This window comes from Crinia signifera, chromosome 3, assembly GCF_055691185.1.
Source record: "Crinia signifera chromosome 3, ASM5569118v1, whole genome shotgun sequence".
In the NCBI taxonomy this organism is placed as follows: Eukaryota; Metazoa; Chordata; class Amphibia; order Anura; family Myobatrachidae; genus Crinia; species Crinia signifera.
The window spans coordinates 291,001,115-291,289,472 of NC_139219.1; the positions used below are offsets into that span (position 1 = coordinate 291,001,115).

Here is a 288,358-nt window from a genome sequence, read left to right on the forward strand (position 1 = left end):
GTGGCGAGCGCAGAGAGCCCAGCGAGGGGACACGTATTACTTTACATGTATTCCGCGTCCCTTCACGGGGCTCGCTGCACTTCGGGCTCAGTGTCTCGCTACACTATCTGAAATCAACTCCACGCCGACGTGGATAGTGGGGGTATGAAAAGGTCGGACGACACGTACCGCCGCCCCTCGCGGGCTCGCTGCGCTTGCCATGCTTCGGGTTGGCGTTGATAATGGGGGTGGCGTGGGGGTGCTTTTAACATTGTAAGCACCCATTACGGTGCTTATACAATTAATAATCTTATAGGGGGCACATTTAACATTGAAAACACCCATTAGGGTGCTTATACAATTTTAAATCGTATACCATTGTATATGCCATACAATGGCATACAATGCGATGGTATACGATTTAAAATTGTATAACATCGGCTGCCATCTCGTAACATCGCATCGCATCACATACCATCGTATGGCTTATGGTATGTGATGCAATGGGCGCCGTGCTAGGAAACAAGTACCAAATTGTTCGAATTGACCATTGATCCAGCATCTGAATGACAACAGAAATGGTAAATGCAGACCAAGAAGCTAATAGTTACAGTAGGTTTTGCATCCCCACGCATGGTACCAGGGGTATTCGGTGAACAGGGAAGGGGGTGGGGGCAGATGTTTGGCCGAATGGCGTTTCAGGGCGTGCTAAGTAGCGAATGACTGCTGCTTAGCGAGGCTTGCTGAATCAGGCCGTATTTCTGTTCTCAGACTTCATTCATTTGGTTTCAGGGTGGTTGTATTCTACATCCATTTAAATCATTATCTTTTGGCTGAAAATATTGAATCTTTCAATTTGCTATAATTACAGAAACAGGGAAATGTTTCCTGTAGGTGAAACACTAGTGGGCACTTTGGAAGTGGGAAGTGAAAGGGCTACTAAGGCTGGGTACACACTGTACAATGGTGGTCACGTCATCATACTGGATGTTCTACCCATCCAATGAGGCAATGCCATTTATGATGCAGTATGGTTAAAAGAAGTATGTAGAGATATATATTGTGTCACCACACAAAGGCCCTCATTCAGGTTCATGCGCTCGCATGCACATTCGCAAGCACTCTTACGGAAAAAACCACACGCACGCATCGGGCGAAGGCACGCCTACAGTGCTTGCGAAATCATTCGCACGCAACCATACTAAGAAGGGGGGTGGTCTATCATTGCGCGTACGTGTAACTGGTCGCACGCACCCACACATTTGCGCACGCACACTCACCTCAAGCTGCTAATGAACATGCTCTACTCCCCAAATGTTAGCAAACCAAATACTAGTATGCACATGTGTTGTGTTGTAAAGGAAGTATCTGATATCTATGTTGCATGTGAGGTGACACATGTCGACTAATGTTGACAGGGGCAACATGCTAAATATAGCAGAGTAGAAATGACAATAGTGGTGGTATGTTACATAAGGCAAATTTATAAGGGTGGGATTTGTTTGGTTTTAGCGCATTGGTTTGGTCAAAATAACTTTAGCAACAGAAGAAGTTTGTATCTGCTAACACTTGATTGCTGGTGGTATGCAATCAGAAGTTGTGCTGAGGTAATTGTCTCATGAAATCAACCATGTATTGGTGTCAATAGTGTGCAGGTGCCATTGATTTACCCATTGATTTAGCCATTTTGTGCGTGTGTTTGCTCCGTACGAATGAGCACATTACAAGGAGCAAGGTGTGCGAAACTAAAAACCTGCTTTGAGCTGGTGAAAAGTTTTGCGTTGGAGGGGAACAATCCCTCTTGCACTCATGCGAAAGCACTCCCACCACTCATAGTGAACGCCCATGTGTACGCCCATGTGTATGCCCACTTTTGCTCATTATAATGGTCGCGCCCATGCTAACGCCCACTGCACGCCTACTACCGATGCACTCGTTCGCACTGAGAAATCTCCGCGAAAGTTTGCTTGCGAGTATTTTTTAATTACATTGCACATGCGCAGTGCGCTAGCTGCACATGCGCAATGGGGGTAGCAGGGTGAAACGTGCAAATTCGCATGCGTACGCGCCAATGTGAATAAGGGCCAAAGGACCATGTAGTGTTTGCAAAGATGTGATATAATGTTTCAGTTAAGGCCCCCATACACTAAGGCGAATCACATGCAATTCTCTTTTCAGGCAAATGTGGCGATCAATCGCATGAAAAGCGTCTAAATTGCATGTGATTTACAGCAGGTCCGATGTGATGTGCTGCCCAACACACTGAAGCCTGCAAGTAGCACCGGTTGCAGAAGCAAGCTCGTTGATTGCTTCTAAACCAAGGCAGGCTTGGCTGGGATTGCATGCAATATACTGCATGCAAAAGGACAGCATGCGATACATCACATGGGATCCTGCTGCCCGAGAAAGTCCCAGGCAGCTTAAGGGGGATCTTGGGCGACTTCTCCGAGGGAAGAAGTCACATTAGTGCAAGGCTGGCCAAACTGATCCTCGAGATCTACCAATGGTCCACGTTTTCCTAATCACCAAGCTGGTGCACAGCCGTAGTCATTACTAACTGTTGCATTTCCCAGTACACGTAGCTGGTGCACTGCTGCAGTCATTACTAACTGTCACATTTCCCAGTACACCTAGCTGGTGCACAGCTGCAGTCACTACTAACTCACATTTCCCAATACACCTAGCTGGTGCACAGCTGCAGTCATTACTAACTGTCACATTTCCCAGTACACCTAGCTGGTGCACAGCTGCAGTCACTACTAACTCACATTTCCCAATACACCTAGCTGGTGCACAAGAGCAGTCATTACTAACTGTCACATTTCCCAGTACACCTAGCTGGTGCACAGCTGCAGTCATTACTAACTGTCACATTTCCCATTACACTTAGCTAGTGCACAGCTGTAGTCATTACTAACTGTCACATTTCCCAGTAAATCTAGCTGGTGCACAGCTGTCATCATTACTAACTGTCACATTTCCCAGTACACCTAGCTGGTGCACAGCTGTAGTCATTACCAACTGTCACATTTTCAAACATGTGCTGCATTCATTCCTACTATAGATCCACAGGTTGCCCAAGATATATGAACTGTTGGTAGATCTTGAGGACAGGTTTGGCCACCCCCGGTTCTAGTGTTGGCCCAGCTTAAGTCTAGAACACAAATTGATCTAAGTAACATTAAAGATCCCTTACCATGGAGAAAGCAAGTGTTTGACATTGCATGAGTCTCCATATTGTTGCATGCTGGTATTCTGTGATCAGACATTTTAGAAACTGGAAGAGACCCTGCACTCTGGGATTAATGAGAGGAAGTCATGAGGACACATTTAGCAGATTAATGGCATATTACGTTACCCCGAAATGTTATTTGTTGAGAGCCTGCTGGCATTTATCTGCTGCCTATGTGCTGAACTAGTGCCGTTATAAACAACATTCAGGCTCCGGCACATAAGTTGATCACAAGTACGCCGGTAAATCTTCTCTTGCACAGAGGGCATGTGGATAACCCTGTGCAAACCCTCATCTCAGTATCCTCACTTAAATAAAAGATACAGTAGATGTTTTGATGTTTTTCATATCAATGGTCGGCTGTATCAATGTTCATATTATATTTCCTTAGGTTCTGTTATGCCAGATACAGGTCACCGAAAGATGAAATGAATATTATGTTAATTCTACTGTAACCAGGGAAACCATTTTGTGGTAAATTTACTAAGATGGGAGGTGTTTTGAAGGAGGCATGTTGCTCATAGCAACCAATCAGATTCTACCAATCAGATTCTACTTCTAGCACTTTCTAGAAGATAATAGATAGAATCTGATTGGTTGCCCATAGCAACATCCCATCTTTAATAGAACCATCTTAGTAAATTTACCCCTAAAGGTTTAGATACTGTTGAAAGAAGCCAACCTGAAAGAATGGAGGGTTTTCTGGTTTCTTCGCAACCACAATACGTTCGTAGCGCAACCAATGGTCGGGCTGTGCGCATGCGCTCGGTGCTTGCACCCACTGCGAATAGTGGGATCAGGGCGTGGGGCAGCACCATTACCATATGGGAACGCCCAGCGTTTCACGGGCGTTCCCTTGAGAACAATGGGCACTCTCATGGTAATGAGGCCATGACGTGGATGGAGGGATGGGCAGCTGACATCCAGCTGCCTGCCCATTTCCTTCCGAGGGTGCATGCATATGTGCACATTCGCCAACCATCAAATGATGTGGGTGTTCCCCTTCCCCCGCATCATGCAAATGGATGTTAGTGTTAAACATTAATTTGCAGCCTGTGCGTGAGAACACACTGTGCGGGGGGGGGGGGTAGATCCTACCGGCTGACATAGTGCCCCGCACGGATTCGGTATGGAATCCCAGCGGTCAAAATTCCGACCGACAAAATCCCGACAAGCTACGCTCGGACACCCACGGAGGGAGAAAGTGTTGGGATTTCGGCGGTCAGGATTCTGGCGTTGGGATTTTGACCGCTGGGATTCCGACCGCCAGTAAATTCACCACATCCCCTCGCACACCTTGCACCCATTCTAGCCAGTGCATGTTCAGATGATGCTCATAGTCCTGCAGGAACACCCATAAATACAGATAAGGAGGGGAATCTTCTGTACCTGCTTTTGCTGATGACTTTTCAGAAAACTGGTGCATGTGCTGCCAATGTGCCGTGCTCTGCATAGGCAGACATCTTTATGTACAATTTTTATACTAATTTCTGCACACTTTATGAACAAATTCTGCCTCAGCCCCTGAGTGGCCCCGTATTATTCACACCCAAATCCCTTCCCCCTTATATAACTACAGCAAATATTTAGCAAAACCATTGTGTATAACTTCTCGTGCTTTTTTTACTACCGTTTACATTGAGTACCTTTAGCTTAATGTGGTTTTATTGTCTCTGACTTGGAACAGCAGCAAGTGAATACAGTCTGGCGGTCTGTCGGAACTGTAAAGTATGTTCCTTAGTTAGTCATTGGTCACAATGCATGAACTGGCAATTCACTTTAAATATTTTCAGCACATAAATAAATGAACCCGCCTTTATTGTGTTGTATTGTTCTGTTGGTTTATTAACATTCAAAAAGAAAGATATATATATACATATTTACAATATATAGAGATATTTATATAAAAAAATCGCACATGGGTACAATGTTGTGTTTTTGTACAAGTTGTTGTATAGGACCAGGTGAACATTTGGGTTCTCTACACACGATGCCATCCGTTCCTCTAGCAGTATAATAAGCTTGGCACAGAACCAGAGGCGCCACTTGCCGGAGGAAAGACTGCAACCCGCATTACACATTTCCATTACGCTCGTCTCCTTCACAGTCAAAAGGGGGCAAAAAAACATTTATTTATGGCACACAAAATGAAAACAGCATTGTGCGCACACCCAGCAAAGGAGCGTTGTGCCACAATGTGTTTGCTTTACGTTCCACAGCAAATCTATGTACAAATAGACCTATCTTTTCATGAACAGGGTGGAGTCACAAACACAATGGCATTGCAGCTGGGGCACAGAATATGCACATACACCCAGAAATCATTGTCATGAAAAATAATAAAAGTCACTTCGCTGCAATGATAAAGTGGAAACATTTCCACGGCACGGGGGCAGCCTCTGTAGATGGGCGGAAATAAATGATGAATTCCGCATCTGTGCGAGTGGGTATAAAATTGAACCACTTGTAAGCATTGATCCTCAGACAATGAAGTAAGGAGCAACAATATCCTTGAGCTTGATAACCAGAACCCTGCAGAAATGCATTAAATAGGAGACCCTACCATCACGTGTACTGCGCTTCCCTTTATTGAAAGACACGACTATCAAAGCAGTACAAATGCTACATGGATTTTATTGAGTTTCGTGACAATGCAGTGTGACAGAGCGCTCGTGTGATGTCTATAGACTGCAGATACACAATGGTGATCTACGCATTGTTTACTCGGACATACGCAGAGTTAGGATGCATTCTAAAGCATTTCAGAAGAGGAGGTTAAATTGTTTGCTACAGATGACAATATCCCGTGGGTGGCATGTTCATGGTTATAAGGTGAGAAGTGAACTGCATGTAGAAAAGACATATCCCCCTATCAGATATGCAATCGCTCAAGGTTCCCCTCCAGAGTTGTGACCGGCTCTCTTTTGTATGACAATGTGGGAAGGCAAAGACCTTACCCACTGCTCAGTTTAATAGCACGTTCCATAAAGTGGCATTATGATGTCACTTGATGCCACAGTCTTTTACACAGACACGTTCCACTATGTTTTTTGTTTTTTATCAACAATCGTTTGGTTGCCATTGTGTAATGTTGCTTGGAGTGTTCAGATTTTATTTCTCCATCCGCTTATCCAAAGGCACCGTAGTTGGCAATCTGGCAATCCCTTTATACACTTTGGGAAGAGAGTAACGGGTCCCAGCAGTACTTGTGTTATTGAAAGGTCACCTGGGAAATCGCGACTCGGATTATACTGCTTCTGGTAGTGCACAGCACATCCCCTGCAGAGTATCAAGGACATGGTGAACGCCAGGGTGATATTAGATTTGTACATGTGTCCCTAGAGCCTGGAGGTTTTGTATGCTGGACAGGATCTTTTTGTGGTGGCCGGCTAACGTGATGCCAATTTTGCAGAGTTCACTGAAAGAATAAGGGATAAGACATTTTACTAATAACAACTGAAAGGCTCACATTTTATTTACATCTTTATCAGTGGCGGCTCTTATCGTTTTGGAGGAGGGGGCTGCTGCATGGCGCCCCCCCCCCCTCTGCTGCCGCTGCCACCGTCGCATTGCCTGCCAGCTGCGCTCCCCGTCGCCGGTCCCCTGCATGGGGCCAGCACATGTGCAGTAACTTCATACATACTGAGCATGTGCTGGCCCAAGCCTCCATTTGCTGCCTTTGCAGCAGCCCCTGGAGGCTTAATCAGGTTCCCGGGTCCAGCACATATGCAGTATGATCTGCGGTACTTCGCATGTACAGAATCCGTTTTGGGGGCTGACACACATTTGCGCACAGAGAGGCATCCCGGAGGGAACACCTCCCAATGGGACTGCCTTGAGTGGCTGGCAGGTCGGACTTCCAATAGGAAGTCACTGCCAGTCACAGTGTAGCCATTGTAGTCTCACAGACTGCGGGGGAGATTCTGTAAAGCAGAAATGCGGTAAAAAACCCGTTTTCGGGGTTTTTACCGCATTTCTATATGCTATATGCCCCCTCCGCAGTGCCAGTTCTGCGGAGGGAATCGCCAGCAAAAGCTGGCGATTCCCTGCAGAAGCCTATGGGCTTCTTACCGCAGCGCTGTTTGAGGGATCCATCACGGATCCCTCCCAGCGTGCCCTGCGGCCGGCACCGGGGTCTGCGCATGCGCAGATGGACTCCCAGGTCACAGACCCGGAAGTCCAGTGCCGACACCACATCGCAAGGGACAGCTCTTATCGCAAGAGCTGTCCCTTGCGTTAATAATGGCATATGTTACAGCATATGCCGTTATTAATAATGCGGTAGCCGGCGATAATGGGCGAGGATGTTACAACATCCCGCCCTGCATCTGCCTTCACTTTAGGCAGAGACAGTGGCGTATTTTATCTGGGGGTGTTGCAGTCCTGCAGCCTATAGGTAAAAACCGCCACTGATCTTTATGTCTTATGTGCAGAACAAGGCATCTTGGAAGGTCAGCCATCGGCACCATGAAGTGAGGTTCTGGACAGAAATAACTACAACTATGAGAAAAATTTCACATTGTACCAGAAGGGAGTAACCACGTGAGATCACTAGCTCCCATTCACTATTACAGGACTTTCTTCGGGCTGCTCCAACCCTATGGAATGTCCTTACACGCACAATAAGACTCTCCGCTAGCCTCCAAACTTTGAAGCATTCCCTGAAAACTCACCTCTTTAGGCAAGCCTATCATATTTAAGTACCATGCGCATAACCCTCTGAGGCACTTATGTATTATATAGCTTCCCTTCTGGACCTACAAGCTATGCTATTACTGATGCCTGTCCTTGTGTTTCCCTCCTATGTCCCTATAGATTGTAAGCTTGCAGCAGGGCCCTCTTACTTCCAAGTCTGTCCGTTGTTACCCAGTTTGTTTTATCACTGTCTACAATTGTAAAGCGCAAAGGAATCTGCTGCGCTATGTAAGAAACTGTAAATAAATAAATAAATAATAAATATTAATTTCCTACCTGTTGGTTAGATACAACACTGAGTCTAAGGTGACGTATCCTGCCATTGTGAAGTGTTCCAAGTATTGGCTCATCTTAATTGCCTCTAGCCACTCTTCCACGCTAGTCACTGTAAATGCCTCCTGTGTACTTGGGTCTTGCCTGTGAAGAAACAGAGAGACATTGTACAATCAGCTGCTTCGCTTTTTAAAAAATGTTCTAAAGAACTACACACCATTCAGGCATCCAGGAGCCAGTGAGATACATGGCATACTCTATGACAACTGAAGATGGCACTGTGTTCTGCCCACAAAATGGCTGCCCCAAAACCTATCTCTGTTTTACATTAGCCCATCTTCCTTGGTTACATGATAGTTAAATCTAAATAAATGTGAGGTCTCCCTCCTCGTGTGTTTTACTCTTAATGACTGAAGCAACAGTATACAATCGATCTTGGGTGACACTTTCAGAATGAGGGACATCTTGCCTGCTTTTTTTGAATAAAGTACACAATATTTTAGATGGACCAATTGCTAATGATTGTATTTCCTTAAACACCAAACATTTCTTCTACCATTTTCTCCAGAAAAATTACAGCAGTATAAGGAATACATATTGGTCGATTACCTCAAACAAATTGAATGACTAAATATTTCACCGAATCATCTTCAGATGTGCCCTCATGCACCTAGCCTCAATGTGCCGGGCACCAGTGGTGTAACTTTTTTATTTTGTGTCTCTTTTTGATCAACCGTGTGTCTTAGTCCCAATTGGATGCCACAAAACCATTTCATGAGACTGTGCTGATTTATTTTTTATGTGGCACTAGTATATCTGTTGCGATGGAGTCTGATTCTTCTGTATACAAAGCACAATGGACCTTGTTATGAAAAACGCTGTGGATGCAGTATTGCAGCAATTCATAAACAGACTCAGTCGCACACAGATATACAAGTGTCATGTATCAAATCAGTGCAGTCTTGTGAAACAGACTTGTTGCATCGCATTGCACTTGACTTTTGAGACTTACAATTCAGCACAAAAGATGCAAAAATGACTCTTGGAGCAAGCCAAGGTGCAGCAGGCCTGGAGTGCCAAGAAGGGATGTTTGGGGAGGACTGCGGCAAAAGTGTATGAGGAGACACCTGTACATGCAGGACATGACCTAGAAATGTTTGGGGTCGGTTTTATCCGGATCTACTCGGATCTCAATACAGGATCTTATTGGCTATCCAAAACATTTGACAGCCGATAGCCAATCGGAAAACTAATTTGGGGATAAGAACATAGTAAATCAGAACCTGCACATCTCTAATAAGATGCTGTCATATTGACGTCCTTCTCTCAGTCTTACCACGTAGAACTATTGGCGAGTTCATTCAGGCAGCTCGGGGTGCGTATGAACTTATCCAGGATGTTGACAATTTGACCGAACTTCGGCCGGTCGCTTCTACACTTCTGCCAGCAATCCAACATCAGCTGATGTAACACTACAGGGCAATCCATCGGAGGGGGCAGGCGGTACCCTTCGTCTATTGCTTTAATTACCTAGGAAGACATATTTAAAGGCTTTACCATTATGCCAGGCCCATTCATTACATTTCTCTTGATCTTCACATGTCGACCAATTCAATAGACATCATTACACTCTTTCATTTTCCTGAGAAGATGTAAAACCTTTGATGTGATTAATACTTGTGCTAATGAGTATTTGCCCTTCTGTCCCTGATAAAAGACATTTGTATGATTTATGGTCTGAATGGAAAATCACTTACAATATAAACTAGAACATCCAACGTATTCCCGTTTTTATGGTAAAACAAATGTTTAGAAAGAATGGTCTGGAAATCTATAATCCCGTAAAGATAATTAAAATGCAGATATGGAGCGTATCCCTCCCACAGCAATCTGCTGAGATTGCTGCCTTTGCTGCCTTCAGATGTTAGTTTCTTATTAGGAATGGATGTATAACCCGTACATTGCTATTATATCAGTGGTCAGTCCTGTCCTGGATCTGTGTTAGGATTTATTTGGCAGAAACCTGAGTCTGGAGACAGATTACATTTTCCAATATTTTCCTAAAGTAAAACAGGAAATAAATATTGGTATAATATTTATTTGTTATTAATGTTAAATTACCATAGGTGTTGAGCACCACCTGCACAATATCATTTACTTTAAGTGTAACAATCCTCTTAGGAGAAAGCAAACACGCTGTTTGCCTTTTTCTAAGACAATCATGCTAGGGGCTGAAACATGGCAAGTACTAGGACCCAGTGAGATTCGTGAGATACATTGTGATCTCATACACGGTCGGTCTACCCACCGCTACAGGCCCAGCTCACACAATGCTGCCCCCACTGTGTGTAGCGACTTTAACAGATTACTATGGGGCATTTTTATAAAAGTAATTCTGCAGGAAATACTAGGAAAACGGTTGGTCTCAGGAATACACTGTAAAATGTAACATGCTTGCTGACTTTTTGGCTGCACCATGCGGGAGGGTGCAGACAGGTCGGAGTAACAGAGTATGTGGCTGCAACGTAGGTGTGTGGTGTGGGGGTGTGAGTACCAGCACGGAATAGTGGGGAGAGGCGCTATGTTGATGCTTAACATTAATATAGTGCCTGTGGGGAGGTCTGGGGGTAATGCTTTGAGGTCGGGGGTGTCTGTCTCTGTCTGCAGCATTGTATTACAGATGCAGAGGCCACATCAGGGTTGCCTACCCTCCCGGGGTGGCAGAGAGGCCATCCCCCGGAAAGGTGGGCAACCCTCCCGGATACCAATAGAACCCCACAAATCTTCCTGGTCGCAGCAGTAAATTACAGTGATGCGCGGCCCCCCGAAGTGCTGCTGACAGTCTCTTCTCCGGGCTTCTCCCAGAGAGGAGAATTTAAAAGTAGGCAACCCAGGGACACATCTGAATAGATTTATTCGTGTGTGGGCACTATTGTCTCTTCTATTGTGGTTAGGACACATGGTTACATTATTATATTTTGTACTAATAAGGAAATGTGACTTTAGAGTTCACTACTAATCCACATCTCTCTATTATCATGTATTACCTTTGTGCATACTTATTACACACTTGCACACCTGAAGTACATTTGGCACAAATGATACTAATACAAAGCTATTTGCATCTTAAGATGAATCCTAGTGAACATATGTATGGAAATACACTTTTTTGTGTGCATCTAAATATGTTCATAGCACAACAGTGAGACATTGAGTGAGATGCAGCAACATTTAAAATGCGGCCAAACTTTTTAAAAATGAAGTTTTTTGGAAGTATGACCATGGTCCGCATATTCACCAAGCCCAGAACACCATACATTCTAGGGCTAGAATGCGGTGGGCAAGGCCATCTCCAGATTATTGTTGCCCTATAGAAGACTATGGGCTTCTATTACAGCTCCTTGCTCTGAGGGATCCAATTAGATTCATCCCAGCATCTCCAGCAGCATTGACCTCCAAAATGAGGACTCCTGCTCAGTGACAGGAGACTGGTGCTGCACTGCGACATTACATGCAGCACCTGACTCTTGTCACTGTGTAGGAACCAGCACTTTAGCCACCATAGTCACTGGGGGCAGCCCGTAACTTCCTCGGAAGATTACGATGGCTTGGGCTTGAAACCCTACAGACACATTAGGTAAAGGGATAATACGGAAAGTGGTCTTTACTTTTATGTGAAATTACCATGCCCCATTAATCTTAAACTCCCATAATATTTGCAGGCCCTGAACATCCTGCAACAATGTAAGAGACTGCTCACATAACTCACATCTTGGTTAGACATTTCCCAGTAAGGCCTCTCTCCATACGAGATCACTTCCCACATCACGATACCATAACTCCACACGTCACTTGCTGATGTAAACTTGCGGTAGGCTATGGCCTCTGGTGCTGTCCACCGGATTGGAATTTTTCCTCCCTTATACAACATAAAAATACAAAACAATGAGACAGGTGGAAGTAAATCCAGACATACGAGTGAGAACAAAGTATGACATACTGTATCGAGTATATTATATACAGGAGGACAGTGAGGACAATATAGAAAATAGAACAAAAAACGACATTTTCAGGTACAGATCTGATAGACAGTGTTCATATATAACATTAATATTACTGCAAGGATCACCCTCACTGGTGTGATGTTAATGTTTTCTTAAACGTACCCTTGTGGTATAAGCTGCTTCAGGATCATCCTCAAGAACCCGAGATAGTCCAAAGTCTGAGACCTTACAAACCAAGTTGCTGTTGACCAAGATATTTCTGGCAGCCAGATCTCGGTGGACGTAGTTCATGTCTGATAAGTATTTCATCCCAGATGCTATCCCTCTCAGCATCCCCACTAACTGTATCACAGTGAACTGTCCATCGTGCTTCTGCAAGATGAGAAAGAATATCCTTATCAATATCGGCAGTTGCACAGGTAACATTTATAGTAGACTACAAAGGGCTTCCAATAATCATATCTCTGAGTTACAGTACGGAGAACATGATTATTTTCCTCCCTTCCCCAAACACTATGTACAGTACAAAGAAACATAGAATGTCACGGAACATAAGAACCAACTGGCCCACCTATCCTGCCTATGTACACGCACAGACTTACACAACAGGGTTACATATTTTAAAGGGAGCCAATTAACTAGTATATTTTTGGACAGTTGAAGAAAAGCAGAGTACACGGAATCACTAGCTCCCATTCACTATTACAGGACTTTCATCGGGCTGCTCCCATCCTATGGAATGCCCTTCCACACACAATAAGACTCTCTCCTAGCCTCCAAACTTTCAAGCGTTCCCTGAAAACTCACCTCTTCAGGCAAGCCTATCATATTTAAGTTCTACACGCATAACCCTCTGAGGCATTTATGTATTATATAGCTTCCCTTCTGGACTTGCAACTTGGGGGGACTGCTATGCTATTACTGGTGCCTTTCCTTGCGTTTCACTCCTATGTCCCTATAGAATGTAAGCTTGCAGCAAAGTTGGTACTCAAAGGGTTAAACAATTGGATGCTGATTTGAAAAAACCACAAACATGAATGACTGTCGTTGCCAAATGCTTGTCTTATTTTTAATTCCCTGTTGGTTTCCATGGAAGTATAATCTCTCCTATTCATTTACTTTGCTACAAACTCAGAAAGGCTGTAGGTCGGGTGACCCTGCTTCTTTTTATTCTCAGGGGGAATTGTGCTATCAGGACTGGGGCCGGAGACAACCTAATTCTATGCTGCATACGGTAAACATTTACCAAGTTCTCTGTTTCCTTCTTTCCTCTCGCACAGGGAAAAACGGACTTGCAGAAAGGATTGTGGTAAAAAGAAATATGCACGAGAGATATCGGTCGCACTGTATTCATTTGATTATCCAATTAGGGAGAAGCCAGTCACCTAACACTAAGCACAACATAAACAAACAGATGGTCTTCCCTACTGCATCGTTATAAGTGGAATTAAATCCAAAGAAAAGGTCAAGTCTATTTAATAAGTTTAAGGGGATATAACATGTGTACGTGTTGTTAGCTGCTAAAACAAACAAGTTACAGTCATTTTAGGCGATGGGAATGATTAACAGATAACCCTTAAATTCTGTGGCAAATAAGACTTATTTTTCTGACATTGGGGGACTCAAGATCTGAAGCCATAACAATACCAGTTCAATACATAACAATTTCATATTAACCCCTTCAGTGGCAATCCCGAGAATTTTTCGAGCTGTGCCTCAGTGTCCAGTCTGGCAAGCCCGTAAAATTCTCGGGATTGCCACTGTTTAGAGCAGGTCCCCTCTGCGGCGCCTCCTCCTCCCTCCTCCCCTCCGGGTTTTGTATTGAATTCCCCGGCGCCGGGGCACAGGTCCGGGCAGCCGCTGATTGACAGTGCAGCGGCACTGCTCGGATCCAGGAAGGGAGTGGTGTTTTTTTTTTTTTCAGGGAGCGCACCCCATAAAAAACTCGCACAGTGGGAAGCGCTCCCCCCCAAAAAAAAGACCACAGAGGGGGTTAAAGTTACATATTTAACTTAAGGCCTGATTCAGACCTGTTTGCTATACTGCATGTAACTGCAGCCTTGCGAACAGGTAAACGCCGCCCGGCCGAATGCTGCCCCCACACCATTTAAATCTCCTTGCTAGCATGCAGGTGGATGTATATGCAAAAACATTCCCTCACCCATACAACACTGGGCCTTTTCCTGCTGCAGCCTCCTGCCTGCCCCTCCTGGAGCGAATGGCCCGGCGAGTATGAAACTTGCAGAAGCTGTACGCTCCGGGGGTCTGCGAATGTGTATATTCGCCTTGCGCAAACCATGAATATCGGGCACGGTCCGAATTTGTCCTGTTACGATCGGGTTTGAATGGACCACTTCATTATCACACACAAGAATTACTGTTTTATCATATTCCTCTATTGGGCAAATGACATCCAGAATATTATTGTAGATGTATACTGTATGGGGTTGTGGACGTTGCATCATTGCCATCCATTTGTTCTATAGGAAGAGTTTGTTATAGAAGAAGTGCCTCTGCAGCCATCGTCCAGCATGACTGCAGCTAGTAAAGACATACTTAAGCAGCGCTCCAGAATCTTGAGGTAATTTTCATGCAGAAAACTTTACAGTTATTCCTAAGGGTTTTCTAATAACACTCTCACAATACAATCGCCTAAATGTGCGGATTAACATGGAGGAATGTTATATGCGAGTAGGCAAACTGAAAAAAGAACCGATCCCCGGGCAATTAGAAACTGCTCCCCCCCCCCCCCCCATAACACACACACCAGTGGCGTAACCATAAATTTTGCTCCCCCCTGCCAAAAAGTGTGTGACACCACACCCTCCAGGCTCCTCTCCAGCATGTTTCCCCAGCGTGTGACGTGACGATGTCACACGCATAACGGAGGCCAGCAGACACTGCTGCTTCCCTTGGCTCCGACACATCCCAGGCCACCCTAGCATATCCATCCGCCTGCCCATCCTGTACACAGTAGCCAATAGCCGGCTCTGTGTACAGTCAATTGATTCAGTGGGGGAATTTGTCATCTCCGCCATGGGCGCGCGCGCGCTGCGGATGACTCGCGTCCAGTGCTCAGTCAGTGGGCAGTGGCAAGCAGCAGCATGTCAGTGCGTCGAGCGGGTGCCAGCGCCCACACAGACCCAGCTGCTGCTTGCTCCCCCAAGCGGCTGCTGGGGCTGCCTTACAGTAGTTACGCCACTGACAGACACATTCACCTCCTCTGTATATATATATCACAATAGCGCTTTTCATTTTAGTAATAGTGAAAATCTACTGAAAGTACTATGCACATGCGCTACTAAAAAAGATTAATGTACAGTAAGCTTCAGCTGTTCATTGATCTGATTGTCAGCCAATCAGAAAACAAATGCAAGCAATGAGTTTCCTTTAAATAAAACTACCTTATACTGCAGTGTGGAAATGCTGGCAGACGTTGGGCACTGTAAATCCAGTAGAAACTGTACAAATACAGACTTGACAAATGATTCACCTGTCAGGCCACTGATATACGGCGAGTGATAATCTACTATGACCCAGTCTTCAGTAAGAAAGACAAATGATGATGGGAGGGCTGTGGTCAGCATGGCACCATTTATTTACACATTCTGTTACCATCGGCTAATTGTGAAGACTCATGGAAAAAAAGCTTTACTGTGGACTGAACTCAGCTATAACATGTTCATTGATATATGGGCCTGTGCCTCATTCAGGATGTTACCCAGAATTGGTATGGCTGTCCCAGCTCTACTGGTATAACACAGCCAATATAAACTAGATCAGTGTTTCTCAATCTCGGCCCTCATGTAACCCTAACATTCCGTGTTTTCAATGTATCCTCAGGAATATTAATAGCAGTTGTTGATCTTGTGTGTACTAGAGTCAGTTAACACACCTGTGCTACAGCTGGATGATCTGATAAACATGCACTGTGCGGGTTCCATGGGAACTGCATACCTCCCAACATGACCCAGGAGGGACACAATGCTCTGTTTCTGGACAGCAAAGTAGGGAAGTATGCCTCAAGGGAAAGTATGGAGGTGAGGTCTTAGAAGTTACACATCCACCACTTACATTAAGTACAACAAGGATTCTCATGGACATCCTTGATTTTTTGGCAGACTTGGTGTCCCCCCACATCCCAGTGCCCTAGGCAGCGGCCTAAAGCTGCTAATGGCAGAGCCGGCCCTGCCCATAGTTCAGCTGATTTCTATATTACGGTATATAGCTTACAAGCCCTAGATTGACACTGAGGTGAGTATCAACAAGATAATGTTTCAATTTTATTACTACCGGGTTCTGTTCACTAAAATATGGAAGAACCTTACATTTGCTTATTTGGCGGCGCTTCTCAGGATATACTGACTTCTGGGCAATGCTTTTTAATGCAATTTTAAAAACTGGAAATGTGGATTGGCCCACAGCTATGATGGGATGAGAGTCCTGAAATGGTTACACGCTGAAATAAATACACTCCTAGCCACTTATGTGATCTAGATCCCCTCTATCAATCTAGACCAGTGGTTCCCAAACATGGTCCTAAAGGTCACCCAGTAGGATCACTGTGTATCACTAACTGTTACATTTTCAAAATCCACAGGTGACCAGGAAAACGTGAACTCTGTGGAGTTCCGAGGAACGAGTTTGAGGACCTGTGGTGTAGTGCATTAACAATGTCCCTTCCAAATTACTGTAGCCATTGCCTCCTCTAGCATCCATAATAACTATTTCCTATGAGGTGGCGGCCATTTTGGGAGGGACATTTTCATTGCTGGCAAGAGCGACGGGACTACAGACATTATCTTGTCTGTGGCCCAGGCAGTGTTAGCAAAAGCCATCTTCCGAGAGCCGCACGGAGCCCAGCGGTAACCCCTACAAGCGCCAGTGACAGGGACTTTAATAACAGCTGACCAGAGTGGGAAAAAAGTTTCAGACACACCGGACAGCCCTCCCGCACGCCGCATATAGGAGCTAAGTATACCGGCTACCTCCGGGTTAATTACTGCACATATTGAATGTCACAGCATATAAGTCTGACTTGGTTGAACATTCGCTATGCTTTCCCTCATATAGAGTTAGAGGCAGACAGGCATTGCCCTGAAAACTATATTGTGTCATGCATACCTAATTGAATGGTGTGTATCTGCATAGGGATACCTAGCAAACGTAAAATCTGTCATTAGAGAAGCAGCTGTGTACTTTCAAATACTTGCCTTTTTTCTGCATAAAAACTACGGTTTTGGGGAGTAAACTTTTTCCTCATAAAGAACTCATACAGTATGACAATTATATATTCATTTAGTGTGATTAGTGCACCAAGGTACTGTGCCCATAATATATTGCTATACTTTGTAATTATGTGCGTGTAAATTACTCTTACTTTTTATTTCAACTTTTAGTGAGGCCAATCATAGTGTCGCATTTTCAGGTTCTCCCTCCCTTGCCAGGGACCCATCATTTTCCCACCAACAACCGGCAAGTGGGTAAAAAGCAGCATCCAGGGCTAGGAAGAGGGATTGCCCCTTATAATTTGCACTGTAATCTTTTCTGGGCTCTCTCATTGGAACCTATGTGTGGGTTCCAATGAGAGAGCAATGACCCAGTGACTCCGCACACTGAGTACTAACTGCGTTCTAGCAGAAGCCCTCTGACTCCTTCAGTAGGCGAAACAAATCTACATGCACTCGCACACTTGCTACATTGGTACAGGTGCATTTCCCTGCAAGCAGCAGCAGTAGCAGCAGATTTAAAGGAGATTCTTCTGTCTCCCCTTTCTATTTTTCTCCTACATATGCAACCTTTGTGTCTATGAATCATCTATTACAATTGATTAAATCCTAATAATTTACTTAATAGCAATATAAGGCATCTTATTAGAAATTAATGTCGAAAGGAGCTTTGTCATCATGTCCTGAATAAGAGAAATGTTTCTTTGCACTGATGCTTATTATACCTTCAATTTGGTACTTGTGTATTATCACGATTTCCATCGCAGGGCATTGTACAATGAAAAATCGTGTTGCATCGATATGATCGCATGCGATGCGACGCAATTTCACCTGATTTGTAATTGTACAGGCACCCAGATGCCTTATTACCATGTTAAATGGCCACCCAGACCCAATATTTAATTGTATACCCACCCTCATGGGTCATGAGTATGTGAAATGCCCCCCCATTGTTAACACCACACCACTATGAACGCCAACCCGAAGCGTGGCGAGAGCTGTGAGCCCACGAGGGGCGGCGGTACGCGTCCTCCGACCTTTTCATACCCCCACTATCCACGTCGGCGTGGAGTTGACTTTATAAAGTGTGGCGAGCGCAGCGAGCCACTGAGCCCGAAGCGTGGCGAGCCCTGCGAGGGGACGTGTAGACCTGTGAAGTAATGCACGTCCCCTCACGGGGCTCACTGTGCTCGCCACACTTTATAAAATCAACTCCACGCCGACGTGGATAGTGGGGGGTATGAAAATGTCGGAGGACGCGTACCGCCGCCCCTCGCGGGCTCGCTGCGCTCGCCATGCTTCGGGTTGGCGTTGATAGTAGGGGGCCATTAACAATGTGGGGGTATTTAACATATTTATTACCCATCAGGGTGGGTATACAATTAAAAATCGGGTCTGGGGGTGCCATTTAACATGGGACTCAATGGGAAATTGCGTCGCATCGCATGCCATTGTAATGGCATGCGATGTGACGCGATTTTAAAATTGTATACTCAGCCCGGGAAAAGGCTGAAATCGGGTCCATCGCGGTATGCGATGCGATGGGCGCCGTGATAATAAGAAAACAGCAAGAAACTACACTGGCAACTACATTGCAACATAATTACAAATAATTGACCTAATTGTTGCTAGTTACAATATCTCCTTGTATTCCAAATGTTACATTATAAGTGAGGTAACATCATACTAGAAGGACAATAAACATCTTTTTAAAGATGATATTCTCGCTAGTTCACTACCACAAGAATTAAGCTCATCTGCCCTTAACTATACAAGAACAGGGGCATTTTTTATTCATAAATATTTTTTCTTTGTCCTGTCCAGGAGACACTTTCTCTAACAGGTATTGCATGTTTTATGTTATGTATGTAAAAATGTCTTTGTCCTGATAACTGGCTCCTATATAGTTTAAATCGCAATTTAAATAAAAGTTATTTTTTATTAAAACACTACACAATCAACAAGTTGTGCCCGTAAAAAAGAGAGAGTTATTTTCTGTTTCCCCTGCTTGTAAAATAATAGACAGCTAAAAATAGACATTTGGAGAAGTTTAGAAGAAACTAGTTTCTGGCAACAAAATAAAACACATCAATAATTACTACAAACCAAATATTGTATTTTTCCTTCCCTACACTCTTTGAGCTTAGTCCATTGAAAGACCAGAATTACCAGAGCAACAGGTTCTCACCTCAGCGCTCCCCAAAGTTTTACAGCTAAGAGATTTTATTCATCCTCATTAGAGAGCATTGGAACAGTCGGAGGCCTATTATTGTACAGCAGCTTCTATTCCATTCTGTTTTCAGCGCGCTGAGTGAACATTAGCACAGTTATTTCTGTTTTATAAAGCGCTTTTGCTGCAGGTTTCATGGACTTTTGTTGAATAAAACATGGCTGTTACTTTTGTTATACTATATACAGTAGCTATTAGGAGTACACACACCCTTGTGCATCAAACCGGATGTACTGGAAAACTGTTACCTGCCGTGATTAACAAAAATACTATTTCAAGACCAAAATAACTAAAGATTTTTCTCAATTCAAATAATAATAATAATAAAAAAAATTACATAAGTATTTATTTGTCATATACAGATGGAGCGAGGGCCATCTTTGCAGGGGATGGCGGAAGATTCTCCAGCCACCATCCCCCACCATGAGATGCACACGTGTCCCTTTACAACGGGGCTCCCCCGGGTCCCCGCCGCCTCGCCGATGGTCGCCCTGGGTCCCCACCGCCTTGCCGCCCCCCCCCCCCCTTCCTAACCCTGTTCGTCTCCCTGAAGTGGAGACGGACCGGGTTCCCACCACCCTGCCGATGGGAAACTGGGAAGCACGTGCATGTGAGACGCACGCGCGTCCCAGTCTCTATCACCGGCGCTCGTCAGTGCAAGGGATCTGGCGAGCGCCGGCCAAAGATGGGACACACTCCATCTGTACCCGTAGCCATTCAAGCATGCTCTTGTATCACCTATTCTTACAAAAATCAACAACCCTGACCCTTCCTTACCCTATGAACACGCGAGAGCGTGTGAGACAGTAGCGCGTCCACATGTGCTAGCTTGCCCTCCGCCTGCAGCCACCAGATACTAATATCTGGCGCGCTGGATGCAACAGGGAGAGTGGCTACATCTGTATGTCTCACCACATATCTCTTTGACAACTTCATCCCTGAAGTTGTCTGGCTTTTGCCCACTCCACTTAAAGTCACCAATGACCTGCTTTCAGCCAAATCCAGGGTTACTTCAGTTCTCTGCTCAATTTCTTGGACCACTCTGCTGCCTTCAACACTGCAGATAATACTCAACACCCTGCACACAATTGGCCTCTCTAGCACTGTCCTTGCCTGATTCACCTTTTACCATACTAACCGTTTCTTCTTGGGGTCTGACCTCATTTCCTTCCATCTTTCTATTCTCCCTGTACACCTCTTCCCTGGGTGCACTCATAAGTTCCTTTGGCCTTTAATACCACCTATTTGCAGATGATATGCTACTATACCTCTCCTCTGTAGACCTCTCCCCCTCTCGGGTATCTAGCTGCCTCTCTGCCATCTCCTCCTGGATGTAAGAGCACTCTCTGAAGCACAATATGGACAAAATCGAATTCATCATCTTTCCCCCATCCAGAGCAACCGTCTGTGGAGCATTATAAATGAAATGTAATAATAATAATAATATATATATATATATATATATATATATATATATATATATATATATATATATATATATATATATATAGTAGACAAATGACCCGGCACTGTGCAAGTTGAGGGATACTTGATCCGGTGCCCCCACTTCCAAACAAGGATAGATAGAAGACAGCAGTTGCGTGGCACTCTGGATACTTTCTTTCATAAATAAACAGCAGACACTGTAGTCACTGTAACTACAGTGTCTGCTGTTTATTTATAAAAGAAAGTATCCAGAGTGCCACGTAACTGCTGTCATATATATATATATATATATATATATATATATATATATATATATATATATATATATATATATACATATACAGTCTTACCCGGCACAGCCTCCTGTATTGCTGACCTTGGTAAGAGGTCATATAAGGTGCAGTGTGGGGTGCGGCACTCCAAAAATACAAGGTTCAGTCAGGTATTTGCATTTAATAGCAGTCAGCAACGTTTCAACGCCCCAACGGCGTTGTCATCAGGCTATATACGTGTATATAGCCTGATGACAATGCCGTTGGGGCGTTGAAACGTTGCTGACTGCTATTAAATGCAGATACCTGACAACCTTGTATTTTTGGAGTGCCCCACCCCACACTGCACCATATATATATATATATATATATATATATATATATAGATAGATAGATAGATAGATAGATAGATATATAGAGAGAGAGAGACTTGGGGAAGGGCGGTACTCACTTGTTTGAAAATAAAAAGTCAGCAGACCAGGGTTTTCCCAACGTTTCAAACCTCCGTGGGTTTTTTATCAAGGTGCATTGAACAGTTCAATGCACCTTGATAAAAAACCCACGGAGGTTTGAAACGTTGATGTTACCTGGGTGAAGTATGTTACCTGGGTGAAGTATGTACTGTATGTACCCTACATGCTTGTGTGGGTTTCCTTTCACAATATAAAAATATACCGACAACATACAATCCAAAAACATAGAAAAATATACCCTACTACGTACATGTGGCAGGACAGGTAATAAAGCTTGCAAGCTTCACTGGGCAGAGACAGGCGTGAATGACTAAATATTCTACATAACAAGTGGGATGTGTACACTCAGTGGCTTAAGTTCGTCCCACTTGCTCGTAGGCAGGATAAATATTCGTGCCCCCTCCACCCACAACACCTTATATAAATACATGTATGCATATGTATGTATGTATGTATGTATGTATGTATGTATACATGTTATGTATATTACATCTCTGGTCCTGCTGGGAGGGGGAGTCAGCCACATAAGTGATATAGACATCTTTTTATGAACTTATTCAAATTTGCAGGGGACCAGAGGTGCCCCCTTGGGAGTGGCAGATGACTCCATTGCCTCCAAGAGTTACACCTCTGTGTACACTACATAAATGACTGTAAATAAATAACTATTACAGGTACAAACATTAGCAATGATGGAAATTACAGTGGTGAGCACCTGTTCCTTTTTCTTTCTCATTGGGAAGTTCATTTCTGGCATTTATTATGAACTGCAGACGTTCAAATGCAACCGTCTAATGCAGCTGATGAAACTGAATTAGTTTCCATAGAAACAGAGATGCTTAAGTGTCACCGGTCCAAGACATGAGCCCAAACTTTAAAGAAAGATCTAAGAAAGATGGGTAAAATAAAAGTCTAACATGTGGGGGGAGATTCTCTAAGCTAAAAATGCGGTAAAAACCCCGTTATCGGGTTTTTACCGCATTTTGGGATGCTGTAAGCATCCCCCGCCGGGTTACCGCGGCGGGGGGCATCGCCAGAAAAATCTGGCGATGCCCCATAGAAGCCAATGGGCTTCTATCGCAACCCTCCGCCCCCCGCGCCGACCCCCAGCCGCCCCACATCGCCCCCTCACCTGTGTCCGGGCAGCACAGCGCAGTGCTGCCCGGACCTGTGACCTCCTCCCTGCACTGATCCTCTTCCGGGTGCAGGGAGGAGGAGAGCCCGGCGCAGCAGCAGCGCCGGGTGTGGGAGGTAGGGGAGAGCCACCGGGACCTGCTGGGACCTGGCGACTCTCACCGCAAAGGACAGCTCTTAACGCAAGAGCTGTCCTTTGCCTTAATTATCGCATATGTTACAGCATATGCGATAATTAAATATGCGATGGGCGGCGAAGGGGGGTGGAGATTCTTAGAGAATCTCCCCCATCGTCTCTTTAGCAGTCACCGATAATTCTCTGAGACATCTTTTGGGAACAGATAAGGGACTCCAGAAAATGGTAATTCGTTTTTGGATCTAGTTCCTCATTAACATTCTTTTTATATTAAAAACTAAAGATGAATTGATCTGTGACCATCTTGGAGACAGCACATTTACACATGTCATATGAAGATGAGTCCAATGGAAATAGATTTAATATCACTGTGTCTGCAGATAAACAGGTATCAGATGGGTCTTCATATACCAAGGTACAAAAGCTATATGGTATGAGTGAGCCGCGCTAAGCTGTATAGCATAGCCACATTTTCTGCATCTTATTCCCATTGCATACGCAGAAAAATATTACTCAATTTGTACTAGTTCTAATTATAGCACAACAGAACCTGGCTTGAGAGAAAGCCAAGTATGCTGCATCGTATACAAACTACTCCTCACACAGTACAAATGTCGCACATCAAACAGTGCAGTTGAGCGGAGGCTGGAGATTTCCTGATTAGTCACCATGCTGCCCGAGAGGGGGGGGGGGGGGGGGGAGTGGTGCCGTACAGCCTCCCCGAGGGCCTGGGGTCCTCCCCTCCTCCTTGAAACTTGGGGCCCTCCCCCAACGGCTCCATTTGATTGTTGCTTGCAGCAGTGCAGAGATGAGTGGTAAGTGTAACATGGGCAAGCGGGGGGAATTTGCTGGCAGGAGGGGGAGGGTCCACCTGTCTTGGGTGTCCTAACCCCCCCCCCCACACACACACACACATACACATACATACACACACACATAGTGTTCCCGCTAGGCTGTTTTAGCGGGGCGCTGCACAATGCCCGATTTTTGAAGGGCAGAATGCGCCCTGCCCCTCTAGCAGCGCCCCGCAAAAACAGCCTGCTGCCTGTCCCGCTGGAGTGCACCGGTGAAGCCCAGCGCTGCCGTAGATTGCGGTGCACAGCGCTTTCCCGGCAGCTCGGGGACGTAGTCACGGCCGGGCACGCCCCCTTCAGTGACGCGGCGGCCCAGGCACGCCCCCTTCAGTGACGCGGCGGCCCCATTTGTGACGTGCTGGCCCAGGCACGCTCCCATTTGTTACACAGCAGCCCGGGCACGCCCCCATATGTGATGCAGCGGCCCAGGCACGCCCCCTTTAGTGACGTCGGCGTGCAAGGTCCGCTTCTCCAGCGCCCTGCCCGTTTGGTTCCTAGAAGGAACACTAACACACCCCACCCCCGAGGGCTTAATTTGGCCCTGGACGAGAAGAGCTGTTTGCCGTAACTGTGGCCATAGTGTATGGGGACATATCCGTAAATAAGGCTACAGCAACTTTTATTATTTATTTATTTTTGTGTGCAATGGTAATGTATACGGAGAACATTAAATGATAATCATTCAGCGATTTCCTGCATCTACCGGATATGAGCGATTGTCATTCAGTTAATGGCAGGGACGTGCAGTCAGGGTAGGCAGGGGAGGCAGTGCTTCCCCTGTCAATTTGTTTTAAAATAATACAAAGAATATACCTATGACACATATTCTGTGTCATAAGTATTTTCTTTATATTATTTTACTAGTTTGAATTATTTGACCTAGTTTGGGAGGCACGATAAGCGTGCCTCCCAAACAGAACTGCAAGGGGATGAAGCGGGGGGCGGGGCTTGGGGCAGGGCTAAGCTTTGGTCTAAAAAACCATTAAAAATAACACTAAAAGCGGCACTTCTAGAAGTGCCTAATTGACAGGGGCTGCTGTGATTGGACAGCAGATCCAGCTGCTGTCCAATCACAGCAGCCCCTGTCATGTAAGCCGAAAGTGCTGCGTTTGCTCCCTGCTGTGACCCATGCCACTGCCTGCTCCCGAGTCCCTGTGTGGCTGCTGCTCCCCTCTCCCCTGCCCCCTACCCAGTGAGTATCATTTTTTTTCGGGGGGGGGGGTACAGCGGGCGGGGACGGAGGTTTGCGGCAGGGGACGGGTGCTGGCTGCTGCTGGAGGAGGGGGGCAGCGGGTGTCGACGTCAGTCAGGAGGGGGGGGTGCGGTGCGGTGGTGGCTGTGACAGTGCCTCTCCGTTCACAGCCACCACCGCACGTCACTGGTTAATGGGCAGCTTTATTCCGCGTAAAACCACGCAACCCAAACCAGGATCAATGCGAAGGTCTTAATGTGACATTGTTATTTGTTCCACCTTATGATTGTCACAATTTTGGTTGACTCGCGTATAAGTCCCATAATGTGTTTTGGTTTTTGTCAATGACAAGTTGATGAGGTTCCCGTCTCATAATTCCTGCTTTCATTTCTGTTTGATTAACCACCTGTAGCAAACACTTCTATTATTTCACTATCTCTAAATCTTCAACCGCCTGAAGTAACAAAGGGGATTTGACAAACCCTGTGTCTCTCTTCTGCGGGAAATATAAGAGGAGGACATGAGCGGATAGTGAGCTAATTACTAGGGATTGATTTTAGCATTAAGCCTGATTTCAGTCCTCGCTAGAGGATGATAAGGGAAAAAAAAAAGAAATCAAATGTTATTAAAGACACACAATTAAAAGCAGAACAAGATGAAACACATCTTGGGGCTTCTGAGATCACCAAACCTGACAATGTAAACAAGCGGGAAGTGAGTGATATGGTGGCATGGAACTTCTGAGATCCTATTATGACATAGGGGGGTTATTCAGACCTGATCACACGTCTGCAAATTCGCGGCGTGAGCTGTTATCTGTAGACTGTGTATGCGCGAGGCCGTCCTGCAATAAAATGATGCTACTTTTTTTTTATCACTGGCTGAACGTAGGTTGATTGACAGGAAGCTGGCGTTTGTGGGTGGTGACCGGCCGTATTCTGGGAGTGTCAGGAAATACCCAGGCGTTTGAGGGGAAGTCGTGTGAGGACGGACATGATCTGACTGATTCTATTGCAGGGCAGTATGTGCTGAGCTACGCACAAACTGCACAAACTGCACCAACTGCACGCACTGGGAAAATCATTTGATGGGAGCTGTTTGCGAATGGATAATAGGATTGCCCAATGGGTCCAAGCTCTGCAAAATACATCACGCTGGAGCTTCGTACATATGGAAAATGCGGCCAAATTCCTAAAATGAAGTTTTCGGAACTTTGGAGGTAATTCATTACCGCTTGCTAAGCAGCTTAAACCCTCAGTAACATGCGAGAGGATGTGTACGAGAACACATCCCCCCGCCGACCAGCGAATGATTTCTCCTGCCGTCACAAATAAAAGTCAGTTTCAACTGACTTTTATTTATGAGCGCTATGACGAAAACCGGGATGGGGTGGCTGATGTTCTGCAATGTCAGCCCCCGGGAGGCATCAGGGAATGCCCAGCATTGTTATGGGGACACCCATAAAACCATGGGTGTTCCTCTGGTCCAGCCCTGTGTCCACCCCCGGCCTTGCCTCCCCGCAGCGTGCGAGTGAGCGAGCGAGCGAGGGAGTGTGTAACTGGACAATGTGCAGAAATTGGAGCTGGGGACGAATTCAGATCACTACAAAGGATCCTGAATCGATCCTCGGACCGCATTTTCTGTGCAATCATGGTTAGCATTACTATCTCACAGCACTGAAGTTATGATTACCACAACGGCTCTATATGTGGGGAGTTTTTATGTTCTCCCAGTGCTCATGGGTTTCATATGGGTACTCCGGTTTCCTCCTACAATTCAAAAATATACTGGTAGGTTAATTGGCTACTGACAAAAATTAGCCCTACTGTGTATACTGTGCACAGGCACATTAGATAGTCCAAATGGCTCTTATCTGCTGGCAAATCCTATGTGCCTATGTTGCTTCCCATTCAGCCCCCCCCCCATCATAAGGGGATTGAAATCTGCAGCACGACCATCTCGATGGGCAAAGCCAACCACTATGAAGGCCATGCTCAGAAGTGCACAAATCGCTATTTTGCGATCTATGCATTTCTGCACATGCGCGCACACAAGGCGATCACAGTTTCAGAGTCGTGGGGCGATACTTTCTGGGGGGGGGGCACCTGCTTGACGTCACATGCGGCTGCTGTGACCCGAAACATGGCCGGCCTGCGCCTGGCTTTGGAGCTAGACTGTTCTACCAACGGTGTGCGAGTGATTTACTGTGGAGTGAAGCACTTGCACTTTTGCGTGACGGGGCTTGACATGCGGGGCCGCCTTGTCCTGTGTTTTGGGCGGTCCCCCACATTCTGCTATCACAAGTTGTAGTTTTGGGAGAATTTGTAAAACTACTGTCAACTCTGAATCAGGCCCTATGTGCGCTGCTAGAACGCGTTCTCTTTTTTCTTGTAAGTGACCACTTTTGTTTGCAGAGATGATTAATTATGAGTGTTCCGAACGCACGTATTTATAGTAAATGTATTTAGAAACTGAAGGAGCTGAATATTTTGCATAAGTAATGCAAATATCACGCAGTTGTGTTCAGTGATCCATGAGGGACACATCTTAAAATGGAAAGGGGTCACACGTCTTTTACAATGCAGACGATGTTGCAGGATTTTAACATAAAGTACATCTAAAATAGACCTAAGTGGGTAATTAAACACTCATTATAGGCATACCTTACCTCTATAATAACATTAGCGAAACCTTGTCGCTATATGCTGAGGCAGCAGCTACGGAAGAGTTTTCTGTGTCCTTCAGACATTTCATTGTCCCTGATTTAAGCTTAGACCTGCTTATGGATTGCATGATTACTAATGGAGTTCTCTTTTAAGTGGATGTATAATGTCTCAGTTCTAAACGTTACAAGTAAAGTTTATCCAAACTTCTTTCATGTGTGTGTGTGCGTGCGGGGATGGGGGGGGATTAGGGTTGGGAATCCCCACCACCGGTCATGCCATCTTGATCATCAGCTGTCCATTCAAGTTGGCATGAGGCATCATTGCATAAAGGAACGCCCCCTCAGTGAGGCAGATCTGATAGCTCCTCCCCTTGTGATATGTTCTGCATGATTATTGGCCACAGCCCCTTCCACAGCTCCATAGGGGAGGTAGAGATCAGAGATTACCTCACCACTACTTTCTTCCAGCCGAGTGCTGCAAATTTGGCTAGTTTTGAAAAATGATTAAATAATACAAAAACTATATTTATAAGTTATGTAATATTCTAATCGTTTTTATAGTCAAAACTCTATAGTACAGTATGACAGGTGAGGCACTGCCTTCTCTGCTGTGGACCAAATTAATACACTTGGAGAATCATATGTATTGCAGTACACCTTAGGAAAAGACTGTTATCTGAGGTTTTACCAGATTTCTTAGCTTGATTTACCATGACCTGAGTGAGGAGACCGGAACACACGGAGGAAACTTACACAAGCTCATCAAAGACAGAAGCACATCTTAACCTGTGCAAATTATATGTAACTCCTTGACTTTCATTGCAAAAGACAAAATGGAAAGGAAAGAGGATGAGGTAGCTATGGTGAGGTGAAAAATGGTAAATGAGCACAGTGGGAAGGGGGTGACAATCTGCAGAAATCACTCTCCTGGTCTGTGCTATGTGAGGAAACTGGTCACTGGTGGAAAGTGCAGGAACTAGTGCACTGGAACCAGTCGCAATGAAATGGTACAAGGACACATGAGGAGACTGAGACTGATATATCAAATAGAAAATGCAATAAAAACCCAGTTTTCATGGTCTTTTTCTGCATTTTGTAATCGCCGATCGCTGCATTTTCACCACGGAGGAAAACACCGGAATTTTCTGGTGTTGCCCTATAGAAGCTTATGGGCTCCTTTTCACAATTATCATGGATCTTGTCTGTCACTGCCTGTTTCGCCCGTGCCCAGACCCAGTGACCACCTCGTCCCTAGCAACAGTGAATTCCCCTTCCGAGTGTAGGGAGAAGGCAGAGCCGGGGAGTCCATGCAGCCATCTGAAGGAGGAGGCTCCCGGGCACAGGAGAAGAGAGGGACCCGCGGAGACCCTCTCACTCGACGCTGGCTCCTTCACAAAGGGCAGCTCTTTTTGTTTGTTTTATTACTACATGCGATTAGTGTTATTGCAATATAATTGCGATGAAATTTCGCAATGATCATACATCCCCGCCTGAGTACTTTGATATACGGTTCTTGATATATCTGTGTGCGACTCAGTCTCCAAATCTGTATATAAAAGCTCCATATACAAACGCCGAGCCCCATCCAGACTGGTTCGATGGGCTGCGAATTTTCGGAGTGTCTCCCCACCCCTGTGTTCAACTGCTCACCTTAGAATGGAGTCTAGACTTACCATGCACGGCGATGGCTGTGGGAAGATCCGGGCCGCCGATGATGTCAGCGTCCCTCTGTTCCAACTGCCGGGCCCACCCGCGTTTTTTGGCGGTACTCCCAGAAAACGCCGGGGGGCAGCCTACAAAAACAGCCGGCGGCTGTCAATCATCTTGTGAACAGCCAGTGACGGTTAGCTATCGCTGGGACCTTCCGCACCCACACAGCGTACTGTGCACATGCGTCGTCATTTAATAATAGGCAGAACTGCGAATAGGTCTGAATCAGGACCACAGTCACACACAATATACAGGTTGGTAGCTGTAAGTTAATTTGCAAGTATTGTTTAACCTACCGTGAATGATTATAAAATGCAAGATTAAAACACGGTCATAACATGAATAATAAACGGTATGAATGCTACACCCAAATAATATGCCCAATACACAGATAATCAAATGTCTTCTTACCTTTAAAAAGGAATCCAAGGACCCATTCTCCATATACTCTGTGATTATCATGACAGGCTTGCCTGGGAAGTAAGGAAACATTTGTACAGGTTACATAACGCCTGCTGGCAGCCAAGGACTGTGTCTGACACAACAGACGCTGACACACAGGATCCATGATGTATGAAAGGGTTTATTTACTAAGATGGGAGTTCTGTTGAAGATGGGATGTTGCTATGGACAACCATTCAGATTCTATCATTTATTTTCTAGAAAGTGCTAAATAAATAAGTAGATTCTGATTGGTTGCCATGGGAAACATCCCATCTTCAATATAACTCCCATCTTTGTAAATTAACCCCATAGTGTACCTTTTGATAATACTAACACATAATTAATCCTGTTTCTTAATATTTTACGCACTTTTGCAGCATCCATCTCTAATTAATTTCTATGCATCAAACCTAACATACATTTGTATATCATTTTAATGAATAAAGCCCAATTATACTATGGCATCATTGGCGGATCCAGGGGAGGGGCTGCAGCACAGTTACATTTTCAAATAGGGGACAGACACCCACTGCCATTCCAAACTGTCTCACTGGCAGTTGGTGCGGCTTCCTTATTTGAACATTGAACTGTGCTGCAGCGCCCTCTCTGGAGCCTCCAATGTATAGCATTGTAGGGTTGTCTGAGTAGATGCTGCACACAGACTAATTCCTTGCTTACCGAACAATGGACAATAACTTCTACAAGTCCAACATGCAACAAGGCAATTGCTATATTTATATAATATGTTCAGTATATCACAGTAAGAATTATCATGTAATTATGTTTAATTGCTTCATTTGGTCCTTTTCACTGGCAGATTCATTTACATGGACAAAAGAGCACCATTTACTAGCTAATAGCCAATCCAATACTGCTCATCCAACGATTTGTCTGAAAGTAGTGATACCTGTTAATTGATCACCCACTCTTCCCAGCAGTGCCTCGGACAGACGGACAGACAGCTAATGGTTATGTGCTAATTGATCAGCCTCTCTTCCCAGCAGTGCTTCGGACAGACGGACAGACAGCTAATGGTTATGTGTTTTTGCAGAATAAAGCTGGGTACACATATGTACAATCGTCGGGCCGTTCTTCCGATCTGCGGACGAACGGCCGTTCGATTGTATATATGTGTACGCTGTCCCGATCCCTTCGTTGCGATCGATAAACGGCCAAAAACGCTCTTGGCCGTCCACGGTCGGTCGGTCGCAGGTTCTTTGCTGCTTAATATTCTTCCGACAGGACGGCTCCATATCGAAAGAAAAGTGACATGTGTACGCACGTTCGATCGATATGCAGCCCGTTCCTGCGATCATTCCTCCCAAAAGCAGCACGCCCATGTGGGTGTTGACTAGCTGCGTCATCCCTCCATCAGCGCAGCATGTAAACAACAGGAAGTCTTCTCCCCCGTACTTTCCGCGCCATGCTGTTAAAGAATATTCGTTGTGTGTGCATTCCTTTTGAAATAAATAATCGTTGTGTGTGCATTCCTGACAGATATAGTTATAGAAGATAGATAGATAGATAGATAGATAGATAGATAGATAGATAGATAGATAGATAGATATGTGATGTTCATTGTTCTGCATAAACACTTAACATTTATTAAGAAATACTGACAAAAAATACTGTGAACACTTTGTTTATTTGGGTGGTCGGACCTGAACAGAGTATATCACATACAGGTGCTTGCATTAAGGTGTAGCAGGAACGCCCACCCACCCAAAAAACATAAAAACACATTTGAACATGGTGGTGTATGTAGTGGAAAGCGGTCCCACGGCAGCAACGCATCACATGGGAACATCCCGGCCTGCTCACATGTGATGCGTTGCTGCCGTGGGACTGCTTGCCATGACATAAGTGCCACGTGTGAAGGTTTAGCAGGAAAGCCCACCCATCCAAAAAACATGCAGTATATCAGCTGTGGTACCTGCCAAAATCTAAATGTACAAATGGACATATTTTCTCTATACAGGTGCTTGCGTTAAGGTGTAGCAGGAACGCCCACCCACCCAAAAAACATAAAAACACATTTGAACATGGTGGTGTATGTAGTGGAAAGCGGTCCCACGGCAGCAACGCATCACATGGGAACATCCCGGCCTGCTCACATGTGATGCGTTGCTGCCGTGGGACTGCTTGCCATGACATAAGTGCCACGTGTGAAGGTTTAGCAGGAAAGCCCACCCATCCAAAAAACATGCAGTATATCAGCTGTGGTACCTGCCAAAATCTAAATGTACAAATGGACATATTTTCTCTATACAGGTGCTTGCGTTAAGGTGTAGCAGGAACGCCCACCCACCCAAAAAACATAAAAACACATTTGAACATGGTGGTGTATGTAGTGGAAAGCGGTCCCACGGCAGCAACGCATCACATGGGAACATCCCGGCCTGCTCACATGTGATGCGTTGCTGCCGTGGGACTGCTTGCCATGACATAAGTGCCACGTGTGAAGGTTTAGCAGGAAAGCCCACCCATCCAAAAAACATAAAAACACATTTGAACATGGTGGTGTATGTAGTGGAAAGCGGTCCCACGGCAGCAACGCATCACATGGGAACATCCCGGCCTGCTCACATGTGATGCGTTGCTGCCGTGGGACTGCTTGCCATGACATAAGTGCCACGTGTGAAGGTTTAGCAGGAAAGCCCACCCATCCAAAAAACATAAAAACACATTTGAACATGGTGGTGTATGTAGTGGAAAGCGGTCCCACGGCAGCAACGCATCACATGGGAACATCCCGGCCTGCTCACATGGGATGCGTTGCTGCCGTGAGACTGCTTGCCACGACATGCACCATGCTTCTGGCCTCCAAATAAACAAGAAGGAGAAAAAAAGTTAAATAAAGTACACAAACTATTTTTTGACTTTACAATGCAAACCGTTATAAATTTTTTCGTATAAAGAGTGTACTACTGCTACGCCTTTTTGGATTTTTGAAATTTTTTGGGCTACGGTATGGACTTTCCCGCTAAGTTCTTGTAGACATTTATGGACTTGTGTCATGTTTTCTTGCATTGTGCTTTCGTCGCTGGACGTGTCAGGTGATGGTGTGTTCTTCTCCCCCTCTGCACTGACATCTGAAATCTCGATGATATCTATAATAAGTACAGATAAAGAAAGGTTTACCTTTCCACAAATGATACGTCACTATCCCATAAAGATGATTTGCAGTATACACTCACCATCTACACTGCTGGTGATCGCAATCACTTGGTGGCCCTCTGCGGTCCCTTCCATCGGCTGCGCAGCCTGGATATCATCTATAGTGACAAGGTAAAGTGACATATTACTACCCCTTGTTGTGTGTATAAAACATGTGTTCTGTTGGTGTGCTGGTACAAAACCTTACCTGTTGTACTCTCCTTCTTTATTTTTAGGTTGGAGGCCCTGTCTCTGCCTTCCTCATGTCTTCTCCTGGGATGGATTTCCTCTGAGTAAAAACAAGCAACATGTCAGCAAAACACACAAAATGTAATGGATCATGACAGTATATTAATAAAGCTACCTAGGGCATTGGACTCACTTCTTTTAATAATTCCACGAATTTTCTTGAGCTTGGCCTGCTCCTTGTGCTTCAGGTCCGACCACCGTTTTTGGAGCTGGTATTTGGACCTTCTTTTCCCAAACTTCTCCTTTATCTCCTTGCATACACGCTGCATAATAATTTCTTTTCTATAATTTGTCTTGGGGTATGTTTTTCTCGAACAATCGTAGTCCCTTCTATCCAGCATTTTGACCATCAGTTCCACCTCTGCAGATGACATGGCGGATGCGCGCGTCACTTTTTTCTCCTTGTTGTCAGCGATTTCTTTATCTGTTGTTATCAGTGCAGAATTGGAAAACAAAGGTTCTGTAGGTTCTGTACTGGCCTCCCCCATATGCGGTGGCGCCAGACCCTCCGACATGGCTCCTCGATGTCCCGTGTCTGTGTGACGCGAAGCACGTGCGTGGGGCGGAGATTCGTGTGCTCATCCAATCACTGTGTTTCAAGCCACGTTCAGCACGAAAGAATATTCCGTCGTTGCTGTTGGATTGATCGGAGCAGCGCAGCGAATTTTCCGGACTGTATCGACAATTATTTCGGTGAGTATTAACACAAAATGTGTAGTTTTCTATGACAGGGACTTCAATCTGTGGGCCATGGGTATGCTGGGGCTTGTAGTGACCGTGTATCCTATGTCCCACAGAGTTTCAACTCCTGTACTATAGCTACAGTATATCTAGTGTCCCACAGACTGAACACCTGTACATTAAATGGTTTATGGTGTAATAATATGCCTTTTTATTTTATTTTTTGGAACAGAAATTCAACCATGGCAGAAAAAAATGTCGAATTTATGAAGGACTTCATTGAGGCCTACAGGGATCAGAATTGTCTCTGGAATACCAAATCCAAAGACCATTCGAATCGGCAGAAGAGGCTATCTGCTCTGGAGGAGCTGGTGAGGGTGAGCCAGACCTACTACCCCACAGCAAATGTAGAGTGGGTCCGGACTCGGATCGCTAATATGAGGACCGTATTTAAAAAGGAACTAAATAAGGTGGAGTCCTCAAAGCGGTCTGGGGCAGGGGCAGACCAAGTCTATGTGCCCAGGCTGTGGTACTACGACCTGCTGGCCTTCACGGTGGACCAGGAGCTGCCCAGGGATTCGGTCAGCAACACTACAAGGAACCAGCCTGCCCCCTCCACCTCCGCGTGCAACCAAGAGCTTTCTGATGACACCATTTGCGGCACAGTAAGTAGACGTATTTTATTTTAAAAAATTTTTTTTAAACCAGATAAATATAACAGCAAGTACAGTATAAAAATTGTGAACATGTAAAATGAAAAGGGGGGGTATCGCCCCCTGCAACTGACCTCTCTGTTGGGCACAACAGAGAGGTCAGTTGCAGGGGGCGATACCCCCCCTTTTGGTTATACATCGTCAATTTGACCTTCTCTGTGGCCCTAATTCTGGTTCTTCTCAGTGGTGGAGGTATACTGTTATCCGCCTGAGAACACAGTGATCAATATTCAGACATCGCAAGTGCATTTACCACATTTTTTGTATTTGGAACTTTTGGTTGTCATTGGTAATCCCTGGTATCTACACTGTTGTAGTCTTTCTGGCGCGGATTATTGTAATATTTTTTGTTGTCTAAAATTAACGGAATAATATCATTCTGCCAATCCACAGCGCCAACACCAATAAAATACTGCATGTATTCATCCCTGTTAATTTAGCACGCATAGATGCATTTCTGGTGTTTAAATTAGTATTTGGTATGTCTGGTATCTAAATAATTAGTTTCCAGAGATGCCAGTCATAACGCCTCTTCAACTAGCTCACTTTCATCCATGGCAGCAACATGGTGGTGTATGGGCTGCGTTCTTCTGCGTAGATATAAAAATATATGGAAGTCTTAAAAATCGATAGTGATACATCATTGTCATCTTGTTTTGTTACAGCCATCGCTATTTGCCGAGGATGAATCTTCGGCATCGCTGGAGGTGGCATCACAGCTGCCTTCACCGGCCCTCTGCTCCACCCCCACACCAACCGCCACGACCAGCGCTGAACCGCAAACAAGCGCTCAACCTCCAGCAGAAGCGCCATCAAGAAGAGGGCGCAAAAGGCCGAGGCAGACTCCAGATGCTGCGGACGTGGCAACCACCAAGATCCTGGAGTCTGCCAACAGATTGATGACCATGGATGAGGATGATGCGGACCGGGTGGGGAGTGTATTAGCTGACAATTTGCGAAAGTTGGACCCGGCTACAAGGGTGGAGGTAGAGCGCATATTTTATGAGACGCTGTACCGGGCCCGTGTGGGGACTCTGTCCCGGCACACACGTCTCACCGATGAGACCCCTCTGCCTAGGGTTGAATTTCAACCCATCAGCCCAGCTCCTATACCCCAACAAGCGGTATTTCACCCGGTGCAATATCCGCAGTATCAACATTTACAGCCACCAACTGGGCAAAGGCAGCACCAACCGGCAACGTTGGCTAATACGCTCCCACCAGGTCCACCTGGTGGCCCCTTCCAGAGTTTATTGGAAAGTCCATCTCCCTCCCAACCACCGATGGATACAGGGGATTATGGGGTGGGACAAGTTTACCACCATATGTAAATATTTTATATAGTTTATTTAAGTGCATTATTGTTTTAAATATTTTTATGTTTAAGTATTTCTTTATTATTTATTTACTTGTTATTTATGTTATATTTTTTATAAGTTTATAAGTTAATAATTTATATAAAAATAAAAAATTCTGTAATCTAGTTGGTGTCCGTGTGAAAATATCATTTACCATGCAGGGTGACTATAGGGCACAGATATACATACGTACAAAGTACCAGGAGAAATTGGCATAGAAATAGGTGTGGTGGAGCAACTACTTGCTAGTACATAAACACCAGTACTGGGTACAGTCTGCACTCCAGGTGCCGTGGCATTGTGCCCTCCAGGAATGCCTGGCACCTGAGTACTACCACTCACTTGCCGTGATTCGGCCTCCACCTCCCCCTCCTTGCTGCAAGAAGACGCAGAGGACAACTTGTGCGGAACTGTGAGTATACAAATTTTATTGGCAAAATATGGATTATTACACACCAAAAAACAATATATTTACAATGACAAAAAGGTACATTTTTAAGCAATCATGTCATTCTGCCACTCCACAGCCCCAACACCATTGAAATAATTCAAGTACTCGTCTCTTGACAACTTTGCTTGCGTTGATGCATTTCTGGTGTTTAAATTAGTTGCCAAAGCTGTCAGACCAATAGGCTCGTCAACAACTTGGCTCTCATCCACTGTAGCCCCCAGTTGTTGTGTGTGCACCGCTTTTCTGCGCAGGTAGTTGTGCAGCACACAACAGGCCAGCACCACTTTGTCAATCTTATCTAGGCGCAGATTGATGGGACTGTGAAAAATTCTGAATTTATTACTCAGAATCCCAAACGCATTTTCAACCACTCGCCTGGCACGTGACAGGCGATAGTTAAAAATGCGTCGTTCCCTGTTCAGCGCCCTTTGTGGGTAGGGTTTAAGGACATTAGGGTGCAATGCAAAGGCCTCATCCGCCACAAAAACAAAGTTCAAACCGTGCTCATTTTCAGTCCGCTCTGGCAGATTCAGTTCATTTTTTTTCAGTTGGTCGTGGAAAAAGGTATTCTCCAGGGCTCCTCCATCTGAAACTCTACCATTTTTCCCAATGTCCACAAATACAAACTCGTATCGGGCATTAGCGATGGCCATTAGAACAATGCTGAAGAACCCCTTATAATTATAATAAAAAGATCCACTCTTTGCAGGGGGCATGATCCTGACGTGTTTGCCATCGATAGCTCCACCACAATTAGGGAAATTCCATAGATCACGGAAATCACGTGCAATATTTTGCCACTCCTCCTTGGTCGATGGAAACTGCAATATAAAAGTATATGCGTATTAATAATCTGTTTGGTTGATTTTAGACCCATCAGCCCTCCCCCATTGCAGCCTCAAAGCTATTACCCGCCTTATCAAAAAGACCCCCCACCCACTGGTGTAAAAGATTAAATCAACAGGCATTGTAAAGATATACATGTAGGGTACAGGTATGTGCACAGCTATACATATGGGGGACATGTATGTAATTTCCATATTTACCTTCATGTATTTGTCCTGAAGAACTTGGACGATGGCATCACAGGTGTCTGGTATTATCAACCCCAGCGCTTGAGATGAGATTGCGGTGGTGAATCTCAGGTCGGCAAGGGTCCTGCCTGTTGCCAGGTAACGCAGCGTTGCCACCAGTCTCTGCTCTGCAGAAATGGGCCTCCTGAAATAGGTGTCCTCTCTCTCTATTAAAGGGGTAACCAGTGTCAGCAGCTCCATAAAGGTAGCGTCATCCATACGGAGATAATTCCTGAAATCATCAGGATTGTTCTCCCGTATCTCCTTTAGCAATGGCATGTGGGAGAAGGTGTCTCTCCTCAGAAGCCAGTCTCTGGTCCAGCAGCTCCGATTCTTGGTCCTTTTTCTTTTTTTAATAGCCCGCAATCTAATGGCCATAGCAGCCAAAATGCACGCACGAGCCTTCCTTCTCCTCAAGCTCATGATTAAAAAGGCCCAAATGCACCGATAGACGAACGAACGTACGTATATCCAGTACAGCTAGCAATGATCTGAATAGTCACGGCTCTATTCACTGTACTACACGAACGATTCTTTGTTCCGTGATCACGCCTCGTTTTGGTATGCTCTTTTAATCCAGCCCATTATGATAATGTTGTGTACATTTTTATCGTGTGAATAGCCAGAACGGGAGAGTGTGTACGGTGGTACAATCTTTTTCTTGCGATTGTTTGGACGGGAGTACATCGGACGTCGCAAGTACAATTGTACATATGTGTACGCGCAGATCGGTCGTATGTTTCGGACGGCCGAACGTGTATTCGGTCGATCGAACGGTCGCAAGAAAAATTAAATTGTACATATGTGTACCCAGCTTAACACTTAAGATTTTATGTAGAACATCAGCCCCACGGTAAAATGCTCCTTTTAATGATTCCCATCAAGCTGAAAGCCTAATTACTGACATTAAGATAAGACAATCACTGAGTATAGATTCCCCCCACTAATTGTAAAACAGATAGTGAGATAGACATCCTCATTAGCCTGTGCAATCACTGTGCATGATATCAGGTTCATTTACATATCCAATTAACTAACCCTTCATCAAACTGTTAAAAAGTGTTCAGGAAATTAGTGTACTTTAACTTGAACAATATATGTGTATTAGTTTATCCACGTCAATTGGTTTACAAAGTTATAAAGTCATTTATAGATTTTTTTTACTATAAATACAGAACTGTAGAAGTGCGCTAACTCCAATACTGAGATTTCAGATTTGTCCAGGGTTTCAGAAAGTTTTAATACAATTTTAGGAACCTAAGTTCTGTGCAGGGTCAGTGTAATAAGGGGACGAATTCTGCATTCCAGCTATGGGGAACCTGGGTTTCAAAATACCGACTCCAGCGTTCCACCAGGAGACGGTGCTGGAATCCCGGCTTGTATACTGAGGCAGGTTAGGTAAGGACAAGGTACTAGGAGGAGAGGGAGCGGGACTTGATGTTAGGATACTGGGAGATAGAAGGCTAGAGTTAGGTTGTGGGGAGGGAGGGTTAGGTTTAGGTGGCAGGGAATGGGGGTTAGGCACTAGTGGGAATGGCTAGGGTCATGCTTCGGGGGGAGGGTTAGGGTTACAGGAACTGTACTTCCTCCTAGGCTGCAGTCTGATGGACATACTGGTGCAGGAAAGGGATGGCAAAAGCCAGCTTTTCAGAAAACGGGTGTGTCTGCCCCATGTTCTGGGAGCATGCCTAGGCCAGTGATCGCCTCCCCTGACACATCTTCACTGGCCCTGCTGCGTGAAAACCCTGCACATCCAGAATTACCTGAGGGTTACTCAGATGACCAATGTTCATGCAGATAGTCCAAGTTTACACTGCACCCTGGAACCGAGTTATTGTATACTGAACACAGGTCTGGCCTGTACGTCATTCACAGACTCTCCCTTGAGGTAAACCTCTGCATACACAGCTAATCAGAAGCTTCTAAGCATACCCCGGATCGGATAACCAGGGTTGAGCTGTTTACACTGCACCGTTACCCAGGTAACTACCATGGTCGAATTCCCAGTCACTCGATCAGGGTTATTTTCAAGGACCCTTTTACACCAAGCTGTGACCTTGGTAGACCTGGCAATAACCAATGTTATTGGGGCATCTCTATGTGAATAATACCACTTTTACACCAACTAAGCCGGGTCGCACCTGGGATTTTGGAATCAGCTAAAAACCCTGTGCGACCCAGCTTGCAACCCTTTTAGGCCTGCTTCCAACCTGGCATAATGCCAGAAATGGGTCCTGGGCTGGCGCTGGGAGATAAGAGCATCTCCCAGTGCTGGCTTTTCCATTGCAGTGAATGGGTCCCATGTCACATCGACCAGGGATACCCGTTTACACTGCACAGCGATCCGGGTTGAAATCATGTTCAACCCCGAGCGATTCCTGGGTTGATTACCCGGGTCTCACGACCCAAGTCAGACATTTTACACAACTAATTCCCGGGACTGAAAAAAGGCCATGGGATTAGCATCCCTAAAGAGGATATTCAGCCGTCTGTAATGGATTGGGTAGGCTATCAGGGCTAGTGTCACCACTAGGCAGCTCTAGGCATTTGCCTAGGGTGCCGGCCACTGGAGGGTGGCAGTTTGCAGCAGGTCCCCCCCGGATGGAGGTGAGTGGCACCGGCCACAACTCCCCCCTTCTAAAGCGATTAGGCGGCCGCCGCTGCATCACCCGACCCCCCGTGGAATGACGCTTCAACCGGGACACTTAGCGGCACCGACGGCCGCATCACCCCCGAACCCCCTGTCAAACCACCCCCTCCCCCCGGCTGCCGCCTCAATTACCGGCACCCGAACCCATGGCCCCCCGGCACTGGAGGCTATACGTAACATGGTGCAGTGGAATATCTGAGCAATGTATACGACAGCCATAGTTTTAATATATTTAAGTTCATTGAAGTTTGGTGTACTCTATTATGGTACAAAAGTCAGCCCCTGTGAGGGACAGTGTTGGAGATCTACAGCTGGAAACAATGTTTTACTAGGGTTTCCTCCAACATGATGTCTTTGTTAATGAGCTGATGGGAAATAATGGTGTAAAGGACAGATACAGTACTGTGATTTCTAACTAATATGTGGGTCTTATTTTAATGCTGCTACAGTACTGTATGTATCAGTTTAGATTATGAATACATCAGTTTGAGTGGAGCCTACAGTATGAGGTGAACCACTGCCCTCCCCACACAGGTTAGGACAATGGCAGGAGGCCCCTGAAATGGCACACTAGAGCAGAGGTTCCCATACGTGGTCCTCAAGACACCCTAACAGTACAGGTATTAAGTATATCCATGCTTGGCCACAGGTGACTTAATTAGTTCCTCAGTCAGTTTGATTAACCCCTTGAGTGGTATGCCAAGAAATGTTCCGAGCTCAGCTGCGGGCATACCACAAATATGAAATATGTGCGCGCCAGTGGCGTCCAGGTGTGCACCACTGGAGCATCACCTCTAGAGCCCTCCCTCCCCAATCACCCACCCAACCCTCCATCACCTGTGCTCCGGCGATCACATGCCAGAGCTCTTCTAACACCGCTTCCCCCGCCGCTTCCGCCTGCCGCCATACTTTTAGTAGCAGTGAGGTCGGCGGCAGGCTCGGGGATGTTCGGGGCGGCTCGGGGGGACTCGGGAGTGCTTAGGCACCCGAGTCCTCCCAAGCCTGCCACGACCATCCCCCAGCCTGCTGCCGACATCACTGCTCAATGTGACAGAGGCAGCGGGGACACTAGCGGCAGCAGGGAAGCTCTGGCATACTAACGCCGGAGCAGAGGTGAGGGAGGGGGGGCTTCCCACTTCCCACTATGGTTGGTTTTTCTGGGGCAGGACAAACCTGCCTTGGTATGGGTTAAATCATCTGTGCTGTGCCATGGGTAGACCTAAAACATGGACCATTGGGGTGCCTTAAGAAACGCATTGGGGTACCTCTAGACCAGGCATGTCCAATCTATGGCCCTCCAGCTGTTGTGAAACTACAAGTCCCATCATGCCTTGGCACAGTTTTGCTATTAGGAAATGCTAAAACTATTGCAAGGCATAAAGCACAACGGAATATGCTGCATTATATAAGAAACTGTAAATAATAATAAGGCATGCTGGGATGTGTAGTTTCACAACAGCTGGAGGGCCACACTTTGGCAATGCCTGCTCTAGACTAAGCAATATCTTAAATAAAAATGGCACACATGTATTGTTAATACCAAAGCAGCTACACCAGGGATGTCAAACTCACAGGCCAACAGCTGTTGTGGAACTACACATCCCAACATGCCCGGCCACAGTTTTTATATAATGGATTGCTAAAACTGTGGCAGGGCTTGCTGGGATGTGTTGTTCTATAAAAGCTGGAGCAACATGAGTTTGACACCACTGATCTACACAGTATAGATCACATCTGATCCCACATTTAGGGCACATATTTTTTTCTCATTTCTCTTAAGGTGCATACACGCTGTACAATTTTTTTGACCAATTTCATTCATTTCGGCCATTCTGAACGAAACTGATCAAAAAATCTTTCAGTGCGTTTGCGATGAACGACGAATGATGATGCGCATACCCGCCAGTTGTTCATCAAGGTTGTTCGTCAACTGTGCATGCAGCTCAATTTAGAAATCTTTCAAAAAGATCCTATAAACTGTATCTAGATGTTTCGTCTGTCGTGAACGTCTTTCGTCCAGGACACTGGGTTCAGGGGAAAAGTCTTTCAACGAAATTGGTCAAAAAAATTGTACAGTGTGTATGCACCTTTAGAATTCCGACCTGATTGCTCCCAGTGCCATTCATTTATAGCATATTCTGTAAAATGCGAATACACATAGATATATTTTTCTTTAGTACAGTACAGTGGGCCTAACTCAGTCCCGATCGCTGGGCTGTGAATACACAGCCTGAGCGATTACCAAACTACTGCGCATGCACGAAAACTCCCCGTGAACAGCCAGTGTCATCTTTTTGAGGCAGTCCTATGGCAGTCCTGTGCCGGCGGAGCTTCAGCCCACTTTGTACAATGATATTATTATATTACTCCCACATTGAGAAACCTGCTGCTGACTGTATATACGGGTCTGTGTAGTACACAAGCCAATGCTAGGAAGTCTATGGCTGAGAGGCGTCAGCCCAGGCTGTGAATCTGTCATCGTTGGGATTTTCACTCGCCCAAAATCTCACAGAGAGCAATGGACCTGCCAGATCACATGACCCTGATAACTGAAGTGAACACCCACCAAAAATGCTCAGGGAATGCGATGGCCATCACATTTAGCAGAGCATGCAAAGAGCTGGACGATTGACACCAGGTCTAATGCGCACCAGGTAGATGGCATTCCAAATAATAGCATTGTACAGAGTAAAATATCTCTCAACATTCTACCTTTTATAGGTACACAGCTCTGCGCTCCTCTATCTCTGTCTCCATTACGGAGTGAAAGGCGGCAGGTGTGTGCAGGATAGGCTTTTACCAGAGTTCCATTTATAATGTCAGATGCGTCTGAGACTTACATGCCCAGATAAAGAGCTGTCAGACATGATAAATGACTCTTTTCCCTGAACACGACATTGGCTATTGCACTGGTGCGTGCAACTGGGGGTTCAGGAACCATCCAGTAAAGCTAGCACAGCAGCTCACTATATTACCATTATTACTTTGTTTTTAAAAACTGTTTTTCTTATGGCTTTTATACATAAATAGCCCTTAAATGGCCTTTATTGTGTATTGTTATTTTATACATAAATGCATTTATACATAATTAGCCGGACATAGGACCTTAATCTGGTCCTACCCACCCCGCCACCCCCACTTGGCGAGTTCTCCGTATGGCAGCGATTGGATGTTTTGCATAAACATCCATTTGCACCCTTGGGTGTGGGGGCCAATGATTTGGAAGGAGCACTCTCTGGTGTCTTGGCTTTGCATGCTCCCTGTACGGTAACAGGGTGGGCAGCTGACTTCCGGTGATGTCAGATGCCCGCCCCCGGGAGCCGCGTCACTGCCTTATCTCCATGGGAACGCCCAGTGTTTTAATGCGAACACCATGTTGCCACTGTCCCACGCCCCCCGCCTGCACCGGTAGGTGCGAATGGGATGGCTAACTAGCAGTTTGCCGTGCCTGCTCGCACCCAGTGTGTGCGCAGAAACGCATACCTCCCAACATTTGTCGACGGCGACTCGGGACGCATCTCCTGCGCGCCGGAAATTTCAGGGGGGGTGTGGCCTAATTTAGGGGGCGTGGCCTATACTCGCGGCTCCCCCGCGAGGCCACGCCCCCATTTTGCCGCTATGGGGGCATGACCCAGAGGCTCTGTGAGCCTCTAGCCATGCCCCCAGCCCCCTGGATGCGGGAATAGACGCTGTGCGCATGCGCACAGCGTTTATTCCCCGCTGCTTAGCAGCCGACAGGGGGGACTCCCAACAGCCCCCCCTCACCGCGGGACACTGCCGACCGCGGGAGGGACAGTGGGACAGGCCCTGATAATCGGGACTGTCCCGCTGAAATCGGGACTGTTGGGAGGTATGGAAACGCACATGCGCACACATACGCTCAGAACAAAAACATCGTTCCCCATAACAACGCGCGGGAGCGAGGCACCCAAAATAAGGCCCATTATGTATTTGAACATAGGGAGCCTGGAACCAAACAGAGGCCATTTAAAACATGGCAGAAGTGCAGCCAGTGGCATCAGCATTTCAAGGCAGCAAGTCTAAAGCTGGGTACACATATGTACAATTTCATTTTTTTTGCGACCGTTTGATCGACCGAATACACGTTCGGCCGTCCAAAACATACGACCGATCTGCGCGTACACATATGTACAATTTTACTTGCGACGTCCGATGTACTCCCGTCCAAACAATCGCAAGAAAAAGATTGTACCACCGTACACACTCTCCCGATCTGGCTATTCGCACGATAAAAATGAACACAACATTATCATAATGGGCTAGATTAAAAGAGCATACCAAAACGAGGCGTGATCACAGAACAAAGAATCGTTATTGTTAAAGTTATCGTTAGAACAAACGAATATTCTTTAACAGCATGGCGTGGAAAGTAGGGGGGAGAAGACTTCCTGTTGTTTACATGCTGCGCTGATGGAGGGATGACGCAGCTAGTCAACACCCACATGGGCGTGCTGCTTTTGGGAGGAATGATCGCAGGAACGGGCTGCATATCGATCGAACGTGCGTACACATGTCACTTTTCTTTCGATATGGAGCCGTCCTGTCGGAAGAATATTAAGCAGCAAAGAACCTGCGACCGACCGACCGTGGACGGCCAAGCGCGTTTTTGGCCGTTTATCGATCGCAACGAAGGGATCGGGACTGCGTACACATATATACAATCGAACGGCCGTTCGTCCGCAGAACGGAAGAACGGCCCGACGATTGTACATATGTGTACCCAGCTTAAGGCAAATAGCTGAGGACTTGCAATTAGCAATTATCTAAATAACCAAATTATCCATATCTGTAAGACGTACAGCTATCCCATAAGTAGTAGAACACCTGTTACCAAGCTTTCAGCTTGGACCCACTAACGTCTTACTCACTCCCTCAGTGCTCATAACCCAGCATTGTATAAAGTATATCAGCTTTCTTATACAGTGTATGGCACTGAACATGTTAACCAGAAGACTGTTTTGAACTGAAAGATCTGAGCCATTCCATCTATATTAATAAAGCAGAAATGATTACTGAATATTTAGCTGTGGTCCCCATCTGGTGATTGTTTCCCGTAATTTTATGTCTCTACTTAAAAGGAAACTAAAGATTTTTTCACATCATTCCCTGTCCTCACCTTACAGAATGGAGATTGAGATTGTTCTATTAACCCCCCACTGGTCTTTATGCTGCCCTATATATATATATTACTTGGCACAGAACTCGGTTTTATTAATAACCATATACGGCAATGAGATACACCGCTACACAGGAAAGACTGGGATATATCTCTTTTGTTGGGTGACACCTCTATGGAGTAAATTTACTAAAACTTCTAAAAATTAGAAGAGGTGAAGTTATCCATAGCATCCAATCAGATTCTGTCTTTCATTTTCTAGGAGGCAACAGAGAAATGACAGAAATATTATGATTGGTTTCCATGGGCAACATAGTGGGGCCTATACACGGGACGAGTTGAGCAATCTAGTATCGCTCAGTACGGTTCGCTCAGCACACAGCACTCTACCAGCAATGTCTGCTGAGTAATCTGTTATGCCCGTGTTCTCTGGGGAGAGAACACTGGCAATGGCTTGAAACAGCTAGTCTGGCAATAGCGGCGTGCGGGACTGCATCGCTGGCGCCATACACACGGAGCAATCTGTGCTTCATTTCTAAGCAATCTAGTCAGATCTCTATTTTCATATTTAGAAGCATTAGTAAATGTACCCCTACTAGTAAACATACATAGAGCACATTCAGTATTAGTAAAAAAAGAAAGGAGTGGAGCGCTATATAATGATGTTGAAAATATTAAAAAAGAAAATTAATGGTAGGTCAGTAGGGTATAACAATTCATATACATTTATTAATTGGTTAAAATAGTAGACACTGGTATGTCTCAATAGGATATCAATATGAATAAAATAATATAATAAAAAACAGCAATTGAACTAAAATCAGGATTATTGGAAAGAGCAAAAGATAAATGCGTTCTCCCACTTGCCGATTAGATTGTGATAGTCAATTCTCCTTATGCTGGATTAGAGATGAGGGTGTCCATAAACCATGCTGGGATCATCTTGATTATAGTACAGATGTTTCTGTCTTGGTGGACGTGACAGGTGTACCAATGTGAAACTGTATCCCGAGGAGTATGCTGGTGGTGGTATCCCAATTTCTCATCCAGAAGTTGTATCGGAGTCCGAGTAGGTGGCAAAATATTGGTGGGAGTGTCCCGCACTTTTGCTCCAAGTCCAAATAAATATAGCAGGTGTCCTGACGCGTTTCGTCACCCAAAACTGGTGACTTTATCAAGTCACCAGTTTTGGGTGACGAAACGCGTCAGGACACCTGCTATATTTATTTGGACTTGGAGCAAAAGTGCGGGACACTCCCACCAATATTTTGCCACCTACTCGGACTCCGATACAACTTCTGGATGAGAAATTGGGATACCACCACCAGCATACTCCTCGGGATACAGTTTCACATTGGTACACCTGTCACGTCCACCAAGACAGAAACATCTGTACTATAATCAAGATGATCCCAGCATGGTTTATGGACACCCTCATCTCTAATCCAGCATAAGGAGAATTGACTATCACAATCTAATCGGCAAGTGGGAGAACGCATTTATCTTTTGCTCTTTCCAATAATCCTGATTTTAGTTCAATTGCTGTTTTTTATTATATTATTTTATTCATATTGATATCCTATTGAGACATACCAGTGTCTACTATTTTAACCAATTAATAAATGTATATGAATTGTTATACCCTACTGACCTACCATTAATTTTCTTTTTTAATATTTTCAACATCATTATATAGCGCTCCACTCCTTTCTTTTTATATTTACCTATTCTTTCAAGGAATTGACCTTCCTTGGTGTGAGCTGCTTTGTCCGCACACACCTCACTCCTGTCGCCCATTTTTTACCTTAACGGTAAAATAACCCACCTTCCCTGACATTCAGTATTAGGTGTGATTTTACTCAAACAGCATTTATTAAATGTATAATTATAAAACCTTATTATGCTCCAAATATGGTTTGCACGTTAGAAAATTATAATTTGAAAAATGAAGATTTGCAGAAATGTACCAATGTGACACAAACACACAGGGACAGGTGCTGCGGAAGGATCCGGTTCTAGTGATGTGCAAGAACAAATGACCCCTTTCCCAAGAGTTTCTACATTGGACCCTCCTACTTACTTCCTGGGATCATTAATATTTGTGGGTGTGTCTGATTTCTGGGGATAGCCCACAATTATTATTTGATAGATAGGCTCCTCCCAGGGCATCTTAAGAGAGGAGGAGGCCCTTGGACAGCCTAGTATTAGAACATAGGGTAAATGTATATAGCAGTGATAAGAGTGGAGAAGTGAGCCATTGGAGAAGTTGCCCATAGCAACCAATCCGCATTGAAATAACATTTATAATTTGCATACTATAAAATGATACAAACAGCTGATCAGTTGCCATGGGCAACATCTCCACTGGCTCACTACTCCAGTCTTATCACTGCTTCATACATATACACCATTGACCCCTATATAAAAAGATAAGGTGAAACAGTGAGTAGCTAATATTTTAGTATTACATATGATCATACTGTACAGGGAGTTTAGAAATAAAAAACAGACCAATGGATAATTTTTTGGTACAAAGTTTCGTAAACTTTTGTGGCAGAATGAGGTATATTGTATCACAACTGTCACAAGTTACTATGATACGGTATAAAAGTTTGCACAATTGTATGCATTTTACACTTTTTGAGCTGGGATAGTCATACTGCTGTGTAATGCAGTTAGGGCAGAGGTGGGATTCAGCCGGTTCTCACCGGTTCTGCAGAACCTATACCTAATATATGATTGGGTCTGCAGAACCATTTGCTAAGGAGCGCCGCGGACGCTCACAAGGTACTTTAAGCAGCTGTGACAGCCGGGTAGAGAGCTGCGTGCTGCCCCGCTGTATATACAAAGCAGGTCTGCAGCTATTTTGAATGCTACTGCTGGACTGCAAGCTAATAGAAGCTCACGGTCCGGCAGCCAATAGAGCGGCAGTGGTGGCTCCTTATTGGCTGCTGGGCCGCGAGCTCCTATTGGCTTGCGGTCCAGTGGGAGAATTCAAAATAACCGCGGACCTGCATTCAGTATACAGCTGGGCAGCACGCATCTCTCTGCCTGGCTGTCACAGCTGCTTACAGTACCTTGTGAGCATCAGCGGCAGTAAGATGCGGCAGCATTTCACTCCCCCTTGACAATGAGCAATTTACTCCCCCTTGACAACCAGCATGTATTCCCCCTTGGCAACAAGCATGACGCCCCCTTGGCATCCAGCATGAAGCCCCTGGCATCGAGCAAAACCCCTCTAGCAATGAGCATGTAGGTAAGTGGCACTTATGTTTCAAATATGTAATGGGCATCATGGTGTGCGGCATAATGTGTAACTGGCATCACGGTGTGTAGCACAATGTGTAATGGGCATCACGGTGTGTGGCCCTATGGGTAATTGGCATTACGGCATGCGGCTTTATGTGCAATGGGCATTAGGACATAGAACCTGTTGTTTATTTATTTGAATCCCACCACTGAGTTGAGGGTTAGACTGGGAATACCCAAATTCACAGGAAAATGTGCAGAAGTGTCTGGCCCCAATGCAGAATACTGTATAATGGAAATATTTCTCAGATAAACTCTGAAAATTCAGCTTGTCTCTGTTCTGGGGATATCACTTTAAAACAGAGTCTACATAAATGAGCTCTTTCAGCAGCCAAGAATTATGCTTTGAACTGTCATACAAGTACATCTTCTCCAAGGGGGCCACACTTCATCTTGCTGTCTGTTCTTCACTGGGGCGAACAGTTAATCCTGTGCACTTTTTTGTTTCTTTATTTCAGTCGGTGACCCTAGTGTCAATTGAATATTGATTTTGCAGTACGCTTTTTAAGTACCTGGCACCGGGCCATGGTGGTGGGGTACTGTAGGTGTGAGGTGCATGTATGCTCAGTGCTGTAAATCCATGTAATTGGTTGACAAAGCACCTCAACTATAACTGGTATGATCAGAGAATGTGGATATTAATCAAACCATAGCTGTCTTCTTTCACAGAGCGCTGCATACTCACACAGCCTGTTACAGCCCAGTTACTTCCCTTCGGTGGCGAGTGGAGAATGAGGAGCAGATTTATTAAGCCTGGTGATAAAGTAGAGAATGATAATGCACCAATCAGTCAGCTCCTAAATATAAAGTTACAGGCTGGGTTTGAAATTGACAGTAAGGACAGTTAGGAGCTGATTGTCTGCTGCGTTATCACCTTCTACTTTATCACTTCTCCAGGCTTAACAAATCTGCCACTGAATTGTGTATGACATACTGTACATAGGCCTGCACTTGTGTGTGCTTGATCCTGATACGTGTGCAATGCTAGGAGACATGCGTGATGACGATACGCCCTACAAATGGGCACACCCATCACTAGGACAGCAAAACTATGCTGGCTACAAGAAGAAAAAGCTCCACCCCCTTTATTGCTAGATGCCCCCATCATTAGATCATCATCATTGTCAAGCGGTATCATAGAGGCACTTGGTGTAGGAGCAGAGGTTTCTTCATTATGGGAGCCCTGGAACACTCACAGTTACTTAGTGACTTTTTAATACAGTCGGCAATATTTGATATTTATGTTCTGCCCTTTAACATACCGTAGAATGAGGAGTAAAGGAGAACTTACATTTGGTGACCACTCCCTCCAGTCGTATGATATTGGGATGGTCAAACTGCCCCATTATACTGGCTTCTCCTAGGAAGTCTCTCCTCTGCTTCTCAGCATACCCAACTTTGAGACTCTTGATAGCCACACAAATCTCCCTCTTGCTGGGAAGCTTCAGGCGTCCACTGCACACCTCACCAAACTCCCCTGTTGGGGAAAGGGACATGACATTACCAATCAGCACTTAGACGGCCCACTCACTAGAAGACAAACACTTGAATCACACAGCGGTCTTATGGGCACACATCCTTGACCTTTGAGGCACAAACAGAATGCCGGCAACATTGTGGTTACATGAAGCTCGTACTCTGAATACTAATCTGCAGAAATGCTCTATCCATCTAGGGTGCAGAATTTTGTACGCCAGAGTACACGGCATTTATAAGGGCAAGTTTCTGGCTTTTAGCTTTCCTGTGTAGAATTTAAAAACGGAATCATTAAAATGTTATTAAGGAGCTTTTAGTATCAAAGTCACGGAGTTGGGACTTGTTCTTTTCCCACTTCAATGAGAAGAAACATCTCTGCAGTGAATGGGTAATGGACGGAGCAGCAGTAATCAAGTCCATATTCTCTACAAAGGTACTTAAGCCCCTTCAATGGGAAGAAGAAACTAATGTGATTGGGGATGTTGCTGATCAAAAGCCCACTCTAAGGAGTGATGATTCGGAGGAGAAAGCTTCTGAATAGGAGGATCTATAATGGGAAAGGGGGGATTGAAGATCAAAAACTCTGAATGTCACAATACTAAGCCCGGAATTGAAGGAAGGATGGATAAATAAGATAGAGTGATAGGATAAACAGGAGATAGATGGATATAGCTAAGAAGAGAGATAGGTAGACAGACAAATGGACAAACAAACAGCCAGGCCGATAGATAGATAGATAGATAGATAGATAGATAGATAGATAGATAGATAGATAGATAGATAGAGATGTGCAGACTCTGATTTACTCTGATTTCAAAGCAGAATCTTATTAGCTATCAACTGTCAACAACGGTCATGTGATTTGGGATAGCCAATAAGATCCTGCTTTGAAATCAGAGTAAATCAGAACCTGCACATCTCTAACTGCAGTGCAGCGGTTATTTTCCATCCTTAGCAAGGTTCTTAATTTACTTTTTTTCTAAAATATCATACTAAAGGGGATATATTTAATGCAGGTTCACAACTGTCGGGCTGGCCCGACAGCCGTGACCCGATCCCATTCTCAGCCGGCTCGCTACTGATTTGGCAGACAGAATTCAATGTCCCACCTGTCGAGTGCTGAGGAAGGGGGCGTGGCTGCGAGAAGCAGCCGGAAATTGTCGAGCTGCGGCCGGGAACTTGACAATTCCTGCCCCTACTCAGCAGAACGTGCTCGACTGCTTGTGAAGTCGGGCACATTCTGCCGAAATCCCTGTTCAATACTGTCGGGCAAGACCGCCATGATTAGGCCCCGAAACTATTTCCACCATCGGGAATAGCGGCGGGAGATTGAATATTCCCCTAAGTACCAAAACGACATTGTATGGGCACTTTGGCCAGCCTACCAAAGACACACAGGGGTTTATTTACTAAGATGTGAGTTCTATTGAAGATGGGATGTTGCTAAGGGCAACCAATCAGATTGTATCATCTTCTTAAAGGTGCTAAATAAATTGGTTGCTATGCGTAACATCCCATCTTCAATAGAACGCCCATTTAAGTAAATAAACCCTACAGAGACAGACCAACAGATTGAGATATTGACAAACTGAAATAGACTATTGATTCTAATCTATTGATTGATAAAGACAGATAGTACCAATGAAAGCTATGATTAGATAGACAGACAGGCAGTGGTGATATCTGTTATTTAAATTCATGCAGAAACTTTTCTGTTCTCTCTGAGTACAAGTGAAGAACCGCGGCATATATATTGTCAATATCACACAGTGGCATAGCGGTGGGGGATTGCAATGGCGGCACTTCTCTTACCTGCCCCTATCACCCTCTCTATGTGGATGTTGGAGACATCAATCTCTTTGGCAAAGTCCCGTACAGCCTGGTTGGGATCCTCGTATGTGTGCGGGTGGATATAGGTTCTACTCCCCGGCAGCTTCACTAGCAACACAAAAACATACAGGTTAAAGGAAACATATCACCACTTTTCCCCTGGTACAGATGGCAGAGCACCAGGGCATAGCTTACATGCACACAAATCCCTTTATTATAATCACACATTGCCTTGGTTAGTCATTCTTACTGGATCAGTGATCATGAAACGCGTTATCATTTGTCATTCTGGCAGAATGCGCTTTACGTGGCATTTAAGTCAGTATCTTTTTATGCATATAACATACAAAGGAAAAAACAACAGTACAAAATGCTGATCCGGACATCAAATTAACATGATTTTCTGTATAGTCAATAAACAGGACAATAACCTACAAGCATATTATTTCCCTATTATATACATAACAACCCTTTAAACACTGTATCCTTTTTTAATATACAAAGAGTCAATACACATCATTTTATTACAATCTGTGTTGGAGTTTATTATTATTATTATTATTATTATTATAAAAATTATTTCAGATTAGGAACAAGTTATAGCGGGGTAATGTTTGTGGATGGGGGTCCACGCATGGGTTAGTATAGAAATATAACGAGGAACAATACACCACAGAAGACATTTTCGAGGTGCCTTAGTCCGGATTACATCGCCCTCAGCCTGAAATCTCAGACAGCTGGAGCATAACGCAGCATCCCTGCTCTCCTCAAGTGTCAGCGACAACTCTCTTTTATCCACACAGGGTGTTAATGCAAGCAATCCAATTACTTATGTGACAAAGGTGCGTCACTCTCTCAGTTCCCTCTTCAGTGTGAACCCTGGTCTTATCTAATCGTATCCAAGAGCTTCAGTCTCCGTGAGGGACAGCAAGAACAAAGTTGGCTCATTTTCGCCTCCAAATGTTTTCATGTGTGGGAAGTGTGTATATCAGACATCATGAAACAAACAGCAGCTCTTTGAGGCCAAAACCCATTCAGCCCCCATGACTTCTAACATACAGCACACACCACGGATCTAGAAATGGTGCTTGAAATGTTTTATCTGCCCCAAGCAATTTAAAAAAAAAAAAAAAAAGAAATTCATGGTTCAGTCTCCTCTATAAAAGGAAAAAGAGCAGACGATGCCTGCGCTTGTATTAACAGGAAAAACTATATAAAAAGGGACAAGATTTCATTTTCCTCTGACCTCTACTGGGAGTTTATAAACAGCTGTTCGGTGTCTGGCAAACGTATGAGAAAAAAATAGGAAAAATCACATTGAAAGTAGAATTGTTAACATTTTTTTGGGTCAAGCAACTGTTGAAAAATATAATTCATAATGTTATTGGAATGGAAAGATCAAGGATGACTTCACAAGAGACAAAAATGACAGAGACGATAAACAATGTATTAAATATATAAATATATAGTCATAAGTGAACAACAATGTATTCATTTTATTTTGTGATCTCTACCTATTTCCAAGGATTGCGCAATATATTTATGCAAAAGTGTAACTTACTGTGTGATTATTATCTATGTACTGTGTGTATATTATATATACACACTCCTATAATTCCTATAGGGATTCATTGCTCTTCTCCATTACCATACCTCTCAATCTTAGCTTGCAGTCAGCATTGACAAATTTTGGCAAATGGCAAGGTATGGACTGTGGTCTACTTCCCAGGGGGTCATGATCCCATTTTCGCCACTGTGGGTGCATTCCCTGCACTCTGGGAGCTGCTGATGTGCCTCCCTGTCCCTCTCTCCCAGTGAATAGATGCTCGGACTCATATTAAGTCCCCTATAGAGAAGCATGTATGCACTGGGGTTACAGATGTACACTGTGATGCAACAACTGTACGTCTATCTACTGCTCCTGGTTACAGCCAAATGCTACAGACAACAGGGGTTATTCTGGTTAGTTTGCAAAAGCAAACTCCTTCTCTAATGGACAAAACCATGTGCACTGCAGGTGGGGCAGATCTAACGTGTGCAGAGAGAGTAAAGGTGCCCATACACTAGTAAGATTTATCTTCCGATCTGGCTGGTTGGAACAAAAACATGGTTATGGATGAGTGACAGTTTTTCAGTTTTCCAGCATTTCCAAGCAAGTGGTCAACTGTCATTTGCTCTCTCTCATCCATAACCATGTTTTTGTTCCAACCAGCCAGATCTGAAGATAAATCTGCGTGTGTATGGCCACCTTTAGATTTGGGTGAGGTGTGTTCAAACTGAAATCAAAATTGCAGTGTCAAAATAAATCAGCCAATATTTACTCTGCACAGAAAGAAAATAACTCACCCACATGTAACTCTCTATGAATATATTATAAATACATATACAGTAAATGTACATGAACACATTAGAGATAAAACAGAAGAACAGTTACCGTAGGTACTGGAACTGTGAAGCTACAGTAGAAATAAAATGGAGGGCTTGACATTGCCACAATATATTGTTGTTATTATTATACCATATGGGGCTCTTCTGACACTTGCAGTGCCTTCTTGCAGAGCATCCTGTGTGCTCCTGGCTTGTCCTGTCACTACCGGATCAACATGACAAAACATTTTCATACATAACAAGCCCTTATTATGGATTCTGCGGAAGGTAACACTCATACTCCCACTTTTAGAGTTCTCTATTCCTAATGGATATTACTTTGTTCTATACTGCTTCCATCCCTCTTATGCCTTCCCCGGTCCAACACAAAGCAACACTCTCTTCAGCATTACTCTGTGAGAACTTCAGGAGCCTGTAATGGAGATCTTATTGGACTATATTTTTTTGTATTATTTGCTATCCATTTAGGTAATGGGTTGGGGAAAGGTTTCTCTGAGTCGAATGCAGGTGAAGACAAGGACAGATATGTCACAATGACATATTCACCAACTAGCCACTTTAGTGCCAATGTATATGGGGGCTCACAGGCTTCACCATCTCCCTCTTCTGACCTGGTCCCTATAACATGTGCTTGTCACTGCAGCCAGCGAGTAGTTTTTATTGTTATTATTCAACAATGTGTCCGGCTGAGCATTCGTTAAAAAATGAAAATAAACGATTAGTTGTTGCAAAAATAAGCACCAAAAGCTTTAAAATAACATACCTCCATATAACACATAGCACCCCTGTTCCCATTATGTCACCCAATGCCCATGTTTCCATTATCTCACCCAATGCCCATGTTCCCATTATCTCACCCAGTGCCCATGTTCGCTTTATGCCACAAAGGGCCCCTGTTCACAATATGCCAGCCAGTGCCCTTGTTCTCATTATACCACAAAATGTTTCAAGGGTGGATTTAGTGGTCAGTTCATCCCTAGCCACACCAGTATTTTATGTTTAATTACATATAAATATTTACTAATTAGGACAAGTGCCATCCCCCAACAAGTGGCACCGTAGACACGTGACTAGTGGCAAATTCACCACTAAGTGCCCATGTTCTCTTTATGCCACAGAGTATCCTTCCTCCCATTATGCCAAGCTCTGATTATGCCACACAATGGCCCTGTTCCCTTTTTTGGTACATAGTGACCCTGTTCCCTTTATGTCACACAGTGCCCCCTATCCCATTATACCACGCAGAGCCCCTGTTCCCATTATGCCACGCAGAGCCCCTGTTCCCATTATGCCACACACTGCCCCTGTCACCATAAAACTCGAGTGCACAGTACTAGTAGGACTTGCTCTAGCAGCACTCACTGATACCCCTTTCAGACCCTGGGATATTGCACGTGCATGCGCATAATCCTGGGACTAGCGTATGTCTGATTGGCTCTACCCGGGATTTTAGTTGACTAAAATCCCAGGTCCTGCGCACCTGCAATGGACCCGGGATTTCTAAAAACCTGGGATTGAACCTGGTTTAAAATCCCAGGTAGTATGTCTGAAAGGGGTATAAATAACACCATACACCAGTAGAAAACAAGAACAGATACTCAATACTTTCAATACTAGATAACAGGAAGCTAACTTGTGTTTGTGACAGCGTATCAGGACAAAGCTCTCCAGGAAAGAACGTGCTGTGCTATAAGCAACATATACATATAGCGATGTGAAACCAATTGATTGTCAAAGGATCTGTGCTGAAACCTAGCTAGATGCATTTTATCTTACCCTTTTCATGAACCTTTTAGCTGCGAGCCATCCTGTACTAGTATGGGAAGTGTAAGGGAAAGGGGGGGGGGGGGGTATCGTGCATGTGAGTGGTGATAGGTTATATATGAGGTTAGCAGGTGACAGCACAGCAAGATAGGAGAAGAAAAATAGATCCCACAGGGCGGTCCATTATCTCCCAACAAGACAAAGAACAAATCTTGCACACAATCTATGTGAAATATCATATTGCAAGAAGAAACTACAGCACTCCTGGCTCTTTGACCTTGTAGTTTAATGTCATTCAACAATTACTGTACAACATCAGGGAGATACAATTGATACAGCAAGGTTTTGTATCCAAATGACTGTAGTATGGATAAGAACTGTTTTTTTTTTCTACAACAAGCAATGTTTTAATTGCACATATATAATCATAACAAAGTACAATGTACAGAAATATACATTCATGTTCCCTGCATCCAGGTATTCTATATAAATACACTTCTCGTTAACCCACAGAAACAAATGATCAATGTATGTACAAATCCATAATAATGGTCACAGTTAGCCATGTGTGGTATTCAATTGTAGATACAAAACATATACAGAAAAATATATACAAAGCAAAGTAGACTGGAAGACTTTGCATAGGCTGGTGATACACGTTAGTTAAATGTAAAAACAAAACACATGGTCATACAACAGGGTTATGTAAACTAGAATACAGTATCTACAACTTAAGATATCGATTAGAAAAGTACAAGATATTATACACAGTTTGTTGAACTTTTTATTTTTTTTCTAACGTCTACGGCGCCAACTGTATACTTTTCGGATTCTCTACTTCCTACAGCTCACATGTAAAACTGTCAACACTGAGACACATAGTATAAAGTCCAAAACATGAAAGGCTTTGAGCTAATGTGTCATGGAACCTAAAACACTGTCCCAACGTTACATCTCTACGGCACAATAGAGAGCACTGGCCAAGAGTCCTTACAGGTCTTTGTAGTCAGAGAACCTCCACCCAGAGGGCAGAGTATATCTACAGTGACCAAGTGGATTCAGTGAACACCCAAACCTTACCTCTTCCATGCTGGAAGTGCATCTTGTCTTCATCCGGGTCTTGTTTTGCTTTGATATAACCACAGTGTCTGCAAAAAAAACCACAACAATACTGTTATTTGCTTGTTTTTTACTTTGGTAAAGTTAGATTGTTATTGGATCTAAATATGACCAAAAGTTAAAATGGATGTTGTACACCTTCACATATTTTATTAACTTGTGAATACCCTCTTGTAATTTTAACGTTTCTGCTTTGAATTTCCTTCTTAGCATTTCAACAATGTGTTTGAATAACTAGCACATATTCCAAAGTTGTTGTTTTTTTTCCCCGAATACCGTTGTATCCAGTGCTATTTTTCAGCAGGAACTAGCATGAACTCAGTTCCTGAACTTCTTATTAAGGGGGTATTCAATCGTTGCAAGATTTCCACCTTTCCATCCGTTTTTAGGGCAAATTAGTTTTGTACTAATGAATGTCTGTGTCGATTTTTTGCCTGTGTGAAAAGTCGGCGGTAACCACGTGGATTGGTTAATTTTATAGAGTCAGTTTTTGGTCAGTTTTTGCATGCAGCATCTCAAACCCCCTCCTCCCCCCCCCCACTTACCCTTAGGACCAAAACTAGGCAAGAATAATAAACTTACTTTTCTCTCAGACCACTTTATATGAATAGTCATCAAAAATAGGAATCTCTTTCACTATGATGGCCATTTTAAAACATACCTCCTCCATACCAGAAGGCAGATTAAGCCATGAAGGGCCCACAGGCCAAGAGTATGGGGTGTGGCCACTCCCCAAATGGGGTGTGGTCAGCCACCACAGAGGAACTCGACCAATTATTTTTATTATTGGTACTTGTTTAGTTTCACGGTGGCAGCGTCTCAGTCGCAGCAGTGTCTGTGTCCCCTTGTGGGGCTCGCTGCGCTCGCCCACGCTGCGCTCGCCACGCTATCTAAAATCAAATCCATGCCAATGTGGATAGTGGGGGTATGAACTATTCACGTTGTCATGGACTTTATTTTAGAAAGTTTGCCGAGCGCCGAACCCGGAAGTAGCGGGCGGCCATGCTGCCGCAGTGACACTAAACAAGTACCTTATTATTATAGTTTTATTTATAAGGCGCCACAAGTGTTTCGCAGCACCGTACAAAGGAACAGTACAGGGAGACAAAACAGTATTACATTGAATAAATTACAAAAATAGAGTACAGGTGAAGAGCGCCACAGTTCAATACACATTACAGCTTAAATATAAGTAGTGAGGACTCAATCAACGTACTGATGGAGATGAGTATGCGGACAAAGATGATCACTGAGGATGGGAGAGCTGTGCGTGAAATGTGAAGAGAAGAGGGTTTTGGCAACAGGAGGGAAGAGGGCCCTGCTCTGAGGAGCTTACAATCTAGTAGTACAGAGTACATGCAAAGTATCAAACAGGGCCCATGGAAAGGAGGGGACAGGGGTATGTCAGTCCGATGTTTAATTGTCAGCAGGGATAATTTTGGTTAATTTTCAAAAAAACAAACCACACACCCAATTTTATCAATGATCCTGCTCCACCAAGACAATGGCCACTAGAGGAGGGGATGGGGCCCACCTGGGATTTTCCCTGTACACCTAACTGCATTAATCTGCATTCTATATATTAAACCTGAGTAATACTCCCCATACTTTAAAAATATAAATATAAGAAAACCCATACTAGACTTCTAAGCCATGTATAAGAACATACAGCTGCTTCTGAACATTCAAGGAACCATTAGGTGACTTCTAATACAGTTACTGTATCTGTCACAGGCAGGGTTCACTAACCCCACGGCAAAAGCTTCGAAAGCTAGTGTCTGCTACTTTCTTTGTTTGTGCATGTGATAAAAAGATGTATTTTCACTCCCTGCCAGCAGATGGCAGTGTTTCGGAGACTCGAGGACACTAGACATATATATAGATGATGGTTGTAGGGTGGGTGGTCACCACCACACATCCCGCGCCCATAATTATACTTACCTTCCCAGAGTCGGGCATTGGCTGGTGCTTCAAAACAGTAGATATCGCTGGTTTAATTTGGGAATGTGCAACAGAATCTTCCATGAGAGACCTGCGCCAGATTCTACTGTGCTGTCAGAGAGGATGAGGCCCACATAGAGCCTGCACAAAGGCCCTCTCCCCTCACTATAACCCTGATATACATACTGTATGTTATGCATCTGAGTCTCGGGAACAGTGTTCCCATCATTCTGATGCTACTGACTCCCAGATTGTGAGGTTTATCTCCTTCCCAGCAGTGTATAAATATAAATACATTAACGTTCCAGAATAATGAGTCACCCTTTATTATGGCTTAATACTCTAGGTCTGGATTTTAGTAAGAACCAGCAATAACACATTAATGGGTAATGTATTTCCAAACCTCATTGTCTCCCAGTAGCTCCATAAAAACCAAGTATAGTGTTAAAACACAAAGTGACTTTAAAGCACACAGACTGTGTTCTAATAGCCGGGCCTCCTGAAAGTGTGTCCTTACTGTCCCCAGATACCACTAACCGCTGTGACATACGCAATAATACATGGCCTACAATTTTACACCACGAGATCGGATTACTTCTAAATGGATGTTCCATAGCTGATAAGGTGAATGCAATAAAATAGAGACCTATTTCCCCCTGGGAATAGTGTTAACATGCTGGATTTACACAGCGGTAAATCTTTGTAATGCCCCTCTGTGTGTTATGCTAATAGCTGCAGAATTCTGCTGCTGCGGCACGATGCTGTGGTTAATTGTTCCTGAAATATACACCTCCTCACAGCGCCGTATTATGCGCCCTATTTGTGGGGGATGCTGCTGACCACGGTCCTGAATAATTCATTCTACACCGATATCACCGGTCCACTGACAGATTTGAACGTCACCAATTTGGAAACGTGTGAATCTCTTATTGATCTTCTATACATTTTTCCACTGTAACTGTATATATATCGTCAGGGGTACGGCAATATCATTTACTCCTTTCATAAATCCACAGGCTCTCAGCGTCATTCTATTTATTTACACCTCACAGTATATTCCAACATCTGTCTTTGAGCCATTATATCACAACACCACTAAGTGTGCACATTTCTATTGCTCCCTAAGCAGTGGCCCATCTGCATGAGACCCGGCAATCAGCGTTCGCTTACGCCTTGAAACACAAAATGAGAATGTTCCAACGAGATTAAATATGTCGTAAAAGGAAATGAACTTGAAACGATTTGTGTGTATGAATTTTATTTAATACAGAGGGGATACATATGGATGACTGGCGATGGGGATCCCGGCGGTCAGATTACCAACGCCAGTATCCCGATGGAAGGAATCAGGCAAGTATACTTACATTCCCCCTGCCCCCCCTAACCATAACTCTCCCTCACCACAGCCTATCACTAACCAACCCCCCGTAGCTTAACCCTAGATCCCCTAGTGCAGGGCTGGGCAATTGCGGCCCTCCAGAGGTTGATGAACTACACATCCCAGGATGCTTTGCATTAGTTTTGCTATGTGGCCATGCTGAAACTGATGCAAGGCATGCTGGTATGTGTAGTTTATCAACATCTGGAGGGCCACAATTGCCCAGCCCTGCCCTAGTGCCTAAACCTAACCCCCCTCCCCCCTCAGCCTAACGCTACCACTGCCCACATACTTACATTCAGCATCCCAGAATTCAGGATTCCGACGCCGGTATCCTCAGCAATGTCAGCATTCTGGCTCCAGTCTCCAGCAGTAGTTGGGATACCGCTGTCAGTATATGGCTGCTGGCATACAGAGGTGTGTTTGACACCACTGTCCTGTCACCATTCCTCCCGCATACAGCTCCATCCTCACTAGCACATCACTTATTTCTAGAGGCCTCACCCGTGTGCCACCCTTCCAAGGGGTGATACCAAAATGTTGACTCCTTCACAGTGTCAGGAGCTGTAGTGTGACATTATCCTGCAGCATTTGTCTCCTGTCACTGAGAAGGAGCTGGCAGTGCTGGAAGAGTCTCTGGGGGCAGCTTGCACAGCCCAGGATTGAGGGAATCGGGGGCTTCCCACACAGCCACACACCAACACCAACGGGGGCCTGAAAGGCCACACCTCTAATGAGAATCCACACACCCGTTTCAAATGCATGCCCCTAACTCTGTGGCTTCCTGATGACTTCACTGGTGGCATTAAGGAGGCATTTTAGCTCCACCAAATGTGTCTCCAATAATCACAAAGGTCACATAGTGATATAAACACTTGTTAGTACAGGTTGAGTATCCCGTATCCAAAATGCTCGGGACCAGGAGAATTTTGGATAACGGATTATTCCGTATTTCGGAATATTTTAATATTTCAATGATGTATTTTGAAGTATCTTGCATTTATGCTGTATAAACACATAATATACACACAAATATATTTTATTACCACATAAAATACACACAAACATATTTTATTTGTTCAAAAAACAAGGTTTCAAAACGTGAAACAAAATGTGTGTACTATCTCAGCACTGAATTTGAATGCCAAGCAATCATTGTCTTGCACATATATAGTGCCAGTTACATATCATGTCCCCAGTGATGCTGTTACATATGTCCCCAGTGAGTTTTTAGCAAAAAAAAAAATTTTTTTCACTTTCTGGAATGTCCGTATTTCGGAATAATTCGGATAACGGATATTCGGATACGGGATACTCGACCTGTATATGGGAATAGCCAAATGTTTACTCTGCTATGCGTAAAAAATCCTAAATTATATTATAACGCAGTAATAGCTGATCCTTTTAACAAGGTACTAAAACAGCCGTCCATCCAGCGCATCTTGGATCTGATGTACAGTCATTGTGAGTGTGAACATGATTGGTAATGGTTGTAGGATTATACAGTGACCCCGTTGCGTTGGACAGCAAATCCTGACTATTCATGTTTCCAAATACACCAGAGAAATTGCATTTAACTGGAACTCTTGGTTTCTTTTATATTATTAAGGGTGGTAACTGGATTAAAAATCCAGAGACAAAGTCATGTGCTCTGCAGCTTAACTGCTCATAAAATATGTACAGTAAGGGAGCAAAACACAGCGGAACACGTCTTTTCCTAGACAGACTGTAAAATCCTTTTTAAAAACATTCATATATAATTCAAACTATATTACATTTGCAATTTTTATTTGCCTACAGCATAGTCGTTTCCTCCATTCTATATGATTCTAAAAGGGACAAATGACTAAGGCACCTTCTAGGCCTTATCAAATCAGGACTTATGGACGCACTAAAGGAATACCCAGACATGCAGCCAAGGAAGATAGATAGGGGGTCTCCTAAAACATGAAAAATAAGCCATAAATAGATAAATAGTCGCACTGTATTCCTGCAATGCGTTTCACGGTGCCTGGCCATCTCATCAGGCAGTGGGAAGGGAGTGGTACAGAACACTTGTGTGGGATGCCTGATTTTAGAACGGTGAAGGTCACTTATGCAACAAGCAGGAGTGCAATGTATTCTGGTGCATGCATGCCTCCCAACTGTCCAGTTTTCTGCAGGAACGTCCCAGTTTTCAGGGACGTTCCCTCATCCCTCCCAGGGCACGCACTGACCTGCGGGGGGGGGGGGGGGGGCAGTTTCTTTTCAAGTAATATCAGCCTCATTAATATATCTGTATTATATACAAGGGGGAGGGGATACCATGACAGCCTTTACTGTGTCACTATTATGTTTTACAAATGGTTTTATTACATAATGTAATAAAAACTTTTTAAAACAAAAAGTTACACGTCATTTACAATGGTGAATGGGCTCAAAGAGACAGATTTTCAAATAAAGTTAATCTGGTAAGTGTGGAAAGTTTCCCATTGAAATGAAAGACAGAGGCCTGCTTAGTCCAACTACAAGTGTACAAGTCAAGTCAAAGTTCTTTGGGCATCTGGTACATAGGAAACTCCCCACTTTATCCGGGTTCATCATCAAAATAACAGTACAGGTTGAGAATCCCTTATCCAATATGCTCGGGACCAGAAGAATTTTGGATAACGGATTATTTCGTATTTTGAAATATTTTTATTTTTGAATGAGGTATCTTGATTCTATCGCCAGCCCCCACTAGCGGCCGGCTCTCACCAGGGGCCCCTCGCCACCCCGCTGTCCCCCCTATTCCTGCCCGTCTCCCTGAAGTGGAGACGGGCAGGGACCCGCAGCGGCGCCGTCCTGAAACTGGGACACGCGTGCGTGTGAGATGCACGCGTGTCCCAGTCAGATGGAGATGCCTCTGCACCAGCTGAGACATGCTGGTGATCCCCGGCCAAGGATCAGAGGCGCTCCATCTGTATATACACATCAAACACATGAAATACACACAAACATATTTTATTTGTGTATGAATCAAGATTTCAAAACATGAAAGTTGGTGTCCTATCTCAGGCACTGAACTTGAATGCCAAGCAACTATTGTCAAGCAAATATTTAGTGCCAGTTACTGTACATATCAAGTCCCCAGTAGTGCCAGTTACAGATGTCCCAGAAAAAAAAGGGCATTCTGGAAACTATGGCTAATGGATATTTTGGATAAGGGATATTTGGATAAGGGATACTCAAGCTGTATTAACAAGGCACCAAGCTCGCACTCGGCAGGAACACATTTTGAGTCTGCCATGGGAAATGGAAAATGTTGGATCCTTGGAGATGTTCTTGGGCCATCTTGGCCCACAAGCACATGCTACCTCGTAAAAACAGGAGCATCAGCACAAACATCTGTATAATATTAGAATTGATAACATGCTAGATATTGTTACCCAGTTATCAGTGATCCATGGTTCATTTTTATACCTTTTGATAATAATAATAATAATAATAATAATAATAATAATAATAATAATAATAAAAAACTCCACAGGAGATCTGAACCATGGTGCTCTGCAAGCAACCTCAGGTCTCCACATCCCGCAGGGGCTATTGTGGGTCTCAGTGCTCACAATCTATTCTCATCTGGCCATCTCTGCGGAAAACAGGAAGCGGATAATTGCAATCACACATGGGCACCTCCCTGCTGCTTCACCTTGTAGAAACCATCTGCAATTCTCCAGTACAGACAAAGGAGACTTAATATAAGAGCAAGGAAGGAGGGAGGAGATGTCCTGTGGAGAACTGTGAAAGTAATGGGCATCTTGTAATACAGTATTGTTTAAAGGTTCTGCCACCCAGACAGTCATCTTGTGATGCTCCGCCACTTTTATGTATTCTAACATTATCTGAAAAAAATGTTCATGATCAATAAATATGAAAAGGGTGAAAATTTGTAATATATTTTTTTTTTTTTTGCATTTCTACCATATTAAATTAACCACTTGCCTGGATGCCAGGCTCTACCTGAAATGGTCACATCTGAAGCTGCGTACACACCTGGCCCGACAAGTCGGCCAATCCACCTGATGCATCTTGGCTGATGTCACAACTAGGCTGACTTTTAAACCCCCCACCCTCTCGCCTGCCACCCACCATCATTGCTGTTTCAAACTGAGCCATAATAAATTGCTTATCCACTATTAACCTCTACCCCTTTACAGTGACTTTAGTTGTATTGCTGTTTTATAGTTTTCCTATGTACGGTAGTTATGTATGTATGTATGGTAATGTTGTCACTATAATGATCAGGTCATGTGCTTACTTGCAATGGGGAAAGGAATCAGCAGCAGAAAGAAGTAATAATGCCACTGTATCGGTCATTTGTAAGACCTCACCTGGAGTACTGTGGTCAGTTCTGGAGGCCATATCTCCAGAAGGATACAAATACATTAGAGACTGTACAAAGAAGGGCAACTAAAATGGTGCATGGCCTACATCACAAGACGTACCAGGAAAGACTAAAAAACCTCAATACGTATAGTTTGGAGCAGAGAAGGGAAAGGGGGGACATGATAGAAACTTTCAAATATACTGTACCAGGGGGTTTTACAGTAGTGCTGCAGGGAAATATTCTTCAAAGGAAGAGAAGTATTAGAACAGCAGGACATGCACTGAAAATGGAGAGAGACGGGTTCAGGGAAAATTTAAGGAAAAAGACCTAACAGAAAGGGTAGTGGACAAGTGGAACAGGCTCCTGTTAGAGGTGGTAGATGATAAGACAATAGTCATTTGAACATGATTGGGATAGGCATATGTGCAGTATATCCTTACTAAGGTTAAAAATGGGTTGAAATTATATCTAAAGGATACAAAAGGGGCAGACTAGTTGGGCCAAGTGGTTCTTATCTGCCGTCAAATTCTATGTTGCTATGTAAATAGTGTCTGAAGATGGTATAGAGCAGACATAGGCAATCCCTGGCTATGATTATGAATGGTCAAATCTGTATTTCAGTAACAGCCACAGATCGCATAATGCCAAGATGATCAATTCCGGTAAGTGCCGTGTTCTCAAGAACTTCATTATTTCATATAGATGAATTATCTCTATACAAGCATCTGACTTCCCTCAGTTCCCTAGTCACAGGCGTGTAATGGGGGGTGGCCGTACAATGACTTACTCTTGCTATAGAGCCTGAGGCTCATTACAAAGGGGCCGATTCAGTTCCGTTCATTACGGGCCAAATTCATCACCGGGAACGAATGGCTTTGGCGAGTTTCACACTAACTAAGCCATTCGCTCCGGGAAGAGAGAGTTGGGGTGGGTTGCAGCGGAACGCCCATCTTTCCATAGAAACGGTGGGTGCGCCCATGAAAACGCTGGGCGTACCCCTGCAAACGCAGTCTGGTGGATGCCTGCTTGGGGCGGGCCGATAACATCACATAATTTCAGCACCAGTCTTGACAGACTTATTAGCTAACAGAGTGACCATCGAATGATTTATCTTCTGTTTGGCCGCATGCTAGCAAGGGGACTCTGGGGGGCGGAGGGCAGGCGCTTGGCAAGGCGGCGGTCGGAGTTTACCTGTTTGCAAAGCTGTAAGTTTACGCAGCTCAGCAAACAGATCCGAATCATGCCCTAATATTGTTATTGCTGTCTAGTATTAGAAATAGTCCGTTTTACTGCAGCTCTCAGTCTCTCACATGGGGCAGATGTATTAAGCCTTGGAGAAGGGATAAACTGGAGATAAAGTGGATAGAGATAATGCACCAGCCAATCAATTCCCAAATGTCATATTTCAAACACAGCTGATTGGCTGGTGCATTATCTCCTTCTACTTAATCTTCATTTTATCTCCAATTTGGCCCTTATTCTGGTTCACTCTTAGAGGCAAATTCCTTCTCAAATGGACTAAACCATATGCACTGCAGGTGGGGCAGATGTAACATGTGCAGAGAGAATTCAATTTGGGTCAGTTATTTTGTTTATGTGCAGGGTATATACAGACTGCTTTATTTTTACACTGCAATATAGATCTCACTTTGAAGTAAAACCCCACCCAAATCTAACTCTCTCTGCACATGTTACATCTGCCTAACCTGCAGTGCAATGGTTTGGTCCATTTGAGAAGGAATTTTCCTTTGCAAGTGAACCAGAATAATGGCCATTATCTCTTCTCCAGGCTTAATACATCTGCCCCATTGTATTTTTCTATAATAACTTCAGTTACAGATGCAAATATCCCTTTGTCTGCATTCACCACACAGTATACAAATGCCTCTATAAGTTCTGCTACAATTATAGCTTTACCGCGCACCATGGATTCAAAGTGCTAAGCCATTGGGGAGATACTATACTAGCGGCAGAGATTGTGCTCGGTGTGTGTGCGATGCCAGATTTTGCATGCACATCATCATATCTGCACGTTAGAGTGTGACAGCAGTCACAGCAGGACAGCGCAGGAGTGTTAATCAGTTTTCACCACCCATTAATGATACTCTGCTCCATTGAGAGAATGGTTTTCTGTTTCTCACTTCTTCTGTAGGACAGATCCTCGTAAAATCAGACCCCTCATTATTTAATTTTGGTACTCTTTACCTAGAACGGCGCCCACGATTGAAATCGCGGGCATCGCGGGTAAAATCGCGGTAATCGCAGGCATCGCGGGTAAATCGCGGGTACATCAAAATCGGGTACCCGCGATTACCGCGATTTTCCCATAGAGAACAATGTTAAAAAGCCTGATTGACCGCGATTTTAGCGTTAAATGCCTCAATGCCCGCGATTTTCCCATAGGAATCAATGTTAAATGGGCTACAGAGCCCAAATAGCCCCAATTAACCCTTAAATGTCCCCCCAAATTTTTAACGCCACCCCACGATCAACGCCAACCCGAAGCGTGGCGAGCGCAGCGAGCCCGCGAGGGGCGGCGGTACGCGTCCTACGACCTTTTCATGCCCTACTATCCACGTCGGCGTGGAGTTGAGAATAGAATAGTGTGGCGAGCGCAGCGAGCCACCGAGCCCGAAGCGTGGCGAGCGCAGCGAGCCCCGCGAGGGGACGCGGATACCTTCACAGTTATACGCGTCCCCTCGCGGGCTTCACAGGTGTCCGCGTGGCCACGGACACCTGTGAAGCCCGCGAGGGGACGCGCTTACCTGTGAAGGTATCCGCGTCCCCTCGCGGGGCTCGCTGCGCTCGCCACGCTTCGGGCTCGGTGGCTCGCTGCGCTCGCCACACTATTCTATTCTCACACCACGCCGACGTGGATAGTAGGGCATGAAAAGGTCGGAGGACGCGTACCGCCGCCCCTCGCGGGCTCGCTGCGCTCGCCACGCTTCGGGTTGGCGTTGATCGTGGGGTGGCGTTAAAAATTTGGGGGGACATTTAAGGGTTAATGGGCTCTGTAGCCCATTTAACATTGATTCCTATGGCCAAATCGGGTGGATTGAGGTATTTAACACTAAAATCGGGTCCATCGCGGCTTTTAACATTGCTTCCTATGGGAAATCGGGAGCATCGCGTCGCGGGCATCGCGGGTACGTTTATGGCCGGCCGCGACGCGACCGACGCGATTTTTCAGGTTTAACATGGTTTTCAATGGGAAAATCGCGGGCATCGCGTCGGTCGCGTCGCGGGCAGGCATAAATGTACCCGCGATGCCCGCGACGGGCGCCGTTCTAGGTAAAGAGTACCTTAATTTTTAACAGGAATTTATATAGCACACACATATTCCGTGGCATTGTACAGAGAATATTTGAATATTCGCATCAGTGGAGCTTACAATCTAATATCTCTACCACATGGCACACAGACATTCCACGGTTAATTTTTGTTAGGAGCCAATTAATCTACCCAGAAAATTTTAAAAGGGCCCCCCACCACAGGAGGAGAGGGTGACAGGTGTGTGTGTGTGTGTGTGTGGGGGGGGGGGGGGGGGGAGATAGAGAGAGATTATATGTAAGTGGCCGAGGTGTAAAGGGGAGGTTGTAGCAGAATAGAGGGAGAAAAAGAGGAGAGACATGGTGGGGAGGGAGTAAATGAGAGGAGGTGGAGAGAGACAGACAGACAGACAGACAGAGAAAGAGACATACAGAGAGAGAGATACAGAGAGAGAGAGACATACAGAGAGAAAGAGAGAGACAGGCAGAGAGAAACAGAGAGAAAGAGAGAGACAGAGAGAGAGACAGAGAAAGAGACATACAGAGAGAGACATACAGAGAGAGAGACAGACAGAGAGAGAGAGAGATACAGAGAGAGAGAGAGACACACACACACACACAGAGAGAGAGACATACAGAGAGAGAAAGAGAGAGAGACAGACAGAGAGAGACAGACATACAGAGAGAGACATACAGACAGAGAGAGACATACAGACAGACAGAGAGAGACAGACATACAGAGAGAGACATACAGACAGAGAGAGAGAGAGAGCAGGGAAGAAAATGAGTAGGGGGCACCTGCATCGCTTTTTTTTTCTCCTATTCACATCCTCTCCCCTCCGACCCACAGTTAACCCTGCATACCTCCCAACTTCTGATGAAATGAAATAGGGACACTTGAGCGTCCGAAAAGGGGGCGGGTCGTATGCAAGTGAGGGTGCGGCTTATGCTAATTAGCCGCAACCTCATTTTCATACGAGAATAGACGCTGTGCGCATGCACACAGCGCCTATTCTATTAGATTGGGGGGTCTCCCAACTGCCACCCCCCGCAGCGGGACAATGCCTGCCGCGGGTGGGACAGCGGGACAGGACCCGAAAATCGGGACTGTCCCGCTGTAATCGTGACAGTTGGGAGGTATGACCCTGTCCCCCCCCTTACCAGTATAATTCATGCTGTCAGTGCTTACTTTTTTGCCATTAAGGGGTGACATCATGCACTGCGCCAAAGGGCGTCTAGCTCTACCCATTTAGTGACACTCAGCGGTGTGTTCGGCAATGGCAGGTGAAAACTATAGCATATCTCTCAACTTTTGTTTGTTCGAAACTGCAACCTGCCGTGTCGAAGGTTTGTGGCTCCACCCCAAGAAGGGTGGAGCTACAAACCAGGTGGGAGTGGCTTTGGGGAGAGGGCATGGACTATCACGGCGACCCCTGTTTCAATGATTCCTAGCATCTGGGCAGCCCCCGGGTCCCTGCCGGCGTACCACCATTGGCAAGGCAGGATCGGGTTGACTCGCAAGGTTGCGAATTCGCATCCGAGTGAATCAACCAAAATAATCCCCAAGAGCCTTATACGGCATCATTAAAAAATTAGTAGAGACATCCATATTGCGGTTTGGGCCAATCCTCATAGCACTGCAGCGTATTGATTCACCCAAAGCCAACGAGGCGTACTGTAATGCTCTGTTTCCTAGCGCATCGATTGGCTGAGGCTCTACATTCTACCAGATAACTACCAGATTCCAGGCATGAACACCTTATTACTATTAGTTTCCGTTGTTATCTCATTCGTCACTACATTGGTTAGGAATGTGTGCTCAGTTGTATTGGAAAGACCAGTTGTGTTAAGTTTATCCTAGTGGCAGATGCTCTTGTTAACGATGTGAAGAATTAGGCTAGAATCTGAATATGGCCGACAGTATCCGGTAGACCAGGGCTGGGCAATTGCGGCCCTCCAGATGTTGAGGAACTACACATCCCAGCATGCCTTGCATCAGTTTCACCATGCCACATAGCAAAACTAATGCAAAGCATCCTGGGATGTGTAGTTCCTCAACATCTGGAGGGCCGCAATTGCCCAGCCCTGCGGTAGACAGATCCACAATGTCTAGGTGGGCAGTCACCAGGTCAACCACTAATGGTCAACACCCAAGAATGGTCGACAAACAGTAGGTCAACACGAGCAAAGGGTTGACATGAACATGGGCGACACAGGAAAAGGTCAACGCAAGTTTTTTCATGATTTCTTTTGCCCGACTTGCTCTTACTTCATGAACCAAGTGGAAAGAGAGTTAGATGCTAATAGTGTGCTGAGCAAGGGGACGCGGTACAACACGGTGTCAACCTTATCCTATGTAGACCATGTCCATGTTGACCTTTTGCTTGTGTCGACTTGTCAATGTCGATCTATTGTATGTCTACCATTCTTAGGTGTCGACCTAATCTCTGTCAATCATTAGTGGTTGACCTAGTAACTGTCGGCCTAGACACTGTAGACCATACTGTATATACCACAACCTTGCGGACACCCTTCAGCATGGGATCTGGTCCTACATTGGGGCCGACACTCCTGCCTCCTCCTCCTGCATGCTCATCCATGAAAACTCTTCTAATGCCGCTTTCACACCAAGCCCAGAAACCGGGCTATTGCCAAGGCAAGCCAGCGCAACCCGGGGTATGGATCGGTACGAAAAGGTCGATGACCAGGGTTAATCCCAAGGCCATCTTCAGTCGGCTGCCGTGTATAAATCTGCTGATTGGCTAGATCAAAATCGCTTGCCGATGGAGTCTTCTCCTCCCAGCATCCTTTGTGTTAGCTGTGATGACCGATGTGCGGTCCCATGCGCATCAGAGTCGGAGGGCGGACCTGCCTGTACGTTCGACCTCTGATTTGGACCTCCTCCCGGTGGTGGGGAACGGGGTCGCATACGATACGTCACATGCCGAATGCCATACACTGCTGCGGTCTCAGCAGTGTATGGCCACCATACTGTATCTGTCATTTTTCAAACACAGCCTGTAATATGGCAGGTAGGAGCTGATTGACTGCTACTTTATCTCTCTCTACTGTATTACTCTGAGAATCTGAACATCCTGGATCTTTTGATAAATTGCTGTATTGTTACAATCATGTTTGATACAGTTTGCAAGTGCTCTGTACATACAGTATATAAAATGATAGCTTGTAATGCTCTCCAATATGTAGGGATGTAATTACAGAATAAAGTATAGAACCCACAATGTAATGTCCATGCTAAACAATACAGTAATATATGAAATGGAGAGGGAGCATTACCCTACTCAGGTTCCATACTGTGATACCCCTTGTCTATGATAAATGTACAGTAGCACATGACAATGTCACCGAGTCCTGATCATAGACACAGACATACCTAATGCGCCACACAGGTTAATAAAGGACAACTGAGAAGTTAGCTGTAAATAACACAATTAGTAAAGGGCACAGAGGTCATGTGCGTGGTTGTGATGATTAAAATGTTGCTTCAAAGAGCTGCAGCCTTCACTTTAGAATATTCCAATTATTAATATTAACTTCTAAAATGTTTGATTGTATGAGACAAAAGTAACATCAGGGCTGGCGTTCTCTGAGGGATCATGTGTGTGGGTGGTACAGTCACTGGTGGCCTGGGGGTGGCACACTCGCTTGCTGCAGGGTGCCAGGGAGGAGAGCATCTAGTATTCAACCATAATCAGCCCACCTATCCAATCACAACATGCACAATGCCCCAGTCCAACAGCTGCCGCATTTGAGTGCCAGGTTATGTGCTATCGATAACAAATTTGGTACATTGGCAAAAATATATTGGTAACACAAGATGGCAAAATGCCAATGATAAAATGAAGGGAATTTATTGAAAAATGGGTACTTGTTTCCTAGCACGACGCCACCGATTTTCATTGTATCCATCGGGTCGGAAAAATCTCGTTGATCGCATCGCATGCCAACCAAATCGCATGCAATGCGATCGACGCGATCGACCCGATTTTTACATTGGAATCAATGTAAAATGCTCCCTGAGACCAGATTTGACATTGATTTTAATGCAAAATGCACCCCATTTTAATAGAAACCCCCCTGATGTTTCAAATGCCCCCCCATTGTTAACGCCACCCCGCTATTGACGCCAACCCGAAGCGTGGCGCGCGCAGCGCGCCCGCGAGGGGCGGCAGTACGCGTCCTCCGACCTTTTCATACCCCTACTATCCACGTCGGCGTGGAGTTGAGAATAGAAAGTGTGGCGAGCGCAGCGAGCCACTGAGCCCAAAGCGTGGCGAGCGCAGAGAGCCCCGCGAGGGGACACGTATACCTTCACGGGTATACGCGTCCCCTCGCGGCCTTCACAGGTATCCGCGTCCCCTCGCGGCCTTCACAGGTATCAGCGTCCCCTCGCGGGGCTCGCCACGCTTCGGGCTTTCTATTCTCAACTCCACGCCGACGTGGATAGTAGGGGTATGAAAAGGTCAGAGGACGCGTACCGCTGCGCTCGCCACGCTTCGGGTTGGCGTCAATACCGGGGTGGCGTTAAAATTGGGGGGGGGGGGGGCATTAAGCATACTTTTTAAACATATTCAATGTGAAATGGGCCATATTGGCCCATTTCACATTGTCAGCTATGTAAAATCGGGTTGATCGCATTGATCGCATCGCGGGACATTATAATGGGCCGCGACTGACGCGATCAACCCGATTTTCACTTTAAAAATAATTTAACATTGTTCCCTATGGGAAAATCTTGTTGATCGCTTCGGGGCCGCGATGGACGCGATCAACACGATTTTCACTTTTACCGGCAATTAAGCTTCTAAGTGCCAGAAATTCGGGTCCATCGCGTCCATCGCATACCTTAAGTACCTTAACTTAAGGCATGCGATCAACCCCCACGGGCGCCGTGCTAGGAAACAAGTACCGATAAATGTTCTAGATGCAAAAGTCTAAATATGTTTTGTTTAAGCCATATCATGATTAACAAATACTATGACTTGCCTTTGACAGCGCACATCACTGATAAGGAAATGAGTTTTTGGCAGGTGTGGTATGAGCCGTCGACATGGGGAATTCCGATGATCATTAGACCGACATCGGAATCCCGACAACTGCTGGGACTCCGACAGGGGGGTGAGCGCTACAGAGCCCCAAGCTCCCGTGAGGAAGAACAGCCCCTATAAGTCGGGATCCAGACTGTCGGTCTTCTAACAGTCCGGGTTCGAATGTCGGATTACTGACCGTTAGAATCCCATCCGGCACCCGTCTATGGCACATGTACCAATTGCCAAGTCAGGCAGCAGACAGCCCTAGCTACGATGATACGATTGAGAAGCTATGCCCTCACCCTACAGTCCACGGAGGTAATTCAATTGTCTTTCCCCACAACTGCCATCAGATGGCGTCCAACGGAGCATTTCAATTGTTGCTCTGTTCGGGCACAAACACAAAAAAGTTAACTGTCTGGGATACAAACAGCACGTTTCATGCCATGCTCATTCGTTTAGATGGATTTAGCCATTTTATGTGGCTAATCCTGTGTTGCTTGGTAGCGACGTGTATGACAAAACATAAAAAATTTGAATATTACCCAGCAATCTCCCCTCACCTCAGATGTGAGATTAGGAATGAGTATACAATTCAATTGTTTCCACGAGTTTGAATTGTTTGAGCTTCAAGAACTACAACATCGAGCTGGGGAAATTGGGAAAGTAGGAAACAGTAACTGGTGGCTCTCCTAGGACAGAAGGCAAAGGTATATATCCTTTATGGCATAAACTCAGACGTCACTGATTACTTTAGGAGGGGTTTTGTATTGCTGTTATGTAACATCATCATGGCTGTTCCAACAATCACATGGCTACGTCTCCTATTTATTAGTATTTGACACAATTGGTTGATAATAGTCGACTTTTAGGTCGATAATGTTAATAAGCTCTATACCCCAATTACCAACCCTATCTATATAACCAATTACTTTATAATGATCTGCTGTTTAACCCAGCATCATTGATCATCTCAGGCACAATAACCCGCAATCTTGATGATGCAACAACAAGAGTTCATGTGCTCCCAGTGCTCATCTTAATGACCTATCCTTGAATGGAGCACAATAGCTTTATAAGCGGCAGTATAGACATTTTCCCTGCGACCCGAGTCCTTGCAAGAAAGTGACAATCCATATCACTAGCGCTGAACTTGCAGTAAAGTCATGGAAGGGAAATAGACAAAAGATCTTCCTGAACGAAGAAGCAATTATTACATTGCACACGTTAATCAATAACGCAATTAGCAAAAACAAATAAATGCAGCAAGGTTACCTTGACTTAGTGCCGGAGACAGAATCAAAGAGTATTCATATTATAGAGAAGCCATATGGAAAACACAGATAGGTCTTTAAGTGTACCTGCCACCTAAACACAATGCACACAGGGTCTGATTCAGCAAGGCCCGCTAAGCAGCGGTCATTAGCTGCACACAAGCCCATAAACGCTGCTGCCCACCCGAATGACCCCCCCCTCCACCCGCACTGCAAATCCCCTTGGTGTACCGAGGGGATTTGACGGTGCGGGTGGGGGGGTCATTCGGAGCATATTAATTCACAAGGCGGATTTCACTCTAGCAGGGCACCGACTACTTGATCGCTGGATGCTCCTAATTCAGGTCTTTTCACGACTGAATTACCCCCATTGACTCCCCATGCGAGACTCCATCCAAGTAAATAAACTCCTAATGTTTCTAAAAGTCAAAGTACAATACAACACAAGGTTACAGAAAACTCTGTTTGCTAGCTTTGATCAGTGTCGCTCACAATTTATATAAATTCAAATAAAAAATTATTTAAAAAAAGATACATTTCCTATACAAGGTAAACATTACAGGTCTTTATGATGAATAAAAAAGGTTTGCTTGGCAATTTTCACACCTATTTTGACAAATTCACTTGGCACTCACAGGGTTAAGGAAGAGATCACACAAACCAAGGAATTCAATAAGAAGAGATTTACCTTCCGCTGACAAAGAAGCAGGTCACCAGGAAAATTAGCAGGATGATCCCTCCAGCCACAGAGATAGCCAAAATAGTAATTTGGTTGGGATCGGTGATGGCAATCATATCTAAAAGACAGAACCACAATCGACCAATCAATATGAAGTATTTATGGCTAAAGGACTTCTATAGATGAAGAAGTAGACAGACGGCTTTCAGTAACAATACGTGTTTTGTTTAAGGTTTTAGAAATGATAAATGACTTTCATTGGATACAGACAAAACAGACCAATAGCGTCATTATGACTCACAAGTAATCTCGTTTGTATTGTTCTGTATAACAGAAAATAACGGATTGCACTATTTGTACCCAACAGACCCCAAAGGGACCAGCTGAACTTTTGAACTTTTGTTGAGATATTATACATCGGTCTGACAAAGATGCAACCAGCTTAATGCTGCGAGACCACGCATACTTACTATCGGGATACCGGCTATCGAGATTCCAGCTTCGGCATAGTAATTCATGTCAGAATTCCGGCACCAGTCAACCGGTGGCAATCAGGATGCTGGCACCGGGATTCCAACAACCGTCATCCCGACTGCCGGGATTTTAACTGCATCTCTTCCTGCAGCCTGGAGAATTAAGGAACCACCTCCTGTGCTAAGTAACCTTTAATTACCCGTAGGGCGGTATTCAATTGTTTTTCCCCAGCATTTCCGCTCGCTAACCCCAGGGGCAGTGAGCTGAAATGTGCCTAAACCGGACGATAATGAGCACAATATGTGCAAAAAATAATAGATCAATTGAATATCGCCCCACGATCTCCTGTCACTTTAGAAGGGAGATTGAGCACAATATAACAATTGAATCATGTCGACCTAATCCATATCGAACTAATGACCCTGTCTTCCTAACCCATGTCGACCTTCCTGCATGTCAACCTTCAGTCATGTCGACCTTCATGCATGTCGACCGAGTGGTGTTGACCTAATGCTTGTTGACCTAGTTGCTGTCTGACCAATGATCCATACCCGATGGTGCAAACTTTGAGTGTGGCCTCTAGGATACAGAACGTGATACATCTCTTCCTCCCTCACCTTGTGCTTACAGTGATGTATATTTAGCAATAGTCTAGAATGAGATCTTCAAATTAAGGACATATTTTATTAATTTGCCAGAGGCGGTGAGCTGTGCAGCTTCATGATCGCTATTCAAGATGGAGGAAAAGGTTTGAAGAACTATGAGAGATGTGCGGATTATGCTCAGCTTGTCCTTGATGAAGAGTGTGAAGGATGACAGTTCTGGTTAATGTCTTGTCTAACCTGCTGTTTTATTAGTACACTACTTCACAGTTAATGGTCTATGCAGGCAGCGAGCAGTAGGAGAACGGAGAGCTGGCACTCCAAGAACCACTTAGTTGAAAAAGTTAAACTGTATGTTATTTACATCTTTAAAGTCAAATGAGCTTGATAGCCGTTTAAGGGATTGAATACTATAAAATGATAGGTAGAGGCTGATTGGTCGCCATGGGCAACTTCTCCACTGATCCGCTTTCCTGCTGTTCTTTACTGCTTTATACAGCAACCCCCAGAGTAGTAATAACATTTGTTTCCAGTAAGCAAAATGCTACATTATTTTTTGTAGGTAGAAAACCAAGCAGTAGATCTTCAACGTGGAGCTGTGACCGGGTGGCCCACATAACACCAGTCAGCATTGATTTGCCATACGAATGCACAGGGCATAACTAGACATTTTGAGGGCCCCTGCCAAAAAAGTCCCCTCCCCCCCAATATTTTTATCCACATGCTCATTGCTAGGGGCTATTTGCTTGTTACCAGGGGTTTCTACTTATTGCCAGGGGTTTCATGTTGACTGGCGTGCCAGCATTCCCAGAAACCTGGTACTTCCCTGTAATGCTATATACACTGTGACACCTTGACAAACACTAGAGATTCAGTTGGACCTTTAGCATCCGTCTCCTCCTAGAAGGCCTCCATTTTTGGAGGGACATTGTCAGCAGATTCCATGCACATGAAATTTGCATAAAACAGGCACCAGCACCCGCAAGCCACCACTTGGCCTGCAGAGGCTATTTTTACGCCACTGCTTATGCACTATGGAACAGGGGTAAAAATGAAATTCCTGGGGGTAATGGACGGGCATCCATATAAATCTATATAGTATTTATACTTAGTAATTTTACCCCTTAGTTTCATGCTGTTCAGTAGACACCTCCCCATGCAGTAATTAGGCATCACTACTTATATGTCATGGTTGTGTACTTTCAAAGTCTCCTCTACGGGAGAAGCCCGGAGAGCAGACTGTCAGCAGCACTTCGGGGGTGGGGCCTGATGTAGACATCATCAAGCCCCACCCCCAGTGCTGCAAATCCCCTGATTTGCAGGTCCTCGGGGAGGGGGCAGGGCTAAAATGACATTATTTACATATTTAGCCCGCCCTCCCCTACGAAAAGCCGCAAATCCTGGTAATTTCATGCTGCGGTCAGGGAGGTGTGGGGGGTCCTGCTAAATCCGGGAGGGTTGTCCTCCTTTCCAGGGTGCCGTTCTACAGTATGTCAAATACAAACTGTTTCCAGTCAACTGTTGCTCCAGTCTTTATATGATTTTAAATTTAGACTTATATGGCCAACATACTGTAATACCCTCAGATGTTCTCTTATCTAAATCAGAGCTTCACAGGGATATACTGTATTTCAGGCATACAAAAGGTCAGGCAATCGACAATGTAATACAGAAGTTTGTATAGGGAGTGACTGATCTGTATGTTCAGACAGTGAGAAAACACGAGGACGTGTGACAGAAGATCCTGCCAGACACAAAGGTGTCTTTAGTGTGTGTTGGACAGTAAGAGACGCACAGGGGTTTTAGGACAAATGTGACTGAGGGCTGCATAAGCCCAAGGTCATGTAAGAGCCCTAGCTTAGGTTCACAGAAAGGTCAGGGTAAGAAAAAACTTGCTGTGTTGTTTTCTCTGCCTGGTAACACCTGGTGAGCAGGCTGGGAGCCTATCAGAGGGTTAAGGGGAGTAGCCAGAGATAGGGTATATAGGGTCAGGGATCATGTGACCTCTTCCTTCTGGATCTTACCTCCTCAAAGTGCTGGTGCTCCTGCGCAGACCTGGTAAGTGCCCCTTTTTTTGCCTTTTTCTTGCTTTCTTGAGGTAAATTATTATGCCACGTCCTAGACGTTCAGCCCCTCCTCCCCGCCGCCTTGTGGACGCGGCCCGGCCGTTATCTGCGGCGGGGTACCGTCGTCCCAGGGTTAGGGTGGTGAGGGGTCAGGGAGGGGAGGCATCTGGGGTGCCCCCTCCCGTTGGTCCGGTGTCGGGGGTCCCCTCGGCGGGCGGGTCTTTGCTGTTACCTCCGGTGTGCGTGCCCAGCGCAGCACCGGAGGATGCTCAGGCCGCGGCTTCCATGAGCGCGCGGCCTGAGGCGGCGGGCGGTGTCGATGGGGCCTCTCCGGGGGGTCCCATCGCGGCGGGGGAGCCCCTACGGAGTTCCCCTGTATCTGAGGCGGCGGGCGTTAGGCCCGTTGATGTGGCGCTGTCGCCGGGGATGAGCGGTGTCTCCCCGGCGAGAAGCGGTGTCACCACGGCGGCGCGGGTCTCGGCGCCAGCAAGCGCTAGGCCCGATGATGTCACGGGTGCGCCGGGCGCGCCGGACGATGGGATAGTGGGGCGGGGGTGACGCTGCAGGCCGCGGCTCCGGGGGGAGCGCGCCCTGGCAGCGGGGATGTCACAAATGCTTTTCCCCGTGCGGGGATGAGGCAGGTTGAGTCGGACCCAGGTGGAGCTCTGCAGGGGGCAGTTCTGGGCCCGGCTCTGGAGGCAGGAGGGCGGACGCATAGCGTCCCTGGCACCCCCTGCTCTCCAGGTATAGGCTGGTCCGTGCAGGGATCAGGAGCGATGCCAGTGGGAGCTGCAGTGTCGGCTCCTGCTGGCATTGAGATCCCTGGGGACAGATGGCAGGATCCTGCATTGGGCCTTAGCAGGCCGCAACCAGGGGTAAACGTTATGCCGGTGCATGGTCAGGGGGGGTACATGGGGGGTAGTGGAATGGGGGTAGGGGCAAATGTGGGGTGGGGTGTCAGTGTCTTCCCAGGGTCCTCTCCTGCAGGCTCCACAGGTTTGAGCCAAATGGTTGTATTCCCGAAGCACCCTGGCCACAGCAGTGCATTTGAAGGGTGCTGGTACGGGGGCCTACCCCTCGACATCCTGGGGGGGAGGGGGGACGTCCACTCCCTCTTGGCAGGGGGCACAATCATTTGCCCTGTCCCAGAGTTCCCCGGTGCCAGGTTTCCCGGGGCAGTGGCCCGCCATGGGTGGTCCTTACTTCCAGTCACCATCAAGTGGGGGTTTCAGCACTTGGCCGCAAGGAGCGCCGTGGAGGCAGCAGGCGTTCCCCAACGTTTACCATGGGTACGCCGCGGGCGTGCCCACCAACCAGCCCCTTCTATGGGCCACGCGGGGGCTCAGGCTCCACCCCCTTTCAGTCCTGGAGGGTATGGGTGGGAGCACGGTTGGGGTCAAGCTGTTCCATGGCAGCTTCACAGGGGTTGAGGTGTATCATTGCCTTCTTCGGGGGGTAGTGGCCACGGGTCTCAGGTGGCTTTTGGCCACTTGGGGGGTCCTCCTTTGCCAAGGGGCCCTCCTCCTAGTGCTACTGTATCGCACCCTCCGCCCCCGGTGTCGGGCTCGGCATCGGGCACGGGGGGAAGGGGTGGTGTGTTGTCTTCTCCCCCCCCCCCCCGTTGTTTCTTCACAGGCTAACAGTTCTCAGGCGGTTCCAGTGGTTTCAAGGAGAAGAAGTCGGGAGGTTCGAGAGGAGGCGAGGTCGGCAGCAGGGACGGAGGCAGCTGGTTCCGGGTTGGCCGTTGCGGCCGACGAAGCTCCGGGGACTTCTGGGACTGGTGAGTGTCAAGTTGTTAACTCATCTTGCGGGTCTACCGACAGCGATACCAGCAGGGTGGGGTCGGATTCCCCATGCCGGCCGCGCAAGTTGGCTAAGCTTATTGCGCGGCATGTGGCAAAGGCAACAAACAAAGATAAGGCTGCAGTTGTAGCTCCTCCTCCTGAGCCCCCTTTGTTTACTGAGATGGTGCACTGCGCAAACACAGCGGTGACTAGGGGCCTCAGGAAGAGGATGAGAGAGAAAATCAAGAAAGGTAAATATGTTGACATGTTCACCCTCACGGAGGACATGATATAGGCGTTTGAGAAAGCGAAGAAAGCTGATGGGATTGGGGAAAATGCTTTTAGGAATTTCCATCAGTGGTTAAGAGGGTTTTTGGTTTTTGCTGCCTGTTATGCGGAAACCCGGCCTACGGAGTATCCTAATGTCGTGAAATACTTGTTCATGGTACATGAAATGTACCTTAAGACTAAGGGGTATTCTTGGAGGGAATACGATGAGAAATTTCGTAGGAAGCAGGATGGGAATAGCATTTTGCCCATGGGTTTCAAAGATGTAGAGGTGTGGTTGGAGGTTACACAGCAGACCAAACCCCCGGGGAGGGCTCTGTGAAAAAGTCTGCGGGTACCCCTTCTCAAGTTCCCCAGGTCGCCGGTAGGGGTAAATGTTTTGCCTTTAATGACGGGAAATGTAATAGGGGGGCAGGCTGTCATTTTCGCCACTCCTGCAGGGTGTGCAGGGCCGGACACGCGGCAAAGGATTGCACCGCGGCTCCTTCTGGAAAGCCAGGTGATTCAGGCGAGGGTAGCGGAAGTCACAAATAAGGCGTATTCGCCGATTGTGGTCGCGGAGCTTGCTGGCTGGCTCAAAAATTACCCAGAAGTTTCAGCTGCTCGTTTTTTATATGAGGGTTTTAGGGATGGGTTTCGGTTGCCCATTGACGGGTCTGTTCAGGTGGTGGCTTCAAGGAACTTGAAGTCTGCTAGGGAGTTCTCACACATTGTGCGTCAGAAGGTTGAGGCAGAGGTTAGGCTGGGGCGTATGTGCGGCCCTTATCGGGATCCCCCCATTCAGAGATTGTGTATTTCTCCGGTGGGGATAGTGCCCAAGAGCACCCCCGGTAAGTTTAGATTAATACAGCACCTCTCTCACCCACATGGGAGCTCGGTTAATGATGCCATTCCTGAGGAGCTGTGCAGGGTGAGGTACCAGTTGTTTGAGGAGGCTCTTGTTTTAGTCCGGGGTTTCGGGTTTAGAGCGTTAATGGCTAAGGTTGATATTGAGTCGGCCTTCGGGTTGCTTCCGGTCCACCCAGATTCCCTGCGGTTTCTGGGGTTTAAATTAGAAGGGGAATTTTTTGTGGATAGGTGCTTACCAATGGGTTGTTCGGTCTCCTGTGCTTATTTTGAGAAATTTAGTTCCTTTTTGCACTGGAGTATTCAGAAGGCCTCGGGGCACCATGGTATTGCGCACTATCTGGATGATTTCCTATTTGTAGGCCCAGAGGGTAGCCAGGTTTGCAAGCATTTGCTGGAGGTCACCGGGCATGTTTTTGGGACCTTGGGAGTTCCCATTGCGGGGGATAAAACGGAGGGTCCCACTCACTGTCTTTCTTACCTAGGGATAGAAATCGACACGGAGGCGGGGTGCTGCCGGTTACCAGCCAGCAAAGTACATAAGTGGTTAGGTCTTATTGAAGATTGTTTGGCCAAGAGGAAGGTGCGATTGAAGCAGGTCCAGTCGTTACTGGGGTGTTTTAATTTTGCGTGTAGAGTCATCCCTATGGGGCGGGTATTTTCCAGGAAGTTGGAACGTTCCACAGCTGGGGTGGTCAGACAGCATCATTCGGTTTACCTATCAAGGGAGATCAGGGAGGACTTGAAAGTTTGGTCGTCATTTCTGGTATCATTTAACAGGGTGGTGTTGTGGCCGGCTCCCCCTTGTTACAATAGTGCTTTGCAGCTTTTCACGGATGCTTCAGGAAGTCTGGGTAATGGGTCTTTCTTTGGATTAGAGTGGTGTGCGTGCCCTTGGCCGGATTCATGGGTTCGCAGGGGCTTCACCAAAAGTTTGTTGTTGTTGGAGTTATTTCCGATTGTGGTGGCCTTGGAGCTGTGGGCCAGCGAGTTGGCAGATAAGCAGGTTGTTTTTCGGTGTGACAACATGGGCGTGGTCCACGCCTTTAACAACCAAAGGACTTCTTGCCCCAGGACTTTGCGGCTACTGAGGCATTTGGTTTTGCAATGTTTGCGTTTTAATGTTACCTTCTCGGCCTGCCATGTTCCTGGTGTTGACAATAGCATTGCGGATGCTCTATCACGTTTTCAGTGGGATAGGTTTAGAGAATTAGTACCAGGAGCTTCGGATGTAGGTTTACCCTGCCCACCTTATATCTGGCAGATCATCGAGAGGGTATAGTTGGATTGGCCAGGAACGCCCTGGCACCCTCTACGTTGAAGGCTTATGATGCAGCCTGGAGAGATTGGCAGCCCTTTCTGTGTAGGTATGGTCGGGAAGGTGAGTCAGTGGAAGATAGGCTGTGGGTTTTTGTTTGGGAGCATTATAAAGCAGGTAGGGCTAAATGAGCCATGTCCGCAGCCCTTGCGGGCATTGCTTTTCATTCCCGGATGCGGGGGCAGGTGGATCCTACTCATTCATTTGTTTTGTCTAAGGCAATGAAGGGTTGGGCCAAGGCTAGCTTGGCGGGCAAGGATTCACGGCGTCCAATTGACCTGGCCTTGTTGAAGGATTTGGTGAGGGTTCTGGAACAAGTCGGGCAGTCCGAATTTAAAATTTTGCTGTTCCGTACTGCTTTTGTCTTAGCAATTTTTGGGGCCTTCAGGGTTAGCGAGTTAGTTGCAAAGAACAAGGTGGATAGTGATTCAGGGCTTCTCTTTAGTAACGTACAAGTACGGGGGGAAAGCTTGGTTTGCAAAATTGCTAGGTCTAAAACCGACCAGTTGGGGAAGGGGCGTTGGGTTACTCTGCAGGCCCAGGCGGACAAGGCCATTTGCCCGGTTGGTTTAGCGCAGGCATATTTAGGTATTCGCCCTGTTGGCATTGGGGGGCAGTTGTTGTTGCATGCTGACATGAGTGCCTTGTCTAAGTTTCAGTTTGCAGCTGTCTTAAAGCAGTGTTTGAGTGCGCTGGGGCTGAAGCCCCAAGAGTATGGGACCCATTCCTTTCGGATTGGGGCGGCTACACAGGCAGCGGCAGCTGGGTCGTCCCCTGGGGCGATCCAGGCGCTGGGTCGGTGGAAGTCGGATGCGTACAAGGCGTATGTTAGATTAGATAAGTTATAGTCGCGCCTGTTGCGCCAACCCTAAACCGAAGTTTACTCTCGGTTTTCGAACGACAGCGTTCGGGAATCGAGGGTGTGAAGGTTGCTTTTACTTTTTCCTCCGAGGGGGCCTTAATTCAATTGGCTATACAAGGTCCACGGGAGGTTTTTTAAGTTTTCTCCTTCACATGGGTTGCACGTAAGTGTGAAGTTTTCGTTGTGTTTTTGAAACAATTCTGACTTTCAGGAATTTTTCTTTTTTCAGTTTCAATGGAATCTTCGGGACAAATATGTCTGATTCCTTTATTTACTGGGCAGGGAGGCACCCTATGGGGAGGAGGTCACATGATTACTTAGGCAACAGGACAGTGAGATGGATAGGGGTAAGAGGCATGAGATGGGGGGAGTTCCTACAGGAGCTCTTTCGGCATGAGAGGAATTGGGGGCGGCCTCAGTGGTTGGTCATCCACCTGGGTGGAAATGATCTGGGGAGAGTCAAGGGCATTGACTTGATTCTGAGTATTAAGTCTGATCTGGTAGCGGTGAGAGCACACTGGCCTGAAGTTAGGATAGTGTGGTCGGAGATCATTCCTCGCAATCGAGAAGGCACGGAAGAAAGTGAACTCGGCCGTGGGGGTGTTTGTGAGAGCCCTGGGAGGGTTAGTGGCAAAGCATCCGATGCTGGTGCTGGACAGTGTTCGGTATTACAGAGAGGATGGGGTGTATCTTTCCCCTGCGGGAAACTGCATTTTCTTAGAGGACATTTATCGTCTGTGGGCTTTAATAGTTTCTTGTTTTTTTCCTGGTTGATTTCTACTTTGGGGATGGCGGCTGCGGTTATGCTAACCTTGTTGTGGCGGGAAGTCGCTACCAGCCAGCGGTCAAAAAGGGCATAAGCGCTCATCGTGGGGCACCACCCTTTTCGTAGGACGGCGGGTGGTCCTTTCCATGCGGTTGGACAGGGGGCGTTCCTCTGCGGGACGGCCCACTTCGGCTCAGCCAGGTTAGGGGGTGGTGAGACCTTCACATGCAGGTTGTGCCATTAGGAGGCGGTGGTGAACCCCTCCTAGAGTTATGGTTTACGGTTATCAAGTTGACTGGGCTGGTGTTTTGGTAGCGACTTATTTTTTGCCATCCTCCAATCTTTAGTTTAATAAGTTAGGGAATTTCACATCCAAATTATTCCAAATTTAAATTCAATTAGCTAGCTTAACAAGGTCTTTCGATAAATAATCATCTTGACCTTTTTAAACGTATTTCAGTGGTCCGTGTGGTTATTTCGAGTCTGTGTGAGTTATTTGGTGTCGTCTCAATTATTTCTAGTTAAAGGTTTTTATTAGATGTTAAAGGTAAAGGTATTAAGTTATGGGCTACTTAATGTGACTGAGGGCTGCATAAGCCCAAGGTCATGTAAGAGCCCTAGCTTAGGTTCACAGAAAGGTCAGGGTAAGAAAAAACTTGCTGTGTTGTTTTCTCTGCCTGGTAACACCTGGTGAGCAGGCTGGTAGCCTATCAGAGGGTTAAGGGGAGTAGCCAGAGATAGGGTATATAGGGTCAGGGATCATGTGACCTCTTCCTTCTGGATCTTACCTCCTCAAAGCCCTCCCGCCCACCCTGTATTTGGTCACGGAGGGGATGGTGTTATCCTTTGAGTGACTTGGCGGTTTTGAGTTTTTGGTTTTAAATTTTTGTTTTGTGGCTTTCCAGCCAGAATGGCGGGAAGTCGCTACCAGCCAGCGGTCAAAAAGGGCATAAGCGGTCATCGTGGGGCACCACCCTTTTCGTAGGACGGCGGGTGGTCCTTTCCATGCGGTTGGACAGGGGGCGTTCCCCTGCGGGACCGCCCACTTCGGCTCAGCCAGGTTAGGGGGTGGTGAGACCTTCACGATGCAGGTTGTGCCATTAGGAGGCGGTGGTGAACCCCTCCTAGAGTTATGGTTTACGGTTATCAAGTTGACTGGGCTGGTGTTTTGGTAGCGACTTATTTTTTGCCATCCTTCAATCTTTAGTTTAATAAGTTAGGGACTTTCACATCCAAATTATTCCAAATTTAAATTCAATTAGCTAGCTTAACAAGGTCTTTCAATAAATAATCATCTTGACCTTTTTAAACGTATTTCAGTGGTCCGTGTGGTTATTTCGAGTCTGTGTGAGTTATTTGGTGTCATCTCAATTATTTCTAGTGAAAGGTTTTTATTAGATGTTAAAGGTAAAGGTATTAAGTTATGGGCTACTTATGAGGATACAGTGATGCATGCAGTGAGAATAGTGATGAATATAGGAATGTGTTAGATATTGACGGCATACTGTACTTCAAGGCGCTACTAGACAAAGATATTAGACATTAAAGGCTATTTGGAGCTGGCTGCATTTGTAGACAATGGTATGGGTAACTGACAGGGCATACGTTTGCTAAAGCTTCTAAAAATTAAAAATGGGCATGTTGTCAATAACAACCAATCATTCAGAAAATGGGAGACACAATTTGCTATGGAAAACATTTCCACTTTTCTCTTTTAGAAGCTTTAGTATATTTACCAGGTAGTGTTAAAGAAATAACTGCAGAGGTTGTGATAGTTACTACCAAACACTTTTAGTACAGGGCTTTATTCCACCAAGGTACTGGTGAAACATACTGATACTGTATACAGCACTTCTCACTGTCTCATCGTAGTGAATAAGAGATTATCCATGATCTTTAAATCGGGACCTGCCACACGAATGGACAGTCTCCAAATAGCGGGGCTGTCCTGCTGTAATTGGGACAGTTGGGTGGTAGTATCTATGGGCCCTGGGTGCAGAAACTCCTTCTGGGACTTCCTTTCCTCCAGCTCTTACACACTGCATCTTCCAAAGCTGGAGTGTGAGTTCTGCTCCTTCCAGCAAACATACAGTATATTGTATATCTGGTCACTGTCACATACACACTGGTGTCACAGTCTCGGCAATACCGGTAATGTCCAATGCATACAAGTGTCTGTAATAGGCTTTAAACTAATGTAAATCAAGTGATTACTATACCATGGCATTGTCCTGTAGTGTGTGCTATGCTAATTACTTGTAAAGGTCCAAACACACTGAGCTTTTTTCACCCGTTTTAGCAATTTGCGCAGGGGGGTGGATGAGTTTCCATAGCAGGATTCTATGGAAAGCCGTCCACCCCGTCGCTCATCTGCTGGTAATACCAGCCAGCGGGCCGGAGGGCACATCAGCGCTCATTGCTCATCACTGCCCCGTAAACACTGGGTGGCTTTCATGCTGAAAACACCTCAAACGAGTAAACTGAGTCGCCCAGTGTGTGTGATCCTTAAGTTTATATCTTTGGTTGAGTAATTCCTATAACAAACCAATAACTTCATTTCAATCTCAAGACTCTTTTGCCTGTCCAACTACCTCACATGGAAATGTATCATCCAATAAAAAAGTGTTCTCAGGCATTCTCTGAACTGGTATTATGCAGTATCTCTTCCACTTCCAAAGAACTACTTACAAACTATCATTATCGCAAACACTGAAATATGTTCTCAAGGTGCGCACACAAGATACGATAATTGTTAGCAATGTGTATGACAATATCATTCTAGTGTGTACACTCTATATCGTTAACAATGGGCTGTATTGTTAATGACACCAACCCCCCCTCCCTGTAGCATGCAGACAAATTTTGACCATGTCATCAATGGTTGCATGTTCTGAGGGGCTGGGTGATGTCACTGAACAGTGATGTCACTGGGTGATGCCGACAATGGGAAGGTGAACAGTAAAAAAAAGTTTGACACAAGTCTTCAAGTTTTTTGTTCTGAATGTCAACACAGTTGGAATGGACACCATCAAAGTGCACTCGGCACACTATTTTATTCTCCCACCACGCTGTAGTGGATGGTAGGGCATGAAAAACTGCCTGTTGGCACATGTCGGCTCAAAAGAAAAGCACTACAAAGTTAGACATCTCGAGAATATGTCACCAATTCTCTCATTCACCTTCACAATAACACATATATGCTGTCACTTTGCCAAGTCTTGTATTATTCCCTTTATAATGAAGGCCTTGGGCTCAATTACAATGTCAGCCTAGGGAACGTTCCTCTGTTTTGCAGATTTACCTTCTGTGCTGGTCTCTAGCTCAATCTCACCACCGTAAATTCCTTGCCCGCCCACGGTGTGAGCTCGTACTTGGAAAACATAGGTGGTTCCAGGTTTAAGACCGTCCACAGTCATGAAGGTAGATTTCGTCTTCAATATTGTGTAGTTTTGATCCTTTTGATTCTGATTGAAAAAAAAAAAAACAGCAAAAGAAATAATGTAATTTAGATTAGTGACAGAAATGAGGAATGAGAACCGAAAATAATTTTCCCTTTTATTTTACTAAGCAAACTAGAAATTAAAAGTGAGGAGAAAAGTCGCCCATACACCTGAAAGACAATGCACCCATTCATACAATCTCAAGGGATTGTATGATGGATTGTAATCCAGATTGTGTGCCGAATCGCGCAATGCCGCCCCGGAGAGTTGGAGGATTGGTCCTTTGATCTGATGTGATGCATGTCAGATCAGTTGGGATTGGGAGCAGATTGTTTTGATCATAGTAGACCAGCACCCTATTTAAATGAAGCTTCAATCATACAATCATGCAGCAGATGGATTGTATGATGGATTGTATGACAGACTGTAAATACATTGAGTGTCCAATAACCGCCAAGGACTGCTGGGGAGTTCAAGTGAAAGTTGGACACAATCATGAGCAAGTTTTTCTGATGTATGGCCACCTAAGACTGCATTGTTTACATTTGGAAAACAAGTGTGTAATTAACTATACCTCACAACTGTCCCGACTTTTGGGGGGGGGACTTTCCCGCTGTCCCAATCATGGGCAGCAGTTTCTTTCAGCGGTGGTGCAGGGCAGTTGGGAGTTCCCCTGCCACTCGCTGCTCTGCTTAGACAACTGAGCACCCACCCCTCCCCTGTTTGCCTAAAAGTATTGAATGAGACCACAGCTCAAACTGGTCTAAAGGCCCACATACAGTATACTAGTCAGACTTGCCCCAAATCTGAAATAGTAAGTTATTACATACAGAGTAAAGGTATGCAGGTATGCTTGTAGCACTGACCTTTTCATAGTAAATGACTTCATATTCCACCACTACATCATTAGTCTTTTCTGGTCCTTGAAAAGCCAACGTGACGCTGTCTTTGCTCTTTCGTTCTTTCAGAATTACATTTACTGGGAAGAGTTTTCAGAAAATTAGTCTTGGTGCAAACTAGAAATATTTATAACATTTTCCATTTTATCTTTTTGTTATAAATATACTTATATATTGTTCTCTATAACAATGCAACACACACACACACAAGAGGACATGGTTCTGGAACCAGGGATAGAGATACAGAGACATGTTATAAATGGGCACTGAACACACACAAAATGTTACTGAACAAATATGTTAGAGGAAGTAATAAATGGTGTGCTGTGGGGAAATACATGTACAGAGACTAAGTGATGATAAATTTGTCACTAGTATTGCACAATGAATACAGCTATGCAATCAGTTCTGTGTATTACACAGCGGAATGCCACCACGTGTTTGGACAATATCTTTATATTGAAACAAAACCTTTACAGTATTGCAAGTATTACCTACTTTCTGGCTGCCCTTTCCGGGAGAGGGCAGCCAGCTCAGGGGGGGCGGGGCTGTGGGGAGTGAAAAGGGTTGGGACAGTCACACAGGTGGCTACTTGTTTGTGGGCATTGTCAGAGCGGTCATGTCATATTAGCCACGCCCACCGCCATGCAATGCCATTTTAAAGGCATTGCATGGCGGTGGGCGGGGCTAAAACGGTGCGATTCCCGCTTTGCGGGAGGGTTGCCCTTCTTTTTGGGGGGCCGGGAGGGGGACCCTGCAGTATTGTTGCAATTTACACAAAGAGCCTTTGTATAAACTAATACCTGTACACAGGTGGCAGCAATGCGCTTATGTAATATATAAAAGAAGCAATATCCATAAAAGACTTTCCTCCAAGATTATACGCAGCTTAGCAATCATGTCTGAATTGGGCCCTAAATTCTGTGTCTACTTGGCATAATATATCTTTGCCAATATTGTATTCTATTCCCATAAAATAGAGGCCGCGAGAGGGGGGGGAGAGGGGTTTGGTATAAAGTTCCCAGATCCGGTTTGTCAGGGAGCCACACCCCCTTTAGCGGCCATACCGACTGACACTTAGCCACACCCCTTGCAGCCCTGCCAATAGGACACTAGTTTTACATACTGTCATTAGTATATACCATACATGGTAATGCATGTGTGCTTGCAAAGACAGATGATAAAGGCGCCACCATTTAAATGTTATTCCTCCTTCCTTCCCTTTCCCTTCTGGAGCCACCAATCCATCGGTCTGCCGAAAATACTGAATAAGAGGGAATTATGGGACAGTGCCTCTGCAACATGCTCACTCATTCCTTAAGAGGGAATGCATGCACGATGGGCCTAATGCAGTGTATCTCTGCATACAATACCCACCACTGTATATATGTCTGGTAACTCTGTCCCTGCTGCAAATGTAAGGTCCACATTGATATGGGGCTAACTACTGTCACAAGCGGCCCTCATAAAAATGACCCTTGTGTACCTGAATCCCAGCATATACAGATGGCAACAAGACACAGTGGTTCCCCTAAGTGGGGGTATTAATAAGTTATAGAGGACACAATTTAATTTATTAGTTTATATGAAAGAGAGTTACTTCATCAATATTTGAGCATATGTATCTATTAATAATAACATGAAGGTATAGGAGGAGAGTGATACAATAGGAATAATGGTCTGAAAAAAACCATTACATTTAGTGACTTCAGATTTATAAGGCCCTCAATCCATGATCTGGCCGAGTATTTCCAGCATTACAGCTGGGATTAAGCCACTATCATGAATTCACCCGACAGACCTCAAGCCAACATACTGTATGGTCAATGGTGCAGTCAACAAGGGTCTAACATGTGCGGAGATCAGTTCCAACCCTTTCATCAATACCAGCTACTGCTTAGAATGGTTGCACATCCTAGAGATCAATTCATAAATGGAATTTGTATTCAATGCAGCCATCCCAATTATGGAGTGAGGCTTGCTTGCAGTCTGACAAACTAAACTGCCACCTGCTCCACATTTATTTTGTTGACCAGTATACTCATTACTATCCAAAGCCCTTCCTAATGGTTAGCATAAGCAGAATCTTTCTGGTAAATAGAATACAAAGCAGGTTTGAGAGGCTACATTGTAAGCGCTACCATATAAAGTGGACGTTCAGTGTGGTAGATGCAGTAGCATGTAAATCACACTTCCAAATTGGTGTCTAGATCAGTATGAAGCAGACATCAAGTCTGGTTGCAGTATATAGATCAGGTGTTTTAGCTATTATGTATAGTCACCTGAAGCAATGTGACTAGTGCTCAAGGCAGACGTTCAATCTGGTGTCTATTGTACAAGGCTGACCGCCAATCTGTTGATTAGTGTACACGGCTGATCCCCAATCTAATGGCTAGTGTACAAGGCTAACCTACAATCTGTTGATTAATGTACAAGGCTGACCTCCAATCTGATGGCTACTCTACAAGGCTGACCTTCAATCTGATGGCTACTGTACAAGGCTGACCTCCTATCTGATGACTAGTGTACAAGCTCTGACCTCCAATCTGATGGCTAGTGTAGAAGGCTGACCTCCAATCTGATGACTAGTGTACAAGCACTGACCTCCAATCTGATGGCTAGTGTACAAGGCTGACCTCCAATCTGATGACTAGTGTAGAAGGCTGACCTCCAATCTGATGGCTAGTGTACAAGGCTGACCTCCAATCTGGTGGCTAGTGTACAAGGCTGACCTCCAATCTGCTGACTAGTGCACAAGGCTGACCTCCAATCTGATGGCTACTGTACAAGGCTGGCCTCCAATCTGATGGCTAGTGTAGAAGGCTGACCTCCAACCTGCTGGCTAGTGTACAAGGCTGACCTCCAATCTGGTGGCTAGTGTACAAAGCTGACCTACAATCTGTTGACTAGTGTACAAGGCTGACCTCCAATCTGCTGACTAATGTGCAAGGCTGACCTACAATCTGCGGACTAGTGTACAAGGCTGATTCCCAATCTGGTGGCTAGTGTACAAGGCTGACCTCCAATCTGCTGACTAGTGTACAAGGCTGACCTCCAATCTTTTGGCTAGTGTACAAGGCTGACCTCTAATCTGTTTGCTAGTGTACAAGGCTGACCTCCAATCTGGTGGCTAGTGTACAAGGCTGACCTCCAATCTTTTGGCTAGTGTACAAGGCTGACCTCTAATCTGTTTGCTAGTGTATAATGCAGACCTCCAAACTGGTGGCTAGTTTACAATACAGGCCACCAATCTGGGGGCTAGTACTAAGAGGAGAATTGAAGCGGGAATAAGAGTAGGCCCATAGCCACACTCTTCTACTTGTCAATTATAATGTGGTAGAAGGTAACAAGAGAGGGCCAGCCACCTTCTATCATTTAGAACCCGCGTCCTATACACAGGTCAATCAATGATGGCGCTGGTTACTGTAATGACATCACAACAGTATGTGACACTACATATAAGTAGTGTTATTTTTTTTATCATGTAGTGCAGTATATCTATTAACCATTGCAATTTAAGTTTTTCTCAAGAAAATAGCAACCACTGTGCCATCCTATATCATAGCTTCTAATGAAACCTACGCATAAGGGTTTGATGTTGAACAAGTCTGGATAGAACCATAATAGAAACACAGCCTCAGAGTGTGTAGCGTGAATGAAAGAGTTCTCACCTACTTGACTTGTAGTAATATTGACAGAAATAAATTGCTTGGGGCCAGAGCTTTGCCCAGACACACCGTTCAGAGCCTCAATGTCAAACGTGTATTTGGTGTAAGGAAGCAGATCCGTGACGAGCACACGAGTGTGGGACAAACCAAACTGACGAGGAATATAATGGATCCCACTTCCACACGGGCTGCATTTCTGCCCTTCCATGAGGCACCTTCGGCAGTGAATGTTATACGTGACGTCCGTTCGATCTCCCGAGTCCAGAGGAGGGCTCCACTCCATTATGACTGACGTCTCATTGACGGTGGGAATTGCATTATAGGGAGCAGATGGAGGACCTTAAAAAAAAAAAACACAGAAAAAGGAGAGAAATAAAGGGGGTGGCGACATTTAATGAGTAACAGCAAATCAAGGGGAAGCACACCTGTCCAAGGCCTCATCACTGCAGATAACCTTTTATAGACAGGCACTATTTATCATAATAGGGCTTTTAAAGGAACACTATTAATTATCTCCTGATAGAAACACAGATTTTATGACAGCAACTGCTGGGAAGCTCAACCTCCGTCCCATTCATCTCAGGATTCTGAGCATCTCCTGCAATTCATCTTCCTGTCACAAAACTGATCTAAAGATTCCGCTATCAGAGGCTTCACAGCAAGTGTGTCTATCAGGTCTCTGACAAAGGACACTCCCTGGTGCAGTCACTCTGGACACTGGCCAAGGAGGGTGTGTGGGGAGAGGAGGGGGGGCTGAGTATGGAGTGTATCTGAGCAGATGCCAACGGTTTCTTCTCTTAAACGCCCAAAATGATTCATTTCAAAATATGTTTGTATGCAGACATTGCTTCAAAGTGATTTACGCGTCAGGGAAATTAGCTAATTATTAATGAACAATATTGAAAAAACGCCTTTTTTCATCATAATAATAATAATGTCTACCACAGACAAATGTAAAACTAATTATATTGAAAATGGATAAGTAGCAAAGCGATAAAAGGAAATATATACGCTATGGCCCTTATGCTGGTTCACTTGCAAAGGCAAATTCCTTCTCAAATGGACAAAACCATGTGCACTGCAGGTGGGGCAGATATAACTTGTGCAGCGAGAGTTAGATTTGGGTGGGGTTTTACTTCAAAGTGAGATCTATATTGCAGTGTAGAAATAAAGCAGTCCGTATTTTTCCTGCACAGAAACAAAATAATCCCCCACATCTAATTCTCTCTGCACCTGTTACATCTGCCCCACCTGCAGTACACATGGTTTTGTCCATTTGTGAAGGAATTTGCCTTTGCGAGTGAACCAGAATAAGGGCCAATGTCTAAGTTACAGTACTTTTTACCTGTAGTTTTATTTTAACATGGGATTTGTAACTGCAAATCCTTTTATTTGTCTTCTGGCAATGTGCTTTATCTTTATGTCTGTCTTATGTGATCTTTAGCATGTGTTATATCAATAGTTGTTATTTTTAGTATCTTTCAAAACAAAACAAAGATGTTGCCTCCAGTAGATAAACCATAAATGCCTCCCATCCGGCAATGTCCGGGAGACCAGCGGCTTTCACCTAGAGCTCTCAGAGACTGGTCAACGCTCCTGGGATGAACCTTTCACTGTGACTGACACCAACACGGCCGCTCTCTGGCTGCATGATGCTGCAGCCCTCCACTCTGCCATCTTCATCCACACTCATCATCTGCTCCCACTTCCTGTTACAGGACTATGGTCAGGCTGCACTTAACCTCGTGTATGTACTTCTATTTTCATTGTTGTTATTTGAAAAACAATTGTAGGAATTTTATTGACAAGACCAAAAAATATCCTGTAGCCAAGATTAAAAAAAAATCAACATAACAGCGTACTACAAACATATATCAATCACAGCTGCGTAACTATAGCACCGCAGCCCCCGCCACCGCGGGGGGCGCTGTGCATGTGGGGGCGCCGGGGCTGCGGTGCTATAGTTAAACCCCCCCCCAATCCCCCGCAGACTTCAGTTCTCTGAAACTGTCTGCTGTATGGGGGTGGCCATTTTGTGGTGGTCCTCAGCAGAAGAAGAACGGAGCCGCCGGGACCAGTGCGATAAGTAAGACTGCAGGGGATTGGGGGGGGGGGGGGTTTTGCATGGGCGGCGGGGGATTGGGGTGCTTGGCGGGGCGGGGGGCGCCCCCCCTAACGGCGGGGGGGCGCCCAAAACTTAGTTACGCCACTGATCAATCATACTGTAAATGTAGATTTACACAATCAGCATAAAACAGCAGACATCACTTGGACCCTGAAGGAATGCAAAACAAAAAAACATAGAAAGGTGGGGAACACCCAATGTTATATGGGCGTCCCCATGAAAATGCTGGGTGTTCCTCTGGGAACGCAGGCGGTTGATGCCAGGCAGTTTAATTCCGAAGGGGAGAGAAATCATTGGATGATCGGCAGCCATCGTATGAGTACTGTCCCCTTTGGCCACATGCAAGGGGATGTGTACTTGGGGGATGTGGGCGGCGCTGGCGGCAGGGGGGGGGGGTTGGATTGGCCGTCGGCAGGGTGGTGTCAAGCCACTCGCTAAGAATCAGGCCCAAAGTATCATTGATCTCTGTACTACATAACAAAATCAGTGATATCGATGTTGGAATATGATGAGCGCAAATTACAAAAAAAAATCCATTGAGGTAAGAAAATCCTCAGGAGCAAATGGGTTAAATGAGTTGGTTAAATAAGTAATTACACCCCTTGTGTATTATATATTACACCAGATTCTAGAGAATAAAATTGCCATTCTGAAGCATTCTGCTCCATCACATATAAATCCGATTGCGCATCATCCAGCCGGAATGATAACGGGGAAATTACAGCAGCTGAAAAGAAGCATTGTACTGGGATTCAATGCGATACGCAGCCGTACATAATGACAGTTGCCTTGGCCCAATAGCCACCAATGATAAACAGACCCCTGAGACCTTTCTAGAACTGTTCTCTCTTCTTATCTTCACTTTGTAGATGCGTTCTTTGTACAGTAGATTGCAACATACGGCCATGCCATAGTCGGCACCTGGTGGTGTAATGAGATGGATAAACCCAATGTAAGTCCTCTGAGATGATGAAAATGAAGCCCCGCCATGTCCATTACAGAAAAGGGAACTGGCAACAGAGTCCTTGGGAGAACACACCGTGGGTGACATGAAATAGGATGCGATTTTAGATATGCGATTTTGTTTTTGGTTAAAAATGGCCAAAATTGCACATTTACTGCAAATCGCACATGCAATTGAGTGTGATTTGCGGTAAAAAGCGCACGTTTTTCCGTGACCACGAAATCGCACAATAGAAATCACATTTCTGTTAGAAAACATGAGAAAAGGTGTTTTTAAAATCGCACCCTGAACATTACCCAAAATCGCAAGAAAATAAGACCTAGTTCTGGGCAAGCGAATTTGACAGAACCATGCATAGATCAGTGAGATTTGCGCATGGTTCTGTCCAAAGGAGTGTGTGAAAGTAAACATTTTTAAATAAACTGTGTGGGGTGTCTCCCTCTCCAGGAAAAAAAAAAGGCAGGGGTTCTCTTTGAGCCAGTCGGGGAACAAAGTGTTGGGGTCCCCCTGTATTGAAGAAAGCAGCACCAGGCTCTTGGACTTGCATATTAAGTCCGGTGGTTGCATTACTAATTTTGTTATTTTAACCCCTGGATACCCTACTGGAGAAGAGGACCATCCTGCAGAGGAGCCTGGCAAGGTGAGTATAGCGTATGTTTGTGTGTATGAAGGTGTGCTTGCATGTATGATAATAACCTTGTACATTTCTGGGTGTTCTTTTTATAACATTGGTCATGCTGTGGGACTACAAGTCCTAGCGGGCCCTTTAATACCCTGCATGCTGGGACTTGTGTTTCTCCATGTGGGGAAGGATTGCTGGGACTTAGTAGTTCCACAGCACAACCCAATGTTTTATGTATAATTCTGGACAGGCGAAGCCTGGGGGGTGGGACCTCTTTATTGGGGGCGGTCCCCACTACCCCAAGGACCCTGTCCAGGGCATACCAGCCAGGGGGTGATGTTTTGACTGATGGAGCTTATAAAAAGTCTCCATCGGCTGTGGCAGCACCCCCATGCTGGTTCCATTATAAAGGGGAAATCTAGTATTTTTGTCCCCTGTATTTTTGGAACCAGGATCGGTCCAAGAGCCTAGTGCTAGTTTCCTAAATACAGGTGGACCCCAACACTTTGTTCCCCTGTATTTATTAAACCAGGACTGGCTTAACAATTTGAGTAACAACATCTCTGTGAGAGGTGCGCAAAATATCTGCTAAAAATGCCAGCGTCGCTCACATTTGTTATACAAATTCAAATAAAAAACTGTTAAAAAAAGATTACATTTCCTATATAAGGTCAACATTACAGGTATGATATATAACAATGTTTGCTTGCCAATATTCACACCTATTTTGACAAATTTCCTTGGCCCTCAAAGGGTTATAAAGCCCAAGGCGGGTTATTCTCGGGGACGGGACCCCACACTTTTTTCTTTTACTTAAAAAATTGCCAAGTGATTTCTGAATTGTTCTAAAAAATCGGCCCATATTACATCTCGCCCCCTGTCTGCATTGCATAAGAGTCATTTCAGGCGTGATATACATGTGTGTATATGGGTGTGCATAAATAAGTATTACATCTGCTAAGCACTAACATTAGAGGATGTAAATGCATGTTTCATGTATAACTTGTTTTTTTATGAGGCATTGGTGAGTTATTATTCTTTTCCATTACTAATAAGGAATGGATGGAGCAGATGGAAGAGGCTAAGCTCTGTCTCATGCGTCCGTACCATTATATTGCACTCACACTACTTTATTGTACCATTAATACACTACGCTCTTCATAACCAACACACACATATGTTTTCCATTAAAGCAGACTTGTCCTTGGTGTAATTACAGTAGAACAATTACTCTGGTAGTCAGGGGCGGATTTAGGGATGAGGGCGCCCCTAGGCACAACAATAATGTTTACTAAGTAGGACAGTTTTTATAGGGGCAGTATCTGTATGTCCTATCCATTTACACTCTATTTAAGATGGAATATAGTACAGTACAGTGGATATTTTGCAGTTATTGGTACATTTCGGGCTGACAGTACTATCATAGGCATCCAAGTGCCGCCCCCAAACATGTGCCGCCCCTAGGCACGTGCCTTATGGGAAATTCGGCTCTGCTGGTAGTGCTACATTATAATACCAGGCCTAGCAATTAGATAGTAAATAATGCACAGCGTCATAATGGTGGTAGTAGAAATTATAATGCAGTATATACAGAATGAATGACAGCATAGCTGACAGCCCTCTCAGTCCACGCTGATGTGTACTGTATAAAGGAAAACATAAAGTGGCTGATGGAAGGTTGTGCAGAGTTGGATAATAAATATGTCCATCCGTATGCAGAGTTGTGGTGAGCTCCTCCAATACCCCCCGCGGCTCCATGTTTGGGAAGGTAACTTCTCTGCGTGAGGCTGCCAAGTTCTTAGGAATAGCTCTCACGTTGTCAAGTCTGTGTTTTTGTTGTTGTTGTTGTTGACGACTCAAGTTTAATACTAGTACAGACTCAGTAATAGGAAATTTATGCATGTTTGCTTACCGGCTTTCTGCTGCCCTATGCGGGAGGAAGCGGCCGGCTTGGTATAACCTGGGGCATAGCCTCAATATATATGGGTGGTGGGCGGGGCGCGGGGGTGACCGCAATTGAAGGAGTGCAAGTCAGCTGGCAGCGCCCAGTGCCAGGAGATGGTGGGAAGAATTATGACAATGGTGGCCAACCAGTCAGAGGTAAAGAGCTGAAAAAAATCTGTAGTCAATTTAAAGAGCCAACAACATGCGCGCGCCAAAAAAAGGGGCTTGGTCAATTTGGAAGTAGGCCAAGCCCCATTTTTGTGTCTATGCCAAGCCAATCCTTTCATTTTTGTATCCTGACGAAAGGTGCTCCAATAAATGCACCTGAAACGTTGATAATTCATATGCTGCTGTGACAGTGTACTTATTATAAAAAAACGCCAGGGAGTGCCGCCAATTCTGCTTGCTTATATATATATTTTGATTGTATTTAGAACAGGGGAGGAGGAATCAGGGAATATAGTGCTGTGAAAATACTGCGGCGGGTCAGGGTTAGTACATCCTGCCTGCTGTGGCTTCCCCCTAACCGAGGAGCTGTCAGTTCCATAGACGGCCGGCTTGCTCCCCCCCGCTGCCGCTCACTACCACTCGCTCCTCCCCACTGCGGCATGGACTTAAGAATCCTGACGAAGCTTAATAGCGAAGCGTACGCCGACCGTACCCTTCATGGCTCCCTTCCCCATTGAATGCATTTTGATCTGTCTAGCTTAAATCAATAGTGTTAGGTGCGAGTGACACGCAGCACAAGTCCGGCATGTGAGGTGCAGTGTATGACGTGTAGCACTGCGACCTCCGGGACTCCGGAGCACTAGCTGACTGCACGGCAACTCCGTGCCGAGCACCGCGCTCCACAGTGAATTGTCAGCCTCAGCCACTCGGCAACAATCTCTGTCCTACAGTGTATACCTGCTCAGATTAGGCACTAGCCGGGAGCTTTGTATCCCACCACTATGTGTGGAATTGCCTAGCCTTGTTACCTCAGCGGGCATCTAGCACTATTGAGTGAAGTGATACTATACCTACTTAGGAGCTATACGGTCGCTTACATAATTGCTGATCAGACACATTGAGTGTGGTATCATCAGTATCTGAAGCAGCTTGATCATATCATAACCTTGCATTACCTTATATTTTGCATCTGACAGTTCAAATAAACACTAGTAAAGTGAACACACCACATTTAGGGAGTGTGGGGGTCCCACGTTGTAAGGATAGAGATATCCTTTTTTATTACATGTTATATGTTTGATGTCTTTGTGTCTGTTTATTTTCGCTATATTTTATCCTTTCAACCAATAAAGGTTATATTTTATTTTTCTGCAATCTCTTGGTGCACCACATAGGGACATTCCTTCTTCCTTTCCACCAACCTCTGCCTCATTCAGATGTCCAGTGGTAGCACACCCTCTTCCACTCTATCAATTTACATGAAGGGCCTGTTCTCTTGTACGAAATTATATTTCCAGTGCGATTAAAAAGCCACCTCCCCTTTTCCCCTTTTTTGCCAAACTGGTTTTGAATTGTAAATGATTGCCGCTTTAAAAGCCTGGAGATTTCTTACCAAATCTCTCACTTTCTGAATCTCTCATCCTATTATATTTCACCGCAGATTTTTAATGAGCAGCAATGCTGTTTTATTGCCTTTGTTTGTTAATGAAAAGAGTGATTTCTTTAATAGATGTGTATAATTGATACATTAAAAATAGCATGTTTTAGAATCCTTTTTATAATGTCCAATTAAGTGCTAAAACACTCTTTATTCATTATCCGTGTTGTATAATGTATAGGCTTCACTTCGGCAAACCAGTCACATCACACATGATACAAATGCTGAATTGGTGCCGCCATTTGCTCTTCAATAAAACCAATTTCTATAGAATACATAACTGAACTCACGTGTGCACAATGTAGACTTGGCGTCGGACTCTGCCCTGTAGTAACCCTTCTCGCATGTGCACTCGGCGGAGCGGTCTTGCAGGGAGTAGCTGTGCGGCGGGCACTTGGTGCAGTAAGAGTCAGTAAGCAAAGCTTTGTAAAACCCTGGACGGCAGGCTGCAACAAACAGAGGAGCAAAGGGTGAAATTGTGGATGGAATCCATAGAGATTAATACAGGTTCAAATGACAGTTTACAATTGGAAATTCCCCAAACTTTTTGGTAGATGATTTCCCCCCATTCTCTAAGTCAGAGCTGTCTAAACATAGCAACATAGAAACATATAATTTGACGGCAGACAAGAACCACTTGGCCCATCTAGTCTGCCCCTTTTTTAAACATGTTACTTCAAACCATATTTGATCCTTATTTTTTTGTAAGGATATCAATATGCCTATCCCAAGCATGTTTAAATTGTACTCCTGGATTTGCCTCTACCACCTCTGATGGGAGGCTATTCCACTTATCTACTACTCTTTCTGTGAAGTAATTCTTCCTCACATTTCCCCTGAATCTTCCTCCCTCTAGTTTCAGTGCATGTCCTCGTGTTCTGTTGCTCCTCTTCCTGTGAAGAATGTCTCCCACCTGTACCTTGGTAAAACCCTTGATATATTTGAAAGTTTCTATCATGTCCCCCCTTTCCCTTCTCTGCTCTAAACTATACATATTAAGATCTTTCAGTCTTTCCTGGTACATTTTGTGATGTAGGCCATGCACCATTTTAATTGCTCTTCTTTGTAAAGTCTCTAATGTATTTATATCCTTCTGGAGATATGGCCTCCAGAACTGAACACAGTACTCTAGGTGAGGTCGTATCAATGACCTATACAGTGGCATTATTACTTCTTTCTTTCTACTGCTGATACCTCTCCCTATGCAACCAAGCATAGGTGCATGATGGAACTAGACCCGCCCTTTGGGAGGAGCATGACACGCCCCCTCAATGGGGCACTGTGCAACATTATTTTACCAATTATAATCTCCCTGAAACTAGTTTTCAAAAGTAGGCCCTAAGTAGGCATAGAATAGAACATTTTTGCATCATAATATGACCTCAGTTATGTGGATACCCCGGTGTATTGTTCACCCTTATCATTCTTTTTCTATTTAAGCTAAATATACCTCAACCAAACCATAGAGCATGGTGTTGTCCCATCTCTACTAGGCTATCAATTGACATTCTACAGTCGCTCCGGCAAAGATAAAGTGTCACATCCTCACTACATGAGACAGCTCAAGCATTTGCCATATCTGTAGGGCAATAGCCTAATTGGATATGATACAGGTAAACAATGTCTGCAGTAATTTCAGCTAGTGTGACCTCATTAGCCCCGGTAAGGGGCCTTGCAACCCCACGCCACATAAATTACACGTCTACTGATAATGTGCCAGGGTACCAGCAGTCTGAATCTGTGGAGCCAAGTCCGGACAGTCACCATATGTAGGAACCAGACAAAAATAGTATTTATTCAGGTCATGGCATTCAGCCACAAATCAGTTTTATAACTATGCAAAAAACTCTGTACTAAATAATGTGAACCATCGCTAGCCTCCAGCATGCCACAGGTCAATAATAGAGGAAATAAATACAGTGAGTACAATGACATTCTATAAAGGTGTTTTTATGAGAAAAATGGTTATTTGAAAGAGTTGAAAGTAAAATGTTGAACACACAGTACTCAGGGCCTTATTCTAGTTCAGTCTTAGAGGCAAATTCCTTCTCAAATGGACAAAACCATGTGCATTGCAGGTGGGGCAGATGTAACATGTGCAGATAGAATTAGATTTGGTTGGGGTTTTTCTTTAAAGTGAGATCTATATTGCAGTGTAGAAATAAAGCAGTCAGTTAGTATCCCTGCACCGAAACAAAATAACTCACCCAAATCTAATTCTATCTGCACCTGTTACATCTGCCCCACCTGCAATGCACATGGTTTTGTCCATCTGAGAAGGAATTTGCCTCTAAAAATAAACTAGCCCTCAGTGACAGATTCAGGAGGGGGAGCAGGATATAAAAGCCCTCCAGGACCCAGGGAAACCAATAACCAATAAAGTCAACTTGCTATTTGCTCAAGACTCCCATTCGAATCAACATCACTCATTTAGGCTTGGTACAAACTATGCAATATATCATTACTTCCGATTAGAACTCAACCCCATTCCTTACACTATTAGTGCCTCATAACAGTGGTGTAACTATAAATGTAGCTCCCCCCTGCCAAAAAAATTGTGGCACCCCCCAGTCCCTCCCCCCTCCTTCTTCAGTAAAACACGACAATGGTGCAGACTAGTTATCTGGGCCACTGTGTGCCACCATGTGTAGTGCTGCAGCTCCCCAGGAGTGATGGGCGCCCATGCAGCGTAACAGGGAGGACATCCCATCCACTTACATACTGTAGCCTTCCGTAACCAGGGGGTACTAGCGGAAGTGTATGCGGGTAATGACACCAGCTGGCCCCAGGGCAGAGGAGGTGAGGAGACTGGGGAGGGGGTGGTGGGCTGTCACCTACGGTACGCAGCTACAGTACACAGCCACCGCCGCTCACTACTACTGAGTGACAGCAAACTGTGTATTCGTACAGGATAGCAGGTATTTTTCAGTGCGCCCCGAGACCACTTGTTTTCCCCAAGCCACAGCTGGGGCTGCCACACCATAGTTACGCCACTGCTCATAAACCATGCAATTTGGGCCCAATTTCACCTGATTACGGCCCAAGTACATGCAGCCATCAGCAACACATCGTGGGTGCTTTTTAGCACCCACAATATATCGCATCCGATATGGTCGGATACTACTAAGTATCCGTGACCACCAAGTCTCATCCAACGATGTTTAATTCAGGTCACTCCTAAAAAAAATGTATAACTGACCTTTCAATAAGGCCCTATTTTCCTTCACAGAAGTCTAAAGAAACCTTTGGTTGAATATAGGGCCTCTGTTAGAGGTGAGTTTTAGCCCCAAGGGCCAGGAAATATTGATGCACTATTGTGAAGTACTGTATCGTGGTGGTTGATTACTGTGTCCTGAGGTGTAAAATAAACATTTTGTATGAAAATAGGGCCCATATATGAGGTCAGTATTCTACTGGGAGGTACGGTTGAGAGCCAGAAGAGGGAGGAGTCAGGAGTAAATTGCTGGTCGTTATCCTGAAAGAAACCCTTTATATGAAAATAGGGCCTTATTAAAAGGTCAGTTATACATTTTTGTTAGGAGTGACCTGAATTAAACAACGTTAGATGAGACTTGTGTTGCTCTCCAGCATCTGAATATTGATAGAAGGTGGTCACGGATATTTTTAGTAACAGCGCCGGATTAAATTCTCCATATTTGTGATACATCTTGAGTAGAGGGTTTGGTAAACACAGGAGAACTTCATTAGGTGGTAGTTAAAGGAGGCGCAGTTTCCCTCCTACATCTTTTTGTATATGGTCGGATACTAGGTGTGTGCAAACAGTGCCAAACAGTGCCACACCACTGGCACACACCTCCTGCTGGGCAGGAGAAGCACTCCTCTCCCATCCACCGCTGACCCCCGGCACCCGCCAGCCCTTCTGCACTACACCGCTGCACTACACCTATATCTTCTGCCATCCCTCTTCCAGCATCCCAGCAGCATCACAGCTGCCATACGATATCAGGTGCTGTAAAAAAAAATAATATATGGGACATCGCATCCAATCGCATATGTGTATGGGCACCATAAGACTGGGGACACATTAGAGCCTTATATGGATTGGAAAAACAGACAGAAACTGTCTGGACAATGGGCCTGATTCAGAGATGGTGCATCTGTAATTGCAGACGCTCTCAATAGCGATTACCGAAATACAAAATTGCTAACCACAGCCTTCTCTTATTCTTCCATGCAATGGAGTGTACATGGGCTGTGCAGTTTAAGTTTTACATTTAGCCATGGCTTAAATTGACTGATGATGTCGCCTGGACCATTAAGGTACCTTACTGACTGCATTTAGGAAACTCTGGCATACGGTCTCTAGCCACTGTCTTCAGATCCAAAAAAGCATGGCCTCTGCTGCAGCAGATTAAACGATTGGGAATGCAGCAGCATTCTCAGACACGCCTTGGCAGTCACATATCATGCCCATGAAACAGACATTTTCATTTACGTTCACTTTAGGACAGTCTCCACCTTGTAATGCCTGAGGATCCCAAACCCCTTATCTAGTGTTAGTGTTATTGTGCGTAATTATGAGCAGTAGGGGCTTCCATGAATTGTTGCGCATGCTCAGTAGCAGAACATTGCATTCTTCTTTGAATAAGACCCAGTATTAATCAGACCCGATAAGCTATAAAAGACTCTTTAGAGGAATACACCAGAAAAGCTGGTATCAAGCAAGGGCATAAGTGCCGACCCTACTGCATTCTGCAGGAGACTTCCTGAAAAAGCAGCAATCTCCCTCTCTCCCTCATTAGTCTAGCTATCTCCCTCATGTCACCTAGCCCACATTACACTGTTACATCATAGTTACCTCCCTACTGCATTCTGCAGGAGACTTCCTGAAATAGCAGCAATCTCCCTCTCTCCCTCATTAGTCTAGCTATCTCCCTCATGTCACCTAGCCCACATTACACTGTTACATCATAGTTACCTCCCTACTGCATTCTGCAGGAGACTTCCTGAAATAGCAGCAATCTCCCTCTCTCCCTCATTAGTCTAGCTATCTCCCTCATGTCACCTAGCCCACATTACACTGTAACATTTTTTGGGGAAAAAGGAATGAGAGATAGATACATTTACATTGAATCATCAGCACCATTTCCCAGCACTTTACCAAGTATAGTAGCTCTTACTAACTGCTTTGGGGATCATCTACATTTGGATATAAGTCATTTTACAAGATTCCTCTCAGATGCAGCAGTACACACCCACGCTTCTCGGTACCACATTCACAATGTCTTTTCACAATCTCTCCATATATGGAACTAGACCCGCCCTTTGGGAGGAGCATGACACGCCCCCTCAATGGGGCGCTGTGCAAAATTCTATTACCAACTATAATCTCCCTGAAACTGTTTTTAAAAAATAGGCAAGTATGATCAAGGGTTAAAACTCTGAAATGCAATACTGTAAATTTGATAGCTATTTTTTCTTTTTCATTCCCCTTGGTTTCTGTGTTTTATTAATATCAGTTATAGTGCACAGTGGATATGACGAAGGTAATTGGATGTCCTGTGTTCACAAACTATATATAAAGTATGAGCATTAAAAAATAAACCTTTGCATTGAAATGAGCACAGTTGGTAAGTTTGTTGACTGCGTCGGGCTTTATTATATTATAGAGCTGGAAACCAGTAAGGCCGGCCCCCACAATAAACGCATTCCGTATGTAAATGAAGGCTTTTCATACTGTGCAGCTCATTGTACTTGCAGCGGCCCTTAGACGATTTGTCCTATATTGCAGCCCTGACACATGACTCTTTAGATACAGGAAAAACTGCATCAATAAAACATTGTCTCCTTCTGCTTCAAAGCACTGAAAATCAAGGACACATTTTTGCTGCACAGATTCACTGGGCTCACGGAGAGAAGTAGAATAAGGGGTGAGCAGAGAGGTGACGCTGAATAGGAGGGAGAGGCGGGTGCGGACGGTAGAACAGTGCATGCATGCACTTTGTGAATGGATGTGTGTGGGATGTGCACTGAGGAAAGTGGTGTACAGTAATTAATAGACAAAGTTTAAACCATGCACCGCACATGCCACATCAGGTACTGTACTGAGGGGGGGTTCAGATTGGTTTGCAAAAGCACATTTGGTTTGCTAATGGACAAAACCTTGTGCACTGCAGGTGGGGCAGATGTCACATGTGCAGAGAGAGTAAAGGTGCCCATACACGGTACATATTTCCGTGCGCTTTGAACTAGATCGCATTGCATGCGATTTGCGTGCAATGCAATCCGAAGCTAGTTCAAACAGCACGGGCTGCACAGACTTTATGTGCTGTGCGATGAGATGCCCGTGGGAACACGCATCACATCACACAGCACCCTTGCACCTTGTATGAGCACCTTTAGATTTGGGTGAGTTATTTTGTTTCTGTGCAGGGTAAATACGGGTTGCTTTATTTTTACACAGCAATATACTGTAGATCTCAGTTTAAAGTACACACTCCATCCCAATCTAACTCTTTCTGCACCTGCAGTGCACATGGATTTGTCTGTTAGCAAACCAAATGTACTTTGCAAGCCAACCTGAATCACGCCCTGTATGTACATGTGAGCGCTATATCACACCACATACTATATGTATAAAGCACACACCAAAGGATGCCGCGACAGGTGCTTTACTTATACCATACAGGACATTTAATAATAGTCATTTGAACAGTAGGAAATATAATAATTGCCACTTATCTTATGACACGCTCCCTCACCCCGCGCCCTTTGCTAAATCACACAGACATGCTCCCTCACCATGCGGCATGTGCTTTATAACACTGACGCCCTCCCTCACCCTACGGCCTGCGCTCTATAACACTGACACACTCCCTCACCCTGCGGCCTGCGCTAAATCACAATGATGTGCTCCCTCCCCAATGCGGCTTGTGCTCTATAACACTGATGCGCTCCCTCACCCTGCGGCCTGCGCTACATCACAATAACGTGCTCCCTCACCATGCGGCTTGCACTCTATAACACTGACACGCTCCCTCACCTTGCGGCCTGCGGTAAATCACAATGACATGCTCCCTCATCCTGCAGCCTGTGCTAAATCACACTGATGCGCTCCCTCATCCTGCGACCTGTGCTAAATCACACTGACATGCTCCCTCATCCTGCGGCCTGTGCTAAATCACACTGACACGCTCCCTCATCCTGCGGCCTGCGCTAAATCACACTGACGTGCTCCCTCATCCTGCGGCCTGTGCTAAATCACACTGACGTGCTCCCTCATCCTGCAGGCTGTGCTAAATCACACTGACACGCTCCCTCACCCTGTGGCCTGTGCTCTATAACACTGATGCACTCCCTCACCCTGTGGCCTGCGCTCTATAACACTGATGCACTCCCTCACCATGCGGCTTGTGCTCTATAACACTGATGCACTCCCTCACCCTGTGGCCTGTGCTCTATAACACTGACATGCGGCCTGCGCTAAATCACACTGACACACTACCTCACCCTGTGGCCTGCTCTCTATAACATTGATGCACTCCCTCACCCTGTGGCCTGCGCTCTATAACACTGATGCACTCCCTCACCATGCGGCTTGCGCTCTATAACACCGACATGGTCCCTCACCCTGCGGCCTGCGGTAAATCACAATGACATGCTCCCTCATCCTGCGGCCTGCGCTATATCACACTGACATGCTCCCTCATCCTGCGGCCTGTGCTAAATCACACTGACATGCTCCCTCATCCTGCAGGCTGTGCTAAATCACACTGACACGCTCCCTCACCCTGTGGCCTGTGCTCTATAACACTGACATGCGGCCTGCGCTAAATCACACTGACACACTCCCTCACCCTGCGGCCTGCTCTCTATAACACTGATGCACTCCCTCACCCTGTGGCCTGCGCTCTATAACACTGACGCACTCCCTCACCCTGCTGCCTGCACTAAATCACACTGACACGCTCCCTCATCCTGCGGCCTGTGCTAAATCACACTGACTTGCTTCCCCATTCTGCACTAAATCACACTGACGCACTCCCTAACCCTGTGGCCTGTGCTCTATCACACTGACACTCTCCCTCACCCTACGCTCTAGCACACTGACGCGCTCCCTCACCATGTGCCCTGCAGTCTATCACACTGACACACTCACTTGCCCTGTGGCCTAACCCTCGCCTAATTCGAAGGACCCCCCCAGCAGCCTAACTCTATGTCCCCTGCTATACCTCAATCTAACCCTCCATCCCCCAGCCTAACGCTAACCCACCTTACATACTCATACCTCCCATTATTGAGCTATTAGGAGAAGGGATGCTCTGCGTGCTGGAGGAGTGCACCCAAAATTTGGGGGGCGTGCCCTCATGACAAGGGGACGTGGCCTATTGGCACAAGGTAAAGCCCCCCATTTTGGCGCTGTGGGGGCATGGCTAGCGGCTATGGGAGCTGCAGGCTATGTCCCCAGCCCATCAGGCTGCAGGAATAGACGCTGTGCACATGCACTCAGCATCTATTCACAGGGAAGAGGCGGGGACTCCCAACTGCCCCACCCTCACTGCGGGACACTGCCTGACTTGGACGGGATGTGGGAACGTCCCAAAAAAAAGGGTCATTCCTGGGAAAAGCGGGACAGTTGGGAGATATGCATACTTAAGTTCACAATAAAAAACACACACAGTAGTACTCCCTCCACTCACTCTTGCCTTAGGAACAGTGGATAATATCACTGACTGGGCATGGCCGGGTTTGGATGGGGAGCTGCCCCTCCTCTCTCTCTCCGACAGCAACAGCAGCTATATGAGCAGTATCCTGAGCCAGGGTAGCTCCGTCCCCTCCCTAACTCCCATGTAGCTCCGCCCCCTGACTCCCGTGTAGCTCCCGCCTCCATCAAGTCCTCCTGTGCTGCGAACAATACCAAAAGTGCAGTAAGATTTGCCAGTAGAGATGGGCATCAACACATCCCCCATCAATGGTTGCATTGATGGCTTTTTGAGCAGAACCATCGATGGTGATAAAGTATTCTATCATCTACAATTGATGATTCCCACTATCGAATAGCCATGCATGTGCAGAAAAACCTTTGAGTGATTTAGTTAAAGTTTCTTCTGTGCAAGCGCGCACCTCTCGGTGGCCGGCTGCAGACACTGACCAAACATGTGTGTTCAATTTCACCATTGCGCTGGTGAGGAGGGACGGATGGAGGAGGTAGGGACTGGGGATGTCGGAATATGGATACGGTCGCTAATCAGCGATTCAGAGTAGCGCACATATCATAGGCTGGCTGCCCGACGCTAATCTGAATCGCTGATTAGCAGGCGGGGAGAGAGTGGCACAGCGGCAGTGGTAGAAGGCAGAGAGGGACGGGACACGGGGACAGGAAAGACATTAATAATTAAAAAAACATTGCCATCAGATGCCATCCATTGATGGCTGAAAACTATTTAACCATCCACTATCGATGGCCAAAACATCAAGCACTAGGTACCAACGATCGAGGTTTTGGAAACATTGATATTCGATGGGGTGGTATGCAGGGGGTGGTAAGCAGGTATGAGGTGGTATGCGGGTAGGAGGTGGTGTGAGTAAAGGGGTGGAATGCAGGTTGGGGATAAGATGCAGGTAGGGGTGGTATGCAGGTATGAGATGGCATGCAGGTAGGAAGTGGTATGCTGGTAGGGAAGGTGGCCAAGTCCCCTGCTTTCCCTCGAGGTCCTCTGCACCCTCCCCTTTGCCACCCACAACAGAGTACAAGGAGGAGGGGCAGCAATGTAGGAAGTATGACTCAAGGGAAAGTATAGAGGTCTTAGAAGTTCCACTGCCACCACCTGCATTAAGTACAACAAGGCTCCTCATAGACAGCCTTGAATTTTTGATTTGCAGACTTGGTGGCGCCCCCCAGATCCCGGCGCCCTAGGCAGCCACCTAAAGCTGCCTAGTGGTAGAGCCGGCACTGCATGCAGGTAGAAGGTGGTGTTCAGGTAAGGGGTGATATGCACCTCCTCCTGCATTTGCATTGGTAGGGGTTGTATATGATAAACTGCTGCAAGAAGCTTAACATTTGCAATCCATCCTGAATCAGGCCCATTGCCTTTTCTCCAACCACCTGCAGCTGCCATGGTAACCAGGGAAACCACAATCCCTATAGTAAAAATGTAGTATGCATATACAACAGATTGCGCGTTATATGGCTACAACTTCCTGTATAAAATACACAGCGAGAACAGTGGCAGAGACAGCATTAGGTCCGACTCAGAGATCTGACATTTCTTCCTCATTTGGCCTCACAAACACAGATGCAATCTAGAATTACATTATCCTTTGCTATCTTTTTTCATCTTTCACATTTGCTGGAAGCTCAAAGAGTCTGTGATATGATTGAGGTGAAGCCCTTCCCATGCACATGGCAGCACAGCTTCACAGACACGGGATGAGGACTGCAAAAAATAACATTACACACCATCCACAAAACTGGAGATCCGACAGAAAAACCTAGGCTGCTGACTGGTTGACATTTTTTGCCGTCTGATCATGCCCTGATTTCCATCCAAGGATGAACAAACCGTAGGACGAGTAAAAACAAAAGGATCTGGATCCTTTGAACACAGCCAGCCTCACAAATCAGCAATGCTATTAAATATTGAAGACTCACTGACTCAGATCTGCTCTGTACAATCAATAGCTCTTAGATTTAATGCTCCGGGACACTGGGCTGGGGAATACGTGTGTGTTTGGGAAGTCTGCGGGAGACTTAAGATGCCATAGTGTTGTCTTTTGCAGGCTTCGGAGCAGGTGGCTTATTATACTGTATATAGGAATGGGCACCACTGTGCGCCAACTGCTGAGGAAGAATGTGCTATTAACTTGTATGACTAAATACATGGGCAAAGCGATTTCCATGGGTGTGCAAATTACGAGGGAGCATAGAATTGACTGAAGGGTAATGAATTTGTCACGTATTATGGTAGTTATCTATTATTATGCTTTACTATATACTGTAGCATCAACATATTCTACACAAGGGAGTGGCCTACAATAACAATATCTTACTAGGCAATTGAGTCAGGAATATCGCAATCACGGAGAAGATGAGGCAGGACTCGTCTCTATGTACCGGGGTGTGCATGAATTATGTAGCTGATTATACATGTGACTGTAATATGAATGACTGGGTACTTATGCTTATATTCAAGTATATACATAAACTCAGCATCGGTATCCCCAGGCCCACACTTTAAAAATGAAACACACTTAACCATAGCTTAACCTAAACTTAACTAATAACTTAACCTAAAATAAAGACACAGACACAAGTGCTGGTGTTTCAAAATGAATGTCAAAATTTATTTTGAAAAATTAACTATATAACTATAAATGGTGGCGGCACCAAAGAACAGTCAATAGAGGAAAGTGGGGGTTAAACATCACCATACACACATGTGTGCATACACACATCGCTGGTGATCACTCTCCTGGTAAACCACCCAGGCAGGTGGTGTGGCCATCCCCCGTGCAGAAGCATGGCCCATGACAATCGATGTCAAGGGAGAGTGCACCCACTATCTACATACACACAGAGCTATTAAAGATGACCTTTCTTTACCGCCGCCGAAGAAGAAAACAGGGAAGGGTGGGTGGGGCTTCTCAGGACAGAGGCAGATTACTCTAGCATGTGATCATTCCTATCCTTTCTAATCCCTCCCCCCTGCTCTGATAGGCCTTACGCCCACCTTCATTACCATAACACATGACTAGCTAAGTGCAGCCTGCAGGAACCCTTCAGTGGTTTATGTCTACCTCACTGCTTAATCAGCATTCGGTGTTTCTGTATATCCAATGCTATTTTCCAGCAGGAACTCAGTTCCTGACCCTCTAATTAAATTTGACACTATCAGGAACTGGGTTCCACGCTGTCTCCATTTGCAAACATTTATGATACTGATGGTGGGGGGTAATGCGCAAGCGCATATTTCCGCATTGGGCGGACCCCGGTAACAAACGGCTTCAGCGAGTTACTGCACACACTTGCCGGGCCGTCTGTTGGGGGGAGGGTGGGACGGCGGGCGGACGGAGGCGGGGCACGGGCTTACCCATGGGAACGCCCAGCGCTTTATGGCTGTCCCCATGAAAACACTGGACATTCTCAGGCCTATGCCGGCCAGGGGCGGGCGGCTGGCATCACAGGAAGTCAGCGCCTACCCCATCTTCTGCGATTTATGGAGGAAATAAAAGTTAGTTCTGACTAGTCGTCGACCATCAAATAATTTGTCCTGCCAGCTGAGGCATGCGAGGAGGTGTGTTAGCGAATACATCCCCTCGCATGGTACCGAGGAGTTTCAGGGGGGAATTCGGCGGGGCAGAGTTTCAGCTGCTTACTGAGCCAATGTGAGTTTGGTGTGGAAGAACTTGATTGGCTCGCACAGAGCCCTGACCTCAACCGCATAAAGCTCCTTTGGGATGAACTGTAATAGAGACTTCGAGTCAGGCCTTCTCTGCCAACATCAGTGCCTGACCTCATACATGCTCTACAGAATGAACGGGCACAAACTCCCACAGAAACGCTCCAAAAGGTTCACGCGCAAAGGCAAATTCCTTCTCAAATGGACACAACCATGTGCACTGCAGGTGGGGCAGATGTAACATGTGCAGAGAGAATTAGATTTGAGTGGGATTTTACTTCAAAGTGAGAACTATATTGCAGTGTAAAAATAAAGCAGTCAGTATTTCCATGCACAGAAACAAAATAACTCATCCGAATCTAATTCTCTCTGCACATGTTACATCTGCCCCCCCTAGCAGTGCACATGGATCTGTCCATTTGAGAAGGAATTTGCCTTTGCGAGTGAACCAGAATAAGGGCCAAGAATCACAGTATTGTATTCATCTATACACAGTATAGTTGGTATTTATTTACATAATTGCATACAAATCGATAGACGCTAGGCAAACATTCCATAAGCTGAACGCATGAATAAATATAAGTCAGTACAAATGGGGTTATTGACCAACATGGTGCAAAGTGCACATGACATAACCTGTAGTAACCAATCAAAACAGATCAGAGGATACCGGAACAGCAGTGACTGGGTAATAGTAGTGCTGGGCATGTTACTGGACTTACTACAGTGCTGCATACAATAAGACACTATACACCCCTGGACTTGCTGTGATGTTAGCAGCTTAGCACAGGGGGTTTGCAGGTGCACTATGCACTCCTTACTGCTAACATATATATATATATATATATATATATATATATATATATATACACTCTTATAATTATGAGGTTAGCAGACTACTCTGTGTTGAGCATATCCTGGGTTTTGGAGAAAATCTTGAGTGTTTTTCCACTGCACATGCTCCAGAATTGAATACACGCAAGTACAGATGTGTCCTCAAACATTTTGCCCTGTGGCGGGAGATGAGAGAGGAGGCCATCCCTGTGCCGTTCCCTTAGCATTGGGCATCTACCAAACATATTACTAATGTGGGGCATATTGGATTGCAAAACTTCTGTGGGTACTTGTTTCCTAGCACGGCCACACTGATTAAGATCGGGGTGGTCGTGCTGAAAAAAATCGGGTCGATCGCATCGCATACGATTTGGTCGCATGCGATGCGATCGACGCGACCGACCGATTTTTGAGCCGATTTTTTCATTAAATCCAATGTAAATTGGGTCCCTGGGACCCAATTTTACATTGGATTGAATGAAAAAAATTCCAAACCCCCCCAAATTGAAGCGCGTACACAGCGCCCCACGATAGACGGCAACCCGAAGCGTGGCGAGCGCAGCGAGCCCGCGAGGGGCGGCGGTACGCGTCCTCCGACCTTTCCATGCCCTACTATCCACTAGGGCGTGGAGTGAGAATAGAATAGTGTGGCGAGCGCAGCAAGCCACCGAGCCCGAAGCGTGGCGAGCGCAGCGAGCCCCGCGAGGGGACGCGGATACCTTCACAGGTAATCGCGTCCCTTCGCGGGCTTCACAGGTGTCCGCGTCGCCACGGACACCTGTGAAGCCCGCGAAGGGACGCGTTTACCTGTGAAGGTATCCGCGTCCCCTCGCGGGGCTCGCTGCGCTCGCCACGCTTCGGGCTCGGTGGCTCGCTGCGCTCGCCACACTATTCTATTCTCACTCCACGCCCTAGTGGATAGTAGGGCATGAAAAGGTCGGAGGACGCGTACCGCCGCCCCTCGCGGGCTCGCTGCGCTCGCCACGCTTCGGGTTGCCGTCTATCGTGGGGCGACGACGGGGACATTTATAATGTGAAATGGGTCATATTGACCCATTTCACATTTTTTTACATTTTTACACCATTTCAATGTTAAAAAAATTTTTAACATTGAATCCTATGTAAAAATCGGGTGCATCGCGTCGCATCGCGTCGGGACCAATGTTAATGGTCCCGACCGACGCGATGCCCCCGATATTTTACCGTTCCCGACAAGATTTCAATGTTAAAAAATTTTTTAACATTGAAGTCAATGCAAATATCGGGGGCATCGCGTCGGTCGCGTCGGGACCAATGTTAATGGTCCCGACCGACGCGATGCCCCCGATTTTTGTTTCCTAGCCGGCAAAATGGACCTGATTTCAAAAGAAATCGGGTCCATCGGGGTAATCGTGTCCCTTAATTAAGGGACACAATTACTTAAGATTGTGGCCGTGCTAGGAAACAAGTACCGTTTCTCCTTCACATTGATCTGCGGTACTCATTTATTTATTTACAATTTCTTATAAAGCGCAGCAGATTCCATTGTGCTTTACAATAGTAGACAGTGATAAAACAAACTGGGTAACAACAGACAGACTTGGAGGTAGGAGGGCCCTGCTGCAAGCTTACAATCTATAGGGACATAGGAGGGAAACACAAGGACAGCCATCAGTAATAGCAAAGCTAGTAGGTCCAGAAGGAAAGCTATATAAATACATAAGTGCCTCAGAGGGTTATGCGTGTAGAACTTAAATATGATAGGCTTGCCTGAAGAGGTGAGTTTTCAGGGAACGCTTGAAAGTTTGGAGGCTAGTGGAGAGTTTTATTGTGCGTGGAAGGGCATTCCATAGGATGGGAGCAGCCCGATAAAAGTCCTGTAATATTGAATGGGAGCTAGTGATCGCAGATCTTGTGCAGAGCGGAGTGGTCGAGATGGGAGATATTTTGTGATAAGTAAAAAGATGTATGCTGGTGCAGTATGGTTAATAGCTTTATATACGAGTAGAAGTGTTTTATATTGAATACGGTAAGATACAGGTAACCAATGGAGGGACTGGCAGAGCGGATCAGCAGACGATGAGCGTCTTGCAAGAAAGATCAGCCTAGCAGCAGCATTTAAAATGGATTGCAGTGGCTAGAGTCTGTTCTTGGGAAGACCAGTTAAAAGACTATTGCAATAATCAATGCGGGATATAATGAGTTCATGGATAAGAGATTTAGTAGTGTCTTGTGTGAGATAGGGTCATATTTTGGACGATTTTTAGATGCATGTAACATGAACAGATTGAATGTGGGGAACAAAGGACAGTGTAGAGTCAAGGGTGACCCCTAAGCAACGAGCTTGTGGGGTAGGGTAGATTGTCGAGTTGTCAACAGTGATGGAGATGTCAGGATGGTAACTGTTCTTAGTAATTCCGTTTTGGAAATATTGAGTTTGAGGTGGTGAGAAGACATCCAAGATGAGATGGCAGAGAGACATTCAGAGACTCGGCCCAAGACCACTGGTGACAACTCTGGGGTTGATAGATAGATTTGAGTATCATCCGCATATAAGTGATCCTGAAATCCGATAGAGCGGATTAGTTTGCCAAGAGAGGAAGTATAGATTGCCTTATTCCAACTCTAGTCTCTAAAACCTGGAGCACACAGCTTGTCAGATGTGGGTATATTAGTATGGGCAGGTGTATTGGAAATAGGGACTTCATATGTTCCCCAGTGATATTCTAGGCTTATTGGGCCTAATTCAGGCTCAGATGGTATGACAAAGGACACACAGATTCCAATTATCGGAAAGCTGTGCATATACAGGACCATTACTGCACATGTGCAGCAGGTGCTGCATCCTCGCATGTAGTGAGTCTGTAGACATTAGCTGATTGACAGCCATTTGGGGCGGTAATCAGCTCCGCTTCCACAAAAGGGGGCGCCTCCATTTTTTTCCAAGAGCCAATGCTAGGGTCTACCCATACCTCCCAACTATCCTGATTTTCATGGGACAGTCCTGTTGTTTTAGTGTAGGTGTGTATGTGTGGGGGGGAAGGGGGGGATAGATTGTCCCACCTGCTACTTGCATGCACACAGCATCTATTCTGTGAGAGTCAGAGGGGCTGGGAGCATGAACAGAAGCTTACACAGGGCAGGCCATGCCCCCACAGTGACAAAAACAGGGGCATGGCCTCACGAAAGTACCGCAATAATAGACAATGCTCCCTAACCATTAGGCTACTCCCCCTAATTTCAGGCTGAAGAGGGGGACAGAGGGCATGGCCAGCAGCTCCTCGAGCACTGGCCATAACCCTACAGTGGTTAAAAAGGGGGTACCGCCACCTAATTTTGGGAGGCGCGGTCATATGTATCGACTAGGAAAAAAAAGTGTGGGTGGATAACGAAATTAAACAAATCGTTATGACTGGCCAGGTTTTCACTATGTATTACAAAGGTTTCATTAACCCATTAGGACCGAAAGAGAATTCTTAGGCCATTTCAAATAAATGTAAAAAAAATGACAGTGTTTAAATGGTACTGTACACTAGGTATTGTCAGTTTGCTACAGTTTCTTACTGTAATAAATTCCAGTCGTTCTGCCCTCCACACAAATCCCAGGATGACGTACAAGTTGTACAGATGTAGAAGGATCCTCAGGGAGCGGAAGCTAAAGTGTTCCGTCCGCTTACTCCTCAGAATATCTCTATGTATATTTACCCAATAGGGCATGACAATCAGATGTAAAGTGACATGCCGGTTTGCTTAAGAAGATTTTGAGACTATTTTATGCTTATGAATAACTGTTTGGGAGACATTTCAAAGGATACAGGACTTAATGTAGTTAATGATGAAAGGCTGAGCAATCAATAGTACATTAATAAATAATTCAGTGGCCTAGTGCTAAATGTTTCAAGAACACGTGGTTTGGTGGTTACCGTACTGTCTCTTCTAGGAACAGACTTGATCAAAAGAATAAATCTATAAATATAAATGAGGATAAGAGGCCTACTGATACAGGCGGCTTGGCGCAGTGTTCCGACCGCCAGCCAGAACAGTCCCTGGTACCCTGGGTAACAGCAAGCTTCAATGTCACAAAACTGGTTATTTAAACCTTATTAACAAAAAACAAACACCCGAATGTGCTGATCACAGAGATGTGTAAACAGCCCCCCCCCCCACACACACACACACACACACACACACATACACACACAGTTTCCATTTAGACTACGGCCCTTATTCAGATCTGATCGCAGTACAAATTTGTTCTCAAAATGGGCAAAACCATGTGCACTGCAGGTGGGGCAGATGTAACAAGTGCAGAGTTACATTTGGGTGGGGTGTGTTGAAACTGAAATCTAAATTGCAGTGCAAAAATAATGCAGCCAGTATTTACCCTGCATAGAAACAAAATAACTCACCCAAATCTAACTCTCTCTATACATGTTACATCTACCCCACCTGCAGTGCACATGGTTTAGCCCCTTTTAAGAACAAACTTGTACTGCGATCAGATCTGATTAAGGGCCTATATGTGACTCGACAGGCTATTCTTAAACAAACAGAAGTATTCTACAATTTCTTGTAGGTTTTGTGGCAGGGAAAGCAGGAGGTAAACATTTTTGTCAACATTGTTTTCTCACCGTGGGCAGTGTCGGATTAAACCCTACAGAGGCCTCTAGGCAGTCGAAATCTCGGGGGCCCCCTTGAAAATGAGCATTTTTTGTTTTACCAACCAACAGTCTACGATCTGGAAACTGTAATGTGAATTTGATATGTTGGGCTTACAGAATGTACTTTAAGTTGTTAATCGGTACATTATATCAATACAGTATTTTCTCTATCAAGTCTTTAATGTAAGGTGTTCATTTCTTTGAGTTGATTCATTTTTTCTATCCGTTGGAAACACTTTCAAAAAGATTGATTCTAGTTTTCTTTCAAGATCCATTGTCTAAAAGGCCCTGGTCCATACTGACCAGGGGGCATATGCATCATTACTGGAGTAGTGAATTTGAGTACAAATTGTCCTGCGCTCCTTCTTAGGCAGCCTTCTGGTTATCCCTTTCAGGTCTCCCTCGGACCTTAAGAATGTATGGGAAGTAGTTGGGTGTGATCATTTTACCAGGCGCCAGAGAATAGATTTCAAAGTATTTTCAAATTTATTGTGCAAATAACATATACATGTAAAAAAGAAGGATGAATCCTTACCCCTAAGGGTATTCGGAGCCAGCAAGGGATGGTGAGTGGCAGGGATGCAGTCTGGAAGTGCACCCTGCTGTGGCCCCAACTGTGGTCACTACTGTAGAGGTGGACACACTCAGACTGGTGACCAGTGTGTGTGTGTGTGTGTGAGTGTGTGTCCACCACTGCAGTAGTGAGTGACTGCACTGTCCACACAGTCTCTAAGTCACTGGACATTGCCATGTTCGGACTGTGGGGCTGGGAGGGACTCACTCTGGGGAGTAGAGCACTATTTGCTGCAGTGCAACCTGGAAGGGGGGGGGGGGGGGGCGGCAAGCAGGGTGGACTATACTGTATATGATTATAATTTATAATCATAAATACCTGCCTTAATGTGCATAGTTAAAATGGACATATATGTGGATAATGTTTATGTGGATATATCTATTTATTGTCATTTCCTATATTTCGTTTGCATTTGCATTGGTGCCCAGTAGGCGGTGATAGACACGCCCCTCCAATGAAATGAGCAGCGTGCGCCTATGACACTGGTAGATTCCTGCATTACCGCAATGTATTAAGCACACATTTACAGTCAGACAGAAACGTGACCGGAGGTGCTTCCGCCTCAGAATCAGCCCCAATGTGCAGCAGTTGGACTTATACAAAAAGCTTCAGAACTTCGGTGTAGAGTAGACTGTAGAACGATGAACTGAATCTACACAAATAACTTCATCCAGCATCACATACAAAGTGTGTTGGCAAATGGTACAGAATGCAAACCAAGGGCATCAACAGTGTTATTTAGTACCAACACATTTTCAGAATCAGAATCTACTTATTTATTTAGCACCTTCTAGAAGATAACAGAATCTTATTGGTTGCCCAAAGCAACATCCCATCGTCAATAGAACTCCCATTGTACTAAAAAAGAAAAACCCTGATGTCACTTGTGAGCATGAGGGATCACTGTTACTTATTCACAGTAATTTCACTGACTTACATGTAATTAAAAAAAATATTTATTAATAACTTTTTAATGACTTATTTTTATTAATAGCTAATAGAACATACATATGCAACAAGTAGTTGTATAAGAAGCATATTGATATAAGTTTGATAAATGTATGGGCAGGGGCGTAACTAGATATTTGTAGGCCCCCTAGCAAAAGTTTGTAAGGGCCCCCTATTTAGCAACTGATGGTGATAAATGTATGTAAAACATATTACTTAGACAGTAAAGACAGGCCCCCTTCAGCTCTGGGCCCCATAGCAGCTGCACCCCTTGCACCTATGGTAGTTACGCCTTTGTGTATGGGGGCACTTTGTATACATTAGTGGGGAACTAAGCATACATGAACACACTTTAAGAGTGTGTTTAAGATTTGGTCACATGACGACATCTGAAATGTCAACAACCTTTAGATGGTGGGGTATGGGGGTTAGGTAATATCGGGGAAGGATAGGGTAGTTAGGCTGTGGGGGAGGGTTATAGTTAGGCTATGTTGAGTTTGGGGTAGAGGAGGCAGGGGGAAGGTACAGTAAGTATACTCATCTAACCCATTAGCATTCCCTCCATCAGGATGCAGATGTCGGTATTCTGAACTGCCAGAATCCATTTCGCCAATCATCTGTATGTATCCAACCAAGAATAAAGCCTTTGGGAAAGTGGTCAATAATTAGCTAAATCAATTCAAAAGGCAACTATGATAGCCATATTTTTTTATATTACTCAAGGGTCCAAATGAATCTCCCCGCCCCCACCTGACCTGGCTTTTATGCTACGTATCCATCCTGCTATTCTGCTGTGAGACCAGAAGTGCACTTGGGAGTAGGGAGGCCAATCCCGGGGCATTTTTTCAATCCCGAGATTGGAAAATCCTCAATCCCAGGATTCCCGGGATCCCGGTATTGGCCTCCCCCAGATGTCAATATCAATTTTTACTAAAGCTGCCCCCTGCACTGTCACTTACGGCGGCGGGGGTGGTGGTGACAGGGCAGCAGCAGGACGGCTATCTCCGGCGGGTGGGCGGAAGGCTGGGGGCGTCACAGCGGTCGTCTGTCCGGCTTTGGGACAGTGTGCTGTGCTGACAGGCAGAGCAGCGGCCAGGCTGCGCAGCGTGACGTGATGTCAGGGGTCAAGCTGCGCAGCCTGGGCACCGCCATGCTTGTCAGCATAGCACTCAGTCCCTCCCAACTCCCGACAGCAGCACCAGGGGTAAGAAACAGTCAGCCGGGCAGCGTCTGAGCCTTATTCTGGTGCTCAGCGCTGCCCGGCTTTAAACAAAAACGAATGGGGTTACTAATCCCGGAATCCCGGGATTGGAAGCTTCAATCCCGGGATTCAAATCCCGGCAATTTTAGGCCAAAATCTCGGGATCCCGCCGATCCCGATCCCAGGATTGGCCTCCCTACTTGGGAGCATAGCTGCCTCCTGCTCTAGAACTAGTTACACACTTGCCAGCTCCCCTAGGAGGCTCCCAAATGGTAGAGATGTGAGCGGGCCTCTTTTTTCAGTTTTTTGGGTACTTGTGAGTTATCCGGACGCCCGATTTCAAAATCGGGTCGGATCGGGCACATCGCATCGCATCGCATGCGACCATCGGATGCGATGCGATGCGATGCGATGACCCGATTTTTCCATAGGAATCAATGTTAAAATGGACTGAGTCCATTTTAACATGGAATTCAATGGGAAAAAGGGGTCCTTTTCATACCCCTACTATCCAAGTGGGCATGGAGTTGGATATAAACCTGTGGCGAGCGTAGCGAGCCACCGAGCCCGAAGCGTGGCGAGCGTAGCGAGCCCCGCGAGGGGACACGGAATACCGTCCCCTCGCGGGGCTCGCTTCGCTCGCCACGCTTCGGGCTCGGTGGCTCGCTACGCTCGCCACAGGTTTATATCCAACTCCATGCCCACTTGGATAGTAGGGGTATGAAAAGGACCCCTTTTTCCATAGTAATCATTTTAACATTGATTCCTATGGAAAAATCGGGTCATCGCATCCGATGGTCGCATGCGATGCGATGCGATGCGATGCGATATCGCATCGCATCGTATCTGATTGTATGCCTTAACTTAAGGCATACAATCAAAAAATCGGGCGTCCAGATAACTCACAAGTACCGTTTTTTGATCTCCCTCCAGTTTTTTATCTGGTTTTGGATTTTTTAAATTTAATTATAAAATCACCGAATTTTGTCCTGTTTTTGTTCCTACGGTATTAATAACATTAATTCACAAATTCCCAGTCAATTTTGACCACCTCATATCTCATATTATTGTTTTAATTTTTTCACCAATATTTGTCAAAGGTAGCAGTGCTGACGGGTGACACTAAGGGCCTTATTCTAGTTCACTCTTTCTGACAAAATCCTTCTTAGATGGACAAAACCATGTGCACTGCAGGTGGGGCAGATGTTACTTGTGCAGAGAAAATTAGATTTGGGTGGGGTTTTACTTCAAAGTGAGATAAATATTGCAGTGTGAAAATAAAGCAACCAGTATGTTCCCTGCACAGACACAGAATGACTCACCCAAATCTAATTCTCTCTGCACCTGTTACATCTGCCCCCCTGCAGTGCACATGGGCCCTTATTCTGGTTGGTGCGGTAATATCCGCGTGCGTTCGTGCCGCCGATGTTTTGTGTCTGCCCATGTGCAGAGGCGTCTCTGCGCATGTGCGAGCGGGATGCACGGCCAAATTCCGCATGAAATGTGTACACTACGAACAGGGGGTGGAGAGGGGTGTGAAGGGCTGTTTGGGCTCATTACCATATGTTTATGTGGCACTCTAGAATTGGGGTACCTTATGCCCCGGAACACCATGGATGGGCAGCCTGCCCTTTGTCAAGATGGTGGCCAGGGACCCGGGGCTCAGCTGTAGCCCACTTGAGCGAGGGACCGCTTTGATTGGTGGCTCAGCAGGGCGCGAAATGGCGGGGGTCGGCCTAGCCTGTTGCCAGGCAGAAGATAGTGTTACAAGTGGCGCGGGGCTGGAAGAAAGGAGGAGCGGAGTGCAAGGAAGGAGGGGTCGGAGAGGAGAGATCGAGGCAGAGGGAGTCTCCACGTGAAGAGCGCGATAGCAGAGGGGGAGACAGAGCCGTACCTACCCGGAGCGCAGGGAAGCTGAAGCAGGACGGAGGCGCGGCATCGTCACGGCTGGCCGGCAACGCAGGGAGGAGAGAGAGGAGGACGCGCCGGGACGGAGTGCGAGGCTGCCCGGCGGTGATTGACAGCGGCAACGAGAGCCGGCGGCTGTAGAGGGAAGAGACGCGCTTCCCCCGGCGGTGACTGACAGCGGGGACCAGCAGCGCCGCAGTGACCCGGCAGCACAGCGACAGCAGCAGCCCAGCGTGACCCTCTGCCCCTGCCCTGGACGGAGGGCTAGAGAAGGGAAGACAGCACACCCAGCTTAAAGGGGGAGCCACAGGCGGTGACTCCCTGAAGGACTCCAAAGCGTGACTGGCAGGAGCCGGCAACTTGTTGCTGCCAACATGTACTCTGCACCCCTGTGCCTCACCCCTCAGTGGTACTGACATCCTTAGCCTGCGCCCACCCAGAGAGCCACTAAAATTTCCCTTGCCTACCCTGGGAATCACCCCCACTGCGCCCACAGTGAATGCCATCAGCCTCTATCCCAGCCAGGGCCCGTTTCACGCCCAGCGGACTGACACCTACTCTCTAGGGCAGCCCAGCCACTGATTGCCCTTTGCCCTCCATCACCCATAGCTGCTCCCGGAGTTTGCCCGGCCTCTCTCACGTAGCGCCGGACATCAGCACTGATCATCACCTTCTTTGGTGACATTCTACAGGGAAATTCCCATGGAGGCTGATTGCCTTACAGCCCCTAGGCTAGTTCCACCTCCTGAGGAACTTTGTCTGGAGTGACTTTACCGTCCTGGCCTTGAGTCAGAAACTACCCATACCCTTGTGCCTCAGGAATACCACTCCATCGTTAGTTGTTCAAGGAACACGGTGCACCTAGGCCCGAACAGGTACCTAATAGTTATAGAACTGCGCAGTTCAGGGACTTACAGGACTTATTGTGTACCCGGACATTTATTGTTATTTATATTAAGTGTAAATTGATGCCTATTTCTGTTGTTCACTCAGAGAACCATTTGCAAACCTTTTGATGTTTTGAACCTTTTGTGTCCTCGAACTGTGCACCGATTGTGTAGTGGTGCCGTAGCTCGGATATATCGTGTGAATTGCGGCCTACGGGCGTTACCAGTGGCCCCATCGCGCACGATATCTTTTGCTGCGAGATGTCCTTTCATATTCTTGCGGCCTCATGTTAATTTAATGTCGATACTGTGTTTAGCCCTCTCCTCAGGGTATTGTGCGAGGTGCGGCCTACCGGTCCCACGGTGACCTCACGGCGCACAGTATTTCTGTTATAGGACATTTTCTCTTATTTTTGTAGTCTCTGCTAAAAGTTATTGTCCAGATTGTGTACCTATTATTGATTACCGGTTCTATTGTTATTACACTGATTGATAAATTTCGGTTATAGCGGTGATCTTCAACTTTTGACGCAGCTAAATAAAATATTCTGATCACCGCCCTAACGAGTGCTGGCCGATTTGTGGGGTTGTTTTGGGGTATTGTTTACCCCGGGGAACTTTGTCCCTCCACCCTCCGAACTGCAGGCGAGTGAAGCCGGCAAGACCCAGCAGAGCAGTGCCAGAAGAGGAGTCCGGAGTCTCAGGTACCGGCCACATACACCTACACGTGATTGGGTTATATTACACTTGGCGTCCGCGAACAGGATTCAATGATGTCGGACTCGGACCAAGCGGAGGCGCCCACATCGACCACAAGGAGGAGACGACTTCCTGCATCACCTGGGGAAGGAAATCCGGCGGCACCAATCACCATGCCATACTACTTTGGCGCACCCTGGGTACCGACGTACTCGGGAAACAACACTCCAGGGACGCACACGCTAAAGGAATTAAAAAACCGGATACTTTCCATGACGCAGCTGTACCGGCTCGGCAACAAACAAGCGGTGGAAATACTGGTGGGGCAACTGAGAGGCCCAGCGCTACGTGAAGTAAGAACGTGGGAGGCCGACGAAAAAGAAACGGCAGAACAAATCTTTGAAAAACTGCGGGAGATCTTTGAATCAAAGACGATAGCCGATTTGAAGAGCCGCCTGTATTCAAGAAAGCAGCGACCGAACGAGCCTCTGCGGGAATACGCGCTAAGCTTACAGGAAGCCATGAAGGCCATACAGCTGAGGGAAAAGACACCGAAGAAACTGGTGGATGAAACATTGACCAACCTCTTCATCGAAGGAGCGAGAGAGGAGGCAGTCAAATCGCAATTGCGCATGTGGAGGCGGCAACAACCTGACAGCTCCTTCGCCAAATTTAAAGAGACCGCCCTACAGATCCTGGGCATGAACCAGAGTGGCCGGGATGAAGATGAGGACTCGACGGAAGGAGAAGCCTGCTACCAGGCCCCAAAAGGGCAAATCACAGACACCCCATACCCGAACAGGGCCGTTACCCAACAGGCACAAGCCCCCGCGGAACCAAGCCCGCTCGAAGTGCTGACTCGCCAGATGTCCGAATTAACGAATAATGTGACGCGCATGTCGAAAAACTAGAAGACTTAGACAGAAACCAAGGCAGAAGTCGACAGGGGGAATGGCGGCAGGACCGTGGCCCGAGGAATCGCCCAAGATGGGAAGTCACCCGCGAGTCCGGCCGAAGATCATCTGATCAATTCGACCAGCAGGGGCGACCAATCTGCCGAAGGTGCCGGCTGAGCGGACACATTGAGAGAAATTGCCCAGAAACGACTTTAAACGAGGGGACCCCGAGGCAAGGGACCGACCCTCGGGAGGAGACTCACTAACCGGTCCGGCACCACCAGCAGAATGGTGGCCCCGGTACGTCGGGGAATGCCCCCACCTGAGCATCAGGGTGAACGGGATACAGCTGACAGCCCTGTTGGACACAGGGTCACAGGTGTCCACCATCAGGATCACAGATTTCCTACAGCACTGGGCACAGAAAGACATCGTGTCTCCCCCCGCAACCTGGTTACACCTACTAGCCAGCAACGGCCAGCCCATCACCTTCCAAGGATATTGGGAAACTGATGTACAAGTGGGAAAAGCCACCCTGGACCAACAGGGGTTCCTAGTCACCACTAACTCCAATGAATACCTACCGCCGGTAATACTGGGCATGAACGTGCTAAGAAATTGCCCGGATGAAGTAGTCGAAGCATTACGGTGGGAAATGAGAACAGCCCCCCCCAAGAGAGGAAGGCTTTGCAGCAAACAGTGCGACTGATCACGGGTCAGCAGAAGTTCATCAACGAACAAGGAGAAGTGGGAAAGGCCCGAATCGCAGACCGCCGCCCGATTCTCCTGCGACCAAACTCAGAGCAAGTCGTCTGGTGCAAGGCCAGGACGGGCCCAGGAGGCAGGAACTACGAAGCCCTGGTAGAACCCTGCGATTCAGACGGTCGACAGCCATTCGCAGTTGCCAGAACCCTGGCGAAGGTGGTCCAAGGGAGAGTACCAGTGAGGCTGCTGAACCCACACCCATACGCAGTCAAACTATACAAGTACTGTCAAGTGGCCAAGATTAGCTGGGTGGACTTCCAGGACATCTTGGGGCGAAGCGTCACGGCGGCCCAACAGGGGGTGACGGAAGGGGAGAGGGACGACAGAGAACCCCCCTGGCACGCAGCCATACAGATCGGGGATGGGGACACCCCGGCCAAAAAGCGAGAGGGGGTCCTCCGTGTTGTGGAACGGAATGCTGCCGCGTTCAGTCAACACCCGAGCGACTTCGGCAAAGCCGAAAAGGTATACCATCACATCCCTACAGGATCGGCTCCCCCGGTCAAAGAAAGGCACCGACCCCTTCCACCGGCCATGTACCAGCCCGTCCGGAATATGATCACCGAAATGAAGGAGGCTGGTGTCATCAAAGAAAGCCATAGCCCCTGGGCGGCTCCCCTTGTGATCGTCAAAAAGAAGGACGGTAGTCTACGCTTCTGCGTGGATTACCGCAAACTGAACGCCGTAACACACAAGGACGCCTACCCGCTTCCTAGGATCGATCATTTTACCAGGCGCCAGAGAATAGATTTCAAAGTATTTTCAAATTTATTGTGCAAATAACATATACATGTAAAAAAGAAGGATGAATCCTTACCCCTAAGGGTATTCGGAGCCAGCAAGGGATGGTGAGTGGCAGGGATGCAGTCTGGAAGTGCACCCTGCTGTGGCCCCAACTGTGGTCACTACTGTAGAGGTGGACACACTCAGACTGGTGACCAGTGTGTGTGTGTGTGTGTGAGTGTGTGTCCTTCACTGCAGTAGTGAGTGACTGCACTGTCCACACAGTCTCTAGTCACTGGACATTGCCATGTTCGGACTGTGGGGCTGGGAGGGACTCACTCTGGGGAGTAGAGCACTATTTGCTGCAGTGCAACCTGGAAGGGGGGGGGGGGGGGCGGTAAGCAGGGTGGACTATACTGTATATGATTATAATTTATAATCATAAATACCTGCCTTAATGTGCATAGTTAAAATGGACATATATGTGGATAATGTTTATGTGGATATATCTATTTATTGTCATTTCCTATATTTCGTTTGCATTTGCATTGGTGCCCAGTAGGCGGTGATAGACACGCCCCTCCAATGAAATGAGCAGCGTGCGCCTATGACACTGGTAGATTCCTGCATTACCGCAATGTATTAAGCACACATTTACAGTCAGACAGAAACGTGACCGGAGGTGCTTCAGCCCCAATGTGCAGCAGTTGGACTTATACAAAAAGCTTCAGAACTTCGGTGTAGAGTAGACTGTAGAACGATGAACTGAATCTACACAAATAACTTCATCCAGCATCACATACAAAGTGTGTTGGCAAATGGTACAGAATGCAAACCAAGGGCATCAACAGTGTTATTTAGTACCAACACACGGAGTGCGAGGCTGCCCGGCGGTGATTGACAGCGGCAACGAGAGCCGGCGGCTGTAGAGGGAAGAGACGCGCTTCCCCCGGCGGTGACTGACAGCGGGGACCAGCAGCGCCGCAGTGACCCGGCAGCACAGCGACAGCAGCAGCCCAGCGTGACCCTCTGCCCCTGCCCTGGACGGAGGGCTAGAGAAGGGAAGACAGCACACCCAGCTTAAAGGGGGAGCCACAGGCGGTGACTCCCTGAAGGACTCCAAAGCGTGACTGGCAGGAGCCGGCAACTTGTTGCTGCCAACAGGTACTCTGCACCCCTGTGCCTCACCCCTCAGTGGTACTGACATCCTTAGCCTGCGCCCACCCAGAGAGCCACTAAAACTTCCCTTGCCTACCCTGGGAATCACCCCCACTGCGCCCACAGTGAATGCCATCAGCCTCTATCCCAGCCAGGGCCCGTTTCACGCCCAGCGGACTGACACCTACTCTCTATGGCAGCCCAGCCACTGATTGCCCTTTGCCCTCTATCACCCATAGCTGCTCCCGGAGTTTGCCCGGCCTCTCTCACGTAGCGCCGGACATCAGCACTGATCATCACCTTCTTTGGTGACATTCTACAGGGAAATTCCCAAGGAGGCTGATTGCCTTACAGCCCCTAGGCTAGTTCCACCTCCTGAGGAACTTTGTCTGGAGTGACTTTACCGTCCTGGCCTTGAGTCAGAAACTACCCATACCCTTGTGCCTCAGGAATACCACTCCATCGTTAGTTGTTCAAGGAACACGGTGCACCTAGGCCCGAACAGGTACCTAATAGTTATAGAACTGCGCAGTTCAGGGACTTACAGGACTTATTGTGTACCCGGACATTTATTGTTATTTATATTAAGTGTAAATTGATGCCTATTTCTGTTGTTCACTCAGAGAACCATTTGCAAACCTTTTGATGTTTTGAACCTTTTGTGTCCTCGAACTGTGCACCGATTGTGTAGTGGTGCCGTAGCTCGGACATATCGTGTGAATTGCGGCCTACGGGCGTTACCAGTGGCCCCATCGCGCACGATATCTTTTGCTGCGAGATGTCCTTTCATATTCTTGCGGCCTCATGTTAATTTAATGTCGATACTGTGTTTAGCCCTCTCCTCAGGGTATTGTGCGAGGTGCGGCCTACCGGTCCCACGGTGACCTCACGGCGCACAGTATTTCTGTTATAGGACATTTTCTCTTATTTTTGTAGTCTCTGCTAAAAGTTATTGTCCAGATTGTGTACCTATTATTGATTACCGGTTCTATTGTTATTACACTGATTGATAAATTTCGGTTATAGCGGTGATCTTCAACTTTTGACACAGCTAAATAAAATATTCTGATCACCGCCCTAACGAGTGCTGGCCGATTTGTGGGGTTGTTTTGGGGTATTGTTTTCCCCGGGGAACTTTGTCCCTCCACCCTCCGAACTGCAGGCGAGTGAAGCCGGCAAGACCCAGCAGAGCAGTGCCAGAAGAGGAGTCCGGAGTCTCAGGTACCGGCCACATACACCTACACGTGATTGGGTTATATCACACTTGGCGTCCGCGAACAGGATTCAATGATGTCGGACTCGGACCAAGCGGAGGCGCCCACATCGACCACAAGGAGGAGACGACTTCCTGCATCTCCTGGGGAAGGAAATCCGGCGGCACCAATCACCATGCCATACTACTTTGGCGCACCCTGGGTACCGACGTACTCGGGAAACAACACTCCAGGGACGCACACGCTAAAGGAATTAAAAAACCGGATACTTTCCATGACGCAGCTGTACCGGCTCGGCAACAAACAAGCGGTGGAAATACTGGTGGGGCAACTGAGAGGCCCAGCGCTACGTGAAGTAAGAACGTGGGAGGCCGACGAAAAAGAAACGGCAGAACAAATCTTTGAAAAACTGCGGGAGATCTTTGAATCAAAGACGATAGCCGATTTGAAGAGCCGCCTGTATTCAAGAAAGCAGCGACCGAACGAGCCTCTGCGGGAATACGCGCTAAGCTTACAGGAAGCCATGAAGGCCATACAGCTGAGGGAAAAGACACCGAAGGAACTGGTGGATGAAACATTGACCAACCTCTTCATCGAAGGAGCGAGAGAGGAGGCAGTCAAGTCGCAATTGCGCATGTGGAGGCGGCAACAACCTGACAGCTCCTTCGCCAAATTTAAAGAGACCGCCCTACAGATCCTGGGCATGAACCAGAGTGGCCGGGATGAAGATGAGGACTCGACGGAAGGAGAAGCCTGCTACCAGGCCCCAAAAGGGCAAATCACAGACACCCCATACCCGAACAGGGCCGTTACCCAACAGGCACAAGCCCCCGCGGAACCAAGCCCGCTCGAAGTGCTGACTCGCCAGATGTCCGAATTAACGAATAATGTGACGCGCATGTCGAAAAAACTAGAAGACTTAGAAAGAAACCAAGGCAGAAGTCGACAGGGGGAATGGCGGCAGGACCGTGGCCCGAGGAATCGCCCAAGATGGGAAGTCACCCGCGAGTCCGGCTGAAGATCATCTGATCAATTCGACCAGCAGGGGCGACCAATCTGCCGAAGGTGCCGGCTGAGCGGACACATTGAGAGAAATTGCCCAGAAACGACTTTAAACGAGGGGACCCCGAGGCAAGGGACCGACCCTCGGGAGGAGACTCACTAACCGGTCCGGCACCACCAGCAGAATGGTGGCCCCGGTACGTCGGGGAATGCCCCCACCTGAGCATCAGGGTGAACGGGATACAGCTGACAGCCCTGTTGGACACAGGGTCACAGGTGTCCACCATGAGGATCACAGACTTCCTACAGCACTGGGCACAGAAAGACATCGTGTCTCCCCCCGCAACCTGGTTACACCTACTAGCCAGCAACGGCCAGCCCATCACCTTCCAAGGATATTGGGAAACTGATGTACAAGTGGGAAAAGCCACCCTGGACCAACAGGGGTTCCTAGTCACCACTAACTCCAATGAATACCTACCGCCGGTAATACTGGGCATGAACGTGCTAAGAAATTGCCCGGATGAAGTAGTCGAAGCATTACGGTGGGAAATGAGAACAGCCCCCCCCCCCAAGAGAGGAAGGCTTTGCAGCAAACAGTGTGACTGATCACGGGTCAGCAGAAGTTCATCAACGAACAAGGAGAAGTGGGAAAGGCCCGAATCGCAGACCGCCGCCCGATTCTCCTGCGACCAAACTCAGAGCAAGTCGTCTGGTGCAAGGCCAGGACGGGCCCAGGAGGCAGGAACTACGAAGCCCTGGTAGAACCCTGCGATTCAGACGGTCGACAGCCATTCGCAGTTGCCAGAACCCTGGCGAAGGTGGTCCAAGGGAGAGTACCAGTGAGGCTGCTGAACCCACACCCATACGCAGTCAAACTATACAAGTACTGTCAAGTGGCCAAGATTAGCTGGGTGGACTTCCAGGACATCTTGGGGCGAAGCGTCACGGCGGCCCAACAGGGGGTGACGGAAGGGGAGAGGGACGACAGAGAACCCCCCTGGCACGCAGCCATACAGATCGGGGATGGGGACACCCCGGCTGAAAAGCGAGAGGGGGTCCTCCGTGTTGTGGAACGGAATGCTGCCGCGTTCAGTCAACACCCGAGCGACTTCGGCAAAGCCGAAAAGGTATACCATCACATCCCTACAGGATCGGCTCCCCCGGTCAAAGAAAGGCACCGACCCCTTCCACCGGCCATGTACCAGCCCGTCCGGAATATGATCACCGAAATGAAGGAGGCTGGTGTCATCAAAGAAAGCCATAGCCCCTGGGCGGCTCCCCTTGTGATCGTCAAAAAGAAGGACGTTAGTCAACGCTTCTGCGTGGATTACCGCAAACTGAACGCCGTAACACACAAGGACGCCTACCCGCTTCCTAGGATCGAGGAATCGCTCACGGCCCTGAAGACGGCTGAATACTTCTCGACCCTTGACCTGACCAGCGGGTACTGGCAGGTCCAGATGGCCCCAGAAGATAGAGAGAAGACGGCCTTCACGACGCCAATGGGCCTGTTCGAGTTCGACAGGATGCCCTTCGGACTCTGTAACGCCCCCGCCACGTTCCAACGTGTGATGGAGCACTGCCTTGGGCAGCACAACTTTGAGATGGTGCTCCTCTATCTAGACGACGTGATAATTTTCTCAAAGAGCTATGACGACCACCTGCGGCACCTGGATGAGGTCTTCAAACGACTGATACAAAGCGGTTTGAAGCTGAAGCCCAGCAAATGTCACCTGCTAAAGCCCAGAGTACAGTACCTCGGACATGTTGTTAGTGCGGAAGGCGTGATGCCCGATCCAGAGAAAATCACTGTCGTCAAAGACTGGCCAGCGCCCAAGACCGTCAGGGAGGTCCGCAGTTACCTGGGGTTCGTGGGCTACTACCGAAGATTCATTGAGAATTTTGCAAAGGTAGCGTCCCCCCTGCATGAGTTGTTGAGAGGCCAGTCGGGCCAGGAACGAAGGGGGTCGGCCTCCGTCACCTGGGGAGAAGACCAGCAGCAAGCTTTCGACCAACTGAAAAGATCCCTGATAGACGCCCCATTATTGGCCTACCCCGATTACGACAAGCCATTTCAACTTTACACGGATGCCAGCAACCGCGGGCTCGGTGCTGTGCTCTCCCAGACCCAGAATGGGCATGAACGTGTAATAGCATATGCCAGCAGAGGCCTTCGCAAGACCGAGAGGAACTGCAAAAATTATAGTGCTTTCAAGCTAGAGATGCTTGCCCTGGTGTGGGCCGTGACGGAAAAATTTAAGCACTACCTCGCTGCCACCCCGTTTGTGGTCATGACTGACAACAACCCGCTAGTCCACTTGCAGAATGCCAAACTTGGAGCCCTGGAACAGCGGTGGATGTCGCGCCTCGCTAACTACAGGTATACGACAAATTACCGCAGCGGCAAGGCCAACGCTAATGCCGACGCTCTCTCCAGATTGCCTGTCATCGACGCCCCCGAAGAGGAAGGGGACCCGAGCGAAGAGGTGGAGATGCCCTCCTTCGGGACGTACAAAACAAGAAAAGTAGTCACCTCGGACCCCCTGTCCGTCACAGAGCCACGTCTCCAGAGAGGTGGGCTGCTAGACACCCCTACAGTCGACTGGGGGGAGATTCAGCGCCAAGACCCAGTATTGAAAGAGCTCCTGGTGCTACTCCGCCAACGCCGTCAGCTAGACAGGCCCCAACGCAAAGACGCTGACCCTGAGCTTGTGAAACTGCTGAGGCACCGCGACAGATTTCGTGAGGAGGAAGGTATCCTGATTCGGGACAGCGTAGATCCCGGCACGCACCACCCCGTGGTTCAAATAATTGTCCCCAGAAGACAGGCCCCAGTGCTCCTGACCACATACCACGACAAGTCCGGCCATTTCGGGGTGCAGAAGACTGAAGCCATACTGCGCACCCGATACTTCTGGGTGGGTATGCGGGAGGATGTGGAAACATGGTGCCGAGACTGCGTCCCCTGCAGTTTAAAGAGGGCCCCTGACGCTTCCCAGAGGGACCCCTTGCACTCCATCACCACCCAACGCCCATTACAGATCGTGGCCCTCGACCACGTCAAGCTCGAACCCAGCTCCAGTGGCCATCAATATGCCTTGACCATCACCGACCACTACAGTAAATTCCTGGTGGTCGTTCCAGTCCGAGACCTCACCGCCAAGACCACCGCGGAGCAATTCCTCAAGCATTTCGCCCGACCCTATGGCTACCCCGACTGCATTCTCACGGACCAGGGGCCCGCCTTCGAGTCCCAACTCTTCCACGAGCTATGTTCCTACTACGGCTGCCGAAAAATCCGGACGACAGCTTACCACCCCCAGGGGAACGGGCTCTGCGAACGAGCTAACCAGACCATCATCGGCATGCTCCGCAGCCTGTCCGCTGAAGATCGAAATAAGTGGCCGACCTTGCTTCCAGAACTGGCGTACCTCTATAATAACGCCGAACATTGTTCCACCGGCTTCACTCCGTACTACCTAATGTTTGGCCGTAAGGGCAGGCTTCCACAAGATTTGGAACTATCCCCGATAGAGGGCCCCCCAATCCGGCCTCAGACCAACTGGGTCTGTGAACATCAGCAGAGGATTGATGCCGCTCGAGAAATCGTTACGCAACGAATGGAGGGCGCCCAGCGCCGGCAAGGTAGGGATTACAACTCTAGCAATCGACCCGTGTCACTGAAGGTGGGAGACCCCGTATGGAAGAAGCGGAACCACCGTTTAAGCAAACTGGACGCCATGTGGGAAGCGGAACCGTACACCATCGTGAGGACCCCCACGGATGACCGCCACACCTACGCGATCCAGAAGACCCCCGAGGGGCCCATCAGCGTGGTGTCAAGGGAACAGCTCAAACTCTGCACTGCCGAAGTCCCAACAGCATCAAGAGTCTCGCCTGAGGTGGAGGGGCAGGGTACCTGGGGGGGCATGCCTTGGGATAACCCTACTGATCTGTTAGTTTTCATGAGTGCTCCAGTACCTTTCCTTCCACGGGAGCCCCCTGTGCCGGTGGCTAGCCACCCTGTAGCAGAAGAGCACTCACCGGTGCCGGACCACGGTCCCCCGGAGGTACCTCAGCCTGCGATCTGGACACGCAAGTCAGAACGCACGACCAAGGGTGTCCCGCCCTTGAGGTATAGACAGTAAAGTGCCTATCTTTATCAGTCATTGAAAGTTTTTTTTGTATGCGTTTGGACTGTTTCCATGTGAATGTACAGTTGTTCACCCTGTCATGGACATTTGTGGTACTGAACGTGCTGTTTAGTAGCTCGGAGACTATTAGACCTCCGTTATAATGCCCGCGGACTGGCATTCTTCAAGCGGGGGAGCGTGTGGCACTCTAGAATTGGGGTACCTTATGCCCCGGAACACCATGGATGGGCAGCCTGCCCTTTGTCAAGATGGTGGCCAGGGACCCGGGGCTCAGCTGTAGCCCACTTGAGCGAGGGACCGCTTTGATTGGTGGCTCAGCAGGGCGCGAAATGGCGTGGGTCGGCCTAGCCTGTTGCCAGGCAGAAGATAGTGTTACAAGTGGCGCGGGGCTGGAAGAAAGGAGGAGCGGAGTGCAAGGAAGGAGGGGTCGGAGAGGAGAGATCGAGGCAGAGGGAGTCTCCACGTGAAGAGCGCGATAGCAGAGGGGGAGACAGAGCCGTACCTACCCGGAGCGCAGGGAAGCTGAAGCAGGACGGAGGCGCGGCATCGTCACGGCTGGCCGGCAACGCAGGGAGGAGAGAGAGGAGGACGCGCCGGGACGGAGTGCGAGGCTGCCCGGCGGTGATTGACAGTGGCAACGAGAGCCGGCGGCTGTAGAGGGAAGAGACGCGCTTCCCCCGGCGGTGACTGACAGCGGGGACCAGCAGCGCCGCAGTGACCCGGCAGCACAGCGACAGCAGCAGCCCAGCGTGACCCTCTGCCCCTGCCCTGGACGGAGGGCTAGAGAAGGGAAGACAGCACACCCAGCTTAAAGGGGGAGCCACAGGCGGTGACTCCCTGAAGGACTCCAAAGCGTGACTGGCAGGAGCCGGCAACTTGTTGCTGCCAACAGGTACTCTGCACCCCTGTGCCTCACCCCTCAGTGGTACTGACATCCTTAGCCTGCGCCCACCCAGAGAGCCACTAAAACTTCCCTTGCCTACCCTGGGAATCACCCCCACTGCGCCCACAGTGAATGCCATCAGCCTCTATCCCAGCCAGGGCCCGTTTCACGCCCAGCGGACTGACACCTACTCTCTAGGGCAGCCCAGCCACTGATTGCCCTTTGCCCTCCATCACCCATAGCTGCTCCCGGAGTTTGCCCGGCCTCTCTCACGTAGCGCCGGACATCAGCACTGATCATCACCTTCTTTGGTGACATTCTACAGGGAAATTCCCAAGGAGGCTGATTGCCTTACAGCCCCTAGGCTAGTTCCACCTCCTGAGGAACTTTGTCTGGAGTGACTTTACCGTCCTGGCCTTGAGTCAGAAACTACCCATACCCTTGTGCCTCAGGAATACCACTCCATCGTTAGTTGTTCAAGGAACACGGTGCACCTAGGCCCGAACAGGTACCTAATAGTTATAGAACTGCGCAGTTCAGGGACTTACAGGACTTATTGTGTACCCGGACATTTATTGTTATTTATATTAAGTGTAAATTGATGCCTATTTCTGTTGTTCACTCAGAGAACCATTTGCAAACCTTTTGATGTTTTGAACCTTTTGTGTCCTCGAACTGTGCACCGATTGTGTAGTGGTGCCGTAGCTCGGATATATCGTGCGAATTGCGGCCTACGGGCGTTACCAGTGGCCCCATCGCGCACGATATCTTTTGCTGCGAGATGTCCTTTCATATTCTTGCGGCCTCGTGTTAATTTAATGTCGATACTGTGTTTAGCCCTCTCCTCAGGGTATTGTGCGAGGTGCGGCCTACCGGTCCCACGGTGACCTCACGGCGCACAGTATTTCTGTTATAGGACATTTTCTCTTATTTTTGTAGTCTCTGCTAAAAGTTATTGTCCAGATTGTGTACCTATTATTGATTACCGGTTCTATTGTTATTACACTGATTGATAAATTTCGGTTATAGCGGTGATCTTCAACTTTTGACGCAGCTAAAAAAAATATTCTGATCACCGCCCTAACGAGTGCTGGCCGATTTGTGGGGTTGTTTTGGGGTATTGTTTTCCCCGGGGAACTTTGTCCCTCCACCCTCCGAACTGCAGGCGAGTGAAGCCGGCAAGACCCAGCAGAGCAGTGCCAGAAGAGGAGTCCGGAGTCTCAGGTACCGGCCACATACACCTACACGTGATTGGGTTATATCACATTTACACCCCGCGTTTCATGGGCGTTCCCATGCAAACGCTGGGCATACGTATGGTAATGCGGCCGTGATGCACGTGTAGGGGGCGGACATATGACATTGCCGGATGTCAGCTGCCCGCCCAGATCCCTGCTTTTGCACTGAGAAATGCCTGTGTGGTCTGAGGTTGCAGGAGCTGGCGGACCACTCGGCCCTGCATTCGATGTTCTGCGACCATCGAATGATGGGGGAGGTTCCCTGAGATGGAGGAGGTGTATTCATGAGAAATACACGTGCGGTCCGTTCGGACAGCTTCTTACCGCGTACGGACAGAGTTGGTGATCCGTATGGAAGGCGGGGTTTAGGACGCACGGTGCTGGCCGCATATTCGGATCCGGCCACACCGATCAGAATAAGGGCCATGGTTTTGTCCATCTAAGAAGGATTTTGTCAGAAAGAGTGAACTAGAATAAGGCCCTAAGTGACAGAGCAGAGGCACAAATACACAGTACATTACGCCGCACAGTATTGTCCATTAGTCACAGAACACCATACAGTACTACCCTTATGCATGTTACACTACACAGTAGTACCTTTATACATGTTAGACCAAAAAGTAGTACCCTTATGCATGTTACACTACAGTAGTACCCTTATACGTATTACAACACAGTAGTATCCTTATGCATGTTACACCACACACTAGTATCCTTATGCATGTTACACCACACAGTAGTATCCTTATGCATGTTACACGATACAGTAGTACCCTTATAAATTATACACTACACAGTAGTACCCTTACACGTGATACACTACACATTATTACCCTTATACAGATGGAACCTCTTTCATCTGAGCACCTTCCAGCACATGGCTTGCCATGCCATGTGCGGTGTGTGTGAGATGCTCGTGCACCCCATTTGAGGCAATAAATGCACGAGCATGTGAATTGCTCATGCGTCCATGTCCCACTGAACGGTGTGCCGAGTCGTGTCGGACCGGTGCACCCACGGGCCCGTGCTGCATCTGTACATGTTACAAGACAATAGTACACTTATACATGCTACACCTCATAGTAGTACCCTTATGCATGTTACACCTCTGTAGAACTCTTATACATGTTACACTACACTAAAGCCATATTATACCATGGTAGAGTTCCTCCCCCCCCCCCCCCCCCAGCAGCACACAATGGGGTTACGCGCCAGTACACATACAGGGTTACGGTGCGCCTCAATTACAGTGTGGGTTACATTGCAGGTTGGATACAGTGCAGGATACAGTGTGGCATATAGTGTGGGTATATCAGATACAGTGCCCATAAGATATAGTATGGGTAAGATATAGTGCGGTATACAGTCCGTGCGGGTACAGTATGGGTCAGATAACTCATATTACCTAACTTATATTATGCAGCTGTTTTTTTGGGGGAAAAAAAGAAATCCAATATACAGTACAGTATACACTCAAAGGATTTCATAAGTACCATTCCCCTGTATTGGTTGTAACGCACAATGCGGCAGATGTATCATAGCAGCGCTTATCGCGCCGCTATGATACTTAATGCTTCGCCTCAATAGCGAGGCGAAGCAGGAAGGGACATCGACAAGATGTATTAACATCTTGTCTGCCGAAGCGGGGGAGCGTTAACTTCCTCCTTCGGCGATGTCCCTTTCTGGAGATAGCGCATCAGTTAATACTGTTCACGCGAGATCCCCAGCGCAGCCCAGACCTAACAGCAGGGACAGCGCTGTCCCTGCTGTTTAGATAGGGCTTCGCCAGCCTGATGCTGGCGAAGCCAAGCCCGGCTCCGTGCGGAACGGTCAGCGATGCTGACCGTTCATACATTCGGCCTGCTATCATTGCCGATTTGCATGCTATTTTATCCTTGCACACCCCCAGGTACTTGTTTCCTAGCACAGCGCCCATCGCATACCATGGCATAACATATGCCATGGTATGCGATGTGATTTTCGGGAAAATGCCCCTGATTGTACAATTAAATATTGCATAGCATTGCATGCCAGCAAGTGGCATGCGAAGCGATGCGATTCGCAATGTTAAATGCACCCCCATTGTCAACGCCACCCCCACTATCAACGCCAACCGGAAGCATGGCGAGCGCAGCGAGCCTGCGAGAGGCGGCTGTACGCGTCCTCTGACCTTTTCATACCCCCACTATCCACGTTGGTGTGGAGTTTATTCTAGATAGTGTGGCGAGCGCAGCGAGCCACCGAGCCTGAAGCGTGGCGAGCACAGCGAGACCCGCGTCCTCTGACCTTTTCATACCCCCACTATCCACGTTGGTGTGGAGTTTATTCTAGATAGTGTGGCGAGCGCAGCGAGCCACCGAGCCCGAAGCGTGGCGAGCACAGCGAGACCCGCGAGGGGACGCCGATTACTTTACATGTATTCCGCATCCGCTCGCCACGCTTTGGGTTCGGTGGCTCACTGCGCTCGCCAAAATGCATGAAATAAACTCCACACCGATGTGGATAGTGGGGGTATGAAAAGGTCGGAGGACACGTACCGCCGCCCCTCGCGCGCTCGCTGCGCTCGCCACGCTTTGGGTTGGCGTTCATAGTGTGGGTGGCGTTGACAATGGGGGTGCATTTAACATTATAAGCACCCATCAGGGTAGTTGTACAATTAAAAATTGAATCGCATCACATGCATCGCATGGCATGCATGGCATGCCGCTATATTGCATAAATCGGGGGTGTGCAAGGTGTGCAATGATGGAATAGCATGCAAATCGGCCGAAAAACGCGGAAAATCGGCTGAAAATCGGCCAAAAATCAGCCGCAAAATCGTATCCGATTTTTTAATGAGATTTGCGGCCGATTTTCGGCCAATTTCGCGGGCGCCCTGATAATACACAAGTACCGTGATTTTTTTGACACGCCTCTCAGATGTAGCAGTACATGTCCCGGACATGCTTTTTCAAAAATAGGCAAAAACACGAGACCCATAACAGGCTATATCAGTGACATTTAAAACAAAGCTACTACAATTCTTAAGCCTCGTACACACTCTGCGATATACGTTGCTGAGGAATGAATGATCGTTAACAATATATTGGGTACACATTGAACAATATGTGATAGTATCGTTAATTATATAATTATTTTTTTCATATAGTTAATGAAAATCGCATCATGTGTACCCTGCTTTAAGGTCTGAGTGTTTTAAATTCATGATGACAGCTCCACTTTAATTGTTTTTCGTAATGGTTCATATGGCCTTGAATACTTGAAGACACAGAGGACTGCACTTCTATCCAGCTAGGAGAGGTTTATTATGAATGTTATGTAAATCACCAGCCTGACAGTCTGCCTTGTTAATGTAATATCATGAACAGAATGGCTGGGCCAGACTCCTCTGGTTTATAACCATGTAGACTCCGGGTTTATGTGACAGTTGAAAATTCACAGCAAAGCAAATTTAAAGACGCCAAGCGTCTATTCTTATCCCTCTCCTTCTCATAGATCATTCATTGGGGTTTTATGAAATCCATAAAGAACAGTAAAAGTAATAACCGCAAAGTACATAAATGATGTATATAATAATTGCTGAAGGCTAAAACGCTTAATAGAATATATGGCATAGCGTGATTCAATGAAAATGTCAAATATGGGCCATTTTGCACGGAACACTGTAAAAAAGGACCTGTGCATGTCTCATAACATTGCTACAGACCAAATATACATATGATCTTTTGGTTGCTTACATTGTAGCAAGTTAAACATGACATTATGTATAAAGTTAGAGGGTAACATGGACATTTTGCTGTGAGAAACTGCCCCCCCCCCCCCTTCCCCAACCCCAAAAAACGGACGGTCCTGCGAAAATCAGGATAGTTGGGAGGTATGCCACAGCTAGCCTTAAAAAATGCATGTCATCATTGGGCCATTTCCTTCTCTACCAGTAATAGGGCATTGAATAGCAGGTGAAGGTTGCAGGACCAGGATGACGCTTCCAGGCAACTGCACTGCCACTCCATTGTGAGACCACGCCCCCTGTTTCAACCCATGCCAGCCCCTCCTGCATGGGATAGATGGACTGTCAGTAAGTATGTGGGGAATATAGATTGTAAGTTCCACTGGGGCAGGGACTGATGTGAATGGCCAAATATTCTCTGTAAAACACTGAGGAATATGTGTGCGCTATATAAATAACTGGTAAAAAATTGGCTGCCATTTGAATTTATGCAATCCATACATTTTATAGTCCTAATCTTGCTGACCTCTAACCTTTTTTGGTACTGATTTCAGTGTCGTATTTTTATTTTTTTTGTAAACCACCCTCAAGTGCTTTGGTTCAGAATTCGGATTTCAAAATTCTAAGTTTAGGGTTTGGGATATTTCCAAAATGGCAAAAATTAGAAAATCATGTACTGTCATTTTTGCAGCCCAAAACCCAGAATTTTTTATTTAAATTCCAAATTCAGGACCACTGGAAGATCTAAACAGGGACTCAATTCAGATTTGCTAAATTTGTGTGGGTTTGGATTTCCAAAGAACTGAAACGCGCATCACTACAATATACTACAACAAAAATATATATATACTGTACACATACTGTATAGGAATATTTGGATACGCATTTCATTTAATAATGGGATCTATACTGACAAGAAGTAAACAGATATTGGGGAAATAGCCGTAAACTGCTTCTTGCTCAGTTTTCAACATAATGAATAATTAATTAGCTTCTTACTGACAGTGATATCCCAAACATCTGGCTTCATTACACTGCTTCTGTATATTGCTAGCTCTGCATTTTAAGCCCATTCATACTGTGCTTATATATAAAATGTTACATTTACATAATGACCGCATCGTGTAAGCAGCCAGTTTCTGCCACATTCGCACGAGTCAGGGGTTACGTACAGAATACTCGCTGCTCTTGACAAATGCTACTAATAATGAACCAACCTCTGTCGGCGGTTCGTATGTTTCATACTGACTGCGTGAAATGTATTGCCAAGAAGTACAGTAAGCCTCGGAGTCTCTGTGTGCAAGACACAATGTCATGGATGATATAAGTGAATACATCTTAAATTCATTATTGCCTCCTTCATATGCTTATGCCATTTATTACTGTATACATTCACCATGTCAGCAATCATAAACACATACAGTTCTACAATATCGACATGTTCACAATTTGGACAAGTGAATTAACCTATAGGCTTAGAAGGCTGTTGCCTGAGGCAACAGTACTTCTAATTTATTCCATGCTTGGTAGCTATCACCCGTCCCGATGTCGGGGGTAAAGTTCTTAAGGTGACTGCCAGGTGTCTGGACCCTCTCCTTAAAATTGCAGCCCAATATGATGTTCCTACAAGTCATATCCAATTAGGTCACCTGCAATATCCCTCTCTTTGTAAGTATGTCCTAGGTAACAGGTATGGGTCATAGGGCCATGTCGACCTTTTGACCTTCCCCATGTCGACCTAATGACCCCGTTGACCTAACCCCATGTCGACCTTGATGCATGTCAACCTTCAGTGGTCCACCCAATACATGTTGACCTTCCTCGACCTACGATTGTATACCCTAGGGCAGGTATGTCCAAACTATGGCCCTCCAGCTGTTGTGAAACTACACATCCCAGCATGCCTTGCCATAGTTTCAGCATTCCCAAATAGCAAAATTGTGGCAAGGCATGATGGGACTTGTAGTTTCATAACAGCAGGAGGGCCATAGTTTGGACATGCCTGCCCTAGGGTACAGTTGTAAGTAACAAATAGAAAGTCAAGCACTTAAATGAATGTCAAAGGACACATTATATAACGGGGTCTACAAAATTCTATTTGTATACTTGCAAAGTGGAATGGAAAAATGCACAGTTATTAACATGGATCATGACAGGGTATTGTCTAATCGCTGTGCCCAATTATCCCCCCAAAAATGACATAACTCTCTTGTTGGATAAAATTGGCCACAGCAGCCATCTTTATTGAAACAATACAATTTTAACAATAACCAAAAACATTCCCACGGAAGGTGGTCCCCGAGGCCCTCAATAAATCTATCCACACCTCTAAGCACTTCCAGGAGCTCTTACCCCCAGCCGATAGCGATTGGCTCGAGGGCACCAATTGTAAACACCCAGTGCTCATTAATTAACCTCACCCAGGGGAGTCCAGCCCCCTCATGGGGCCCTCCCCGCCGCATAATTAAGCCTCAATGCCACTAACCTCGAGGACCCCCCTCCACACAGACCACTGTGACAAAAAGACATCCTATCAAATATTCTACCTAACCTATAAAAAACAGGGAAGGGTGGGTGGGAGCTGTTGAGAAAATCTCCCAGTGACCCCTATTTCCCGCCTGAACCCTGCTTATAAACCCCTCCAACACCCCGTTAAGCCCCTCCCCCTATGACCCTCTCCTTAGACACCCCTCCTATGACTATCCTGCTAGTCAGCTCCCTACAAACCCTGTCAGGGGAGCCTACCCCCAGGCTTTGCCTCCAGTCCGGCTCCTACATGACAGGGTATTGTCTAATCGCTGTGCCCAATTATCCCCCCAAAAATGACATAACTCTCTTGTTGGATAAAATTGGCCACAGCAGCCATCTTTATTGAAACAATACAATTTTAACAATAACCAAAAACATTCCCACGGAAGGTGGTCCCCGAGGCCCTCAATAAATCTATCCACACCTCTAAGCACTTCCAGGAGCTCTTACCCCCAGCCGATAGCGATTGGCTCGAGGGCACCAATTGTAAACACCCAGTGCTCATTAATTAACCTCACCCAGGGGAGTCCAGCCCCCTCACGGGGCCCTCCCCGCCGCATAATTAAGCCTCAATGCCACTAACCTCGAGGACCCCCCTCCGCCACCAAGCACGAGGTTAAACCCTTAACCCCGTGCGCCCCCCCCACATCCGGAACGCTGTTTCTATTCCTTCTTGTAGTCCCAAAGACCAAACATCTATCCCCACAGCATTCAGGTGCACACCGTCCCCTCTCCAAAATGCCCCGGCACCAGACTCAAGTTCCCTGTGCCTAACCACAACAGCCCCGTTCCTGGCCATAAAACGCCCAATCGCCCTGTTAACTTTAATCCGTGCCTTATTGAGCTTGTCAGCCGACCTTGCATCCCTCCAATAATGGCGTGGCACGATATCCGACCAAACCGTGATCAATTCCGGAAACATTGCCCATAAACGCAGGAGATCAAACTTGATATCCCGTATCAACTCCCTAAATGGTCTGCCCCCAAGGTCATTCCCGCCCACATGTAAAACTAATATGTCGGGAACCCTATCGAGCCGAACAAAACGGTGAAATTCCTGCAGCACTCCACTCCATACCATACCGCGCTTCCCCAGCCAGCGGACCAACGCCTCCTCTCTATTCAAACCTAGCTGGCGGCCATTCGGTCTAACATCAGCCCGTAAAGCTCCCCAAAAGACATATGAATGTCCTAAAATCCAAATCAGGCACGGAGGCTGCCCTAAAAACAAAAAAGAACACAGTCAACCTCAACAATCCCCCAAACGAACATAAGAACGAAAACGAGACGATTCCCACCGCCCAATCCGCTTAATTAACTCATCCCCAAATCCCATTCTAGCAGCCTCAGTTGCGGCCCCAATGCGGAAAGAATGACCCGCGTATTCCTCCCCCTTGAGGCCCAACGTCCGTAGGACTGCTCTAAACACACTTGTGAACTGGAACCGTGATAAAAAGGAACCATTTGCATGCATCAACAAGGGATCCCTTTCCCCGCCCACTCTGACTTCCTTAAATATCCTTAGCCGTGTCACCGGGCACATATCCGACCCTGGTACAGAGAAGAGCACTACCTTCTTCCCCTTCCCTAACTGATCCGTCTTTGACCTCCTCACCACTAGCTCCACCCTATCCGAGTATAAATCCACATCCTCCTCTAACAACCCCCCTGGCCTGGACACGCTTGGACTCACGAGCTCACCTATCCGCAGTGCCCCGAAGAAGGCAAGCGAAAAGGCTACCCCGAACAACCTTTCCTCGAAATTGGAACTACAGACCTCCCCTAACTTCATGCCCATATTCTGTAACAACTGGAAGGACACCGGTCTTCTCTGATCCTGCACCACGTGTCCTTTCCTCCAACCTTTCAAGGCTTGCGCAATCAGGAAATTTTTAGTAACATCAGGCCTGCCGCCTGCACGAAACCCAAAAGCCAAACCCGCCATGCAGCGCGTGATTTTTGCCACTGACCAACCAATCTCCTTACAATGGCCTATATACAGTAGGACAGCCAACTCGTCATCATCCTCCTTCAAACCTACTACCTCACGCCATTCCAACCAGCTCCGCCATTCCTGATTGTATGCTGACCATGTATTCGGGGCCAAAGATTCCCTGATGAGCTGATCGACTACCCGTCCAGCAGAGCCCAGAGCCGACTCGGGAACCCGGTCCCCTCCCTATCCGCCTCTGGTGCCAACTCCCGGAAACGTTCCCACTGTGAACGAGATAAAGAATCCGCAATGCCGTTAGAGACACCGGGGACGTGCCTAGCCACCACCCACAAATTCAAAGCCAGACATTCTAATACTAACTGCTGCAAAATAGTGACCACTGGCGGTGAAGATGCCGACAATTGGTTAATAGCCATGACAACGCCCAAATTATCGCAGTGAAAACAAATCTTCTTATTGCGGAACAACTCCCCCCAAACAACTACTGCAACCAAAATAGGAAACAACTCCAACAATGCCAAGTTTTTTACCATGCCCCTCTGCACCCAAGACTCCGGCCACCGGCCTACACACCAATGTCCCTGGCAATATGCTCCAAAACCGCCACTCCCGGCCGCGTCTGTGAAGAGGTCTAGCTCAGTAGCCACGCATGTGTCTGACATCCACAAAGCTCTGCCGTTAAAAGCTTCCAAAAAAGTTGCCCACACCCGCAAATCCCCTTTCAACTCACTACCTAATCTAACAAAATGATGAGGAAGAACCACCCCCGCTGTCGCTGCTGCCAGCCTCCTGCTGAAAATGCGGCCCATAGGCATAATGCGACACGCAAAATTCAATTTACCCAGCAAGGACTGCAATTCCCGCAATCTAATCTTCTTCAACAGCAATGCCCTCCCCACCTCGGCCTTCAAACCCAGCAATTTCTCCTCGGGCAGGCGGCACTCCATATTCACGGTATCAATGACAATACCCAAAAAACTGATCACAGTCGCAGGGCCCTCCGTCTTACCTGGCGCAAGCGGGACCCCGAAGTCTGCCGCCACCCTTTCAACAGTCCCCAACAACAAATCACATACACCGGTCCCCCCAGGACCAATACATAAGAAGTCATCTAGGTAATGAATAACTGAACTGCACCCAGAAACATCCTTAACCACCCACTTCAAAAAGGAACTGAAGGCCTCAAAATAAGCACACGACAAGGAGCAACCCATCGGTAAACATCGATCAACAAAAAACTCCCCGTCCCAACAACATCCCAACAAACGCAAACTGGTTGGGTGAACCGGCAGCAAACGGAATGCCGATTCGATATCAGTCTTTGCCAACCTGGCCCCTTTCCCAAACCGCTTCACCCACTGAACTGCCGCGTCAAACGATGTATAAACCACCGAGCAGATGTCGGGGTCAATGCCATCATTGACCGACGCCCCTTTTGGAAAAGATAAATGGTGTATAAGACGAAACTTGTTCGCCTCCTTTTTAGGTACCACCCCCAATGGAGAGACTATCAAATCTGGCCATGGTGCCGCCCCAAAAGGTCCAGCCATACGACCCAGCTGCACCTCCTTAAGCAGTTTTTCCTGCACCACCTCTGGATGCTCCCTTGCCGACTTCAAATTCCTCCTAAAACTCCCTGAAACCTGCACGTCAGAAGGTATCTTAAAACCTTCCCTAAACCCCTCCTCCAACAACATGGCTGTCTGCTGGTCAGGATACCTACGCAGATAGCCCAGCATCCTTTCCAGTCGAACCGGTGTCTCCCCCTTTTGAATTACCGTCCCGTGACTTCCCTCTGAAACATTTATTTGCCCCATGGGTCCCTCCACACGAGGAACATTCATGCTTAAATTTGCATTTTGCCCCAAACCGGCATGACCCGTCATTAAAGGCAAAGCAGAGTCCCTTCTGCATGGCCGTCCCACTAGTGGCCTCCCTCGGCCCCCCCCCGTCCCCACGAAAGGGCTGCCCACTTTTTACGGGAGCCGTCACCTTTAACCATAAAGCAATATCCTTATGGTCCCAACGTATGTTAGGGCGCACCGCTTTCCTCTGTCTAAACTGCTCGTCGTACCGGAGCCAAGCCAAGCCCCCATAAACCCTGTACGCCTCTCCTATCGCATCCATGTAACAAAACAAGCCTGAACAATTGTCAGGTGCCTTCTCCCCAATCACGCTAGCTAAAATAGCAAATGCTTGCAACCAGTTCGTGAATGACCGCGGTATCAGCCGATACCGCCGCCGTTCCTCCTCCTCCTTCTTCTCCTCCTTACGGGGCCTATCCAGATTAAAACGCTCTAAAGGGAGCAATGAAAATATATCCACGTATTCCCCTTTCCAAATCTTCTCCCGCACCTCCTGCTTCAGATGGGCCCCCAATGGCCCCTCAAAACATACATACACCTCCCCTTTTGCAGTGTCACTGAGCCTCCCACTCTCCTCCTGCGACCCCACACTGCCCCCTTCTGTACCCGCACTACTGCTACTTTGCTCACCGCCAGATACCGGCACCCCGCTGCTCACCGGCACCCCACTGCTAACCGGCACACTATTACTGACTGGCACACTATTGCTAACTGGTGTGCCCGAATTCTGCGGCGCCCACGCCGCCGCCGGGGATGGCCCCGCCCCCTGCCGCAAACCCACCAACCAATCTGCAAAACCACTCAATAATTTATTAAAGCCCCTGCTCATTTCCCCCTGGAGGGCTAACCCTCCCCCCCCCTGACTCTGCGCTAAAGCATTAACAGACATAGAGACAGACTCACCAGGCTGCCTGGGGGCTGTGAACCCAGCAGCCGCAGGTCCAGTGTCCTGACGAGCCCCAGCCAACGATGAAGGACCAGGTACTTCTCCATCATCTGCTGACGCTGACATCTCTCTTCTCCTGTCATCCCGACCCTCAGGAACAGCACCAGCCGGCGTAACCTCGTTGGAGGCGGAGCCAGCCGTGCGCCGCTCGCTCCGTGTACCAGGCCTGCGGTCCCCAGCCTGTACTTCAGCCCCCCTGGCACGACTCTCCCCACGCTGGGCGGCAGCATGCGCCGCATGCCCCGCCGCTCCAGGTCCAGTACCACGCACCGCCGGATCTTCTTGCACGGGGGGGGGATCCCCCCCGCGCGGAGGGTTCCGCCTGCTGGTTGGATTCCTCCCAGACCTGGCCCTGCGGGCGGAAGGTGCCCGGCACGCAGCCTGGCCTGGAGGGTCCCTAACGGGGCTCCGCGAACGGCGCTGAACCCTGGGGGACACAGATGGGCTGAAGCGCTCCGGAGGCCTAGACCTCCGAGGCCGTGCACCCGCTGGAGCAGCCTCCTGCGTTGCTGCTCCCAGTCCCCCCAGCAGACCTGACATCTGCCGCTGCAGCCACACAGCCCCTCTGGTGCCCGCTGCCTCCCTGAGGGCAGCAAGCGCAGCGGATACTTCAGCATCAGCGTTGCCTGGGGAAGCCATGGTAGATGCCAGCGCTGCTTAGCTGTTGAGAAAATCTCCCAGTGACCCCTATTTCCCGCCTGAACCCTGCTTATAAACCCCTCCAACACCCCGTTAAGCCCCTCCCCCTATGACCCTCTCCTTAGACACCCCTCCTATGACTATCCTGCTAGTCAGCTCCCTACAAACCCTGTCAGGGGGGCCTACCCCCAGGCTTTGCCTCCAGTCCGGCTCCTACATTATGTTGAAGATATACAGGATATGGAAAACTGGACAATTCTCTGCTTACTGTAGTTAATATTAAATCGATTCCAATATATAAAGTTTGTTATATGATAAAACATCGCCATGAAAGAGAAATTGTGTATGGAAAGAAAACACCACCCTGAGCTGAATCTTGATTACAAAAAGTGTTATTTGTGCAGATAAAACAGGCGAGGGCTGAGCAGGGTTAGCAGCTGGTGGTGAACTGATTGATTTTTGAACAGCGCAGTGCAGAGGTGGAGTGAATTGTAAGACTGGTTAAATAAAAGCAATCCCTACAATGAGAACAAAAAACTTGTGCAGAAGAGTTATTACAATTACAAGTACATACCTGTATGTCTATCTGATGCATAAAACTAGAATAACAACAAATAATAGCAAAAATAAGATGTGTCCCAATTGCTTTACACTACACTATGGGCAATAGCAAACTCCTTCTTTAATGGGCAAAACCATGTGCAGAGGAGTTAGATTTTGTGGGTGTGTTCAAACTGAAATCTAATGCTGCTTTCACATCACAAAATGAAGGTTTGCACAGGAACTTTGAAACGGGTCCGTCCCGGCGCAAAACTTTATTTTGGAATGTTCACATCCCCACAGTGAACCGTCAATAATGTCGGATCGCTGACGTCATCGGGGGCGTGGTGGGGAGTCGGCGCCTCATCAGCGCCAGGAGAGGAGGCAGCGCTTAGAGCTGGCGCTGGTCCAAGTGCTGCCTCCTCCACAGAGTGAACGGGAAATGGCTCGCTCGACACGTTTAACCTGTTCCCGCCGCCAAGCAACACGGCAACGAACCGATAAGAACTCTGCTTTCTTACTTGTTGAAATTGCTGTGTTGCTACCCGTTTTAGGGACACGGTAACCCCTTTCACATCGCACTCATTACCGGGTCAAAATGGCTTGTACCCGGTATTAGTTGCGATGTGAAAGGGGTATCAATTGCAGTGTCAAAATAAAGCAGCTACTATTTACCCTGCACAGAAACAAAATAACCCACCCAGATCTAACTCTCTCTGCACGTTACATCTGCCCCACCTCCAGTGCACATGGTTTTGTCCATTAACCCCTTCAGTGGTGGGTACTTTTTTAGGGAGCGCTAACCACTGGGTGAGTTTTTTTGGGGAGCGCTCCCTAAAAAAATCCCACCACTGTTACTCATAGGCACCGAAACCATGGGTGCTTTGGGGCCCCAACACCCATGGAGAGTGATGAGCACCCACGGGCCACGGCCGGAACTCACCCGCCGCTCGCCGCCAACCCAGTGCCGCTGAGTCTGAAAACAGTCAGCGGGGTCCCTGCAGCGGAGGGGAAGTCAGCAGCGGGGGTCCCTGTGGCAGATGGGAACTAGTAGCAGTATTAATACCGCTACTAGTTCCCATCCGCTGCTGGGACCAGCTGCCCGGCACCCAGCAACCCAGCTGTGTGCGGTGTGACGTTAGCAACACCGGAGCCATGCAGCGGCCAGGGGCGGATCCAGGATAAAATGACAGGGGGGGGCACCATGATAAAAGATGGTTTAGGTGGGGGGAGGGGCGGTGGTAGTGGTGCCAGTGTACATGCTAAGAGAACGGCAGAGAGAGGGTGGGAATGGGATTAAAAATAGGCCCTGGCATTTAAAGTACGCAGGCCCACCATGGCGACAAAAGTGAAGGATGTAGTTGTGCGCGTGCCAAAGGCGTGCTCTGGAAAAAGGGGTGTGGTCACTCAAATGGGGTGTACAACACCATATACAACTTCTACACATTGTGAAACAAAATACTAGACCCCACTATACTTGCCTCTTACACATGATGCCAAATGGAATGAGCCAAAATTCACATAATGCCACATGGATTGTGTCAAAATTCACATAATGCCACATGGATTGAGCCAAAATTCAAATAATGCCACACGGGTTAAGACAAAATTCACATAATAACACGCGGATTGAGCCAAAATTCACATAATGCCAAATGGATTGAGCCAAAATTCACATACTGCCACATGGATTGAGCCAAAATTCACATAATGCCACATGGATTGAGCCAAAATTCACAATAAGCTTCATAAACAGGGATATTGTCCACCAAAGGCGCGCATTACACATTTACACCATAATGTCCATTACAAGTTAAGTTACACGACATTATGTCCATTATGTATTATGCCAAACACCATAATGCCTATTAAAAATTATGCTACATAAGTGCTGCTTAGCTACATGCTCATTGCCAAGGGTTCCATGCTCATTGCCAGAGGTTCCATGCTCGTTGCCATGTGGGATTACATGCTCATTGCCAATGGGGAATACAAGCTCGCGGTAAATGGGGGACAGCCGCCGCCAGGCAGAAGTGATAGCCACTGACAGTGGCAGAGCCTGGCTGTATTCAGAGCACTGCAGGTTCCGGCTATTTGAAATAATACCCCTTTCACACCAGAAAATGCATTCCCAGGTTGGCCCCTTTTACACCAGCCTAGTCCCTGCATTTTCTGGTGTGAGGGGGAGAGAAAACCACCCCTCCCCCCTTTAACCAGATATCACATTTAACCGGCTATATCTTCGGAACCAACTGACCCATTTACATGAGACAAGTATCATATTGAAGAAATTTTTAGTGGGCTTTGAATGATTTTGTTCCAGTGTAATCTGCCCTCAAAGTACATGAACAGCCATGAAATTACATTTCAAAAATAAAAAAAATCTGTTTACACGCAATATCTCTAGAACTGATTGACCGATATGGATCAGCCTGATATCATATTGAAGGCCCAGCGATTTTGAATTGAATGAGATCAACCCCAAGCTTCTGTGATGCCAGGGGTGAACTGGCAGCCATCGGAACCGGGTGGGGGTCAGAATTGACGGGTCCCATATTATCCTATGGAGAAAAAAACGTTACAGCTGTGCCAGGCGATATCTCTGGTTCCCGGGGGGCTAGAGACACGGGGCTGGGCTCGTTGGAAAGCCCTGGTCCTCAGCTACAAAATGAAATGACAGGGGGGGCACGTGCCTGGGTGCCCCCCCCCCCTGAATCCGCCACTGGCAGCGGCTGAAGCTGAGCTCAGCGGCACTGCCCGGCATTAAGCAGCGCAGACAGTGGCAATCCCGAGCATTTTCTCAGTTTGCCAATCTGGGCACTAGAGCACAGCCCGGAAAATTTTCGGGAGTACCAATGAAGGGGTTAAAAGATGGAGTTTGCTTTTGCAAACCGTCCTGAATCACCCTCTATATACTGTAGCATACTAGCAAGTATTCTGCTGTCACAAGTCTGGATTCTCAAGGTGTAGGATTCATGGGCAGGAGTGTCACATTGCGGAGCGTTGTCTATCACATTAAAGCCCAATCTCTCCCCGCCGATCTGAGGCACGTTTTCGGCTCTCCATAACACATGAATAACCAGCCTTTAGATTTTCAGACACAATTCGCTGCCTCTATTAGACTTTCCATGTCCCCGCAGAGATGAGAATAATAGGAGCTTGTCAAAATATCATGACAACTCAATAAGAGGAGGCAGGGAGACAAAGACACACAGCTCCCTTCAATAACCTGCTGGCTGTTTTCTTTCTAAAGGTGTTTTGCTGGAACATTAACGAAAACCTATAGAGACTCCGGCGGTATTTCTAATAGAACTGGCTGTTATATATACTGTATTGTGGTATTTATTTTACCCGTGGGACGAAAATGTGGGACGGAAATGATAAAATTAGAATAATTGAATAGAAACTTTTAAGTTGGAAAAAATGAACAATTGAATAGAACAGGCTACATAAATAAACTGTGCAAGAAACGGTCTAAAGGTAGAACTGCCACCCGCGCATAGTCTAGAGATGTGCAGGTTCTGATTTACTCTGATTTACTCTGATTTCAAAGCAGGATCTTATTGGCTATCCCAAATAACATGACAGTTGTTGACAGTTGCTAGCCAATAAGATCCTGCTTTGAAATCAGAGTAAATCAGAGTCTGCACATCTCTAGCGCATACAGTACTATATGTCTTCACCTGTTTTTTCAACTCTGCAGCGGAGTTCTATAGTAATGCATCCATATCGCTAGCATGAGCCATGGACCTGTACACCACCCAGCAAGGAGTCTCTATTATTTTTATATAGAGGAGGAAGTTATCATACTGTAGGGCAGGGGTGGGGAACCTTTTTTGTGCCAATGGCCGTTTGTATGGGGAAAAAATCCTTCGGGGGCCATAAGTAAAAATGTATCTTACAAATTGTCCTGCTGCAGCTGTCCCACGCTCCAGCGGCTGCCTTTGAATAGGACTGACAGTCTCCGGCTACTGTAGATTAAGAGTAATATCATGAGAGCTACCGACCTCTTGCAAGAATTCCCCTGTAGTTGACTCCCGGCAAAGCTGCCAGGCGGGTGGGCGGGCCACTCAGACCGGCTACGGGGGCCGCATACGGCCCCCGGGCCTGAGGTTCCCCACCCCTGCCTTAGGGCCTAATTCCACTGGCATACTGTGATGCCATTCCAATGAGGATGCACACATTTTGTATGAAAATGGGTATTTTACTATATGTACCAGACATACACATAACACCCCAACGTGTCTGAAAACATAAAAGTAGCAACATTTCCCTAGATTGCAAGCTCCTATAACAGGGCTCTCCTTGCTGTTGTTCTCATTGCCTTCAACTCTACACCTCCGCTCTGCCCCAGGACTACACTCCCCCGCAGTCTTTGCACCTCTTTCATTGGCCCTTAAACCTGTCAGTTGCCTCTTTGCGAATGGGTACAGACTTTAGCTATGTCTCTTACATAAGCAGCTGTGCTGGGAGTTGTAGTGCTATTTGTTTACTATATTGTACCATCTTGTTGATTGCCCTATGTATCTGGTGCCTGTCGACCACATAGATTATATTATTATTATTATTATTATTATTATTATTATTATTATTATTATGTTATAATTATTCTTATATATTATGTGCATTGTGTTGATGTCTGTAAAGCACCTTGAGTCCTGTTGGAGAGATTGTTCTAAATAAATAAAACTTACTTACAGATAGTGCTTGTAATAATACATACCTTCACAACTGTCCCTCTTTCCATGGGAACGTCCCGGTTTTTTGGGGATGTTCCCGTGTCCCGCCCGGGGCCGCCAGTGTCCCGCGGCCAGGGGGAAGTTGGGAGTCCTCCCAGCCTGAAGGGAAGTCAGTGCTGCGGAGGGCCGGAAAATGGGGCGTGGCCTTAGGAAGCATCATCCTGTGAGGTCACACCCCCTTACCTAGACCACACCCCCTTTTCCGCCAAACGATTGTCCCTCTTACCAAGCCACAGATGTCGGGAGGTATGATAAATTAATAATGAGTGGCAATAAAGCAGAAGGAGCTGGTTTACTTGGGTGAAGGCTTGTGGAAAATCACGGATTCCAGAGTAGTTATGTCTTCCAAAACTACTGGATTATATGGTAGCCCGTTAAAAAAAAAACTTAATGTACATCCCATTTTGTTGCATTGGGAAGGCTTCACATTACTGCATTGAATGGGGTCCTTCTCAAAGCGTCCAATGACTTTATATTTGCAGTAGATACTGACACTCTATCAAACACATCTAAAAATGTCACTCAGTGTATTGAAAAGAAATGAAATCACCATGTCTCACATCAGCGGGTTTACAGGCAGACTATAAATGGAATGTAACAGGCACTTGTAACAGATAAATAAAAATGACAACAATATTATACTCTCGTATATATACTGTCAACGCCAGCACAAGTGTCTGAATTGGAGAAGTGAACCAAAGATAGTAACAATAATGTTATTGAGTTTAAAATAAAAAAAATTATTGACATAAATCAATTCAATTGCACCAAGGCCCTTATTCTAGTTCACTCTTAGAGGCAAATTCCTTCTCAGATGGACAAAACCATGTGCACTGCAGGGGGGCAGATGTAACATGTGCAGAGAGAATTAGATTTGGGTGAGTTATTTTGTTTCTGTGCAGGGAAAATACTGACTGCTTTATTTTTATACTGCAATATACTGTAGATCTCACTTTGAAGAAAAACTCCACCCAAATCTAATTCTCTCTGCACATTTTACATCTGCCCCACCTGCAGTGCACATGGGGCCTTATTTTGGTTCATTCTTTCTGACAAAATCCTTCTTAGATGGGCAAAACCATGTGCACTGCAGGTGGGGCAGATGTAACATGTGCAGAGAGAATTAGATTTGGGTGGGGTTTTACTTCAAAGTGAGATCTATATTGCAGTGTAAAAATAAAGCAGTCAGTATTTTCCCTGCACAGAAACAAAATTACTCACCCAAATCTAATTCTCTCTGCACATGTTACATCTGCCGCCCCTGCAGTGCACATGGTTTTGTCCATCTAAGAAGGATGTTGTCAGAAAGAGTGAACCAAAATAACCCGCCAAGTGTCGCCCATGTTGTGGTCTGAGCCAATAGTTACAAGAAACGCTGAAACAATTCACTCTTCTGTAGTGACTTCAATTCCTAGCAAGCTGATTAACTGACTACCTGCTTAGTCCACAAAGGGGGAGATTCTCTTAGAATCTCCGACCCCTTCGCCGCCCATCGCAATCATAATTATCGCATATGTTCTAACATATGCGATAATTATAGCAAAGGACAGCTCTTGCGTTAAGAGCTGTCCTTTGCGGTCAGAGTCGCCGGGTCCCAGCAGGTCCCGGCGGCTCTCCTCTCCCTCCGACACCCGGCGCTGCTGCTGCTGCGCCGGGCTCTCCTCCTCCCTGCACCCGGAAGAGGATCAGTGCAGGGAGGAGGTCACAGGTCCGGGCAGCACAGGTCTGTGCTGCCCGGACACAGGTGAGGGGGGAAGGGGCGATGCGGGGCGGCAGGGGTCCGTGCGGGGTGGCGGGGGGTCGTTGCGGGGCGGCGGTGGCATGCGGTAGAAGCCCTTTGGCTTCTATGGGGCATCGCCAGATTTTTCTGGCGATGCCCCCCGCCGCGTTGACCCGGCGGGGGATGCTTACAGCATCCCAAAATGCGGTAAAAACCCCGATAACGGGTTTTTTACCGCATTTCTTGTTTAGAGAATCTCCCCCAAAATGTCTTGTACTAGCTTAATTAGCATCTCTTATGCTGGGTACAAACTGCATACCTCCCAACAGTCCCGAAAACCGTGGGAATGTCCCGGTTTTTGGGGACATTCCTGCGTCCCTCCCACGGCCGGCAGTGTCCCGGGGAGAGGGGGGGCTGTTGGAGTCCCCCCTGTCGGCTACTGAGCAGCGGTGCAATAAACGCAGTGCGCATGTGCACAGCGTCTATTCCCGCAGCCAGGGGGCTGTGGGCATGGCTAGAGGCTCACAGAGCCTCTGCGTCATGCCCCCATAGCGTCAAAACAGGTGCGTGGCCTCGCAGGAGAGCCTCGAGTATAGGCTACGCCCCCGAAATTAGGCCACGCCCTCGAGAATTTCCGCCGGCCTTGCGGCGCGCAACATTATGTCCCTCCTCCATCTCCCTGAAAGTTGGGAGGTATGAAACTGTAAGTTATATTGTCCCTTCTATAGAACATAAAATATATTGTTTGCAGATCGGCAGGTGTGTACACAAGATATGTCTGTGAACTACATCATTCACAGAGATAGTGTGGGAGAAATAAGTACACGATATACAATATCTGTGAAAATATACTGACAAATCTGGCTGTATGTACAGGTAACCCCCCGCTATCCACCCGTACACTTGCTGCAGGGACTGTCTGTGACTGACAGCACAACTGGGCGGGCAAATTTAAATTCCAACCAAGTTGTGATGTCACCATAGACACATCATGCAGCCGCACAGTAAGCGTGTATGTTAACCAGAATCAGCTGTTCGGGTGGCGGATTCAGCAGTCTTCAGACAGGTGTGGTAGAGTACAGTAAGGGGGTATTCAATGTCAGGGGCATGGCTGTCGATCTAGCACGACAGCCGTGCTCCTGTCCCGTTCTCGCTTTGCTAGACTGGCGCTCGGCAGTCAGGATTCAATGTCCCGGCCGACCGAGAAGGGGGCGTGGCCACGAGCTGAGGCCGGAAATACTCGAGCTCCGGCCGAGAGATCTACTATTTCCGGCTTTTCTCGGCAGAACGAGCCCGACAGATTCTGAAGTTGGGCTCATTCTGCCGAGAACCCCTGTTCAATGCTGTCGGGGAAGACAGCATTGAATAGGGCTCCGCAGCCATCTCCCCCGTCGGGAGATGGCTGCAGGAACACGACAGCCATTGAATACCCCCCTTAGTGTCTACCAAGCCTTAGTCCATAAACTGCTGCAGCTGTGTAACTACAGTACTGTACTAGCGACCATAGCGGCATTGTGTGGGGCATACCCACTTGTATTCAGATTAAGACATCTACTCAATCAGATTGCTATCTGGAAATGCATCTATTCTTTAAGCTGGGGTATGGGTAAAAGCTGAACTGAACAGAACCCCGGAATGATGGACCAGACAGGCTCCATTCATCAATATATGTAATTCTGGAGCTTGTAGTGTCCGGTCCAGGGAGGTACATTGCCAGGGGTGTCCTGCCCGGAGAGACTGGTCTGATACCTGTCACCAGGGAGAGGAGAAGGGGGAGAATACAGCCTCCCTGCATGGTCCGGGGGTGTAATAATAACCGGAATGGTCCAGACCACACGGGGAGACTGTAATCTCCCCTTCCCCATGTCCCTGGTGAAAGCTATCACAGGGACATCCCCCCCCCCCCCCCGGAGCGGACACTACAAGCTCCGGAATCCAGAGTTTGATGTTCAGTCGGGCGATCCGGGGTCTTGTCCGGGTCCGGTTTTTACTTAGTCCCTTTAAGCTGTGTCCAACTCCAGTACACCATTCTAGGAGGTTATTGATTAGTATTCACTTCTGAGGTGATCCCTACAGTGTTGCGTACACACTTTTTTAAATGTCAAAAGAATCCTAATGCCACAAAATATTTTGTATTTCAGGTTTCTGAAGATGCTGACTACATAGAGATTTTACCCTTTCAGCATTTAGTGTCCGCATTTTCTTTACCCCAAAGCAGACGGTAAATCTCACTTAAATCCTGGCATAGAAATACTTCAGCTTTGTAACGGTTTCAGTAAAATGCCAGGATCTGTGAAGGTCTGTACGCCATGTGGTCCTCACACATTAATCAATTGCCAAGTCATTTTCTTGTTAAGATAATGGAGGCAGGGGTTCAATAACACAAGACTTGGAATTACATTCTGGCTAAGCCGTTACTGGAGTTTTCTAATATCTTCTGACTGGCCATACAATTATCCTGATAGATCAAGTAACTGTTTTAGAAGCAATTCCTACAGAACCTGTAGAGTACGTTTCATATCATTTAGTGGGATGTTTCAACAAGCTATGAGGCCTGATGTATCAAGCTCAGAGACGTGCCGTGAGGTCAGTGGTTGGTGAGGCACTGGCAGCAGAATGACTTGGTGCAGGGGAGCGGCGAGTCCAGCAAACATCAAGGGCGCCATAGCAGCCTCAACCTCCATAATAGTACCCTTATACGCCATACGCAACAGTAATACACCATTTACACATATTGCCACACGGTAAAGCCCGTTACACATATGGCCCACCTTAGTAATGCCCTTTTACAAATTATGCCACACCTTCTTAATCCACTGATTAAAATAATTCCCCTTACACAAACTGTTTGCTACACATTATTTATGCCCTTATACACATAATACACCTTACACATATGTCCTACATGATTAATGCCCATATACACATAAGGCCCCGTACATATATGCACCACATTATTATGCCCTTATACACATAATGACAAATAATGGCCTACACACATTTTTAAATTCCCTTATACACATAATGGTGTTTACATTGCCCCACATTATTAAAATTGCTCTTACACAGATATTGATAATGACCTTACACATATTCCCATTGTCTGCTCCCTGGCTCTCAAAGTGGCAGACGGTATATCCAACTACCAGACAGGTGGCCCCCGGCACCTGTATTACCCCTACTGCCCTCCAGTCTCTGGCTTTCACCCGACTGCCCAGTTCCTGCCCTGGGGCTGCCACTTACCCTCAGGCTCCGGACAGGGCTCCTCGGTTCTCCTGCTGGATGTCCCTTTGGCATGTAGCTGTCAGCTGACAGCGGCCATGTGCTCGGAACACACAGCACTGCAGAGGCGCCCACGGGGTTGGGAGCTGTGTATGCCGACATGCAGGATGGGGGGCTGGGGTGCGGAGATCCGGGCACTGCCTCCCCTGCCTCCCCTGACTGCACGTCCCTGATCAAGCTTCAAAAAGTTATAGAGAGTGATAAACAACCAGCCAATCAGCTCCTACCTGCCATGTTACAGGCTGGTTTTGAAAAATGTCAGGTAGGAGCCGATTGGCTGGTTGTTTATCACTCTCCACTTAATCACTTTTGAAGCTTGATACATCTGGCCCATGGTCCTCTATATTTACTAGTCTAACTAGTGTATGTGCAAGTTAAGCTTTGCGTCAGATGTACTGTAACTAGGAAATCAGTGGGTACCGACTTCACGGGGGGGGGGGTGTTCTTAAACACAATGCGGGGGGGTGTTAACGGGGGTGGGGGTGCGGAGGGGTTAACGGGTTTGTATGTGTTAACCCGCGTGCGGGGGGGGGCGGCGGCCTCCAGCGCAATGAATATTTAATGAGCGCATTAAATATTCACTGCACTGAATTTAGGACCCAGCTTATTGGCTGGGTCCTAAATACCGTTTCAGACCCGATTTTGATCCCAAAATACCGGGTCTGAAACGGGTAGGACCCTCCATTTTAACCGGTTTACATAAACGGCTTTTGTAAAACGGTTATGGGGTCCTGCACCTTTCAGACCGCACAGATTACCGTTTTCAAACGGTAAAAAAACGGCAATATACAGATGGGTCACGGTCCATCTTTGCGGGGGATGGCGCTGGCGTCGCCAGCCGCCATCCCCCGCCAGCGCCATGGCGTTCGTGAGAAGGGGACGCGCGCGCACGAGAGGCGCGCGCGCCCCCTTCCGACGGCGCTTCCAAACGTTTCCCCGGGTCCCCGCCGGCTTGCCGGCGGTAACCCGGGGTCCCCGCCGCCTGCCCGCATCCCCCCTAACCCCCCCCTAACCCCGTCCGTCTCCCTGAGGCGGAGACGGACAGGGTTTCCGCCACGCTAGCGACGGAGACTGAGACGCGCGTGCGCGTGAGACGCACGCGCGTCTCAGTCTCCTCGCTGGCGAGGCTGCTGGCGGGTCGCCAGCGCATACGTTCTGGCGACCCGCCAGCAAGGATGGACCGTGACCCATCTGTACCGTTTACAAAGTGCGGTCTGAAAGGGGCATTAAAGGGGACATGTCTTATGTGTGAAATCCAGAACCCAAAACTTGTCCAATAGTGACTTTTGTTACTTAGCTCAAAAATATCTGGTAGCTGGTTTCCTATTGCAGCCCTGGGGCATTTTTATCTGCAATTATAATAGGGCAAATATATAATGCCAGAGGAAATTTTGCCTTTGTCTTTTAATCTTCTTGAAATGACAAATTAGTAGATTAGGAACAAAGTTTACTTGGCTCTTGGGAGACAGCATGCCCAGGGCGTAAACCTAGAGACCTGGTTGATTTACTGCTGAGTTCACTGTAATCAATAGGAAATATCTGTATTCTGGACTAGAGTCCAGGCGCCCGCCATACTATCCCCTACACAAGCCAGATCGTCAACAGATCAATACTCTAACTAATTTGTCTGCTTTCTACAGTACGTCACCTGAGCTCTGCTCAATGACATTTACTAAACAGGGAGCAGGGCAAGTGGTAATAGCTTGTCCACAGATACACAATACAGCCATTAATGTCCACCTTTTTAATTTTGACCGTTCCCATGTTGACCTAAGGTATGTCAACTTTTCATAGCGTCCTGCTATGGAAAGTCGTCCACCCGGGGGAAAATCGATAAATGATTTTCCCCATCATCGCTGTCCATATACTGTACGCTGGTCAAAAACAGCCAGTGTGTATGGACCTTTAGTCACACGCCATAAGTACGGAAGACCACAGCAGCCAGATTTCCTTCCTTATACTGCCCATACATCTACAGATTAATTGTCAGATCCGGCTGGTTGGAACAAAATTCTGGTAATAGATGAGAGCAAATGACAGTTGACCATTTGCTTTAACATGCTGGAAAACTGCCAAACTGTCACTCAGATATTACCAGACAATCAATCTGTAGTTGTATGGCACATTTAATGCAAGTATAAATACGACTTCAAGCAACCTCACCACCCACTATGTTTCTGTCCACTTTTGACAGGATGGTAACTAGTATATTACATAAGGTGACACTATCCTCAACTCCTCAACAGCAATTTGAGTTTTAAATCAATAAAAAGATATATTTAAGGACGATGTGTGTCCCCATTTTTTTCAACCCCCCCCATCTTTCCACTGCTTCACCCACTGCAATGCTGCAGCTGCTCATCCTGTCCCCACCAGCTCCGCCCACCTGCACTCCTATACCTGCCACTGGCTGCTGATCCTCCTCCCAGGTCTGTCCTGTCTCCCTAGCAATGGAGGTTGTTAAAGCGCGGACAATGGCTTCCATAGCGCGTGCCCTAACGGGATAGGCCAGACCATCAGTGGCGTAACTATAAATTTTGCTCCCCCCATGCCAAAAAGTTTGTGGCGCCCCCCTGCACCCCCCCCCCCCCGGGCTCCTCTCCAGCGTGTGGTGATGATGTCACACACATAATGGAGAAGCTGAAGCACGATAGAGGAAGAGAGACCAGCAGACACTGCTGAGTCCCTTGGCTCCGACGCATCCCAGGCCGCCCCAGCACGCCCATCCTGTACACAGTAGCCAATAGCCAGCTGTGTACAGTCAATTGAATCAGTGGGGGGGGTGGGATTTGTCGTCTCTGCCATGGCTGCACCCGCGCTGCGGCTGACTCGACTCCGGTGCTCAGCCAGTGGGCAGTTGCAGGCAACAGCATGGCGCCCACATAGACCCCACTGTGGCTTGCTCCCCCAAGCGGCAGCTGGGGATGCCTTACAGTAGTTACGCCACTGCAGACCATATTAAATGAATATATAGATATAGCTCTCATTCAGTAATAAAATCTCTGCATGCCAAGAAAGACAGAATATTGGAAAATATATAAAAAAAATGATTAATTTACTAATATTAACTATAAACGAGCCAAAAGCCCAGAGCAGTGCTGGAAATACCAGCATATACTGTAACACTGGAGCTACATGGTGGGTTTGCCTGGTTGGCGCGCATCTAATCTAAGGGTCTCCCGAAACTGCATGTGGCTCCCAGGACGTTGCTCTACTTTAGATGGCATGTTTTAGCTAGCAGTTTAAGTGCAGTGAGGCAGGTTTAATATAATCTGCTTTTAGCTCTAAGGTCACTGCTTCAGGCTTGAAGGTAGCGAATGCCTAGGGGAATTCTACGGACTCAAGTTAGGTTTGCAATCTCAGTAAATTATTCATGGTTCAGAATCGGGACAGAGAAGGCTGCAGTGTTAGCAGCTGATAGAGAGGGACGTCACCAGCCAGCAATGAACAAACACTACTCTTCATCTTCTCCGTACACACATGGACGGTTCTTAACCAAGCATTGCAAGATATTTAATCTAGGGCACGGAAATACCCCATGTGTGCAGGTGCGGATTCATCTGAAATCTTTACCGCGGGATGAATGTGAAAATTGTTTTGTTTTTCAGAGTTAATCCAATAAAACAGTTTTCAACACTTCTGAGCGCTGTGCTTTTTCTAGCTGGAACGGAGACACATCCAATGGCTGCTGTGTATTGTACAGTTGCAGCACAGCTGTGATAAAGGAAAAAGATAGCAATGGATATGGCTGCCTGGCAAGGTTTATTGTAGTGAATTACACATTTTGTTAAAACTGATTGTGCAATATCATCGGAAATCTGTAGCTCACAAGTAGATAGGCTGTAAGAAATATTTGGATTATTTTGATAGGTCAGAAACAGAGAGGTCACAATACATATCAAATTTATTAACAATTGGGGTATATGTATTAGAGAAATATTTTAACTCCCTGTCTGCCAACAAAGCACCGTACCTGGAGTTTACACACCTGCTGTATACCAAAAATACATATAACTATATATGTGTTGAGAGCCAATTAACCTATCAGTATATTTTTGGACTGTGAAGTACCCAGAGTAAACCCACACAAGAGTGGGGAGAATATACAAACTCCACACAGTTAGGGCCATGACGGAAATCGAACCCATGACCTCCTCACTGCTGTGAGGCAGTAATGCTAACCATTCCACCGCCTATGCTGATCAAATAAACCACAGGTTCTCAAATTCAGTTCTCACAACCCCACACAGCGCAACTGCCGGGTATCCTGGGAAACGTATCATGTGTGGAGTCCTGGGGGCTGAGATTGAGAACCAATATAACCGACTTTCTTCAAATTTTTTGTATATGTTGCATGGAGGTTGTTATCACTTGTCTATAAGGTTACCTGGCACACCTGGGTTTTTTCCACCTCAGTTGTGCCTGCCAGCACCCGAAAGTGTAACATGATTTGTTATGCACATACAGAGCCTTATTCTAGTTCACTCTTTCTGACAAAATCCTTCTTAGATGGACAAAACCATGTGTACTGCAGGTGGGGCAGATGTAAAATATGCAGAGAGAATTAGATTTGGGTGAGTTATTTTGTTTCTGTGCAGGGTAAATACTGGCTGCTTTATTTTTACACTGCAATATAGATATCATCAATAACATCTGCGCCACCTGCAGTGCACATGGTTTTGTCCATCTAAGAAGGAGATTTTGTCAGAAAGAGTGAACTAGAATAAGGCCCACAGTCACAATGGGCCTTATTCTGGTCGGTGCGGCCGGATCCGATTATGCAGCCAGGACCGTGCGTGCGAAACCCCGCCTTCCATACGGATCGCCAACTCCGTCCGTACGCGGTAAGAAGCTGGCCGAACGGACCGCACGTGTATTTTACACGGAATACGCCTCCTCCATCTAAGGGAACCTCCCCCATCATTCGATGGTCGCAGACCATCGAATGCAGGACCGAGTGCTCCACCAGCTCCCGCAACCTCAGACCACACGGACATTTTTCCGTCCAAAAGCAGGGATCTGGGCGGGCAGCTGACATCCGGCGATGTCCTACACGTAGGTCACGGCCGCATTACCATACGTACGCCCAGCATTTGCATGGGAACGCCCATGAAACGCGGGGCGTATGCATATGGTAATGAGCACAAATAGCCCTTCACGCCCCTCTCCACCCCCTGTTCGGAGTGTTCACATATCATGCGGGATTTGGCCGTACGCCCCGCTCACACATGCGCAGAGACGCCTCTGCACATGCGCAGACACAAAACATCGGCGGCCCGAACGCACGCGGATATATCCGCACCAACCAGAATAAGGGCCAATGAGACACAAAATCTAGACAAGCCACATATCATTGTATGTACCTGTATCTGCAAAACAACCAAAATTCAACTAAAAAGAGATAGCGCACTTAATATATCAATGTTTCTAATATAAAGACACACTTTAAAACAATTCATTTGAAAATCAATAAATATAGCATAATAAAATAAAGATCAACAATGTCGCTAAAATCTTCTGAGGAAACCCTCATTATACCACGAGGGAGAAAAGAGTCAAGAACGGGGAAACTTTTGCTCAACTTAAATGTCCATTGGTCTCAGTTTTTAATCCGGACCTGTACCCGCCTATGAATCGCGGACTTTTGGCCGACACAAGCAAACATCAAACTTAAGCTGGCCATACATCAGAAAGATCGATCTTAAGATTGATTGCGCTCATGATTGTGTACAATTTCCCTTGAAATCCTCGGCAGTCCTTGGTGGTTTTTGGACACACAATCTACACACAATCGATCATACAATCAATCATACAATCCATCTACTGCATGATTGTGTACACAAGATGTGCACACAATCTGCATACAATCCATCTTACAATCAGTCATACAATCCATCTGCTGATTGATTGTATGATTTTGTACATAAGATGTGCACACAATCTGCATACAATCCATCTTACAATCAGTTGAGATTGTATGATTGGGTACAATATCTTTTTGATGTATGGTCACCTTTAGCCCTCCACCTCCAGAGAAACTAGAAGGCATCCAGACTGCGGTGAACGGAGACCTGCGGCGATCCTGCACCGCCTGCCCTATCGGTAGCCACTATCCATCCCACGCAAAGGACAGGAGAGGTAACATCACGGCAGAGGTTGCTCCCGGCTTATATCACATCTGAGCCGCGCCGGTTGAGGCGACTAATTCCATCGACCACAACGAAGGTTACTCCCGGCGTTGGCTCCTAATACAACAGAGCCACGCCGGTGGAAGCGACCTGCTTACTGACTTTCCTGCCCTATTCCATCATCCTCCTGTCCTGTGGTAACATATCCCTAAAATATCAGGACTATTACAAAGCCCCTGAAAACATATGGTTTAACTGAATTTTGCCTTCTATTTGTCCTAAGGACCAAATTGATACAACTTATCTCTGGACACAATTGTCACAAATTATATCCAGTGGAGGCTCCCCCCCCCCCCCCCCCTAATATAAGGATTCAAGTGGGTAAGAGCACCGGAGCTAAAGTTTGTTGATATCTGACTTTTGGATAAACTTTTAGTGACATTAAGTTGATCTTTATTTTATTATGCTATATTTATTGATTTTCAAATGAAGTGTTTTAAAGTGTTTCTTTATATTAAAAACATTGATATATTAACTGCGCTCTCTTTTTAGTTGAATTTTGGTTGTGTTGGTTTAATTGTTGGGAGCAGCACCGTAACCTATTAATGCTGTGGTACATTTAACATTATATATTGTTTATCTAATTTAGTCTCATTTTATAATTTGCGCCTGATATACAATCGGTATATTTCTTGTTAGTTTAATCTGCAAAACAAATAATGGTAACTGTAAATACTGTATAAGAAAATGTTTTATGCATATACAGTCATTATTACATACAGGAAGTAGGCATGATATATATAAATTTAATCAGCAAAAGCTACTTTTATCTAGATAGCATCCTGATGTGCACAACATGCACTTAATGGTAAAAAAAAGAATGGAAACAATACATACACAATACCTGAGCTATTTTGACAAATCAAAGTATATTTAGCATTTTTAAGGTTAGTAATAATTTTTAAAATGTTTATTTGTTACAAATGTGCTCAAATGATTGCCACTTTAAAAAAAATTGATAAACTCTACCAAAATCTCTCATTTTCTGAATCTCACACCTTATTACATTTGGCCCCAGCTGTTTTTTGTGAGACTTGTTAACTCGCATCCCAATACTTCCTGACCTGCAACTATTTACTATGGGGGTATTCAATACGGGATTCTGACTGTCGGATACGTCCCGACAGTCGGAATCCTGGGCCGTTCTAACTCAACTCGACTGTAACTCGACAGTCAGAATTTAATGTTTTGGAAAGTGGAGTGTTTGGGACAACGGCCACGAATTGTCGAAAAACGTCAGTGAATACGACAGTCTGCGGCCATTTCCGACAAACGAGATCCAACTTGTTTTAAAGTCGGATCTGTTTTGTCGAAATCTGCTTCAATGCTGTTGGAAATGGCATCATTGAATAGGGGATGCAAACTATTTACTCAGGCGGAAATAGCATCCAGGATTGAACACCCCCCTATATATGTAGCATTCCAGTTGATTTGCATAAATTGGACCCTTCCTGGTGTAAATACCAGCAGAAGTTGGATTTGCAAACGGAGCGTAAAAGATTCATACATTACATTGGTCGAGTTACGGAAATAAGTCGGACATTCTAGCGTGGGCTCTCATTCCATCCCAGGCCATGACCGCGATACATGGGAGAGGTGGAAGGGGAAAGAGAGAGAGAGCACAAGCAGGAGAAGAAGTGGGGAAAGGAGAGCAATGAAGACCAAGAAAGATAAGAGAAATGCCCCAGTGGAGATCAGGGAGAAGGAAAACAAAAGGAAAGGAACACAAACACACCAAGATGATGAATGGGACAGATTATGCTATAGTAAATAAGGTGCACTCATTCAACCCTCTTCCTAATGATCACCATGAAGGACCCTGAAGACTTTTGAGGTTAATAAATTCTGTTCTAGAACTTTGCAATATCCTGCAACAAACACCCCTTTTCTCTTCCAACCAAAGAAAATCCATGTTCAAGTAAAAGGTTCGTACCAACGGGCATTAAGCCAATTAAATTCTTAAATCAACCTTATTCCCGACTCAATAAGTCCGACCCGCGCCCTTCTTTGAGTACGTCTTGAACTGTTGCTCCAGTGTGGATTCCTGGCCTCCATTCTTTGTACATTATAATCTCAAGTAATGGATATGAGAATAGAGCTCAAATAAATCAATTGTTCCAAGTGCTTTTCCTGGCAGGTATCAATTACACCCTCTTTTTATGTTAACTTTAGGCTTCATTTTATCCAATTATTTACTGATTTCTGTGCTTTCTAAGATAACGATATCTCCCTGGGTACACTTCCGAGAATGGCTCTATTATACAAAAATCACAGTTTTTTTTTTACTGGTTTTCTTGAATGTACAGATAGGAAGGCACCACGTTGGCAGCCACTCAGAGAAGCAGAGCCGCCACTACGAATCTTGGGGTCCGGGACTGAACTTCAGTCCGCCCCCCCGAGTACCATTACTTCCCCCCCCCCCCCCCCCTTAGAGTACCATTACTCCCCCCCCCCCCCCCCCCCCCGAGACCATTACTTACCTTCCTGCATGCCTCCACTCTCTGCGTGCATCTCCTTGGAAGCCTGCAGAGCGCCGAGCTGTTCTGTGTCCTAGGCTCGGCACTCTGCAGGCTGCACTGTGTATTGTGCGTGCCTGGCTGCGGGGCTGCCGGGTAGGGGAGGTGTTGTGCGGGGGTGGGGAGTGGCACAGTGCCGCTGCCCTGTGGGCATCTGCCCGGGGCCCTCCAGAGGCTCCAGAGGCTGCACTACAGTAATATTTGTAGAAAAGTGTCACATATATATATATATATATATATATATATATATATATATATATATATATTAATGTAAATAAAGATGCATAGATCATTATACAGTATTTAAATTCAGGAGCACAATAATTATTAGAAATTTAAAAAGGGGCATATATATGATTTAGTGTAAAATAGATGAGACAGCAATCTAAGTTATTCTGTGTTTGTAGTGGTGCCGGGTCCAAAAGATAATTACTATGGTCATTCAACCTCTCCAGAAAGAAAGAATTTTGGTACCCACACATGTATTCAGCTTTTATAGAATTGCAGTTTATTCAATCATAGTAATATGTACAGCAGCGCAGGGCTGGCCAAACCTGTCCTCAAGATCTACCAAAAGTTCACGTGTTTCAGGCAACATGTGGATCTATAATATGAATGAATGCAGCAGGTGTGAAAATGTGACAGTTAGTAATGACTACAACTGTGCACCAGCTAGGTGATCTGGGTCATGTGACAGTTAGTAATGACTACAGCTGTGCACCAGCTAGGTGATCTGGGTCATGTGACAGTTAGTAATGACTACAGCTGTGCACCAGCTAGGTGATCTGGGTCATGTGACAGTTAGTAATGACTACAGCTGTGCACCAGCTAGGTGATCTGGGTCATGTGACAGTTAGTAAAGGTTACAGCTGTGCACCAACTAGGTGATCTGGGTCATGCGACAGTTAGTAATGACTACAGCTGTGCACCAGCTAGGTGATTTGGAAAACGTGGACCATTGGTAGATCTCAAGGACTGGTTTGGCCACCCCTGATGCAGGGTATACATCACCGGATGGCCATTTGGTCATGTATACCCTACATGTCACTATGATTGAACAAACTACCATTCTACAAAAGCTGAATACGAGTGTGTGGTGAGTGACCATATTATTTGGTTTATGAAAGAGACAGATAATGAACTTTATTTAGAAAGTGTGGGATGGGCCATGGCTAGTTAATGTTGACCAATGCATATATGTGGCAGCAGTTTAACAATCTCTAATTGCCATCCACTGGTAAATTGAATTTCCTAGCGTCAAATCTGGATTTTTAGATAGATAAATTGCAGACAAAATGTAGCGTTATGCAGCAATTAGAAACCAGACAGATAAAACGCAGATTGATTTACCCCCCTACCCCAATTGTCCACGTCTGACCAGTTAAAATTGTCACTTTAGTATGTGCTTATAATGAAAACATAGTTAAAAACTGAGCAGACAGGTGTGATTTCCCATATAGGAATAATTGCAACGGAATATCTGTCAAATAGCTGCATAATAAATATACACAATATAGATTTCATGTATCAAACACAAAAGAGGTTAAAGGAACAGGGTATGTAACTTACGCTGGCATGTATTCCTCTTCTCTTCATAGCCTGGCTTGCAGGAACAGCGACCGATAGGTACCAGCCATCCTCCATCAGCACTGCAGTACATTTTGGGCACATCAAACTCCACTGAGTTATTGACACACGATCCCTTTACTTCCACCAAGGCCGAGTCCCCTCCAGTGACAGTGTCAGGGAACACGGCCAAATTACGAGTGGTCATCGGACACTTTTTGTAAAAGACCCGGACTGACACTAAAGCAATACATGCTCCGACATCTTGAAAAGCCAAGTAGAAACCTTTCTTGTACAAGTTACTTATGTCTCTCACTTCTGTGTTCAGCTTCATGACTCTATCACCAACATCCACCTGGGTGAAACTCTCATCTGCAGCGATAGTGTCAATTTTAATGAACTGGTTCTCATGGATGTGCCATAGATTGCTGTTGTTGGACTCGTAGTAGTACATGTTGAAGGTCTCCTTGCATGTGCCTGATACGCCCGGTAGACTGTTGCAGTCTCGGAGGGTAAACTTGATCTCAATATATACACGTTGGGCCCCTCCTCTAGGGATCCAGCTGGTCCTCAGCCAATTATTTTGGTTGACCTCTAGGACGTTACAAACTTGGTAAGTTCTCATAGGGGTGTTTCTTTCATCCATTACGCTGATTTCTTCCCACTGTTAGTGATAGACACAAGCACATGTATAAGAAAACACAGAAACCATCTTCGCAAATAATAAAAAAAAAATCAGTGAAAAGTTTATTTAATTTCCATAGGTCCATATGTACAAATAGGGAAGTGTCATACATATTAATAAATGCACATGCTTCAATGGGGCATATGTATTAAGCCTGGCGAAGAGATAAGCTGGAGATAAAGTGGAAGGAGAGAACGCACCAGCCAATCAACTCCCAACTGTCATATTTCAAACACAGCTGATTGGCTGGAGCGTTATCTCCTTCCACTTTATCTCCAGCTTATCTCTTCGCCAGGCTTAATACATCTGCCCCAATATCTCCAAAACCAGGCTCATGGTTGAATGCGTCTAGTTTTAGATGCCTAAAGATAATCAACAGCGTCTAGATCAGGGATGGGGAACCTTTGGCCCTCTAGCTGTAGCTAAACTATGCATCCCAGCATCCTCTGCAACAGTTTTAGCATGGCAGAATAGAAAACTGTAGCAGGGCATGATGGGATGTGTAATTCAACAGCTGGAGCGCTAAAGGTTCCCCATTCCTGGTCTAGATGGACTGTAACGGAAGATAGACATAAACGTTAGATCGATAGGAACGTGATCGACAGTCACAAGGTCGACACATGTTTTTCATGATGACTATCTTTAGGCGTCTATCTAGACCCGTTCGACCAATAGTGGTTGACCATGTGATTGTCGATCTAGACGCTGTAGATCCACTATACCATAAAAGCATAGTCTGCTGTGAGCTTAAAGCTGTGTACACACGGGGGGGGGGGGGGGGGGGGAGGGCGATATATTGCTCAGTGTCTTCTTTTCATCAGCAACCAGAGATGGTCGCTTATCAAAGGGAACCTCTGCCAGGGGAGCCAAAGAGGGATTAAGCTGGGCTAAAAACGGGAGCGCGCACCCGGCAATTTATCGTCAGTGCACACTCCAATCGCTGGCAATATGGTCGCTCAGCGACCATATTGCCAGCGATTATAGCCCGTGTGTACGCACCTTTAGACCAGATAGCATGCCTGGAATCAAACATTAATGTGATAGCTATGTATATTGTAATAATTTTGAACAATAGTGTTAGGACCTGCAGAAAAGTGGGGTCCCGTGAAGGGGGCTGCAGGCTTAGATGCATTGATCAGTACATGAACTAAATATCCACTATTTATTATTATTAGTTAATATAATGAGTGTAGAGCCCCTGCAATTTCTATTTAAACAATGTGGTCACAAGCCATAGGACACCCCAAAACTAGGAAAGGTGAGTGCCGATGATTAGTGTATAATATATATATACTGTGTGTGTGTGTGTCTGTAGAGCTTTTTTGGATGTTTAACGAGGATTCAATATAATGTACCAGCATCTGAGAGAATACCCAGTACATTAATTTGAGCTCCATCGGCTGTCACTTGGCGACATAAATCAGGTTTTCCATGACCCCCTCTACTGCTTAACATGCCAACATTCCACCTGTCCTAATTACATAGTTGGTGTATATTAGAGGTTTGCATCCTCGGTCCTCAAGTATCCCCAACAGTGCACGTTTTCCAAGTCTCCACATAGAATAAACTGCAATATAGATCTCACTTTGAAGTAAAACCCCACCCAAATCTAATTCTCTCTGCACAAGTTACACCTGCCCCACCTGCAGTGCACATGGTTTTGTCCATCTAAGAAGGATTTTGTCAGAAAGAGTGAACTAGAATAAGGCCCAGAGAGACTAACTCATTGGATGTAGTCAACATGTCGACATTTAGAATGTTGACACCATCATGTTCAGAATGTTGACAGCCATTATGGTGACACATGAATCAAGGGTTCAGCTACAGTAGATTAAGGGTACGCTGCAATAAGATTTACGATCATGTTGTAATTCGGGTTAATCTTAGCCAAAAATACCATTGCCGACATTCTGCCTGTTGTCTTCCAGATATATCATCATAATGAATGTCGATATGATATATGACACCAGAACTCACAAGTATGATGGATTTCTACAGCTGATCTCACAAATGCACTAAATGTGTCACATTATTCATGCAACAGCTTTATCACAATGAGTGTGATTGGGTTCTCAGACTTTTCATTTACGGTATATTGAAAAGAAATCAAATATTTTATAATATTTTACGAGAAGCGAATGCTACAAGATGCCTTTTATACTGAAACAGCTTCAGGTTAAATGGTCAGGGTAAATTATAAGGTACTTGTGTACAATCACGGCTCCCACGATGTCCATCGTATAGTAAAAAATCACATTGCATCGCATGCGATCGCATACGATTTTTAACAGAAATGCATCCAAATGCATTGAAATTAGTATCAAACATGTTCAATGGCCCCCAAATGTCATTTTTGAGGCTGTACCACCCCCACTATCAATGCGAACCCGAAGCGTGGCGAGCGCAGTGAGCCCGCGAGGGGCGGCGGTACGCGTCCTATGACCTTTTCATACCCCACTATCCACGTCGGCGTGGAGTTGAGAATAGAATAGTGCGGCGAGCGCAGCGAGCCACCGAGCCCAAAGCGTGGCGAGCGCAGCGAACCCCGCGAGGGGACAAGGATACCTTCACAGATATACGCGTCCCCTCGCGGGCTTCACAGGTGTCCGCGTCCCCTCGCGGGGATCGCTGCGATCGCCACGCTTCGGGCTCGGTGGCTCGCTGCACTCGCCACGCTTTCAATGCTCAACTCCACGCCGAGGTGGATAGTGGGGGTATGAAAAGGTCATAGGACGCGTACCGCCGCCCCGCGCGGGCTCGCTGCGCTCGCCACGCTTCGGGTTCGCGTTGATAGTGGGGGTGGTACAGCCTCAAAAATGACATTTGGGGGCCATTGAACATGTTTGATACTAATTTCAATGCATTTGGATGCATTTCTGTTAAAAATCGCCAAATGTAGTGGCATGCGATGGGATGCGATTTTTGCCGTTTTTAAGCAATTTTTTTTAAAATCGCATGCGATCGCATCGCATGCAATCGCATGCGGTTTTTTAAAGATTGTTTAAAAACTGCAAAAATCGCATCCCATCGCATGCCATCGCATGCCACTACATTTGGCATGTGATGGCATGCGATGGGAGCCGTGAAAGTACACAAGTACCAATTATAATACTAGTTATTTGTATTGAGATGCAAGAACTCCCTGTTCAGATCATTAAGGCAGATGTATTAAGCCTTAACAAGAGATAAATGCAAGGGTGATAAAGGGAGATAAGCGTCCAGCCAATCACCTGCTAACTGTCATGTTACAGGCTGTGTTTGAAAAAGTCAGAGCTGATTGGCTGGACGTTTATCTCTCTTTATCACCCTCGTATTTATCTCTTGTTAAGGCTTAATACAGCTGCCCCATTGTTCCTTATAGACCATTGCATTAGGTAAAGTAAATTAAGACATTCAAAATACCAACCCCTTCTTGTGGATACGCCACCCATCCCAGGTCTCCTAGGGCTGACATAGAGTCCAGCAAGGTTACTAGAGGAAAGAAAAAATAGATTGGTTAGTGTTATGGTGTCCAGAAAATGGGAGAAGCGTAGATGACAGATACATGTGAGCACGCCAAACCAATGTTTAATGTACATGTATGTTTGACCAACAGACACATGGTACGAGGATTTATGTATCAGAGATATACAGTCTAGAGGCATAAGTGGAAATGTAGAAATGATAAGCTGTAAAGTTTCACACGTTCCCCACAGGATATTTGAAAGTACTGTATCCTATGTTATAAGTTATTGTTATTGTCTCTTATAAAGTGCAGTCATTGACAATTGGAGGTTGTAAAGATGTTAGTGTATGTATTTTTGCATTGTTACTGTTGCACCAAGCACAGGAAAATAGTTGACCCAAAGCTATCAAGCCCAGCAATTCTGACGTGTCACTCAATAGAGGAGCACATGACCTGGCTGCAGCCGCAACAGGTGCTACTTTCTTTTGGCAGAGGGGCTGTCACTACCCCCCCCCCCCCCCCAGCCTGAAGAGGAAACAGCCACCTGCCCTGAGTCCCAGCACATGCACAGTTGCTCTGGCAACTTTCACGGGACCGATGCAGTCACCGTGGTGCGACAGCGCATGTGCCCCCGCCCCCGGCTTCTATGGACTGCAGTTATTGCAGCCCATAGAAGCTCGACTGGGCTGCATGATAAAGCAGGAGGTGGCTTCCTACAGGGATCCTGCTCTCTACTTATTGAGAGTGAGGAAAGAACTCCCAATGGCACTGCATCAGTGTCTGAGACTGAAAGGTGGGACTTCCAATAGGAAGCCACTGCCAGTCAAAGTGAAGCAAGTGTAGTCTCACAGACTGCTGCTGGCTCACTGACACTGAGCTGGGGATGGGGGGGTCTGCAGCCCGTAGGGAAAATCCACCTGTCTGGCAGGATAAATAACACCATCTGATTGACTGTATATCGTAACACCTGAGGTTACAAGTGAACTCAGACTAGAAATATTTTGACTACACAAAATGTGAAAGAAAACCCATCTGGAAGCATACTGAGAACAAACATTATATAATTTAGATGATTAGTGATATATATATATATATATATATATATATATATATATATATATATATATATATATATACACACACACACACACACACACACACACACACACTGTTTGGTAACTGTTTTTACCTAAATAGAACCATACTAGAGTATGTCAGCTAAATTTTGTTTATATTCTTATGAGCTCTATTAAAAAAAACTGTTTTATGGACAAACGTCTAAGGAGGAGTGATTCTGAGATTTTGGATAGCTTTATCATTCTTTTATATTGCTACGGGTTCACTTAATTGGACGTTATTGCACTTTTGACGTTATTTTTATACATGATAGCACTAGCAGGAGCCCTTGTGTTCTATTTTTTTTTCTCTTTAGATTTGGTTTGGTGCTATTATTACCACCATTTATTTAGGACTTACTTTGGACTTTACTTATATCGTATGTTGTACTAATCAGTGTTTTGTAACATTTGTACCAATACCTGTAAAATATGTAGTTCCTAGTCAGCTAACAGCACCTCTAGATGAATTCCAAAGAAGAAATATGGAAGTAAATGGCAGAAAAAAAGGTTCATTCTTTTTAATATTAAGATGATAAAATATCCTTCAAATCTCAAAGTAGCTTTGAATAACTTCCTTATCTTCTATGTGTGATGGAAGTCGATTTCAGTGTTTCCAACTCCAACCCTTATAGACCTTACAGTGCATGTTAACTGGATCTCCTAGTTTGATTGATTAACAGGTGTAGTCATATTAAAGATGTTTCTAATTATTTAAATTATGATATTGAGGAGTTACAAAACCTCTTTAGGGGCAGTAACTGATTAGCCAATGGGCTGATCAGACTGCAGCCTAAGGTGCTTAGGTTGTGGGGGTACCACTGGCGAGATCCTTCCTACAATGAGGAGCTTATTAAATCTATGACAAGCTTCTGTCCTAAAGTTTGGCCTATCCACACTTCACACTTTTTCCACTAACATGCCTGGCAGGGAACGCGTTAAACGGTCAAGGTAATGAGGAACCCGCCATGATAGCCTGAAGGATTTTCTAGAATATTTATAAACAGGTCATTGGTTTTTACTTCAGTTCATTACAAAATGATAAGCAATAGTAAACCCTTCAAGAAAACTTGCCTTTATACCAAAGAACCTGGGTCTGTAATTCTGAGGTATGTAGGTGTAGCTGGGAGTAGGTGTGTGTGTGTGTGTGTGTGTGTGTGTGTGTGTGTGTAATAGGCATCAGGTAGAGAGGGTTAGGGGTGTAGGAGTAGAGGGTATTTATACTTACCCAGCCCCTGTGGGGATTCTGCTAAATTGGATGCCCCTGTCTGAACTGCCAGTTTCCCATATGTATTATTTATTTATAATGTGCATTCTCCCCAGGTAGGAGGCAGGCGGCCCTCAGAGTCTTATTCAAGCAAGTAGTTGGTTGCAAGACTCCCATATGTGTCTGTGTGTAACTGAAACACTGGCATCTGCTGGCAGCGAGTGAAACTACACCACAGAAACACAGAGGCAATCACAAGGTAGCAGACTAGCTTTCAAAGCTTTTGCTTCGAGCAGGCTTAGCAAGTACATATATATATATATATATATATATATATATATATATATACACCTTAACCAAAAAGAAACCTTCCCATTCAGAGAATGACCTGTTCTATTTCTCTGCAACAAGCCTCTGCCTATCTTCACAGTCCTGGGTCCTGAACCTAAACCTGTCTCTCCATTTTCCATAAGTACAATTTTAAGATCCAAAAGAAATGACCACAATAACTTGCATACACTCATTGGGCGGTATTCAATGAGAATACCTGCGAGGTGCAGCGAATCCTTTTTAGGATTCGCTGCACATTCGCCACGTTGCAGAGCCTCGCCGGCTCCGGTATTCAACAAGTCAGGGGCTCGCTGCCCCTGACCGGCGAATATGAGCTCCTGCGGCGAACGCCGCAGGGAGCCTGAGGACGGTGGCAGGCAGAGAGATGGAAGTCTCTCTGCCTGCCCCAAAACGTTTGTGGGGGGGAGGTGGGCTCCCCGGGTGCCAGGCAGCACAGGCTGCCCCCCGGGGGTGCCAGCAGGGGACCGCTATATTCACTACACCCGATCATAACGATCGGGTGCAGTGAATATATGAATATGTAATGAGCGGCTCGGCTCCGGCGCCCCCTGCTGGCTGCTGTGTAAAAAAAAAATATATATATATATTTTTTTTTTTAAATTAAATATATATTCATGTGCTTACAGCACATGAACAAAAATAGCATGCCCCTCCTCAGAATAAAATTCCTGATTTTTTTTACACCAAATGTAAAAAACAAAACACTTTATTTTAAAAGTTCACATTCCCCTTCTCCATAAAAAAATAGCGATTGCTACTCGGTGAATCATGGCGAAAAAAACCTTCAAATGTATTCGCCATGTGGTCATTGAATAGGGTGATTCACCGTTTTAGTAAAAAATTCGCCAAACAGCACAAATTCGCCATAAAAACATGGCGAATCAGGCTCATTGAATACCGCCCTATGAGTCTCTTACAGCAATATGCGGATCTCTTCTCCTATAGCAATAATCATTACTGAGCCTTCACACAAGCAGTCTATGGTGGCATACAACTACTGTACTACATCTATTTGTGCATTAAATGAAGTCATGACAATGGACACAGATAAACCAGATCAATTAGTGTCACACGGGTCTTTGTTTTGATGATTGCTACAACAGACACATGACACTAGGTGATACTGTATCTCCACAAGTGCCTCTCACCTGTACATGATGTAAGAACACAGGGGTGCAGGGCATCAGACGTCATTACTGTATTAAGAAAAACAAAGAGATGTCATTGGCCTACACAGTGTCAGCAGGAACAGATGATACACACCTCCGATGTTATGCTTTATTCATACACCTCCAGAGCTGGAGGACACTCTACACCAGACTGACCCAGATGAAGCAAGATGGGGTCCAGAACAGAAACTAGTCCAGAGCATTCTGCTACTAGTAGGGACTAGATACAACACTCTAGTCTTCTCAATCCTACAGCGAAATACATCCAGCTACCACCACATGGTACCTGGGATTTTCCAGGTTATGGTTTATTAGATCTACAGTCAAAAGGTTGACTACTACTGATCGATTTGACATGGCCAAAAGCCGCCACGAAAAAGGGTAGACAAAGATCGACATGTGTTTTTCATACCATTTAGCTGGTGCTCAGGTGCATTCATTACAAACTGACACATTTTAAAAGATCCCCAGGTGCAGCTGATTACTTGATTCTGTGAGGACACCTGAAGAACGTTAACTGTTGGTAGCTATGGAGGACTGGAGTAGGCTTCCCCTACCCTAATTGGGAGATATGTGAATGATGAAGGATAAAGGACATTATGATGAGAGCTTTTCCCAATGACAGTGATGAGCAGGCTACCATATTTGTCATTTTGCGGTTGAGGATACATTTAAAATAAAACTGATCACGGAGTCTGCCATATGAACAGAAATGGCTAGCTGATATTGGAGCATATGTGCATGTGTTTCATTGGTTACCTGGCACAGTATCAAGACATAGCAGTAAAGTAACTGGCTTCTGTCAAACTTATACCTGCTATACATTGGAGAGAATATACAGTAGGTTGAAAGTTGAACAGGGCCTGATTAAAGGTTCCAGGTGCCCTAGGCTAATACACATGTAGTTCCCCTTGTAACACTGCTAAACACACGTGTATGGGTGCTCAGGTACTCGCCAATTATATTGCCCAATCATATTGCCCATGGCATATGAAAGAGGCTTTAGGCTAACCAGCTGGCACTATAGTCCAATGTACAGAAAGTAATGATTGCTTCAGTAAGTTACATTGGCACAGCCACCTGGCAGTCACCTTAACACTTTGAGTGCCAACGTTGCTGTTAGAGATACTCAAAATATCCACTAAAAATGCCGGCATCTCTCACAGAGATTGTTCTTTTAGTATAAATAAATACAAATACAGCCAATGGATAAAGGTAGCGGCGACTAATTGTTTATAAATAATGATCTGGAATTAAAAAATATATTTAGAAATGTTCTTTTAAAAATATGAAAGATTTATTTCAAAAGAATATATAAAAAATACTTCTATAATAAAACAAAAATGGACAATAAATATACAAATAGAATGAGGTAAAATTGCTTAGCTTAAGGATGTAGTTGGAGGCTAGAATCAACCAACGCGTTTCGTCCTGTCAGACTTCATGATGAAGTCTGACAGGACGAAACGCGTTGGATGATTCTAGCCTCCAACTACATCCTTAAGTTAAGCAATTTTACCTCATTCTATTTGTATATTTATTGTCCATTTTTGTTTTATTATAGAAGTATTTTTTATATATTCTTTTGAAATAAATCTTTCATATTTTTAAAAGAACATTTCTAAATATATTTTTTAATTCCAGATCATTATTTATAAACAATTAGTCGCCGCTACCTTTATCCATTGTTTACATTTTTTTATGAGCAATTTACCACTGCTCCTTTTCTTAAAGACTGGCTGACACCCTTTACTAAGGGAATATTGTTTATTTATCAACTATCCAATTGGGAAAACACAAGTGGCGCCCCTCATCCAATCTTCACAAATGCAGCCAAGTCCATTAACCACTTGAGTGATATGCCCGGAAATTTTCCGGGCTCAGCTGCGTTGCGGGCTGCCCCGGAAAATTTTCCAGGCAAACCACTATGCAGTAGGTGAGCGCCAGTGGTGCCTTCAGCGGAGCACCACTGGCGCACCACCTCTAGAGTCACCCCCCCTCCTGTTGCCCCCCTCCCCATCAACTCCGCTCCAGCGATCGTACGCTGGAGCTCCCCTGCCTCTTCCCCAGCCGCCATTTACAGCATTGACCATAGGCGGCAGGCTCGGGGATGTTTGGAGCGGCTCGGGGTGGACTCGGGAGCACTCAGGAGTTCAGGCGCCCGAGTCCTCCCGAGCCGCCGCAAACATCCCAGAGCCTGCCGCCTATGGTCAATGCTGACTTTGACTGACGGCTCGGGCAGTGGCGGCAGGGGAGCTCCGGCGTACAAATGCTGGAGCGGAGGTGAGGGGGAGGGGCCTTCCTACGTTCTGTGGTGGGTTTTGCTGGGGCAGGACAAACCTGCCCTGGTAGGTTTGTCCTGCCCCAGCAAAACCCACCATTAAAGGGGTTAATTGAAGCATAGTTAAATATTGCACCCAAAGAAAGAACAGTCGCTGTGAGAGGCGCTGGCATTTTTAACGGATATGTTGATGATCTCTCACCGTGACATTGGCATTCAAAGGGTTAATAAAAACCCCTTGCTGGGCAATTTTCACACTTCTTTTGGGAAATTCCCTTGACATTTAAAGGGTTGAGAACTTTACCCCACACGCTGGTAACTTCGGCATTGTCTAGCAGGGGCGTGGCCACAATGGTGCAACATGAAAAATCGGTAATACTGCATGACCGCAGACACTGGTATAGGGAGAACTCATTATTCTCCCTACAATTTACTCAGAAAAAAAAAAGAAAAGCCTGGCAGCAGGTAGGGCCCCTTGGGACCATCAGACAATCAGACATTAGGTGGCCACTTGTACTGTCTCATGGGAAATCCACCTCTCATATAAATACACCTCTCGAGCAATACACATGCATCAGTGGTATGCTGTACAGTACTTTGTTACAAGTGCACGCCTCCTGGGATGGGCAAAAATACAGAGTCATCTAGAATTCATTGTCTAGTAGTTTGTAAAACCTAGAGGCCAACGGGGTCTTTTAAGAAGCCACACATTGGGCCTGATTCAGACCTGTTCACTAGGCTGCATATACTCGCACCCTAGCGAACAGGTAAGCACCCCACCACCCGAATTCCCACGCTAGCATGTGAAGGGATGTGTACGATAACACATTCCCTCGAATGCAGCAGCCCAGACGAAAAATCATTCGATGTCCATTCATGGATACAAGTAAGTCTATTCTTACTTTTATCCTGGACCAAGATGGCTGAAGAGCAGTCAGGCACCGATGTCATGTGACGTCAGCCATCCGCCCCACGCAGGCCGCGGCATGCCTGAACGTCCAGTGTTTTTATGTCGATGCGCATAAAACACTGGGCTGCTGCCCCCCAGGTTTGCATATACACATGCGCAGACCCCAAACATTGGGGAAGGGGGCCAAATTCGGACCAGAACAAAGGGGTCTGAATCGGCCCCATTGACGTCTGTAGGGAGGGCTCTGAAAAGTTATATTCTGGCAGAAATGGCTCCTGCGATTTCACCAGCCCCACTATCTCCTTTATGAGGCCCATTTATATGAAAGCATCACATAGCAGCCATCTATTAATAAATCAGAAAATGATATAAGAATAATACATACTAATTTACATCAGTCCTAGACCTGCAGTTTCTAATGACTGACGATGTCTCAGACGCGGGTGACACATTGTTCTGCATACTGTATGAAGAAATCAAAGGAAGTTGTAGAACCTGGTAAAGCATCTTTTCGGTTTCTGAGTTTTTTAAATCTTGATGTTTAAACAGGTAAAACAGAGGGAAAAGAATCCACTTTGTGCATGGATCATGAGTGTTACAGAACGGCGCATGTTCTGCAGCCGCAAGTCAGTCACATCTCTGCTTGGAGTTGAAGTGGTACAGTATAACTAAGTATTAATGAGGTGTTCATGCGCAGGGTATTTGGAGTGCATGTAGATCATATCACAAGAAATTCTGAGATCACTGGTGACTCTAAGGGCAAGGACTATCACCCCTGCCCAATGAAATTTAGAAACAGCACAGTGATGGTGTTCCCTGATGCTGGCAGCAAGCAGTGCGGTCACACCACCACACCCAAGGCAGTAGAGAGCCTGGCAAGGCCCAGGTACTTCTCAGGGGCATGTTCTAATTGTTGGAGGTGTGGCCATGCACTCTTAGAATAAAATATAGAAACAAATTGTACTTTAAAGCACCGGCCCGGCCAACAGGCAGCTCAGCACACAGCAGCATGTGCTGGGTTTAGAAGATCTTCTGCTGGTGATGGGGCCCTTTATCAGATCTAGACACAGGTTATTAGTACCACCTTCCTCTCTCTCTCTGTGCCACTGGCCACACCCAGTAATGTATACTTCCCAATATTGGTGGCAGAGGAGGGGGGACACGGGCACTCACCTCTGACTCGCACCCCAAATTATGCATGTAATTTCAGTCGGAGGCGGGGCCTATGCACACGGCACTCCTACAAGGCCATGCCCCCTATTTTTTTGCCGCTGTTGGGGACATGGCCAAGCTGTGAGAGCTGCTGGCCATGCCCCCATCCCCTTTCTGCAGTGAATAGACAATGTGTGCATGTGCACTGCATCTTTTCCCCAGAGCAGCAGGTAGCAGAGGAGACTCTCAACTGCCCCCCCCCCCCCCCCCTCCACGGGACACAGCTGGCCCCGGGCGAGACCGAACAACAATAAAAATGGGACGGTGTGACGAGAATGGGGACAGTTAGGAGGTATGGGTAATGCCTCTCCTGAGGCCCCACAATTAGTATTCTCATTATATTTTTCTTATTTTTTTTGCAGCCTCGGGATAAGTTGTTGCACTGGCAATTCTTTGTTATCATCTACTGAATCAAATAGGGCACCTTGGATGGTGATTTGTCCACCCGATCACATGACTGGGCACCTTGGATGGTGATTTGTCCACCCGATCACATGACTGACTGATTTACGTTAAAATTTGGTGCTGCGGGGCAGCACTGTACAGACTCTGATGGGTATAAAGACACCATCAGGCCTAGTAACGGGCCCAACATAAGGGCATGTGACAGCTCATTCTCAAGAAGAATGAGCAATAAACAAGGATACTCTCCTCTACTCTACTCCGTACTGCGATTAATGATAAACTTTCTATTCTAATTAATCAATACAATGACCTTGTCAGGTACTTACTGGAAACAGAGAAAGCTTGAACTTGAGTTTTGTTTGGTATCTCTTTGGTGGCAGCTCTTCTCCCACATGTGGCTGGTGTGTGTGTGTCTGTGTGGGAGACCAAGTTTACGGCTCCTCTACCAGTGCAAGTCTCATGGTGAGTCTCACCGGAGCCTGGCTAGCGACAGCTCTACATCCTCATTACCTGCCTGCCTCTGGCACTGAACTTTTAGTTCTATAGAAACATATAGGGATGGCCATTGTTGCAATTGCCATCGAAAGTGCTAAACCATGCAATGGTTGACCATCGATATTTTTATATATCGATGGTCAGCCATTGTGTTTGATTGATTGGCCTGTGGGCCAATCAAAACACGGGGGCGGGGCTTTGCGGGTGTCAAGGGGTGGAGCTATGCTCCGTGTCCCGGCACGTTGAAAAAAAAAAACATTGTTTTGGTGTTCCATCGATGGAGGGAAACCATCTGGTTCTCTCCCATCAATGGCAAAAGTATTCGACATCGGCCATGAGCCATGATTTCAAATCATCGATGGTCGATGGCCATCCCTAGAAACATATACCCAGGATGCATGAAAGACATTTTAAGGGGCCCTGCATGGAGGCAGAGCTAGATTATAAGTGGGTACATGTGGCAGCAATATTTGTAATGTTAGAGGGCCCCCACAACATTGTAACCCGGGGTCCTCAAATCACATGTACCCAGGAGTTTTCAGGGATAACCATGGCCATACACAAGGAATCAGAATACAGAGAAATGCTGGATCAAGGTTGAATGAAGTTTGTGCAAATGCCTGCCAGGTTTAAATACCCTACAATACAAGGGACTGGCTGCAGACAGGAAGTGGGCAGCATGCGCCAAACACATTCAGAGGGAACAAATTGTCTAGATTAAGTGCAGAAATGGACAGCTGCTGCTGTGGCTGCCAAGTCAGCTCCACTGTCCCAAAGCCCTAACGGCATGGGGCCAAGTCCTGCGTAGTCCATTTACATTTGTCACTGGGATTATAGGTAAAACAGTAGACTGTGACAGATTGGAGTCTACTTAGTGTTTGGAACGGTGGCATATCCCACTGTGCTGATGATCCCGGACCCTTCTTATTTCCCCTTCCAGAAATGGTAGATAGATTTGTGATATTTTATTAGATTTTTGGCCATGACTTTATACCTATAAATGTATAAAGTATATTAACTTTCTTGTCTGCATAGATGCATAAACATATTCAAACACATGTTAACCCTTTACTTCCAGCCAGTTATTGAGAGACTAGTTACCAGCCCGTCAAAATGACCGAACAATATAAGAATAACGTCAGCACGTTGGCTGTGTGCATTTGAATGGAGCAACACTTGAATTTCTCAGTTAGACACCATCTGGTGGCCGCCACCTCACAACACTTGAATAGCTCAGTTAGACACCATCTGGAGGCTGCCACCTCACAACACTTGAATGGCTCAGTTAGACACCATCTGGTGGCCGCCACCTCACAACACTTGAATGGCTCAGTTAGACACCATCTGGTGGCCGCCACCTCACAACACTTGAATGGCTCAGTTAGACACCATCTGGTGGCCGCCACCTCACAACACTTGAATGGCTCAGTTAGACACCATCTAGTGGCCGCCACCTCACAACACTTGAATGGCTCAGTTAGACACCATCTGGAGGCCGCCACCTCACAACACTTGAATGGCTCAGTTAGACACCATCTGGTGGCCGCCACCTCACAACACTTGAATGGCTCAGTTAGACACCATCTGGTGGCCGCCACCTACCAACACTTGAATGGCTCAGTAAGACACCACCTGGTGGCCGCCACCTCACAACACTTGAATGGCTCAGTTAGACACCATCTGGTGGCCGCCACCTCACAACACTTGAATGGCTCAGTTAGACACCATCTGGTGGCCGCCACCTCACAACACTTGAATGGCTCAGTTAGACACCACCTGGTGGCCGCCACCTCACAACACTTGAATGGCTCAGTTAGACACCATCTGGTGGCCGCCACCTCACAACACTTGAATTGCTCAGTTAGACACCATCTGGTGGCCGCCACCTCACAACACTTGAATGGCTCAGTTAGACACCATCTGGTGGCCGCCACCTCACAACACTTGAATTCCCCCATAGAGATAAAGGGCTGATTCAGACCTGAAATCACACAACGGCCATTATCAATGAACTGCCAATGTACGTGTGCGATGCAAAGAAATATTGCTACTTTTTTCCTTCGCTAGCCGTTTGCAAGGTGATTGACAGGAAGCTGGCGACTGGGGATGGTATCCGGACGTTTATTGAAGTAATAGAAAAAACCACAGATATGCCCAAGTGCTTTAGAAGAGGGTGTGTGATGTCAGCTCCAGGCCGGATGTGCCTGTATTCATCGCTGCCGACAAGTAAGTCCCTGGCTACTCCTAGCGTGCGATGACTGGTGCCCAGTGGAAAAATCATTCAATGGTAAGTGGCTTGTGATGAGATTTGGACACTGCAAATTCATCGCTAGCCAAACACACCCATTTGCAGGGCAGGATTTCACTATAGCAGGTGGTGTCTACCTGTTCCCTAGCCGCTGCTGATTCGCTCAACAGCGATCAGGTCTGAATTGGCCAATAGGAGCAGTGTAATTAGCCTTTTATTATATAGGATTTGTCTTCTCCAATCAGGAGCTACAGAATATGGGCCAGTGCACTAAGCTTCAAAAGTGATAAAATGGAGAGTGATAAACAGCCAGCCAATCAGCTCCTACCTGCCATGTCACAGACTGTGTTTGAAAAATGAGAGGTAGGAGCTGATTGGCTGGTTGTTTATCACTTTACATTTTATCAGTTTTGTAGCTTAGTGCATCTGGCCCTATATCTGTAGTATATTTAAGTTACCTTAAGTCTGATAACCCAAATAGCAAATGAACTGGTCCACAGAAAATATAAAGGAGATTTCTTGAGATTGATGTTATTTACACTAGAAAACAGTTTGTATGTAAACAGAATCCTCCAGACACTGGTGGAATGAAATGACTGCACCTGTATACCATGACATGTCTGAGGCTGTGCAGATCTAGAAGCCATGGATGTGTCTCCAACATCAGCTCCAGAACACCAGCACCTCCAAAATGCTTATACTAACAATTACAGTACATTTTGCATTATATTGCTGTGGATTGTAAGCGTGCGAGCAGGGTACTAGGGATATGGTCGCTAGGTCAACAGTATGGAAGGTCGACATATATTCCATGCCAGGGGGCACGTTATACTGATACTGTGCCCATGTCAACTTACATTGACGTAGACAGAAAAATGTGAAAAAATCTGACTGTCGATATTCCCATTGTCGACCAAATGCCGGCATCGACCTTCCTACCCTGTCGACTTTAGACCTGTTGACCAATTTCATGTGTCGACCTAAGCCAGGCATGTCCAAACTGCGGCCCAGCATGCCTTACCATAGTTTTAGCATTTCCCTAATAGCAAAACTGTGGCAAGGCATGATGGGACTTGTAGTTTCACAACAGCTGGAGGGCCATAGTTTGGACATGCCTGAGCGACCTTTAGTGGTTGACCTAATGTATGTCGACCCAATGACCCATACCCCTGTAACTACCCAGTTTGTTTTATCACGGTTTCCAATTATAAAGCGCAACAGAATTTGCTGCACTATATAATATACCCCTTTCACATCGCACCTAATTACCGGGTTCAGGTCGGTTTCTTGCCGATTCAACCCGGTAATTGGTGCGATGTGAATGTGGTTACCGGTTACATCAAACCGGTAGCAACAAAGCAATACAAACCTGTAAAAAAGAAGGTTTCTAACCGGTTCATTGCCGTGTTGGTTTGCAGTGTGAATGGGTTAATTGGGTCGAGCGACCCGTTTCCCGTTCACACCAATGGAGGAGGCAGCACTTGGAGCAGTGCCAGCTCTAAGAGCTGCCTTCTCCCCTGCCCCTTATGATGCTTCGTCGCTCTTCCCCGTCCCTGCAGGACGCCAGCGAACTGGCAATATTATAATATCGCACCGGCCGGGACTGAACCGTTTCAAAGTCCCGGCGCAACCCTACATTTGCGGTCTGAAAGCGGTATAAGACTGTTAATAAATAAAATAAATTGTATTGTTAATGCAAGTAATTGAATAAATGTTTTAAAAACAAAATAGTGCTGTTATGACAATTGAAGATAAATGCATTTAATTCTGAATATACTGCACCAACAATTCCTTTACTTGTATACAGTTTGCACTTAGAATTGACGTTGGGAGTTTGGTACAGTCGGAGATTATTTTCAGCTGAAACATTTTTAAACAACAATTTGCGGGTCCCTGAGGACTGCCCAGTATTATTTTGTTTAATATACAATGTTATCAGTTTTTTTGTGTGTGTATTTTTATTCGCGGTTATATTCCAGCTGCTGCTGCTGATGCCTGGAATTCAGCAGGTGCCCGGGGTCTCACCACACTAAAGGTTACAAGTAATAGCAGGCTGCTGTCAGTCACAGCTTGTGTTTGCTTAAATAACAGACTACTATTGACTCTTCCACTTCATACATGTACATTTCCCGCATGCAGTAGCATTTCATCCTCCGCAGCAATGGTAATTTGCACTTTCTCCTTGACCTTAAGCCCCAGATCCCAGGAGATCTCCGGGTTTAATAAGCTCCCCAGCTCGAGGCTAATTACAGAACAAATTGTTTGTTCAACAAAGTGTGAATCAAGGCAAACCTGGAACTACAGTATATATGACTTGCTCAGAATACACAAGCTCTGTTCCCCTAGTGGCTTCCCTTGTATAGTGATGGGAGCTGAAGAAAACGCAACACTTAGATAAAATTGCAGCTTTAAAAGGTATATTTATCAAAGAGTAAAAGCCATACTGTTGGTTAAAGACCCCCATCCACTAGGGGGAGGTATCACATGTGGTACCTCACATGCAATACCCCGCCAACTCACCGGGCAGCTCCTGGGACGCTGAATCGCATGTGATACATCATGGGTGAGATGTAATAGGGTGAGATTTTTGAGGTGTCTAAAATTGAACACCCTATTACATTTCGCCCCATATGTGGTCCTTTTGCATACGATGTATCGTATCCGATCCCAGCAAGGTCTGTGGTCTGTAATGAATAATTATGGTGGCTCATATGATCTGCGATTGCCATGCCTACCTGCCACCCCCCCCACACACACACCATGCCATACACTGCTACCAGATGGGAACACCTGCCATACACTGCCACAAGACTGGAAACTATGCCATACACTGCCACCAGACTGGTAACCCTGCCATACTCTGCCATCAGACTACAAACCCTGCCATACATTGCCACAAGACTGGAAACCCTGCCATACACTGCCACCAGGCTGGAAACCCTGTCATACACTGCCACCAGACTGCAAACCCTGCCATACATTGCCACAAGACTGGAAACCCTGCCATACACTGCCACCAGACTGGAAACCCTGCCATACACTGCCACCAGACTGGAAACCCTGCCATACACTGCCACCAGAATGGAAACCCTGCCATACATTGCCACAAGACTGGAAACCCTGCCATACACTGCCACCAGACTGGAAACCCTGCCATACACTGCCACCAGACTGGAAACCCTGCCATACATTGCCACAAGACTGGAAACCCTGCCATACACTGCCACCAGACTGGAAACCCTGCCATACACTGCCACCAGACTGGAAACCCTGCCATACATTGCCACAAGACTGGAAACCCTGCCATACACTGCCACCAGACTGGAAACCCTGCCATATACTGCCACCGGACTGGAAACCCTGTCATACACTGCCACCGGACTGGAAACCCTGTCATACACTGCCACCAGACTGGAAACCCTGCTATACACTGCCACCAGACTGGAAACCCTGCTATACACTGCCACCAGACTGGAAACCCTGCTATACACTGCCACCAGACTGGAAACCCTGCTATACACTGCCACCAGACTGGAAACCCTGTCACACACTGCCACCAGACTGGAAACCCTGTCACACACTGCCACCAGACTGGAAACCCTGTCATTCACTGCCACCAGACTGGAAACCCTGCTATACACTGCCAACAGATTTAAAATTAGTTTAGACAAAATGGGGAAGAAAAAGGGGACTCTTTTCTTGGGGGAAAAGAGTCCCCTTTTTCTTCCCCATTTTGTCTAAACTGTTTGTTCGGACTCAAGGGAGCACCACCAACGGTATAGTGTCTTCTCCAATTGGGGAAACAGACATACATCTTAGTTGGTACTAGGCCACCCAAGCCAAATCCCATTACGGAGGGCAAGGATCTCACTTGATCCCCCCTCCCTACTGGGGAAAACTTAGTGTGGGACCCAAACAACACCAGATTTAAAATTAGGTAAACACTAGTCACCATATTGAAAGCCTTGTGATGTCTAGCACAAATTGAGTTAACACTATACAATAGCCATACAATTATCGTATTATATTCAATAGATTGGAGGTGGACCCATAGCTGCTGGGACTTGGGTTGGACCCATAGCTGCTGGGACTTGGGTTGGACCCATAGCTGCTGGGACTTGGGTTGGACCCATAGCTGCTGGGACTTGGGTTGGACCCATAGCTGCTGGGACTTGGGTTGGACCCATAGCTGCTGGGACTTGGGTTGGACCCATAGCTGCTGGGACTTGGGTTGGACCCATAGCTGCTGGGACTTGGGTTGGACCCATAGCTGCTGGGACTTGGGTTGGACCCATAGCTGCTGGGACTTGGGTTGGACCCATAGCTGCTGGGACTTGGGTTGGACCCATAGCTGCTGGGACTTGGGCTGGACCCATAGCTGCTGGGACTGGGGCTGGACTCCTAGCTGCCGGGACCTAGGTTGGATCCATAACTACTAGAACTCATGTTGGACACATAGCTGCCTAGACTTACTGTAGGTTGGATAGTTTCTTTAAGTGACTACAGAAAACATGTAACATTAATATATGGTCTGGTACTAAAGTAAGGACAGTACTATTATTCATTACACATATCTTGTCATAACCTGTATTTAGTGCTCATTAGTGCTATAAAATCAAATAACAATGTAGGTTTTAGAAAATAGCGAATTCTTCGCTTGTTGATACTGTATCCCCAAATACAGTATACAAATGCAGGATAAATCTGTTTCTCCTGAGTAAACCACAGATAAGAAAAAAATTAAGTCTTATAGCAGAGAGTAAGACCTAAAGGGTTAAATTAACTGAGCTGAACAGGTCCCTAAGAGACACTTTGGAATTATCCGCCTGCAGCCAACTCATCAGTACGTCAGCGGCAGCACCAGCTCAATCCCCATCGCTCGGAACATTCCCAGAGAGGAGGTCATGTACATGTGATAGAGAGGATGATGAGGTCTACACAGTAGCAGCGAGAGATCATCTTTACTTTAAATCTGCTCAGCCATAGTCTTCATTATCGTCATTCCCAATACTGAGCAGGCCACAGCGGCTGGTCCTGCTTGTCATAGACAATTACACGCAATGTCCAAAGAGCAGATATACTCCACACTGTGGAGCTCTATAGGGTAACACAAATGCTAAATATTTGTTTCATGCAAATGGTAGCTGTAAACAATGGGGCAATTCAGTGTTGAACTCAATTCAATGGGGAAGACAGGTGGGAAGTACAGGGAGGTTGTGCTATGATTGCATCATCATTGCCCCGTACCTATTAAACACAGCAGCCAATCAAAGCTTGGTAAATGGGGGAAAGGGTAAGGATGCCATGAATCGTTGCAATTCGCCTCATCAAACTGTCTGCAAAGCCAACCAAGATTCCGGATGTTCCAAGAGAGCAGACAATAAAAGTAATAACAATTGAAAGTAAACAGAAATGGAAAAAATGCTTTACCTTAAATAAAAAGCTTTTAAAAAAAAAAAATCTATGGACACCCCATCTAAAGCCATTGTAAGATGGTGATTGCTATCAGTGCGGAATCTGTTCTGCTGCTGTCCATGATAAATAGGCTACACCAATGATGAATAGAAAAAAGCCCTAAACCTTGTGAGATAATTCCTTTTTTGCAGCATTTAGGGTTTTATGCCTTTGATAAACCAATTCCTACTGTAAGGGTTTTTTCTGGTTGACTCGCAAAGAATGAAACCCATGACCTCAGTGCTGTAAGGAAGAAATGCTACCAACTATCACTGAGTACAGGGAAAACACACAAAATCTTATAGACAAATAATAAAGAAAATATTATCGGCCTCAAAGATAAAACCACAACCAGCCAATCAGAAGCAGCTAGCTAGCGCTGGTGATGGCAACACAAGTCACTCGGTCAATCATAGCACGTTAAAGAACAGCCAGGGAAAATGTGTGCTCCCATCTATTTCTCCCATAAGCAGGTTTACTGTTCTGACAATCTCCCTCATCTTCACATCTAAATTCATTTATTCAAGTTTTCCTAGATTTCATCTAACCTAGATATATTCAGCAAATCAAAAGCTGAATTTCCCCTAACATTTCCTAGGAAGCTGCAATGCCTTCTGGAGACTGAAAGAGATGCACAGACCTGCAAGAACAGTCACATCCTGCTCCTGCACAAACATTATCCGTAGGAACACTACAAGGCAGCTGAGCCACACACTCGTCTATGGGGAAGATAGGAAAGATAGTGGATTGCGCTAGGAGCAGCTCACAGTTAAGTAGTAGGGAAGAGACGGTAACACCAACCACCTTAAATGAGAATATTGGAAAGAAAATCCCTATAACTTGGATTGTGAGCGCACTTAGTGATGTAGACGTCATCAAGCCCCGCCCCAGTACTGCAAATCCCACAATTTGCGGGTCTTCAAGGAGGGGATGGGCTAAATGATGCTATTTGAATCTTTAGCCCCTCCTCCGAAAATCAGCAATTCACGGGAAATTGAAGCTGCAGCAGGGGCGATTCGGGGGGGGGGGGGGAGGAGGGGTTGGCACCCGTATCCTGGTTGGTCGGCCACTTTCCAGGGAGCCGGGAGAGTAGGCAACGCTATATTTTAAATGCCATATAAAAGCTGCTGGCTCTTCTGTAATTAATCTCATTGCCTTTCCCATCCTTTTAATGTTTCTCAGACCACTGGCCCCTACATAATGGCATATATTCAATGCCGTGGGCGAGCGGTGACTGCGAGCAGAACTTTTTGCTCGCAGTCACCGCTCACCCTGTCAGTATTCAACTGACCCCCCTAATACGCAAATTCCCCCTCGCTCCGTTTTTTGAGCGAGGGAGAATTGGCGTATGTGCCTCCAAAAGCTGCGAGAATCGAGGCTAATTACAGCGAGTTTGCTGCACTAGCCGCGGCTCTCGCAGTTTAGGGGAATCCTCGCAGTTCTGTGACGGCGAGGATTCCCCCGGAACGTTGCATGGTGCGAGCGGACGGCGCGGTGGTTAAACTGCGAGGATCACTGGTTTTCTGCGATCCTCGCAGTTTAACCCCCTCGCCGGCCGCTCGCACCGGCATTGAATACATGCCAATGTCACACAGCTTCTACCTAAGTGGCAAAGATGGATGTTCTACCATTTGTTTAAATGGACCACCAAAGATTAAAAAATGCCTTAAAATATACAGTATATTTTGTTCATCAAAACACTCTTCATAGACACATATGCTACATAAACTTCTGCATACAAAAGATACTAAAACACTTCTAGGTTTGGTGCCTCCCCTGCCTTAATATACATCCCACATTGCCTGCCTGTCTGTTTTCAAACCCAGCCTATAACTTGACAGTTAAGAGCTGATTGGCTGATGTGTTACCAATGGCCACTTTACCACTTCACGAGGCTTAATAAACGTGCCCCTTAGTAACCAATGTTGTCAGCAGTCATGACAAGACTCCAGACTGGCAGGGTAGTAAGATAGCCAATTAGAATGGAGACAGCCCTGTCTAAAATCAGAAAAGCCTGATATTACACCTCATGCCATTGCTTAATTCATAACGCCGCATACCCCATCATCACTAGAATATATCAAACACCTATAGCTGGATCCAGTCCAGAAGTCCTCATCACATCCATCACAGGAAAATGAGCAGACTAGATGAGTAAATTAAATCCATCTGTCACTAATTTTCCATAATTTTATGTTTATCAATCCAGAGCCAATGGCAGCTGTTGCATATTTGCCAACATTTAAATATAATTTGCAGGCACAATTTGCAGCTGAGTGCCGACATGGCTGTCACAATCTGTACCTTCAAGGAGAAATAGTAAACCACATATTTCAAAACTACATGGGAGATTGCCGCGAAAAAGCATACCTTATAATAATGGCCCTCCATGCTTAAAGGATAACAACAGATAAGTATTTTATACCACAAGCATGAAAATGGATATATCCTAATTAATGCCTTAAAATAGCTGCAATTTATAATGACTTATCTGATCAGATCCCACCTGTGCATTTACATAATTACTGTTGCACTTTCAGATCAATCAAAGCCCTGACACAGACAAGGATCAGCCGGCGGTGGTTTGTCAATATTAAATAAGAACAAGCAGTGTGGTATATCGGCAGTGACAAATCATCCCAAGGACAAGTCTTGGGAAACAGGTTTAGTCGATAGACCCTGGAGATCATCGCCAATGACAGAGGAACCGACTAGACCACAGACAGTTCATTAAAGGTGCCATGAGGGCATTTGAAAAGCAGGACGAAGATTTCAATTTGAATTTTAAGAGAATCTTTGTTAGAACAAAGGGGTGTACGGTTTCAGGATAATTGTTATTGTCGACCTCAGACAATTCTACTCTTATTTATATACTGCTACATATTATAAACCAAAGGCCAAAATCGTAATCAGCCGATAATGTAAGCCTAAAACATTCCACGAACACCCAAAAAAGCTCTTCTACTTTACCATAGTCTATACTGTAGGTGACCTAATGACGTGGTCCTTGCATTGGGCATGCTCTGGTTATGGTGACCCATTTTACCAATTGCTCTGCTCCTGATGCTCCCAAAAGTTTTCCTATTCCACTTTCTGATTAAATAATAAGAAAGTAACCTTTTCTTAAATAAGTGACTTTGAAGTATGAGTTGTATGCAAGGCAAGCACAACAGAATATGCTGGTGCTATATACGTACCTGTTAATAATAATTTTGTAGTAGTTAAGAACATCATGGAGTTAGGTCAGCAATTATCCTTATAGAAGGACCAGAAGAAAGGAAGGTCAGCCACCTCTCAATGGAAATGCTGGATCTCTCTGCTATGGCTTGAGTGTCAAAAGTAGTTTGTGTTATACAGCTCAGCATATGTTTGCTTTCTTCTTCTGGATATCTATGGCAACAAAGACGCTAATTGTTTCCACTGTGCGCACACTTGGGTATTCCCCTTAGACTTGGAAGTCCCGTGTCCCTGGACATGTTTCCATTTCACGTCATTCTGAGCTCAGTTGTTGAAGTCATTGCAAGATAGAGTATAACCCTTTCACTTCTATATGTGTGACTTTATGGCCCTTATTCTGGTTCACTCGCAAAGGCAAATTTCTTCTCAAATGGACAAAACCATGTGCACTGCAGGTGGGGCAGATGTAACTTGTGCAGAGAGAATTGGATTCGGGTGGGGGTTTTACTTCAAAGCGAGATCTATATTGCGGTGTAACAATAAAGCAGTCAGTATTTTCCCTGCACAGAAACAAAATAACTCACCCAAATCGAATTCTCTCTGCACATGTTACATCTGCCCCACCTGAGGTGCACATGGTTTTGTACATTTGAGAAGGAAGTTTCCTTTGTGAGTGAACCAGAATAAGGGCCTTTATGTTCTTAACTGCGTGTGTACTAATGTCTGCTAATCTACCATAAATCATACTTGCCTACGTTTGAAAACAAGTTTCAGGGAGATTACAGTTGGTTGTAGAATTTTGCACGGTGCCCCATTCAGGGGGTGTGTCATGCTCCACCCAAAGGGCGTGTCTAGTTCCATATATGGAGACATTGTGAAAAGAGATTGTGCACAAGGCACCTAGACGCGTGGGTGCGTACAGCTACATCTTTAAAAATTACTTAGATCCAAATGTAGATGAGTCCCAACGCCATTAGTAAGAGCTACTATACTTGGTAAAGTGCTGGGAAATGGTGCTGATGATTCAATGTAAATGTATCTGTCTCTCATTCTTTTTTTCTCCAAAAATGTAACAGTGTAATTTGTACTAGGTGAAATGAGGGAGATTGCTAGACTAATGAGGGAGAGAGGGAGATTGCTGCTATTTCAGAATGCAGGAGGGTAGGTAACTATGCCTTAAATAATGGCAGCTCAGTGGACCCAACAGTGAAATGGGTGAGGAAGGAGGTATTGGGAAGTTGGAAACAGCCCTTTACCAGCAAATCAGCTACAAAATAAATTCCTGGATAAAACAGAAGACATGAACCATAATATTGGCTGTAATGTATAAGATTAGGTCTAACATAAGGCATGTTCAGCCAGAGCTGTGTTATAATTGATCGTCCTAGACTACAGAGGTTAGTTGTAGCTCTTAATGCTGTATTATTATTAGTTGGTCTTTTCTAGATCAGGCATTCTAGACTACAAGTCTGCACCATGAGCATGGAACACTTGTGTTCATCACTAGCTGTGTGTTGCTAGGAAGGCTCAGTACATCATTACTAAGGAAAGTCCCTGTCCCCCGGGTGTTCATTTTCTATATGGAACTTCTTTCCGTCAATGACATAAACCATATCTGGGGACTACCACCATACACTGCAATGCACGTGGTACGAAACAGGAGACATGGTGCAGTATGGAGCTATATGAAGTTATGGGAGTAAACAAGGGGTTATACAGACTATGGTTGCTAAATGATCCGAAGATGACAATTGGGCATTAGATTCTCAGACTGCAATCATTGTGCTTTTTATAATCCGTGCATATGTCCCACGAGGACCAGGGGCTCTGCAATTAGAGGCTGCACGTGGAAACTAATTTGTCTCGGCAACTGATAACAGGGTGAGGTTGTTATACCCTGGCCCATGTAATGGAAAAATGGAATCCAGCTGTCTCAGATTCAAGTCTTATATTAAGAAACACAATAACAACTCACATGAGATACAAAGTTTTTCCTAACAAATATACCTACACTATACTGTAACTACAACTTTATTCAGCGTATTAAGTCTGCTACTGTACTGTCATCCAATTCTGGATAAATGTAAATGATAAGTGGCCATAATTCAGATGTGGTTTAGGGGCTAACGCTGCTGCTTACATAGAAGAAGCAGCAACAGCAGCACTATACAAAGAAGAAGCAGCAACAGCACTACACATAGAAGAAGCAGCAACAGCAGCAGCACTATACATAGAAGAAGCTGCAACAGCACTACACATAGAACCAGCAACAGCACTACACATAGAAGTAGCCATATCACTACACATAGTAGAAAAAGCACTACACATAGAAGCAGCAACAGCACTACGCATAGAAGAAGCAGCAACAGCACTACACATAGAAGCAGCAATAGCACTACGCATAGAAGCAGCAATAGCACTACGCATAGAAGAAGCAGCAACAGCGCTACACATAGAAGAACCAGCAACAGCGCTACACATAGAAGAAGAAGCAACAGCACTACATATAGAAGAAGCAGCAACAGCACTACACATTGTAGAAAAAAGCACTACACATAGAAGAAGCAGCAACAGCAGCAGCACTATACATAGAAGAAGCTGCAACAGCACTACACATAGAACCAGCAACAGCACTACACATAGAAGTAGCAATATCACTACACATAGTAGAAAAAGCACTACACATAGAAGCAGCAACAGCACTACGCATAGAAGAAGCAGCAACAGCACTACGCATTGAAGCAGCAATAGCACTACGCATAGAAGCAGCAATAGCACTACGCATAGAAGAAGCAGCAACAGCGCTACACATAGAAGAACCAGCAACAGCGCTACACATAGAAGAAGCAACAGCACTACATATAGAAGAAGCAGCAACAGCAGCAGCAGCACTATACATAGAAGAAGCTGCAACAGCACTACACATAGAACCAGCAACAGCACTACACATAGAAGCAGCCACAGCACTACACATAGTAGAAAAAAGCACTACACATAGAAGAAGCAAATATATTTTATTTTATATTAATAATGTGGCCTTTGTGTATAACCTGAAATCATTATACAAATCTGTGGACTCCAGTATAACAATGGAAAACTAAATGAACACTTTGTGGCTACTGTAGTTATAGAGGTATTGGAGGGCTACACACATGTGCCTTTCATACAAAACTCTATGCTGACCTTGTTTCCAAATCTGCCGACTGCAACAAAGAAACTGACATTTGTTGCACATTCCATTTAAAATTTATATTTAGGGGCATATTTATAAAAAAAACTATTAGAAGATACCTTTTTCTGCGGGCTATCTACAAACATTAATTATCCTGTGAATGTAATGTATGTACAGGGGACTGCATCCGATAGAGAAGAGATCTACTGTGAGCAAAATGACATATTTACCAATCTCTGGAATACAGAGGTTGATTGATTGATGTGTTGATGTGTTTATGTTCAATCCTGGCAATCCCTAGAAATTTTTACCAGGACCAATTCCCAATAATTAATACATATCCCCTAATGCCATTTATATGTTTACACTGAATCTGGGCCAGATGCACTAAGCTTCAAAAGTGATAGAATGGAGAGTGATAAACAGCCAGCCAATCAGCTCCTGCCTGCCATGTCACAGACTGTGTTTAAAAAATGTCAGACAGGAGCTGATTGGCTGGTTGTTTATCACTCTCCATTCTATCACTTTTGAAGCTTAGTGCATATGGCCCTCTATCACCATTAGCAACACACATTCTCTCATCAGCCTTTAGCCCAATGCTACCTGGTATATTATGCCTCCTTCTCAAATGTAGGCACACACAATTAGGACAAAAGAAGAATGAATCAGGACTGTCTGAAAATCATGTCATTCAGAAGGTTCGGAGCTTGGTATCTATATATAATGCTGACCATACAAATATACTTTAGGACATACTTATTTTTTTTAGAACAGATACTTGTGAGACCATGTCATTGACACATAGGAGGTTATTCTGCTTGATTCGCAAGGTTGTGAATTCGCAGCCTTGAGAATCCACCAAACCCCGCCTTGCGAATGGTGGCCTGGCCGCCACCACATGTGCAAGGGCGATTCCCTCGCAGGGCCTGCGAATGGATGTTACACAGCAACATCCATTCGCAGCCTTGGGGGATCATCCCAATATCACATACCCTCCAACATGACCCATTCCATTAGGTACAATATGATCTGTTCCTGGACTTCCCTGCCAGTGGCAGTTACAGAGGTGGGGCTCCAGAACAGTCCAATATTCAAAGAGGGGTGGTCACATCCAGGGCCAGCTCTACCACTTGGCAGCTTTAGGCAGCTGCCTAGGGTGCCGGGATCTGAGGGGGCGCCACCAAGTCTGCCTATCAAAAAATCAAGGATGTCTGTGATGATCCTTGTTGTACTTAATGCAGGTGGCGGCTGTGGAACTTCTAAGACCTCACCTCCATACTTTCCCTTGAGGCATACTTCCCTACTGTGCTGCCCTCTCTTCCTTGTACTCTGTTGTGGGTGGCAGGGGAGGGTGCTGGGGTCCTCCAGGGAAAGCAGGGGACTTGCCCACTTTCCTGGGAGACTGGGAGGATCATCCAATTGTTAAGAGGCTCTCTGCTATTCCAGAATGTTAGGCAAGTATGCATTAAGTGGTTGGAAAATGGTTATTGGTGTTGGGGAGGAGGGTGTGCAGTGGGTTGACATTTTGTCAAGGGTGCTGAGAAGCCTTACACCGGCCTTGTCACATCAACGGTCAGTGAGTCCAGGACAGTGATGTTTGGGGTGGCAGTAGGTGTGGCTCCCCTTTTTGAATATTGGACTGTGCTGCAGGCTCACATCTGTAACTGCCACTGGCAGGGAAGTCCGGGAACAGCGCATTTTGTACCTAATGGAATGGGTCATGTTGGAAGGCTTAATATCATTGGATGGTGGTTTGAAAAATGACCGTTAGGAGCTGATTGGCAGGTGATAAAACCAGACACTTTATCACTTCACCGAGCTTAAAAAATCTGCCCCATAGTCCACTAAAGCAAATATTGATTTTAAACCAGGGGATAGATAAAGTGGAGAGGAAAAAAGTACCAGCCAATCAGCTCCTAGCTGTCAATTTGCAGGCTGTTTGAAAAATAACAGTAGCTGATTGGTTGCCACTTTATCTCTTCACAGATTGATACATCTCCTCTCATGAAACATTATGACTTTGTATGAAAGATATACATTGGATAAGCAAAGTGCTTTAAGTATTTAACATATGGTGTAAACTCATTAGACCACTTACTTATGATGTCACACATCAAACAAAACAATAATGAGTTGTACATATTAAATACACCGAAAGACAGACATCTCAAATTCTCATCTCTTAATAACATCACATAAGACTGTAAATATTAATGGAATATTTGCCAGGCTTTATACAAGTCTGTCGCTGTGATGAGTTCTAGTCTGGTCTGCTGTCTCCTGTAAACCAGAACGGATAAAATGTAGACCACCAGCAGAGTGTGCAACCCCTGGGGATGCTACACTACATCTGCTTCCCCCTCACATTCACCCTCCTGCTCACACACTAAGGACAAGGTGCCTAGAAGCAGCTGCTACCCACGTTTCTACTGAGGACAAGATATGAGGAATATATTTCCCAGAGGGCATAATCCTGTCTATAAAACAAGTTAATCCTTCAGTTGTTAGCTACTGCTTTAGATGACAAGACATATGGTCACGAGGAGACGACGGATCTGCATTTGAATATGATGCACAAGGAAGTTTGGGGGCGAACTCATTGGGCATAGCAATGAGAAGTTGGTTTTGGGCAATCAGAAATCTTTTCACGCTTGTAAGCCTCAGTGTGTAACACATACATTAATCAGGCTGCTTCTCTAACCCTCCTCTCGGTGACTCGGAGACATTTCAGAGAGGGATACACAGTCCACACTGCTTTTTATATGGGATCCTTTATTCCTTTTCATGTAAAACACACTACTACCCCTTTCAGACAGAAAAGTCTGAAAATCCCGGCAAATACACGGCATTTCAAATGCCGTGTCAATTTGCCGGGAGCAGCCTGACCCCCCTTCACACAGAAGAACAAATTACCGGGTTGAAAATTTCTACCCGGTAATTTGCTGAATAACACGGGTATTTCTTCTGTGTGAAAGGGTCAACACGGGTCATAAATCCCGTGTCCTCGACCCTGGTCAATTCCCGGGTCGGAGACACGGGATTTACGACACGGGTGTGCCCTTTCACACAGAAAAAGGACCCGTGTATTTAATGAAATTCCCGGGTGGAACTGCTTCACCCGGGTATTTCATTTTCTGTGTGAAAGGGGTATAAGCAGCATAGACGGCCTTTTACTGGATATGTTACAGTAAAACCATAACCAGGACAAAGGGCGGGCAGAACAGGCGGCTGTTGCTGTAGGTAAAGAATGGCTTGAGGCTGAGAAACAAGAGCAGGGAAAAATCTTTAACTTGTCTGCACATTCGGGGTAAATACACTAAGATGGGAGTTCTTTTGAAGATGGGATGTTGCCCATAGCAACCAATCAGATTCTACTTCTTATTTATTTATCTATCTAGAAGTTAATAGATGGAATGTAATTGGTTTCTATGGACAACATCCCATCTTCAATAGAACTCAGAGGCAGAACAATGGAGTCATCTACTGCTGGGCTCCTGCTCCCAAGGGGGCACCTCTCTCCTCCCCTGCAAGTGTTTGTATCACTTAACTGAAAGCCGACAATAACGGTTCTGTGGCTGACTCCCCCTTCTGGCAGGACTGTAGACGTCACAATTAGTGGAGTAACTACTGTAAGGCAGCCCCCGCTGCCGCTTGGGGGAGCAAGCAGCAGCGGGGCTGTGTGGGCACCAGCACCCGCTCGATGCACTGACATGCTGCTGCCTGCCGCTGCCCACTGGCTGAGCACCGGAGGCGAGTCAGCTGCAGCACGGGTGTGGCCATGGCAGAGACGACAAATCCACCTAACTTATTTAATTGACTGTACACAGAGCGGGCGGATGGGCATGCTAGGGCGGCCTGGGATGCGTCGGAGCCAAGGGAAGCAGCAGTGTCTGCTGGTCTCTCTTCCTCTATCCTGCTTCAGCTTCTCCGTTATGCATGTGACGTCATCACGTCACACACTGGGGAAACACACTGGAGAGAGGGAGGGGGCTCCACAAACTTGTTGGCAGGGGGGAGCAAAATTGATAGTTACGCCATTGGTTACAATCTTTGTATTTTAAACATAATATACATAACATATATTTATATAAGGTTATGTGTAGGGGGGAGGGGGGGGGACCAATTTGTATCTTGCCTCTGAACAACTATGACATATTTACGCCACCAATAGAACAACATCTTAGTAAATGTACCCCTTTATTTCCTAAATTTCAGCTAATTACTTTTTGAGGGATTTTTATGTTTCTGGAGTTTGCAGAATCTCGGCAGTCATTGAGTTTCCATTAGATGTATTCATTGGTGTCAGTCATATTCCTTGCGATAGGGCAGTCATTGTGGCAGCGCACAAACCTAACCAGGTCTAATTTCAGCCCCGAAGGGTACGTACTGTAGCTGCTGCTGCCAACATTAAATGCAGTGGCCGTGGTACATTGCACATTTCACATGGAATAGGCGTGACCCCAATTATACTTCTATTAGTAGATATCTGTCAGCATTGAGGAAGCATTGAAACCAAGTCTCTTAAGGTGCCCATACACTAGTAAGATTTATCTTCAGATCTGGCTGGTTGGAACAAAAACATGGTTATGGATGAGTGACAGTTTGTCAGTTTTCCAGCATTTCCAAGCAAATGGTCAACTGTCATTTGCTCTCATCCATAACCATTTTTTTGTTCCAACGAGCCAGATCTGCAGATAAATCTGCGTGTGTATGGCCACCTTAAGTTGGATGCTCCCAGCTAAACAAATGACATTAGGGGGTAATATTTAGCAATGACTGTTCAGCTCAAAAAATAAAGTTTTAGCAAATAGGTGACATGCATTGAGTCCACCACTGAAGGTCGACATGGGTTTAGATAGACACCTGAAAAGGTCAACATGGGTCTAGGTCGACAGGGTCATTAGGTCTACACAAGCATTACGTTGACATGGGCAAGATCGACAGTCAAAAGGTCCACATTGGATTTGACGATGTTTTCTTGAGCCGACATGTGCCGACAGGCGGTATTTCATGCCCTCCCTTCTACTAGGGCATGGAGGGAGAATACAATAGTGTGCTGAGAGTAGCGGGGCACCGGGCCCGAGCACCGACATGGTGTCCATGTAAATTATGGTCCAATGTGGACTTTTTGGCTGTCTAACTTGCCCATGCCGACCTAATGCTTGTGTCAACCTAATGAACTTATCAACCTAAGCCCATGTTGACCTTTTCAGGTGTTGACCCAAGCCCATGTCGACCTTCAATGGTAAATCCAATGCATGTCGACCCTATGACCCAAACCAACTATCACATGGTATCCCTATTTCTAGTCACAATGTCGGGCACATGGGATCAGAAGACAGAAACATAGAAACATAGAATGTGACGGCAGATAAGAACCACTTGGCCCATCTATTCTACCCCTTTATTTTAAACATGTTACCTCAAACCATATTTGATTCTTATTTTTTTTGTAAGGATATCAATATGCCTATCCCGAGCGTGTTTAAATTGTACTACTGTATTTGCCTCTACCACCTATGATGGGAGGCTATTCCACTTATCTACTACTCTTTCTGTGAAGTAATTCTTTCCCCCTGAATCTTCCTCCCTCTAGTTTCAGTCAGGGCCGGCGCCACCACTAGGCAAATCTAGGCATTTGCCTAGGGCGCCGGCCACTGAAGGGCGGTATTTCACCCCCCTTGCCGCCTTGCCGCCTGGGTACCTGTCCTGCGGCACTGTGCGTATATAAAGCTGGCGGCGGCGGCAGCGGGGGGTCCCTGCACTCTATAAGAAATAATGAGTGCTATCCGCCGGGCTATGCGGAAGTGCTTCTGTTTTAGAAACACTGGCCGCACGCTGCGCTGATTGGCTGAGATTCAGCCTATCAGCGTGCGCCGTGCGGCCAGTGTTTCCAAAACAGAAGCGCTTCCGCATAGCCCGGCGGATAGCGCTCATTATTTCTTATTGACTGCAGGGACCCCCCGCTGCCAGCTTTACAGCGCCGCAGGACAGGTACCCGGGCGGCAGACACCGGGGCGCCCCCACCCCGACTTGCCTGGGGCGCTCCGGTGCCTTGCACCGGCCCTGGTTTCAGTGCATGTCCTCGTGTTCTGTTGCTCCTCTTCCTGTGAGGAATGTCTCCCACCTGTACATGGTTAAAGCCCTTTATATATTTGAAAGTTTTTATCATGTCCCTTTCCCTTTTCTGCTCTAAAGTATACATATTAAGATCTTTTAGTCTTTCCTGGTACGTTTTGTGATGTAGGCCATGCACCATTTTAGTTGCCCTTCTTTGTACAGTCTCTAATGTATTTATATCCTTCTGGAGATATGGCCTCCAGAACTGAACACCGTACTCTAGTCTAGATGAGGGCGTACCAATGACCTATACAGTGGCATTATTACATCTTTCGGTACTTATGTAGTATCTGGGCGTCCGATTTAGAAATTGGATCGGATCGCATCGCATGCGACCAAATCGTATGCGATGCGATGGTCAAGATTTTTCCATAGGATTCAATCAGGGGTGGATTTACGGGTGAGGGTGCCCCTAGGCACAACAATAATGCCCCCCACAGCCGCCTAATTGTATTACTGGGACATTTTTTATTTGTTATTCTGTATGCATATTTACTAAGTAGGACAGAATACAGGGACAGTATCTGTAGTATTTACACTCTATTTAAGATGGAATATGGTATAGTACAGTGGATAATCTGCAGTTACTGCTAAATTTCAGGCTGACCGTACTATCACAAGCATTCGAGTGCCGCCCCCAAACATGTGCCGCCCCGAGGCACGTGCCTCACGTGCCTAATGGGAAATTCGGCTCTGGATTCAATGTTAAAATGGTCTGAGTCCATTTTAACATAGAATTCAATGGGAAAAAGGAGTCCTTTTCCTTTCCCCACTATCCAAGTGGGCATGGAGTTGGATATAAACCTGTGGCGAGCGTAGCGAGCCACCGAGCCCGAAGCGTGGCGAGCGTAGCGAGCCCCGCAAGGGGACACAGAATACTTTTTAAGAAATATGAGTCCCCTCGCGGGGCTCGCTTCGCTCGCCACGCTTCGGGCTCGGTGGCTCGCTGCGCTCGCCACGCTATATTTAATCAACTCTATGTTCACTTGGGTAGTGGGGAAATGAACAGGACCTTCTTAACATTGAATCCTATGCAAAATCGCATCGAATCGCATCGCATCGCATCTGATTGTATGCCTTAAGGTAAGGCATACAATCACAAAATCGGACGCCCAGATACTACATAAGTACCCATCTTTCTTTCTACTGCTGATACCTCTCCCTATGCAACCAAGCAGAAGCTAATGTGGTGATAAGCTGTTTCCTTAGATAAATGAAACAATCAAATTGTAATGGGCAGTGTGAGACATAACTGACACCATAGACTCAGCATGTGATGCGGTGTGATCCCATTGTGCCGCTTATAGTACAGGCTTCATCTAATATTGTGTAAGAGGGCAGGGCTGATATGATGCAGTCTGGAGCATTTACAGTATGTGACAAGTGTTGGGAACCACTCCATCTGTAGCTACTGTAACACTTGGCTAGAGCCATATAAGATTATGACCCATAATGCACAATATCAGGGATTACAAAAAGCATATGCAAATGACTGCAGAATGTACAGATTTCTTGCTGTTTTTGTAAGTATCATAGTCAACATCATAATTGTGCACAGCACATTTTATTAGGGGGTGCACCATCAAAGGGGTGAGTCTAGAACAACCTATTGGGCGTGTCTAACACTGCCCATTGGGTGTGTCAATCAGGAGTGTCTACCATTATCTATTGGCACTCGCTGCAATACAAAACGTCACGCCACACCATAATCTGCCTATGTCAGTTTTAATCTTCTAATTACTCTGTGTAACAGTACATACAAATAAAGTAAAAAAATATATGGACGACACAAGTATGTAGTGATATGACAATGGTCTAGTTAGTACAATTAACAATGCAAAACACATAATTAATTCATGGGCGCTTCTTTTAATGGAGTAGAGTTCTAAAAAGCAAATGTCTTTGGTGAAAGGCATTGCTAGTGGCAGGGAGGTGTTCATAGGGATGTGCACAGCATTAGGTTGTGCCTGTGCACCCCTTACACTCAATGTGTGCACGCCTATTGTCATTGATGGGTATTAGAAGAACATTTTCAATAACAAGCTTAGGGGACAGGGGGGGGGGGGGAGATGTACAGAGCAGTGATAAGGGAGAAGAGAACCAGAGGAGATGTGGCCCATGGCAACCAATCAGCTACTCTTTAGCATTTTGTAGTCTTTATAATTTTTTGGTCTTTATCATTTTTTTTCTCTTATAACTGCTTCATACATATGCCCCTATGCAAGCACCGTCTTACCCTGCAGACAATGGTGACACGCAGGACCGCGCATCGCTGCCACCAGGCGTACAGTAGATACATAACTCATACAGAAAATTACAGCCCATTGAAAAAGTCCAGACAAGACAGATCAGCAATCTGTGTCTGTCCTATACTACACCTTTTAGACCACTGCATAGGCAAACGTGGGGTGGGGGGGGGGGGGTGTTTCTCTAGGTGCCCGGAAACCCCCTGCTCTTGGCAAGTGCCTTAAATTATGACAACAATAGCACTGGTATATAATATGATCACTAGAGCTGCCACCACATCATGCAGCGTAAGGGACAGAGCAGAGCTGCTGCTCATGACCTTTGTACCAGCTTATTCTACCACATTTACCGTATGTGTGGAACTGAACCTCAAACATCACATTTTGTACCAGAGAGCAGCTGCCAGGAGGAAGAGACAGGAGCCTTACCATGAAGTGGGAGATTGTGAGCTTAGAAAGTGCAGTACTGTTTCTATTATGTTTATTTATTTACTATACGTTTAACCTTTTCATGACCACTTATCTTATTTAAATGTTTTAAACAGCTTATACTATAGACCAGGGATGGGGAACCTTCGGCCCCTCCATCTGTTGTTGAACTACACATCCTAGGATGCCCTGCTACAGTTTTGTAATTTGGCCACGTAAAACTGTTGCAGGACATGCTAGCATATGTAGTTCAACAACAGCTGGAGGACCAAAGGTTCCCCATCCCTGCTATAGACCATCTGTACTGTTAAATATTAATTATGTATAAACAGACCAATTTTCAGGGCTGTTACCGCTCCCCCAGACTCCCATACTCCAGTGGATTACAGTACATTTGGAAACCCCCCTCTAAAAATCCTGCAATGTCTTAGCTGCTCCTAGCCCTCTTACCACCCCCCCCCCCCCCCTTACCACTACTCCCCGTCCTTTTTCTCTCCCAACTGTTTCACACCAATTGATCAATACTGTAAAAGTATATAATGCTCCAAACTACATTACCATTCCAACCCAGTGAAGAAGTGAAATGTCAACAAGTCAAGGATCACCAGTTAATTGAACTACACAGGACCTGAAGGCGTAGAGGAGAAATCATTCCTCTTTCCTTCCCTACTCCCACAATTCTCTTAGCTTCTCCGGTTCCTTTACTGACCCTGACACTTTCCAGTTTACTAGAATTCTCTACTGTATCACACAGTACAAGATCTATTGGGAATCTCTCCCATTAATAGTATAATACAATACTTTATCTCCCACCTGTTTTTGCCAAGCCATAATCACTTGCTTTCTCTTTATGCACTGCAGAATCAGCAATATAGAGACAAATGACAGCATCTTCAGTGTAATATAAGATGCGGATCCCCACGTGGAGATATCACATTTCCTGTTGCATTATTCACATTATGCACACACCTAACAACGCTTTATACAGTAGTATGGTGCACAACAGTAGTAGTGCTGCTAGCATTCCCATGGCAGCTTTTTAAGCGTATAACTAATAATCCTCACTGACAGCAAAGCAACAATGGCACATTCACGCTATGAGAAGGCAATATTCAAGGTAATGCATAACAATAATGTGTGTCCTTCGGTATATTTAAATAGGTAATATACATAAATGTATTAGCATATATACAGATGTAACCATGCTCATTGTTGCCGCACCAGTCGCCAAGTACGACTCCCACGGCGATCCTGAAACTATGCACGTGCGTCAAAGTCGCTCCCGCGGCTCATAGAAACGCATTGGCCGGTGATATTGTGGTATGGCGATTCCATGCCATGGGTGCGAAACAGGCATGAAAATGGGCACAAGTGGTAGCGGATCGGCAATGATGAGCATGGCTATATCTATTGTTCTGCCCCCAGGTACATTGCAACGTTGTGTCTCTGTGATAGCCTAATGTATATTGGAGCAGTGCCCCTAGTGGTGATGTGGTCATGGAATGGGTCGCTTATGGACTCTACCGGGCTACTTATTGACTTTATTACGGTTGAAGAGCTCTATAAAGGTTTATACATATACAGTAATGTGCTTTTAAAGGCTACTGTAGAGTGGTTTCCATTTAGCGCTAAGGACGTTACAGTAAATTGCACTGGCTTGGGAGGAGGTGCAATGGGCTTAACCAGGTGGTGTAGGTTTAATAACATTTTAAATGCAATTAAATCTGTATGCAAATAAATGAAAGTAACTAATTAAGTTCAATTAAATACAAACATGTCTTCCCTGGTAAACGATCAAATGGGAATCTGTTTTCGGACTGAGTATGGAAACATCTGGACGCACTAAAGCAACTACTTGAATTTTAGCAATAAGTATAAGTGGGAGAGAGCAAGATGCAATCAGCCAATCAGAAGTGGCTACTGGTAGTCTTGCTTATTTTGCGCCATGTATTGAGCACCTGCTTCCTGAGCCAGCACAGCAAGAATAGGCATACAGTATGCATCTTGGTTGGGGTCTGCGTGGGACTCATTTGCAGTGGCGAACGACTGCACGCCACCTCCACTCCAAAATAATGGTCTCTTGCACTACTCTACATGAACCTCTAAATGTGGAATCCAGTCAACTAGTTGACATTTAGAACATGGAAATTAGGTTGACAGTCAATAGGGTTAAAATGTTGACACCTTTGGCGACATTTAACATACTGTACTGTATTGTTTTTTTTTTTGTCTTTATCAGAGTTAGGATCAAATTGAGGGTTTGTCATGGGGTTAAGCTTATGGTTAGTGCTAAGTTAAGGTTTAGGTTTATTTAAGCAAAACAACAACAACAAATGAGGACATTTAGGGGGATAATCAATCTCCCGCCACCATTCCCGATGGGGGAAATGGCGGCAGGGCCCTATTCAATGCTGTCTTTCTGGACAGCATTGAACAGGGATCTCTGCAGAACAGGCCCGACTTCACAAGCAGTCAGGCACGTTCTGCCGAGAACGTCCGGGAAATGTCGTGCTCCCGGCCGCAGCTCACCGATTCCCGGCCGCTTCTCATGGCCACGCCCCCTTCTCAGCGCCTGGCAGGTGGGACATTGAATCCCACCTGCAAAATCTAATTCGAGACAGGGTCACTGCTGTCGGGCCAGCCCTACAGTCGTGACCCTACATTGAATACCCCCCTAAGGACCTGTTGACTCTGAATGTTACCCTTAATTTCAACTTGGTATACTGTATGTAAATATTTCTACTATAGTGCTTTGCACATGTACAGTAGCGGTATTATATAGAGTGCAAATCTGGAGTAATGTACGCTTTGTATTGTGATGTCATGAACGCTGATCATGTATACATAATCCATAGCGTTCCACACTAATGGGGGGCTGGGTTTTATCACACTTTCTCCATTTACTTTAAACCGAGAGTTCCTTATACATGTCTATGGAACTTTAGGAAGATTAGAAAACTCATAAATAATTGGATGAAACTGTCTTATACAACACGTGACCAGTTCTGAAATCCTCTCCCTGGTAGACGACCAACAGGGCCCTTATTACAGCCACCCTTCCCTATAGGAGAAGAAGAGTCTGCATAGACCAAATGCTGCCTCTCACATGCACCATACCATTAGCTGTAGTATGTGAGTCGGTGCTTGTTATAGGGTAACACTGTTGTTATTATTATTATAGACATTATTACATCTGAGGTCAAAAATCACAAATTTAAATGTATAAAGACAATAGACAAATTTAATTGATGGCCTTCATTTTGCTAACAGCAAAACCGGTAGTGACATCACAGTCACTATGATGTCTGCAGATAGTACAATAATACAACATAGCTGCTTCCCAATTTCTCCCCAGAGCGTTTCTCTGTATTTAACCAAGGTACTATTAGCAACCTCAAACGCAGACCACCCCGTTGATTCCCTCACCTCAGTTTAAGCATCTCTGCAAAACACAACAGTCCTTAACCGTATCTTAAATGCTTAACACACTTTTTTACTAGAACTAAAACATAAACACATTCAAGTCTTAGTTCATTTCTATATATTTCATTTTACATTATATGCTGGAAAAGCAACAGCGTGGTACAATTCCATGACATTAATGTGGCAGCAGCAGCAACTGCTGGGTGAATAAGAACTTCCACGGTTGGCCTAATACAGGATATCATGCCAGCGTAAAAACTAACCAGCCTTCTTCTTTAGGGTGATATAGAATGTCCGACAGAACTCTTCGTACAATTCTACTCCTTTAGCTATACCTTAAAGACATTCACTTGCACACATCTGCACATGGTACTGAAATGCTCATTAATATTACCCAATAAAAACCTTCATTTACATTCACTTGAAGGTGTAGTGATTATTGACTGTTAATTAATTACAATTATGGAAGATCACTGCCCGCCAAGCCAATCATCCTGTATAATGCAGTTGTATATTACCTTTAATTTTATTTCTTACTAACAAATATTTGAGAGATGTGAAATTCATCTGACAGAAGGTTTGTAGGTTAGAACCACAATATTATATAACGTACAACTCCAAACTATCCCTCCATGAGACCAGAGCAAAGAAACACAAAAGGTGTATACGGAGTGGTACTGTACAGTACAGTATGTTAGTGCTGGGTTCTAGGCTTGTGTATTTCTCAGTAGGTGGCAGATAAAACAAGTGGTTCTACTGTAGTATTCAAGTGTTTCCTAGCAGTGTGATACTATATTGCACACTACATACAGTACTGTACTAGTGTAATGTATTCCATCTTATGGGCAGGTGCATTATCTGTCAGTTTGCCTAACAATCTGCTTTCTTGCCAATATGTGCCTGTATTTATCATGTCTAGGTTGTGGTAGCATGTACAATGTATACCACTGTTGTCAGTGGCGTAAGTTTGTCCCAGTTGCCCGGAGGCAAGATAAATATTGGTGCCCCCTCCCCACACACACATATAGCACCTAATATAAATATGAAAATAATATGCATGTGTGTGTGTGTGTATTATGTATGTTATGTATATTATGTTTAAAATAAAGAAAGTGTATTGTCTATGGTCCTAATAGGAGGGGGGAGTCAGCCACAGAAGCGATATCAACGGCTTTCAGTTAACGGATTTAAACTTGCAGGGAGGAGAGGTGCCCCCTTGGGAGCAGGAGCCTGGCAGCAGATGACTCCATTGCCTCCCAGATTTACGCCTCTGACTGGTGTGCTACATATATTTATCTTATGTTATACATTACAAGCTTAGTTATCACTATGAGGCCAAGCATACAGTACCTTTGGAAGTTTACTGTATTACTGTATGTATACTGTATGTGTGTGTATATATATATATATATATATACACACATACACATTATTATATTATTATTATTATTATTATTTTATTATTGAGTATATATATATATATATATATATATATATAATTATTATTATTGTACATATGTTGTTTATAGTAGGATGTTATTTATTTCAGTATGTCAGCCACTGTATATCGGTTTCACGGTCAACGTGTTCTGCAATAAGTGTTTACAGCAAAGTCTATCAGTTGAGATCAGCCTATCACTTGTATCAGTGCTTGTATCAGTGTATAACTGGATATGTCCTGAGGTTCCAGGACATTACAGATCGGTAGCTACACATGGCAGAGGGACCATTAACTCTATCCTGCCATTACCCTCCCTGGCACCAGTGATTTCTGCTCACAACACCCTTCCTCGTTATATGGTTCATTAGGCTTCAGCACTGGAAAACTCTAACACAGAACGTTACCTACTGTATGAATGGAGACACACTTCTAATTAGGAACCAATGATCTCTAATTCCAATAAAGAAAAAGTCTTATGAAAATACATCAGAATTGTATGCTTCAGGCGTTCATTGCATTCATACAACCATTATACACGTGTTCACTGTTACATATGAGAAACACATCCAGCGTCATTACAAACCATACAGGACACATATATTATGCCGAACGCCAACCAGCGGATAAAGAGGAGAATTTATCATCACCATTAACCCTTTCATCCCTCTCTCTATATTTCCACACACACACTGTTAATGTGGTTATGTTACACTGGAAAATGAAATGACTCATTCATTAGTGGTTATACACCATTAGAGTTGACTGGGATTCGACTAAAATACTTTATTCAGTGGGATCCTTATTTATATTCAGGAGAAAGCAGAAATCATCGGAGAACTTTAATTATCTCAGGCCACAAAAATCACTGTCTGCTCAAAAACTTCAGGGGAAATTGGCACAGACGGGAGTTCTATTTCACATGGACAACCAATCAGAATCCACTTCTTATTTTTTTAGCATTTGATTGGTTGCCCATAGCAACATCCTATCTGAAATAGAACTCCCATCTTACTGATCATATAATTATTATATTCCATTGCACTTTATAAAGGGGTATACAACAAATATTAAGACAGGGTAATAACAGACAGCCAAAGAGGTAGGAGGGCCCTGCTCGTAAACTTACACTCTATAGTTGCACCCAACTCAAAAATGACACATGTATGTGCATAATATGTATGTGCATTATGCATGTAAGTAAATACACACATCAAGCATCTCAACACATAAATCCGCCTTAAAGTGATACGGAGGCAGCAGCAGCAGCAGCAGATTCCCGGACCTACAGTACTTACAGACAGCTCAATAGTCTGTCAGATAAATGGCACATCTGAGATAGGCAATACCCTCAGTCCCACCGATACGTGTCTCCTCTCCCTGTCTGCAGCCAGTCACACTCACAGTACTTATCAATAATACATTAAACAAGGGGACAGTAAAACAGCGCTCTCTATTCCTCCACGTGAAACCATGTGAATGTGGCCGCAGTAACGTGGCACAATGAATGACCCACTCAGCAGCAGGGTCTGATACCAGAACCCTAGTGTATGAAACATCAATAGAAATACATTATATACATACATAATAGGAAAATATCATTAATATTCATGCTGCTTATATTGCACAAAGATCTCAGTGCAAGAGAACACAGTCAGCTACCGGGTACAACACCCTGCTGTGCACAGTGGCACGCTACGGGGTAACTCCAGCCACCGGCTAGGGAAACTTTCAAATATTTATTGTTGGCAGGTAGATTGCGTGCGTTCCACATGCTGCCTGTAGCCGAGAGATCTGTAACATAACTTTACATTACTTTTATACCCTAAAGTACATTAATATGAGTTAATAGTTACACAGTCATACAATACATACAATACATGCAATAGTCTTTATGAAGATACATAATAGATAGATAGATAGATAGATAGATAGATAGATAGATAGATAGATAGATAGATAGATTAGATAGACAGCATTTGGAATTGGATGCAGGTGTGTAATATTTAATTCTATGCTACACCCAAAAGCTGGTACCCAGCGATAGATGATAAGGTATGTCAGAGCCCCCTACCTTCATTTGATGGGTATGTCCTCAGAGCCTGGGAATAAAATAGGGTACAGAGAGTGACCAGAGCAGTATAAATCCACCAGAAAGACATATCGAGGCTATGTGGGGAACAGGCAAAGTTACAGAGCTATAGAGAGAGAGAGGGAGAGGGAGAGAGAGCGAGAGAAGGGGAGAGAGAGGGAGGAGGGATGAGCTACAGAGCAGTAAGGAGGGCAGGCTTCAAAGTACAGCTTGGATGGGAATTCTGTTCCCATAGCCCCTCCCTGGGTATTATCCTCCTATTGTATATAGGCTGCTTGTGTTTTACGGCTGAGCAGAGAGAGAGAGTCAGCGTGAAGAATCCTTCAATGGAGCTCAGATGCTGCGAATCGCTACAAGGAAAACTCTGCTAATTATGAATAATATATGGGCCTTATCTAGACCACCCAGTTTTACACACGTCCTCTGACTGGGTGCCTGCTGCACGATATAGGTAGACAGGTAGAATTAGCCAGCCATTGTGACTAGGTGCATATTTGGCATTTGCAATGTGTGTGACAGTATTGATCTGCAGTGTTGGGTTTGTAAAGCTCTAATGTATTCTTAAGACAGTCCTGATTATTGCATTGGGGAGTCTGTCTGCAGTATCCCAGCTCCTCACCAGCCCACACATGCTACATGACTGGCAGATGCTATCAAGTGCAGGCAGCAGTGCTACTTAGCCCTGTCTACACACTGCCAGTGCCGCATTCTAGGGACACACCTGGTAAATGCAAAGACAATGCATTGCTCTTCTATCTAACCTGGTCACGGCGTGCAAGTCTGCATGTTGTAAAAATACATTATACATGGGGAAGCTAGAATATGACATCTAGGGGGAAAACTAATAGGATGAGAGATTCAGAAAGTGAGAGATTTGGTAAGAAATCTCCAGGTTTTTTTAAAGCGGCGATCATTTACACTGCAAAACCAGTGTGATTTTGCAAGGATCGCAGTTTACTGAGCAAACCAGAATGAGGGCCTAAATACGGTAATGAAGCACTGTACTATAGATTTTCTCATTTTAATGGAAACATGTTGCTTATCTATAGTGGAGGCAAATATTTTGTTTGCTGAGCCAATATTCACAAAAATGCGTTGTCTCTGTACCACTTGCCTCAGTCAGATCCCTAGTCCTTAGCCCAGGGCTGGGCAACACGGCCCTCCAGATGTTAGTGAACTACACATCCCAGGATGCTTTGTATTAGTTTTGCTATGTGGCCATGCTGAAACTGATGCAAGGCATGCTGGGATGTGTAGTTCACTAACATCTGGAGGGCCGGTGTTGCCCAGCCCTGCCTTAGCCCATAGTTGCCTACTTTTGAAGACTAGTTTCAGGGAGATTATAGTTGGTAATAGAATTTTGCACAGCGTGTCATGCTCCACCCACAGGGCATGTCTAGTTCCATATATGGAGAGATTGTGAAAAGAGATTGTGAACGTGGCACCTAGAAGCGTGGCTGTGTACTGCTACATCTGAGAGGAATCTTTTAAAATTACTTATATCCAATGTAGATGAGCCCCAAAGCAGTTAGTAAGAGCTACTATACTTGGTAAAGTGTTGGGAAATGGCGCTGATGATTCAATGTAAATGAATCTGTCTCTCATTCCTTTTTTCCCCAAAAAATATAATATGGGCTAGGTGACATGAGGGAGATTGCTAGACTAATGAAGGAGAGAGGGAGATTGCTGTTATTTCCGGGAGTCTCCTGCAGAATGCAGGAGGATAGGTAACTATGACCAAGCCAATATTCCATCCAAGAAAGAGATCTGTCTCCTGGCTGCAACATTCCGCGGTACTTCCTCATCTTTGATGCCACCGCTTACACCAGTTATGTTAGCAGCTTTCAGAATAGCATCATCGTGACCCCTCGCTGGCTTGCTACGCTCGCCACGCTTCGGGCTCAGGAGGGTGGCATGGACCCAGGGTGGTTGTGCGCAAAGATTCCTACGTAAGTTCCGTAGCGTAAGTGGTGGCCGCAAAGATGAGGAAGTACCCATTCCTCAAACGACTTCAAACAATTACAAGAAAAGATACCTTATATGAGGGTGGTTCTGCAAGCACATCAGCAGCTGAAATTCACCCCCGACTTGTTGAGGTGTACAATGATAATACAATGTCACAGAGACAGGTTTGGGGTTTGTGCACTGCCTGTGGTGGTGGATATATTTGGCCAGCTGGATTGCTGGTCTCCCTTATCTAAAATGCTGTTATCCAAAATAGCCAGAAAAACAGACTATTTTGGATCTGTTGTGATGTCACAATGTTACGTGACATGACGTCACTGGCGCCATTCCCTCACTAAATACTGCTGCTCTGCCGAGCCGGACCCCCGGAACCTCAAGCTGGACAGCACCGCCAGATCCCTGTACCCACGCATACCTGCTGCGGAAACAACTGGACACTAGACCTACTGTACTTCCCTCTGACGATGCCAGACTCCCACACACCCTCTCTCCCATGGACACTGCCACAACCCCGCTGTGGACTCCAGACCCATCCACCCTCTGCACCCATGACGATGAAAAATCCTAAATGCTCCTGATCCCAAGCATTCCAGATATGGGAGACTCATTGCAGTTACCCCTGGGAGACTCATTGCAGTTACCCCTGCTTTATAATCAGGGCACATCAGCTCCTCTCCCAGTGTGGCTGCAATGTCATCCTTCAATAGCAAACTGCTGTACTTATATAGCAGCATATCAGAAATCATATCCAAGCCATCAGCTACAGTATACAAGACACAAGGCAAATCACCAGCTCACCTACAGCCAGATGCACTAAGCTTCAATAGTGATCAAATGGAAAGTGATAAACAACCAACCAATCAGCTCCTGCCTGACATTTTTCAAACCCAGTCTGCGACATTGAAATTAGGAGCTAATTGGTTTGTTGTTTATCACTCGCCATTTTATCACTTTTGAAGCTTAATGCATCTGGCCCCAAGAAGGAAACAACAAGTGTAATAGTAGCTGGACAGCTCCTACCGACTGGTAACTCTCCAGCCTGAGATTGATCCAACACAGCTGCCAAATACAAGTTTGGCCAACTGCAGGGATAAAAATCCCATAAAATGATAAAGCAACAAACATCACCACTAGCGTGTCATAAAGCCAATATACAACAATATATTCTGAGAAAACCGTGATTGATTTCATGCCATAGCCAATCATTATCGCATATCTGGACCTACTTTTTTTGCAAAACAGAACCATTACTGCACTGTGGCCCTTATGGTCCCAAATGCGGACGGACGGCCGATGGTTGGTGTTTGCGCATGTGCAGAGGTGTATCTGCGCATGTGCGAACACCGCGCATGTCCGAATACGGTGTGAAAACGATCGGTTGGAACAATCCAAACAGGGGGTGGAGAGGAGCATGAAGGGCTGTTTGGGCTCATTACCATATACGTATGCCCCGGGTTTCATGGGCGTTCCCATGAAACCGCTGGGCGTACGTATGGTAATCCGGCCGTAACGCACGTGTGGAGGGCGGACATATGACATCGCCGGATGCCAGCTGCCCGCCGATATTCCTGCTTTTGCATGGAGAAATGCCCGAGTGGTCTGGAGCACTCGGTGCTGCCTGACCACTCGGTCCTTCATTCGATGGTCGGCGACCATCGAATGATGGGGGAGGTTCCCACAGATGGAGGAGGTGTTCACATGAAAAATCCGCTCGCGGTCCGTTCGGTAGGCATCTTACCGCATTCGGATGGTGTGAGCGCAACGGAAGGCGGGGCTAAGAACACTCGGTTCCTGTCCGAAAATACGCATCCGACCAATTCAACTAGAATAAGGGCCTGTATGATGGAATATTGGGCCTAATTTAGACCCATTCAGTAGGGTACAAGTTCGGCCACGTTTTCAATGGTGTGGGTCTGCACATGTGCGAATATGCGCATGTGCAAACCGCCTGTGTACACGCCTTCAGCGAGTATCACACTCGCCGAGGAATTCGCACTGTGAGGGGAGAGAAGGGGGCGGGCAGGGGACTGAAGCAGAGCGAGCCCATAAAAACGCTGGGCGTTCACCCTGTGAACGTAGTCATGCTGATGCCTGCTCAGGGCCGGCGGCTGATGTCACAAGACCCCAGTGCCCGCCCTCTTTTTGGCCACCTCCGGCCTAGATAAAAGTCACTTCAGACTTTTATCTGCAAATCGAATAATGTGAGGGCAACGGGGGTCCGGACAGGCTGCGTTTACCTGCTTGATAGGCTGCAAATATATGCAGCCTAGGGAACAGGTCTGAATCAGGCCCATTGTGCAGGCAACAAAATAACCCCCATTTCAATGTATTGCAGAGCAGACAGATATTCTGTATAGCTGCAGTACCTGTGAATAGTGTTGGTAATTCTTACCTATTGGGATTTTCAAAATTCCATTTTGGTACTGTGCATATGAGACAATGCTACAGATTACCCAGGATGCCTTGTGCCCCTGACATGCAGGCCACTGGTACAGTAGATGTTATGTTTGCCCTACAGTAAAGGTTGCAATTAAAATAGCAAAATACGGTCTACATACAAAGAACATCTTTGCACATGCTCAAAGCATTTCATTGTGTTTCAGTTCATATTCTCTAAATTGATGTCATTGCCCTTGGTAACACAACTAATGCTTTCAGCAACATCAGTAAAGCTCACATTGGGGGTTATTCTGGTCCGTTCGCACAGACCAGAACATTCGCAGGTGGACCGATGGTGGGCATATGCGAATGCGCAGGGTCATTTCTGCACATGTGCATACACCGGGTGCATGTGGCCACAGTGAACAGACTGTTAGCCGGGTGCACGCACCCAAGGCTGCGGCCGGGGGACCTGGGGCGGTGGCGAATAGTCACGGCCATGGGAACGCCCAGTGTTTCATTGGCGTTCCCATCTAAACGCTGGGCGTTCCCATGGTAATCGGACCGCAATGTCGGGGGCGGGCAGCTGACATCAACGGATGTCAGTTGCCCGCCCACATCCTCCCGAGGGTGCATGCAAATCTAAGTGACCTGAGAGTCACTTAGATATGCGTGCGTGTTCCACATCATTCGATGGTCGGCCGACCATCGAATGATGTGGGTGTTCACCCACAGGCTGCGAATGGATGTTTATGTTAAACAACCATTCGCAGGCCCTGCGTACGAACGGGAAGCGGTCATCTATTAGAATGAACTTAGGTCTACAGTCATTAGGTCGACCCCACTAGGTCGACTGGCAGGAAGGTCGACCTGACTTAAGGTCGACATGGGCCAAGGTCGACATGACTTAAGGTCGAATTTGCATAAAGGTCGACATGAGGAAGGTCGACTGGTCATAAGGTCGACATGGGGTTTTTCACTGTTTTTTGAGCCGACAGGCGGTATTGCATGCCCTACCATCCACTAGGGCGTGGAGGAGGTTATTAAAGCTGTGGCGAGCGAAGCGAGCCACCGTGCCCGAAGCATGGCGAGCGAAGCGAGCGATGCGAGGGTCCGATTCTCATTGCCAACTGTGTCCATGTCGACATTCGGATAAAAAAACAGTGAAAAACCCATGTCGACCTTATGACCAGTCGACCTTCCTCATGTCGACCTTTATGCAAATTTGACCTTAAGTCATGTCGACCTTGGCCCATGTCGACCTTAAATCAGGTCGACCTTCCTGCCAGTCGACCTAGTGGGGTCGACCTAATGACTGTAGACCTAAGTTCATTCTGACAGATGTACTGATTCCCAAGGCTGCAAATGGATGTTTAACATAAACATCCACAACCCGCAACCTCCCACCTCCCACCATCCACGGACCCGCAACCTCCCACCATCCACGGACCCGCAAATTGTTGCAGCTGCCAGTCATGGGGGCGGGGCGTAGTGAAGGCAGCCTCACCACGCCCCCAAAACGCAGCCTCGCCCTGCCCCCCTCTCACTCCTCTCCAGGCTTCTCCGGGGCGGATTGGGCCGCCGGGAAACCGGGCTATCTCCCTGTGGGCCGGACCACATTTGTCTGCTATACCCCCCAAGGCCTGGCTGTCCTGCCCACACCACCCGTTCAGTAGTCCCAACTGTTCACCCACTAGCAACCCCCCCCCCCTTTTCCCGGGCTGGATCACTTCACCAATCCGCCCCTGGAATGGTGTGACATGGACCAATCAATTAAATGTAAAGTGTGTGAATGCTTTAATGCCCCCTGCCTGTACCTGATGGATCTCCTGCACAAGCACCATGTTTCTGACTATATCACCTGTTAAATGGCCGCTGAAGTTATAGAGCGAATGTGGCCCCAGACCTTGGCATAGAGTGGAATCTATAAACCAAGGGGCCCGTGTGCACTGCCCACTCTGCTCCCATGTAGCTACATAACGCACTGCCTCAGCCAATCAGCATCTCATTATTTATGAGTCATTTATTTGTTTAAAGCTTCACTAGCCAATCAGCAGAGCTGTGTAGCTGGCCTGGAGTCTGAGTAATATACTATAATAAGCCTTCTGTGCTCCGCGTTACTGGGATAGAGTAGCATGCAAGTGTGCTTGATGTTAGATACTGATCTTCACCTGTATTGAGCGTTGGTAACATATTTGCTCTATACATCCCCTTGTAAAAGTAGCCATCATTGCTAACACTGCACCTGTACACAGCCCTACCCCTTATATAACAGTCTGCTCCAATCAGATGCATCAGCCTATGCTCACCTGTGCATAGTCCGTAATTCCATCTTTACACGCCTGGGATACATATACCATGTCGCTACTCCTTTATCCTCACATGGAGAATGTGGCTGACATGCATATGAGTCTGAATTGCCCCAATATCTGAAATGGAGACATCTGTCCACGAAGCAGATTTGCGTTTGAATTGGGCCCATAGTACAGCAACGCATGCCAGTAAAACTAGATGTTCCTTAAGTATTAACATTTTTGCCTGTAAATGTCTAACCAATAGATTGGAAATCTGCCTCCATCCCTGGGCCATTCCCTGGGAACTAGCGTCTCATTATCTGAAATTTGTGCTTTGTACAATTTGCATTTATAATGGTTATTTCTACAGATTTTCTCTTTGGGGAACAGTTCTGTAGAATTCACATTAGTGAGCACAGGGGGTGATGACCAATTGCCTGGAATCCCCCCAGTACCAGACTTTGTGTAGCAATTTATAGCAGTGCATGAGAAGAGCAGGGAGCATTTATAGTACTTACTATATGTAAGGTATTTGTGGCGTAGGTCTATATAGGTACAGTGGATGAATGTTTTTATGGGTGGAAATACTATTTGGCCTTTGAATAAAACAGTTTGTGCAATTTTATTCCCCATTTAATGTTGTCCTGCCAATTAGGAATGCCCTTTGGTTAATTTTCAACTTGAGCTGGTACATGGGTAATGGGCAGGCGGTGATCGGTAGTACCAGTGGCGCAACTACTGTAAGGCAGCCCCAGCTGCCGCTTTGGGGAGCAAGCTTCAACATTATATGTTTGATATCATCATGTCACACACTGGGGAAACACGCTGGAGAGGAGCGCGGGGGGATGGGGGGCGCCACAAACTTTTTTGGCAGGGGGGAGCAAAATTTATAGTTACGCCACTGGGTAGTACTAATCTAACAGCTGCTAGTGACGGGTTCTGCTGCTCACAAGCGCTAATACACTATCTTACTACTGCTCTAGAAACATTATGCTGCTTTGTGGCATTTTTTGAAGTAATGAAAAAGTGGGAACCATCATCTGCAATAAGCTCAGTGTGATGCAATCCATCTTTATCATGTGTGTATAGTGAGTGCTATTGTAGGTAGCGCACATCTATATATTAAGCGACAAAGTGTCTGTATGTTCGTTATGCATGGCCTGAGTTTTGTATCTAGCTCCACCAATTATGCCATGCTGATGCAGTTTGACCGAGATTTGGTTTTTGCCTACAGTAGGTTTGAACTTGAGGTCATGGAGGTCTATATGGTGGCACCAACTAGGCCGTGGAGTTTCTGAATTAAAATATTCATATAAGCAACTTCACTCAGGTTGTCTCTCAGTGACAAAAAGTGCACAAGCTCATATGTAGCGGTAGGGGGGCAGTCAACACTCCAACAGAAGAGCAGTGAGTCGGAAGATCAACTGTCACACGACACCTGCACTGGCGGTTACTGACCATGGTCTCCAGTGTTGGTCTGCTGAGATATCTGCTCAGCAATGATTTCTGTTCTGCAGTCATTCCATTTCTTGGAAGCTCTACCAGTTTCTGTTTTGTACCCCAATTCCAAACTGAATACGCCGGCCACGCTGCTGTGGCTAGTAGCAATTGTGATGCGGCCACTCACAAGATTTGCTTACAGGTAAGATGAGAAAGAGCATACAGGTATCTGTAAGTTTAATTATTTTTGCAACTCAGACTTCAAAAGTGTTAAAGCACAACTACAGACCAAGTTTTGTACAGCTCCTCAGCTAGTATAAGTATAAGAGGGGCAAGACGTGAGGAGGCTTCAGAGGAGGTACAAGCACACTTGGCAGCTCAATAGGGATGGAATGCAATAAACGAAAAATGCAGTAAAAACTCAGTTATCGTGTTTTTACCGCATTTCCATATGCAGGAAAACCCGCACGCCGAGCTTTCACTGCGGGGGGTATCGCCAGCATAAGCCTATGGGCTTCTTAACGCGAACACTGCCGCCCCGGACGGACCCCCACGATCCCCCGATGACCCCCCCTCAAGACTGCACAAACTACTACATACATTGCTATGAAGTCCATAACTGCAAGACAAAAACACCAATCAACCAATGCTTTACAAACAGCAGCCTCGATAACCAAGGAGTCTTCAGCAGCAACCCAAATTTGGCAATCTGATAATGCTGCAATAATTGCAGCTCCCAGATTAATACCATGGCAAGACTTTAAACTTGCTGCATTTCACTATGATGCCCAGTATGAGATGCACCCTAAGGTACATATTTGGAATGTGATCAGGCAATGCATGCACTGTAGTAATGAGGTAGAACAGCACATGAGCCACTTAAGTCTCTGGTTGCTGGAACACACAACAAATCAAAAGTATTTTGCTCTGAAAATATAAGTCTGCTCTCCAAATGGCATCTGCTGGAACAACAGGTCCAGTGGATAATTCAACATACATTTATGGGAAAAAAAAACATATCATAGAAGCCACTATCAAGACAGTATGTGGTAGAGGATGTGTTCATACCTCCCTTCCCTCTCATACTAACACACATGCCATTTCAATTCAAGAGATTGCAATTTCCAATCCGGCTCTCTTTTGCAATGACCATCAATAAGACCTGAGGTCAATCTTGGAAGGTAGCAGGCATTGAGCTGTAAACTCCCTGCTTTTCCCATGGGCAGTCGTATGTGGCATTTTCAACGGTGGAGGATTCTTCATTCTGGCATCTAATGGAAAAACAAACAATAATGTTTATACCTCAGTATTGAGTTAATAGTGTCTGAGGGGTAGATATATGAAGCAGTGATAAGGGAGGAGAAGTGAGCCAGAGGAGAAGTGGCACATGGTAACCAATCAGCACTGAAGTAACATCTATAATTTGCATCATATAAAATGATATAAAACAGCTGATTGGTTGCCATGGGCCACTTCTACCTTATCACTGATTACTGAAACGGACTGCACAGCAAGCACCCATTTAATTATACTCACCTCTCTGTTAAAAAAAAAACACTTTTCCCCATATTTTCCATCCTCACAAAAAGGAGAACGTTTATACCTATAGAGTATCACACTATTGTTTATTTTCCCCTCTCCCCACATATTCGAACTTTGGAGTCGAAGAGAAAGTGGGAGACTACGTGGAGAAAGATCACTGCATTTGGACATTTCTTTTAGCGCATGTGAGACTATTCCTGTTTTTTTTTTACTATTCATTGTAAGTGGTCCGGTGACCACTATCATAGTCTCATGCAGCTTTAAGTTTTGCAGTGCCTGAGGTAGAATTATTCTTGTATATCACCTCTCTGTCAGTCCGGCACTGGCTGAGCAGCGGCAATAATCCGTGGCCATTTTCCTCTGATTTACGCATGCAGGGGTGTCCCCAGAAAAGTGAAGCAGGCGCCATGTTCCTGGAGACCTGTGCATGCACAGTGGATGATATGGGATTCAGCCACTGAGGATGAATGACCACTGGGGGCAGTGGCGTAGCTACGTTTTGGGCGCCCCCCCCGCGCCGTTAGGGGGGGGGGGGGGGCGCCCATACCCACCCCCCGCCGCCGCCGCCCCGTCAAGCACCCCCCCCGGCCGCCCCGTCGCCCCGCCTCCTATGCTAACCCCCTCCCCCGCAGTCTTACCTATCGCGCTGCGCTGGTCCCGGCGGCTCTGTTCTTCTGCTGAGGACCATCACAAAATGGCCGCCCCCATACAGCAGACAGTTTCAGAGAACAGTGTGCTATATGGGGGCGGCCATTTTGTGGTGGTCCTCATCAGAAGAACGGAGCCGCCGGGACCAGCGAGATAGGTAAGTCTGCGGGGGATTGGGGGGGTAACTATAGCACCACAGCCCCCGGCGCCCCCACATGCACGGCGCCCCCCCCCCCAGCGGTGGCGGGGGCTGCGGTGCTATAGTTACGCCCCTGACTGGGGGGGACAGGGGGATCTTTTGATACTGGGAGTTGAGAGATAATGTTATAATATAGGAGACATACACTCGTACTTTATCATGTAATGTGTTACACCAAGAGCCACCACAACAATAATATAAATACTACAGATGGAGCCGGCCTCTTCGCCAGCCCCCACCAGCCATCGGAAGGGGGCGTGCGCACATGAGACATGCGAGTCCCGTTCTGACGGTGCTCCCCGCCTCCATCGCCGGTCCCCACCACCTCCCCAAACCCCCCCTAACCCTGCCTGTCTGCCTAAAGCAGGGATGGGCAGGGTCACCCAGCCCAGCTGCCGAGATACTGGGGTGCTTTTCACACGCGTGTGCATCCCAGTTTGATGGAGTCCCTCTCCACCAGCGCTCGCCAATGGGGACGTTCTGGCTAGCACCGTGCAAGCATGAGAGGGGCTCCATCGGTATTTTACAAGCGATGTCTTGAGAAAGAACACAATGCATAAAACATCCACTCGCCGCTCTCCTCATATGAGCGGAAGCTTGTACTGTACGTGGTGTCCAGATAATTAGGAAATGGAGTGACACAACACAGGTTGTATTTGGTATGGAATTTATATTATCTGCTCCAATAGGGAAATGTCTGGGAACAATTCCATATTCTGTGTACAGCATTGCATAATATGATTGGCACCATATAGATAAACAATAATAAACACATTCCATTGCAGAACAGATGTACAGGTCCTCAGGGGCATATTCTGGTCAAGACCAATTAGTATTGGTGTCACATTTACTCTGTGAAGGTCACACCTGAAGGGTACAAGACATGTGAGAGTCTCTAATACTACTGATTTCTACGCACACACACAACACAAGCCCACCGCGTTATCATGATATTGTTGGGAATTGATGGCTAGACTGGAGTTTTCAGTAGTAAGAAAACATCAGTTGTTATTTGTGTTGTTAAAAAATGTATATTGTATTATTTAATGCTTTTACGTTTGAGAAGATTATATTTTTTTTTAAATTGAATAGTTAAAAAAATATTTTAGCAAATTACGGAGATGTGACACAGTCTAAACACATTTCTCAGTATTCCGTACATGCATGCATAACGGGTAGGGATGCGCTGGACTAATGTGTAGAGATAGTTACATACTGTAGTATTTAAGGCTGAATAAAGACTCACGTCTATCCAGTTCAACCTTGGTGTATTAGCTTCCTCCCTTTATCCGTTATCCGTAGTGCTAATATATTTGAGGACAGATTATGATTATTGCTTGTACCCCTTTATGTTTTTAACCAATAGATGTTTATCCAACCTTATATTAAATGCATTTAATGTGTCCGCCGACACCACATCTCCAGGAAGAGAGTTCCATAGTTTGGCTGCCCTGACTTCTAAGGGAACAAAATCTTCTTTCCTCTAATTTAAACTCATGTCCTTGTGTTCTATGATGTCCTTTTTATAGTGTGGGGCCCAGAATTGTACTCCATATTTCAGATGTGGTCTAACCAGTGCTTTGTACAGTGGCATAATAACATTTGTGTTCCTAGTCTCCATGCCACATTTTATGCATGCTAGTATCCTGTTGGCCTGATTTGTTGCTTTGAGCATTACACCCCAGTTTGTTATCTATTTGGACTCCTAGGTCCTTTTCAAGTTCTGAATTACCCAGTGCCTCCCCGCTTAGGTTATAGCTAGCACATTGGTTGTGTTTCCCAAGATGCATAACCTTACATTTATCCACATTGAACCTCATTTTCCACTTTTTTGCCCACCCGTCTAATTTATTAAGATCGCTCTGAAGCCTGGAGACATCCTCAGTTGATCTAATTCCTCTGCTCAGCTTTGTGTCATCAGCAAAGATGGAAACATTGTGGAGTATACCCACCCCCAATATCATTAATACATATATTAAATAAAAGGGCCCCTAGCACCAACCCCTGTGGCCCTCCACTTAGTACTGGTATCATATTTGATACTGCGCCATTTACAACCACTCTCTGTTCTCTATTACACAGCCAGTTCCTTACCCATCTGCAAATTCTTACCCCTAGTCCCAGTTCCTCCATTTTATTTATCAATCTCTTATGTGGAACCGTGTCAAAAGCCTTAGCAAAATCTAAGAAGACCACGTCTACAGCATTTCCATTATCAAGGTTGTTGCTGACATCCTCATAAAAACCAAGTAAATTTGTTTGGCATGATCAATTCTTCACAAACCCATGTTGGTTAACACTGATTAGACTGTGAAGCTCTAAATATTCCTGGATACCATCCCTTAAAAATCCCTCAAATAATTTACTCACTAATGATGTTAAGTTCTCAGGTCTGTAGTTAGCTGGATACTCCCTTTTTCCTTTTTGGAATATTGGTACTACCTCTGCTATTCTCCAGTCTTTTGGTACCTTACCAGATGAAAAAGAGTACTCAAAAACGTAATACATGGCCATCAACCATCGATTTGAAATCATGACCGATGTTGAATACTTTTGCCATTGATGTGGGAGAACCAGATGGTTTCCCAACATCGATGGCAAAGGAGAACCGATGTTTCCTTTTTTTTTCCAAGGTGCCGGGACACGGAGCATGGCTTTCACAGTCACCGCACCTTGACCGGGATTGGCTCAGCAATAATTTGGGTTATAAATGCGATCTGAAAGGGGTATCACTGACAATTTATAAGATCCACAGGAGGTTCAAATTATTTCACTTGTGATTGTGTGAAGAGACCTGGAAAATATGTACTGTGTGGCGTCCTGGGGATCGAGTTTAAGATCCTATGCCATAAAGCAAAGTCCTCAAACAAAGGACATTGCTGCTTATTTCAGGGCTCGACAAATACCGGGTCCAAGGTCGCCATGGAAACCAGATTCTGCTTCCTGGTGACCAGATTTTTTTGCAGGGAAGGAGGAAGCAGATCTGTTCGTAGACAGGTCAGGGGCAGCGCAGGCAGCTCTTCCAGACCCCCCTCTCCCCCTCCTGCTAGAAATAAGCAGCAGCACCCAGGGCCGCGAGGGGGATGCCGGAACCCGGTAAAATGTTGGGTGTGTGGCCTAATCGTGGGAGGCATGTCCACCTCCTGTGATTAGGCCACCCCCCCAAAATGTTAAGGGTGTAAAGTCGAGGGGGGAGTGTTATTGTCCCCCTCCCCAGCAGCAGCAGACACCTACAGCATATGCTAAGCTGACGGCAGGCTCAGCATGAGCTCATACCCTCCAACATGACCCATCCCATTAGGTACAAAATGCTCTGTTCCTGGACTTCCCTGCCAGTGACAGTTACAGATGTGAGCCTACAGCACAGTCCAATATTCAAAGAGGGGGGGTCACAGATCAACTCTCAGTGATGTTTGGGATGGCAGCTGGTGTGGCTCCCCTCTTTGAATATTGGACTGTGCTGCAGGCTCACATCTGTAACTGCCACTGGCAGGGAAGTCCAGGAACAGAGCATTTTGTACCTAATGGAATGGGTCATGTTGGAGGGTAGAGCTCCCATGCTTTCAGTGAGACAGTCATGCTGTAGGTGTCTGCTGCTGCTGGGAAGGGATGGTGGGGGAAGGGGTGGGTCGGACCAGGGCCCCTGCCTGGCCCCTTCAGCAAGCCCGGCCTGGGTAATTAGTACCTGCCCCCCCCCCCCCTTTCCCTCTCGGCGGTCCTGGCAGCACCGGTAGCGGTGCCTGACCATACCTGTCTCCCTCCTAACAGACCAGCGTCAGTGCAGGCACCGGCAACCGACCCTCTCCCCCTCCTGCTGGAAGTCAGCGAAGTCAGCTGCAGCGCAGCCCCCCTAATTGACCAGTGGCAGCGCAGGCACCGGTGCCCAACCCCCCTCTCCCTCTCTTGCTGGAAGTCAGCAGCAGCGCAGGCACCGGTGCCCAACCCCCCTCTCCCTCTCTTGCTGGAAGTCAGCAGCAGCGCAGGCACTGGTGCCCAAACCCCCTCTCCCTCTCTTGCTGGAAGTCATCAGCAGCACAGGGACACGGAACTCCAGGCAGTCGCCGGGGGTCTCAATGAGCAGATCTTATAGGGAGAGCTGCCCTTTGCGTTGCTCATCGCATATGTCAGTACATATTCAGTAGCGCACGCAGGGGGGGTTTCTGAGTATCCAGAAACCCCCCAGGAGTCTAAGGGCACTGGGCTGAAAGCTGAGGGTCCCCTCTTTTCATAGGTACAAGAATTTTAAAAATCGGCCCTTGGGAACCAGAGATATCTGACTTCAAAGCAGTGGTCCCCATCCAAGCCTGTTAATTGCTGTTCCCAGTCAGATATTTCAGGTTCTGTCTGACTTAGAGTTTTTCTGAGGGTATATTCCAAAAGCTGAGACTCTCCCCCTTTGATGGACACTAGTAGCTTGTCTATACTGTTCCCACAACCAGAGATATCAGCCTTCCAGCAGCTGGTTACTGCTCCAGCTCCACACACCTGGTATGTAGTTTTATATTCTCATTGGCAGATTGCTCTGCCTCCTGAACTCTGATCCCTAGTCCCCAGTACCATTTGGTAGGAGGGATTTTCTAGTTTTTAATTCCATTAAAATCTAAGAAAATTTTTTCCGGGAACTGGAGATATCTGCAGTCAAGCAAACTGTCCTCCCACCAGAAATTTTTATTATTATTATTTATATACATTTGGTCTATCTATAATAATTTAACTGACCCGGCATATACTGGGTCACCTAAGTGTCCATCTCTGTGCTTTGCTCCACCCCTCTGGAAACCCCCTTCTGAAAATCCTGCGTTTGCCACTGGTATTCAATGAGCATTGCAACGATGGGTGGCAGGAGTCTCTGTGGGCAGAATTAGCTGTCTCTGTGGCCCTTATTCAGATCTGATCGCAGTACAGATTTGTTATCAAAATGGGCAAAACCATGTGCACTGCAGGTGGGGCAGATGTAACAGAGAGAGATGTGCAGAGAGAGTTATATTTGGGTGGGGTGTGTTGAAACTGAAATCTAGTGTAAAAATAATGCAGCCAGTATTTACCCTGCACAGAAACAAAATAACTCACCCAAATCTAATTCATCTGCACATGTTACATCTGCCCTACCTGCAGTGCACCTGGTTTTGCCCATTTTGAAAACAAATTTGTACTGCGATCAGATCTGAATAAGGGCCAGTGTTGCTGTGCACATAGGCTTCCTGGCTTCAAGTTATGAGAATTATTCTAATAAGCATAAAGCTTGATACAGTACATCAGATACAGAGGAAGTGCTGGAACAATGGGTACAGTAGATAAACAGTAGCAATGCTACAGTTTAATATTATATTTGCATAAATGCAACTTATTATTTATTAATACCACTGTCCAGACACAGACAGACTGTCTTATGTATATGGTACTTCATTAAAGTACTATAATCTGAATGAATAGTGCACTGTAACTTTAGCATTTACTATTAATATACTGACAAGCGGAATTGCCTGGCATGGAACTTATCTGCTGCGTCCAGCTCTGAAACAATGAGGCACACGGTATTTATGACTGCATTTCTCAAGCAAAAGGCACCCAAATCTACTGTACATCCGGGGTGGCCACAATATAAGAAGCCTACAGAATATATTTATTCAATAAAACAGGTTGTACGGTAACAGTCACTACTACAGGATGCTGCTAGAGTCTAGGCATTGGGCCTCATTCAGCTTGGCCCACCGATTACAAAGAAATTGATATCAGGCTATTTTCGTTAATCTGCACACACTCAGCAGCACACATGCATGACCCCTTAAACTGCGGTCACATTCAGGAAAATGCAACCGCAATATAAAAGCTGATGGGGGGGGCAACAGTGATGCAGAGTTGCAGGGCGCAGTCCAGACAATGCAGGCGTGTCCGTATAGTTTGCAATGCAGCCCATGGCTATTGTATGCTGTCACCCACAGCTGCAGCGACCCAAAACATGGCGGCCCGGCGACTGGCTTCACGCGCAAACGGGGTGACCTTGCACTGTGCTACCGGTATGCCAATGCCAGCAGATGAAAGTTTTGCGATTATTTGCAGAACTACAACTTAACCTGAATTAGGCCCACTCTCATAAATACGGACTGTGCTGTAACATTAATAGTGTCGGGTATGTAACATTAACCCTTTCTCATGAATCTCTCCAATGTAAAGCAGTGCACAGCACTACTCTAGGGACCGCAACAGGTTAAACTGACACAGTGTCATCGATCCTGACCTGGAAAAGGACAGTTCAGCTAATTACAGAATTTGTCACTGTCATCAGAATTGAAATCAATGACTTATTCACAAACAGTCAGCATCCTGTATTCCTGGGATAGTTCCGCACCCAACATGTTCTCTTCTTCCGGAAAACCTGTTTATGTACTGTGATTGTACAGTCACCCTCCTATGTTCATACCATATATGTTTTTTTTTTTATATTCTCACAATGTATAGAATCAACAGAACTACAGATTCTAGATAGCATTATTAGAATTAGAATTATGCAAATATATGGGACAGACAGATACATGTTTTATTGCACTATTTATCAAGTCACTTTTACCAAAAAATCTTAAGCAGATGTCAGTTCCAGTATGCATTAGATACATACGATTATAGATCGCTCTGTAAGGCATTGCACGGTGCGCCATTGAGGTGGCGTGTCTATTTCCACCCATGGGTGTGTCTACTGTCACTCAGGGATGTCTCCTGCATTGGCCGATAAAATCTAAAAAAATCGCAGCACTGGTTACACACTGACATCACAGCTACATTAAACAGCAGGGCTACACACTGACATCACAGCTACATTACACAGCAGGGCTACACACTGACATCACAGCTACATTACACAGCAGGGCTACACACTGACATCACAGCTACATTACACACTGACATCACAGCTACATTACACAGCAGGGCTACACACTGACATCACAGCTACATTACACACTGACATCACAGCTACATTACACAGCTGTGCTTCAATTTGCCGGGCAGCGGAACCTCTCGCAAAATGCAGGAGGGTAGGCAGGTTTGCTCCCCATATTACCCAGCACATTGCACACAACATCATAGTACATTATACACAGCAACCCCCCCCCAATATTACACCCTGTACACAAAGCACATTGTAGACACCATAGTACTGTACATCACACAGCTCCCCTGCCATATTCCACCCAGTACATTGCATACAACACCTTAGTACCTTATACACAACCCCCCATATAACCCCCATTACGCGCAGCACATTCCACACATTATAGTATATTATACACAGCGCCCCCCCCCCATATTACACCTTGTACACAAAGCACATAGTACTCAACACCATTGTACATCACACAGCCGCCACCCCCATATTACACAATACATTGCACACAACCAGGGCCGTTTCTAGAGGCGGACAAGCCGTGCAGCAGCCCGGGGCGCCGCACGGCTTGTCCGCCTCTGAAACAGCCAGGGCGCCCGGCAGTCTCCCCCCTCCCCAAAACCCTGTAGCCGCCATAGCCGCCGCAGCCGCCGTAGCTACCATAGCCGCCATAGCCGCTGTCTCCCCGGCCGGCCCGACTACACGCTGGAGAGGGGAGGGGAACGCATCGTGCGTCTCTCCGTCCCCTCGCTCAAGTCACTGGGCTGCCGCTGTCAGCCAATCAGATCTCGGGCGCGAGATATGAATGGCTGACGGCTCAGCTCAGGTACACACACTGAAGGGGAAGGAGAGAGGCAGGATGCGCTCCCCTCCCCTCGGAAGCAGCATAGAAAACGAAAAAGTGAGTTTGGCACTGTGGGGGCATATATTTGTGGCACTGTGGGGGCATATGTGTAGCACTGTGGGGGCATATATTTGTGGCACTGTGGGGGCATATGTGTAGCACTGTGGGGGCATATATTTGTGGCACTGTGGGGGCATATATTTGTGGCACTGTGGGGGCATATATTTCTGTCACTGGGGGCATATGTGTGGCACTGTGGGGGCATATATTTGTGGCACTGTGGGGGCATATATTTCTGTCACTGGTTGCATATGTGTGGCACTGTGGGGGCATATATTTGTGGCACTGTGGGGGCATATGTGTAGCACTGTGGGGGCATATATTTGTGGCACTGTGGGGGCATATATTTGTGGCACTGTGGGGGCATATATTTCTGTCACTGGGGGCATATGTGTGGCACTGTGGGGGCATATATTTGTGGCACTGTGGGGGCATATATTTCTGTCACTGGTTGCATATGTGTGGCACTGTGGGGGCATATATTTCTGTCACGGGGCATATGTGTGGCACTGTGGGGGCATATATTTCTGTCACTGGGGGCATATATTTGTGGCACTGTGGGGGCATATGTGTAGCACTGTGGGGGCATAAATTTGTGTCACTGTGGGGGCATATGTGTAGCACTGTGGGGGCATATGTGTAGCACTGTGGGGGCATATATTTGTGTCACTGTGGGGGCATATGTGTGGCGCTGTGGGGGCATATCTGGCACTGTGGGGGCATATCTGGCACTGTGGGGGCATATCTGGCACTGTGGGGGCATATTAGTAAACGGCATCAGTTGTGCGGCAGCGGCACATGGGGCATAATGTGTAATGGGCATTACGATGTGTGGAGTATTGTGTAATTGCCATCACAGCGTGGGGTCTAATGGGCATCTTGGTGTGCGGTGTAATGTGTAATTGTCATCACGGTGTGCGGCGTAATATGTAATCGTCATCACAGTGTACGGCGTAATGTGTAATTGGCATCACGGATAAATAGTGTATAATTATTTAAGTAGCCTGTCATTGTTTGGCCTTGATCTGTGAGGCGTACTAGGTCACTGTGTGTGGCCTTCAGCCGGCCAACCTAAGTGCGGGAGGACAATAACAATTCCTGCAGCAACCAATGTCTGGTCATGCAGGTTGCAAAAGTGTGATATAAGGTAATTGTTTTCCTGCTAGACCACGCCTCACATTAAGCCACACTTTTAAAATTAAGCCACACCCCCTATTTCGGCGCGCGCCTACGGCGCGCGTAATTTCTATTATCCCATGTTATGTATTGGGGGGGGCGCATTTTTTTTTCTTCGCCCTAGGAGCTAAATTGTCTAGAAACGGCCCTGCACTGATTGCTGCCCGCCGGGAGAACCACAAGGCTGTTCGCTTACCTCTCCTTCCTCCATACCCTTGCTGCGGTCCAGGGCATTGAAGAGATCCCACGGCAGCTGTGAGCGAGCGGGGGCTGAGACGCTCGGGAAGCGCCTTCCGGGATACGCCGGCAGAGAGGGCACTGACTGTGACGCGGTGCATCTGCGCGGCGCCCGCCGGGTGACGAGTCGGCCGGACGCCAGTGCAGCCGCGACGGGGGAAGAAGCCCAGACCCGCCGGCGGTGATCCACAACAGTACCCCTGGAAGCGGTAAGCCTGAGGCGACAGCCGGGTGACGAGACGGCTGGACGCCAGGGCTGACGCAGAGGGGCAAATCCCAGAGACACACAGAGAGGAGAGAGGGGACCATCCGCCCACCATTGCACCGGGCAGACGCCAAGGAAGAGCGCCTAACAGTACACTCCGGGCACTCAGGCCGGGTGAGGAGACGGCCTGTGCCAGGAGGAGAGCAGCAGGGCGGAAGGAACAAGTGTGGTCCAAAGCTGAGTTGAAATCTCCAGGGTGTGAGAGACCCTGCAGCATCTTCTGGTGCCTGTGTGGAAAAGCCTGAAAAGGGAAAACTAGCTCAAGCTGATCCTGGAAAAGTCTTAACAGACTAGGAGAATCGGTGACTCCCTGAATCCTTGTGGGTGAATAAGGTGAGATCTACCCATGCTTGATGCTCCGAGTGTGTAATATTGAAGAAACTCTTTGCTGCATTTTGCTGCATTTAGACTTACTTTGCTGACTGTCCGCATTCTAATATTTAAAGATATCCTACTGATATTGAATACGCTCAATAGATAGGCCACAAATTTACCTTTGAACGGCCCTAGAAGGTCAAGGGAGGCAGGTGGGTCTAGAAACATCTGATGGTGAATAAGATGAACTGCTGACGAATACAGTATCACCCCCCTGAGTTAAAGACCAACTAAAAAGCAAAAACCCCTACATCTTTTCAGTGTGGATATCCACCCTCTGGCTAGAAAATTATATTAAAAAGCACATTACCTCTGTGCATCATGGGTAAGACTGGTAACGCAACAGCTGCAGCCAGGCTGGAAAAGTTCTCCCGTTCTCAAACCTCCACCAGGGCACAGACTCCAACCAGCACCCCGGCCTCGACGCCAGTAAAAGGCAGCGAGCCTCAAGATTTGCCTGATATTACATTACAGCAGGTTTTGGAGGCAATTAGAGGAAGCGAACAGAGGTTAACAGATAAAATATCGGACATTCAGATAGATGTGACAGGCCTAAGACAAGACCTTAAGGCGGTGCAAGATCAAATTGGTGAAGCGGAGGGTCGTATATCTAAACTTGAGGACAGTAATATTGCATTAATAACAAAAGTGGACGGCATCTCTGCCCAAATGCGAGACATGAAAAACAAGATATCAGATTTGGAAGGGAGATGTCGCAGAAATAATGTAAGGGTGGTGGGATTGCCGGAGCGAGAAGAGGGAGCCAATCCTCCAACGTTTATGGAGAAGTGGTTCAGGGAAAAACTGGGCAGTGATACCTTTACCCCCTTCTTCTCCATCGAGCGAGCTCATAGAGTACCCTCCAGACCACTGCCTCCAGGAGCGCCACCCCGTACAATGATAATAAAAATATTGCATTTTATTGATCGGGACAATCTCCTTCGGGCCGCTCGTGTCAAAGGCCCACTAGAGCATAACGGGACAAGGATTTCAATCTTCCCTGATTTTGCAATTGATGTACAAAAAGAAAGGGCAAAATACTCAGAAGTGAAGCGAAGGCTACGCGAGAAGGAGTTGAAGTATTCTATGATGTATCCGGCCAAGTTGAGGGTGGTGGCGAGGGGGGAAACGTTATTTTTCTCTAACCCACAAGAAGCGGCAAACTGGGTAGATAAATGGGTACCGGGGGCACAACAGCTTGCAGGCGCAGAGTTGGAGAAATAGTACCAAACTCCAGGGAGCTCAACGCACGATGGTGGTCTGAATTAGAGCCCAAATAGAAGGCAGGGTAGGGGGTAATGGGAATAGGTATGCCACAAAAGGGGTGGGCATGCAGGGAGGGGGGCGGTTGGGGAGGGGGGATGGGGTGTTATATGTTAAGTGTATGTGTATGCATGTGTCCAGTGCTGAAAAGGAAATATAGGAGGAGGAAAGTTAAAATGAATGTACAAATATGGTAAAAATACTTGCATGGAATATAAGAGGTGCAAATGACAAGATAAAGAGATCTTTGATCATGAACCAGGTAAAAAAATATAATCCTGACATCACTTGTCTGGTAGAAACCCACCTAGTAGGTAATAAATTAAAATCCCTTAAAAAAGCGTGGGTGGGCCAGACTTTTCATGCCCCCTTCTCCACAGGGTCAAGGGGAGTATCGATTCTGATCAAGAGATCTCTTCCTTTTGTCACGAAAAGGGTAAAAATTGATGTATTGGGTCGCTATGTTTTCTTAGAATGTGTGATTCATTCGCTACAATTGTTTCTGCTGGCAGTATACATCCCTCCTCCTTTCTCCTATAATGTAATGGCTGAAGTGGTGGACTTTGTTTCTGCCTCCCCGGACCTACCGGTGATCTGCATTGGAGATTTTAATAATATTATGGACTCCCACCTGGACAGGTGGAGCAGATCGCCGGCGGGGGCGGGTAGGGGAAATGGAGGCTTTGACTCATATGTACAAAATTTGGGCTGGGTAGAAGCATGGAGGGAAAAACATCCAGGAGATAGGCAGTTCTCATGCTTCTCCACCTCATACCATTCTTTCTCTAGGATCGACCTGGCTCTGATCTCCAGAGGATTAATAACGAGAGTTAAATCGGTCGAATACCTCACTAGAGGCATATCAGACCACTCTCCAATAATGTTAGATTTGTCTGATGATAAAGAGATTGGTACTGTCTTTTGGAGATTCGACGCCAGGTGGCTGGAGAGAATTGATGGGCCGGACAGACTAAAGGAGAACTGGCTTGAATTTTGGGAATTGAACAAGGATTCAGCTCCCCTGTATGTTGTTTGGGATGCCTTTAAGGCTTATTTGAGAGGCTTGTTAAAGAAAGAAATTGGCAGGGTAAAAAGGGAAGGGAGGAGTAAGTTAGCCGAACTAGAAAAAAAATGTAGAGAGTTGGAGATAGTGTACCTGGGGAATACCACGGAAGAAAATAAAAATGAATGGTTAAAAGTACAGGGAGAGTGGTTAGAAGGGTTGAAGGAAGAAAATGCTAGAGTGTTACAAAACAACTCATTCACAACTTATGCCAGCTCCGATAGATCTGGGAGGTTATTGGCGTATCTGGCGCAAGCGGACCGTCCCTCAACAATAATAACAAAAATTGAAGACTCCTTGGGGAAGATGGTCTGTGAAGGGGGGGACATATTAATTGTTTTCAGGGATTATTTTGTAAAAACTTATGAATCCAGACCTATCCATAGCCCTTCTGAAACCATTGACTTCCTAAAGAAAATAAATCTCCCTAGGATATCGGAGGACGGCAGGGAGGAGTTGGAAGCCCTAATAACATTGCAGGAGGTTAAAGATGCAATTGCCTCTCTGCCAAATGGCAAAGCCCCCAGCCTGGATGGCATACCTGGGGAGATTTATAAGAAATATTCGGAGGTGTTGGCCCCAATGTTATTAGACACTTTAAACAATAGCTTTCAAGAAAATAAACTCCCGGCATCTATGCAAGAGGCTAAAATAGTGGTTATCCTAAAAGAAGGAAAAAAACCCTTGTTAGTTGAATCATATCGTCCAATCTCTTTAATATCGGTCGAAGCCAAAATTCTGGCGAAAGTGCTGGCAGTGAGACTGAACCGTCATATTGCAGAATTAGTGCATATAGACCAGACTGGTTTCATGCCCGGAAAATCAACCGCCCAGAACCTGCGAAAAATCTTTACACATCTTCAGATCCCTAGGGAACAGGATCCCTGCCCAGTGGTGGTGTCGCTCGACGCGGTCAAAGCTTTTGATACGGTCGAGTGGCACTACCTCTGGGCAGTACTGGGTGTGTTTGGGCTGGGACCAGGCTTTATTAAATGGGTGAAGTTAATGTACTCCGATCCTAAGGCCAGGATGGCAATTAATGGGAGTATCTCTCAACCCTTCGCCCTGTACAGAGGAACCAGACAGGGGTGTCCCCTGTCTCCAAGCCTCTTTGCACTGGCGATAGAGCCCCTGGCTTGTTTTTTGCGTAACCATTCGGAGTTGGTTGGGTTCGGTATAGGGGACAGCACTGAGGTGGTGTCCTTGTATGCTGACGACCTGTTAATATTTTTGGCTGATGGAGTCAAGGCAATTCCCGTGGCCCTGGGAGAGATCGAGAATTTCGGAGACTACTCTGGATTCAGGGTGAATTGGGGGAAGTCTTGCGTCCTTCCGATCAACCCCGGGACATTAGAACTTTTGCCATCTCACCTACCCCTTAAATATGTTACCACCTTTAAATACCTGGGAGTTTGGATTTCTCGTGACCCAAGAGACTTCGCAGGGCTAAATTTGGACCCCCTGATGGCCCATCTGGCCGCAAAATTAAAACAATGGGCTAGACTGCCACTTACAACAATAGGTAGGGTAAATTTATTGAAAATGTCAATATTACCTAAATTCCTATATATAATGCAACATTCCCCATGCTTTATAAGAGATGCCTTCTTTAGGAAAGTAAACAGCATGTTTTCCACTTTTATATGGAACAACTCTCGACCAAGAATAAGACTCCAGACTTTAATGAGGAAGAGGGAGGAAGGGGGTATGTCACTTCCAGACCTTAAAATGTATTATTTAGCAGGGCAAATAAGAGCATTAGCAGGCTGGATAACGGGTAGTGAGGAGTATGACAGAATAATGAAAATGATAAAACCTGAGAGCAAGGATAACACCCCTCTGCAAAAATTAATAAAGGGACAGACGAATAAAAAAGATCCCCCGGCGGTTACGCAGGCGGTAAGAGTCTGGAAGGATGCAAATAAGATTTTGAAATTTCAAAGCATGGAGGTAGAACATCCATTAAATGATTTTAGAAGGCTAGTCGGGTTAAGAGCACTCCAGGTTGATGAGGTATGGGGACCATATAAAATAACAACGGTGAGCCAACTATTTATAAATAAAGATCTAAAGCCCTTTACCCAGTTACAGGAAGAGTATAATGTTCCTCCAACTCATTTCTTTAGATATATTCAATTAAGAAGGGCTTTGTATATGCAGTTTAGAGGAGAGCCCCCGGAATTCGGGATATCCCCAGTCAAAAAACTTCTGCAAGGGAATAGCAATTGTAAAGTGGCCAAAATATATAGTCAGCTAATGAGGGAGAAGAATGAAGGAAGCCTTCCACAATTAAGGGAAAAATGGGAGAGAGACATAGGCCCTATGGAGGATGTGGAGTGGGACAATGCTCTGTCGTCAGTCTATAAGTGCACAAATTCAATCAGAGTACACCAAGTTCAACTATATATAGTGCACAGAGTGTACTTAACTATGGAGAAGCTGATGAAATTTGGGGGAAGAACCTCGGACAAGTGCCCGAAATGTAATAATGCTGTGGGGACGTTTTATCATTTGATATGGGAATGTCAAATTACACAAAGGTTTTGGGAAGAAGTAAAATCTACCTTGGTGAACTTGGGGATAAACGAGAGCAGCCTCACGCCTGGATGCTGCTTGTTAAATATAAATGCTGCCAGCATAACGAATTGGGAGGATAGGGTGTTTGTCATGAACTCCTGTGCAATAGCTAAAGTTATAATAGCTAGAACGTGGATGGCAAAGGAAGCCCCGGAGTATGGGAAATGGAAGGCACTGATGGATTATACCGTATCACATGAGAAACACCTTTATACTAATAGAAACACATTAAATAAATTTTATAAAATATGGCACAGATGGTTAATGAAGTGATCAATTGATATGATCCTTAATCCTTACTTGAACACTGAGTGGTGAGGTTTTACGGATAATGAGGGGGGTATCACAAGGGTAAAGTGGGGGGGGGGCGGCGGGGAAGGGGTAAAAGTGAAAAATGAGGGCGGTTCTGAGGGTGGGTCACAGGATAGGGTGAGTTGGGGTCTGGGGAAGGGAGGATTGGGTTGGGTGGGTAGTGAGGGGGGGGGTTTTGTTAATGGGTTAAGGGAGGGATAAGGGGGGTAGATTAGCAGGGTGGGAGGGTGGGCAGGGAGGTGGAATAGATTGAGGAAGCGCCACATGGAGAATATAAGAAGAGGATTTAGAGTTGATAAAATAATAGTCACGTATGTAATTAACACACAAACTACTATTGTATAGTCCATAAATAATGGAAAAAAATAAATAAAAAAAAAATAGTTTTAATTAATGAAAATGAAGGATCGCGATCCATATTAGCCACCTAAAAGGTTCCAGACACGGGAGAGTTAATAAACCCCTAGGAATGGAAAAGGGGACTAGGCACCCAGAACTGAATTGAATTGTACAAGATTTAGAGGAAAACTGATCAACTACTAGTTGAAAGATAGGTAGAGTGGTTAGCACTGGACGCACAGGGGGTGTGTTGGTATGTAAGGTAACGTTTTATTGTATGATACAGCGATAATTTAATGTGTTGGACTATTGGAAACTTTGGATAAGTGTAAAGGAAATCCTATGTAAACACTTGTTTCTTCCAAGGTTCCCTGGGCTTGTATGTATCACTGTATCATTGAAATGTATATGTAATGTCTTTGTCTTTTTGCAAAATTTAATAAAAAACAAATTAAAAAAAAAAGAAACGGCCCTGCACACAACACCATTGTACATTATACACAGCATCCCCATATTACACATAGTACACACACAAACACTATTTAACACCCCCCACACATAAACACATAATACACAGCCTCCTTTCTCTTAATACAGACAGCACTCACCTGGCTGTGCTCATTTCAGGGACCTGCAGGAAGCCAGCCATGTGGTGGGGGATGCAGTACAGGCAGAGGAGCAGGAAGAGCTGGCCTGAGCAGGCAGCCCAGTGTGGTGGGCGGGGCCAGCCTCAGGGAAGCCCTGGCTGCCCGCTAGGGATGGCCATCGATGGCAAAAGTGCAACTGACCATCGATAGTGCATAACGATTCAATGGATGACCGTCAATGTTTTTACACATCGATGGTCATCCATTTACTTTTATTGGCCTGTGGGCCAATCAAAATACGGGAGCGGGGCATTGCAGGTGTCGTAGGCGGATCTATGCTACGTGTCCCGGCCCCTTGGGGGAAAAAGCAAAAATGAAGCTATTTGTTTAAGCTTCCATCCCATGGTTCTCCCCCATCGATGGCAAAACTATTCGACATCAGCCACAAACCATCGATGATTTCTAATCATCGATGGTCAATGGCCATCCCTACTGCCAGCTCTCTGCTCCTGATGCACAGACTACCAGTCTATGCCACAACAGCTCGGCCATCGCTACCCACAACCCCGAGGTGGCCGTCCGGCTGTGACTTCCCCATACAGGCCATGCCATATAGTCCCAAAAACTGGGAGGTATGAGGGGGTATGAGGGGGTATGCGGGGCAGCATGAGGCTCAAGTAAAACTTGTGAGCATCCCGCTAAATGTGCAAGGGTAGGTAGGTCAGTCTGATTAGATATAAGGGGAAATTCCTTGCTGGCAGCTGCTGCTGAGGATCGGTTCCAGACTAAGACATTGGAAATAAAAGGCCTGATTCTGATTGACTTTCTTTTTTCGCTGCTTAGCGAACATTGTAACGCCTGCGGGCATGAGAATGCCTGCCGCCCCTTCAACCAGCGAATGTCCCTGCCGCACAGCGAATGGATGTTTTGCATAAACATCCATTGACAGCCTTGCATCCAGGCCCCAAATCATTCGACCATTGACCATGAAATGATTTCTACAGTGCTCACAAATCTGTCAGTCTTTGCTGACTTAGACTTGCAGCATCCTGTTCCAAGAACTGGGCAGGTGGCTGACGTCTAGGGACGCCCAGTGTTTTCATGGATGCATGCGAATGCATCAGCTGCAGCCTATAGAAGCCAAATTATGGTCCCGGCGCCTGTACAAAGCAGATGACATCGGGACTGGCGCATGCGCAGTATTGGCCTAGGTACTGCACATGCACATATCTTTCTATTGGGTGCAGACCATAGAAGCCAAAGAGGCAGCACGGAGTGAGGGAACACCTCCCAATGGGACTGCCTTACTGCCGGTGACTGACAGGTCAGACTTCCAATAGGAAGTCACGGCCAGTCACAGTAAAACCAGTGCAGTCTCATAAACTGCCTCTGGCTTCACTAACATTGAGCACAGTGATGGATTTTACCTGGAGGGGCTACAGTCCTGCGGCCCACAGGTAAAATACACCACTGGTTATAACAGATGTAGGCAGAGATATGCACCAGAAAAGGTCGGGACACGCCTGTGCTTTTGTCGGCACTCCCTGCGACCTCCGCCAAATAGTCCCTTCCTCTCAATAACTCTGCAAATGAATCCTCACTGCAACTAATGTTGCAAAAGTACCTTGGCACCTGCACAGTGAGGCTGCGACATATTTGCAGTCGGGCCGCTCAGTCGTGTAAAGATACAGTAGGCATCGTGTGCAAATCTGACTCAAGCCCTTAGTCCTGTACGTACAATGGCCTTTATTCAGTTCTGATCGCAGTACACATTTGTTTGGAAAATGGGCAAAACCATGTGCACTGCAGGTGGGGCAGATGTAACATGTGCAGAGAGAGTTAGATTTGTGTGAATTATTTTGTTTCTGTGCAGGGTAAATACTGCCTGCATTATTTTTACACTGCAACTTAGATTTCTGTTCCAACACGACCCACCCAAATGTAACTCTCTCTGCACATGGTACATCTGCCCCACCTGCAGTGCACATGGTTTTGCCCATTTTCAGAACAAATTTGTACTGTGATCAGATCTGAATAAGGGCCTAAAATATGTAATTGCAGACAACTCAGCCCCAAATGTCACTGTTTATGGGTTTCTTGATTCCTGTATAATTCCAGCAATGCATGTCTTACTTAATGAGCCTATTTCAAATTAAATTAAAATCACAAAGTAACGATCGTTGTCAACACAAATTTGTGCTGGAACCATGCAAGCGGTAATCTGTACAAGGCACGTTCTGATGCACTATCATGATCATTGGGGAATAATATTAAATCTAGGTGAGCACTGGTCTGCAAAGAAGAATCCGTCATTACTGTATAGTAAAATATTACTATCCTTATTTTATTAATATAGACGAGCCAGAGAGCTTCCTCTGCAATGTTATCACTCGGACACAAGGAGTAAATCCCTCAGTGTTTACATGATATAAGCAGATTCCCGTTTCCTTATGTTGGCAATACTCAAGTACATCATGACAATCTCAAGTTGAATAAAATAATATTCGGTACTCTTTACCTAGATGGGCGCCCGTCGTGGTGATCGCGGGTACATTTATGTCTGGCCGCGACGCGACCGACGCGATGCCCGCGATTTCCCATTGAAACCCATGTTAAACATGGAAATCGCGTCGGTCGCGTCGCGGCCGGCCATAAATGTACCCGCGATGCCCGCGACGCGATGCTCCCGATTTGCCATAGGAATCAATGTTAAAAGGCCCGATGGACACGATTTTACTGTTAAATGCCTCAATGGACCCGATTTGGCCATAGGAATCAATGTTAAATGGGCCACAGAGCCCAAATAAGCACAATTAACCCTTAAATGTCCCCCCAAATTTTTAACGCCACCCCACGATCCACGCCAACCCGAAGCGTGGCGAGCGCAGCGAGCCCGCGAGGGGCGGCGGTACGCGTCCTCCGACCTTTTCATGCCCTACTATCCACTAGGGCGTGGAGTGAGAATAGAATAGTGTGGCGAGCGCAGCGAGCCACCGAGCCCGAAGCGTGGCGAGCGCAGTTATACGCGTCCCCTCGCGGGCTTCACAGGTGTCCGTGGCGACGCGGACACCTGTAAAGCCCGCGAGGGGACGCGTCTACCTGTGAAGGTATCCGCGTCCCCTCGCCACGCTTCGGGCTCGGTGGCTCGCTGCGCTCGCCACACTATTCTATTCTTACTCCACGCCCTAGTGGATAGTAGGGCATGAAAAGGTCGGAGGACGCGTACCGCCGCCCCTCGCGGGCTCGCTGCGCTCGCCACGCTTCGGGTTGGCGTGGATCGTGGGGTGGCGTTACAAATTTGGGGGGACATTTAAGGGTTAATTGTGCCTATTTGGGCTCTGTAGCCCATTTAACATTGATTCCTATGGCCAAATCGCGGGCATTGAGGCATTTTACATGAAAATCGCGCTCAATCAGCCTTTTTAACATTGTTCCCTATGGGAAAATCGCGGTCATCGCGGGTAGCAGATTTTTATGTACCCGCGATTTACCCGCGATGCCCGCGATGACCGCGATTTTTACCCCCGACGCCCGCGATTTCAATCGCTGGCGCCCATCTAGGTAAAGAGTACCTAATATTCTAGCATGTACATCGTCACATGGACTATAAAGGCCAAACTACCAGAAAACTGGTAAAAAACAAACCTTTTATTTAAAAAAAAAAAAACAGTAGAATTTATAGCAATAAAGGCGCAAAGGTGAAAGAATTTGTAATGAGGTCTATAGGGCCCATGTATCAACAAGTATTAAAAACTCATTGTGGATCATATGCACGAAGCTTCAAAAGTGATAAAATGGAGAGTGATAAACCACCAACCAATCAGCTCCTACCTGACATTCCTCAAACACAGTCTGTGACATGACAGGTAGGAGCTGATTGGCTGGTTTTTTATCACTCTCCATTTTATCACTTTTGAAGCTCAGTGCATCTGGCCCTGAGAATGATAAAACTCATTGCAAGGGATAAATGGTGCTCCAGCCAATCAGCTCCCAACTGTAAATTTTCAAACACATGACAGTTCGGAGCTGAACACATGACAGGAAATGATTGGCTGGTGCACCATTTATCATAAGCAACAAGTTGTATCATTCACGAGTTTAACGCTCATTGTCAAATAGACCCCTATGCGTTCCTAAATTCCTATGGTCACATAGAACACATATGTAGAACTTGTATCATTTTTATTCTACATATATTGACACATTGATGCAGGCAACTGCCTCCATATTGTTCAGCAGTGTTAATAGCTCCCAAACATAAATTAGGAATGTCCCACCTATTGCTATAATATACACATACAGTAGACAGAAAATATTCAGGCTGCATTGATCATTGCAGTTTTACCTCTAAACACTGGGCCAGCCTCAATCAGGAGGGGTAGGGGCATGTTTGTGGCATGATGAGGGCTCTTCCCAGTTCTTGAACAGCCCCTGCTGAAAACTAGGGGAGTGGGTATCTGTTCTCTCATTCACACTGTCTTTCCGCAGCCTTTTTAAAGTTCTGAAATAAAATGTTCTACAGTTTAAATGATTGTGCGGCTTTAAATGGGATACGGTCATTGGGTCGACATCCAGCAAGTTGTTAGACAGTCATTAGGTCGACATGCAGGAAGGTCGACATGAGTCTAGGTCGACAGGGTCATTAGGTCAACAGGGTCATTAGGTCGACATGGGTTAGGTCGACAGTCAAAAGGTCGGCATGGGGTTCTTCACTGGTTGTTTTTTTTTGAGCCGACATGTGCCGACAGGTGGTATTTCATGCTCTACCATCCACTAGGGCATGGTGGGAGAATAAAATAGTGTAGCGAGGCATCAAGCCGAAGAATGGCGAGCGCATGTGGTGCACTGTGTCCATGTCGACATTTGGGTAAAAAATCAGTGAAAAACCCCATGTCGACCTTTTGGCTGTCGACCTAACCCATGTCGACCTAATGACCCTGTCGACCTTATGACCCTGTCTACCTAACCCATGTCGACCTAAATGGATGTCGACCTAATGACTGTCTAACAACTTGCTGATGACCAACTGACCACACCCCTTATAGCAATAGCAATGAGCTAAGTCTACTGGGAACTGAGCATAATAAGGTTCGGAACTGGAATATGCATTGATACATATTTGTCTACTTTCTTGGAATGGCAGGGAGGCTCCCACAAATCGGGTCCCCCTCCCGGCCCCCCAGCATCACCCAATCAGCTCCCGCATCCCCCTTCCCCGCTGCATAAAATCCTGAATTTCATGGGTCCGCGGGGAGGGCGCGGGGCTAAAATGATGTGAATCGCATCATTTAGCGTCATTTTAGCACCTCCCCCAGACCCACAAAATGCCGCTGGGGACTGCCATGGAGGCAGGGTTGGTGATGTCAGACTCATCCCGCCCCCTGACACATAGCCTCATCCCGCCCCCCTTTCACTCCTCTCCATGCTTCTTCCGGAGGGGGTGAAGAAAAGTAGGCAAGTATGTGTTGACATGTATTTGGTCGACGCAAGCAAAGGGTCAACGTGATAGAGGTGGACTATGATTGGGAATGGTAGAGTGTGCTGAGAACAACGGCAATGCAGCACGGTAACTGTCCCAAAGCGTGGTGAGCAAAGTGAGCCATGTGAGGATCCGCTGTACACTAATTATAATAATAATAATTGCTGCTCAGATGTAGAAATTTACACCAAAAAACATGAAAAACTCATGGAAACCATTTTATTTGTCAACCATTTCCACGACAACCTTGTGTTGATCTTTTTCCATGTCAACCTTTGGAGAACTCATTATGGAACACAAACAGCAGTATGTCCCCCGCCTTCGCGTAACTGATGCTGGCATCAATTCACTTGCCAATGCCGGCTCTCCCTCCAGGTTATGTTTCCCAGAACTTTACCAAGTACAGTAGCTCTTACTAACTGCTTTGGGGCTCTTCTACATTTGGATATAAGTCATTTTAAAAGATTCCTCTCAGATATAGCAGTACACACCCACGCTTCTAGGTGCCACGTTCACCATCTCTTTTCACAATATCTCCATATATGGAACTAGACAAACCCTTTGGGTGGAGCATGACACATACCCTTAATGGGGCGCTGTGCAAAATTCTGCTACCAACTATAATCTCCCTGAACCTATTTTTCAAAAGTAGGCAAGTATGCCTAAAAACCACCACTGTTAGTAACTGGTGTATATTAATCTTCAGCTCTGCTGCTGCACCCACAGCCCCCGGGAATTTCGTGCTGCCTGCCCCTTCACATAGGTGCTTCGCCCCTGGCACAGACCTATGGATCGGGCTAACACATCACTGGTGCTAAAAAGCACCTGCGATATGCAGCTAATAGGTCCGATCTGACAGATTGAATCTGTAGGGTCCGACCGATGCGCACGGGACGGGGTTGGATGGGATGTCAAACACATCCGATTTGGCCTAATTTCTTGGCCCAATCTGTCGGAATCAGATGAAATCAGCCCAAATCAGATAAGAGTATGGGCACCTTTAGAGTACTCTTTTAAAATGACTTATATCAAGTCAAATGTAGATGAGCCCCAAAGCAGTTAGTAAGAGTTACTATACTTGCTAAAGAAAAGTCAATGATACATGTCAGGGATTGTTCATCTATTGTGTGTTACATGTGGTTCCATATAAAGACATGAAGGTAGCCATAGGGATCATTGCGTTTTATCACCAGCACTGGGAAATGGCGCTGTTGATTCAATGTAAATGTAGTGTTCATTCTAGCATCCGCTATCTTTGAAAATCCATGCAGTTCCTCTTCCCTGCCTGGGGTGTCGCTGTCTGCTGTGGTGTTTCTAGCACAGGTCTGGTTTGCATATCTGAGCTGATATACAGACCACACTGTGCTAGAAACACTACAGCAGACAGCGACACCCCAGGCAGGGAAGAGGAACTGCATGGATTTTCAAAGATAGCGGGTGCTAGAATGAACACTATAAATGTATCTACTGTATCTCTCAATCCTTTTTTCCCCAAAAATGTAACAGCTACATAATGTGGGCTAGGTGACATGAGGGAGATTGCTGCTATTTCAGGGAGTCTCCTGCAGAATGCAGGAGGTTAGGCAACTATGGTAAGAAGTGATCACTAATGTGATCACTTTACTTTTGGGCTCAGGATCTGTCAGTGATACTGCGCATGGGCTGTCAGCTGTATGTGCGAGTGTCCTCTCCCGGGGAGGGACCCATTCGCATCCCAATCCTGGTAAGTCATGCAGAATGCAGTATATAGGTCATAATTGTTAAATAGAGATGATAACCCCCGAAAACTGGTGTGTTTGAGGCATATTCTTCAAATCTTGTTTAAGAAATATGCCCCTTAATATGATGATAATATGATGAAAGATAAGACATTAATTACAGAAATTGTACATCTGATTAAATGAAATCGCCTTTCCAAGTTCTCATTTTGCTATTTCTTGAATTACTGAGTGTAATATTTACTGTATGGCAGGGGTTCACAATCTTTTTTGAACCACGGCACCCTAGAGCATGGGTCTTCAACCTGTGGCCCTCCAGATGTTGGGAAACTACATGTTCCAACATGCATTGCCACATTTTTTCCTATAAGAGCATACCAAAACAGTCAGGGCATTATGGGACATGTAGTTCCAAGACCTGTGCCCTAGAGTATCAGAATTTTTGGTACTTGTTTCCTAGCACGGCGCCCCCGATGTCCATCGTAGGGCATCTGATCGCATCGCATGCCATATAGCTGCATACGATGCATGTGATGCATTTTTTAATTGAACAAGCACCCTGATGGCGTGGAGTTGATTTTAGATAGTGTGGTGAGCGCAGCAAGCCACCGAGCCCGAAGCGTGGCGGGCGGAATACATGTAAAGTAATACATGTAAAGTAATACCGCCGCCGCTCGCCATGCTTCGGGTTGGCATTGATCCTGGGGGTGGCGTTGACTATGGGGGGGGGGTCATTTAACATTGTAAGGACCCATCATGGTGCTTGTACAATCAAAAATCGCACCATTGCATCGTATGCCATTGTATGGCACACAATGATATTTTATTGTACAATATCGTGTCGCATCGCATATCATCGTATACCTTATTTAGTGTAATTGTATACTATGCGATGGGCACCATGCTAGGAAACAAGTACCAAATTTTTTCACGGCACCCATAGGCCAAAAAAAAATTAATATTAAGTAGATTGGGTTTATGTGCGATTCTTAGGGTCAGTTATGTGGTAAAGGGCATGATTTGCTCCTGTTTGCCCACATTTTATGATTGGAAGCCACCAGCACTGGATTTGCCCTTAAATAATTAACCATAAATAATTTGAATTGGTCCTGGACGACCAACCCGCAGCACCCCTGCAAGTATCCCGAGGCACCCCTGGGAGCCACAACACACAGTTTGGGAACCACTGCTGTATGGTGTAATGCTTGTATGTCATTCTACTTTTATCATGAGGCAATAAAACCATAAAAATACACTGCAATATATTGTACTGTATGGCGGCTGATTTTCGGGTCATAGAACAGCATACTACTGTAACATGAGTGGTCCCAGAATAATTGTGCACTTGAGGCAGAGAAAGCTGTGCAGAAGCCCCCAATTCATACTTGCCTACCTGACCCTCTCCTAAAGGGAGAAAATGCTCTGTTCCTGGACATCCCTGGTAATGTAGGATTGCCATCACCTGTGGTCAGGTAGGTAACGGATAAGAAAGGTGTTTCCCCACAGGTGATGGCAATCATACCTTACCAGGGAAGTCCAGGAGCATTTTCTCCCTCATGGAGAGGGTCAGGTAGGCAGGTATTCCCCAATTTGCATCTGAGATGAAGCTGGTGTTACCATCACTGGGCTCAATTCACATTTTCCTTTTATTAAATTCTATTAGATCAAATTTGCCATTATAAGAATTGGAAATGGGATCTTACTTAAAAAAATGGGAATTAAAGGGTTGAGCAATTGTTCGCAAAAACCTTTCATGAGTCCTTTAATACATTCAGGGGAAACTAAAATAATGTGAAAAGGGTGGGAAAACATTAATTTTCACATTGTTTTAGAAAAAATAATGTTAGTAAATAGGCCTCTAAATGTATTGCTTTCTAAGAAGCTCTCTGCTTCCATCTACTGGAAATCTTGGAAATTGCCCTATTTATTTCATGATCCAGAATCTGATGGTTTGTAAAACTCAATAACAGCAGATACTAATACCCCTTTTACACCAAAAACCCTGGTCCAACCCTGGTCTTTGAACGCTAGAGTTTCCAGGGTCTGACCCTGCTTTATACCCCATTTACACAGCACTTCGACCTGGGTCTGCACCATTTATACTGAACCTGGGTCAGCACTGCCTTTCCTTGTGGATGTCATAAAAAATGCTTGCTCGTTGCCAAGGGGGGTGAAATTGCTTGTTGCCAGGAGGCAACACATTATATATATATATATATATATATATATATATATACTACTTAAATAAAAATTCTGAAGGGGTAGAGGGGGGAAGCTGCGCCCTGGGGTGCTGGGAGAAGGGGGGTTTCTGCAGCTGCTGAGGGGAGGTGGGGGTACCTGTCAGCCTGAGGTTGGAGCCTAAGAGGATGATGTGCGCCGCCGCCGCTGCTTCTGAATCAGGCCCAATATCATACAACTGCGGTCGATGATGGTCGGAGCCAGAGGGGATGATGTGCTGGTGAATCAGGCCCAAAATCATACAACTGTGGGCTGCGGGGGATGATGGTCGGAGCCGGAGGGATGATGTGCGCCGCTGCTGCTGTACCTCCCCCCGCAGCCGCGAAGTTCCTGCGGCGAATGGACAGTCAGTGGTGGGGCATAGGATCTAGTACTAGTTCCCATGCGCTGGAGGGACCGCCGACACTGACTGTCCATTCGCCGCAGGGACCGGCTGCCGGGGGGTGGTACAGCAGCAGCGGCGCACATCATCCCTCCAGCTCCGACCATCATCAGTTGTATGATATTGGGCCTGATTCACCAGCAGCAGCGGCGCACATCATCCCCTCCGGCTCCGACCGCAGGCTGACAGGTACCCCCACCTCCCCTCAGCAGCCGCAGACACCCCCCTTCTCCCAGCACCTGGGGACAGCTTCCCCAGTGCTGCAAGCTGTGGACCCGCTGCGGGTGCCTGCACCGGGACCATTTACACCGGCCTTAACACGGGTCCTATCCGAGTTCTACCCAGGTCAGGACCTGGGTAGAGGACCCGTGTAAATGGACACGGATATACCCCATTTACACCACCGATGATCCGGGTCTGACCCGCCGCTGACCCGGATTTTTCGGCGGTGTAAAAGGGGTATAAGGAAATTTGTAAAAAAAATAGGTGTATTTGTATCCAGAAATACACTTATTTTTGACTATTACTATCCCGAACATATGGCAATTCGTAGTCGTATAGATGTGGTATCAATACGAATACGAATTGCCGTATTTTCGGGATAGTAAATGTCAATAATAAGTGTATTTCTGGATACAAATACACCTAATTTTTACAAATTTCCTTTAGTAAATTTCCCCCTAAAGGTCCACTAACCCTTTTTTCCCAATAGAAATGTAAGGTGGTGGTGGTGGAGAGTGCATACCTCCCAAGACACATTGCTCTGCTGCTTCTGGACTTCCCTCTTAATTTATGATTGCCAACACCTGTGTTGGATTACCTTTCTTATCAATTAACTTGTTCAACGCAGGTGACGGCAATCATACACCAGATGCCCAGAGCCAACAGCAGGTACATCCAGCGGTGTAGCTAGGTGCCATGGTGCCCGGAGCAAGGGCATATTTTGCTCCCCCCCTACCCCGGTAATGAATTAGGGGCGTGGCTAACATGTGTTTGCATGTTACATTTGAAAAGAAAAAACTTAAAAAATAAGACACTATATAAGACGCTGTAACGGAATCTGCTGCACTATATAAGACACTGTAACAGAATCTGCTGCACTATATAAGACACTGTAACGGAATCTGCTGCGCTATATAAGACGTTGTAACGGAATCTGCTGCGCTATATAAGACACTGTAACGGAATCTGCTGCGCTATATAAGACACTGTAACGGAATCTGCTGCGCTATATAATATATTGTTACAGAATCTGCTGCGCTATATAAGACGCTGTAACGGAATCTGCTGCACTGTATAAGACGCTGTAACGGAATCTGCTGCGCTATATAAGACGCTGGAACGGTATCTGCTGCGCTATATAAGACACTGTAACGGAATCTGCTGCGCTATATAAGACACTGTAACGGAATCTGCTGCGCTATATAAGGTGCCGTAACGGAATCTGCTGCGATGTATAAGACACTGTAATGGAATCTGCTGCGCTATATAAGACACTGTAACGGAATCTGCTGCGCTGTATAAGACACTGTAACGGAATCTTCTGCGCTATATAAGACACTGTAACTGAATCTTCTGCGCTATATAAGACACTGTAACGGAATCTGCTGCGCTATATAAGGTGCCGTAACGGAATCTGCTGCGCTATATAAGACACTGTAACGGAATCTACTGCGCTATATAAGGTGCCGTAACGGAATCTGCTGCGATGTATAAGACACTGTAACGGAATCTTCTGCGCTATATAAGACACTGTAACGGAATCTGCTGCTCTACATAACATGATGACAGCTGTAAATAAATAAATATACAGCACAGCAGGGCAGCAGCAGATGCCAGAGAGATTCACTCCCCCCCCCCCTCCTCCCCTCCCCCAGGACCCACGAATCCCCCAAACCCCAAGTGTATTATTAATCTTATTACATCATAAATTAGCTGTAAAAAAAAAAAATCCACCTTGAATAATGTCAGCAGGGCGGCACGGGCGGCAGCAGAAACTCTCCTCACCAGCGCTTGGGATGGCTGTGGCTGATGACGGAGGAGGGAGTGAGAGGCAGGCGACTGTTTGAGGAATCTGAGTGCTGCTGCGCTGCGCTGCCCGGAAGCCGGTCCGAGCAGCAGCACGAAATTACAATGGAGTGACAGAGTGACCAAGCGTCACGGACCGGGCAGGGGGCAGGAGGCAGGCGCCGGGCAGGGCAGCCGCCGGGCAGGGCAACCGCCGGCGCACGCTGCCCGTATTGATCTTTCTTCTGCAGGTATGATTTTTGCGGAGGGGGGGCGGGCCGGCGGCGCCATCCGACCAATCGGCGCCCGGAGCAGGAGCTCCGGTGGCTCCGCCCTCCCTACGCCTCTGGGTACATCGCTGTCCCTGCTGTTGAGATAGGGCTTTGCCAGCCTGTTTAGATAGCAGCGCCGATATGGATAGCGCCCCTGTCCTTTGCTGCACGCTGGCTCCTTAATACATGGGGGGAGAAGTGGTATCAGTGCACATAAGGTGCGCTGTTACCCCTTCTCGCACATAACGACCGGTCATACATCTGCCACATTAAGAGGACAGTCCAGGAACAGAGCATTGTGTCCCTCCTGGAGAGGGTCATGTTGGGAGGTATGAGAGTGGTAAGGACATATGTGACTGTAGGGGGAGACTGGAGGTTATATGTGACAAGGTGATGGTGTGTTGGACATCAATGACAAGAGGTGGTTTTCATGAACCTGACTTATCCCATGTATGTTTTCTCAGTTCCAAGTGTCTCACGTGCTTGTTTCTATCCATGCTGCTGCTGCATCACATTCCTGGCTGATTGAGCGCCTGTGAGAAATCCTGACTACTGCAGTTATAATCACAGACAAACTAGGTTGTGTTTCTGTCTGCATACTGGTCTCTTCCATATTGAAGACCATCAGCTGAGCTGACACATGTCCACTAACTCCAGCAAGGGTCACATGATCCAAGTAAATCCAGTTAATGCTACTTCCTGGTTTTGTCCAAACTGCTGCTGCAGCCATTTATCTGTTCCTAGAGAGTGCTCCTGAGACGGCAGACAAGGTTCCAGGCTTGTTACAGTACCTGTGTTCTGTTGCTACACCTTTACCTGGCTTATCACCTGCTGCAAGATTCCCTGTTGTCATACCTCCCAAAATGACCCTCTCCAGGAGGGACACATTGCTCTGCTCCTGGGCTTGCCTCTTAATTTATGATTGCCATCACCTGTGTGGAAACACCTTTCTTATCAATTACCCTGTTTGGCACAGGTTAAGGCAATCATACATTAAGAGGGAAGTCCAGAAACAGAGCATGGTGTCCCTCCTGGAGAGTATAATGTTGGGAGCTATGTGTTATTCACCATTTCCAGCATACCGCCCAACATGACTCTCTCCAGGAGGGACAGAATGCTCTATTCCTGGACTTCCTCTTAATTTATGTTTACCATCACCTGTGGTGAAACAGCTTTGTTATCAACCTGTTTAAAACAGGTGATGGTAATCATAAATGTAGCGGGAAGTCCAGAACCAGAGCATTGCGTCCCTCCTGGAATGGGTCATGTTGGGAGGTATGTCTAGAATTCCCTGAGATCTCGGGTATCCAGGATTACCCGCACAGGACCATCATCGGTTTTCCAACTGAAAACCAACATCACTGGTTCTCATACCACAAACGCACCATAATTTCCCAGGTCGCACCATCAGTTCCCAGACCTATTGTACTATCGGCTCCTAGGCCTCACAACTGGTTCCCAGACCGATTGAATCACCGTTGGCTCCCAGGATAAAGTACTACGCCATCGGTTTCCAGATCCATCACCTTTACTTTACAATACCAGCGCTGGCTGCCAGGCCTGAATATGAATATCGGTTCCCAGACTGATGGTCACCATCATCGGTTATCAGACCAAAAGTTCTGACGTATGTTCCACAGCTTCCTGCAATACTTATTCCCTGAGTGTCTAGATCTCCAGTCACACACAGTTGAGATCAGGGGATCAGGACAGGAGGGCCGAAACCTGCTTGTCGGGTGCAGCGAAGTCCAATTTCGCTTGCGGGGTTCCCTGGCAAAATGACAATGATGTGTGTCAGGGCTTTTTCATTTATTGTGTTTTCTAAGTGGCCACAAGAAACCTTTTTTGCAATGCATCTAGACATAGCGATCCTAGTTGTAGATGTATTAAGCCTGGCAAAGTGATAAAGTGGTAAGTGATAATGCATAAGCCAATCAACTCCTAACTATCATTTTTCAAACAAAGCTGATTGGTTGGAGGTTAGCCAGCTTCTGCAAACTACAACCGCCACCACCACCACCACCCCCTTCAGACATTAGTCGGCTTCCAAAAAGAAAACCACTGGTCCTAATCTGCCCTATTTGGTGCCTCAGTGTGGAGACTATGGCAAAGGTGGAATTATGACTGTATGGGCAGTTTTCACATAAAGGCTGTGCTCCTGTATGTGGTATAACCTGGGGGAGGGGTGCACAGGGTAACTATTGTTTCTGGCGGCTGGACCCTGCCCAGGCGACTGCATCTTCAGTAAGCATAGCTTACAATGAGCAGACAAAGCAGTTCTCGGTATTTAACAGATAAAGTATTATTAATATAGTAGTAGTATATGCAGGGCTGGCAAGAGAAATCTTGGGGCCCTGTACAATGATATTTCTGGGATCCCCCACCTAATTCCAAATCCACATAACCCTCTTCTGCTTTGAGCCTCATTTAACCTTTCGCTGCTCCAGATCCTGCTTTCAGGTGCAGACTTCTCTCGTTCTCAGTCCTGTTGGCCTGGCTCCTGGCTGCTGCCTTCTGCTGGCCTGTCACTTTCACAAAAGAAGGCGAGCACTACAAGCAGGCACGGAATAGATGACCCGTGCATGTGCTATAAAGTACAGGAGCCAGAGACTGAGGCTACAGTGCCAGCAGCCTATGATGGGGCATGGAAGCTCTGGGGCCCTTGAGATTGCTGGGGCCCGTCACACTTGTCCCCCTTGACCCCCCCTGTCGCCTGCCCTGAGTATATGCCTGGTCACGCCAGCCCTGACCCGTGGTCATACTGTCTCATCTCCATTGCAGCCAGGGCCGGATAGTGATCAGTGCTGTTCTGAGGTGATCACTGAATAGATGCCATGCGCATGACATCTATTCAGCATAGGGAGAAGAACTGGTGGCTTCCCAGTTGCCTGGGCATCTCTGGGCAGGACCGGGGACAGGGCAGGTCAAGGGGGACAGCCATCCATGGCCCTGCCAATCTCAGGGGTCCCAAAGCCAGCTGCCTGGCCGCTCAGCCTCCTGGCTCTGCTGCCCTGCCACTCAGCTGCCCCGCAGCCTCTCCTGCCCGGCCACTCATCTCCACAGCTCTGCTGTACAGCCACTAGCCTAGGCAAACAATTCTCTTTGCACATGTTACATCTGCCCCCCTGCAGTGCACATGGTTTTGTCCATTTGAGAAGGAATTTGCCTCTGAGAGTGAACCAGAATAAGGGCCCAATGATTTTACCACAACACTGTGTGTGTGACTTAACATTCATATCGCTCATCTTCCATATAACAACTCCCCAGCCAACATTCACAGTGGAGAACCAGCACTTCTGTACAGGGCATAACACAGCAATGTGTTTTCTATCAGACATCTTTTCATGTAGATATTGGTTACCCGGCATCTTCGCTGTAATCCATATATATATGTTCATATGTTAGAGCTGCTTGAAGTTTGCAATGTCTACAATCCCTGGAGAGGGAAGGAAGCTGAATGTAACTGTCCCTTTGTCACCAGCAGATCCTATTTGCATTGACTCAGTCTCTTCTGTTCATCGATCAACATCAATTTCCCTTCAGTAGCCCTTCAGCCTGCGCTATATCACAGAGGTACCCTGCCAATATGTGGAAGTTACAATCTGCTTTGTGTAGCTCTGCTTTTCATCATCGTCTAAATATTTCTTCTGCTAGACGCTACAGGAGGTGGCTTCCTTCCCCTAAGCCTAAACACATATACTGTATATAATGTGTATAAGTGTATGTATGCATGTGTGTTTAATTTTATATATATATATATATATATTCAGATGGAGCCGGCCTCATATAGCAGGGGTCTTGCGGTCGGATCGCCAGCCACCGGAAGGGAATGCGCACGCACGAGATGCACCCTCGTCCCTTTCCGACGGAGCTCCCTGTCGGTCTCCCCCGCCTCCCCACACCCCCCTAACCCTGCCCATATCCCTGAAGCGGAGACAGGCACCGGAAAACTGGGACATGTGTGCGTGTGAGATGCTCACGTGTCCCAGTCAGGTGGAGCGCCTCTCTGCCGTCAAATGCCAGAGGGGACATTCTGACGATCCCCGGAGCTGGCTGAGAGGCGCTCCATCTGTATAGATAGATATGAGTACAATATATGGGGCGCTCACCAAAGTTGATTTTGATAAAGGAAGAACAGTTTTATTGTCACAACATCCTAGTGCAAGTTGACATTTCGATCTACTTCCAGATCTTTTTGAAGACATCACATGCACAGTATCAGGCCCTTCACCACCATCAGGCCCTTTACCCCAACACCAATATTGGCGGTGGCGGGGACACGGTGGTGTGCCGGCATCGACAAGTGCATACACAGTTGCTGATGCCGGGGGTGAAAGGAAAGATAGTGGGGGGGAGCAACGGTCATGTTGCAGCATGGCTGTCATTAACAAGGACCTCCCTTGACAGTACATGTTCAGACGAGGGAAGGGATCATTAACGATGTGCAGGAGTGCGCATCTTTAACGATATTCAGTGTACACACTAGGCAATATAGTAATAGATATCGCTCAGATGGGCCCTTCACTATATCGCCTAGTGTGACTGTATGGAGCTTCAAAGTGACAGGGGGTGCATTGGTCACAATGAAACCAAGAGGGTGAAGGACATTGGCTGTCTGCAGGATTTCACCTTACCGAATAGGCCCCTGAATCTAAAAGCAAGACGAAAATAAACATCTTATTATTGTGGAAGCTGAAATAACTATACATTCATTGTTACATGTTGGCAGACTCTGTGATACACAAAATACAGCTTACCATTAATTATAATAGCTACAGCAATATCAGACTATAGCGAACACACATACATACAGGGTAGCAGGGCTGCCACTAGGAATTTTTGGGCCCGGGACTGATTTCCAGTCCCCCATCCCCCCCCCCCCTTCACTTACCACCTGACTTGTGCCCTCTTATCCCCTGCAGGTTCCGAAGCACAGGCTTCTTCAATGCAGGACGCTGGTGGTCAATTAAAATGCAGCACCGGCTGGTGAGCCAATCCGAGCTTGTGTACCGGCAGCCGCTCTGATTGGCTAATGGTACACAAGCTCTGATTGGCTCAAAAGCCGGTGCAGCATTTTAATTGGCATTGAAGTAGCCTGTTCTTCGTTCAGTGCACAGAGCACAGCGCAGGCGGCCCTGCGGGGCAGTTAGAAAACAAAGAACGGTACTTATGTATTATCTGGGCTCCCGTTTTTCTTATGAGACCTCGTCCCCTCGCGGGGCTCGCTGCGCTCGCCACGCTTCGGGCACGGTGGCTCGCTGCGCTCGCCACACTATTTAAATTCAACTCCATGCGTAGTTGGATAGTAGGGGTATGAAAAAATGGGGTGCATTTAACATGGGAGCCCAGATAATACATAAGTACCCAAAGAACCAAGAGATCTATGTCACTGTCTCTGCAAATCAGTCCGATTTGGCAAAAGTGGTCAGGTCCTATCACATCTGGCCAAAAATATTCCTACAGTAGATGAATAATAGCTACTTTCCCTCCCAAATTGTATTACATTGGTGTCTTATGTGTGAGCACTGCCACTGGCCCTGGCGCAAGGCTGAAGAACAGGCACTGTATTTGGATTGCTGGGTACCATAGAAGTCCTGTTTCAGCTCTAACGGGACATACTTATAGAATATTATTTTTATCTGCAGACCCACAATTTTTCGAAACATACAGAACAGTACTGTATGTCTTCTTTGTCACAGTGCCACCTCCTGGACAAAGAGAAGATGACAAAGCATGACAGGTGATGATTCCATACCTCCCAACTTGTGAGTTGAAGAAATAGGGACGTATGCAAATGAGGGCGCGGCTTATGCTAATTAGCCGCAACCTCATTTTCATACGAGAATAGACGCTGTGCGCATGCGCACAGCGTCTATTCTATTAGATTGGGGGGTCTCCCAACTGCCACCCCCCGCAGCGGGACAATGCCTGCCGCGGGTGGGACAGCGGGACAGGACCGAAAATCTGGACTGTCCCGCTGTATTCGTGACAGTTGGGAGGTATGCTAATCCACTTCCCCTATTGCAATGCACTACTCCACTTACCGGGCAGTATACTGTATAATGAAATGTGTTTAACGCAAGATCACAGATATTAGTCAGCCTTGGCAAAAGATCCCAACAGTGAGCTCTCTTTCTAACTCGTACAATGTGAGGATTTACCTTTTTTTTCTTTTATTCAGACTGGTATTAGGAAATGTAATTATGACACTCTGTCATGTGAGCCATTTAATAAGGGATGCTAATCCTGGGACATTTTTTTGAATCCTGGGATTCAGGCAGTATTGTTTTTCGGGAAGAATAGGTGCAGGAACTCCAGGTCTAGAGGTGGATCAATTAAATAAAAATATGTAGAGAGAGAGGGTGAGATGTACAAAGCCTTGAAAAGTGATAGGCAAACAATTAGCTACTACCTGTCATTTTTCAAACACAGCCTGTGACATGACAGATAGGAGCTGCTTGCCTGGTGGTTTATCACTCTCCATTTTATCACTTTTCAAGCTTAGTACATCTGGCCTATTGAGACAGAGATCTATATATTGTGTTTAGAAACAAAGACACTCATTGGTGACTTGAAAAATAAAACTTATCTTATGGAAAGTATATTTTGGCCCAGAACAGGTTCAGGAACCCAGTCCCTAATGATGTCATATTTAATTAGAGGTTCAGGAACTGAGGGCCTTATTCTAGTTCACTCTTTCTGACAAAATCCTTCTTAGATGGACAAAACCATGTGCACTGCAGGGGGGGCAGATGTAACATGTGCAGAGAGAATTAGATTTGGGTGAGTTATTTTGTTTCTGTGCAGGGTAAATACTGGCTGCGTTATTTTTACACTGCAATATAGATCTCACTTTAAAGTAAAACCCCACCCAAATCTAATTCTCTCTGCACAAGTAACGTCTACCCCACCTGCAGTGCACATGGTTTTGTCCATCTCTCCCCCCTACTGCCCCTGAATACCGCCTTCCGCTTGTCTGCTTCTTCAGCAGCTGTCTGGGATGGATCCCTCCATTGTGATACAAATGCCACACCCTGCTCTGCTGAAGACTGTGGGTGCATATTGAAGACTGTGGGTGCATACGGATGGCTCAGCACACAGGTGGGTGGTTTATCTCTGCTGAAGACATTGTGTGCGTATGGATGGCTCAGCACACAGATGGGTGGTTTGGCTCTGCTGAAGACTGTGGGTGCATAGGGATGGCTCAGCACACAGATGGGTGGTTTGGCTCTGCTGAAGACTGTGGGTGCGTACGTATGGCTCAGCACACAGATGGGTGGTTTGTCTCTGCTGAAGACTGTGGGTGCGTAGAGATGGCTCAGCACACAGATGGGTGGTTTGGCTCTGCTGAAGACTGTGTGTGCGTACATATGGCTCAGCACACAGATGGGTGGTTTGGGTCTGCTGAAGTCTGTGTGTGTGTAGGGATGGCTCAGCACACAGATGGGTGGTTTGGCTCTGCTGAAGTCTGTGTGCGTAGGGATGACTCAGCACAAAGATGGGTGCTTTGGCTGTGCTGAAGTCTGTGGGTGCGTACGGATGGCTCAGCACACAGATGGGTGGTTTGGGTCTGCTGAAGTCTGTGTGTAGGGATGGCTCAGCACACAGATGGGTGGTTTGGCTCTGCTGAAGACTGTCGGTACATAGGGATGGCTCAGCACACAGATGGGTGGTTTGGCTCTGCTGAAGTCCGTGTGTGCGTACGGATGGCTCAGCACACAGATGGGTGGTTTGGCTCTGCTGAAGACTTGGTGTGCGTACGAATGGCTCAGCACACAGATGGGTGGTTTGGCTCTGCTGAAGTCTGTGTGTGCGTAGGGATGGGTGGTTTGGCTCTGCTGAAGACTGTGTGTGCGTACGGATGGCTCAGCACACAGATGCGTGGTTTGGCTCTGCTGAAGTCCGTGTGTGCGTACGGATGGCTCAGCACAAAGATGGGTGGTTTGGCTCTGTTGAAGTCTGTGGGTGCGTACGGATGACTCAGCACACAGATGGGTGGTTTGGCTCTGCTGAAGTCTGTGTGTGCGTAGGGATGGGTGGTTTGGCTCTGCTGAAGACTGTGTGTGCGTATGGATGGCTCAGCACACAGATGCGTAGTTTGGCTCTCCTGAAAACTGTGGGTACGTAGGGATGGCTCAGCACACAGATGGGTGGTCTGGCTCTGCTGAAGTCTGTGTGTGCGTACGGATGGCACAGCAAACAGATGGGTGGTTTGGCTCAGCTGAAGTTTGTGTGTGTGGGCGTGGACGGCGGCTCGGCTCTGCAGTTGGGCTGTGCAGCGTGACCTCTGACGAAGTCTGTAAACAGCCATTGGTCGGGGTAGCTGCGCAGCATCTGAGCCATCATTCTAGATCAGACATGTCCAAACTGTGGCCTACCAGCTGTTGTGAAACTACACATCCTAGCATGCCTTGCCATAGGTTTAGCATTTCCTACTAGCAAAACTGTGTCAAGGCAGGATGAGACTTGTAGTTTCACAACAGCTGGAGGGCTGCAGGTTGGACATGTCTTTCCTAAAGATTACCATTCTTAATAGCAAAGTCTGTCCAGGGTTACATGGGGTTATTTGGCAGGATCTGAGAATAGGTGGGACAAAATTAGTTTTTCATTACTTTTTTTTATAAAACCGACATGTTCTTACTTCAAGATTAACATGGGTATAGAGGGGGAATATAATAGTGTGCCCAAAATATGGCGAGTGCAGCGCGCTATGCAAGGGGATGCAGTAGGCTTACATGGTGTCCATGTCAACAGATGTTGACATAGATATAAAAAACTGTGAAAAACCCATGTTGACTTTTTCCAGTGTCGACCTTTGTCAAGGTTGACCTAGACCAAGTTGACCTTTTTCATGTGTCAGGGTACTGCCTGTCGACCAATAGAAGTCGACCTATTAACTGTTGACCTGACAATCCACACGCAAATACAGAATGTAATATTTCCTCCAAATTGCGGTGGAAGCCAGGAAACGTCCTCTACTTCTGTCATTGTGGTTACAAGCAGAAACCATCCAACATCACATTCGGCCTCACTCAGAGACTGCAGCAGCCAGGCTGATCTTCCTCATAAAGCATACATCCCAACTTTGAACAATACAAGTATGGAGGGACATCAGTCCCCCAAAATTAGGGTGTGTGGCCTAGCTGATTTTCGCCACTGTGGGGGCCTGGCCAGTGGCTCTGTAAGCTGCTGGCCAGCTCCCAGCCCCTCTGCTTGCAGGAATAGACGCATGCGCACAGCGGGTGACAGGGGATACTCCCAACTACCCCCATCCCCCCCCACCGCTGGACACTGCCGGCTTTTGGCGAGGTGCGGAAATTTCACCAAAAACAGACGTTCCAGCAGAAAGCGGGACAATTGGGAGGTATGATAAAGTGCTCATGTATCAACAGTGCAACAGAATTTGCTGAACTACATAGCAAAATGTTCATACTGTAACTAAACAAACAAACAAAAAATAATGTATTGCTGCTCCACTCAGTCAGTCCTTTTATTGGTAACTTGTATTCAATAGCGCGGTGCTGGCTATCAACCAGACTATACCAACTTACAGCTCCACGTGTATCTCAAAATATCTCCCAACATGACCCCTAAAGTCTGTGTATTAAATGCACATGCATTACCTGCTCCTAGTCAGGGTTAACACTTACCCTTGTGTACAGGGGCGATACTGTATTTGAAGGTCCCATAGCAAACATTTGTAAGGGTCCCCATGTACCACACATAGTAAAAAATGGGTACTTGTGTAGTTTCACGATGGCAGTTACGCCGTCTGCATAGCTTTCCTGTCAGAATCAGCGTAGTGTTCCCGCGGCCAGCGTAGTCAGTCAGAAGTAGCGTAGTGTTCCAGCTAAAAGTTAACACATGCCGTCATTACTGTCTCAGATGTATGATATGGCAGGCGTGAATGTGTTCCTGAAACACCCCCACTATCCACGGCAGCCCAAAGCGTGGCGAGCGTAGCGAGCCCCGCGAAGGGACGCATTACGCGTCCTCCCGACCTTCTCATAGCCCCACTATCCACGTCGACGTGGAGTTGATTGTGGTGAGCCACCGGGCCCGAAGCGTGGTGAGCGCAGCGAGCCCCGCGTGGGGATGCAGATTACCTTACATGTAATCCGCATCCGCTCACCACACTTCGGGCTCGGTGGCTCCAGAGCTGCAAGTATGGCGGTACGGGGTGGTACGGCGTACCGTTAAAAGAAATACTGCCGGTACCCCGTACCGCCATAACAAATCTGCCCCAAAGTGTTTAATGCGCATGCGCGCATATGTAAGTGGCGGGGGGCGTGGTTTTCGCCACCCCGCCACAGCTGATTGCTTTCGGAGCGGAGGGGAGCGCATTGCGCTTCTCTCCCTCCCCTCCCTGCAGGGGCGGATTGGGCATTATAGCCAGGGGCGTAGCGAGGGTGGCGCTGGCGGAGCACCACCTCCGGGCGCGGGAAGATCAAATGGCGCCGGAGCTGTGTCTGCATCGCCTGCCAGCCCTGCACCTCCAGCCCTGCCTGCTCACCCGCCCGCTCCCGGCTCCCCACTGTGCAGGGTGAAAACAGGGCGCCCCCCCCCCCCTTCCGCGGCTGCGACTGTGACCACAAGCCGCTGCTTTCAGTCTCACGGGACCAGCTCGGCAGCTCCTAATGCGGACGGATGATGGCCCGATCCGCAGTTGACAAGGAGACAGGTCCCGGCTACCTTGTCAGTGGGTAGCAGCGCTGGTGAGGGTGCTGACGACCTTTCCCCATGGGAGGAGGTGGGGCTGCAAGTGGCTGTGGAGTCGGACTTCCAGGAGCTACGGAAGCCGCAGGACCTCCGCACGAGTGCAGCCGCTGGGGAGTTATTCAGAAGCTGGGGAGGAATCTTACCATTGGGAGAGGCGGCCAGTATACAGTATGTGAGTATGCTGTGGCTGTTCTATTATTAACTTTGTAAATGCTGCCAGTAATGGGTATACAGGTGTGTATATCTACTTATGTGCACTCACTTTACCCTATACATACCCTCTCCCCCATTATTTTCTAACCCTTTTCCTACCTGCAACTTCATCATACCCCCAATTTTAGTGTCTAACCCTAACTCCCCCCTCAGCCTAACCTTACCCCCCCAAGTACTAACTTCCCCCTAGTAGTGCCTAAACCTAATCCTCTCCCCACTTAACACTGACACATAGGTGCTGAGCATATGTTTTCTTAACACCTATTAAAAACACTATAACACTCCACTGTCATAACATTAAGCTAATGAGCTTGCACACACTTATCAAACCTAATATCCTAACCCAATACCCTGAATGAATCCATATAATGTGTATAAAGGAAACTGTTGTTTGGAATAATTTGACTTGGGATACTATTGTTTGGCCACACCACTTCCAAGCAATGCAATGTTAATTTTTGTCTATATTTAAAATATGCGGGATGGGGGTGCTGATACTCTTCCTGGCACAGACCACCAAAATGTCTACTTATGGCTCTGTTTATGAGTAATGCTATGGGTGAGGGGTGATACTGTAGCTGCTGCTGTGGTTACCTGCTGCTGTGATCTGTGCTGATGAAGCTGTGCCTGGAGAGGGGTGGTGGGACAGAATCAGAACTAGCGGTGGTTCTAGGGGCACCAATTCAAATTTTGCCTAGGTCATCAAATTGGCTAGGGCCGGCTCTGGCCGCCAGCCCTGCTTGCTCCCCCGCCTACTCAGCGATGTGCCGGGGCCCGGGTGACATGCAGGGCGCCGCCAGCCCTGCACTTCCCTGCACCACCAGCCCCGCTTGCTCCCCTGCCAGCTCCCGGCTCCCTACTGTGCCGGGTGACATGCAGGGCGCCGCCAGCCTGTGTATTGGGCATTGCGGTGTGTTATATAGTATGTATTGGGCATTACAGTTTGTTATATAGTATGTAATGGGCATTACGGTTTGTTATATAGCATGCAATGTGCATCATGTGTGGCCTTATGTGTCATTGGCATTAGGGCATGTGGCTTTATGTGTAAATGGTATTACAAAGTTCGCTAAAATGTGCAATGAGCATTACGGTGTGTTTTTTAATGTTAGGCCATGCCTCCTTTTCACTACGCAGGAGCCTCACCTACTACAAATCGGGGGCAGGGGGGGGGGCGCAAAACATGATCTCTCTCCAGGCACCGTGGCACCTAGCTACACCACTGATTATAGCTACCGAGGCCGCAATGCAGTTTCCCCGGCCGTCCACCATCATTTGCAGCAGGGGACCCGGGTATGATTTCAGTGCCCGGGGGGCGGCTGTCATTTTTTAACCAACCACTGCCTCTGTTATATGAAAAATAAGCGCAGCCAATCAGCCGCTTAGCCTCTGTTACAAGGCACCTTGTAACTGAGGCTAAGCGGCTGATTGGCTGCGCTGACTTTTGTCATGCATTGCATGCTGCCGCCGCTGTTTAAAATCTGTAAACAGCACAGCGGCGGCGTGGGTCAGGTGTGCGGGCCGCGGACGGGAGCTACGCGGATCACCTGACCTGACAAGCTGACAGCTGCGATGGCAGATAGCACCTCCTCCCTTCCTCTCCTCCCCATAACCCTGCACCCGGACCGCCGCTCCTTCCACGGCCCCAGCAGTCTTGTCGGATGTAGGTGATACCATGATAGCCATCCCCAGGACTCCGCCGCCGCCCCCAGTGTTCCTTGATACCTGGAGAGATAACACCAGACCTGTCCAAGCTCCCGGGCACATCTGCTGATGATGAGGTATCTCTCTCTCTCTCCTTATCTCTCTCTCTCTCTCTCTCTCTCTCTCTCTCTCTCTCTCTCTCTCCACTTATCTCTCTCTCTCCACTTATCTCTCTCTCTCTCTCCACTTATCTCTCTCTCCACCTCTCTCTCTCTCTCTCTCTCTTTCTCTCTCCACTTATCTCTCGCGCTCTCTCTCTCTCTCTCCACTTATCTCTCGCGCTCTCTCTCTCTCTCCACTTATCTCTCGCACTCTCTCTCTCTCTCCACTTATCTCTCTCTCTCTCTCCTGTGTCTCCCTTGCCTTTGTCTTTTTGTTTACAGTATGTTTATTTTGTGTATATATGTGTATGTATTTTGTGTATGTGGACCTGAATGGATCAACAGCTGGATCCACCCCTTCTGATATTCACTAATAATGTTCTATACTAGGTTGTAAGGGGCTGCGCCCCTTTAACCTGTGAAAGGATGTATTGCATGGGGTGCTATGGGTGGTGGCGGAGATGTTGTCGGTGGGAGGTGGGTGCGTGTGGGCATTATGGCATGGGTCATATGTATTGGGTGTGTGACGCTTAACAGGCATTACTGTGTAAACTTTGGCCGTGTGCCTTCGGCGTACAATATTCCAGCCACTCCCCCTAGTGTCATATGACCACGCCCCTGGTCACACCCCCTGACCACGCCCATTTTTCGACAGTACCACTAAGACCTTTTTCCTACTTGCACCACTGGGTGGCTTGCTGCGCTTGCCACACTATATAAAATCAACTCCATGCCGACGTGGATAGTGGGGGTATAAAAAGGTCAGAAGGACGCGTAACGCGTCCCCTCACGGGGCTCACTGCGCTCGCCACGCTTTGGGCTGCCGTGGATAGTGGGGGTTTGAAAAGGAGGCATTTGCCAGTATGTAACATGGAGCACTGGCATATGCCTCCTTCATTTTAAATGAGACGCACTTGCGTCCGCACCCCCTCTTTGGACAGGAGACGCACGCGCTACAGAACCCCTTACCCTGTCGGCAAGGTTGCTCTACCCTGCCGCAATAGCTACTCAGACACAGGAGCGTCTCATTGCTGGAGCGTCTGAGATGCTCCTGCGTCTCATACAGCTGGAGCGCCTCTCCGCCGGTGTCAGCATGATCCCCTCTCTGCCAAAGAGAGGGGATCATGCTGGCGCCGGTGGTGTGAGAGAGGCGCTGACTAGGCTTGCCAGGGACACCGGGGACAGAGATACAGTTCTCGGAAACAGTACGGTAGTTACTTGGGTAGTTTCACGGCGGCAGCCTACGCTGATAACGTAGCTTAGGCTGCCGCCGTGAAACTACACCAGTAAGGCAGCCGTTGGGCTATGCTATTAGCGTAGTACCAAAAATGTATGTACAAATATAATGTTGACAGGAAAGTTGGGGCCCTTTGGTCTGGGCCCCATAGCAGTTGTACCCCCTGCACCTATGGTAGTGCCTATTTCCCTATAGATTGGAGGTTTGCAAGCAGTGCCCTCTGGTCTTTGTCTGTCTGCCTGTCTGTCTATCATTTCCCTAGTCTTGTCCGAGTCCTGTTGAAGAAACTGCGCTACATAAATTATACTTACTTACTTACTTACTATTTTAATCCCTATTGTAAAGCACAATGGAATATGCTGGAATTATATAAATAACAATAATTAGAATAATAATAATGCCCAAACCATTGTAACCAGAGCCGGATTATGTAATGGTATTTCCCCGCAGCATGCTCTGTAACTTCAATAGACCTCACATATACTGATTACAGAATTGCATCATGTGACTATGAGGAACATCCCTTTTCTGCTTGTAGGGAAATTCCCCTTTTTGCCCCATTTCCTTTCATGGTTTCTAAACTACCAATGTTTAAGTATAACTGTATTACATGTACATTATTGTACATTGAATGATGGTTGGCTCATTATGGAGCCGATTCAGACCCATTCGTTAGGGTCCAAATTCGTCTCCATCCCTAATGTTCAGGGTTTGCTAATGTACAAAAACCGGGAGCGAACAGCTTTGGAGAGTTTCACACTCGTTTCACACTCGCTGGGCCATTTGCTCACAGAGGGGAGGGAAGGGGGCGGGCAGGGTGCCAGCAATTTATGAGCGTTCCCATAAAAACGCTTCCTGCGTGGTGATGCCTGCATGGGGCGGGCGGCTGACTTCACATATCAGTAATATAACAGACCTTACTAACTGCCACAACCATGTTATGTGCACTGACATAATATAACAGACCTTACTAACTGCCACAACCATGTTATGTGCATTGACATAATATAACAGACCTTCCTAACTGCCACAACCATGTAATGTGCACTGACATAATATAGCAGACCTTACTAACTGCCACAACCATGTTATGTGCACTGACATAATATAGCAGACCTTACTAACTGCCACAACCATGTTATGTGCACTGACATAATATAACAGACCTTACTAACTACCACAACCATGTTATGTGCACTGACAAGGGCGTAACTACCATAGGTGCAAGGGGTGCAGCTGCTATGGGGCCCAGAGCTGCAGGGGGCCCATCTTTGCTGTCTAAGCAATATGTTTTGCATACATTTTTCACCATCAGTTGCTAAATAGGGGGCCCTTACAAACTTTTGCTATGGGGCCCATGAATATCTAGGTACGCTGACATAATATAACAGACCTTCCTAACTGCCACAACCATATTATGTGCACCAACATAATACAACAGACCTTCCTAACTGCCAGCATTAGAAATTTAAAGTCAATAACCTAGGTGTCTAATTTTTTTGTGTGGGGAAATATGTGTGTTGTTTTTCTCCAATGGGAGCCAATGTGTTTCGGTGCTAAAACAGCAGCTTAGTCATGTGCTAAGGTGCTGTTTTAGCACCGAAACAGCTGTCGTGCAATGACCCTTGGTGGAGGAGGACCGGTTTCTGTTCTATATGTTTCACCATGACTGCTAAGTATATCATGCCTATACTGGACTCCTCTTTATGAATTTTTTGTCACTCTGCACTTTAAAAATGAAAAAAATGTTTTGATATTTTTTTCAAAAAATCTGAAGTTGCTGGCTATCAGTTTTGTCTTGCTATATATATATATATATATATATATATATATATATATATATATATATATATATATATATATATATAATATATATATATATATATATATATAAATAATCTGTACTGTTACTGGCTACCTATCTGGCTGTGCAATCACCATGTGGCGCCGCTGAATGGCTGCCTGGGTGCTGCACAGCTCGGTAAATATGTTCCCCATGTCCATGTCCCTTATTAGAATGTGTCTAGTGCATATCTGTACATGTGATGTATAGATGGAGCGGGTGCCAGCTTTGCAGGGGATGGCGGAAGAATCGCCAGCCGCCATCCCCCGCCAGCCGCCATCGCCGCCATCTGATCTGGGAAAGGGGACGCGCGCGCACGAGATGTGCGCGCACGAGATGCGCGCGCTTCCCCTTCCGACGGCGCTTCCCCCGGGTCCCCGCCGGCTTGGCGGCGGTCACCCGGGGTCCCCACCGCCTCCCCGCTGTCCTACCTAACCCTGTCCATCTCCCTGAAGCGGAGACGGACAGGGTTCCCGTTGCCCCGCCGCCCAGAAACTGAGACGCGCGTCATATTGGAGAGAGTGCGCTATATAAATAAAACTTACTTACTTACCTTGTGTGATTCAGTTAATGTATACAGTTTGAAAGCTACAGCTGGGTACACAACACATTTTTGGAAACCCCTGGATTAGATGATATTTGAATGATGTTCACAATTTTGATAGCTATGGATTTTAAAATCATTCACATCGTCTGGAGTGTATGCACTATCGCTCACTCCCGTAAGTTGTTCAATGTGTCTTCATGTTGGTCGTGCAAGCAGCTCAATCTGCTGATATTGCTAATAATTTTCAGCACATCACGCAGTGTGTACTAACTACCTACATTTATACCTGATGTATTATTAATGACCAAAAACCTAATGGTTTGCATATTTACATAACAAATGTGGTGCTGGCAGCCAGCCAATCAGAGATTATGAAGCTGCAGTTAGTGATTGGCAGCGGGGCTGCAGGCTCTGATTGGCTCACGAGCTGGCACCATATTTAAAAAGGCCACCGGACAAAGCAAAGGGGTGGGAGAAGCATGCACTCTGCTTTCCTCCCCTTAGTGACCTCCAGTAGATGGGGCGGCAGCAGTGGCTGAGGCCGACCCGGGTGGTCAGTTCTACTGTTGACATTATGTTTAAATGGCCTAGTGTGGTGGGCTTTATGTCTGTAAGTGGCACCCGTGATGGCAATATGTTTTTAAGTGGTACTAGTGGGGGCATTGTGTGTGTACAGATGTAGCAGATCTCATCCTGTCAGGGGCTGGCGAAACTATCGCCAGCCCCCGCCAGCCGCCAGGAGCCCCGTGGCAACAGAGCACCCCCCGGGTCCCCGGTGCCGATGGTCCCCCTCACCTCCCACCTAACCCTGCCCGTCTCCCTGAAGCGGAGATGGGCAGGGACCCGCTGCGCCGCTGTCGAGAGACTGAGACGCGCGTGAGACGCACATGCATCCCAGTTTAATGGAGTCCCTCGCCACCGGCTCTCGCCAGCGGGGACGGGCCGGTTAGAGCTTGCCAGTAATGAAAGGGGCTCCATCTGTCAGTGGCACTGTAAGGGCATTATGTGTGTAGTAAGTGCATTAGTTGGGTCATTATGTGTATAAGTGGTACTACAAGGGGCATTATGGGGGTTATTCTAGTCCATTCTTTCTGACAAAATCCTTCTTAGATGGACAAAACCATGTGCACTGCGGGTGGGGCAGATGTAACTTGTGCAGAGAGAATTAGATTTGGGTGGGGTTTTTCTTCAAAGTGAGATCTATATTGAAGTGTAAACTCATGCAGTCAGTATTTTCCCTGCACAGAAACAAAATAACTCACCCCTGGCTCACATACTCAGGAAAGAGCTGGGTTGCCATAATAAAGCTGGGAGCAAACTGGTTTCTCTGTACGCCGACGATCTCCTCATTGGTTCGGATGATCCGGATGTTGATCTACCAGTAATCATTGATCTCCTGGAGGAATTTGGGGGTATTTCAGGCATCAAAATGAACTGGGACAAGTCCCATGTAATGTACTTGGGCCCTGCGACTCCCGGCATCCAGCCTGCTTGTCCGATAAAGTCCTCCAATAGATTTAAATACCTGGGTGTTATGATTTCTGATAACCCGCGGGATTACATTGCGGATAATCTGAGGCCGGTAGTAAGGGAAATTAAAGCTAAGTGTCGAAGATGGGTGGGACTACCTCTGTCGCAACTCGGGAGGGTGAACCTGGTAAAAATGTGTATGCAACCGAAATTGCTGTACCTGCTTCTCCAATCCCCGTGCTATATAAGTATAAAATTCTTCCACGAGCTAAATAGTGTGCTCTCGTCGTTCATTTGGAAAAATAAAAGCCCAAGGATTAGGTTATCTACTTTAAGTCGTGATAGAAGTGAAGGCGGTCTCGCCCTCCCTGATTTTAGACTTTATTATTACTCGTCCCAGCTGTGTCACCTGTGCCCCTGGTTGCAGGGTGGGGAGGGTATAGAGGAATTTAAAATCTTGGCGGCGGGTGGGCAAGGTGGGTTGTCACCGCTGCAAATACTTCTGGCGGGGAAAATAAGGGGTAATCTATCCCCCTTGATGGACCAAGCCATACGTATATGGCGACAAGTACAGAGGTAGACTAATTTTGTTGATACAGACCCTCAAGCCTCGATACTTTCCCTGACAGAGATAAAAAAAATGAAAGATCAAATCGGGGGTGTGTGGGAGGATCGAGGCTTGTTGGCAGTAGGATCATGGGTGAAGGGGGGGAATATCCGATCTTTTGAGGATCTACAAAGGGGGCATGACCTCCACAGTAAATTCCGCTTTAACTACCTGCAGGTTAGGAGCGCTTTAGGATGCATGTTAAGGAATGGATCTTTGAATATAAGTGAAGCACCCTGCAAGGTTTTTGTTAAAAAATTGGGTCCCAGGAAGCACCTCTCAAAACTTTACAAATATCTTCATTCCTTTAGACAGGAAAATGGATTGGACAAGCTGAGGACCCAGTGGGCCAGGGATATCCCCCAGATCTTGTTAATAGACTGGAGGGAGGTTATATCAGCTCCAAATAAATCTTCAATGGCCCTTTCGGTCCAGCAGGTCCAATTCAATGTTCTTCATCGAATTTATTTTACCCCAGAGCGCCTGAGGCATATGAGTAAATCCGCCAATGCCGGGTGCCCGAGATGTGGAGCTGAGCCTGGTACATACTGGCATTTAATGTGGGAATGTGCGGATGTCCAGGCGTTCTGGTTGGCCATTTGTGATGTTATGTTGGAGCTGGATGTCTCCAGTTCCTTTTTCAGTCCAATAGGTCTGGTATTGGGGGTGGTGGATACCCGACTAAGTGGGCAATGGACCCAATTGATTAGGATCTTAACATCGTGTGCAAAGGTAATTATAGCAAGGAAGTGGATGGCCAAGGAAGGGCCCTCGGCGGTGGAGTGGATTAACTTAGTTAATGCTACCTGCTCTCATGAAAAATACGTATACGCTACACGAGGGTGTTTTGCTAAATTCTATAGGATATGGGGTCGGTGGACGTCCTCTAAATTTTATATATCAGTATAAATACACTTTGTATCACTTGAGTTATTTACTTATTTTTTTTTGTTTTTATATTTTATTCTTATGTATGAGTGATGGCATGTGTAGCCCCTGATCACGTTTGCACTTTAGTCACGACAAGAATTGGGAAGCGGAGGTATCCGCAACAAGTTCAGGACACCGAAATGATAAGAATGATGAAATGATAAGAGTTAAATTACGAGGGTAGTTCACAAGAAATTATTCAATAGATATATTGAGCAATAGGTGGAGGGGTGGGATTAGGAATAATTATGAGTTATATTTTTTTATGCTTATGCGTACGATGATAATTAGGGAGCAGAGTAGAAAACATGATATGGTGTCATCCTTAGCCCTAGTTCCTTTTTTAGCTTATAGGTGTAGATCTCTGATGTTTAGCTGGGGGCGTGACCGGCCACGGGGTTGTAGGTGTTTATTGTACTGTATGTAATGTATTGTATTTTAAATGTTGTCTTTGTGAATTTTTGCAAAAGTAAATAAAAACTAAATTAAAAAAAAAAAAAAACTCACCCAAATCTAATTCTCTCTGCACATGTTACATCTGCCCTCCTGCAGTGCACATGGTTTTGTCCATCTAAGAAGGATTTTGTCAGAAAGAATGAACTAGAATAAACCCCTATGTCTTTAAGCATTGTTAGTGGGGGAATAATGCGTAAGCCAAACTAGTGGGGGTATTATTTTGTGTGGGACATAGAATGGTGTAAGTGACATTACGGTGTGGGGCATAAAATAAAAAAGCATTATGGTGTGTGGCAAAATGTGTAATGTGCATTACAGTGTGTGGCATAATGTATAATGTACTTTACAGTGTTTGATGTAAAGGACATCATGATGTGTGGCGTGATGTGTAATAGGAATTACAATGTGTGGCCAGGGCCGGCGCCACCACTAGGCAGTGTTAGGCATTTGCCACTGGGGGGCAGTAGTTGGGAGCAGGGCAGGAGGGAGAGCTAAAGGTCTGGCTTAGCGGGCAGGAGGGAGGGCTCGCTGCGCTGTAGTTCAGTCCCGGCGCAGTGTGACTGACATCTTCCTCCACCCGCACCGCGTACAGACGCTCAGCCGGGCAGCGTCTGAGGGTGAGCCAAGTGCCCAGCGCTGCCCGGCTGAGCGGCTGTACACGGTGCAGGTGGAGGAAGATGTCAGTCACACTGCACCGGGACTGAACTGCGAGGCCTCCCTCCTGCCCGCTAAGCCAGACCTCCAGCTCTCCCTCCCGCCCGATGAGCTCGACCCGGGTGAGTAATTATATATGCACTGGAGGGAACAGCACGGCGGCCGTATCCCTCCCCCCCCCCCAGATCAGCGCGCCGGCCGTATTCCTCCCCACCCCCCCACCCGTGGAGCGGGTGAACGCCGGGCGCCCCCCCGGGTGCCTGGGGCACTCCGGCGCCTTGCACCGGCACTGTGTGTGGCATAATGTGTAATGGGCATTATGACATTATGGTGTATGGCATAGTGTGTAAGGGGCATTATAGTGTGTGGCATAATATGGTGTGTTGCATAATGTGTAAGGGGCATTACTATAACAAGTAAAAATTATAAATAATGTAAGGGTCATGAATCAGGATGTCGTTTTTTGTGGTGGCCAATGTCTTGAGGTGTGGACGTTACAAAACTAGGGTATAAGGTAGTCCATGTGCAGCAAGACCACTCCGTCTTTTTTCTTTATCATAAACTGTCTATGGGGCGTGTGGGTGCATTTTTAACTGTTAACACTATTAGCTGAATTGCCAGGAAACGGCCCTTTTTGTTTCATCAAAATGCCATAGGGGAGGCGCCAGAATCTTTTTTCATAGGAGAGGAGCAAAATGTGTACTTACACCACTGTTCATTTGTAAAGGCCCCCATATACTATGCAACTTCTTTGAGGGGAGAAGTCATCTGGGTACTTATGTAGTATCTGGGCTGCCGATTTCTAAATCGGGTCGAATCGGGCACATCGCATCGCATCGCATGCGACCATCGATGCGATGACCCGATTTTTCCATAGGAATCAATGTTAAAATGGACTGAGTCCATTTTAACATGGAATTCAATGGGAAAAAGGGGTCCTTTTCATACCCCTACTATCCAAGTGGGCATGGAGTTGGATATAAACCTGTGGCGAGCGTAGCGAGCCACCGAGCCCGAAGCGTGGCGAGCGGACACAGAATACCGGCCCCTCGCGGGGCTCGCTTCGCTCGCCACGCTTCGGGCTCGGTGGCTCGCTACGCTCGCCACAGGTTTATATCCAACTCCATGCCCACTTGGATAGTAGGGGTATGAAAAGGACCCCTTTTTCCCATTGAATTCCATGTTAAAATGGACTCAGTCCATTTTAACATTGATTCCTATGGAAAAATCGGGTCATCGCATCCGATGGTCGCATGCGATGCGATGCGATATCGCATCGCATCGCATCTGATTGTATGCCTTAACTTAAGGCATACAATCAAAAAATCGGCAGCCCAGATACTACATAAGTACCGTCATCTGATACCCCTTGAGCTGCCCGGGACCTTTCTAGGTGGCAGGATCGCATGCAACACATCACATGCGGTCCTTCTGCATGCGATGTACAGTGTCGCATGTGATCCCATTCCCTGCCGTTGGAAGCAGCATGTCCGACCTCTGAATCTGGTCCATTGCACGCGGGACCGTGCATCGGATCAAATGTCATACACGCGCAATTTGGGCGGTTTCACAGCTCGATCCACTGGATTCGGGTGAAATTGTCCCAAATCGCACAGTGTATTGGGGACTTAAGATTGCACAGTGTGTGTGCTCTATATCCTTTGTATGAAGTACAAGGTCTGCACTTACGAGACTCAATAAAACTTTCTACACCGTAACATATCTCATTGATAGAAACTATCTCATTCATTCATTTTGCATAATTTAAATACATCTCCCTTACTGTAATCAGTGTAACTGCAGACATGTACAATACATGTTACATTCAGGAATGTTTTTTTATTTACATTTTTAGAATTTAGTTTCTATCATTTTGCAATATGTTCACTATGATATCTCTAGTCATTTGCATAGTTTTTCTATAACAGTCCTTTGGGTGTTGGTTGATAGTCTCTGAGTTTCTATGGTTGCCATAGTCATCTGTGGTGAGGAAGTAGCAGAAAGTACTTTATTATCTATTTTTAAATGGTCTGCCACACTGATCTAACAACAAATATCTGTATTGATGGTAGAAGAACATTGAGGTGACTTAAAGATCCCTATTCCATTGATAAAAATTGTAACAATTGTAGTAGGGTACTTATAGGATGTCTGACTGTGCTGGCTGATGCACCATAGGGGGTCTTACAGAACCCTCCGCTCCTAGCAGACAGAGGCTCCTTCTAAGAGCAGAAAGTAGAATGTGGGCATATTGGTATCCTACATAGGACTGACCCTCTTGGTGCAAATAGAAAACATTTTGTGCTGCACATCAAGGTCACTTAGGAAATCCCCCCCCCCCCCCCCCCCCATTGTCTTGTAACCTCTCCCTTTTTCTTACTGGTCACTGGCTCATATTTTTTATAGACCAGGGGTCCTCAACCATTATTTCTGGTGGGTGCCCCCCATACTTGCCTACCATCTCGGAATAACCAGGAGGCTTATGAAAATCTGGTCCCCCCTCCCGACCCCCGAAAGGGTGGGCAAGTCTCCCACATTTATTTCTCACAGCTTCATTACATCAATCTCCAGTCCAGCCCCAAGAGATGATGCAGAAAGTCTTAACTCTGGCTTTTTCCAGAGAGGATACATTTAAATTTGGCAAGTATGGTACCGCCATGGGCACCAGAACTTTTTTAGGTTGAATGATGCAAGATACAGTATAATCTCAATTTGGCACCCATAAATTACTATATGTCGCCCCCTCTGTTATGCCTCATAACAATACAAACAACCGGCCATATGGCATTAGGGCCAAAACCTTGTGAACTGCAGGTGGGGCAGATGTAACGTGCATAAAGAGTTAGATTTGGGTGAGTTATGTTGTTTCTGTGCAGGGTAAATACAGGCTGTGTTATTCATACATTGCAATTTAGATTCCAGTTTGAACAAACCCCACCCAAATCTAACTATCTCTGTACATGTTACATCAGCATGGTTTTGTCCCTCTGCAAAAATTGCAGCCTTGCTAACAGGTCTAAGCCAGGCTCCAAATGACGGAGCAGCAGCACAAATACATAGCACATTACACCACACAGTAATGTCTGTTAGTCACAGTACACCACACCACAAAGTATTTATTATTATTATTATTATTATCCTTTATTTATATGATGCCACAAGGGTTCCGCAGCAACCAGTTATAACCCTTTCACACCGCACTTGTTAAACGGTGTATTACCGTTTTTTTCCCATTTCAAAACATTTAAGGCTGCAGCGGGAAAGTGCCAGAGTTGATTTACCGGTTAAAGATAACCGGTATTTCAAAACATTTACAAAGCAGAGTCCTACACGTTTCAGAGCCATTTTTTATGCAGTGAGAATGGCTCAGAAATGGTATTTAGTAAAAACAACAGATTACAGACCTGTGATAGGCTGTCTCCTGCATTCTGCCTTGAAACGTGTTCAGGGGATTAAACGGGTTGACTGATGTGAATGGTACTTAAACAGTATTTAAAACGGTAATCTACTGCAATGTGAAGGCTCAGACCCATTTTAAATACTGTTTAAAAATAACTGTTTTTGAAACGTTTTGGCAGTGTGAAAGCGGTATTACAGAGTACACATAATTAAACAGGAAAACAGTGACTACAGTTGAAGACAATATAGGACAAATACAGGGTAAATGATTATAGGAACATCAGCCGATGTTACACAACACGAGAGCCACTTATTCACATTATCCCATGGTAGTCCTCCTCATCATCATTAGTCCTTTCCTTCCCCGCACTGCAAGTAAGAATAGAGAAAAGAAGACTCTCTTGCTGGGGCACTCTTAAGAATATATGTTTGAAAAATGAATTAATTAAGATATAACTTTTAATAAATTACGTTAAAATATGTGGTAAAGTGTGACATAGAGGTATTCATTTTTAATAAACAAAGAATAAGATAAGCAATGTGTTTTAATTTCCTGCTTACATTTAGGGGTGAGGTCTTTATAAATATACTCCTCCTAGAAGCTAGGTATATATTTCAAGGTAAAATTCCTCTTGCACACAGAAGATTGATACAGCAAGCAAAGTAACCAATTTGTATCATGGGGTTTTTCCTTTTTTGCTTGTTTCCAAAATATAAAACTGTATCCCTGCCTGGGTTTAGTTATTATTCAATAGTAATATTGTGGCATTGCATGTGTCAGTGTCACTATTGGTAGAATGCCTCAAGTTACTAAGCCTATACTCCTGATGGTAGCGACGTATTGCAGGTCTAAAGGTACCCATATATGTTACAATTATTGTGCTGTACATACTTTTTGTACTAGATCTCATCTCATCGCAAAACCGAGATGCGATATTGTATACAATAATTGTAACGTGTATGGGCACCTAAGTGTAATATGATGTGCCTTAACCCATTGGGTGGTATTCCCGGGCTCAGCTGCGCAACCGCAGCGGGCTGTCCCGGAAAATTTCCGGGCATACCACTAATGTGGAATAGGTCCAGGTGTGCACCACTGGCGCACCACCTCTGGCGCATCCCCCCCAACCCCCCCATCACCTTTGCTCCGGAAATCATACGCCGGAGCTCCCTGACCCTCACTTCCCTAGCCGCCAGCCACCATGCAGTTTACAGCAGTGACATAGGCGGCAGGCTCGAGGATGTTTGGGGCGGCTTGGGGGGACTTGGGAGTGCTCAGGAGTAGGTGCACAAGTCCTCCTGAGCTGCCGCGAACATCGCCGAGCCTGGGGATGTAGGGGAGCAAACACCGAAGCGAAGGTTAGGTGGGGCTTGTACGTGTGGTGGGTTTTGCTGGGGCAGGAGAAAGCTACCACTCAAGGAGTTAATGCTGACCACCTGATTCTCTACTGTCATTGGGTTTTGCAGAGCGCTGCAGCGGACTCAGGATGAGAGATATTAGTTGTGTTTTAAGGTCAGAAAGGATAGTGTAGTCACACTTCTGCTGTCAGTACTTTCACAGAGTCTGTGTCCATTAAAATGTCCCCTTTTTGTGTCCATTAATATAAGTCCCCCCCACTGTGTTCATTATTACTCTTCAACATTAGTATACCCTCACCTTGTCCATTACTGAGTACCCAACCTGAAAAGTACTCACTTTCTGGCTCCTCCAGGCTTACACCATCCACAATGGTCAGGAAGGTCAGGTGCTGCAAGCCACCATACAACATCAGGCAGCACTCTCGGCGCCAGTACAAGGACGTGCTGGCGCCTCTGATCCTTAGTCCACCCTATGCCCCTGGTCATCGGCAGCAGTCATAGTGTGGCTGTGGCACCCATGCAGTGCCCTGCACAATGGCGCCTATGTGACGTCACTCGGTGCAAAGTTACACGGTGCAGGGAAGTGGGGGGGCGTGCGCACTACTTGTATGCAAATTTGCAGCACACGGAGGCTTAAGACTCGGGCCGGCTCTGCTGGGATGCTTAGTGCGCCAGGTGCCCCAGTGGGCGGTATGTTGGAGTCGGGATGCGCCGAGTGCTGATAGGTAGTCGGCACTGGCCTGGCTGCATAAAATCGGCCCACAAGGCCATCGGCCCTTCTGGCATTTGCCAGAAGTGCCAGATGGCCAGTCCGGCCCTGCTCTCTCCATAGAGATCTCCATACCCCTTCACATAACTCTTACTACCCCTCCTCAATCAGCTCCTAATTTTCCAACACAGCATGGAACATGGCAGTTAGGAGCAGATTGGCTGGTACTATATCAATCCTAGGGTTAGCACAGCTCTTGGACTACATCTGGCTGTTACTGTATGGGAATATGGAGGGAAGTGGTCACATGCTTCACCACAGAGAGATATCTGGAGACAATCATATTAACATGATAGCATCAGTTTAGGATCAGTGATTTTGTCTGTGAGCAGATGGAGATGCGACGTAATGAAATACAGTGACTCGCAAGCCATTTATCAAAGATCTAAGGACTGACACTCTCTGTATTACACAGAGCACCGAATCCAGGAAACACAGTGAAATAAAAGGACTTAGATTGTACGTCATGCGTTTCGCCCATTTTGTAATAAGCTTACCATCTAATGGCATCCGTCTAAATGACATTTATTCTATAATTGCATATGTAATGTCTTGCAAATACTGCACACCGTTCTAACATGGCAACTGTGCTTTACATTTTCTAGACAAGGGACGTCAGAACGGTTAAAAAGTAGACAATGAAGTGTCTCCATATATATTAGGAAAACACATTAATCACAGCCTGAACAGGGATCCTTGGGGGAAAAGCCTCAGGACCAGTTAAAGTGACATGTGCACTGACAGCCTGGCTGTGGAACCTTCCCGCTCCTGTGGCAGTAAGATCTCTGTGATGTTCATTCCAACAGATAAGCCATGACCTGCCATTTACTCATTCCTCCTGGGCTGCTTTCTTATTGTGCAAAGTATGTAACCTAATGCATACAAAAGCCATCAATCTGTGTTCTGCTCTACATTCAGTGAGGTAAGTTTACTAAAATGGGAGGGTACTCTTTACTTAGCACGGCGCCCATCGCGGGCATTGAATGCACTAAAAAATCGGGTGCGACGCGACCGACGCGATGCCCGCGATATCCCATAGGGAACAATGTTAAATGTCTCAATTGACCCGATTTTTCCATAGGAAACAATGTTAAATGGGCCACAGAGGCCAAATAGGCACCCTGAAGTGAATAATGGCCACCCGAATTGTTAACGCCATCCCACGATCAACATGAACCCGAAGCGTGGCGAGCGGTGGCGGTACGCGTCCTACGACCTTTTCATACCCCCACTATCCACGTCGGCGTGGAGTTGAGAATAGAATAGTGTGGCGAGCGCAGCGAGCCACCGAGCCCGAAGCGTGGTGAACGCACGCGTTTACCTGTGAAGCCCGCGAAGGGACGCGTTTACCTGTGAAGGTATCCGCGTCCGCTCGCGGGGCTCGCTGCGCTCGCCACACTATTCTATTCTCAATTCCACGCCGACGTGGATAGTGGGGGTATGAAAAGGTCGTAGGACGCGTACCGCCGCCCCTCGCGGGCTTGCTGCGCTCGCCACGCTTCGGGTTGACGTTGATCGTGGGGTGGCGTTAACAATTGTGGGGGCCATTTCACACTAAAGGGTGGCTATTTGGCCTCTGTGGGCCATTTAACATTATTTCCTATGGAAAAATCGGGTCAATTGAGACATTTAACATTGTTCCCTATGGGAAATCGCGGGCATCGCGTCGGTCGCGACGCACCCGATTTTTAGTGCATTCAATGGCCGCGATGCCCGCGATTTTTTTACCTGCGATGCCCACTATCAAAATCGTGGGCGCCGTGCTAGGTAAAGAGTACCGATGGGAGTTCTATTCCACAAGAGATGTTGCTATGGGAAACCAGATACTGATACTGGGGGAAATTTACTAAGACGGTAATAAGCCATACACATGCAGATTTATCTTCAGATCTGGCTGGTTGGAACAAAAACATGGATGTGGATGAGAGCAAATGACAGTTGACCATTTGCTTGGAAATGTTGGAAAACTGACAAACTGTCACTCATCCATAACCATGTTTTTGTTCCAACCAGCCAGATCTGAAGATAAATCTTGGTGTATGGGCACCTTATCCCCATCTTATTAAATTTCCCCCACTATCTATTATCTTCTAGAACAGGGGTGGCCAAGCCAGTCCTCAAGATCTACCAACAGTCCACATTTTCCAAATCACCTAGCTGGTACACAGCTGTAGTCATTAATAACTGTCACATTTCCCATGTTACCTAGCTGGTGCACAGCTGTAGTCATTACTAACGGTCACATTTCCCAGTACACCTAGCTGGTGCACAGCTGTAGTCATTACTGACGGTCACATTTCCCAGTACACGTAGCTGGTGCACAGCTGTAGTCATTACTAACGGTCAAATTTCCCAGTACACCTAGCTGGTGGACAGCTGTGGTCATTACTAACTGTCACATTTCCCAGTACACCTAGCTGGTGCACAGCTGTGGTCATTACTAACGGTCCCATTTCCCAGTACACCTAGCTGGTGCACAGCTGTAGTCATTACTGTCACATTTCCCAGTACACCTAGCTGGTGCACAGCTGTAGTCATTACTAACTGTCACATTTCCCAGTACACCTAGCTGGTGCACAGCTGTAGTCATTACTAACTGTCACATTCCCCAGGTCACCTAGCTGGTGCACAGGTGTAGTCATTACTAACTGACACATTTTCAAACTTGCTGCATTCATTCCTACTATGGATCTACAGGTTGCCTGAAACACATGAACTGTTGGTAGATCTTGAGGACAAGTTTGGCCACCCCTGCTCTAGACGGTGCTAAATAAATAAGAAGTAAATTCTGATTGGTTGCTCATAGCAACATCCTATCTGAAATAGAACTCCCATCTTAGTAAATGTCCCCCAATGTGTTCTATAATCTGGGTCTTATGAAACTGGACCAGAGGTCCCTGTACCTTGTAACTAACAAGTACATAGCTTTGCAGCTTCACAATATTGTAAAAATATATAGATATATATTATTTTGATTTGAAATGATTTGGACATGTGGGTCAGTAGCTTTTCATCGCACCTAGTTTGGGTCAGCACTCCTCTCAGTAATAGACGGCTGAGTAATGTACAATGATTCAGGTGAACCTCATCTCTGTGCCTACACAGTGTTAGGGTCCGGCTGCGTGGGATGAATGGTTAAGGTACCCGTACACTGCTGTGATGTCTTGCAGCAGCGTACAGAAACCCGGCCGGGACCTTCCCGGCGGCAGGAACGCATGCGATCCGTCACAATTTGTTGTGATGGATTGCATGCATCTCTGCTTCCCGCCCGTGTCGCCACCAGGAGGGAGGTCCCAGGACGGGTGGTCTGACGGCCAGCAGGTCCGACCACCTGCTTGGTTCCGATGCACACGGGACTGCGCAATGGACCCGACAGCATGTCAGGGACAGCGGTTTTGGTCCGATTTAACGGCCCCATTGGTTGCAATCAGACCGAATCGGCTCAGTGTATGGGGGCCTTTAGGCTTAGGCAATTAATAAATAAGATGGAAGTTCTATTGAAGATGGGATGTTGTCCAGAGCAACCTATCAGATTCTTTGTATTATTTTCTAGAAGGAGCATGTTGTGCCAAATTGAGAAAAATAGCAAAGATGTATGTGGACACATCGTATCAGTATTCATGTTTCAGAGAAGCTAATACCCCATTACACGTCTTTTGCTAAAGTTATATATTTAAGACCCACTACCTATATGTGATATGTTGTGTACAGTAATCAAATTTGTTGATGCAAGTAAATAAAATAGTATAGGCCAGATGTACTAAGCTTGAAAAGTGATAACATGGAGAGTGATAAACCACCAGCCAATCAGCTCCTACCTGCCATGTCACAGGCTGGAATTAAAAAATGACAGGTATGAGCTGATTGGTTTGTGATTTATCACTCTTCGAGGTTTAGTACTCTGAGGGCGAGATGTATCGGTACTCTTTACCTAGAAGGGCGCCCGCGATTGGAATCGCGGCGTCGGGGGTTAAAAATCGCGGTCATCGCGGGCATCGCGGGTAAATCGCGGGTACATAAAAATCGGCTGCGCGCGATGACCGCGATTTTCCCATAGGGAACAATGTTAAAATGGATGATTGACCGCGATTTTAATGTAAAATGCCTCAATGCCCGCGATTTTACCATAGGAATCAATGTTAAATGGGCTACAGAGCCCAAATAGGCACAATTAACCCTTAAATGTCCCCCCAAATTTTTAACGCCACCCCACGATCCACGCCAACCCGAAGCGTGGCGAGCGCAGCGAGCCCGCAAAGGGGCGGCGGTACGCGTCCTCCGACCTTTTCATGCCCTACTATCCACGTCGGCGTGGAGTTGAGAATCGAATAGTGTGGCGAGCGCAGCGAGCCACCGAGCCCGAAGCGTGGCGAGCGCAGCGAGCCCCGCGAGGGGACGCGGATACCTTCACAGGTAAACGCGTCACTTCGCGGACTTCACAGGTGTCCGCGTCGCCACGGACACCTGTGAAGCCCGCGAGGGGACGCGTATAACTGTGAAGGTATCCGCGTCCCCTCGCGGGGCTCGCTGCGCTCGCCACGCTTCGGGCTCGGTGGCACGCTGCGCTCGCCACACTATTCTATTCTCAACTCCACGTCGACGTGGATAGTAGGGCATGAAAAGGTCGGAGGACGCGTACCGCCGCCCCTCGCGGGCTCGCTGCGCTCGCCACGCTTCGGGTTGGCGTGGATCGTGGGGTGGCGTTACAAATTTGGGGGGACATTTAAGGGTTAATTGTGCCTATTTGGGCTCTGTAGCCCATTTAACATTGATTCCTATGGCCAAATCGCGGCCATTGAAGCATTGAATGTAAAATCGTGGTCTGCACAAAATTTAACATTAATCCCTATGGGAAATCGCGGTGATCGCGGGCATCGCGTCGCGGCCGTTAATGTGATGCCCGCGATCACCACGACGGGCGCCCTTCTAGGTAAAGAGTACCGATGTATCAAATGGAAAATGCGGTAAACCCCCGGTTTTACCGCATTTTCCAATGTATCAAAAATTATACCGCATTGAAGGGTATCGCCACCTTTGGGTGGCGATACCCTATAGAAGCCTATGGGCTTCTTTTCGCCGCCCGCCACGTCGCTGCAACCCCGCCGCCTCGCTGACCTCCCCTCCCTTGGGCTTACCTTCTTGCAGGTCCTCCTGGACCCCGGAAGGTAAGCCCTTCCTCCCCCTATCAATGCAGCCGGACGTCCTTCCGGCTGCAGGGGGGAGGAGGAAGCGCCGGGGACAGCCTGCTTAGCTGTCTCCGGCGTGAAAGCAGCAGAAGCCGGCTGGGAGGTGACGGAGACCACAGTACAGGTATCGCGGGGGGCCTCCGTCACCGCATCGCGATGCCAGCCGCACATGTTAGTACATATGCGGCAGCATCACGGCGGGGGGAGGGGGGCGCGAAGGGCGGCGATGTATTTTAATACATCCCGCCCTGAATGCCAGAAAATAACTTGACTACAGATGTAGCACTGCTCATCTTTGCAGGAGCTGGTGAATCCTTCGCCAGCCCCTGTCAGCTGCCTGCTCTCGCCAGGGGGCGTGCGTGCACAAGACGCTCGCCCCGTGGTGACGAAGCTACCCGCCGCCGTCTCCTGCATAGCAGACAGAGCCGATCCTCACCGCCGCCAGCCTCGGAGAGACTGGGACACGCGTGCACATGAGACACACGCCCGTCCCAGTTTGGTGGAGTCCCTCTCCACCGGCGCTCACCAGAGGGGATGTTCTGGGCAACAACGAGAGGGACTCCATCTGTATGCAAAATAATATAGAAGCTCCATATGCATCAAAGGGGAATCTCCCAATTTTGCAGAAGTCAATATCTAAAGATATCAAATGTGTGTCAGCCAGTAAATGGGAAGTGTCCGTTTCTCAATGACATCCGTCACAGTGTTCATTTTGGCAAGGATTTTCAAATAAGTTTAGTAGTCACTTTCTTAAAATTTGACTGAACTGTCACATTTTAAACAATGGTTTTATTTTCGTCATGATTTATGCTGTGTACACACGGGTACAATCAGCATGAGATTTTGACTATATAGTCAAAATCGCATCGGGATCGTATGCAGATCGCACGGGTTTTTTACCTTGCGATCCCGATGCGCGCTCCCGAGACAGCACAAATTGCAACCCGGATAGACAGGGCAGCAATGGCTATAGTACAAATTGAATGTAGATAGCATGAATTGTATGTACTAAGGAATTAGCAAAGATTGCATAGCACTGGAATCTTAATTCGAATAGCAAGGGGATCTCACCGTGTGTAAACATTAGTCAGCGAATCTTGACTAACATTTTAGTCTAATTTTAGTCAATGATTTAGTCATTGCTTTGCAGTTTAATGATACTGTATTGGCTTTTGCTAAAGAACATTTCTCTATCATTCCCTTAAATACTTCGTACACCTTTCACTATTTGTTTAGTAATTCTAGGTATCAAACAAGTGCAACACAAATGCTATTTCCTTCACAGCAGGTCATTTATTTTCTGCAAATATCAATTCAATAAAACAATTGTGTTTTTAATTAAAAAATGTAATTGAAATAATTAAAGAGCACTATAAATCACTAGAAAAAGAAAACCTGCCTGATAAAAACAAATAAGTAGTATTAGTAGTAATAGTACATTTCTAGTCAACTGCAATAAATGAAGCTGCAATAAACTCACCATCGGTAACCTTTATGCATACACTTAAACAACTTATCCAAACCTTTAACCATAAACTTAACACTACAATAATGACAGACACACGTGTTGGCGTTTCAAATAGAATATATATATACACTGAAAATTTGTAAACTACAATAAATCACTTTTGAGTGGGATCCGAACCCCGGGGGCGGAACATAGCATGCTGTATCCTTGCCTGCTTGACCACTATGAGTGCTGTACTGCAAGACTGTCAGCTCATTCACAGCTGATACAGGAACCCTGAATTCATTTGTAAGTAGGCGGCTGGTAAATGGCGATGGTGCTCGGGGCTACACTCTGGGTTTGTTAAATTTTACAATGTTCGCAATATTATTGTATTAAAAAATGTATTTAATGCAATGTGCACTAGGCCACTTGTCAGACACACAGTGCATTTCTGTACCTGTTATATTCTGTAGTGCCATATCCATCTGTGCCAATGCACTGTAATTTTCATTAGTGGAGCCATCACCACCATCCGGTGAAGCGGCATAATTAGATGCTTTCACCATAGTCCGCCTTAGTCCGACATAACAGGACATAATTCATGGCGTGACGAGGACACCAGGGTGCGATTTAGCAGCAACTACAGTATGAGCGTAGCTATATCTGTAGTCATATTTTATTGTAATGATCAGCATTATGTGTATCAATAGAGTTTTTGTGTTTTTTTCTTATTTTTGGAAACTATAAATTTGCTGTGTTTTTATGGTCTGAAGAACAATGATAAAAGGGGGGGGGGGGGTTTGGATGTAGAAAAAGTTTGTTGACACTTCTAAGAAATGAAGAATGTGATTTAATCAACACCATTATATACAGGAGAAGAAACAAAACAAGAAAAACTCCTTAAAAATCTTATGTATACAGCAGCATTTCATGGTATTATTACTAAAAAAAAAACTTTAGTTACAATTTATAGATTAAGATCTCTTAGGAGAATTATACACAATACTGATGATAATTTCCTATTAACACTGAATAACTCAATGAATGACACCTTTATATTACTCCTACTGGCAATTGCCTTTATTGACTGTTTTTGTAACACTTTCACGATTCATATATAACACTTTCACTTAACGACTCATGTATGCTGTGTACTGATACTCTGTCACCAACTACAAGTGCTGTTCTGCAATGTAGTAGATGGGTGTGAAATTAGATGCATGCCTATATACAATATTGTTATTCCGGGCCGGCACTCAACTTAATTACCTGTCACACCTTGCCCAATATATGTATGTATTAGGGATGCCAATCCCGGGGCTATTTTTCAATCCCGGGACTCGGGATTGAAAAATGCCTAATCCCGGGATTCCCGGGATACCCGGGATTGAGTTTGCCAATAGAATGACAAACTTTAGTCCCCCCCCAAACCCAGTCTAACTCACCCGGCCATTGCTGCGGGAGCCGGGCAGTGATGTTCAGAGGCCGGCTTTTCATTGGGGGCCATGTGCGGGTGGACTGGAGGCGGACTTGGAGTAGCCGGGCGGCAGTGAAGGCGGCACGGGTACCGGGCGGTGGGCGAGCACGGAGCCGCAGACAGGCTGCGCAGCGTGACCTCTGACATCAGGTCACACTGCACGCAGCCGCAGAGCAGCGCGCCGGGGTTTGGGAGAAGCCGGGCAGCGTCTGAGCTGGTCTCAGCGCTGCCCGACATTAGATTTGCGCATGCGCAGTACAATCCCGCAATCCCGGGATTGGAAGATCCAATCCCGGGATTCAAATCCCGGCATTTGTAGGGCCAAATCCCGGGATCCCGCCGATCCTGATCCCGGGATTGGCCACCCTAGTATGTATATATGTGGAATGGTCCGCCGAATATACTTGTCTACAGCATTTCGGGCATGAGCCCGTCTACGTAACAAACAGTAAAATACAATGAAAAATAACAGTGATATATATTCACACTCCAACAGGTAAAACATCTGTCCCCAGTCCAGGTCCTCGTGCCTGAGCTTCCGGCCGCCACCCAGAAGTCACCTACGACGACCTCAGTCCGGCTGACACACCGACCGCTGTAAAACAACATAACAATCCATGCATATAATTAATCACTTATACATATATCATAAAATACATTTATCAATAAGACAATATGAAAAGAGTTCCATTCTAAAATTTCACTAAAAACATTAGAACAGTGCGAAAATCTGTATACTGACCAGTAGGTGGTGCTGTTGTGACAAAAGAGCTGCTGTGAAAAAAATGCTGATACTCTAGGGCGCCAAGATTCAAGAAAATGTAGGACCCACTGGTCTAGAGCCACATTATCCCGTTCTTTTTGCACTAATGTCGATTTTATTGCAGAATTCTGCTTCACTTGTCTAATTAGTTTCTTAACCAAACTGCGGTGACATTCTGGTTATTAGATCAAGCTACAGATGTCTGTGACTTAGGGAAGTATGGTTATGACCACCCTGTGTGTAAGCATGTGGCAGTGACTGCTGGAGTAAATAGAGTATAACACCTGTACAGTGTATGACCACACAAGCTAATGAAAAACAGAAGTGTGCCCAGCAAACCAGTGTCTATTTGTGCAAGTCCGGTCTTGTGATATTTCATGTGAGCAACAGTCATAGGCCAATAGAGGTGACATACAGTAATGCTGATTTCATTCCTAGACATCTCAATGGGGATATATGAATATCCCTGCATGTGCTGTCTCTTATACATTGGGATATCCCCAGTGTCCTTTTATTTTACTGAAATACTGTAAGTAAGAACTCATTGTATTACTTATCAGCTCAGCTGCTGGTGAACCCGAACTGACAGCATCAATTAGAATAGGCTCCATTACTATTTTAACTATTCTGAGTGACTGCCATGTCACAGACTGTGTTTGAAAAATGTCAGACAGGAGCTGATTAGTTGGTTGTTTATCACTCAACACCCATTTTATCACTTTTGAAGCGTAGAGAATCTGGCCCAGAGAGAGAAAGTGAGAGGGCAGGCTGTATAAATACATAATGGGCATTACGGTGTGTGGCATAATGTGCAATGGTCACAGTGTTTGCGTGTGTAATGGGTATTATGGTGTGCAGCATAATGTGTAATGGGCACTACAGTGTGTGGCATAATGTGTAATGGGATTTAAATTTGAAGTAAACATAACAAAAAGACACTGTGCTTTTTTTGTTTGTTTTGGGGGGGCAAACCATACTTTTGCACCTGGGCCCACAACCTACTTGTTCCGTCCCTGTCTTGGGGCCTTGTAAACTGATATTTCTGGGCCCCCCAGACCCACGCAACCCTCTCCATATCACCAACGAACCTCACAGCCAGGGCTGGTGATAGTGTGTTTGGCGCAACCCTGCACATATAAATGCTAGAAAAGGAATTGTTGCCCCACACACACACTAAAAACAGAGACAGTGCACACCAAAGGCCTGTTGCAAAAAATCTACACAGTAATGCCCATTATACATTATGTCACACCGTAATGCCCATCCCACATTATGCCGCACACAGTAAGGCCAATCCCACATTATATCGCACACTGTAATCCCCATTACACATTATGCCACACACTGTAAGGCCCATTACACATTATGCCACACACCATAATGCCCATTACACTTTATGCCGCACAACATAATGCCCATCACACATTTCTACCCCACTAGAACGTAGAGTAATAACATAAGAAAGTGGTGATAGAAGCGGACTGAGTGCAATCTGGCAGATATAGAGATGGTAAGGGGACAGATGTGTATTACACGATAGGTGTATAATAGGAGGTGCTGGTATTATGGAGAAATAGAAACATCACATATCACTAGAGATTAGTTTGAACGCTTCTCCTTTTTCAGAACTGTAGAACATGAATGAGGTTGTATGGTGATGTCATAATGGTGACTGCCTACTGTATGGGTCCTCAAACTGTGGACCTCCAGATGTTGTGAAACTACAAATCCCAGCATGCCTTGCCACAGTTTTAACACTCCCTTATAGCAAAACTGTGGCAAAGCATGCTGGGATTTGTAGTTTCACAACATCTGGAGGGCCACAGTTGGAAGACCCTTGGCCTACTGTATACCAATGCTTTGCTGTTGTTGCCTCTCTCACCTACCCAGGACATGGACACAATATAACCATTGCTGTCATTACCATTCTACATTTACGTCTTCTGCAACCTAATGTTTCCTCATATACTGTATACCTAGGCTTCTTGGGAAGAGATCCCCACAAGAGGTAAGTATCCTGTCACAGGCAAGGTGCCTCATTTGGATGTGCCTGCAGAATTGGAGCTTGACTACCCTAAAAAAAAAAAAACCCGTTAACCCCTTCCTGACAGAGCCAGTATTTGCGTTCCTGACAGAGCCCTTTTTTTCAAATCTGACATGTCTCACTTAAGTGGGGATAACTTTTTTTTGCTTTTACTTATCCCAGTGATTTTGAGATTGTTTTTTCGTGACACATTGTACTTCAAATTAGTGGTAAATTTGGGTCGATACAGTCTGTGTTTTTTTGTGAAAAATACCAAAATGTCGGAAAAAAATGGAAAATTTTGCGATTTGCAAAATGTTAAATTTTCTGCTTGTGAGACAAATAATCTTACCACTCAAAATAGTGAATAACTAACATAGACCATATGTCTACTTTATGTTGACATCATTATTTCAACTTCCTTTTAATTTTTTGGGACACTAGGAGGCTTACAATATGAATAGCAAATTCTCAAATTTTCAAGAAAATTTCAAACACTGATTTTTTTAGGGACCAGTTCAGTTCTGATGTGACTTTGAGGGACTTGTATGTGAGACACCCCCATAAATGATGCCATTTCAAAAACTGCACCCCTCACAGTATTCAAAACAGCATTTTGGAAGTTTGTTAAACCTTTAGGTGTTTCACAGGAATTAAAACAAAGTGTAGGTGAAATTTAAAAATTTCTTTTTTTTTGCAGATTTGCAATTTTAATACATTTTTCTAAGGAACACAGTACATTTTACTAGAGAAATGTGACTAAAAATTGATTCCCCCAATTCTTTTGTTTTCATAAATATCCTATATGTGGCCCTAGTGTGCACGGTGACCAAACCACAGGCTTCATAATAGAAGGAGCACCTACTTGATTTTGGAGCCTCCTTTTTATGAGATTATTTTTTAGGCACCATGTAGGTTTCTAGGCACCATAAGATGCTAAAAGTTAGGAACCCCCCCACAAGTGACCCCATTTTGCAAACTACATTTCAAACCCCCAGGGGTTTCACCAATTGTGGTACAACTGGGCAGTGAAAATGAAAAATTATTTTTTTTACACAAAAATGCAGTTCTGGCTCCAAATTTGTCATTTTCAGAAGGTATGAAGGAGACAAAGCACCACAAAATCTGTGCCCCAATTTCTCCCGAGTACGGCAATGCCTCACATGTGACCAAAAAATACCAGTTGGGTGCATGGCAGGACTCAGAAGGGAAGGAGTGATTTTTGGATTTTGCAGCTCAGATTCTGGTGGAATTTTGGTGGGTGCTATGTCGCATTAGCAAGACCCCCAAAGCACCAATACAGTGGAACCCCCCCACAAGTGACCCCATTTTGCAAACTACACCCCTCAGGGAATTCATCTAGGGGTATAGTGTACATTTCAAACCCCCAGGGGTTTCACCAATTTTGATACAAGTGGGCAGTGAAAATGAAAAATTACATTTGTTTACACAAAAATGCAGTTCTGGCTCAAAATTTTTCATTTTCAGAAGGTATGAAGGAGAAAAAGCACCCCAAAATCTGTGCCCCAATTTCTCCCGAGTACGGCAATGCCTCACATGTGACCAAAAAATACCAGTTGGGTGCATGGCAGGACTCAGAAGGGAAGGAGTGATTTTTGGATTTTGCAGCACAGATTCTGGTGGAATGAATGGTGGGTGCTATGTTGCACCAATACAGTGGAACCCCCCCACAAGTCACCCCATTTTGCAAAGTACACCCCTCAGGGAATTCATCTAGGGGTATAGTGTACATTTCAAACCCCCAGGGGTTTCACCAATTTTGATACAAGTGGGCAGTAAAAATGAAAAATTACATTTTTTTTACACAAAAATGCAGTTCTGGCTCAAAATTTTTCATTTTCAGAAGGTATGAAGGAGACAAAGCACCCCAAAATATGTGCCCCAATTTCTCCCGAGTACGGCAATGCCTCACATGTGACCAAAAATACCAGTTGGGTGCATGGCAGGACTCAGAACGGAAGGAGTGATTTTTGGATTTTGCGG

The 288,358-nt window shown here is 46.3% G+C and overlaps 1 protein-coding gene across 2 annotated transcripts; it reads right to left on the reverse strand.

Moving 5' to 3' along the window:
• Positions 1–5,032: 5,032 nt before the first annotated feature.
• Positions 5,033–211,199, reverse strand: LOC146064665 (ephrin type-A receptor 3-like). Of its 2 annotated transcripts, XM_083178436.1 has the most exons (18): positions 210,889–211,199; positions 175,784–175,831; positions 171,924–171,988; positions 167,836–168,496; positions 99,826–99,981; positions 92,278–92,613; positions 88,574–88,686; positions 87,569–87,731; positions 75,271–75,379; positions 57,283–57,350; positions 52,033–52,158; positions 50,036–50,221; positions 29,935–29,996; positions 12,346–12,555; positions 11,949–12,098; positions 9,516–9,709; positions 8,183–8,323; positions 5,033–6,629 (listed from the first exon to the last, which is right to left on the reverse strand). In XM_083178436.1, the coding sequence occupies exons 1-18, from the start codon at positions 210,974–210,976 to the stop codon at positions 6,530–6,532; spliced, it is 2,976 nt and encodes a 991-aa protein (XP_083034562.1). In that variant the 5' UTR covers positions 210,977–211,199; the 3' UTR covers positions 5,033–6,529. The 2 variants fall into 2 exon arrangements, with proteins under 2 accessions (XP_083034562.1, XP_083034563.1); XM_083178437.1 differs by lacking the exon at positions 175,784–175,831.
• Positions 211,200–288,358: the final 77,159 nt, after the last annotated feature.

Bases quoted from the DNA above. Each gene is read 5' to 3' on its own strand.
- LOC146064665 (XM_083178436.1), bottom strand. From the start codon at position 210,976: ATGTCTTTCTGGTGGATTTATACTGCTCTGGTCACTCTCTGTACCCTA. The intron at 175,832-210,888 runs GTAGGGGGCTCT...TTCTTAATACAG, and splicing joins GACATACCCATCAAATGAAG to TAATGACGTCTGATGCCCTG. The intron at 168,497-171,923 runs GTTGGTATTTTG...TATCACTAACAG, and splicing joins TGGCGTATCCACAAGAAGGG to TGGGAAGAAATCAGCGTAAT.